Genomic DNA, 288,358 nt, shown 5'->3' with positions numbered 1-288,358 from the left:
TTTTATGAAGTTCGTTAGCTGTGGTGGAAGGTGGTCGGCGGCGACCGCAGCTGTGACGTGCTTGAACTCACTGTTACTGTTACTGTAGGTGCCACACTCTTATTTTCCCACGCTACTACCATTTAACACCTTAATTAATTTATAATAATTGATTGCTGTAAGCTATAGTAATTTTTGTAACTATATTCCTTTTTTCTCCTTTTTTCATTATTTTAACTCACAGAAAGAGTCCTCAGTACATTTTCATTTTTACTTATTAAAATGAACGCACATACTTAAAGTTGTATTTAAAGACAAGGTGGATTCAGCATACAACAAGAACGAAAAGGTGCGATGCACAATGTGCTGTGAAATTGTTTATTACATTTATATTTTATCTTTTACTGTGTAACGTGCCATTTGTACTGAATGTATTAACGAGCCTTTCAATTATTAATTTTTAATATTATTTTCAGCTTATTTTGTGATGGAGGAACCACTTTCACACTGTTTCGGTGTAATAGCGTATGACTTCGGCACACGTCACTTGACTTTCCGAATTTTTTTTTCCCACAACATCCTTGTGTTTTAAGTTAATTTTACATTACAGTTGACAAATTGCAGTTCGTGTTGCCAGATATGTGTTGATTCATAATATCCTGTTGTTATTTGTACGAACTGTGACGACAAAATTGGTAGTATCGCACTTTTGTAATTTTTGATTGTTGGTGCCTTTCTTTACTGTTCCCGGTTAGGCACGAAGATGATCTGCAGCACAGATTGAAACCGATAGTCAGTAGACTAAAGTTGTGATCCTGTCGGTGTTTGTTTATTTATTGACCAGGGTAAAATATTTCAGATTAGACTTATAATTTGAGTCACAACAAAAAAGACATTTCATGTTATTTGAGAAATGATCAAATGTTTATGTGGCTGCGTACTGAACTCTTTCCTAAGCCATTCACACTCTAGTAAGGAACAGTTATGGTCTTCGCAGATGACATCCTTACTCATCCAAATAATGTGATTATTTAAGATGAATTTCGGTAGCGAATGTATGCAACGTGAAGATTCATTTAGGCCACCCAGTTTTCTGAAAAGACGCCTACAAGATTACTGTGAATGAACATTGTGAATTATTCCATTTCGCTTTTTTGCAAACAATCTTTTCATGATAATTGAGAAGTTACCGCAGAATATTATACCATAAATCGTTAAAAGAGACGAAATATAAAAGTGAGTTGAGATATCGACCACAGGTTGCATGGAGTTTAAATTTTCATCAGTACGCACAGTATGTCCAAATTTCATAACAGTCTACGCTAATCATTGCCTCTTCCTCTTATTCATCATTAAGATTATGGGATAGTATTGCACACGGAACTCTTTTAAGGAAGGGGAAGCTTCCCACCGGTTTGAAATCCAAGCGCTGGAGAATGTCGTAGCTTTCTGGTGAGACGTTTGTTCTGTGAGAGTACCTACCACACTGAAAGCATGCGTTGACTTCGTGTACGCTGTGAAAAATTCACCAAGAAAAAATATTGACAGATGTTGTCTCAGAGTCGCTTAGCCATGAGCACTCAGTCCTACCTCAAGAAGCTTAGAGTGATGAGAAAAGAAGTTTCCAAGTAGGAAAAGCTACCTTCTGATTTGGTTATGGAAACAGGAATGTCCAGCTGTGGATGGCTGAACGCTGCCGGGTGCACAGAGCATAAAGTACTCAGGACCAAGGAGCGCAAATAAAGAGGCGTAGCCACCTCGAGGAATAAAGTCCACACGAGTATATGCTGGAAAGAAGAAAACTAAATGTCACATGCGAAGTTACGGACAAGCGAGATGGATTTTCTGCTCAGACACATTGAAAAACACACCACGGCAAGCATTACTCGTTATGGCGCATTCAAAAGTAAAATTAAGTCCTCGGCAGAATCCTCGTTCCAATGTCTAACTACAGTTCTATGTTAAGCAAATGGTACAGATAAAAAAAATTATTAGTGGGTCCGTACATTCCGTCTTCATAATAAACTAAATCTATAATATTTGTGATTTAGTTTACTAATTACGAAAAGACGAACTCAGCAATATTTGCACACTGTCCATTTAAAATTATATAAGAAGTGATTAGGTTAATGTGCGATTTGATAATCTCTTATAAGACGTCATTTACATAAATCGGCAAAATGGCTCGAGAATAGTGAATGTTCTCCTGTATACGATACGTAACAACAGACGGCACGGCTGGAAGGGAGGCAGTGAAAGCGGCAACCAGTGACAGGACACTTGGCTATGGCAGCGAGGGAATACACAGGATGGAGGGGTTGGAAAAGGATTTTTGTTTCACTTCAGGAGAGCAGACTCTGTGCTTTGAAATGATTGAATGAAGACCTGCTGTGAAGACGCAGTATAGACAAGTTGGACCTGTTAGTTTCTGGGCGGAACACAAATCCACAATCGAAATCTACAAATTGTGTGAGAGAAGTCATGCGTGAATTAGGTATTTTTTTTTGTATTGTATTTTCGTCAGGTGCAGAGAGGAAATGAGTAAAAAGCATAGGAAATGATCCTTGTACGTTTTGTGAGATATTAGTAAAGCACTGTGTGCAGTGACTGACAGCCTCCGCTACTATATCAACAACTTTTGGCTGCAAAAGGTCTTGTCATTATTTTAATAAGCATTTAAATTTGGAACAGAAAACTACAGTATTGCCTAGTTTAATCAGTCATATTGGCTCCACCTTTACGCATTTCCTTTATGCTCCGGTTAACTAGCTCTTCAGTTGAACTTTATCAACTATATTTAAAGAAGGCAATACAATATTAGCCGCCGCAAGCAGAGGACATGCTTTTGTTGGCGCTTCAAGATTTTCTAAATTTTGAGTGTGATACACTGACGTTGCAGCGATCACCTCTGGTACACCAGAGTAGAAGGTCTCACAGAATGAGTTAAATAAAAAATCTGAGCAATTAGCATGTGTATCTCCATATACAGGCCGACTACCGATGTTTCCTTTATTTGAAACCGTGCGTGCCAAGTAGTTCCAGTTCGGAGTTCTAGATTCTAATCTAGATTTTCGCGTCGTTTTCTCATAATCTTTCAATGATTGTGTCAATATTCGTGTGTATCATTATATAGGCCTTTTTTATGAACATATGCGGGTGCCTCGAAAAATTCGTACTGCTTCGTCAATTGTAAATTTAATTTATGGTTTTTAGGAACTTTTTGGCTATAATGTCCTTGTTTAAGACAAATGGTTCCCTTATTACGTTACATATTTGCGTGAAAGACCTGTGTTTCTGAGGCTAACATAGATTTTCGAGAGTCTACGTAATTTGCGAGTATTGTGGTTACATATTTCCTAGTAAATCGGCGTTTGTCATTTACATTTACTGTAAATAACTAACATTAGTTTTTCTCTTTTAACAGGAGTGTATATTGTCTCAAATTATTGTAAATTAACCCCATTGTCGGATTTGTTAGTGACCATAACCTGAAAAACGTTTCAAAGAAAGAGTAAATTTTGCACCAAGTTTTTCTGTTGTAGTTGGTATCGTGTTTCGGCTGTTAATCATTTCAGCTCTAAATGTCTACTGGTAATACAACGTATCAGTCCCACACATTAAAATGTAATTGGAAAGCTTAGTTCAGATTTATTTGTTATCTCTTCTGTAGAACATTCCACTAGGCGTGGTGCAGACCCACTCTGTATCGTATTCTTAGGCACAGCATTATACTGTTCGTAAACAGCTGGAGATCACCCTCACTACTGTCAAGCGATGGGAAGCTGGTGTGAATGAGTGGACTGAATCATGAACCAGAGGTGCGAAAGACATCTCATGCACTGTTCTCGTCTTTGGAGTTACTGTCTCTTCTGAAGAAAATGCAGAGTCTATCATACCACTCAAAATTTTTTAAAAGGATTAGTTACTCGGCTTTTCATTTTGGTCTGTGCGACATTTGAATAGCACTGAATTTTACAAGGGCATGAAAACTATTTTTACGAATAGCCAGAATTTGATGGAGAACGTACTATCCATATTCATCAGTCCACAAGTCCACAACTCACTTGGCCATACTGAAATAAAATGTTCTGAACGTCTGTTGTGTAATTCAGAGGCGCCAAACTACGATGATAAATAATAGCTTACCGCCGACTAACGTAACAGTATATTCTGTTAATAATTCATGCGCACAACAAATGATCTTGCAGTTTTGCATTTTTCTATCGTATTCCGCACTCGACATGGTACAGAGACGATTTCTACTAGAGATGCCAAGTGTTGCTAATTATAGTTCGCCGCACACTTGGGCCACGCGGTTTGAAGCGCCATGTCACGGATTCTGCAGCCCGTCCCGCCGAGGGTTCGAGTCCTGCCTCGGGCACGGGTGTGTGTGTCGTTCTTAGCATAAGTTAGTTTAAGTAGTGTGTAAGTCTAGGGACCGATGACCTCAGCAGTTTGGTACCTTAGGAATTCACACACATTTGAACATTTTGAACAATTATAGTTCCGTCTGTTAATTACTACAGTTCGTACCTCGCCTGGAAGGTGGACAGGCCGGCCGGTGTGGCCGTGCGGTTAAAGGCGCTTCAGTCTGGACCCGCGTGACCGCTACGGTCGCAGGTTCGAATCCTGCCTCGGGCATGGATGTGTGTAATGTCCTTAGGTTAGTTAGGTTTAATTAGTTCTAAGTTCTAGGCGACTGATGACCTCAGAAGTTAAGTCGCATAGTGCTCAGAGCCATTTGAACCATTTTTTTTTGAAGGTGGACAGGGCAAATTGGCGTAGTAATTGAGAAGCGGGGTTCGCAACATCGTATCTTGCGGCTATCGAGTTTTAAACATCAGTGTCTCATGTAATGAGTTATAGCAAGTGGTTGGATTGTTCGTTTGAAGGGACATAGTTGATTCTCTTCCACATCCTAGTCCATTCCTAGTTCAGAATTATGAGCATTCAATGCTAATGTTTGCATTTATTTATGAATTTAGGTCTTTTGTTGAATAAGTTTATTTAATGAAGTGCATAGAGCAGATAGCAGTCAGTTCACAATATACAGGGTTGAGAGCTTGTTGCAGATATGGTAGCTGCTCTCGTGTATTTAGTACTACGGATCACTCAGTAGAAATGCAGTAAGCGTCAGAGTGCCCCCTTATGTTTCTGCCAACGTGTCCCGATTCCCGTGGCTTGCATTTAACGCCGTCGAGTTCCACTTATTGCTATCAGCGTTAACTCTCCCTCTAGGGACTTGTTTTCGATTTCATTGACATTACTGCATTTCCTTATGTATAATATGTGGCCTACAGAGGAAGCTAGTTCGCCAAATCGTTTGTGCGAGAGTTACCAAGAAAGTAATGCACTGCATTTTTTTTCTCAGCCGCAAAGAATGATACGAACGCGAAACGTTACGTATGTGTTATTTGAAGTCTCCTGAGTGAGCACGTCAAGTTTCCGTCACTTTCGACAGATAGCGTATCTGCAGGACAGTTTCAAAATGGTGTCTGTAGGTGATGTACGTTACAAGCAACGTGCCGTCATTTAATTTCTCGCTGCAGAGAAAGAAACTTTGGGGTATATTCACAAACGTTTGTGCAGTCTATGGAGCATCTGCTGTCGACAGAAGTACAGAAAGTCGCTGTGCATGGAGAGGGAGGTCATCAGAAGGCGGTTCGGTGGAGCTCCACGATTTGCAAAGGTCGGTAGACTATCCACAGCTGTCGCATATGACATGTTCCAGCGAGCTGATGTCTTCATTCGCAAGGACAGACTCATTACGACTCGGAAGTTGGCTCTGCATCTGGCATCTGTCAATCAGCGAAGGAAATGTGGATGCAGTTATCCCTTTTTTTTTTTTTTTTTTTTTGGTCGTCAGTCTACTGACTGGTTTGATGCGGCCCGCCACAAATTCCTTTCCTGTGCTAACCTCTTCATCTCAGAGTAGCACTTGCAACCTACGTCCTCAATTATTTGCTTGACGTATTCCAATCTCTGTCTTCCTCTACAGTTTTTGCCCTCTACAGCTCCCTCTAGTACCATGCAAGTCATTCCCTCATGTCTTAGCAGATGTCCTATCATCCTGTCCCTTCTCCTTATCAGTGTTTTCCACATATTCCTTTCCTCTCCGATTCTGCGTAGAACCTCCTCATTCCTTACCTTATCAGTCCACCTAATTTTCAACATTCGTCTATAGCACCACATCTCAAATGCTTCGATTCTCTTCTGTTCCGGTTTTCCCACAGTCCATGTTTCACTACCATACAATGCTGTACTCCAGAAGTACATCCACAGAAATTTCTTCCTCAAATTAAGGTCGGTATTTGATATTAGTAGACTTCTCTTGGCCAGAAATGCCTTTTTTGCCACAGCGAGTCTGCTTTTGATGTCCTCTTTGCTCCGTCCGTCATTGGTTATGTTACTGCCTAGGTAGCAGAATTCCTTAACTTCGTTGACTTCGTGACCATCAAACCTGATGTTCAGTTTCTCGTTGTTCTCATTTCTACTACTTCTCATTACCGTCGTCTTTCTCCGATTTACTCTCAAACCATACTGTGTACTCATTAGACTGTTCATTCCGTTCAGCAGATCATTTAATTCTTCTTCACTTCCACTCAGGATAGCAATGTCATCAGCGAATCGTATCATTGATATCATTTTACCTTGTATTTTAATTCCACTCCTGAACCTTTCTTTTATTTCCATCATTGCTTCCTCGATGTACAGATTGAAGAGTAGGGGCGAAAGGCTACAGCCTTGTCGTACACCCATCTTAATACGAGCACTTCGTTCTTGATCGTCCAGTCTTATTATTCCCTCTTGGTTGTTGTACATATTGTATATGACCCGTCTCTCCCTATAGCTTATCCCTACTTTTTTCAGAATCTCGAACAGCTTGCACCATTTTATATTGTCGAACGCTTTTTCCAGGTCGACAAATCCTATGAAAATGTCTTGATTTTTCTTTAGCTTGCTTCCATTACTAGCCGTAACGTCAGAATTGCCTCTCTCGTCCTTTACTTTTCCTAAAGCCAAACTGATCGTCTCCTAGCGCATTCTCAATTTTCTTTTCCATTCTTCTGTATATTATTCTTGTAAGCAGCTTCGATGCATGAGCTGTTAAGCTGATTGTGCGATAATTCTCGCACTTGTCAGCTCGTGCCGTCTTCGGAATTGTGTGGATGATGCTTTTCCGAAAGTCAGATGGTATATCGCCAGACTCATATATTCTACTCACCAACGTGAATAGTCGTTTTGTTGCCACTTCCCCCAATGATTTTAGAAATTCTGATGGAATGTTATCTATCCCTTCTGCCTTATTTGACCGTAATTCCTCCAAAGCTCTTTTAAATTCCGATTCTAATACTGGATCCCCTATCTCTTCTAAATCGACTCCTGTTTCTTCTTCTATCACACCAGACAAATCTTCACCCTCATAGAGGCTTTCAATGTATTCTTTCCGCCTATCTGCTCTCTCTTCTGCATTTAACAGTGGAATTTCCGTTGCACTGTTAATGTTACCACCGTTGCTTTTAATGGCACCAAAGGTTGTTTTGACTTTCCTGTATGCTGAGTCTGTCCTTCCGACAATCATATCTTTTTCGATGTCTTCACATTTTTCCTGCAGCCATTTCGTCTTAGCTTCCCTGCACTTCCTATTTATTTCATTCCTCAGCGACTTGTATTTCTGTATTCCTGATTTTCCCGAAACATGTTTGTACTTCCTCCTTTCAACAATCAACTGAAGTATTTCTTCTGTCACCCATGGTTTCTTCGCAGCTACCTTCTTTGTACCTATGTTTTCCTTCCCAACTTCTGTGATGGCCCTTTTTAGAGATGTCCATTCCTCTTCAACTGTACTGCCTACTGCGCTATTCCTTATTGCTGAATCTATAGCGTTAGAAAACTTCAAACGTATCTCGTCATTCCTTAGTACTTCCGTATCCCACTTCTTTGCGTATTGATTCTTTCTGTCTAATGTCTTGAACTTCAGCCTACTCTTCATCACTACTATATTGTGATCTGAGTCTATATCTGCTCCTGGGTACGCCTTTTCGGAATCTCTGTATGACCATGATGTAATCTAATTGAAATCTTCCCGTATCTCCCGGCCTTTTCCAAGTATAGCTCCTCCTCTTGTGATTCTTGAACAGGGTATTCGCTATTACTAGCTGAAATTTGTTACAGAACTCAATTAGTCTTTCTCCTCTTTCATTCCTTGTCCCAAGCCCATATTCTCCTGTAGCCTTTTCTTCTACTCCTTCCCCTACAACTGCATTCCAGTCGCCCATGACTATTAGATTTTCGTCCCCCTTTACATACTGCACTACCCTTTCAATATCCTCATACACTTTCTCTATCTGTTCATCTGTTCATCTTCAGCTTGCGACGTCGACATAATTTACCTGAACTATCGTTGTCGGTGTTGGTGTGCTGTCGATTCTGATTAGAACAACCCGGTCACTGAACTGTTCACAGTAACACACCCTCTGCCCTACCTTCCTGTTCATAACGAATCCTACACCTGTTATACCATTTTCTGCTGCTGTTGATATTACCCGATACTCATCTGACCAGAAATCCTTGTCTTCCTACCACTTAAATTCACTGACCCCTACTATATCTAGATTGAGCCTTTGCATTTCCCTTTTCAGATTTTCTAGTTTCCCTACCACGTTCAAGCTTCTGACATTCCGCGCCCCGACTCTTATCCTTTCGTAGATTATTCAATCTTTTTCTCATGGTAACCTGGCCCTTGGCAGTCCCCTCCCGGAGATCCGAATGGGGGACTATTCCGGAATCTTTTGCCAATGGAGAGATCATAATGACACGTCTTCAATTACAGGCCACATGTCCTGTGGATACACGTTACATGTCTTTAATGCAGTGGTTTCCATTGCCTTCTGCATCCTCATGTCGTTGATCATTGCTGATTCTTCCGCCTTTAGGGGCAATTTCCCACCCCTAGGACAAGAGAGTGCCCTGAACCTCTATCCGCTCCTCCGCCCTCTTTGACAAGGCCGTTGGCAGAATGAGGGTCAGCCTCATTCTTATGCCGGAAATCTTCGGCCGCCAATGCTGATTAGTTATCAAAATTTAGGCAGTGGCGGGGATCGAACCCGGGACCGACCATGTTCTGATTATGAATCAAAGACGCTACCCCTAGACCACGGGTCTTATTTAGTTGCAACGTTTTTAAGGTGAGGGGGAGACCTTCTTGTCTCTGATTGTGACAGATGATGAAACATGGGTTCACCATTTTGAACCGGAAACAAAACCACAGTGAATGGAATGCCGCCGTTCCAGCTCCCCACAGAACAAAAAATTCATAGCAGCTGCTTCCTCCGGTAAGGTTATGATCACCATGTTCTGGGACTGTGAAGGTGTGATTCCTATTTATGAGATGGCAAGAAGCGGTACCATTCATTCATAAGCATATGTCAATACTTTAACAAAATTCAAGACGCGCTTCCGGCGACTTTAGCGTCAGAGCATCCCAGGAGATGTTTTGCTGTAACTCGATAACGCTTGGCCCCACACAAGTCTGAGGACTTCTGAACACATTGAAAGACAGGCTTGGACACCGTTATCCCATCCAGCTTACAGCCCTGACCTAGCCCCTCGGACTTCCACTTGAGGACGATGAGGAGGAGATTCACACTGTGAAGCACCGGTTCTGCAACCAGGACAAGGATTTGTACGAACAGGGCAAACACGCCCTTGTTTCGCACTGGGGGAAGGCCGCAGAAAGGGATGGAGATTACGTGAAAAATGGGCTGTGTAGATAAAACACCATTCTTTCGTGTGTGTAATTCTCATTACGTTCTATAGAGAATTGTTGAAGAAAAAAATGCGGCGTATTACATTCTGCGCAACTCTCGTAATACTGAGTGGACAAAAGTAGCTGTTGGGCAGGGCTACATCAATTTATGTTCCTTTCGATTTACAATATACTACCTCACGTTTAATTTCACTGAGGTCCTTTCACTTTGTGTAGTTTTCCCCTGTCCGTATTTGTTAATTACATCACCGACTTGTCAACAAATCCCTGCGGCCGAAAATCAGCAGGTGTGTCACTCTGGAATCTGGTATGGAAAAGATGTTAGACTACCGATCATTCTTTTAATCTCAGTAGCCACTGTCGCAGCGACAGCCACGATCACTGTAACACTTCGTTACGATCAAGTGATAAAAACTACCGTTGCTGCATGACTATAATTTGACGTTGCATTTTGTACCTTGCGTTTGCTATATAGAGAAAAAAAATGTTTCTTTAAGAATTATTTTAATAATGAACAGTAACATTTTGATCTTAGGATGGCCTGATGATGGTACTTGGTACTAAAACCGGTAACAAGTAGGAAAGTAAAATGCATTTATAGATTGAAGAAAGATTTTTTTCCTGTAGAACTGTGTGTTTACCGCAGGTATAACTGTTTTGTCATACATATTGTAACTCCTATTATCTTACAGTAATAAACATTGTAATATAGACAATATATACAGAACGTTTGCGCGTACCTGTACAAAGTTTAACAATTTACTCAATTGTCCTCCATTCTTATTAGGCTATCACAAACAAATTTTTGACTGTGGAATTGGGCAATATTCGGAAGTTCAATCGTATACAAATGCAACACGCATACAGTTCTTCTTGCTCTGTAAACACCTACTGTATCTTTCAACCAACTGCTGTGTCACGTCGACAATTTCTGTCGCTAATTCAGTCAGCATAAACAGTGCACGACACAACAATTTGGCCACCTTACTCGCTGCTGCAAGAAATCACTGACGCTTACTATTAAGATGCCGTCTACCTGATGATGATGGTTAACTGTAGAAATATGTAGCGGGTTATGTAACACTGTGACTGACACAGGATTATCTTTTTTTTTGCATTCTAATTTACAGTCGTGTTTGCAAAACAGGTCATAATGGATGCATCTGACACAGTAACGCTAGGCGCCCCTGTTAAGACACTCAAGTGCGCGGGAGTGTTGCAAGCTCTAATACCAACGTCATCGGCGGAGCGTTACATCTTAATATTCCTTATCTTGACAAATGTGATATCCGGAAAAGTTGAGAAGTGTCTACAAGGTAAACAGAGCAACTCAACGTAAGGGATGAGTGGTTAAAAAGACTGCATCAAGCAGCTTCCGTTTCCATAATAGACATCACAGTTACTGCATTGCACATGCAGTAACAATGCAGAGTACTCGTCTAAGATTCTCATTCCTTTATTATTTTTTCGCTTCCTGTATCACTCAAGTTTTCTTTCCATTTTGCTTGGGATTATTGGTCCATATCTCCAATATCTTGTACAAATTTAACTTTTACATAGAAACGTCACAGTCAAAAGTATCTGCACAATGATTTGAGACTATTTTATAGTTGCACACAGAAAGATAGCTTACATTGTAAAGAATTTTGAGATGGTCTCAACTACAGCTGCTTTATACAGAAAGATAACAGAGTTTTGGAATCGTACAGATGGTGATGAAAGTGTTAATGTGACCACTGACATTTAACTGGTTTCTAAAAAGTATCCCGTATGAAATAAAGAAGGACATCTTATATCTGAATATCATGAAGCAGAGACCAGACAATTTTTGGGAGGGTCACATTCAGTTTCTCAAAATTTGGAAAATAATTTTGGTTTCTTTAGAAAAAGAAGTAGGAAAACAGCGAGTAGTTTACATATCCTTCATCTTTCTTCTGACATTCGTGGAAAGAATTATCCTCGAAACCTAACTGTTTTAACTGGGAAAATTAATTAGTATTAGTAAGCTTTCTTACAACGGTAGTAATCAGATTCTTCTTCGTCTGAAGCTGGTGAGACCTGGCTCAGCTTCTAATAAACATTGGAGGATTAAAAGACGCCAATGCTCTTCACATCCCTCAAAGAGCAGTTTCATAACCGTATCCTGAAATCGAATGTTGGTGTAATGTTCACTTTGGTACAGGGAATAGATCATTGATCCCCTTCTCTTACTGGTCTACCTATGATCATAAATCAAACTTACATAAAACGGGAAAATTCCGTTTTCTCTTCTTTCCTTCTGCAATGTCTACCGCAAAATTTTAATGTTGGTAGTTCATTGTACTATGCGCCTTTTGGTTTCCGATGGCCTGCACTGCATTTTTGGTGTCTGATATTGTAAGTGAAGACGGAAACTGAGAAGTTCTAATACCGCTGTCGCTTCAGCAATAATAACAGGACAATCTGGAACAGACTACTAAAATCAGTCTGGAAGTGAACAATAGAGCGACTTCTAAATTACTGCCATTGGTACGATTTCTCAACGTAAAGAAGCATAATGACGCTGATGGAGAACCGTGAATTTCTTATGATAACCTGTAGTCTAAATAGCAACATACACAACGGTAAGTCACAAACTGGTTAATTTAAAACTAAATCCGTACAGGAAAGCATGATAACCTGTAGTGTAAATAGCATCATACACAGTGGTAAGTCACAAACTGGTGAATTTAAAACAAAATTTGCACAGAAAAGCTTGATAACCTGTAGTCTAAATAACAACATACACAGTGATAAGTCACAAACTGGTGAATTTAAAAAAAAAAAGAAACTAAATCTATACAGAAAACCATCCTGTGATATGGATGATGAAGGGTCCAATTGTGATGAATATAATGTAACTGGAAACGTAAGTAATATTTCAGGAGTAGCAGGAAACATTTTGAAAAGGAATGCAAGAAACTGAGGTCTGGAACTGTCTCTTCTCAGGTCGATGCAAGCACACACAGTCACCCACTCTAGGTAAATGTTTTGGAACATCCGACAGATTAAACTGGACGCGCATGAAGTGATTATAGTGTGATTCTTTACGTTAAAATATCGTTTCTCGGTATTTTGAAATTCGCGAGCTACTGAAACTTGTGTTCTGAAATGAGAAATCACCGATGACAGAATTCTATAAATAAGTTAGAAACTGTCTTTCTCTAAATTACTAATAATGTTTGCGTAATAAAAGTAAGGATTTACAAAATTAAAAAAAGTTATACATGTTGATCTCATAATTACTCTTTTAATCGTCCGCCGACTTTGAGAAAGTACACTGCTGTGCAAACTTTAAGGACGAAAGTAATGATCGTATGATGTGTCAAAGCCGGTCGGTGTGGCCGTGCGGTTCTAGGCGCTTCAGTCTGGAACCGCGTGACCGCTACGGTCGCAGGTTCGAATCCTGCCTCGGGAATGGATGTGTGTGATGTCCTTAGGTTAGTTAGGTTTAAGTAGTTCTAAGTTCTAGGGGATTGATGACCACAGATGTTAAGTCCCATAGTGCTCAGAGCCATTTGAACCATTTTTTGATGTGTCAGAACCAAATAGTAGAGCTAGACGAAAGTTGGACCATACATAGAAAAACTTTTACACTGTGTTACTGAAGGAAAATGAAAACAATGCGCAATGAGAAGAATCGAAATGCCGCTTTTATTCAAAGACAATAATTACACTGAAGCCACCGCGATTCATGATGCTCCACTGGACATTGCAAATGGCGGGACACGGATCTTGAATTGAAATGGCGCTATTATTCAAGACAATAATTACACTGAAGCCACCACCTTTCATAATGCTCCCCTGGACATTACAAATGGAGGAACATGGATCTTGATAGGATGTATGATCACCAAGGAAGGCAACGAATCCTCTGCAACGAACTCACACTCTATCCGCAAGGCTGTTCAAGAGCTCTTGTGGCAGGGCGTCCCATTGTTCTATCGGTGCGGCGGACGACTGGTGGATGGTCGCTGGTGCATGTGCACGTGCTGCAGCACGTTTCCCCACCACATCCCAAACGTGTTGGATGGAGTAACTCGCGGTGGGCAGGTCAGTCCATTCGTCGAAAATCCTCCCGTTCCAAGAGCTCCTGCACCTGTATATTTCGATGTGGTTCCGAATTGTCATCCATAAAAATGAGTCAAAGAAGAAGGCCGTCCCATAAAGTCCCACATGAGGAGAAGTGAGGTGTCGCAATAAAGTTGAACCGTGAACGTGATTTGGACGCCAGTACCCCCATGAAACATGATGAGTCGCCACACTATGACACCTGAACCTCCATAATAATCATATTTGACAATAATTCTGAGGGCGTTACGTACCCTCATATGGCAAACGGTGGGAACACGCAATGCGACCAGGAACATTGTCGATCGTGGTTTGGTCGTCAAGATATTATGTGTGGGGGCGCAAGAGCACAGTGATCTCCTAATCTTTACGGTCAACGTTATTGTGTCACTGTGCCTTTCTCCACGTGCGTCTTTTCAGTGGTGCATTCGGCCTTGACTTCATTTTTATGACAACATACGACCGCAAACGTATTGCGCAGGTGGAGGGGCAGTGGGAGCTGAGGTCGATGAGAAAAGCTGACAGCGTGAAATAAAGTAATACCACTAGTTCTACACCTGGATTCGCTGTGGGGCGGCGGTGCGGTGGGTGCACTGCTATGGCCTGTTGTGGGGTTGTGACCTCTGAAAGCTACGGCGGGACGAAGCTGAGACGTGCATTGCTCGTGTTCCCGCCATCATGTATTTTACATCCCCTTTTTAACGTGCTTCCACCTTACTACGTTAATTTCAATTACTACTGTCACTGAATTGCCGCTTTGCCTGACCGTTAGCGGCGTTAGTAGCGCGTATCGATATATCCCCTCTCGTAGTATCTTTGCTCGACTACTATTACTTCCCGCTCGTTGTCTGTTCTCGGCCAGTTGGTCGTAGTTCGGGTTGCGAGTTCGAGGCTGCCAGTCAGTTGGAACACGTCTGGAGTGCGGTCCGGACCCGCCTATCGGGGAGTTGCAATGCGGCACTACTCCAGTCGGGTTGGAGCAGCAGTGAGGTCTTCGTCGACATGGCTCGCCCGACCATTGCCGCCACCCATCACTTGAGCCGGGCCACGGTCTTGCTGGATCGTCGGTCGGTCGTCCAACCGGACGACGCGTTTTGGCTCGCCGATCGTTCCTCAATCGGCTGCGTGTGTGTGTGTGTGTGTGTGTGTGTGTGTGTGTGCGCGCGCAATCACTCCCGCTTTGTTTTCGTGTGTGCTTAGTTACTGTTTGGTATCGTTCAGGTCTTCGTGCAAGTGTTTGTCAGGTTGTGTGTGTAGTTTGCGTGATTTTGATTGACAAAATATTTTAAATGTTGTCGGAGTATTGGCTTTGAGATGTCGGTCGTCTCATTCTCCGAGCGCTTCTGGGCCACTTCAATTACTATCTTGTGGAACTTGGGTCGGTCCTTTCCTGGTGCAGGGATGTCGTTTAGCCAGTGGGCGTGTTCCTTCTGCACGGTTGGGTCCGAGCCAGTGTTTCCGCCGTCGTGTGTCTGGAAGTGAGTGGGAGACGCAGTAGCAGTGCAGTCGCGACGGAGCAGCAGTCGCGGACGGACCAGCGGGCAGTCGGTTGGTTGGTGCGGACCAGGGAGGATATCTCCGTGCGGTGCAGTCGCCTGGGTCCACTGCCGGGCTCTGCGCAGTGTTGCAGCGTTTGTGCAGCTGTTCGATCGCTACGACCTTCGTGGTTCACCGACCCAGGACGTTAGAGTTGAGTAGCGGTTTCACGTATCCAAGCAATGTCCATTCATGTTGTGTGGTTTGTTTCGGTGCTTCGCTGTTGGCGAATTCTCATGTACCGAGTGGTGACAAGCCAGTCGTTTGTCGGTCGGTCCATGCCTGTCCCTTGGTAGGGTTCCGACTGATCAAGTGTAGTTGGGCTCACCACCTGTCTCACCTAAGTGAACGAGGGCAGACCGACCTCCCTTGTTGATTTTTAACATTTCTTGTTGTTAAACATGTTGGCCTTGTGCCTTTAAAGGTCTGTGGTAATATATTCTAAAATTTTGGAAATTAATTGTGGCCCTCAGCCATTTGTATTGCATTTTGCGTATGTTGTTTTTTCTTTGAATTATTTTATTGGATTTTTATCTTGTTAAGATTTCTTATTGGAGGCCTTCAGCCGTGAAACAGTTGCTAAATTTCAATAAATAACAATTAGAAGCAGAAACTGACTCCAATCCTTGACCCTTTCCACAATCCTATTACCTGTTCTGCCTAGCGGGTTTAGCGGGCGTATCAGAAGCCTCTCCGTCGTTTTTAGTTCCCCGGCACAATACACAGTACACAATATACTAGTTCTACAAGGAATGATCCTTACTCTCTGTTTCTAAAACACCTACGAGTTGCAATTTTCATTCCTTTCTTCACTTAAAGTGGATCATGTAGTTTTCAGGCATAGCATGAAAACAAAATAAGCAAGTTTGATAATACTTAAACTCAACCACTTAACAGAATCACATCACGCTAGCTTCCAATAAAGATTTAATAGAAATGGCACATCAACGTTCAAACCATCGTTTTAGATATCGCATTCATGCGAAACATGTTGGTGACACTGACGGTAGAAGAAATGTAATGAGCTAAACCCTCCGAAAGTATTTTATCATTGCGTGGTATTGCTGATCTCTGCTGAAAGGCCCGGTTCCTGGATATATTGATTTTTAACAACCAATCAGGTAATCTCAGAGAGAAAGATATTGCAAACACCACCACCACAACCTGGGAGTACCACATGCACGATGGAAAGTTTTAACAAGGCGTCTTTCGTATTGGCACAGCCCCGCCTCGAGCTGTTTAATAAGGAGCTCAGTTCCTGCAGCAGCGACTCCAAATCGCAGGAGCTGAGTGTCTGCCTGGCTTATAGGCGGGTGGCGCTCCACGCGGGAACGAAGTGTTTTCTGTTTTCTCGCGCCGGCCGTAAACTTGGAGGCACGACTGTCGTAAAAAGCGAGTCGCCCGCAGGCCGCCCCCACCTCCAACCTCGCCGGCAGCAGCGCTCCCTCCTGCTGAAGCCAGGGGCGGGCACTGTTTGCTCAGCCGCCGCCTCTCAGCGAGGTCCACACGGAAGCCACTTGTTCTAAGCACTGGCCGCTCAGGCAGAGCCTGCCACTCTGACGAGACCTGACGTCGCCGGATTTACGTCGAAGGACGGGTCACATCCACTGAACGATACTCACACTGGTATTCGATACAGTCTTTCAAATTATGAAGGTATCAGTGGGTAAAATACAGCCAGAGGTTTGTGAAAACATTTACACGAACCAGATTCCCATTTTGAGTCGAGAAACAAAATATATGAAACATTTTAAGGAGTGGAGATGAAGATGATCCATGCCTCATGTTCCTCAGTCTATTGATAGATCGAGTAGTAAAGGAAATCGAACAGAAATTATAAAACGGAATGAAAGTTTACAGAAAAGAAATAAAAAGATGTAAAGTTTCCCATGATACAATGACACAAACGGCAAAGGACATGGACGATACTTTGAACTGAATGTATGAACTCTTGAATGTAGGTTGCAAGATTGAGCCGATTTTCTGTTGCGGGGACAGGAGAGCTGCGATTCTATTAACTGCCGAGGTTGAACTGAAAATTGCTTATTGAAGGATCCTTTTGGGACAGTAACCCCGGAAGGTAAAGTGGAGACTTTAATCGCCCCACTCCTTCCTTCTTCCATCTATTGCCCGCATTAAACAATGCCTAGTCCAAGTAATTAATAAGAAAAGTCTGTTATTGAGATTTGAGAGGAACAAAGATTACAGTAAACTTTTAAGTTTACTTAGCTTGTCATACTGAGATGGCTCCAGTTCTTCTTGTCTAGGGGTCTGATTCTCCAAGGTGTTTATCTAACATCAGATCGTTCCGGTCGGTTTGTACTAAATAAATTGGAAGATTGTTGTTGCAGAATTTTTTACGTAAATATATTTTCCACTGGTTTTCTCAGATTTTATTATATCATAGAGTATTTTGATATGTCACATTAACAAAGCCGAAATTATATTGTTCGCGCCTATTATACAAAAATGCATCCGATCATATCAGAGGCAAGCTTAAGACTGCCACACTCTGCCGAAATAACAATGTTCCAAAGCGTTTACAGTCTTTCTTAACAAATAGATTCCTGCTAGTTTTTGATACATTATTAATTTCGATCATAATTTCTTAAATGAATCCAGAAATAAAGACAGTAAACAGTACAGTATTGCGTCATTAATAATAGAAACTTTAAGTATTCAAATAATTCGTAGTTTCAAATGTTTATAAAAAAATAAGTTTAACTGTACCGGTACATTCAGAACTAGCACTTAGCGATTATAATAACTATTTTATAAAGTAATGCCTTTTCGTAACTTTTAGCTTGAAATATAAAATACTGTATATAAAATTATATGAAAGTTTTCAGAAAAGCAACAGAGATAATATTGACCTTCCCAAAATTGGAAAAATAACATTGGTATCGACATTTACTCTTGAGGGAAGCTAATGCTAGAGAAGGATGTTCCGTTACAAGATCCATCCATGACAACGGAACCACAAGCTTTGGATGCGACATCTGGCACCACCGATCCCCCAGTAATGAGCCAAAGACATCCTCCTCTATCTGATATCGGTATAAGAACCATGGCCCACTTCCAACGTTACCACATTTCAAATACGAAGACACACAACATTTGAGATGAATATCGCAAGATTATATAGTTCTTATATTAAAGACACTCTGAAGGAACTATACGCTTAAAATTTCATAGATGCAGTATTAAGTAAATTATATAGGCTTAAAAGATCTCTGAAAGATCCACAGATTCTCATTTAAGACAAAAATTTTAACACTGACTGCAAACGACCTTTACTCGAAAGATTAACTTTAATCATGTGATAAAACATACATTTAATGCTTAATATCAATACTTGAGTTTTTTTGAACCTTAATCCTCCTTAAAATACTCAGGGAGAGTTGTTTTCGAAGACGAGAACAAATTGAATTCCCGCCAATTTATTTCGTCGAAGAAATTCAATTTATGCTCCTTAACGGAAGCAGTTTACAGCAGATGTGAAAGCTAATGAACATGTTGTCAGCCGCTTGGGATTAACCGAGCGGTCTAAGGCGTTGCAGTCATGGACTGTGCGGCTGGTCCCGACGGAGGTTCGAGTCCTCCCTCGGGCATGGGTGTGTGTGTTTGTCCTTAGGATAATTTAGGTCAAGTAGTGTGTAAGCTTAGTGACTGATGACCTTAGCAGTTAAGTTCCATAAGATTTCACACACATTTGAACATTTGAACATGCGGTCACCAGCCACCACAGGACAAAACAACACATAAATAGTGCCTATTGCTCCTCTTAACGGTACAGCATTATGCGCTTTACTCTCTGTATATCAAAACATCAGTGGAAACTGGTTACTTCTCACGCAGCACAACTTAAATAGCGTATTGCGCCTAAAGATAGGTATGTTCTGAAATACGCCAGCTTAACAGTGCTAATAGAACTTGTTGTTAGGTGGTCACCTGTAATGGGCGGAAGAAAATTTGTTGTAATGATACTTTTCATTTAACTGAGCGCAACACTGGCAACCAAACACAAAAGCCCGCGCTGACTGCGTTTTCTCGCCATTTACAAAACCATTTCTTTGCTCAAAATGAATGTGGCAAACTACACTTTCTGGTATGTTTCACCATAGAAATGTAAATGAGCGTTTGGCGTCACTGGCCGGGAGGCCCCTTACGGGGCAGGTCCGACCGCCTTGGTGCAGGTCTTATTACATTCGACGCCACATTGGGCGACCTGCACGCCGGATGGGGATGAAATGATAAGACAACACCCAGTCCTTGAGGGGAGAAAATCCCAGACTCAGCGGGGAATCGAACCCGGGCCCGTAGGACGGCAATCCGTCACGCTGACCACTCAGCTATCGGGGCGGACCCTGTTTCACCATGATACGTTAAGACGTGTAATATATCCACACGCACTGTCGCTGAGGGCGCATCCCTCTGCTTTCACAGCGCACGTGGCGCCGGAATAATAAGTCTGAACTCCCTCTCAGCCGAGCGCAGAGCAACAGCGGGGAATTATGGCATAGCTTTCGTGGAGCGTGGGCGGAGTGTTGTGTTGATGCCGTCGCTGCAGCACGGATCATAAAAGTTATGGTGAAGTAAATGGAAACGTTTGCCACACAAGTGTTTTGCGTTTGATTTCACGACACAGTATGAATGTTTACGCAAAAGGTGATGTTTCTCGGTTTCGTGTGTCGTGTCGGGAGAACAACAATCAACCACGTTGTGACAGTTATGGAAAAATAATGTGGACTAGTATGATCCTAACTGCATTTTCTAAGTGAAAGAAACATATATAGTTTTGACTAGCTGAATATAGCGAGCGCAAGTACGTTCCCATTCTTATGTCGTACCCGAAATTTTATGGAGCATCCGCATCGCGGTTCGATCACGCACATGCTATTTGATTGTTTCGTACTGTTGGAAGAACTGTGCCAATCGTCGACTGATAAAACATCCATTGAACAGTGAGTATTTTTTGTTCTATGCACCGTGATTTTGCATTGTATGCCATCATTTAGACAGCAACCTTATACGCTCCAAGCACTATGGGACTTAACATCTGAGGTCATCAGTCCCCTAGACTTAGAACTACTTAAACCTAACTAACCTAAGGACATCACACACATCCATTCCCGAGGCAGGATTCGAACCTGCGATCATAGCGGTCTTGCGGTTCCAGACTGAAGCGCCTAGAACCGCTCGGCCACAGCGGCCGGCACTTGGCTTCAACTACTACAATGTTCTGTGGAGTCACAACTCGTGACCGACCTGGATGAGGAGCATCTTCCAATGAAGTTACACCATTTGAGAACTTCCAACTCCATTCGTAGACTTTATGCTGTGACAAACATGTATCACCGTACTGGACCTTCATTCGTCGATGAATTTCAATAGGTTTCACACCTTCACTATGCAAAAATCGAATAACAGAACGCTCTTCTTCCCTAGTGCAAGCCGCAAGTGGGGTGGCCATCTTTATACTGATACTGCGACGTTGTGTGTGCATCTGCACTATGCTGCCACCTACAGGGCATTCTGTACGCTGTTTGTAGCACGCTTACCAACTTACAGGATAACGGCGCTAAATTTCGATTTGTTATTACAAATTTAAGGCTTTCATTTGACTCACCCTCGTATTATCATTATCTATTATTATTTGTCTGTTGTCTGATATTCTCAAACCAGACCGGAAAAAGCCGATAAATTAAACGCGGAACTGAAACTCTTAATAGCAGATCTTAGGTACGAGACAAAACAAAACAATACCCTCCTATCAAACTGATTGAGATAAAAAAGAAAGATGCTGAATTCACAGTGCAAAAACTGTGGATCAGCGATGTGGCCACGGATTACAACCACTAACACTTGCCCCACTATGCGTGAGCCGCACAATGCTTCTTCCGCGGTGAACAGCGAGGTCTCCCCCACTGGCCCCTTGCCTCAGCCGTACACAGCGAGTCCGCCACAGACGGCGGTCACTCGACAGCCTAAAACAGGGCCGGCTATCTCGTGCCAGACTGTGCGAGCCGCGTGCGGGCCAATGCCCGGCCTGTCCCGGCTTTGCTCGGCCCTCTTCGGAAGTAGTTGGTATGAAGCGACATCTTATTTAGTATTCGGTGTGACACTCTTCGGTCGGCACAACTCTCTTCATTTCGGCAGAATTGCGGTGTCACCGCTGTTTATCCTTCCCTATTTGTTCGTGGTACTAAGGACGTTCGCAGGTCCCGCGGCTGTTCGCACAAAAAGAGGCAGTCTAGCGATTTACCGTCGCCAGCCTATAAAAGTGAATGGGAGTGACAGGAAAGGGATGAGGGTTCTCAATACACAGGATGATTCACGAAGATACGCAAATATTTTAATACGTTGTTCTACAAGTAAAACTAAAGAAAGAAGTTCTTATACACATAGGTCCGCAAATGTTTAGTTACTGAATTACGGCTAGTGAAAGATGTTTCCTGAAATTAAGTAACTTCGCAAATATGAAGCCATCGCAAAACTGTACGAGGTTAAAGCAAAGCACGATTTCCATTTATTTTGTTGTTATTGATCTAGTGAATCTAATAAAACATGAGCCGGCCGAAGTGGCCGTGCGGTTAAAGGCGCTGCAGTCTGGAACCGCAAGACCGCTACGGTCGCAGGTTCGAATCCTGCCTCGGGCATGGATGTTTGTGATGTCCTTAGGTTAGTTAGGTTTAACTAGTTCTAAGTTCTAGGGGACTAATGACCTCAGCAGTTGAGTCCCATAGTGCTCAGAGCCATTTGAACCATTTTTAACAAAACATGTCCCAGACGTCTATCTGCAGTAGTTTTCCAGAACATCCAGAGAAACAAAAAAGTAATTTCGTAAAATTTTTAATTTATTGACTGCTTGGGCCAATTTTTTTTAATTCCAGACAACTGCACGAAGTTTTCAACAGAAGCTGCAGAGAATTTAAATTTGGAAAATGATGGTAATAACGTCAACTGAAACTGTATGAATGTGTCTGATAATATACTGTTATTAGTACAATAGGACACGTGAATTCATGTTAAGCTGAAAAAAAAAACAAAGCTCAGTGTCAAGGAAGTTCTACAGTGTACACACAATTTCACAACACATTCACAATAAATGTTCAAAAATGTCTCCACCGAGTTCGATGCATTTAGCTACATGTGTATGAACAGATTTTGTTGCTATTTTCAGTTTCTCAGGATTGTTCTTAATTTCGTCTATTGCGTTCATAAAGTGAGCAAGTAATGCCTCATGTGCATTGACTTTCTTCTCATAAAGTATGTCTTTTACCCAGCCCCATAGACGCAAATCCATTGGTGTTAAATCAGGAGATCTGGGTGGCTACAGACGTGTAGCACCACGACCAATCCATTTTTGGGGAAAATGTTCATTTGAAGGTGTAGTAACGCCGTTGGTGAAATGTGGAGGCACGTAATCATGATGAAAAAACATTTGCAATCGCATAGCAAGTGGAACATCTTCGAGCAAGCAGGGTATTTCTTCTTGAAGGCATTGTAGGTACGTATCGCCAGTTAGACATCCTGGGAAAATGAATGGTCCAATATGGTGTGTGTTGATATATCATACTACGCATTTATGCTAAATCACTGCTGTTAATTTCGTTGCACTGTTGCATGTGGATTTGCTTCAGACCATACGTGTTCGTTATGTAAATTGTTTATATCATCTCGAGTAAACTGTGACTCATCAGTAATTAAAAGTCATTTGAGTAACTGCCAATTAGCATTTAACCAGTTGCACAACTCCATGCAAAGGGCAGGATCTCCAGGATGTAAATGATGCACAGTTCGTTTATGGTAAGGATACAGATTATTGTACTTCAGTGTACGCCATACCTTACATTCTGAAGTGCCTAATCGTTGAGAGATACATCGTGTACTGGTACCTGGGCTACGTTGAACAGCATCCATAATATCCTCATCATCGTCTTCACGTATCGAGCGCTCGTACTGATTATGAAGCTAGGTAGAGAACCTGCCTCCCGTAACATTCGAAATACTCCGCTAATGCTTCATGCATTCCGAATCCTCCGAGATGGATAACGTACGCGATATTCGTTAACTGCAGCCGTAGCATTACCATCACATTTGCCGTGAATAAGCACCATATCGGCGTATTCCTCTGTCGTTAATTTGAAATGCATCCCTATTTCATAAATAATCTCCAAACTACAACAGTTACTATGTGGTCTCACTTGAATACATTGTTGTTGTTAAGTTCTTTCACTGAACATTACAGAAAACTAACGCGTTTCAAGGTTAGGAGACGACTGAAACGACTCAATAACTTTAGCCAACAATGACATAAACGTTTCTACGTTCTTAACGGAAAGTAAACAGATTTGCTTGTATAATAATCTTTGCTTCTCTGGATGTCCTGGAAAACTACAGCAGATAAACGTCTGGGACATGTTTTACGAGATGCACCAGACCAATACAACACAATAAGTGGAAATCGTGCTTTTCTTTAACCTCGTACAGTTTTGCGATGTCTTCATATTGGCTAAGTTGTTAAATTTCAGCCAACATCTTTTATTAGCCGTAACTCCGTAACTAAGCATTTAAGGACCTATGTTTATATGCACTTTTTTTCTTTAGTTTTACATGTAGAATAACATTAAAATATTTGCATATCTTCGTGAATCACCCTGTATATTACGCAGTGGCATAAGCAATGGGCACTGCAGATTTGCTATGAAGCAACATTACGGTACCAGGAAGAAAGAATTGAAAGATTTAGTTGACAATGAAAGAACAAATAATCACAGCGATCGATAGATGGGGCTCATTTCTCTCTATACCAAGAAGCAGTTTGTGCTCAATTTGCAGGCATGGAGCACCTGAAGAAATTGGTGGTACGAATAACAAAATTTCCGACAACGCATGCATTATTTTGCATTCAGCTGCAACGTGTTCGACGGAACAGAACGAGTAGTAAGTAGACAACGTATTACTGCAAAGTATATTGGTTAAGTCAAGGGGCTTGCCTGGAACGATTTTTCCACTTGAAACTTGCTGTTGTTCTATTTATAAAGGGAAAAGAATGTAGGAACGAACATTAGAAGATCCGAAATACATTGTAGACCTCGTATTTTAAGTGAAATACACTGTACGCAGCCCATAGTAAGGCACTGCAAGGAAGGAAACAAGATTTTTCCGGCTTGATGGGGATGCATTTAAAGAGAAAATCGCGTTGTAGAACGGGTATATTCTGATACATAGTTCCCTAACCTCATTCGCGTTAAAGGAAACGCGAAGTCTGATAAATTCATTGTAACCTTGATGAATTACAACTACAGTTTCCTAGACGGACAGAGGACAGAGCCAATCTTAAATCTGTTTTCGAGCTGTTTTCGAGACCGTTTGCCATTTCAGTTGAAAGTGTCCCTGTGTACGTGCAGATGTAACTGACAGATCTGGAAAGTGAAAAAATCAAATGATCACACGGTTCTGATGGCCAAGAGCCCGCAAACGGAGAAGTTCGGGCACAGAGTTGCACTGACCACTCAGCTAAGCGATCTGCAAGGCAGTTCCCTTTTTAGAGACAAATCTAACGTTGAAAGTGTCCAGGACCTCTACATTGCTTCCTTCAGGTAGGGTTTGCACATCTCCATAATGATGTTTCTAAGGTGCTGCTACGTGTTATACTGACGTTTATGTGTAAAACACATAAAAGTCAGTATCACCTATTTGCTGTAGAACTCTCGACTAATTTTATTGAACCCATCTCTTTTTTATGGTTTAAAAGCTGTCATCAGATTTTTTGTAGTTTTACTAGAAGAGGTTTTAGTATTTTTACTGAATGTATGAGCTTTAGTTTTTTGACCCAAACTAGCCGTGCTGCATAGCGCCCACAAAGACGTGGAGGCTCATAAACAATAAATAAAACAAATGATATACCACTTAACTTTCACTTAACTACCACTTAACAGGTACTGGATTCAGCTATCAAGTGAGTGCATTATATACTGTTATTAATAAACTTCTGTTTCGCTGTTACTGGGTGCCAAAAGAAAGTTACAAAGAAATGTTAGCCTCTGCATGATTTATTTTAACTTTTGTTGTACTTTAATTGTTTATGTTTATTTAATAAAAGATTTGCGAATCAACATTTGTAGAAAGTTACTTGAACTGTGAAGTGTAAAACTAGCAACAGAGAATAAAGTAGTACATTTGATTAATAATTGCCATTTCCGTTATGCGATAAGCAAAATGTAATTTAAAGTTGATCATTTGGCAATATTTGACTGTAATGAAATGATATTTGAGTTCAGTTGTTCAAACACATGTAAACCAGCATCGCTCCAAGAACGCAGACTAAAACTGTTCATACACTGACAGTTTGCAGCGACTCTTTGCATGGTTTCCGCTATTGCGCCTTCCATATGACAACAAATGAAGTCAGGTTTATGGCTAAGTGGCCAATCGAATTGATGTATAAACGTGCGCGAGTGTAAATCTTTCCCGCTTTCTTTGTAATGTTGGAATTTTCTAACTGTCAAATTTTTCTATTGCACCATATGTCGTTTGTGTTTTCGCAACATTTTCCGTTCCCTTCAACTGCGTCATGTTTTCCTATATTCGTCCTACCACATTTGGATCTTGAGATAACATACTTCAGTCCCATATAGCATCGTATCTAGCAGTGGTGCGCAATTATCTAAACCGTACCCTCCCTCATGTATCGGACTGGATCTTTGAATTGATTCATATTGACCTGCTGTATATGACATGTTGTACTACAACTCGTAAATTGAGAATTTGATACGTGTGGTGCAGTAAACTGTTCTGTTATCGCTTCATTCGCTTACGTTCGGAGGGTCGGCTGCCGCTCTGTTGGTACGCGCGCAGTTACCGCTTCTCGCACGATTGTCTGCTGTGAACGCACATTACCTGCTTCGCTAACTTGTCTCAACCATTCTCCTACCGTTCGCTTCCGTTTCGGTTCGGAAAATACTGACACAACATCTTGTGGACATACAAATTGAAACTCATGATATTTTTGTGTTTCCGCAACTGACACAGAAGATTGCATAACGGACTTGTTTACCTCTGGATTTTTTTCACCTCTATGTCAGATGATACTACCGATTCCGTCGCCTCACTACTGCCGTCTGTACACTGCTTTAGTTCTGTACGATTTGTTGCATCTTACCAGACGTCTTACGTGCTAAATTATCAACTCTTTAGTTGAAATTAGGCACTGCACCCTGCACCTGGTCAATGACAGTACGCATCTTTCTCTGGTCGCCATTAGCGACGGAATTACTTCGCGCGAGTCTCTCGCCTCTTTCCGTATTTCAGTAAACTGTTCATTAACTTCCGTTCGCATCTTCTGCTGATATTTGTGGACTTTTTCGAATCCAGCATTGGTTTCAAATTTGAGACGATTTAAAGCAGCATTTGTGGCCGATAACGCTGCATTAGTTTCTGTTTTTAAGTCTGCTAACCCTACATTTATTTCTGTTTTTAAGTCTGCTAACTCTGCTCTCATCGTTCCACATGTTTGCTCGACAACAACAACAAAAAAATGTTCAAATGTATGTGAAATCTTATGGGACTTAACTACTAAGGTCATCAGTCCCTAAGCTTACACACTACTTAACCTAAATTATCCTAAGGACAAACACACACCCGTGCCCGAGGGAGGACTCGAACCTTCGCCGGGACCAGCCACACAGTCCATGACTGCAGCGCCTTAGACCGCTCGACTAATCCCGCGCGGCGCAACAACAACAGTGAGTTGCTTCAGTATTGCGAACGCACTATCAGAGTCTTCGCCATCATCACTTGTCTCCATTTGGTGTAAATTTTGCCGTTCGCTTCCTTCACGTGACGTTAAAAATGGTTCAAATGGCTCTGAGCACTATGGGACTTAACATCTTAGGTCATCAGTCCCCTAGAACTTAGAACTACTTAAACCTAACTAACCTAAGGACATCACACACATCCATGCCCGAAGGAGGATTCGAACCTGCGACCGAAGCGGTCGCGCGGTTCCAGACTGAAGCACCTAGAACCGCTCGGCCACTCCGGTGGGCACTTGACGTCCCACCGACTTCTGTGCACAGTGCTGACGCACTTACATACATTATTTCCGTAAGAAACTGTCACGTTTGATTCAGAATTATAAGCTTTGGTTCAACGTACCGAAGTTGCTCGTTCTCTGATTCTACTTCTGACCCACTCGATGTCTCATCCGTTCGGTCTTGTGCGTTCTCCGACTGCAATATTAGTCGCGAAAGTGCCACCATGCCTTCTGCATTGTCACTTCGTTCGGTATCGTGACCTCCGCTGGATACTTTTCGTTGTTCGTCAATTTCTAACAAATCAAGATCTTCAGTTTGCCCTATATGCGATGATCTCTGTCCTTCCGCCATCTCAGACCGTCTAACCAATCACTTTCTTTCTCTATTTGCGCGAGCCTGAGCTCTCGTCAACATTAAGTTATATGACCTGACACGTCTCCAAAATATCGTTGACAGTTTCTTATGCTATAAACACTTCATTACCAACACCGTTCACTGTTTGTGGATATTCCAACTAACTGAACAACGCCGCAAATAACTTCGCGTGCGCCAGCAAGGTCATGCACAAGCTACATTTACACAAAACGCAAAACCTTTTCGTTACTCGTTAATACGACTTTTTCTACTCTGTGAATCACACATTTACAGTTCTGACCACTATGCACACAGATAGCCTGAGTAACCTTGTAGCAGAAATTGTTTTTCAATTCATAAATTTAATTATTCTTTCTAATTTGACTATTTGCCATCCTGGCACACCAATTGCCATCCTGGCCGGGTCGCCGTTATCTGACACTCCACCCCTCTTCTCTATCGTCAGACATCAGCAAAAACACCTTGTGATTGCGTTAGCATCTATAGAATAAATGACTGGAGTAAGGAGTGGACCCAGAGTAGATTGGTGTTTACCCGTACATAAATTATTTTTAATTCAGGATTATTGTCAAAAGAATTCATTAATTTACATAGGTTATAACATGAATATGTTAGGTCAGTTGTCAAGATAACGCATTTTGTGCTACACAACACTAGTGAATGCAGTGTTCACACAAAATTCCTCCTTTGCATCGTACATAGCGTGAGGCGCTCTGTTCTGCACTTGACGCTGGTTCAGAGGAGAGCCTCGAAATTGTCGCTCTTGTCTCTCGCAGCAAAACTGTCCCCACCTTGGTCCTTTCGTGCTCCACATCACGGCTGTTTCCGACCATTAGGAGCATTTCTTTCATCTTGTGGAAACTATCTCTGCCAATCGCAAAGGGCCTACCATCAAACTGCTTCGAATTTCGGCACTTTACGCCTTCCTAGTTCATCTCAGCCAAACGGACATTTTGTGCCCACTCTAGACGCCTAAAAATTACACGTGTACATCATGAGTGTACCACGCACAGTTCACGTGATCGACTGCATCGCTGGCCTGTTTCTATCCATCTGGAAATTCCCCATCGCAGTTTTCCAAATATTTTGTCCATAGCACGCCACTGGCTCGCTACCTATCCTCTTTCATGAGTCACCCAGTGAGTTCGTTGTCCCTCATCACGTGTCGCTTTAAGACGTGTCGCTTGGAACACCACGTGTTACATTGTGCCTGCGCCGTGGTATCACAACTCGCATCTGCACCCAAACTGAGATGTTCCCTCCAGCAGCTTTCTTCTTCTCTTGCTCGTTGACATGCAGGAATTAGGTTCAGTGTGTTAATATCGTCGACTGAGTGTCATATTTATGCATTGCATGTTGTACATTTTAATAGTCAAATCTTCTCATTTTCGCCGAAGTATGTCAGGCGACATATTCACCTTCCCATTACGATTTATAAAATCTCTCATATAAGGTGCTAAATTGACATTCATTTAATCTGGCACCTTACAAGGTATGTGACTGTGTTCCTATCGGTATTCTTGGTAGGGTGAGTTGCATGTGTTAAGTGATAATGTAGTGTGTAGTTATTTCTGACTTAATCACTTCAGTGCAATAGTTTGCGACTTGGTAATGCATGCTCACCGCAAGCTACTTGTGATATAGACTTACTGAATTTTGCCTTGGGAGAGTTAGTTATTCAGATTTACTTGAGTGATCTGTTAGGTGTAGCGAATTTCTTCAGGTCAGCACAATCCCTCTACCACAAGTTAAACGTTGTCTGTGTACATTCTGCGTGTTTTGATATCTTGCTGTTGCAAAATATGTATTGGTTGCACAGTATATAATATTAGCCTCTGTAAGACCATCACTCTGTATTACATATATCCGTGTGGTAAAGAAAACTGAGAGTGAAGCTAATACTGGTGACATGGTGGATCATTTCCTAACGGACTATCCCTCCACTGTCCTTTCATATTTCATAGTTATTTGTGCTTTGATGTTTATTAACTGACTGTTAATGAGTCTGGTCTTTCATTATTCAAAAAGATACCATTACGGCAGAGTACAACACTACACAAACAACCCATAGGGTAGCACTATAGCCATTAAATTTATACAGGGTGTACCCGAAATGTTATGACAAATTTCGAGGGGTTGTAGATCGTGTCCTAAGGAACAAATGTAGGACTGAAACCGCTGTGAGGAAACATCATCCAACAACGCTTCGGAACGTCGAAGTTATACACGCTGGTACCTGTCACTGGGTCATCTCTTAGGCAGCAAACGTGTCTTTGTAAGGTGATGGGCCTTAGGCAGAACGTTTCACAACGTTGTTTGTTATTCAGTAATTGAGACTGATTGCCACGATCATCAGTGGAGAAGATAAAGCTGTCTTCTGTGTAGAAAAATCTCTTTCCGTGTGTCTAAAATGCTCTGTTGCGTTGGTGGATGACGGTTTTGGACACAGGCTTCCATCCGCAGTTTATTTATATCCTAGGATCTCTAAAATCCCCAGTGTTTCTCAGTGTACAGGAGAGAAACAAATCGCGGATGGAAACCTGTATCCAAAAGCGTCATCCACCAAGGCAACAAAGTATCGCATTCTAGCAGACAAGGCCTGTCTACACAGCAGCCTGCTCCATCTTCTCTACTGCTGATCTTGGCGAGCAGCTACGATCAATGCATAACAAACAACACCGTGAGACGTCCACCTACGGTCTGTCAGCATACAACGTCACAAGTACTGCTGAAGGCGTGGCCTTGTGGCAGGAAGCGCAGCCTAAAACTTCGACGCTCTATAGCGTCGTTGGATGACGGTTCCGTACCGGAGTCCTATCTTCGATTTCTTCCTCAAGACACACTCTGCAACCCATTGAAGTTCGTCGTAACGTTTATAGGAAACGATGTATATGGTTTTGTGCTAACCCTACAGTGCTTAGGTAGCAGCAAATTGATTTCGTTTGACGTTTAATTATTCTTCATTTGTTTCCTATCAAGAAGTAGCAGGTACATTGCAACTGGTTTGGATCCTCTGTTTAATCACCTGTTGCAGTCCAGTTTGGTTCGCTCGTGCAGGATAGGATTGCAGCTGCTATTTGTCCCAAAAATGGTTTTAATGATGGGTGCCCCAATAAACCACTTAGGCCTCCAAACAGGTAATTTGGTGTCTGTGATCTTAGTTTGTGTAAAAGCAGCAACAATAGATCCAGTGCGATTGTAGCGTATGGGTGCCCAATATCTGTTGCAATAGGCTACAGTGTATGTCTTACAACTCCCCTTAAGTACCACAGTACATGTTGTCATATGTTCATGGCAGTCTAATCTGGGACACTGTGTTCGTGGCTGCCCCTGTCATTGTTTCAATTATCTCCATGCCACCACTATCCACGTTGTTATCTGACAGTCCCAATGTTCTCTTTTCTAGTCCACCACATTCACGTGCTTCTGCCTGATCATGCCACTGCCTGACCATTTCACAGCCGCTCAGGTGCTGCCATGTCCACAGGCTGCTATCTGACGAAGCTGTAACCATAGCATATCTGGATATGCCACAGCATATCCATTGCATCTAGGCCGCTTCCTGTCTCTGCTACAACCTCTCCAGTGCCTAAATGTAGACATGCAGCCACCTGCCTAAACGGAAGCCCTCTCATTTCTCCATAATGACACCTGCCCATGCTGTGTATCTACACTACTTTCGTGCAGTCTGCGCCGCAGCCATTGCAGGGTCCCACTTGACTGTGTGTCGTCGCTGATGGCATTTTGTGCTGCTGCTGTGCTGCAGCATTTCTGCATCGCCCCATTCCACATTTTTTCCCATGCCACATCGCTTCCATGCTACCACGTCACGTTGCCTCTGTGTTGTAACGACTTCATGTCGTGTTGCCTGCCTGCCACAGGTTTCCTCACCATAGATGGAGGTCCCAGACACCACGTTTGCAGTGATTCACATTGAAACGACAAGATAGAGATTTAAGGGAAGTATAAGTAAAGGGCAGCTTGAAGTGGAACAAGTTTTATTTATGTTTGTATTTCGAATTGCCAGCCATGGACAATGAGGTACTAAAGTCTGTGTGTGACTATGGGACAATGGTAAGTGTAGGATACTGTAAACGACTAGACGAAATATTTGTATAACACCCATAGGACTGGAGACAGATGGATGATGGTAGTAGGTCGTCGTAGAGGTTAGGATCTCGATGGACCACCACCGCTCTGCGTGTGTTAGCAATTGCTCGTTGTAAGATTTCCTGTCTGGCACCAGAAGGCGCTAATGAAATATCATTTACGATTTAAACATTTATTGTTCAAAGATACATAATAGTCTTGATTCACGGGCTGCTTCCAATAACAGCAGGTTGGGGATGGCATACGCCACTCCAGAATGCACAGACACCTGAATGCAACACGCTGTCTCGACATTGGCAGAAGGGGCTGCCATGGAGTAATTTTCATATGACGTCATGGGGTCAATAGACACTGGCACTACCGTTTGCATTCTCTATGGTCATTAGCAGCTCAAGACAGTGGGTTAACTGAGGTGTGCTCAATCACGTCACAGATAGCACCCTGGGAATTACCCACCAAATCTGCCAAGACTGCGGCTAGTCAAACTGAGTTAAACTTATTATGTTGTCGTAATCTTCTTATTAAGATATATGATCTGATGTCAAAAGCTTCAACACTGAGATGGTAGGAAGGTAGGTGAATGATTGGTAAGGTACTGGACACAACTGAAATGTAAATATACTTCCAACATACATAAAGAACATAGAATCCCGGTTACTATCTTTTCACAGGACCTCGACAAAGAAAAGAACACTTAAAATTTTAGTTATAAACCAATAAAACTTGAATGTTAAATACAAAATCAAAAACTATTAAAATGTTCTTAAAATTTGTGTTCAGAAATAACATTGCTGTATTATGAGAAAATGTAGTAAAACAATCGCCCTCAAACGGCAAATAAATTACAACTCTTCCAAGTGACTCGTATTAAAGATCCAGTCTCTTAGGGACGTCAGGTTTCAAAACGTCACGGCCAGGTTTTAATGCAGCAGCAACCAACCGCTTGCAGACAGCAACTTTAAGAAGCAATGGCCCATCCATAAGCACTTCACTGTTTTAATGTACGTGGTGCATTCAAGTTCTAAGGCCTCCGATTTTTTTTCTCCGGACTGGAAAGAGATAGAAACATGCGCATTGTTTTAAAATGAAGCCGCGTTCATTGTCAATACGTCCCAGCGATGGCGGCACCGTACGGCAGATGGAATTTTAGCGCCAGCGGTGAGAATGAGAACAGTTTTAAATACTTAAAATGGCGACATTTGCCTTACTTGAACAGCATGCAATCATTCGTTTTCTGAATTTGCGTGGTGTGAAACCAATTGAAATTCATCGACAGTTGAAGGAGACATGTGGTGATGAAGTTATGGATGTGTCGAAAGTGCGTTCGTGGGTGCGACAGTTTAATGAAGGCAGAACATCATGTGACAACAAACCAAAACAACCTCGGGCTCGCACAAGCCAGTCTGACGACATGATCGAGAAAGTGGAGAGAGTTGTTTTGGGGGATTGCCGAATGACTGTTGAACAGATCGCCTCCAGAGTTGGCATTTCTGTGGGTTCTGTGCACACAATCCTGCATGACGACCTGAAAATGCGAAAAGTGTCATCCAGGTGGGTGCCACGAATGCTGACGGACGACCACATGGCTGCCCGTGTGGCATGTTGCCAAGCAATGTTGATGCACAATGACAGCATGAATGGGACTTTCTTTTCGTCGGTTGTGACAATGGATGAGATGTGGATGCCATTTTTCAATCCAGAAAAAAAGCGCCAGTCAGCTCAATGGAAGCACACAGATTCACCGACACCAAAAAAATTTCGGGTAACCGCCAGTGCTGAAAAAATGATGGTGTCCATGTTCTGGGACAGCGAGGGCGTAATCCTTACCCATTGCGTTCCAAAGGGCACCACGGTAACAGGTGCATCCTACGAAAATGTTTTGAAGAACAAATTCCTTCCTGCACTGCAACAACAACGTCCGGGAAGGGCTGCGCGTGTGCTGTTTCACCAAGACAACGCACCCGCACATCGAGCTAACGTTACGCAACAGTTTCTCCGTGATAACAACTTTGAAATGATTCCTCATGCTCCCTACTCACCTGACCTGGCTCCTAGTGACTTATGGCTTTTTCCAACAATGAAAGACACTCTCTGTGGCCGCACATTCACCAGCCGTGCTGCTATTGCCTCAGCGATTTTCCAGTGGTCAAAACAGACTCCTAAAGAAGCCTTCGCCGCTGCCATGGAATCATAGCGTCAGCGTTGTGAAAAATGTGTACGTCTGCAGGGCGATTACGTCGAGAAGTAACGCCAGTTTCATCGATTTCGGGTGAGTAGTTAATTAGAAAAAAAGTCGTAGGCCTTAGAACTTGAATGGACCTCGTAGAGTACAGAACCTCCCTGGAACACATCAAAATCCTCATAGACGACAGAAACACGTAACAGATATGTTATAGAAAACTTACTTTAACATCAATAAGAGATTAATTTTATCATTCAAATCCTTTGAAGACTACTATCAGTGTGATCATTGTTTGAAATGATCAACACAGTGTTACCAAGATAATTAAGTAACATATCAATGACTTAAACAATTTAACCGCCAATGTAAATAGACGTAAATGGTTATACTGGTAACTTGAGTACTTTACACTGATCGCAACCAGAATACAACTTAAAGAGTAGTTAGCATTCTTAGGCACTAGCGTATAAATACCAATGTAACATAAATTAGTCAGCTCATAAAGAAACCCATAGGGTTATAACAATGTATAGGTAAGCAAGAAATTATATATTCCATTATTGTAACACAGCATAGTTTGAATGCTCACGCAAGGCGTGAAGACGATACCAAGTAGTACACAACAGCAGTCAAGACCTTCACTGTCACAGGCTAATGATATCCCATGCTCACCAAATAAAGCACACAAATCACTGCAGAAACTACGCAAGGCCAAACGGACACAATATAAGTCTTAGAGCTGGCAGAGTAATTGTAATCTCGGTTTCAGAATTCTGGACTCGCTCCAGTATAAGTTAGTAGCCCACATCGGAAATAAACACACCAAAAGGGAAACCCTCTCGGTGAATCAATGCCTCGGTCATGATGCATAATCACAATGCTCATCTCATTAAACTAGAAGGCATATTGCTCGTTTCACCGCAGGCCACTTTCGCCTACGAAGGTAAGCAAACATTCCGTCCACGAATGTGCATGTTCACGCCTTTGTACAACTGACTCATTCGTCGATGACCCCTGCCGTGAAACTAGAGCGCTAATCAGCTGAGGGCCGATCAGCGCCATGAACCGAAAATCTCCTGGACCCTACGGTCTCGGTGCGGAATTTTATCAACAATACTGGAATATTTTGGCCCCAACATTAACGTAACTTCCTAATTAATGGTGGCAGCTTGAATCTGTAACACAGGAATCAAAGAAGACTTCATTGTGCCTTTACCCAATAAAGGAAACAGCAAAAGGGTACATGAAATGCGACCCATCACCTTACTTAACTCAGACTTTAAAATCATAACACGGAGTGTGAAACAGCGAATGTAACTGGTGTTACATAAAATACTACAAAAACATCAATATGGTGCGGTAATTGGACGCAATGCAATATCAGCCACCTGCGATCTACGGGGTGTCAAATGGCTCTAAGCACTTTTGGACTTAACTTCTGAGGTCATCAGTCCCCTAGAAGTTAGAACTACTTAAACCTAACTATCCTAAGGACATCACACACATCCATGCCCGAAGCAGGATTCGAACCTGCGACCATAGTGGTCGCGCGGTTCCAGACTGTAGGGCCTAGAACCGCTCGGCCACCCCGGCCGGCCGTACGGGATGTCATCTGTACTCTGGCGGACAATATAGGTCCCGGCGCGCTACTTTTTTTAGACTTTGAAAAAGCGAATGACCGCATAAACCATGAATATCTGACTGAGATATTAACGAAGAAATATTTCGGCCACCGTTCGTCCAACTTCTTCAGCATTTCTTTTCCGATACCACATGACCACATGTCCGACAAAACTGTAGTTAGAAGATCGGTCAGGCAAGGCTGCCTCCCATCAATGGTGTTGTACACCATCGTGGTAGAACCATTCCTTGGACGCAGTGATCACTTTGAATCTACATCGGAATGGCTTGCATTGCTTATGCTGATGACGTCGTCTTAGCAGTACGATCCATAGCAAATCTTACGGAAGAGGAGAACCTCGACAACTACTTCAACACAGTTACCGGTGCGAAACTAAACAAGAGAAAGACGATGTTGCTCCATGTAAGAGGAAGCACTGCTGGTCGTACCCATCCGACTGGTGTGCGAGGACACAACATAAATCTCTCGGAGTCTACTGGGGTGCATTGCCAGACGTGGTGGTGACAAAAAACTGGACAGAAATCCTGCACAAGGTCAGAGATATAACATGCATTTATTCTGGCAGGGAATTACTTCTCCTGTTAAGAGTACACACAGTCAGAATATCTATAGCGAGCAGAATGTACTACCTGGGCCAAATTCTACCAGTCTCAAATCGCGTAGCAGACAGCATACACAAGGAGGCCATACTTTCAAAGTAAGCTTTGAAATGTTAACCTTACCAACCCGACGAGGAGGGCTTGGTCTCATCAGTGCCAGACATAAGTGTCGGACCTTACTACTCAACCGTCTGGGGAAGGCTAAACAATGCCTGCGTTTCATTGGCAGGACACTTAGAAAATGTAACAGGTCTATTAAGGAGACTGCCTACACCGCACTTGTGCGTCCTCTTTTAGAATACTGCTGTGCGGTGTGTGATCCTTACCAGACAGGATTGACGGAGTATATTGAAAAAGTTCAAAGAAGGGCAGCACGTTTTGTATTATCGCGAAATATGGGAGAGAATTCCACTGAAATGATGCAGGATTTGGGGTGGGCATCATTGAAGGAAAGACTTTTTCGTTGCCACGGAATCTTCTCACGAATGTTCAATCACCAACTTTCCCCTCCGGGTACGAAAATATTTTTTTATACCAACCTACATAGGGACAAACGATTACCACGTTAAAATAAAGGAAATCAGAGCTCGTACGGAAAGATATAGGTGTTCATTATTTTCAGTGTGGTATACGGAGATTGGAGAGATAGAGAAGTGTGAAGGTGGTTCGATGAACCCTCTGCAGGCACTTAAATGTGATTTGCAGAGTATCCATATAGGTGTAGATGTAGATGGAAGCTAAGCAGTATAATGCCACCAACTAATGAATCTATGATACCAATAACCTGTCGCCATATTAGACTATTACTGCGAGTTCATTTAATACGACAAACTGACAACATCCATCTGCCTTATACCAACACGAAACTCTATAGTTCTCACAACAGATGGTATAGAAAACGGAGTAATTAAAAATACCCGCACACTTAAGTGGAATACCATCTGGTGAAATATCCATAGCTCTGTATTTGCATCATGCGTCCGGTCAACGTGGTATCTAATCATCAGCGACAAAAGTCCAACCAATGAGACACTCCGCAATATCCACCTGAGCCCGACACCTGCCTGTGCGGTATGTGGTCACGTGGATACACGTCCACCTGTGGTACAGCTGGACTGATAGCGGCACGCATGCGAATTAGACTGGTGATAATTGTCCGCATGGTTCCCCAAAAGGTCGATATCGTGGAATTAACCGAACAGAAAAAATACAATATCCCTGCAGAAAACAAAATGCCGCCATTTGGGTTTTAGGTCACACCACTGCTTATATTATCAATCATCGTCATACAATACTTGAAGAATATTGTGCGTATATGGAATACGAACATGCAAAGATGAGACGACGAAGAGATTACGTTCACACGCATGTAATATGTTGAAAATTATGGTGCAGATGTGAATCAATTTATTGGAGTCACTACTTAGCACAAAACAACGTATCACAAGAACATGGAAAAACCAGCAGAACTTACAGAGCTATCCTATGTAAATATAATTATTATTTCTTTTTTTACTTTATTTGGCAAGGAGTCAATATTAGTTTCTATAAGAAGATATTTTAAATCATCAGAATGTTACTTTCATCTACCTGAAGACAGATATCACTTTCCATACTAACGTGTCACTTTTCTTTTTAAAAAAATACAAGAAGACAGAAAAGAAAAATTTCTGTTCCACCACTATCCAGAAGAAGGCTATTTTGTGAACAGTTGCAGGGTATTGCTTGGAATTTAATAGCTCTTGTCTCTTTCACTACAATTTGAACATCCCATTCGTGTATGCAAGATTAAAATAACTTCCAACAAGAATATTTTCAAAATCTGAAAACTAACCAGCCCATTGTGGATTAGTGCATGCGTGTGAGGAATATTACAGATTCTAGAAGACTTTTTCATAAGATCCATGTATAGTTATGCCTACAAAAGTGTTTAATTTATCCTGTGGCTCAATGATGGAAATGGAACAGCTAGCTTACTACAGTGAAAGGAATTCTTTACTGAACATAAAACTATTGAGTACAGTCCAAAAATAATTTTGGTGAATCCTGTACTTAACTCTTACAAACTGTTAACCGTATTTGAATTCAGCACATATTTATGTGTTCACATATAAAGAAAAGTTTCATATACAGTAAACTTAAGTTGCAGTTTGCACATTTAACGGATGCAGTAAAGAAAAATCAATGGTCATAGTCCCACGGAGACATCAATCGACAGCACCCACACAACGGCTGAAATACGATAAGGCAAGTATTGCAGTTAGAATCTGTACGCTTGTTTTGAGATAAGGTAACTCACTGAGTGCAATTACCAGGAATACACTGTGTTGACAAAAGTCAAGGGACACCTCCTAATGTCGTGTCCGGACTTCCCTTTGCCCGGCGTAGTGCAGCAACTCGACGTGGAATGGACTCAACAAGCCACTGGAAGACCCTGCAGAAATATTGAGCCATCCCGCCTCCGCAGCTGTCCATAAATGCTAAAGCGCAGACGCTGCAGAATTTTGTGCACGAACTGATCTCTCGATTACGTCCCATAAATATTCAATGGGATTCATATCGAGCGATATGGATAGCCAAACCATTCCCTACTGCTGTGGATGCGCTGTCCTCTGATGTCTTGGTGACAGACGAGGTGACGTCTTTCCCCGCGTCCTACGGACACTGACCTACCTCCGACTGTGTCTGATGCCGTTGCCTCTCTTTCTGTCTTTGGACGTACCTGTGATAGTATACACTGCACCAGCCCAGTGACACGTCTGTCTCCTGGGCGGACGACGCCGATGTTGAGGATGGGCGTTTGTAACCTGTCACTTCCTAATCTTCCGATTGTATTGCGATATTAATGGCCGTGATCGCGTAAGCCTAATGAAACTTTGCAATGTGTAAGGCTATCGTTACCGGTGGAAAATAATATCGATTAGTAGCAGGAAAGTGTACAACAGGCCCTTCTGAAGGAAGAATCTATTCTAAACGTAAATACTGATTATAATTTTGAAATTGATGGAATTTTGTGCAATCGCTCATAAACCACACAGATAGGAGGAGGGTACTACGTAACATCTGATACAAAAAATACTGTTTAGCGTAAAAAGGGATAATTAAACGGACGTCAGTCCAATAAGGCAATGAATATCTGAAATCCTGGGAAAGGTAATGGCAAATAAAATTAAGTAAAAAATCAATGGCATGGCAACAGAAGGTTGACAAGCTTTTCACGAGAAAATAAATTAATCAGATGAATCAGAAAGCACTGGGTTTACAGGTAATTATTCGGAAAAACAGGTGAAATAAATGACTTAAGAAATGACTTTCAGTAATCTTAGAATAACGGAATGCAAAATTTGGAAAAAGGCATGCAGTTTACTTTGAGTTATTCAAAGATTCTAATGAATTTACTTTAAGCAAATGAGCAACTGATTTACTTTTAACACAAGAACAATAAAATGCGTACCAAGCCAGCATATGTCACTCGCTAAGCTAAATACAGAATAAATGAAACTGTTCACCTTTAGTTTACCCTGTCTCTTTAGTTATTAGTTTTACCAGTAAAACATTGCGTTAATTTAAGTGAGTGAAGTTAATAATGAAAATTGCAAATTAGTTAAGCCTCTGTTATGCAATATATGAATGAACAGTTACTGAGACAGCAAGATGTAGACTGAACTGATTGTTAGCAAACAAATAAAACTTGCAGTAAATAATTAACCAATTTTCCTATTTTTACGAGGCTCGGTGTTTGCATTGAAAGGAAAGGTACCCTGCCTGCTAATAACATCTAAGGAGAATGAGTCAACAGGTTTTGACTGTTGCAAGTTATAATTCAAGAAAGTTAGTCATTAAAGATGGTTAAAGAAATGCCACTGGGTAGTGGCTCTTCAATATTAGTTACATTATGTCAGTTAACAGTCTTAGGGTGTTGTAGCTGTGCAGACGACGAAGAATGTAGCGGACGACAGTGCTGAGCAGTTGTTGCTAGTTCAGAACCACGACTCATCTAGTGAGGCACGGATAATTATGGAAAAGGCAATAGAATTGCAGTTTCCTCCGCCTCTGCACTCCAACCGTGTTCTCAATACTCGCTGGTTAATAACGTAGGTACGCCTGCACTGGTGCGGTCATAGTTGCACACCGTGTCTGCGAGACCACCCAACAAACACTTCTGCACTCTTTCAAGACTCATTAGATGCTGTCTCCCCACTCTGCTCGCAGCGCGACAGACTCTCCATACGCAAACATAAACAATAACACAGCTGCTGTCGTTTCGTCGTTGCTGTCGATACACTTCAACAAAGTTACCTTGACGATTAACCACCAGTTCACATTACACTTACAATCCTTTTTATACGTTCACAAATAGATACACTATTACATCCATTACTTATTACACATAGATTCTGTAATAAAGCCTAGAGATTTACAAAATGCAGTATATTATAAGTTATCAACAGATACTAAACGGCCAAAAATTTTGGATAGTGCAGAAGGTATTTTAACTGCATTTTTGGTGTTACATATGCCCCACATTCCAAGAGAGTTTATTCCCAAACGATAACAATTCAAGGTGTTACGGTGCTTGCTTAATTCCAAGTCCGTATCGATCTTAGTGCTGAGTTTTCACTCAGATTGTCCTTTGGCGTTATGCGGTTGTTTCCGTGTGTGATCGCTGGCCGTGGCCTAGCTGGAGGTAAGTGGTGCCTGCCTTGGCGTGAAGACAGTTCGGCTCGGCTGGGGTTGTTTGCGTCTGGACGCCGAGTGGGGCCCGATGGGAAGACCGGACCGTGATTTTACGGTTAATAGTGTGGACAGCGGCGTGGTGTGCTGTTTAACTTGATTCGCAAGGGGAGCAAAATCTCGCCTGTTGTAGTTTGTCGAGCCTGTGTTTGAAATACCTTCTATGTGCGGCGGGATGTCATTTCGTCCTCCCTTGTCTCCGCCGCTGGCATTACTATCCTTGTTTACCGTCCCATGGATGTATATCGATGGGCTACGCTGCTCTCCGTACTCTACTAGACGCTGGTGATGGAAGTGAGTCGTTCAGCGGCACGTCAGTCTGGGTGCTTTATGTTTGATCTTCAAGTGGCTAGTCTTCGAGTGGCACTCCTTAGAGTTTGCCTTGCGCAGTTAGATTGAAGTTTATTTGTCTTGAGCTGCTTCCGTTTTCCGTTAAGGTTAAGCTTGACTCGGCACTCCGTACGACGCATGGCACCTCAGCAGGCGGGTCGGAGCCACCTTCGCGAACCGAGCGAGGTGGCGCAGTGGTTAGCCCACTGGACTCGCATTCGGGAGGACGACGGTTCAATCCCGTCTCCGGCCATCCTGATTTAGGTTTTCCGTGATTTCCCTAAATCGTTTAAGGCAAATGCCGGGATGGTTCCTTTGAAAGGGCACGGCCGATTTCCTTCCCAATCCTTCCCTAACCCGAGCTTGCGCTCCGTCTCTAATGACTTCGTTGTCGACGGGACGTTAAACACTAACCACCACCACCTTCGCGACTAAACGGAAGCTGTTGGACTCTGCATATTGTTCATAAATTGTTGTTTTGGTATTAAGTTGGCTGAGGTTTCTTATGGATTTCCCGGCATTTGGTCTGTTGTCCGGCCTGGACCAGGTCTCGTTATTTTAAAAGTCGGTCCTTGTTCTGGCTTACTACGATTTTGGTTTACTGCTTGGTGGTTCCGGTAGTACGCCGGGTCGCTGTGGTTGTGTTGCATTTTGTATGGGGCTGTGTGCTCGGAACCGTGGAGTACCATTTGTGCGAACTGCTTCACTGGGGAGTACTAATCGGGCCATTCTTGGTCCTCTTTTGCGTGAAATAATTTTATTATTATTTAAAAGTAACATTATCACTTAAATTACTTAATTCTTGTTGCGTTAATTGCAGCTTAGGTACTGAGAAATTTAGTAGTGTAATTACGCAAGATTTAATAGTGGCACATGCCTCTTTGCCTTTCGGAATCTGTTAAATACCGAAAGACCTTAATCTCATATTCATATGATTTGATTTTCTTAAATTATTGTATTTTTGTCATTTTATTGTTTTTTAAATTTGCTGATCACTGGTGTACTGTTCCAAGTATTAAAATGTTTCAGATAGCTATTACTTGGGTGGAACGCGCGGAACCGCAACGGAGAGAGTAGTTGCGTGCCTTACGTGTCCGCTGTTAGCGCAGCCTGGTGTCCGTTGTTTGTTTTGGTGCACCTGGGTTAAGTATTGTGTTGCCTCCTCCCTTGTGGCCCCGTCGTGTTCTTCTCATAAACATTTCCTTCAAGGCACTTTAGTTAATTTTATGCTAGTAGTATTTTAATTTCTTACATTGGTAAAATTGTGCGGGCTTCATTATGCACACTGTTTGTCGTAATTTCTCATATATCATGATGTGCGTGTGTTGTGGTGCAATAAATGGATGATTGTTATTTCTGTTTTGGCGCCCTTCATGCCTCCTTTCTTGTCCCTACTGGTACGCTGTCCTTGTACTTGTGTTGGTAACCCACATCACAAGGGATGTCCGAAGAAATACAAACGGAAATACAGATGGTTAAAGGCATTCGTTTTTGTCTACATAAATTCAGCTGTTCACTCATTAAGCTTTTCATTAACAAACAAAACAAAATTACATCTTTCAAAAAATCATTACTTTTGCAATGGCTCATGTGTTGCTAATAAGTGTCACGATAAAATGTAAATTGGAAACGTCGCGTTCCACTCTCATATTTACAAAGGACGTCGCAGCATCCTAAGTACCAGGAGCATCTCAGTCCGGAAATGGCTTTGTTGCGTGCGCCACAGTGGAACGCTTGATATCTCCATTCGTTCATACAATTTCGTTTCAGTTGCCTGAGACTGCAGTCGTATGTGTATGTGTATGTGTATGTGTATGTGTGTGTGTGTGTGTGTGTGTGTATGAGCGCGCGCGCGCGCGTATGTGTGTCTGTTGTTGACGAAGGCCAATGGCCGAAAGCTTACATTGTGATTTTTTTTTTGTTGTGCCAGTTTGCGACACAGCATCTCCGCTATATGGTGAGTAGCAACTCTACTTCTCTAATATTGTTACATTCCATCCTGGATTTTCCATTGTTTGTTTGAGCAGTGGCATTCCAGAACGTCCAGCCTGTCTCGTATACTTTGAAAACTCACTCCCGTGCAATCTCAAGGAGTCCTTATATTTCCATTACAGTGGATAACTCAACACTGTCCATATTCACACGCATACACAGACCTGAAACTTACACATAGCACAGGACATATTTTTACAACATATTATTTACAAAATTTCAAAAATTCCAGTGTGACGTATACACACATTTGTCATGGCTTGGGTTTCTTTTTCATTTCGCTTCTTTCACAGCATTTACTATATAATCTAAATTTATCATTATACCTTTTACAATTTCGTTGATGACCGTCAGGTTCAAGAAATAAATTTGGAATAAATTTTGAAAATTACGATGGTAATTAAGTTTCTTCTGGAAATTCTTTCTCAAATGAATTAACTCTTGATCGATATAATTTCAAGGCGAAAACGTTACGTACACCTGACGGAGTGCCAGAATTAGGAAAAAGTTAAACAGTAAGCATTACTGTGAGGTATACTGACACTCTTATGTGATCCATTATAAATGAATTTAAATTTTGAAATCTTATTATCAGTCTCGTTCGATTTCTCGTTCGCTTTATCGAGAACCAGGTCCCCAATTACAAATTTAACAAACCGCACTTTCGTGTCTGACGCAGTATTCCCGCCTTGGCTTTCATTTACATTCCCTCTCGTAAACGTTCTTCGTTCTCTAAGTCTCGAATGGAAATCATTTATCTCTTCCACCAAACTTTTACACTTACGAGCAAATGGGATTTCCTCGGAGGTGAGTCCTGTAGATTGGTGCTTCAAAGCATTCATAACCTTTTCAAAATCGTTTATGTATTTGCCCCACGCCCTGTGATTGCGGTGACAATGCATTCGGCAACGTCGCCCCAGCTCACGCGTGTACCGTTCCGCTGGTTTTCCGTCCGGACAATAAGCCGAGATTTGTACCACTTCAACGCAATTTCTTTCCCTACCTTCATTGCACAATCTGGAAGTAAACTGTGCTCCATTATATGACGAAATCGCTTTTGGATTGGCGATATGTACAAAGTAATCGTTTATCGGATATAACTGAATGAACTTCGAAAACGCTTCCAATGCTACTAATATGTAGGTTAAATTACCTGAGGTCTTTGGCAGGAGCCGTAGAGGCCTGTCCACGCTAACATAGGTCTTTTGCTCGGCACAGGATCACGTTTTGTATAGCTACTCGCTTTCACCCTCTGACAGTTACCACAAGCCGGCCGCGGTGGTCTAGCGGTTCTAGGCGCTCAGTCCGGAACCGTGCGACTGCTACGGTCGCAGGTTCGAATCCTGCCTCGGGCATGGATGTGTGTGATGTCCTTAGGTTAGTTAGGTTTAAGTAGTTCTAAGTTCTAGGGGACTGATGACCACAGATGTTAAGTCCCATAGTGCTCAGAGCCATTTGAACCAGCCAGTCACCACAAGCCTTTATCCTAATTGTTATTCTCTCTAACCCGTTGTTAAACTTCACAACTTCAGCTATTTTCTCTGTACATTTCTTTCCTCCGCAATGGCCATATTGTAAGTGATAATAGTCCACTATTTCAGTGATGTACTTGGTGGGCCGACACACCCGCCTGTGTCGCTATCCTCATTTTTGCGTATCTACAGGACGTAGTTTACATCCTGTAATACTTCCTCAACTTTTCTCCGTACTTTTTCTTTTCGTCGTACTTTGTTTTCACTGTTTTCAAGCATTAGTCCTCGCTTTGATGATGACGCATATTTCTTCAAACACTATCTACCTTGCTTCGTCCTTCGACGTCCTGAAACTAATACTCGTATAATTTCAGGACTCCTTCGGATTAAATGTCCCGTAACAAGTTCTCATCCACATCAAGATCATTACAGAAAAATCCGTCCGGTTCTGATACCGATAGCACTTAAGTCGGTTTTTTTAATTTTTTATTCTTGGTCATCTTTTACTTCTATCTGCCTGTTCTGCGCTTTTTCAAGCCATTTTGACCCCTAGACATTAACCTTTTTATCAGTTTCTTCGATTAACGTTGTATGACCAACAAATCGCAAACTGTCAGGTCACGTAAATTTTCTTAGTAAAGATGGCGATCGTCTTCCAGACTTCTTGCAGAAATGTGGTCAGTTTCTGCTTCTAATCCTTCTCCCGAGCTCACCCAACTCACACCACTCTCGTCTGACTGCATGCCAGCCTTAGCCTCGTAGACGCTGTAATCTACGTGGCAGTCAATTAGTCATAGATGCTCATCATCGGTGAACTCGTCTTTCCCCCTTCACGAATTTCGCCTTGGTTTTCTTCAGGATCAGCATCTTTGGGGTTGGCTTCTTCAATTACTACAACATTTGAACAGCCTGCCTCTCCAGTACAGAGCTTTCCATTTCTTCAAAAAAATGGTTCAAATGGGTCTGAGCACTATGGGACTTAACATCGATGGTCATCAGTCCCCTAGAACCTAGAACTACTTAAACCTAACTAACCTAAGGACATCACACAACACCCAGTCATCACGAGGCATAGAAAATCCCTGACCCCGCCGGGAATCGAACCCGGGAACCCGGGCGTGGGAAGCGAGAACGCTACCGCACGACCACGAGCTGCGAACTTTCCATTTCTTCATAAACCGTAATTTCATGTGGGTTGTGAAGTGTCAAATATTGTCTGCTCTCTCCATTAGCATATCTCCCGTAAAATCCTCTATAATCCTTCAGTTCGTCGTGTATCCGACAGAACTGACTTAACCACACCTGCTAGAGTTCGCGTTGCCCTTCGCGATAACGCAAATTTTATCCGATGTCGGCTTCTTTAATTCCGCCGGCGATCATACTGTTTTGGAGCTTGCAGTACTGTTGTCACTTTAACAGCGGCCGCCTTTTCGTTAATGAGTGGTACTCTATTTTCATTGTTATTATGGACAGTTGACGATTCGTCGACTGCGGTTTCAACTTATTGTTACCTCTGGTGCCTTACTCGCCCTGTCTTCTTGCACATTCACCCATTACCGATTTTTTCATTGGGATCTATCATAGCGACGATGCTTAGCCTTTATTCTGAGCCGGCGCGGCTAACCGTTCCTTGATTAAGTGCGACAGGCTCGTTGCTATCAGGCTTTTGCAATTGCTGATTTTTGCCCCTGCCTATTAACATCCTGCTGAGAACCACGTTCCATTTTCACATGTCATTTCTACTATTATCGTTCCCACTATGACTGTTATTGTTATAATGATGTGAGTTGTTATTAGCATGTTGTTCGTTACCATTATTGCCATGGTTATTGTAATTGTGGTTGTTGCAGTTGTAGTGACTGTTGTTGTTATCACGGCTTTTAAAATTTTCGCAGTTATTCCGCCAATTATACTCGACTTTTTATAAAAAGAAGTGAATGTTCAATTACTGTTGCCAGTATACCTCTTGGAATTATGGCCCGCATCTCGTGGTCGTGCGGTAGCGTTCTCGCTTCACACGCCCGGGTTCCCGGGTTCGATTCCCGGCGGGGTCAGGGATTTTCTCTGCCTCGTGATGGCTGGGTGTTGTGTGATGACCTTAGGTTAGTTAGGTTTAAGTAGTTCTAAGTTCTAGGGGACTGATGACCATAGATGTTAAGTCCCATAGTGCTCAGAGCCATTTTTTTTTCTTGGAATTATGTGGAAGCTTGTTCCACAACTCACAATCTCAGATTCAGTCTGCCAATCACGCAAATGTTCTAATTTGTGTTCCAATTTTTGCAAAATTGTTTCATTGAGGTGCGCGAGTTTGCAGCACAGGATTTTGACACTACGAAACCGCACCATACACTAATTTGCTTCTGCTCGGTCCAGTAATCTTCCAAGAACGCGTTCCTAAATTCTCGTAAGCCAAGTAAGCAACACCGATGTTAAGCTTCATCGCTTAGCCTCGCCCGCTATCACGTCGATTGCAGCGTTAATTTTTGCCTCATCCGTTCACGATTCGCCAATATCCTTTCGCAATTGTAATGAAATTTGTAGCGTGCAATCCATCCTGCTTTTTGAGGGGATCTGAACGCCCCTCCTTTGCTAAGATTTCAGCATTACGTGCGTGGCATGACACATAGTGCTGCTTTCCGTCTAATCTCTTTTCTAGTCCGGTTACTTTTGTAACTGCTTGGCAAGTGGTCATCGCTAACCTTCCCGCTTCCATATTTTTATCATCACTCGTAGTCATCTGTGTCTTGACTTCAGTATCTGCGTCTGATACCACAATTTGCCAATTCATAACTTTTTCTCTAACGTCTTTCAGTGCTAATTCTGCCTTTTCAGTTACTTTATTTTCAATAATGGGATCAACAGTCTGTTCCAGTTTCTAATCGATCCTCTCTGCTTCTATCTCAAAACGACTATTTATGCTTCTCATTTTTGACTGAGGCTGTGTCATTTCCTATGTAAGATTATCAATAACGGTATTCATTATAATTATTTGTTTCTTGATTTTGTCTACATTCGTGTTGACAACTTCTATACTGTTTTTAACAAACTTGACTGCTTCTTTCTCATCATTCATTTTACTTAATTGTGCATCAATTTGACTCTAATTGTTTCGGATTCAGCATTTATCATAGCATTAATTGATTTGGATTGAGAGTTTACTGATTCAGACTGAGGATTAACTCTACTGATCAACATGCTCAGCAATTCGTTTATATTTCCAGAAATTACTGGTTGTGACTAACTCTGGTTCATTCGTAATGGTTTCCTCGTATCCATCGTCAATGCATTCGGTTTCGATTTTTATTCTGAATTCCGTAGGAGTCAGGCAGCAGTAGCCCCCCACAACACAAGCAGCAACAGGAAAGTAATCGATTTTGTGACTATTATGAGTTGGTTGGTTGGCTCTGAGCACTATGGGACTTAACAGCTGTGGTCATCAGTCCCCTAGAACTTAGAACTACTTAAGCCTAACTGACCTAAGGACATCACACACATCCATGCCTGAGGCAGGATTCGAACCTGCGACCATAGCAGTCACGCGGTTCTGTCCTGAGCACCTAGAACCGCTTGGCCACCACGGCCGGCCTTTTACGATTTCCTAACCAGGAGCGAATTTTATTATATCATCTGTGTGCTTTAATAGTTTAGTTTCTTCATGTCTAATTGCCACATTTCTCGCATATTCATTTGCGTCGGAAAGTAAATCGATTTTGTGACGTATTACAAGTTCCTAATCAGGAGTGAATTATTTAGTTTCACCTGAGTTCTTCGGTAGTTAGGTTTTTGATTCTCTGCGTGTTAATCTATTAGACACAGTTCCTGCATTTTCGTCAGCGTTTACAGTAGAGTTGTGCAGCACATGCCGATAGTCAGTTCGTCTGCATAGTTTAGTTTTCCATGGTCTTTAGTACGGACAGGGACTGCGATTGTTGTGTGCAGATGTGAGCCGAGTTGGTGACACTTCGCTCTCAGCTTCAGGCTGTGATGGCTTCGTTTGCACAGCTTGAGGATGCAGTGGATGGGCACCACTGTTTTGGGCCAGCCGTGGGGATCCAAAGGACGTACAACATGGATGCGTTCTATGCTCAGTCGTCACCCGTGAATAGCCCAGTTACTAATTACACTGAGGTTGACCCCTCACCTGTGGCTGAGTTAGAGGTCGCCCCGAGCCGTAGCAAGCAGCGAAAGACTTCCCAGGTGGCCCCCCGTAAGGCCTCCTCATTTTGTCTGACAAATAGGTTCCAGGCGCTGTCAGTGGCTGACTCTGTCACTGAGCCAGATGTTGTCGCCTGTCCTGTTTCAGAGGAAACCTCTCAGCCTGCAAGATCCGACAATCACAGAGGGTGGGGATTATTGATAGTTGGGAGCTCCAAGGTCAGGCACATTATGGGGCCCCTTGGGCACATGGTTGACAAGAAGGGAAAGAAAACCAATGTGCACTCCCTGTGCATACCATGTGGAGTCATTCCAGATGTGGAACGGTTTCGCCCGGATGCCATGAAGAGCAGAGGGTGCAGCCAACTGCCGGTGATTGCTCACGTCAGTACCAATGGTGTGTGTCACTTTGGATCAGAACAGATTCTCTCTGGTTTAGAGTGGCTAACAGAATTGGTAAAGTCATACAATGAAGATGTTTCAGCTGCTGAGAATTTTTATGGGTTGTATGGCCATGGTCCATGGAACTCTTCAATCCCTGACATTTCGTCCAAGGTTATGTTGGACATCTTCAGAGGTGCTCCTGGTTGTGCTTAGTCTTGCCAACTGTCGATGTCTGGTTCTTGGTGCGACAGATGGTGGCCTTAATTACCTTCATCATATCTCGCAAGATTCATCCTCACCTGCTCCTCTTTCCAGACTCGGAAGTGGATTTCTTGACGATCAGTTCACTACTTGTTTGCTGAAGATGAGACAAATGTCCTTGATTTTTGGCATTTCTTTAATGAACATCATTGTGCAGTTATCCTCAATCCCAAATGCAGACAATATTTCTCCAGAATGAGAGTTTCACTCTGCAGCGGAGTGTGCGCTGATATGAAACTTCCTGGCAGATTAAAACTGTGTGCCCGACCGAGACTCGAACTCGGGACCTTTGCCTTTCGCGGGCAAGTGTTCTACCATCTGAGCTACCGAAGCACGACTCACGCCCGGTACTCACAGCTTTACTTCTGCCAGTACCTCGTCTCCTACCTTCCAAACTTTACAGAAGCTCTTCTGCGAACCTTGCAGAACTTAGGAAGTTTCATATCAGCGCACACTCCGCTGCAGAGTGAAAATCTCATTCTGGAAACATCCCCTAGGCTGTGGCTAAGCCATGTCTCCGCAATATCCTTTCTTTCAGGAGTGCTAGTTCTGCAAGGTTCGCAGAAGAGCTTCTGTAAAGTTTGGAAGGTAGGAGACGAGGTACTGGCAGAAGTAAAGCTGTGAGTACCGGGCGTGAGTCGTGCTTCGGTAGCTCAGATGGTAGAGCACTTGCCCGCGAAAGGCAAAGGTCCCGAGTTCGAGTCTCGGTTGAGCACACAGTTTTAATCTGCCAGGAAGTTTAATTTTTCTCCAATTTCCTTTGTAGTGCCTTTCTTAAGCCACCCCAGAGTTGCAGTGTTTCTCCAACGAGGAGTTGACCCACTCCTTTCCCATTCTTAGAACCAGTTATTCTCTGGCCATAGGAATTTTCTTCTCTGAAACCAGGTGTCGATGGTCCCACCAAGACTGGCTGGTGGCTTGCTGCCCCTCCTCCTCACTTCAGTTTCGTTTTATTTCCGGCGGTGTTAATAACAGTTAAAATAAAGATAAAAAATTAAGAAGGGAAATAAAAATATAAAAATAAAACATTGAAAAAGGGAAAATAAATAAATAAATCATTAATGTGCTTTGTACCTGTACTCCACTTTCCCTATGCTTGAGTCCTGGTGTGGGCTGGCGGGGAGGGGGGAGGCGGGAGGCAGGGAGATGGTGTCCAGGCCTAGGGGTTACGATCCCTGTCTACTTTGCCCCAATCCCTACCTCTCAGCGCCCGGAAGGTTCCTTTGGGAAAAAAAAGGTGGCCAGAAAAGTAAGACGGAAATACCGGATTTAAGTCGTGGTCTGGCATACGTTATCACTCGTGGCCGTTGATTCCATGCAATAAGTATCATTAGTTCCTTCCCTTTCTTTTCCTCTCTTCCCCTCCATCCACCTTCGATCTACATAATTTTAGAATTATGTTAAGACGTCCAGCATGATTCATAGTTTGCCGACGACATAGTTAAGCTACATCATATATTTTGGTTTCTTATAAGCATTAAAATACCGTGTTTCATGCAAAGAGTCTTAGTGTGCCAAGCTTAATCCTCTGCAAATTTTCCTGCGTTTAGAAACATTTTTTTTCTAAGTGTGTGATCTCCCTCTCCATAACTGCGTCGACTGAAATCAGGCTCAATTACAAACGTGAGGTGTCACGTTTTTAAGAGATGTGTCACTATCAATTAAGGTCGTAACTTTCTTTCTTTCTTATGCTGCATGTGACTAGCCTACATTTTACTAGCTGAAGGTAAATCAATTTTCTGAAACGTTTCAGCAGTTTGACACCTTTCAGAGCGTACGAAAATATGACTCCCAAGGCTTTAGTACTGTCACCATCCCGTTTGCCAGCAGACTGTTTTCGTGACATATCTAGTTGAGCAGAAAGACCTTTCTCCTCTGGGTCCAGTAATACTGAGCTTCAATCGGAACTTCAAAAAAATGTTCAAATGTGTGTGAAATCTTATGGCACTTAACTGCTAAGGTCATCAGTCCCTAAGCTTACACACTACTTAGCATAAATTACCCTAAGGACAAACACACACACCCATGCCCGAGGGAGGACTCGAACCTCCGCTGGGACCAGCCGCACAGTCCACGACTGCAGCGCCGTAGACCGCTCGGCTAATCCTGCGCGGCCAATCGGATCTTCACTAATTCTTCATAAGATGTCATAAATAGATGTGTAATAACTATTCTACGTGGGCATGCATCTTTATTTTCACGAAACACAGTTTTGCTGATAAGCGCTTCTATCATACACATATAGCGATAGTAGAACCACTGAAAATTTAGTAATAACTGTGCACTTACTAAGTGTACATAATTCTGTCACTATTAACGAAGCGGCAACAGAATCATTCCGTAATGCGATTGTCGGAAAGGAAAGAGTTATTTCAATTTTAATTTCCCGTTGACCTGTAATTAGCAACATAGGCCATGATACCATGTGAAGGTTCCGTGAAATTAATTTGTGATACGCGCGATAAAGTGGTTCAGAACCCGCTCTCATTCAGAAGCCAATTCTTCCCAGATTGATTTAAACTTCGTGTTCGTTCCTCGGATTATACCGGAAGTTGCACAGTACTTGGTGCACGAGCATACTGTGTACATTCGCTCAAGGAGCGATTAATCCTGGCGAAACAAAATAACGTGGAGAGCTATATGTGATCCTAAAATTTATAGATTAAAACCGTGGTTGAAAGTTAGCACATTTGACAAAGAATTATGGGCTCTGAAAGAGACCTATAGTGTCTATAAGATAGTCTGTTCTTAGAAGAAACATCTACTGTATTTTACTGCATACAGAAAGGAGCGGTCTAGTAAACTGTACCTCTCCTTCCAATACTTCGCAGGGCGTCAAAGAAATTCCTCCGTCCGGGAATAAAACTGATCGCCTATCACGCAGAGTTTTCCTGCTTTTTCTTCAATAGACCACATTTCCTGTGTTCCTTGAGGCGATGGTTGATTGGAGCTAGAAGCACTTCCGCTCGTGTGGTACCTCAGGACCACGTCGCCAAGGGAATTTACGCCTCTTTCGCACGACAGAGCTGAAACGGAACGAAAGGCGAAAAAAAGGAAAGGCGAGACCCAATGACCCGGTTGGAAAGCCTGGGAGAAGTGGGGGATATACGGTGAGAAAGGGGGCCTGGGTGGGTTGGGGGGTAATAGGGGGTCCTGCCGGAACAGAACGAGCCGCAGCAGAACGAAAATATCGACTTATCTCGCTTCACGCACGGTCGAGCTTCCAATTAAATTGGAGTCCCACTCGGCGTGGGCGTGCTGGTGCTACGGTAGTGAGAAGGCGTCTACCGTCTGGTCATCAGCGTCGTAGAAAGCCTTGTATTTGGATTAAGTGCCACTGTATGGAGCAGGGACGTGCCGAGATGGAGTTCGTCGTGGAACGACTCATCAGCGCCAGGGAGAGTTCCTACTCTGTCAGTTATCAGCAGAAATTCAAGAACGTACATTTATATACACTGACGGAAATGAACTTTGTTACAGCGTGAAGCACAAGTAACGGCAATTAACCCATGCAATACCGTGCTGGAGCGAGGGTGGAGTGGATGGGGGTGAGGAGGGGGGACACTTCATGACCAAGTTTCGAAGATATTGTGATCTACTCACTTATTTTACACTTCAGAATTTAAAAAAGGTATTGTTTTTAATGAATTTTTACCAGATTCCATAAATGTTTTAAATTTTTGAATTAAATTAAACCCAAAAATTCAAAACTTAGTAGTAAAAGTCTCTTTCCCCAATCAATTTTTTCAAATTCTGGACGCTACTGACCAATCAGCAACTCTTTAAAAAACTCTTTAAAAAATATGTACTGAGTAAAAGTCAACAAATATTAACAAAATATGCATTTCTTAGCCGGCCACTGTGGCTGAGCGGTTCTAGGCGCTTCAGTCTGGAGCCGCGTGACAGCTACGGTCACAGGTTCGAATCCTGCCTCGGGCATGGATGTGTGTAATATCCTTAGGTTAGTTAGGTTCAAGAAGTTCTACGTTCTAAGGGAATGATGACCTCAGATGTTGAGTCCCATAGTGCTCAGACTCATTTGAACCATTCTTTACATTTCTTAAATTTATTTAAGACTGGGCATAAAGTACCCACCCCCATCTCCAAATGTTTGTACACATTACTGAAAGTGTGTTGATACTGTTAAGAACATGTTAAAAGATATTTTCAGGTTCTGGACCCAACTTACCCAACAGTATCTCTTCGAATAGTATGTTGTTATTATAAGTCTACAACAGTTAATGAATTTTTTAAGTATATTTAAGAAAATGCGGAAGCAACGCACCACATTGGTAATACACGTTACGGAAATATGTTGTTATTTTTAAAATTAAACGATTAAGCTTCGATTTCATTTGGAACTGCCTTGCGTAATCAAATCAGTATAGGGTTTGAGCCACATGGGCACGAATACACCCCTTTATTAGATATAGCTTGGAAGCAAAAAGCCTCAGATTCACGTCTTGAGGAGTTTATTGTTGTGTATCAAGCGTCTGCTGTTTCAGCTCATGAAGACTGCTGACTGGAGGCTGATGTGGTAGAATACACCTTCCAGTTACATCGCATATGGTTTTTTAGGGACTGAACAAGCAAAGGAGTCGTAAGTTCTTCATGGCGTTTGTGCTGCGAACTGCAGTGTACGGTCGTTCATTGACCTGCAGGAATATGCAATTTCTTTCCCTGGTCACGTAGGTTACGACAACAGGTTTTACCATTCTTGTCAAATACTGGCGAACATTCAGCTTTCCTTCAACAATTAGGAAATCAGTCACGTTGTCGTTTCCAGTAGCCCCTTCCACCCCCCCCCCCCCCCCCAGCAAGATTTCAATAGCTGAAGAGAAGCGAAGCACCTTGTAATCCTTCAGCAGGTCCTCTATGTACACCCTGACGTCAATGTGACCAGCATAAACAGAAGTGAGACTCATCGTCGAAGGTCAAAAAATGCCTCTCATTGTCCCAGCTGACTCTGGCTCTGCGTCATGCAAGTCTCTTTTGTCTGCAGTACGGTGACAGCACTAAATGAACCAAGGCAACTCGAGATGTCATCAGAGACAGAATCTGCAACAGCTGTAAAGATTATTCATTTCTAAAATGGAAAGCACAAGCCGGTGTCAAGACCTGTGTCCCGTCTTCAGGTGCATATTCGCACGTGAGTCCATAGAGGATGTATAACTGAGGTTAAAATAATGCATCCTCGGTACATGGCGTGAAACTGGATATTCTCTTCAAACCTAGGCCTTCCAGAAAGCCAGAGGTGGACAAGGATCCGCGCTTACGGTCGTGCCACACATGGATCTGCATAAAGACCGTCTATCTATGTTTTTCAAGATTCATGTGTGGCGTGCCCTTAAGCCCCGACCGTTGTCCTCCTGTGCAGTTCGCACACGTTATCCTCACTACAATCAATTGACCAGCGCGATAGACATGAATACGCAGCTTCGGCACGCCGTATTTATAGTAGCTATTCCGTACAATTTGTCACCGTTTGGTATATATGCTCAGCCGGTATGATATGCCTCTTCTTGCTATGCCATTACGACAACCACTCGTGACTCACTCCGCAACTCAACCGCATGTCACAACAATATCACTCACTGGACACACTCGGCACATGACCATCGATCCTGGCCTGCTCGACCTGTGCGAATAAAATATGATTACCTTTGAGTAAGGGACAACGAATCCTTTGCATCCCCTCCCTACAACACTTCTTTTTCGCCTTAGATGAAAGTGAAAATAGAAAAATTAAACACCGAATTCAAGAGCAAACAGTAAATGTTACAGTAAGGCGTGGATAAATTCCCTTTGATCCTTTGATTCCAGAAGTGAACTGCCTCTACAAAAAATATCATCCAAACAATCAATATACTGTAATGGAAATGATAAATGTTTTTGGGAGTTGTAATTTAAATTTAACTGCAAAGAATCTTTCCATTTAGTGGTTTGTGTGGACCATGAAACACATAATTGTTGCTGGTTACATTTTTTTGTAGCACAGCAAAAACACATTCGTTTAACTTACAGCAGCTACCATTTTGATTTGCTGTCCTTTGAGCACGGCTTTTGCCACCCATACTGCCACCCTTATTTCAGCTCAACTCAGACACCTCACATGAAGCTTAATAACTAATCCATTCTTATGTCCATACAGCTGTTGATGTGAATTACGAGAAAAAAACCATAACTGCAATAGATCAAATCATATAACTAACTGTGGGTTCTTTACTTTGTATTAAATGACACTCAAAAATGTAGATGTTAACAGGTGTTACATAACTAAACACTATTACTATTAACGTGGGTATCCAGGGAGAAAATTCAGAACAATCGACTATTTTACCTTGCTATAGGGTACTTACATTGTTGTTATATAGTTGTATGAAACATCGACCTTGCCGTTGGTGGGGTGGCTTGCGTGCCTCAGTGATACAGATGGCCATACCGTAGGTGCAACCACAACTGAGGGGTATCTGTTGAGAGGCCAGACGTGCGGTTCCTGAAGAGGGGCAGAGCCTTTTCAGTAGTTGCAGGGGCAACAGTCTGGATGATTCACTGATCTGGCCTTGTAACACTAACCAAAACGGCCTTGCTGTGCTGGTACTGCGAACGACTGAAAGCAAGGGGAAACTACAGCCGTAATTTTTCCCAGGGCATGCAGCTTTACTGTATGGTTAAATGATGATGGCGTCCTCTTGGATAAAATATTCCGGAGATAAAATAGTCCCCCATTCGGATCTCCGGGCGGGGACTACTCAAGAGGACGTCGTTATCAGGAGAAAGAAAACTGGCGTTCTACAGATCGGAGCGTGGAATGTCAGATCCCTTAATTGGGCAGGTAAGTTGGAAAATTTAAAAAGGGAAATGGGTAGGTTTAAGTTAGATATAGTGGGAATTAGTGAAGTTCGGTGGCAGGAGGAACAAGACTTTTGGTCAGGTGAATACAGGGTTATCAATACAAAATCAAATAGGGATAATGCAGGAGTAGGTTTAATAATGAATAAAAAATAGGGGTGCGGGTAAGCTGCTACAAACAACATAGTGAACGCATTATTGTGGCCAAATAGACATGAAGCCCATGCCTACTACAGTAGTACAAGTTTATATGCCAACTAGCTCTGCAGATGATCAAGAAATTGATGAAATGTATGATGAGAAAAAAGAAACCAGAGGTTATACAGAGTTTCAGGGAGGGCATAAGGGAACAATTGACAGGAATGGGGGAAAGGAATACAGTAGAAGAAGAATGGGTAGCTCTGAGGGATGAAGTAGTGAAGGCAGCGGAGGACCAAGCAGGTAAAAACACGACGGCTAGTAGAAATCCTTGGGTAACAGAAGAAATTTTGAATTTAATTGATGAATGGAGAAAATATGAAAATGCAGTAAATGGAGGCAAAAAGGAATACTAACGTCTCAAAAATGAGATCGTCAGGAAGAGCAAAATGGCTAAGCAGGGATGGCTAGAGGACAAATGTAAGGATGTAGACGCTTATGTCACTAGGGGCAAGGTAAATATAGCCTACAGGAAAATTAAAGAAACCTTTGGAGGAAAAAGAGCCACTTGTATGAATATCGAGAGCGCAGATGAAAACCCAGTTCCAAGCAAAGAAGGGAAAGCAGAAAGGTGGAAGGAGTATAGAGGGTCTATACAAGGGTGATGTACTTGAGGACAATATTATGGAAATGGAGGAGGATGTAGATGAAGATGATATGGGAGATACGATACTACGTATGAGTTTGACAGAGCACTGAACGACCTGAGTAGAAACAAGGCCGCGTGAGTAGACAACATGCCATTAGAACTACTGACGGCCTTGGGAGAGCTAGTCCTGACAAAACTCTACTATCTCGTGAGCGAGATGTACGAGATAGGCGAAATACCCTCAGACTTCAAGAAGAAAATAATAATTCCAATCCCAAAGAAAGCAGGTGTTGACAGAGATGAAAACTACCGAACTATCAGTTTAATAAGTCACAGCTGCAAAATACTAACGCGAATTCTTTACAGACGAATGGGAAAATTGGTAGAAGCCGACCTCGGTGAAGATCAGTTTGGATTCCGTAGAAATATTGGAACACGTGAGGCAATACTGACCCTACGACTTATCTTAGAAGAAAGATTAAGGAAAGGCAAACCTACGTTTCTAGCATTTGTAGACTTAGAGAAAGCTTTTGACAATGTTGACTGGAATATTCTCTTTCAAATTCTGAAGGTGGCAGGGGTAAAATACAGGGAGCGAAAGGCTATTTACAATTTGTACAGATACCAGATGGCAGTTATTAGAGTCTAGGGGCATGAATGGGAAGCAGTGGTTGGGAAGGGAGTGGGACAGGGTTGTAGCCTCTCCCCGTTGTTATTCAATCTGTATATTGAGCAAGCAATAAAGGAAACAAACGAAAAATTTGGAGTATTTATTAAAATCCATGGAGAAGGAATAAAAGTTTTGAGGTTCGCCGATGACATTGTAATTCTGTCAGAGACAGCAAAGGACTTGGAATAGCAGTTGAACGGAATGGACAGTGTCTTGAATCGAGGATATAAGATGAACATCAACAAAAGCAAAACGAGGATAATGGAATGTAGTTGAATTAAATCGGGTGATGCTGAGGGAGTTAGATTAGGAAATGAGACACTTAAAGTAGTAAAGGAGTTTTTCTATTTGGGGAGAAAAATAACTGATGATGGTCGAAGTAGAGAGGATATAAAATGTAGACTGGCAATGGCAAGGAAAGCGTTTCTGAAGAAGAGAAATTTTTTAACATCGAATATTGGTTTAAGTGTCAGGAAGTCGTTTCTGAAAGTATTTGTATGGAGTGTAGCTATGTATGGAAGTGAAACATGGACAATAAATAGTTTGGAGAACAAGAGAATAGAAGCTTTCGAAATGTGGTGCTGTAGAATAATGCTACAGATTAGATGGGTAGATCACATAACTAATGAGGAGGTATTGAATAGAATTGGGGAGAAGAGGAGTTTGTAGCACAACTTGACAAGAAGAAGGGACCGGTTGGTGGGACATGTTCTGAGGAATCAGGAGATCACAAATTTAGCATTGGAGGGCAGCGTGGAGGGTAAAAATCGTAGAGGGAGACCAAGAGATGAATACACTAAGCAGATTCAGAAGGATGTAGGTTGCAGTAAGTACTGGGAGATGAAGATGCTTGCACAGGATAGAGTAGCGTGGAGAACTGCATGAAACCAGTCTCAGGACTGAAGACCACAACAACAACAACAACAACAAGTGGTATTATCATTGCCAGTACGCTTGAAAGAGTGCTTCCTTGTTAAACCAACGTATGATTCAACATTTCAAGTGTTGGTGCTTGTTGTTCATCAAATAGTACCCGAACTCTACTTCTGAAACTTAATGGATCTACTTCCCGTATCAACTTCAGCAGCTAACTAGGTAATTTCCATTGTCGACTTTTGTAGTTAACCACACGATTAATCCCTTATTTCTTTATTTTCATGTGTAGCATTTAATGTTATCAAAATGTTCTTTACATTATCACTTACATATAAATACATATACAGGGTGTTTCCGTAAGAGCGTGCAAAAATGCAACAAGACATAGACAGTGCTCCAACGAACCAGTTGAGGAAGGGAACGAGCGGTCAGAGAAGTCAGATTAAGGAGATATGGAGGTAAATTTGTCTACCGCATTGTCTGGAATTACTGACTTCCAGCTTATTTACATCTAACATTTACAAATACTGTGCTGTTTATTTACATGAATATTATTTATTTCTTGCAAGGAAACAGGAAGGACGAGCCTGATTACGAGGAAGTCACTATTCAGGTTTTGTTTACATTACTTGTCCATAAGGTGACTTTGTTTTTTCGTGTCTACATTGTCCCATAACGTTACGTGCTACGAATCAACGACAGACCCATTCATTACTCAGTACTATACAGAGAAGTACAGTACAATACGATGGAGCAGTACCGTTACAGTGTCGTAGAACTCACTGATATGCACCTTGTGTATGGAGAAGTACGTTGCAATTCTTTCGCTGCTAAAAAGCTGTACAGGTAACTATTTCCTAACAGTTCATTTCTCTCGATCGGCGAATGCGGAAGACTGGTTCATTGGAAAGAAGAAACGAGGATCCTGCCAACATGAGGACCACTCGAAAACCTGAGTTTGAAAATAAGGTGATGGGACATGTCGCAACAGACCCCACTACAAGTAATCGTATTGTACGAGAAAGAGCACTGCACGTACTGGGGTGTGGCGAGTACTCCACGAACAGCAGTTCCATCCACATAACCCACAACGTACCCATGCGATGCTTATTACTGACTTTGCACCAAGGGTTACATTGTGTCAGTGGTTGCTCCAACATTGGATTTATCAACCAGATTTGCTCCAAATTGTGCTGTTAACTGATGAAGCCTCATTTGATCATAATGGTATTTCGAACAGTTGGAATAGCCATGTGTGGGATGAGGAAAATTCTCACGCTGTAGTAGAGTCACACCGTCTTGTACATTTTCTGTGAATATCTGGGCCTGCATTGTAGGCGACAGTCTCATAGGACCGCATCGTCTGTTTGGCCGTCTGAATGGCCACCTGTACTTGAGGTTCGTGCAAAGAGTTCTACCTGCGATGTTGAAGAACATGCCGCTTGGCTGTTCGCGAGAGGATGTGGGTACAACATGACGGTGCACCGCCTCACTTCACTGTAGATGTCCACAGCCATCCCAGTGCTATATTTCCTGATCAAATGATTGGAGGGGCAGGTCCTATTCAATGGCCTACGAGGTCACCTGACCTGATTTCGGTTGATTATTTCCTAAGGGGATATCTAAAGTCAGTTGTGTATCAGACCCTAGTAGATATGGAGATGGAATTAGTTGCCAGAATTGCAGCTGCCTGTGATGTGATTCCAAACTTAACAGGGATATTTGTCAGGGTACGGCATTACATTGTTCAGCGACGTCATGCTTGCATTAAGGTTGATGGCCGTCAGTTTCAGCACATTTTGTAAGGTACAGAACAAATGGTTCGTACATCGTGTAGGTGATGGTATTTGCAGTTAGCTGTAACTGATGTAAATAGAAAAGGACACAAAATGTGATATTATCCCTGTTATTTCCTTAAGCTGTCTTCTCCGACCCCAGGTTCCCTGCCTCAAATTGTTCAGTGGAGCATCCTATACGTCCTCTTAAACTTTTTTATGCTCTTACGGAAACACCCGTTAGATTCTTGTACAAATAGGACAACATGTCTGAAAATAAATGACACTGTTCAAATATAACTCTTACAATACTTCATATTTCATAAACGTTTCAACTCACAAACTATTATGCATATTTCTCTCAACACAGTATCATCTTCACTTCAAATATTTACTACTTCTACATGTATTAATGCTCGATAATTGCCCCAGTAAATACACAACTTTTCCATGCTCCTTAACGTCTCGACACATCAACAACCGCATTGCCCCAATTATACTTCATATCATTGACTTACACAAGCACCTGCTCATCTGTATGCCATTTGACACTACCTCCTATTTATCACAACCATTAGGTGTTATGTAAGTTCACATTTTTACAGTCTTTCTCTACTTTGATGATGCATGTAACAAATCGAGAAGATAGACGGGATTTTCTATACTAATAAGCTTCCCTCTGTCTCTGGGTTACCCCTAGTTATGTTAAGAGATTTGTAACCTAATAAATCTTCAAGTGTTGCATGTTGATAAACTTTTCACCAGAATTTCTTCAGAAAGACCCGTTTAGACTGATTGTAATAATTATTGACTTCTGTTTTCTTCTGTCCTCAGTCGAAAGCTTCACCCTCCACTGTGTCTGTTACAAACTATATTTTATATTCAATTATAATGTGTGCTGCAAAACCACCTTTTAACCATTTGTTAAATATCATTGCATATAAATTCCTTTTTGGTTTATACATCTGCCCTCTGTTTACCTGTATGTACGTATTGTTGCTACTTGCTACCGTAATTATATTTTTTGCCTCACTGTCAAAGTTTCATTATTAATTTTCCCATCAGTCTCTTCAGTTTTACTCTCCTGTTCTTGCTTATCTTCTTGCAAATGGTTGATACCTTGCTTGATTTGCTCATCATCCGTCCTCTGTGTAAAAAGTTCTCCCCTCAAATTCACATTTGGTCCTATTCTTTTAGTTCCTGGTTATTTCAGGAGTTCGTCTATCTTTTCTTTTTTTGGATGTCTTTACCTTTATCTGTGGGTGGAAGTTTCTTTTATTCTCCCTCATCTATCTTTTTTTTTTTCAAAACAATTACCTTTCCTACTTTAGTTTCGCCTTTAGATACTTTATTTTGAGCAGGTCATTCTTTTTTCATCAAGTGCCATTGATATGTCCTCATCGCTTTCTCCTAGTTTTGGAATTTTAGTCATATTATCTTCTGTAACAACTTTCGATTCCTTCATCCCCATCTCGGCCATCTACTTTGACATGGTTTCCCTTTTTCCTTCAATTTCATTTGAGGAAATTCCTTTCCTGAAAGTTTCTAATTCTTCAATAGTGCTGTTGGATTATTGTGGTGTCTCTGTGTAAGGTTTCGAGGACAGAACTATAACTGTGTAAGCTGTAAATATTTGGGTTTAATGTTGCAATCTTATCACAGAATTACACGCATTTACCCAGTTTACAACGTGACAATGTTACGACAGTTGTCAAACGAATGCATCTCGTCCTTAGAAAGACAGATAATCCTAAACACAATAATTGTAAATTGTAACTAGAAGTTTCTTTACAAAATTATTCTTACGACTATATCACGATGTTGGCCAGTACTATGATAAATCATCCGATTACGGTTCAAAGGTCGGTACTATTTAGGATGACAATCAAGTCTACAGAGGATGGTTAGTTTCGTGACAAGTTGAGCAAAAGATTACCCAAGGCCGCTCGACTTTACAGTGGACACAAACAGGTAAACTAACAAGTTTACATCCCTGATTGTGGTATTTACCTCAGTCGCGATGAGCTGTCACCTGCATCGCTGCTCTCTTCCTCTGAAATTCCTATAAAAATTAATTAAACCTTTGCTGACTTTTACAGCAGAAACTCTCCCTATTTTTCTCGTTATGTGATGAAACATGTACTCATCCTTAGTCTTCGAATATTGTGATAAGTACACGCATGGCTGGAGCAGCGTGTATATTAAAATGCCCTCTCAGTCCTCGCAAGAACAACTAATTAACTGACTGGTTCGTTCGTCCACAGTTGGAGCTCAACGATGCTACAGCTAATATCTAGCTGAATGTCAGCTGCAGTGAACGCAGTGTTCACACACATGTCTCTGCATCGAACAGACTGTTATGCACCCTGTTCTGCACCTGGCGCTTGTTCAGAGAAAAGTCCCTCAAAATTTCCCTCTTGTCTTCTCGTAGCCAAACTGTCTCCCCATCTGGGTTCTATCGTTCTCCACGTCATGGCTTTTCTCGACCAATAGGAGTGTTCCTCTTATTTTTGTGGCAGTTCTCTCCTCCAATCACAAGGGCCCTACCATTAAACTGCATCGAAATCTCGGCACTTTACTCCTTCCTAGTTCGTTTCCGCCAATCGGACGTTTTGTGCCCGCTCCAGATGCCTAAAAGTTACATGCGTACATCACATGTGTACCACTCGCTGTTCACATGATCAACTGCATCACTGGTTTTGTTCGTATCAATTTGGAATTCCGAAATGCAGTTTTCTAAAGCTTCTTTCTGTCCTACTTCTGGTGGCCCATTGCTTGCTCTCCAGTATGCGTCACCTGTCCAGTCGCTGACTCCCGTCATGGGATGCCCCCAAAGAGGTTTTCGTGGTGCCTCCCGTGGTGCGGCCTCTGCTCCTGCCTGCTCCTGATTCCACACAAAGCGTTTCCTCTCGCTGCTTATTTCACCTTCTGCTCATTGACATGCATTATATAGGAGTGGTGTGTTAATACCCTCGATTGAGTCTCATCCCTTTTGCATTGCACACTTATAGGCAAATCTGCTCATTATCGCTGAAGTAAGTTAGGTATCATATTCACTTTCCCGTTATGATGTATAAAACTCTTATGTAAGGTGCGAAATTGACCTTCATTTTTTCTGCCACTGTATATCTGTCATATTTTCAATTTGGTGGTCGTCAGATACCTTTCTTTCTCCACTCTCCTGTTGTAACTCAATGTCAGGAAACATAACATTTTGCTGTGCTTCTTCCATTACCTCACCTCATGTGCTATTCATTTCATCTCTGAGATTATTTAGACTGCCCTGCAGTCTAGTGTCTCTTCCTTCAATGCCTGCTTTCCAGCTTTCTTCATGTTCCTGCCAAAATTTCTTCCAGTTTTCTTATTACTTTTGCACTAATTTAAGTTTCCTTTATTCTAAAAGGGGTATTTTCTGTACATCATGCTGACTCTTCATATTATCTTCTCCATATTTTTTTTGTTTTCGCATAACATCTTCTCTTTGTCATTTTGTCATCTCATTAAAATCGCCTCAAATATTAACTGTACTCTTTCCACATCTACATGCATCTTGTCTCTCATTGCTTTCACTGGTGTCTCAGTGTCACCAGTTGAATAACCTAAATGTTTCTCAAGTGATAGTTCACAATTATTGATTCCTGATTCATCTTTATCTTCATGCACTATCTCCATTTTTCCAGCTATCCTCTCAGCGCCTTTCTTTGGCTCACAAGAGACTCTGACTATTCTCAATCTACTAGCAAGTACAATAAAGAACCTTTGGTAACCCAGATACTCTTCGTAATTAGCAATTCACTATTCCATTTCAGTTAACCCAGATTAATAAATTCAGGATAAAATTCCCAAAAAATACTGAATATAATGTTTTCAAATATCTGCATTTAATGCAAAATACAATTTTTATACGTTCTGAAAATAGCATACTATTGTGTGCTATCGCACCTTCAGAATATCTTCACTCAACAACAACACTGATACAAGTCACAATGTTTTGATATCCTATTTGGGTGTGCCGTTGTTTACAGCTCAGTGACCACGCGTATTTTAAATGGTGGTGTCGCACAGGCAGTCTGCTCAGTAGAGCACTACATCTGTGTGGTGAATGCTCTTGTGTACCTTTGATTCACGAAGTGTTACCGCAGAATAACGAAACTTAAAGTGATAACCGAATATTGAAAGTTGTTGAAGGTCATTATTTCAGTTGCAGGACTGTATATTTCTGTCAAATAATAGCTGATGATATGTAAATTGAAAATGAGGGTTGGGGGGGGGGGGGAGGAAACGAAAGGGATTATTTATGTCAGTTGCATCGGGACATTCTGTGGAATCAGCGGTAATGAGTGAGAATGTGTAGCAGTCTGGGATTTGAACCCAGGATGTCCTGCTTACTGGGCAGGTGTGTTAAGCACTGCGCCATCTGGGACACAGTGTTTAACATCACTGCACAGACGGACTGCCTCGGCACACATCACGGCAGCCCTACACTCCCACCGAGCGCCACCTGTCTGCAGTCGCTGTCCATTTCCTCCAAGCTCGCTACTCTGACATTACATGAATTAATGCTCGCCTTGAATCAGATGCTAAATTGCACTGACATTTAGACATATTTTGTAAAGAACAGATTAAAAAGATTCATGTTAAGGAGGATGACAACATACTGGAATTATCAGCTTTGTTTATAATTAATAAAAAAACTTCAGTGCAGCTACACTATAGGCTTCTGTGAGTAAATTGAGGAAATGAACTAATAGGACTAATATAACCTGAAGAGGTTTTGGATCCTTTTGTTTGGATAATCTTGAAGCGCTGTGTGGCGAGCAAACATAAACAGATGGGGAGTCGAAGGCAGGTTAGCAGTGTTTGCAGATCTGGAACTGTGTTATTTCCAGAGAAATGAAATTTTAGTGGTGCCTGTACCGTGCCACGTGAAAAGAGATTTGCCGTGGCTGTTGAATTTATGGTGCGAAGTCATATCTCAAAATTACGCGTCATGGAGTCTGAAGTTTTTCCCAGTCATAAACTAATATGAAATTTTGAGCCACAACAGCGTCAAAGCATTGTCTCCTACAAGTTTGCATTAGTTTTGAGACACGATGACCTTGAAAAATCACCAGTCACCAAATTCTATGGCATCACCACAACATCTTCAACACTTACTTAATTATATTTAACTGGGGATGAATTGTACAAATGTTTCTGTGTAATTAAAATATCCTATCGGAACCCAAATTTTATGGCAAAGTACGTTTGCCATGAATTCTAGTTAAATTTAAATATAACTGAGTTATTCTAGTTAAAATTAAATATAACAGAGTCACAGCTTAAAGAGCTACTATACTTAAATATTGTGCTCGCTTGGAAAATTTTCTGATAATTAGCTTTACTTGAAAATAACATCACAATTTTTTAAGTAATTAGTTTCAATAATTTCATATCAGTAAAATTATCATTATCACTGGAACGTTAAGTTTAAGTTGCTCCTGCTAAACTGATCACAGGTATCTTCCTAGACCAACAATTTTGGAGAGGGATAGTCATATCTACATCTACATCTACATCTACATCCATACTCCGCAAGCCACCTGACGGTGTGTGGCGGAGGGTACCTTGAGTACCTCTATCGGTTCTCCCTTCTATTCCATTCTCGTATCGTTCGTGGAAAGAAGGATTCTCGGTATGCCTCTGTGTAGGCTCTGATCTCTCTGATTTTATCCTCATGGTCTCTTCGCGAAATATACGTAGGACGGAGCAATATACTGCTTGACTCTTCGGTGAAGGTATGTTCTCGAAACTTTGACAAAAGCCCGTACCGAGCTACTGAGCGTCTCTCCTGCAGAGTCTTCCACTGGAGTTTATTTATCATCTCCGTAACGCTTTCGCGATTACTAAATGATCCTGTAACGAAGCGCGCTGCTCTCCGTTGGATCTTCTCTATATCTTCTATCAACCCTATCTGGTACGGATCCCACACTGCTGAGCAGTATTCAAGCAGTGGGCGAACAAGCGTACTGTAACCTACTTCCTTTGTTTTCGGATTGCATTTCTTTAGGATTATTCCAATGAATCTCAGTCTGGCATCTGCTTTACCGACGATCAACATTATATGATCATTCCATTTTAAATCACTCCTAATGCGTACTTCCATATAATTTATGGTATTAACTGCTTCCAGTTGCTGACCTGCTATTTTGTAGCTAAATGATAAAGGGTCTATCTTTCTGTGTATTCGCAGCACATTACACTTGTCTACATTGAGATTCAATTGCCATTCCCTGCACCATGCGTCAATTCGCTGCAGATCCTCCTGTATTTCAGTACAATTTTCCATTGTTACAACCTCTCGATACACCACAGCATCATCCGCAAAAAGCCTCAGTGAACTTCCGATGTCATCCACAAGGTCATTTATGTATATTGCGAATAGCAACGGTCCTATGACACTCCCCTGCGGCACACCTGAAATCAGTCTTACTTCGGAAGACTTCTCTCCATTGAGAATGACATGCTGCGTCCTGTTATCTAGGAACTCCTCAATCCAATCACACAATTGGTCTGATAGTCCATATTCTCTTACTTTGTTCATTAAACGACTGTGGGGTCCTCGTTAAGATAATACCAGTTGTCTTCGAATCTTCAAACTACAAACTGCTCTGATGAGGATAAAACCACACGTTGTAAGACATACATATCAGGTACGCAGATAAGTCAAGCTTCATTTACATGTGTGCCAAAATTATGAATTGTGCACCTTATTCTCATAACACTTTGGAAAGAAGTCAGTAATAGCTTTGAATACATTAAAAATAAAGTAAATTCCTGTTATGTTCCACACAGTCAAAAGTGGTTAAGAGTCTTTGAAATAAGTTAAATAAACCTTAACACTCAACTGAATAAGTGATAGCGCCAGCATTCTCTAAACAGCGTGTGTCGCGAACGGTAGTGTTTGTGGGCCCACATATGCAGATGAGTCACAGGCCGGAAGTGCACAAAAACGGACGATCGAGTGGCCAATTCGTTAACAACATCCAGCATCCCGGTCTGTGGTTTCCACAGCTTAACAGTTTGAATCTGCATAGTGTTAAACTCTATTCCAAATAAATGAAGTTAATATAAATTAGCTCACATTCGCTTTTTTCGTATTTAAAGAGTACAGTCACAAATACGGAAAATGATAGTGCGCGATTCGACGCGATCTGTTATTTAAAAATTTAGCAGATCGCTCAAATGGGAAATCAGCTGGTTTCGTTATAAGCCCAAGAGTGAAATACAGTATAATCTTGCAGGGAGCTTCAAAACAGTGCAAACTCTTCTGCACAATGAAGATTAGTTACGGAGACAGTATCCTAGAATGTGACTTAGCCATTCCATCCATATCAGATTGGATATCAGTGAACACTTAAGAGAGGTGGAAGAGTTGTTCTTCCACTTGTTCAGCTCTCCCACCTAGGCATTGTAGGTTCGATGGGTTGCTAAGAGCTACAGAAGACCGTCGGAGGAGTAAGGTTGCTACAGGAAGACAGACAGCTTGCATGTAATTTCTTTGGTGTTTCAATAAGCTTGCTCACTAACTGGTATGCACTGAGTGACGTTAGTTCGCATTCCCTGTGTCCTGCGGCACGATCCATCGTCGAATCTCGCGGACTTCGGTGGAGAGGTTTATGTGGTCCGAACATGGGGTGCCATTGCCTGTTGAGATATTCTTGGTGGCGCTGTGCTTCGACAGGGGCTGCTGCACCTGGCTGGTGTTGCTGCGCTGTTAGAGGACTGGCCAACGCTGCTGACTCAGCTGCAAGCCGAAGTTGCAAGGGCGAGCTTGGCTGGAGGGAGGATTGCTGACAGTCGGCCTATTGTTAGGCGAAGGAAACATTAAGAGTATGAACCCGCGACCTGCGTCAGACCGGGGATGGTGACGCTGGTGGATGCCCCATTAGCTCAGGGTCTGGAAAGGCCTCAGTTCGACCCTCGGTCCAGCAGGCGGCGCCTGTAAGTACTTGGCAAACGGCCCTGTCACGATGGCCGTAGTGCGCCGTTAAGGCCGCGTATCCACAGCCCCACTAGTCGGCCAATAGCCCCTGAGCTGAGCGGCTCGCCGACGCATTTAACTATGGGTGGGAACATTGCGACTGCGTGGTAGACCGTCCCGGCTACACCGACGAACTGTGGGATGGCAGGTTGTGGAAGGGACAAGCAGGTAGAGGTCAGGCAGAAAACTGAAGCATGTTGACCATGGACCCAACTGCAGTAAAATCATCCACACAAAGGCTATCGGGTCAGAGCAGACCTACTTGGTAGGGGCGGCTGGCTGACTTGGCAGCCTGTGTATTTTAGTGGAACCTGACAGTTGACGGACTCGATGGGCCACAGCTTCGATGCACGGACGCTCAGTGAACTCCCTGACTAGACAGCCAGTATTTAACTATGCCATAGAGGGTCTGTTGTGGAATCGTTACTGCTAAAGTCATTTACGCTGCATGACGATGCGCTTCCTGGTTTTGGTTATCATCTCGACTGATGTATGAAGACATACAGTGGATGCCATGACCCAATGCTGGCACCGTGTATTGCTACAAGCGGCCTGTCTCATAGTATTGGGTGCTTTTTTATAGGCTTGTGTGTTTACACTCTTCCTCTTTTCAAAGAAATCAGTTGCTGAAATTCTCCCTGTTTCTTCATCTGGAACTGATTAATTCTTCACAATTCTGATCTGGTTCATCACTGTCCCACAACAGCAACAAAAGCCCATCTGTAATACTTCAACAGCTAGTGCAGATATACAGGAACATCTGAATATTTTCCGCAGCTTATGTGGTCGCAGCCATGGCTGTCTCAAGAAACTAGCACTAGTCTTGAGAAGAAATACCAGAGATTTGTGATTACACATACACTACACATGCCTAAGTTCCTTTTCGTTGTCCACTCGTTGGTTCCTGCAGCAAGCACTCTGCAAGTTTTCTCACTGAGAAGTCCATAACTCTCTTTCAGTATGTGTCTTCGACTTGTCTGTCCAGCAGCTTTGTCAAACCATCTCGTAGGAATACAGTTGTGGGAATCTGAGAGGCATCTTACAGCACTACTCCCACTACAATTATATACATTCGCACTACTCGACTCCTTTTGCACGTATTTTCCTCCTCGATCCTTACTAGCCTTAACAACTTACCACTTACCTTCCTTGTCCTATTTATCCCATCCTTCATCTGACATTCTACTCTAACAGCTGTTTACGCCTTACCACTATGAAATAAGCACAGGATTTCAGAAAGAAGATCTTAGCATGAACTATCTGTAGAAGAAATCTATGACAAAGTCACTAGAGTCACATTTGTGATGATAATAATTGGATAAATATTGCTTAAACCACAAAGTTCACCTCTTATCCTCGAGAGACGTGTCCACATAACCCCGCTTCGTAAATCCTGCGACAAAGCTGCCGCAGCTGCTTAACCGCAGGCGCTTAACGAGCTACTACGTGTACACATTTATTCAACTCTGTAATACTTTGTAATATGTACACTTCGACATAACTGTATAGTACTTGACACATTCCCCCATTATGCATTGCACTGTCTCAGACAATGGTAGATTTTCTGCTCTCATGCCAACTGTACCTCTACGGACCAAGAGTGGTCAGTAGTGCATCTCGCATCCATAGTATTTCAGCACCTTGCTGCATTGTTTCAAGCTAGTGTCGTAGTGTGTAACGATAGGAAACCCAATACATAAGACAATGCTGTCATTCCGATCTGTATTTAACTTTGTAAACGTGGTACCACAGTTTACAATTACACTACTAGAACACAGAACGAGCAGAAAGAGTGTGGTATAGAAGCAGAAAGGCCCTCACATGTGGACCTCAAACAGGTAGACCCTTGCAGAACTCTTTAGTCTATAATTTACTTGAAAACGCACATAATCGTTTACTGCACACACAGACGTCTCCTACGTGCCCTTGCCTACAGTATCGCAACATACATTCACTTTCATTCGCAACGTATTAGGAACAGACAGGGATAAAGCGAACGGACAAAAAAGCAAATAAATGGAAAAAAGTACCCCAAAGGTGGTTATAAAACGCATATGCTTCTATTGACTTTCATAGCTAACCCCCATAGCAACTTAGCCAAACCCATTTCTGACAGTGAAATGTAGCGTGTTAGTGAGCGATGACCACAAGAGAAGGCTGGAAAAGCCGTTCTTCCAATTGTCAGCATGGCGTTCGGCTCTCTCCCTTGGAATTTACAGATGGAATGGGTTGGTTAGAGCTGCAGGACACGATCGTAGGAGTAAGATGGCTGGAGCAAGACAGACGGCACGTATGGAAACTCTTTATTGTTCCAAGAAGCTTAGTTAGTTAGTTACATGTTTCATAGGTCATTTGAACCATTCTTTTATCAAAATGATGTCCAACAAGTCGATTTACAGAATATGTATACGTAATTAGAGGTAACGTTAATGAAATTATTAACATTTTATTCCTACTTATGCAACTACACTTCTTTATTTTTTTACTGGCTGCTGGTTATAAATTAAGACTTCGTCAATGGAATAGTAGTAGTCCAGGAGAAATGATTTTATATTAGATTTAAAATTTGCTTCGCTACCAGTCAGACGTGTTATGTTAATAGAATAACGCAAAAAAAATTATTTCTGCATATTTAGCTCCTGTCTGAGCTACTGACAGCTTTAACGATGGATAATAAAGGTCATTTTTCCCTCTAGTGTTATTCTAAAATTCTGTTGGACTATTTATGACGCATTTCGTTAGTGAAAACATGTATTGTGACGTCGTAGTTAAAATTCCTAGTTCCATGAAGATATACCTTCATGAAGTCCGTAGGTGAACACCGCATGTTATTCTTACTGCTCGCTTTCATGCAATCAGTAGCTTCTTGCCAAGTAATAAGTTATCCCTGAAAATTATTCCATACGATGTTACTGAGTGTAAACGTGCAAAATATTTGAGGAGGTTGATATATTTGTTTGGAAGATTAGAAATTATACGAAAAGTAAAAGTATCTGAAAAGTAACTGTTTGAGGAGCCCAGTAGTATGAGCCTTACAGTTCAAATTTTCATCAATATGTGGACTCAAAAATTTGGAGAATTCTGTCCTATTTAGTGACACCTGCTTATGTATTGTATGTACTGTTGGTATGGTCTATTTGATGTAAGGAACTGAGTGTAATGTTTTTTTTTTTTTTTCAAAATTTAGAAAGGGTCCATTTTCAGAGGACCACTTAACAATTCTTCGGAAAACATCATTTACTAGCTCTTCTGTTGCTCTATATAATGGTATTTATAATAATACTAGTATTCTCTCTAAGAAGTACCAATATTGCGTGTTGAATGGTAAGTGAAAAATAATTCACATATGTAAGGAATAAGGATGGAACCAAAATTGAACCCTGTGGTACTGCCTTTGTGATTTTTTTTTTTTTTCACCCCAATCACTAAAATCTTTTGTCTTTCCGAAATTTTCTGATTTATTGACCACAACTTTTAATTTTGTCACGTAGGATTCACACCAGCTATGTGCAAAGCCACTTTTTTTTCCATAAAACATGAGTCTTTCTGAGAGTTTATTATGGTCTACACAAACGACCGCCTCGGAGAGATCACAAGAGGTATCAACTGGCGGGTATTATTGTTTAAGTCTTGTACTATTTGATGTGTAGATGTACAAATAGCAGTCGAGCAACCTTCATGGAATCCAAACTAAGATATGCTAAGTAAATTGTTTCCACATAAATTTGCGACTAGACTTAACACTAAGTCTGGCCTGAATGCGGAGCGACATTGGTTGTTAAGACGTTCCCAGTTGCATTCTGCTGCATCAAAGGTTGCGGCATCTGACTGGTGTTGTTATGCCGCTAGCAATGATGGCTCAGTTGTATGGAGAAGAGTCCCAGCTGGGGTCAGCTGCAGGTTTGACTTTACTGATGGTTGGCCAGTTTTGAGATGACAGTATTCTGGGTATGTAGCTCAGACCAGTGTCTGGTTGGCAGTGACTGACACTGATGGATTCCCCAGTGGCTCAGAGGCTGGGATGACTCAGTTCGACACTTGGCCCATCAGGCGATGGCTGGACCCACTTTACAGGCGGTTCTGTAAAAAAAGATGGCAAAGTGGCAGTGACCTCACGGCAGAATGACATTTTTTGACTCGATGATTCGCTGCTTTGATGCAATAATACTTCAGATGCGTACCTATCGGACGGTCAGTATTTTCCGACGCCAGAGTGGTGCTGCGACTGCTAAAGTCATGTATGACACACGCGAAGCCCCTCTTGGTTTCAGCAAATGTCTCGGCAGGCAGACAGCTTGGCTCATCATGCACTCAACTGAATTCCAGAAAATTTCGTGCAGGAAATCCACTTATTAGTACAGAATTATATGGTTTCGTCAGGCCATCACAGACGTTACTCAATGCAATTGTTAATAATTTTCATTAAAAGACGGTAATCAAATTCAGATAGTATTCATTATCACTCGAATTATGATTAGCTTATGAGACGTGCCGGAATGGCTAAAGTGTCGTGTGTCAGAATGTCTCCGTTCGCACAGGTTTGACACTCTAAATTGAATAATTGCTTGATTGCTATTTCCCTGATATTTTTCAAAATTATGTACGATAATAATATGTACTTTCTACGTTGTTTGCCTGCAAGCCTTCCAGATCCTTGTCAAACTCTCAGTCTAATACTGGAGCCGCTACATCTTTCGAATGACAGCTTCTTGTTGCACGACGTCAGACAATTTCTACCCCTGAAAGGGGCTACGAATGGACTCTTTCCATCTTAATTTTTCGAATGTTTTTTGTGACTTTGCTGTTTACCGGATCCACCCTTCCGAAGACCACTTTTTTGCTACATTTTGCACGAATTAACTATACCTTCCTTGCATTTCACATTGATTTCATTTCTAAGTGGATTATATTGTTGTGCTTCTTGATGTTTTGAACTCAGTAGACAGCACGTGAAAAGTCCATTGCCCCTCTGACCTTTGGAATGTACTGTGCCTCATATAAATGTAAAATGTTGCCGATCAGTCCCGCTAAACCGCGCGTTTCGGCCACTCCACACTCATCTTTCGTGCCGTGGAGTATTCCAGCATAACACTCACACAACACAGTGAATCAGTGGATCACAAAACAGAAAAAGTCGCCAAAATATGTCTCGATGATGCAGTCATAAATCGGCTTATGGGCCAGTGATGGAATTAGTCAAACCACACAAATACTTGAAGGTAAACAATCCGAAGGAATATGCAATGGAACGGTCGCATATGGTTAGTTGTAGGTAGAAAAGGTGGCTAACGTCGTCTGTAGGATACTGGGAAAGTGAAGGTAATTACAGCGCTCAGATTTAAGCAGTGATTCCCTCCACGCTGCTTATACGAATGTTAGGAGTAGAAGCTTTGTTAAATAGTAGATTGCGTTACAATTCGGAGTGGTTTGCATGATAAGTAAGGTGTAACATATAGAAACCAATGTCAAAGCTATGTGTCGGGGTGCGTAAATCAGATGACTGTAATTTAACTCTACAATGAGGTGGGAAAAGTTGTGGGATATCTCCTAATAATGTGTCGGATCTCCTTTCGCCCAAGGTAGTGCTGCAGCTCGACATGGCATGGACTCAGAAAGTTGTCAGAAGTGTCCTGAAAAAATAATGAGTCATTCTGCTTCTATAACCGTCCATGATTGCGAAAGTGTTGCCGGTACAGGATTGTGTGCACGAAATGACCTCTCGATTATGTCACATAAATGTTCGATGGGATCTGTGTCGGGAACAGTTGTGGTTGGTGACATGGTGCATTGTCATTCATAAAAATTCCATCGTTGTTTGGGAACATGAAGTCCACGAGTGGCTTTAAAATGTCTCCAAATAGAGGAATATATCCGTTTTCAGTCAGTGATCCATGTAAACACAGCCCACACCATAATAGAGCAGTCATTAACATGTACAGTGCCTTCTTAACAAAATGGGTCCATGCCTTCGTGGGGTCTGCGGTACAGTCGAATCCTAGCTGTGACAAACTGAAATAGGTACTCACTGACCAGACCACGGTTCTCCAGTTGTCAGGAGTCCAACCGATCTGGTAACAAGCTCAGGAGACGCTGTGCAGGCGATGTCGCGCTGTTAGCAAAGGCACTTGCCTCGGCCGTCTGCTGCCATAGCCCATTAACGCTAGACCTCGCCCCACTGTCCTAGCGAATACTTTCGTCTTACGTACAATACTGATTTCTGCAGTTATTTCACGCAGTATTGCTTGTGTGTTAGCACTGACAAATCCACGTACTGAGAGGTAATGCCTGAAATGTGGTGTTCTCGGCACACTCTTTACACTATGGATCTCGGGTTATTGAATTCCCTATTTCCGAGATGGAACGTCCAATGCCCCCAGCTCGTTACCATTATAGTTAAAAATCTGTTAATTCCCGTCGTGGGGTCATAATCAGGTCGAAAACCTTTTCTCGTGGATCACCTGAGTACAAATGAGAGCTCCGCCAATGCACTGCCCTTTCCTACCTAGTACCCGCGGTACTAGCACCCTCTGTATATGTGCATGTTGCTATCCCATGACTTGTCACCCGATTGTCTTTGTAGTAGAGTATACATAGTTTCCCTTACTTATTGCAGCAATGAATAATTGATTTGAACAAGTGAGTGAACTGCAGTTTAGTACTGCATGTTAAGCAATTCATTTATATTAATTTCTGTGAAATTTCCAGTATCAATCAGATAGTTACTGTTTGACCTTTGTAACCTCCCCACCGTAATTTTAAAAGAAATAAGTGACAATACTTAATCCTGGCAGGGTCGCCAAGTGTAACCTCCCCACCGTAATTTTAAAAGAAATAAGTGACAATACTAATTAGAAATGCTGATGGACATGGCTCTATGCGTAACCTGCCCACAAACAAATGTACTGACAATGGCAACAAAAATGTGAAATTCGCAATCTGACTCAACTCAAATATAAATCCTTCAAAAAATTAAAGTCCATTCAGTGACAAGAAAATTCAATTAAACCGAAATATCGGTCTTTGGCCCTGTGTAAAACAATCAGAATTAAAGTCTTACCTTAGAATAAATCAATGTCACATATCTGCTGTTGTTGTTGCGCACCGCTTGGAGGAACTGCATTGCAAATAATAATATTCTCTTTTTTTTGTGATTTTACTGGAATTTTTCTTCAAAAGAAGTGGAATGAAATGGGAAGTGCAACGAAATCTTGAGTTCAATAAAAAATTAAATTTTTGAGAAAATGTCATCTTGACCAGTGTTGCCGACCGCCTACATCACACAACCGCACTGGGCTGCTACTACTGACCGACCGCTCTGCATGACGACTACACACAGAGTACTGCTCTCAACTAGACAGAGCTACAGACTCGCAACGACTGACAGACTCGCAACGACTACTACTGACAGACTGACAGACTCGCAACGACTAAACTGACTGACTCGCAACGACCGACTACTAACACACTGAGAACCGCTCGCAACACTCGCGCGGTCAAGCGCATACTCTCTGGTCACAGATGCTACAATGCCTCGCCATCGCTGCTGCGTTACATACGTGTTTCACCTTTCGGTAAGATAAAAGCGTATGAAACGAAATTTGAAATGTTACATCTACAGGTGTTCCGACACCTACTCCTTTTTAACAATAACTTTTTTTCAGTGAATTCCCCTATTTTACACGTTTTTATACTATTACTAGAATTAACACCCTCTTTTATCCATCACATCAGATCTTTACAACAGCTTTTTTACGCTGGCGGTATGAATTAAAAAAACCTTTCAGTACTACTTTTCGTGTTTTATTAAGTACAAGATGCATATCGGACCCTGTGGGTCCATCATCAGGAGTATGTGGTAAGCTTCCACTGTTCATCTTTTCCACTATTTCCTCCACATTTTCCGCGTTTGACATACGAAATTCATAACCGAATATCGAACCTTTTCGTGACACTTGATTCCAGAGAAAAAATAAAGCATTTAGTAAGACAAATTACACCTGATGATGGACTCACGGGGCCCAAAATGTACCGTGTACTAAATAAAACACGAAAAGTTGTGATTGAAGGGGTTTTTTAATTCATACTTCCAGTGTACTGAATGCAGTCACGTTTGAAGCGGCGAAATATGAATAAAATTAATTTTTTACGCTGTTTTACATTACTGAATCATATTAAGACAGTAAGCAAACATTATTAAAGGACTTTGTTATTAAGAAAATTGTTGTAGTAAGTCAGGGAATACTAACATTTTGTTTCCTCGAAATCTTTACTAATCATCGAGGTTTACTTCAGCGGAACGACATAAGTCACAGATTTCTGTAATAATTCTCAGTACGAAAAATCAGCTATCTCTTCACCATCTGTAATAATTTTAAGTTACATTCTGCTCCTGAAGTTTTTCATTCAGTATCTTGACTACTAATGATCTGATAATATCAGATCCGTTTGAATAGTACTAATCCTGAGCTTCTCATAGACGTTTTACGAATAATAAAATCTTCAGCTACATATAATTTCAGATGGAACGATACCACATGTTTAAGTTATTGGAACATACACATAACAGTTCTCTCTACAAACATATCGTTAACACTACGAATAAACGGCGTCACATGTAACACTGTACGATGCTTCTATTTTTTCGCTTAGGTGGTATAAAACTTAAATATCATGACACTTCATCCGGCTTTAATTTTAACTCGACTCGAAAGGTCTCAGTGTCACCTTTATTGTTGACCTCTGTGTTAACGTTTCTCTGAGTTCCCTCTCCTAATGAAGCCAAGGCTGCAAACATTCCTACATGTTTCGTCACTCCCAAAACTAGTTCAAAAAAAGAAGTTACGACTTTCATGTCATTGTCACAGAGGGGGAAAGACAATCAAATTAACGGTGCTTGGAGTCTTAGAAGCAAAACTGTGTGGAAAAAGAAACTAAAATGATGTCATTTCCAAGTCCGAGTAATTGTTATGAAATGTTGATGTAGGTCAGTCAGTCACACAACCCCCGAAAATATTTGCTCAACCATTTAGAAATTTAGTGGAACACATCATCGAACACGGTCACGTACTTGACCTACTTAGACGGAATCGAAACGTAAAACAAAGTTTTTTAATTCTTTATTCACAGGCAAAGTTCTAGGCCAAAAGCTTCAAAAAGGAAATGTTTTGTTTATAAACAATGTTTAGTTTTCTTGTTCGACATCATGCACTACACATCATTGTTTTTGAGTAAACTTGGGTAGAACTTCTGTTTTCCAGCACATTTAAGTATATACCACACGTCTGTCAATAAGGTTTAGTCTGCTTCTTTATGGAAATACTCCTCCTGTTTTCCCAGAAAGGAGTAGCCATATACGAGGCAAAGTTCATATCACAGTTCTTGGTAAGCTGACAGTTTTGTAGCCTGTCTTACAGCTTGAGAATCGTCTGGCGAAGTATCCAAAATCTGCATACAGTCTGAAAATAATTGCTGATAAATGCTGCAACTTTTAACCATGTGTCCCAACTAGTGACGATGGAGAAAGGTGGTCAAGGAAGACCTATAATTTGTGTGTACTTTCGTGTTCTGGCAGGAACAGTTCTTCATTTTTCTTTGTTTTTCTGTTTCATTTTTGTACATAATACAAATTTATTCACACAAGAGGATTCTTTAATGTCTGACGAACAGAGCGAATAGGTTGCGTTGTGAAGATACAGTATTCTGCGTTATAGAACATTATGCCTCGTTAAAGGATAATCCAAGTCACATGCAAGAAGCCTGACAAGCACTGACCACTCTCGATCGTGTTTTCAGCCATCAGGCCACAAAGCAAGGCACGCACTGTTCAAACATTGCATCATTGGAGCACTTATTTTCTCGGAAGGTAAATAAAAAATTCGTGTGTTTTACTTGCTTGGCATTCATGGGTGTCACTAAAATAGTCTATAAATATCTCTTTTGCCTGGCAATAGTTAAATCCAAAACAGAGTAACTTGGATCATCAGCCACTACTCTTCTGATATAGACTGAAGGTGTAGCTATCGTACTCTCATTAGGAACTTGTTAATATAATTACCTCATCTATACGATTAGATAATAGGAATCCTGAGCTAGTAAGGACGAATAACGCGTACCCAGAAAGACCGCCGCTGTGTCAAAAAATATTTACTTCTACATTCTGAACTTCATGATTCCAGTGCGTCACCAATAAACCGGTTTCCAACAGCTCGCTTGCAGTTCGTTTCTCTTGGCGTACTGTGAGCTTTGCATGTGTATCCCAACATGATTTTGGCGGGTTTTTCATCAGTTACCATTCAGACGTTAAAAATATACCCGTAACGCTGAATGCCACCAGTCCTAAACTTCTTAAAAATACCATACATTCTCCCGGCGCTCACAATGAATTATATCAAACTACTTCAGCTTCTGGGATGGCCACGGGACAGGCACACTGCAAGCAACCAGCGCGGTGACCATTGTAAGGAGTGATGTGTACTTAAGTAGTTAACCTCCCCAGAAACTTTCATAAGTTCAGGTCAGCATACCTCGAAGTTTTGTTACATCTGTTGTGTGATTTTCCCAGGCTTCGAGTAATATTTTCTTGCATATCTTATTTAGTTTTTATTATCTTGGTCTGTTGCTTACGACGATGTGACAATAGTTTATTGCATTATTAGATTAAGTTTCTTTCTTCATTGTACCTCAAGTATCCAAACATTTCTGCAGAAATATTTGTGGTAGCTTCTAACTTGTCTTCAACAGTAGCTGATGCGTAAAGAAACGTTTTCCAGTTTACACAAATCGCTGGAAACATAAAAACATTTCTGAATACCTTTCACCTCTTCCTGGAAGTGAATATGAGTTGCAACAGTGGGAATAATTGAGGAGACAACAGTTGAGCCTTTTAATTGATAAATGCCAAACAGGGAGCCCATTAGAAGTAGGGATGTTCGAACATTTCAGAGGAAGAAGTTAAAAGAAGTAGGTCTAACTTCAACGACATGAGAAAGTGTTCAAAATTCAAATGGCTCCGAGCACTATGGGACTTTATATCTGAGGTCATCAGTCCCCTAGAACTTAGATCTACTTAACCCTAACTAACCTAAAGACACAACACACATCCATGCCCGAGGCATGATTCAAACCTGCGACCATAGCAGTAGAGCGATTCCAGACTGAATGACCTAGAACCGCTTGGCCACAGAGGCTGGCAAGAGTGTCTCGTGGCACAGGGTCACTTATATTGAGCTTAGTCAAGCAGAAAGATGATTAGCTGGAAAACATATTTGACCAATGGGCACATTACAGTATTTTACCAAAAAAAGATAAAACTAAGCATCAGACATTAGCGACGATTAAATCTATTTAATGTGACAGCTCACTAAAGGTCCAGAGGGATATATGTGTCTCTCTCACTATTTTCAAAACCTAAAAGATTAGATGACCTGTTCAAAACCATCTTCCATGAGAAACTTTTTCAGGCCAAAAACCAAACATTCAGTAATCTGTCTCCAAAAGAGACATACATGTCACGAAACAGTTAAAGTTACGGCGTAACAAATGCTGGAAAAGCTACTTACGCTCAAAAAATATGTGTCCAGCCATATGCCTTTATGATCTTTTTTGTCCCCTATCCCCTCACGGATTGTTTTCTACAGTTTTGTTCAGCCTGTACGTGGCATGAGGTACACATCAGCACCACGAGAGACGGCGACCGCAAACGCACATCACTCGTCTGGTACCTTCTCAGTTCCGGGCAGCTGCCACCAGATGGAACTTGGTGATCGGCACTACTTTCTGGTTGCACCGCCACAAACATCACCGCACCGTCGTCGTCCGCCGAGAATGGTGCCACCCGCCAGACAGAGAGCTATCAAATGCGAACTGCACTGCTTCCCACTAGCACTGGTGAGGACGCAGACCCTTCCGCCAACAAGCACAAGACACGACGTAAGGCCGACAGCAGCCGCTTTTATAGCTAATAAGAAAAGTCAACTACAAGCATGTGTATAATACTTTCATAGTGACACTATCACTGAACTTCCCAGAGTCAGTAAAGTCACTGACATTTCATAGCGTTAGGTATATGATATCAATTGCCACGAAACAAACTATTATCAAAAGTTAAGTACTAAACCTAGCATCACTACTGACATATATTAATCGTTTGCGGGATTTCAAATTAAATAAAAGATGTGATGGTGGCCCACAACTATGCATCCTCAGACTCAGAGTTGAAATACTAAAAGTTTTGGTTGGTTTCGTTGTGTAGAGACTGGGCTACGTAGCTGCCGCATTACAAGCCAAATACTGCTGAGCCTACAGTACACAATATGAAAATACTCATGAATCGAATGGTCGAAGGTTCCTATCACTCGGCTGTTGCGAATGTAACGTAGAAATTTATAAATGAAAGATTGCAATTAAATAAAATCTGCAGTTACTATCTTAATGACTTTAAATGATGAGTACGATAGTAGAAGTACTTTTGAGAATGTGGTATGTTTCTGCAAAACAATTATTGGTGTCGATGGTCCAGCAATTAAATAAAATATAAATTGAATAACAGGAAGACAATAGATTCCGACAGCACGTGATTAGTTATGAACAACAAAATAGCTCGCGAGATATTCACTTCTATACACACCTACGTCTTCACTGTAGAAGCCACGGAAATCTCACAATTGCACAAGTCGGCACTCCGTAGTATTTCTATCGCGCAAACCGCTCCACTGTCTCCAAGTCTCTCTCGCGACCATGCGTCTGTCGCGCCGCCACGTCCAGCAGTCCTGTGCCGTCCTGCCCAGAACTCTTCTCCCGCTTCCGTCCAGTCTCCCCATCCACTAGCGCTGTGATTAGCTAGAGCACTCGTGCCATGTTTTCAAGCCAACGTATCCTCACAAACATAATGAAACACATTCGAAATGCTGGATTTACATTTAAATAACTTGAAATTAAATAAATATCCCTATGGATGGACCATAAACACGCTGTAACACACGTTATTAGATACATAAACAAATTAAATAAACATATATCAAAGGAATAGAACAAACGGTAGGCTAGTAGCCTAATGCCTCTGTGCCTTCTAAAACACAGTAAACATTTAACCAATTTCTCCATGAATAGTATATGTCGGATAGAAACAAAGACATAGACGAATAAATATATTTGTAAGCATGCTGCTACTGTATTTTCGTGTCACTGTGGAGTACTTATGGCCTGATTCGATTAATAGTAATCGGCCACATTGACTTCCAAGAACTCATATACTATTCAAGTACAATTCAAGTTACATGCCTGTAATTCATACCAATCTAGGCTTACTCTAATAGCTTTCTAAAGACATGTCGATCGACGAAATGGGATGAACCGTTTAGATTTTGGAAATTCGTTGCTGGGTGTTACTTGTATAATTTACAGTCAGATACTAAACTTTGAACTAACAAAGATATTGAAAATCTGATTACACCGTCAGAATTGTTGTTCAAATAATGGTTATGTACATGTTTCTTTTTGAGGTATCATGATTCATCTGGCTACTATTAATGTTTTCACAAAGTCCGCCATCTTTGGCACTCCTGGCGTACAAGTCTCTTTCATTGACACAGCGTCACCAAGGAATTCCGAGCCACGTGGTCCGGCCATTGTGCGGCATCACGCGGTTGCTAATCTAACGTTCGCCAGCACGTGGCTGCTGCCCGGCCGCGACCCGCCGAGAGGTCTCAAATCGGCCACGCCAACTCCGAACTTACAATATTTTCAGGGCGCAACGACTCTCCCCTTACCTCACAGGTTGTTTCTTACTGTGTCTCTACATCTCTTTTCAGTGTCACTCTGTTAAGCAAGTGTGTAATTTGATAGTACTGGCATGCATGCAAGCACTTCTTTTATATAACCATAGCAGAAAACAACTTTTTTATTAGCTATGATGTTTGGGCTGAAATGATAGTAACATTCAGTTACAGCATTCCAACACTGCCGATGAGGAAACGTGATCATTGATGTTAACACTTTTTCCTCCATTTACCGACAGTGGTAAAGAGGATATGTATAAAGATTGATAAATTTTTAGCGTTACCACCACTGGGAAGGAGGAAGAGTGACAATCGTTACCAATTTGTCGAGTACTGAACGTTGTCGACGTGGTAAATTCAAAATTGATGATATTTTATTCAGCACCCAACACTTACAATGAGGCAGTGCATACCGCAACACTATTCTCGTCTACAGGAGCGATGAGCTTGACAAACCAATAAGGGACGATATTGCAGAACTAAGAAGGTGTCTTTTATTTCCAATTATTCTTTGGGCGCATGTTTTATTTGTCTGATTTTTGTGGCAACACTTTGTAGTTTACATTTATCTGTTGATACTATATTTCAGAATTTCTAGTCCATTTCCTTTCCAGGAAGATTTTTGCGAATATCATAACCTCTTCTGAGGACATTTTTGTACATGATCCAATTGGATCTCACTGTCCTACAACTCACGCTCAAATTAATGCAACAACTGTCAGCAAATCAGGAGCTCACGGTGACGCACTTGGCGAAGGAAAGCGAGGACGAAGGATAAAAACATCTACTGCAATGGAGAGACACCACCACTATTTTTTGGCTTACGATCAGGAGGTTGACGCCTGGAACAACTATACAGGGTCTTCATTTTAATTGAAGTCATTGAAATATCTCGAACACACACGTAGGAACAAAAAGAAGTTAACATTTCAGTTTGTTAGTCTAGGAGGAGGACATGCAATGATGCTACACACAACCCCCCACCACACTCCCTACCCACTCCAAGTGTGGGTTGCGGAAGGCACAACTTTGAAATGTTCAATTGGAACTCTGCCTCCCCCCCCCCCATTATTTTTTATTGCAGACAACGATTCTACTACAAAATTTACTTGTTTTGTCTGAAGCATTTTCCACGCTTCACCACAGATGGCGCTTTAATCAAAGGAATAGAAACACATTCGTAAGTTCCGACATGTAAGTGAATGGGACTTGAATATGCAATGGCACTTGGGAAGCCATCTCCATGCTGCGAGATTAGGACAGCCCTGTATTTCGTAACTTCTAATAGGAAACCCCATTCAGAACGTTGTATTTCTACGCCCTATCGACCACCAGACTGCTCGATGCAGCACCGTTGCCATGTAGCGAACCACGACGTGTCATAACCGGCAGCACACTGCGGCCGGAGCTTACGTATCAGCTAGCGGCTCTAAACATTACAATATTTGGCGAGTGTTCATTGCCCGAACACCTACCTATCATTTGGAGAATAGACGTGCAAGTGGACGGTGAATGTTGCACCCACAGAAGAAAAAATTTAAATGAACCTGATTTACGGAGAATGTAGGAGAAATGTCGAGACTGCTGTTGCCTTGTGTACCGAGCGTTTTTCAGGGAAAGCTCGCTGTCGTTCGCTCATTTGCAAGACTGTGAACGCCTTTATGTCTGATGGTAGCGTACAGGTCAGCAAAAGGAAACGAAGCAAATGTGTGACAAGAGAAGGTAATAAAATAGCTGTACTAGCGGCAGCGTACCACAACCCATGGATGGCAATTGCTTCTCGATTCCGGTAAGCCCGTAGGTAGTATTGTCACAATAGTGCATCGTCATAAGTGTCATACGTACCAATTGCATTGCGTCAAGAACATCATGACGCCTATTTCGATAATCGGATAGTCTTTGGTGAATGAGTGTGTCATCAAATGCAAGCGGCCCCCATGTTATTTGCAGAGGTACTATTTTCCGATGTGTATACATCCACGAACAGTGGTAGCGTTAACCGACATAACAAGCATTACTTAAACGTAGACAATCTTCACTGGTTACGACAAGTTGACCATCAGAGCCCTTGCCCGTTTAACGTATGGTGTGGCACCAAGGGGAATAAATTCACTGTACCGTATTTTATTGACGGCACGTTGAATGGACGCAAATTTTGAAAGTTTTTGGAACAGGAAATACCGGTACTACTGCAGGATGTTGCCTTGGTTTTTCGGAAATGTATGTGGTTTCAGCATGACGAGTGCCCAGCGCACTACGCAATTGAAGCACGGGAGGTATTAGGCCGTGTTTACAATTTTCTTTGGATCGGCAGATGTGGGCCTACTAATTGGCCCGCTAGGTCGCCGGATTTGATGTTGCCGGATTTCTGGCTTTAAATCCCAATAGAACATTTAAAAGGTAAGGTGTACCAATGCCAACAGGTCGTGGAAACAAGGTCGAGGGCATCACAAACGCCTAAGCTGACATTCTCACACATATTCTTCTGTCTTGTGTACAGTCATTTCGAAAGTGGATTACTAAGTGTATTGAAGATTTATTCTAATTGGAAAGCAGAGTAGCGTTCGCCTCAAACCACGGCCACAGTGACGCATTGAGTAGTCCCCTGTTCGATATGTCACAGAAATAGAACGGGATTTCCAATTAGAAGTTATGAAATACTGGCCTGTCCTACCCTCGCAGTATGGAGGAAGGCCCCACGTGCCACTGGATATTCAATCGATATTGAGTAACAAACCGTAAATTACAATTTTGCACCCATTTCTATTCCTCTGATTACAGCGCCATCTCTAGTGAAATGAAGAAAATGCTTTAGACAAACGTATGTAGATTATATCGTAGAATCGTAATCTGCAATAAGAAACAGGGGTTCCCCTAGAAGATTCAGAGTGTTTCCCCGCTACTACGCATGGAGTGGGTTGGGGGGAGGGGGGGGGGGCGGTCCAGTGTAGTATCATTGTGTGTACCACTCCGAGACAAACAAACTGGAATGGTAACTCTTTATTTTGATCCAATGTGTAGTTTTCGAAATATTTCAGTGTCTTCAGTTAAAATGAACACTGTGTATACAATGTCTCGAACAGAACTTCTTGAAGAATCAGATATCAGGTGACGTGGAACGAAAGTCCTCTTTACTAGTCTACTCGGGCTTTCAGTTCTTCAGTCATTGTCGCTTACTTGTGTACCTGTGACTCTCTCTTATGCTACCTCTGAAGATACACTGTAGAAATATTTCGAGTCACAAGTCAATGCTGCTGTTGCGAGACAAAGATTTTTTCAGTGTTTCAAGTAGTCGAACAATGGCTATAAAGATTGGATTACTTAATTAGAGAGTCAGGCTACACAATCTAAGTTTCATTGTGAAAATGATCAGTGTAAGAAATCTTTTGCAGATTCACTAATTTGTGATATGTTTGTCAAGCACTATCATGAAAATATATTAGTCTAACAAACCGGTCTTTCTCTATCACTGATAGAGGCAGATGAACAAATGCAAGTATCTAATGACACATTACAGTCAGAGGACGCTAAGTGTTCACAATGGGTCAACAACCGGCACAGCCAAGCAACCAGTGCGGCCAAACTAGGTATATACAGAGCAAACATGCTACCCAAGTGAAATAGTCAAAGAAGATCAGAAATGCTAAAATACAATCAAGTTCGCAGCGCCGCATGAACCACAAAAGGAATAGTTGTTTCCACAGGAACGAACGTTGCAATTCTTGTAAAAATGCCCGATATTGGGCTGAGGTGTGCAGAATGTAACAAAACTGACAAAAGATCAGACACTCAAGTATAATGCAGCGCCAAAGTTAACAGTCACAGCTCGTTGTTCAGTTACAGCAATCAGGAGATATAACTACAGACAAAATTTTCAACTGATCTTATGCCTAAACAACTGCCGAAACAGGGTACATTCGTAGTTTTAAGTCCAAATAAGGCAACTAATTACCTAGGGCTGGATCTTTTCAACGTTTTCAGTGGGTCATTCACGAAGGAGGCGATCACATTCAAACTGATATTCCGAATGCAAAGTTAAATCAGCAGTTTCAAAAATATGTTCTTTCCCAAAGCAACAAGCAGTGTCAAAGATTAAAAGGCAGACATTAAGCAGAATCCGAATGGGGTGCTAAACTGTCGTAAAGTATACAACATTCCTTTTACGTTAAAAAATAAAGTAAAGCAGGTACTCAACAGTCCTGAACAGTATGTGGTTATAGAAACTATACTGGACAACGCTGATCATTTTAATTCCAATCTTGAACTTTCCTTTTATTTCTGTCATTGCTTTGTCGATGAATATTCTGAACAAAAGCGGCGAAAGACTGTATTCCTTAACTCATTTTTAATTCGAGTACTTCTTCCACTTTTAATGTCCCCTCTAGGCTCTTGTACTCGTACATATTGTAGCAGCAACACCGTTTAGGATAGGGAAAGTTTTGTGCGATATTTTGAGCACAAGTTACAGCCAGTTGTGGGCCAGATTGCAGCGAGTTATGCATACCAGCTGTTGCGAAGGCGAGTAGAGGCTACATGGGTGTAGAACTGCTGGAGAACGCACACACACACACACACACACACACACACACACACACACAGCAGTTTGCACGGTGAAGGTCACAGGCAGAAGGGGGCCACTGGCCAACGTAAGTATTACGCGTATGTGACGCGAAGTGGCGCGTTAGCGAAACAGAGGCGCGCAGCCGAGTATAAATAGGTGCCTTTTTCTAACGAGATTCATTCAAGTGTGGCAGCTCTCCTGGATGGCGGGTCATGTCACACCACCAGCTACACGCAGCAGCAGATGGGGCACCAGCACTCCAGTCCACAGCAGATCGCTGGTTCAGCCCTCTGAGGCTGACGCAGGTCCATAGCCAGCTAGCCAAACAACGGCGGGCTACTCTTTGGATCGCTACCGTGGACAGTCGTCTGGGCTTCCAATTCACGCTGGAGGCATCCCGAGGTGAGGGCCGCAGATTCGGATGCCGGATGTGGTCGCCGTGATCTCAGCTACGCCAGCGAGGAAGGACGCAGTGGGCTGCTCGGCAGCTCCCTGCAGAGCAGCACTGAGTCAACGTGGAAGAAGACCGCTGAGCCGGCTGCTGGTGCAGCCCTGACAACGCGGTCCTACAAGGCTGACACACAGCAGCGAGTTGCACTGAGTCGCTGGGGCGGTGGTCTCAGCAGTGCAGGACCCTGTGACGCATTCTGAGGTGAATGGGGCACTGTGGTGGAAACAAATAAATCATTTGGAAAGCTCAGACAAGTTTTAATACGGTGCCTTCTACCTCATCCCACTACAATATTGTATATTACCCATCTTTCCCCATAGATAAGCCCTATTTTTCCCAGAATTTAAAACATCTTGCATCATTTGATGTTGCTGACCGCTTTTTCCAGGTCAACAAATTCTATTCACTTGTCTTGATTTTCCTTTTGCCCTGCTTCCATGATCAACTACGTCAGAACTACCTCTCTGACGGCTTTAGCTTCTCTAAAGCGAAACTGAACATAATTCAACAGATCCGTAATCTTCTACATATTATTCTTGTCAGAGACCTATATGCATGAGATGTTAAGCTGATTTTGCTATAACATTCTGACATTTGTCGGCTAGCCACGCGGAGTGGCCGCGTGGTTAGATGCACCATGTCCCGGATTGCATGGCCCCTCCTGCCCGAGGAGTGAGTCCTCCCTGTGGGATGGGTGGGTGTGTTGTCCTTAGCATAAGTAAAGTAGTGTGTAAGGCCAAGGAACGTTGACCTCAGCAGTTTAGTCCCTTAGGAATTCTCTCTCTCTCTCTCTCTCTCTCTCTCTCTCTCTCTCTCTCTCTCTCTCTCACACACACACACACACACACACACACACACTTTTCGGCTTTTTTTTTTTGCTTTTTACTGAATTGTGCCAATGACATTTCTTCTGAAAGTCCGATGACGACAGACTCGTACACTCTACACACCAATGTGAGCAGTAATTTTGTTGACAAATGCCCCAACGATTTTAAAAATTCTGATAGAGTGTTAACTATCTCGTCTGCCTTATTCATTGTTAAGTCTCCCAAAGATCTTTTAAACTCTGGTTCTAATTCCTTATCTCGACTGAATCAACTCCAGTCTTCTTCCCACATCATCAGCCAAATCTTACCCCTCATAGAGATCTTCAGTGTTCTACTTGTAGATATCCGTTCTTTCCTCAGCATTTCACACTGTAATTGCCATTTAAGTCTTAATGTTACCGCCTTTGCTTTTAATTTCACAGAAGGTTGTTTTGAATTTTCTATTTGTTGGGTCAGTCCTTCCAAAAATTATTTCTTTTTCGATTTCTTCACATTTTGCATGCCACCACTTCCCTTTAGTTTCTCTGAACTTCCTATTTATTTCCTTACTAAGTTGATTGTATTTCTGCATTCATGAATTTCCATGAACATTTTATTTCCTTTTTTTCTTTACAGTTACCTTCTATGTACCCATGTTTTTTCTTTAAACTTCTGCGATTGTCCCTATCAGAAATGTCCGTTCATCTTCAACTGAACTGCCTACTGAAGTATTCCTTATCGCAGTATCTATAGCCTCAGAGAACTTGAATCACCTTGTAACCTCCCCAACGGAAAACTTCCGTAACCTACCAATAATAAAATGAGACTAACCTCTCAATAAAATTGTGGCTCACTTATAACCTTTCAATAATTGACTGTGAATTTAAACTGGTAAATTTTGGATGTCAGCAACGCTGCGTCATGGCCCTGAAAGATCATTCTCAATAAATTGAAAATTCTTACCTCAATAATGTCGCCAGATAACGCGTATAAATCTGTTCCTATAAGAATTGTTTCTGGCACAGCTCAGTGCAATGCTGGCCGATAGATTTGTCATGTATAAAAAGAAACAATTGTTTTTACTTTACAATAATCAGGATGACCATGGATTGGAGAGATTACTAAAATCTTTAAATTGAGTTGAATGATTGTCAAAAGTTAATTTTTATAAGAAAGATTATTATCAAGAGATTTATTTTCAAAAGAATTTACATAGGACTTCATATAACAGTACTACTTATGTGCGAGGCTGCTTTTACCTTATACTGCAATGCTCAGGCACCACCATCGCTCCACACGACGGGCCCAGCCAACTCTATACACCAGACTGCTCGCTACTACTTACTCCTACTAACATTGCTCTTACTGCAGTCAACACTGCTCTTTGGTCTGAGATTCTCTTATAGCTTACACATCGCAGGCAGCGCGTGAGCAATCCATCGAAATTACATGTGCTCGAGTGCACTAGCAACAAATTTCTTAATCATGGACTTCTTACGTAACCCTCCACTGGAGGGGGGGGGGGGGAGTCAAAAATTTGGCAGCGATGGTGAGTCAATTGGACTTGCCATGAGCAACAAATTTTTCTATAATCTATTTAGTTTACAAAGTCTACGGATAAATAATATAAGTACAGAACATGCGAAGAAATGAAATAGAGTGCACACGCACTGAGTACAAGACATATTAATAAATGACAAAGTGTATACACAATGAGTACAAAATACACTCCTGGAAATTGAAATAAGAACACCGTGAATTCATTGTCCCAGGAAGGGGAAACTTTATTGACACATTCCTGGGGTCAGGTACATCACATGATCACACTGACAGAACCACAGGCACATAGACACAGGCAACAGAGCATGCACAATGTCGGCACTAGTACAGTGTATATCCACCTTTCGCACCAATGCAGGCTGCTATTCTCCCATGGAGACGATCGTAGAGATGCTGGATGTAGTCCTGTGGAACGGCTTGCCATGCCATTTCCACCTGGCGCCTCAGTTGGACCAGCGTTCGTGCTGGACGTGCAGACCGCGTGAGACGACGCTTCATCCAGTCCCAAACATGCTCAATGGGGGACAGATCCGGAGGGCTTGCTGGCCACGGTAGTTGACTTACACCTTCTAGAGCACGTTGGGTGGCACGGGATACATGCGGACGTGCATTGTCCTGTTGGAACAGCAAGTTCCCTTGCCGGTCTAGGAATGGTAGAACGATGGGTTCGATGACGGTTTGGATGTACCGTGCACTATTCAGTGTCCCCTCGACGATCACCAGTGGTGTACGGCCAGTGTAGGAGATCGCTCACCACACCATGATGCCGGGTGTTGGCCCTGTGTGCCTCGGTCGTATGCAGTCCTGATTGTGGCGCTCACCTGCACGGCGCCAAACACGCATACGACCATCATTGGCACCAAGGCAGAAGCGACTCTCGTCGCTGAAGACGACACGTCTCCATTCGTCCCTCCATTCACGCCTGTCGCGACACCACTGGAGGCGGGCTGCACGATGTTGGGGCGTGAGCGGAAGACGGCCTAACGGTGTGCGGGACCGTAGCCAAGCTTCATGGAGACGGTTGCGAATGGTCCTCGCCGATACCCCAGGAGCAACAGTGTCCCTAATTTGCTGGGAAGTGGCGGTGCGGTCCCCTACGGCACTGCGTAGGATCCTACGGTCTTGGCGCGCATCCGTGCGTCGCTGCGGTCCGGTCCCAGGTCGACGGTCACGTGCACCCTCCGCCGACCACTGGCGACTACATCGATGTACTGTGGAGACCTCACGCCCCACGTGTTGAGCAATTCGGCGGTACGTCCACCCGGCCTCCCGCATGCCCACTATACGCCCTCGCTCAAAGTCCGTCAACTGCACATACGGTTCACGTCCACGCTGTCGCGGCATGCTACCAGTGTTAAAGACTGCGATGGAGCTCCGTATGCCACGGCAAACTGGCTGACACTGACGGCGGCGGTGCACAAATGCTGCGCAGCTAGCGCCATTCGACGGCCAACACCGCTGTTCCTGGTGTGTCCGCTGTGCCGTGCGTGTTATCATTGCTTGTACAGCCCTCTCGCAGTGTCCGGAGCAAGTATGGTGGGTCTGACACACCGGTGTCAATGTGTTCTTTTTTCCATTTCCAGGAGTGTATATTAACAAATGACTGTATAAGTCTTTAGCATTTTTTACAAGAACTGAATACATTAAGAAATGAAATAAAGTGCACACGCACTGTGAAAGTCTTTAGCATTTTTCCATGAATTAAACATATCAAGGAGTGAAATAGAGTGCACACACACTGTAGAAGTCTTTAGCATCTTTACATGAACTCATCACATTAAGAGATGAATTAAAGTGCATACATACTGTGTAAGTCTCTAACATTTTACGAGAACTGAATACATTAAGAAATGAAATACAGTGCACATGCACTGTAAAAGTCTTTCGTATTTTTATATGAATTAAACATATCAAGGAGTGAAATAAAGTACACTCATACTGTAAAAGTCTTTAGCATTTTTACATGAACTAGGAAACGAATGGGAAGGATAGCATCATGGTTGTAGCACAGTGGGTTGCAGGTAGCTGCACTGAAAGTCCATATCTTTCTACAGAAGGACAACACCAAGTGAGACAATCTGAAGTTCTCTTCCCTGAAGTATTTATCAGTGTAGCCAAGACACTGAAATGTTGTATTAGTATTCTATGTTATCATTTTGGTAGTACTTTAGGTACACTAAACAGTAGAACCATAATGACATCCCCTTCAGTCAGTGATGGACAGCTTGATGTGTCAACACCACATTCTTGTAGAATCCATACTCTTACATCAACACAGAGTTAGTGCAAAAACCAAATATAGTGCTCCATGATCATGAGGATGGACAGGACATACAGATATTGCAGTAATTGCTGGTAATAAGGTCAGAAGGTGAAGGATAAATTAAGTATTATGCTAGTCATCATTCAGAATTACACTAGTGTATCAACTGATCTGAATAATTATTCGCACTCATTGGCCAGTTACTAAACATATAGTAAGTATTGAGTATTACAAAACACTATTCATAACTCATCTTTTTACAGTAATTATTGGCATAGCATTCATGCATAAGTCATGTCATTACAGTAATCACTGGCGTTCATTGGCCAGTTATTAAACACTTATGTAGTATGTGTGGAGTATTACAGAACATTATTCATATGTCATCTAATTACATTAATCATTGGCATAGCATTTAGGAATAAGTCACCTCATTACAGTAATCATTGGAATTCATTGGCTAGTTACTAAACATGTAGAAGGTATTGAGTATTACAAAAAACTATTCATAACTCATCTCATTGCAGTAATTATTACCAGTTACTAAATACTTATGTAGTATATATGGAGTATTACATAACATTATTCATAATTCATGTCGTTACAGTAATTATTGGCATAGCATTTATGCATAATTATAAAACATCATTCAATATCACTCAGAAGTCATCATTCAGAACAAGAGTTATTGCATGTAGCATCAAGCTGCTAGTGTTTATATATGATATGCAAGTGACATAACACATATTTAAAATGTAACACATTGTAACTACTACTCAAGGTCTGTAGTTCACTAATACATAGACATAATGGAATCAATACATCAGAAAAATTTGCATTATATTTAGGACTAGAAATAGATCTTAAACTGGTAGTTATAGTTGTATACTGGTAATAACTGGGACTGGTAATAAAATTTTTTTGTGCTAGCAATGCATTGCATTGGGACAGATAGTCAATTGCTGGGGCATGAAAATATTTGCTTTTGACTTATTGCTCGAAATAAGGATTAATAATGTCATTCGTCATGAGTCAGCTGTAGCAAGGTTATGAAACAAGTAGAGTATATGTGATCACATTCATGAATGATACACACAACTGCATAAAAAACAAAATGCAAGTATTAGAAAAGGTTTCATAATTAATTGCTTATAGCATATTAATATCATGAAAAGCTTCTCCTGGAAAATATGGAAAATGGATTATTGACCTGAAAGAAAAAAATGTACATTATACTGAAAAGTAGTAAACTTCGACTTAACAGATAATGATACATGTACTTAATATGTATGTACTCTAGCTGTCTTTCGCAAAACATTCAGTCATTATACTATGCGACATAAGACATACTGTGAAAAGGAACTGCAACAAATATTTTAATAACTGCATAGCATTTCTTAACTAAAAGAAAATATATAAACTTCATCATTATCATCATCTGCAAAGAAAAACTTCATTATTCATATTACCATCACTTCATCATTATCATCCTCTGCAAAGAAAAACTTCATTATTCATATTACCATATTCTTCATACAACTATTCATCATAATTTATTATATCTGCAAAAAATAGACACTTCATTATTCATTGTTCATATTACTATTTACTTCATACAACTATTCATTATCATTCATTATTTAATATATTATAGAGTTTTTACTTCTAGCATATTTCATCACTAAAATTAACATGTGTAGTTCTGTCTGACAGCCTGCATTAATTGCCTCGTATTCTGAAAGAAAAATAATTAGTTAAGACTGCTATTATACAGTGTGTATAGTATATTCTTGTTAATGCTTGTTAATTCTGATCCATTTACTCTTCATGACACCGTATTGCATTTTCTTTCGTTCATTCCGATGGTGAAATTTCCGTTTCATAGTAAACCACTGTGGTTTGTTTAATTTACTTCATTTACACGTTATTGCTTTCTGAAAATGATGAAAATGGATAAATATCTTGCATTGAATTTATATATCCATTAAATAAAAACTAGTTTCTAGTGATATAACTAAGCATACAGCATAGCATGACAGAAAACGTATTATGTCAAAAACATAGACAGTTCTCAAGTGCAAAGAATGTACACACAGCATCATAATGCAGTAGCAAAAAATGTAGATTAGTCAAGTTATTGATATATCATAAAGCAAGAATGTTAAAGTCAACTGGTGTTAGTAACATCTTAAAGATTTCATAGTGTATACAAAGAAAAATTCTACTTTCGATAGGAAAACAATCATACAAACACAAAAAAATGGAAAGTGTGCACGATCTGATATATAACCACAAGAAAAGCGACCTGCTAACCTTACCTTGCCAGGCACTTGCCAAGAAAAAATATAATCATCATCAGTAAGTAGTTATGTAGAAATAATTGCATAAGTGGTCATATAAATATCAGGAAATGGCATTACAGTGTGATAAATCGTAAAGTATGTTCATTCAATAAAGGGTTTAATATTTGAAATATGGTGGTTTCCCTTGCTTTTTCTGGTTCTCAAAGCTTCGACGTGTACTACATTGGGGTGAGGAATGTTGCGAATTGAAAATTCTTACCTCAATAAAGTCGCCGGATAACGCGTATATATCTGCTCCTATAAGAAACTTTTGTGGCACAGCTAAGTGCAATGCTGGCCGTTAGATTTGTCATGTATAAAAAGAAACAACTGATTTTTCTTTACAATAATCAGGATGACCATGGATTGGAGAGATTACTAAAATCTTTAAATTGAGTTGAATGATTGTCAAAAGTTAATTTTTATAAGAAAGATTATTATCAAGAGATTTCCTTTTAAAAGCATTTACATGGGACTTCATATAACAATACTACATATGCGCGAGGCTGCTTTTAATTTACACTACAACGCTCAGGCACCACCATCGCTCCACACAACGGGTCCAGCCAACTCGATACATCAGACTGCTCGCTACTACTTACTCCTACTAACATTGCTCTTACTGCAGTTAACACTACTCTTTGGTCTGAGATTCTCTTATAGCTTACATATCGTAGGCAGCGCGTGAGCAATCCATCGAAATTACATCTGCTTGAATGCGCTAGCAACAAATTCCTTAATCATGGACCTCTTACAACCTATCTTCATTTTTTAGTACTTCTGTATCCCACTGCTTCGCGGACTGATTCTTCCTGAACCATCTACTAAACCTCTGCGTACTCTTCATCATTATTGAATTGTGATCTGAGTTTATATCTGCTCCTCGATACGCGTAACACTCCAGTATCTGATTTCGGAATCTCTGCCCGACCATGATGTAACACAACTGAAATCTTCGCGTATGTCCCGGCATTTTTAAGTATACCTTCTCTTCTCGTGATCCCTGATCAGGGTATTCGCTATTACTAGATGAAATTTATTGCAGAAATCAATTAGTATTTCTCTTCTGTGATTTCTAGTACCAATCCCATATTCTTCTTAACCCAATCTTCTACTCCTCCGCCTTCCCACGCATGATAAGGTACCTGAGCTTATCGAATATAGCATTCCCACGAATAAATAATATAAGTTTTTGATTACTACCGCCTTCATTAACCCTTCTTCTTACATCTTCTATAGTAGATACCGGTGCTGGTACAGGATGAACGGTTTACCCTCCTCTTGCAGGAGCTATCGCACATGGGGGGCTTGTGCTCCATTCTATGGGCTGTACATGGCAAGAGGCACACAGCAGAACCACGAGAGGCCGCCACCACACGCGGTTAAAGGCGCTACAGTCTGGAACCGCACGACCGCTACGATCGCAGGTTCGAATCCTGCCTCGGGCATGGATGTGTGTGATGTCCTTAGGTTAGTTAGGTTTAAGTAGTTCTAAGTTCTAGGGGGCTTATGACCACAGCAGTTGAGTCCCATAGTGCTCAGAGCCATTTGAACCACCACCACCTCGCGCCCTGTCATATCCGAGCAGACGCCTTGAGACACTGCCCAATAATCGAGACTACTTTCTGCTTCCGCCGTTACGACTGTCAGCGCATCGTATTCTTCTGGTTGCTTCATAAGGAGCTACCACTCGGTATGAAATAGTCAGCTGATCTACACTTCACTAGAACGATGTGTTCAGCTTATCTCATCTAGGATATATGTTACACGACTTCCTTGCCCTTCCTCTACTATACTATATGACGAGAGGGACCTGACACATGACATGTCACTTACCCAGTACAGCTGTCTCACGTGTATGTGTGTCGTGACATTGGTGTAACAGTTCTTGATATTACCATGTGAGTCCGATTGTCACACATGCGGAAGCTGTGGCGACTGATGTGAAAAGACACTCAAAGTAGTGACCTCTGTAGTCGCTAAATAATGGAACAGAGCCAACACCTCTTTAATTTTGTACGCAACGTACTTAATTACAACCGTCCTTAAGAAATCCTACCTTAGTATTTTAGATTAAGTAAATTTCTCCAAAGTATTGTTCTGTTATGAGACTGTTAGTGTTCACAAGTTTAAATCATCATTATTCCTGTAACTTAATATTATAGCTCCATCAGCTCCGCGTCACAGTTTGAGCACTGAAACATTATTAATAAGAAAAAATGTCGTCCTTTACTCTGTTTGACAGGAATTGCAGTGTCGTAACGATTTCAATATATTTTTTATATTATTTCAAAATAAATTTTTTATATTTAGTACCGGAAATTACGTACATCTGAACGTATGTGTGCGGTGTGATCCAGTTAAGCATAACTTTTTCTCCACAGGTGAACCGTATTGCGTCAGAGTGATTTGCTGGAAGAAATCCTTGAATACTTCCTGTTAATAACCTCTTTTTACTTCCTTCATCGGACATGAACACAAACTGCGTTAGAGATTCCATAAATATTCGTTCCACATGGACAGAATATATGCAAGTTCTCATTGTTTAAGTTCAGTTGCAATTTCCATTCCGTTGAATGTTGGCATTTTAGTACTGTGCAACAAATACGTAAATGTCATTCTAGATTTATTAATAAACCAGAACCCAGAAGCAAACGGGTCGTCATAATTACACAAGTTCAACAAGTTTTTTAACACAGAAAATTATTGTTTCAAGCTCAAACTAAATGTTACTGAGTCACAGAATTCTCTAATTTTTGCAAATTACTATTGCTCTTTAAGAAATATTCTTTTTGGTTTCCAGATGTTCACGCATTGTAGTTTAAGTTTTCCTTAGTCCAAAAGAGACAGAAAGCAAAGTGAGAACCACTTAAATTAGAATTCAAATAATAGGAAATCAATGCGACCAATATGGTCATAGCTTTGACTTTTGCTGGTTTCTGTGATTACGATCTTCGATAGGAAAAACGCTGTATGAAAAGAACCACTGCTCAGAGTGACGTCAAATTTGAACAGAGTATTATCGATGCAGGGGAAAACATTATGGAAACAAAACAAAACAAAATTAACTAAAATATTGCCACTAGATGGCAATGTATATTGTAGAATACGCAAAACGAAAGACGCAGGATACACGACTCTCTCAGTTTGCGCATGAAACGCTCGGCATGACTGTTTCAATGCAAAAACGCTCGCTACTGGTGCAGCTCATTTACAAGAACAATGACTTCGCCATTAGCACTGTCGAAGTTCCGAACAATCAAGGGTACGAGAAACGTCTTTGGACCGATGCCTGCCAAGGCTATGCAGCAAATGACTAAGAAATTCGAAAACACAGTTTTTTTGTTTTTTTGTTGTTGTTTAAGTGCATTGTGCCAGATCCAGGAAAAAAATGGATCAGACATCAGTACAAGACGCATGAGTGGTGGAGTGCAAATATGAAGTTCAATGAGAATTTCCGGAATTTTGGAAGTGCCTGTTTCGTGCTGACTTGCCAGTAAGAGAAAAATTGGCCTGGAATTTCTTGCTAACCTGGAAGTGGAGAGAGAACGGTGATGGAGCATTCTGTGGGCAGACGAAGCTTATTTACAAGGGCGCTTCAGTTCACAGAAGTTCTGAATGTGGGCAATGGAAAATCTGCTCGCACATCAACCGGTACGGCTTCATTCTGAATAGGTAACTGTGTGTTGTGGATTGACGTCATATTTTGTAGCAGGACCAGGTAACAGGACACGCTTGACATGAGTCCTGCGTGTCCTATTACCTGCACCGTCACTGGTAAACGCGGCGAGAGTTCCCATAAGAATGTTTTTCGTCGCCTGGAGTAACGTCTTCGGAAAACAGGCAATTTTCATCCACGAGTAATGGAGAGAGGTCGTCCAAGGGCTGGGCATACTCTACACACAGAGAACGTTATTCATGAAACCGCTCACCAGTTACCTCGGCAAAGTACCCGTGAGGTGGTAAGGCAGTTCCAGAGTCCTCGGCCGGCTGGAGTGGCCGAGCGGTTCTAGGCGCTACAGTCTGGAACTGCGCGACCGCTCGACTCCTGACTCGGGCATGGATGTGTGTGATGTCCTTAGGTTAGTTATGTTTAAGTAGTTCTAAGTTCTAGGGGACTTATGACCTCAGCAGTTGAGTCCCATAGTGCTCAGAGCCATTTGAACCAGATATCTCAGAGGCTCGTTGCTGAAGGGTTGGACGATGAACTGTGTCCATATCATTACTCGTTAACTCAAAACGAGTGGGAAGAGGACCACGTTCGACACATACAGTTTTGTGAATGGCTATTGCACCAAGTGAAAGGTAACGATAATTTTATGAATAAGGTGGTATGGACTGATGAATCTAGTTTCAACTTCCACAACAGCCATTATTGGTGGGAACACAACCAACATGTCATCCGTGAACTTGGCACGCCTTGGGATAAACTTGTGGACTGTGATAGTGGGAGGAGTGCTTTTGGGTCTTTATGTATTTTCCGGACAAGTTGAACGCGCCCCTGCATCGTACGTTTCTTTGCAGGACTTTCCCTGACTCTTCAGAAAACGTTGCACTTAGTGTTCGGCGACAGCCATAGTTTAAGCATAATGTTGCACAATTACGCTTGGGAATGAATGTGCGTAACTACTTGGAAGAAGAGATTACAGGGAAATGGAATAGTCATGTAAGTCCAGTATTACGCTTTCCACGTTTCCGGGACCGTAATAAACTACATTTTTATTTGTGGGACACATAAAGGAACAAGTCTGTAGCATTCCACCCACGGATGTACACGAGCTAATAGCTCGCGTGCGTTTTGCTTCGGCAATGATGGCTGCAGGAGCGTTGCGTAGGACCCAGTAAAGAATGATCCAGCGAATGGCGAACGTGTTCGCTATGGACATCTTCTCTAAAGTTATCGTTGCTCAGTTAAGATAAGCCGGCATGTAAAACGTAAATAAGTGAATTATGGTGCGTAGTGAAATGTGCACTCTAGTGTAGCCTATTGTGTTTTTTGAGCTCGTTGGATACAGACGATACTGCTGTAACTGTTGTTATTTTCTGTTGGCTTTATTTGTGTCAGGGAGGAAAAAAAGAGGTCGTTTATTTCTGCAATTAGTTGATGTTTTGTTTTAATGTTTAAATAAAGGTAATAGTAACAGAAAGAATACACAAGATATCGCATGGTCGAGGTGTAAACTAGTTACAATTCGATGCTTTAACTGAAGAAAAAATATTTGTCACGAACGCGACTGGAGCACCTGCGATCCTACATGTCCATTACACTCGTGTCACAGGGGCGGGTCGTGCGGAGCACACAGTTTATGTTAGCAGTTCCTGGCCATGCTGTACACAGTTACGGCGTTGCCATAGCCTCGTTTACTAAATCGCATTTCTATAAAACCTATTGGTGGGGCTATGTCTTGCTCGATACTCTTTTGTGTTGAATTTGGACGTGGAATGACATGCTGACCGCCAAGAGCAGCAGTTTTTTGTTCTTCACACTGTGTGGGTTTGGTATAGATAAGGTGTCTGTTCTTTCGGACGTGTCCGCAAAAGAAGACACCATATCAATAAATATAAATAGGGCTAGACTGCCGGAATAATGCCTTAAATGCAGATGCACGCATACGCTTTAACTCGTACGGGAATCAGCAAAGGTAGAGGTTATAGAAGTTCAAAATGGTTCAAATGGCTCTGAGCACTATGGGACTCAACATCTGAAGTCATCAGTCCCCTAGAACTTAGAACTACTTAAACCTAACTAACCTAAGAACATCACACACATCCATGCCCTAGGCAGGATTCGAACCTGCGACCGTAGCAGTCCCGCGGGTTATAGAAGTTACATAAGCGTGTACACTACGTAGGTCAGTAGTGTGAAGGTAAGTTGGAAATTTTTGATAGTTAGGGTGGCTAAAATGGTTAAGGAAACCGCTCATGAAAATCGGGAAATATAGGTTTGACACCTGGTCTGGCAGAAATTTTCAAATATCTCCGTTGTTTTATTATCTTTCTTTCACTCGATTCATATTTACCAAATGACTTGAATGATAGTAGAGGCACATAGAAAATGACTTTCAGAGTGCGCTAGCTACAGCGTATTCAGTAACAGAAGACACGACCTTCATTTCAAAAGTGGGATTTGTGAAGCAGTTATATTTCATTCTAAACATACACAGTACTTATCACTTGGATAGCTTTCCTATGAGCGAATTTAGTAGCTCTAACAATAGCATAGCTGACCTACTATTTCAAATTTCTGAGTAGAATATTATATTTTTATTTCCTTTTTTAATTTACTGTCGTGGTGCGCAGATTATCACGTGCTGTGTACTAGCAAGGTGACAACAGCATTCTCTCTGCAACACCCCGACAATGTAGCCGTCTCTAGTTCAAATGTATATCGATGAATTAAATGTTTAGAGAAGGAAAGTGTTCACGTTTTGTAATCTACAAATTTCCGTCGCACCTGTTGGCCGTTTAGTCTTTTGGCTAAATACATATTATTTTTCTTATCGACGATAACACCTCTCTCTTATTTTGTTACTCGGAGACTGTAGATTACAGGATGACGACCCACATGTACATCTACATGTACATCTACGTGATTACTCTGCTATTCACAATAAAGTGCCTGGCACAGGGTTCAATGAACCATCTTCATGCTGTCTCTCTACCGCTCCACTCTCGAACGGCACGCGAGAAAAACGAGCACTTAAATTTTTCCTTGCGAGCCCTGATTTCTCTTATTTTATCGTGATGATCATTTCTCCCTATGTAGGTGGGTTCCAACAGAATGTTTTCGCAATAGGAGGAGAAAACTGGTGACTGAAATTTCATGAGAAGATCCCGTCGCAACGAAAAACGCCTTTGTTTTAATGATTACCACTCCAATTCACGTATCATGTCTGCGACACTATCTCCCTCATTTAACGATAATACAAAACGAGCTGCCCTTCTTTGCACTTTTTCGATGTCATGCGTCAGTCCCACCTGATTTGGATCCCACACCGCACAGCAGTACTCCAGAATAGGGTGGACAAGCGTAGTGTAAGCAGTGTCTTTGGTAGACCTGATGCAACTTCTAAGTGTGCTGCCAATGAATCGCAGTCTTTGGTTTGCTCTACCCGCAATATTATGTATGTGATCGTTCCAATTTAGGTTATCTGTAATTGTAATCCTTTAAGTATTTAGTTGAACTTACAGCCCTCAGATTTGTGTGACTTATCGCATAATCGAAATTTAGCTGATTTCTTTTAGTATTCATGTGAATAACTTCGCACTTTTCTTTATTCAGGGTCAATTGCCACTTTTCGTACCATACATATTTCCTATCAAAATCATTTTGGAAGTCGTTTTGATCATCTGATGACTTTACAAGACGGTAAATGACAGCATCATCTGGAAACAATCTAAGACGGCGCACTCAGATTGTCTCCTATGTCGTTAATGTAGATCAGGAACAATAGAGAGCCTTTAACACTTCGCCGGCCGAAGTGGCCGTGCGGTTAAAGGCGCTGCAGTCTGGAACCGCAAGACCGCTACGGTCGCGGGTTCGAATCCTGCCTCGGGCATGGATGTTTGTGATGTCCTTAGGTTAGTTAGGTTTAACTAGTTCTAAGTTCTAGGGGACTAATGACCTCAGCAGTTGAGTCCCATAGTGCTCAGAGCCATTTGAACCTTAAACACTTCCTTGGTGAACGCAGGATATTACTTCTGTTCTACTCGATGACTTTCCGTCTATTACTACGAACTGTGACCTTTCTGACAGGAAATCACGAATCCAGTCGCACAACTGAGGCCATACTCCGTAGGCACGTAGATTGATTACAATACGCTTGTGAGGAACGGTGCCGAAAGCCTTATGGAAATCTAAAAATATGGAATCAATTTGACATCCTCTATCAATAGCATTCACTACTTCAAGGGAATAAAGAGCTAGTCGTGTTTCACAAGAACAATATTTTCAGAATCTATGCTGAATATATGTCAATAAATCGTTTTCTTCGAGGTACTTCATAATGTTAGAATACAGTATATGCTCTAAAACCATAATGCAAATCGCCGTGATATAGGCCTGTAATTCAGCGGATTATTCCTACTTCCCTTTTTGGGTATTAGTGTGACTTGAGCAGTTGTCCAGTCTTTAGGTACGCATCTTCCTGTGAGCGAGTGGTTGTATATACACTACTGGCCATTAAAATTGCTACACCAAGAAGAAATGCAAATGATAAACGGGTATTCATTGGACAAATATATTATACTAGAACTGTCATGTGATTACATTTTCATGCAATTTGGGTGGATAGATCCTGAGAATTCAGTACCTAGAACAACCACCTCTGGCCATAATAACAGCCCTGATACGCCTGGGCTTTGAGTCAAACAGAGCTGGGATGGCGTGTACAGGTACAGCTGTCCATGCAGCTTCAACACGATACCACAGTTCATCAAGAGTAGTGATTGGCGTATTGCGACGAGCCAGATGCTCGGCCACCTTTGACCCGATGTCTTGAATTGGTGAGAGATATGGAGAATGTGCTGGCCAGGGCAGCAGTCGAACATTTTCTGTATCGAGAAAGGCCCGTACAGGACCTGCAACGTGCGGTCGTGCATTATCCTGCTGAAACGTAGGGTTTCGCAGGGATCGAATGAAGGGTAGAGCATCGGGTCATAACACATCTGAAATGTAGCGTCCACTGTTCAAAGTGCCGTCAATGCGAGCAAGAGGTGACCGAGACGTGTAACCAATTGCACCCCACACCATCAAGCCGGCTGATACGCCAGTATGGCGATGACGAAAACACGCTACCAATGTGCGTTCACCGCGATGTCGCAAAACACGTATGCGACCATCATGACTCTGTAAACAGAACCTGGATTCATCCGAAAAAATGACGTTTTGCCATTCGTGCACCCTGGTTCGTCGTTGAGTACAGCATTGCAGGCGCTTCTGTCTGTGATGCAGCGTCAAGGGTAATCGCAGCAATGGTCTCCGAGCTGATAGTCCATGCTGCTGCAAACGTCGTCGAACTGTTCGTGCAGATGGTTGTTGTCTTGCAAACGTCCCCATCTGTTGACTCAGGGATCGAGACGTGGCTGCACGATCCGTTACAGCCATGCGGTTAAGATGCCTGTCATCTCGACTGCTAGTGATACGAGGCCGTTGGGATCCGTATTACCCTCCTGAGTCCACCGACTCCATATTCTGCTAACAGTCATTGGATCTCGACCCATGCGAGCAGCAATGTCGCGATACGATAAACCGCAATCGCGATAGGCTTCAACCCGACCTTTATCAAAGTCGGAAACGTGATGGTACGCATTCCTCCTCCTTACACGAGGCATCACAACAACGTTTCACCAGGCAACGCCGGTCAACTGCTGTTTGTGTGTGAGAAATCGATTGGAAACTTTCCTCATGTCAGCAGGTTGTAGGTGTCGCCACTGGCGCTAATCTTGTGTGAATGCTCTGAAAAGCTAATCATTTGCATATCACAGCATCTTCTTTCTGTCGGTTAAATTTCGCGTCTGTAGGACGTCATCTTCGTGGTGTAGGAATTTTAATGGCCAGTAGTGTATTAGTTTTCTTATCGACGGTAACACCTGTGTCGTATTTTGTTACTAGGAGACTGTAGGTTAGAGGAAGACGACCCTAACGTAAGTGACCTACGAGGTGGCTGTGGTGTCCGCGAACACAGGAGGCGAGGACGGGGCGGCCCGTGGAGCCGGTGTCTGCGTGCAGCGATTAGCGGCCGGCGTCAACCTCAGCGCCGGCAGGCAGGCGGCGACGTCCGCTGGCCGGCGCCCTCCTGGCGGGCAGAGTGGATTAGAATCAGCTCAAGTGGCCGCGCTGCAGGATGTACAGCCGCGCCACGGCCTCTGCAGCCGCCGCTTCAGCGCGCGGGGCAAGCGCACGCCGCGGGGACCCAAGTGTGACAGCACTGTACTCGCGCCGACCCCGAGTCGATCGACCCGAAAAACCAGTACGGGTATCATACGAGTGAGGGGAAATGAGGATATAGTGCGCACATAAGGGGGGTAGGACGTCATACCAGCCGACTTGGAGCAGGAGGGGCACCACAGGGCATTTTAATTTCCACTGTCTATACTTTTACAAGTAAATTCATAAAACTTTGTCAGCATGACCACCAAGGATTCAAGATTCACACTCGTAGCAGCGGAAGTTCAAAAAACATAACAAAATAATTTTTTTTACATGTGAAATTTCATCATTTTTTCACTTACTATTGGCTGCATTTGTTGCTGTAGGCACACTTTTCTTCATAAGTAAGAGAGACTGTTCGATGAATTTTGCACAGCTTAGAAACCATATTTACAGGTGTCTGAAACTCTAGAATCTATTTAATTAATGAAAAAATGAATGAGCTGTTAGGTATTAAACTTTATGTTTAGAAAAAAATCAAATTTTGTAGTTAATTATCTCAATTTTTACCACAGTTTTTCATAGATTTGGAAAATTCTAGAGTTTCATGCACCTGTAAGTATGGTGTGTATGCTGTGCAAAATTCATCAAATAATCTCTCTTACTTGTGAAGAAAAATGTACCTGTAGCACCAAATGCAGCCAACAGTAAGTGAAGAAATGAAAAATTTCATGTCTAAAAAAAATTTTTTTTTAATGTTTTTACACTTCCTCTGCTGTGAGTGTGAATCCTGAATCCTTCCTTGTCATGCTGACAAAGTTTTATGAATTTATTTGTAAAAGTATATACAGTAGAAAATAAAATGTCCTGTGGTGCCTCTCCTGCTCCAAGTCGGCCCGTTTGACGTCCTACCCCCCTTAAGAAAAAATAATTCATTTGTCACTTAGATGCTACTGTACATAAGATCGCGGTGATTTCTCTAATTCTACAATACTAAATAAATCAAAACATGGAAACAGTAGAAAGAAATTGCACTGAAAATATCAGAACGTTGCGACTGCACATTATTCCCCAGCCCAGAGCGTAATTATCCTCGGTGGTTGGGGAATTGTGAGCTCGAGAAAGGAAGCCTATACTATACATGACTGAAAACAATTCCCACTTGAAATATATCTGTTTCCTTTATGGAATTAGAACAATGAAATGAACTTAAACACTAATATGAAGTATGTAGTCACTTTAATTTCTAAATGCCAACACTGTTTAGAATGCTAAATTCTTGATTAAACGATAACAGTAAAAATATTCTTGGTGTGTCCTCTCCAGTACGTGCAGCACGATTCCAAGCAGGTCACCCAACAAACTTGTGCCACAGATCTTTGTCATCATCTGACTCTCCACAGATGAAACATAACCCACTAGCAAAACCGGCAATTCATTAAATGGCATTGTAACATTGGAAGGATTTGATTTCTAAATACGCTCTAAGGGCAAAAAAGACACACCACTTGGCCATTGCCTGACTCGGACTGAGATCGGTAGCTTTGATGAACATGTACGGACAGACAAATGATTACAATTTAAAAAAACTTGGATGATATGTAGACAGCAAACTGAAGAAGTCAGTAACGTGATGGTCCACTTCTGGGCCTTTTACCAGCAGTTATCCTGTATGGCATAGACTGATAGAGTTGTTCGACGCACTGCTGAGGAATATTTTGCCAAAATTCCGATGTAGCTGGAGAGCACTGTCCATAAAGCTCCAATCCTTCCTAATTAGTGGGAGATGCGGCGCCCTTGCTGGCCAAGATAGGGTTTGGTAAGAACGAAGATAAGCAGTAGAAACTATAGTCGTGCATAAGCGGGCATTCTCTTGCTGAAATGCATGTCCAACGCTGCTTGCCATTAAGATAAACAAAACGAGGAGTAGAATATCATCGTCGCACTGTTGTGCTGTAAGCCTGCCGCGGATGACCACCAAAGGGGAAGACAAGAAACTGCGCTCCAGACAAGCACTGATGGATGTCGGACAGACAATTTCGTATTCTACCACTGTTCTGGACGTCTCGGGACATTGGGGCTCAGTTGGAAGCGGGATTAATCACTGAAGACAACTCTCTTCCAATAAATGAGATTACAGGCTCAAGATGTGCCTAGAGACGTCCCAGGTCCGGCGGGGTACCAACCTGATTGTCGCATGCCATACGGCCATACAACCAGGAGTAAAGGGCTGGGTTACCATTTCTTTTCATAGCAGAACCACTTTGTTTGTCGTACTCAAGAGGTTCTACTACTTTGTGTTTGCCAAACCCGGATCTCTCCCCAACTTTTACGAGCATTATGGGCACGGTCCTAAAACCATCTCGATATTTTGACGATTTATAGCGCCAATTGGACAGAATGTGGCACTATATCCTTCAGGAAGACATCAAGCTCATTCAGTGAAAAGCAGAATAAATGCTTGCATAAGATCAACACGCTATTGACTTGCTCAGTTAGTTGAAGCTCTTGGTCTCGAACACATCATCAAAGTTTTCTGTAAACAGTTTATGATGTTGCTGAGCAACAGTCATACAACAATCTTTAGATGAACACTTCGCCATTTGAGTGCATTGTTTTTTATTTAATTACGACCCAGATTCCGGCCTTTTAAGCCATTTTCAAGTGATTGAGTTTATGTCATTAACATATATTGCAGGACATAAAGCTCAAAATTGGCCATAAATTAAGAAAAATATTTGCTCCCCACGAAATGCCACTTGTAAAATCATCATCTTGTAAAAAAGTCATTAAATAATATGGGAGCACGTCGTATTTAATAAAAATCGTAAACCTGTTTTTAATTAAATATGACGTGTTCCCACTATTATTTACTGATAGTTTCACAAGATGATTATTTTACATCTGGAATTTTATGGGGAGCGAATATTTTTCTTAATTTATGCGCAATTTGGAGCATGATGTCCTGCACTATACGGTAATGACATAAGCTCAGTCACTTGAAAATGGTATAAAATGTCGAAACCTGAGTATTAATTAAATATACAACAATACAGCCAAATGGCAGTGTGTTCATTTTTAAAAAAATCTCTAGTTGTAGTCATGTGTTTGTCTGTACATGTACATCAAATCTACCGATTTCCTTCCCATTCGGATAAGACCTTCATGGTGCGTTGCTTATTTCCTTACGTATTTACTTTATCTTAGAGCGTAAAACAGTTTAACATACCAAATGTGACTGCGTTAGTACGTAATAATGCGGTAACGGTGCGCCCAAAGCTAATAGTTGCACACCGACTGAAAAGGAAGCTGAAAGAAACTGAAATGAAGAAGAAAGTCAAGAAAGAAAAGAAACAACGAACTGGAAAGACAACGATGGGAAAGTTGTATGTGCCTGCCTAACTGAGCAGGTGGAAAAGAATAAAACCAGTAGTAGAGAGGAAACATCTTAATTATAGGACGCATCGGATATTTCCAGCAGCGGCCGGCCGTTGTGGCCGAGTGGTTCTAGGTGCTTCAGTCTGGAACCGCGCTACCGCTACGGTCGCAGGTTCCAATCCTGCCTCGGGCATGGATGAGTGTGACGTCCTTAGGTTAGTTAGGTTTAAGTAGTTCTAAGTCTAGGGGACTGATGACCTTAGATGTTAAGTCTCATAGCGCTCAGAGCCATTTAAACAATTTTGTTTCCTGCAGCAGCCAGTAATCGTCATCATCCCAAATGCTGGAAACATACGTTATCTCCAAAGCCTCTGGCTAACATCCCTACATCTGGTTTTCTTTTCCTCCTTTCCTCGCTGCTCAGTAAAGTACAGCTTTCTCACTCTCCTTCTGCATGCAGTTTTGTTGTGTCTTTTCCTTCTTCACTCTCTTCTTCATTTCACCTTCTTCCAACTTTCTCTTCTCTTGTAGCTCACGATCACCACAGTTTTACATACTAACGTAATCACATTCTGTATGAGAAAGCAAATCCTTGCAATAATACAATGAATTACATGTTTTGATAATATACTGAGGTAAACAGTAACAACTGTAAGCTTACCTTCCTCTTATATAGCTGCTGAAAACAACAAGACATTTGCCTGTCTCATTTATCTCTCACCCACACATTACGCAACTAAAATGGCCTCTGTCTTTTTGTTCCAGTTTGTTACTTGCAGAAATGAGAAAAAGACAGCAGTAGTTGGAAGTCTACATGTTTACCGCAAGATTCAAATACTGAATGTGTAAGATTACCAGCTGATCGCAATTACGCAGCTCTCTCTTGTAAGAGATCCTAGTAGGCCGTCAGGAGGAGAATTCGTTGTGGAGACAGTAGACTCGTTGTCTGAAGAACAGCGTTTAATGCCCCGTGTAATGTAACACTTATAAATCACTGTCACAGAGAGGTGCCGCATTTGCTGATCCAGAGACGCCTCCGATTTCTTGTACCTTTTCTCGTATTCTTTCTGGCTCAAAGTAGTGTCCCTTGCTCGTGAACCGTTCGGTTGGGATTTTTACTTTTATGTCTCTATGTATCGTCTATAACACGTCACTCTTTGACAGAGAGGATCGAGTTCAAAGATAGGGCTTGCTGCCTACGGATGACTAATCATCGGTAGGAAAAGTCATCAAAATAAATGATACTTTTCAAAATACTGTAAAATTAGTCATGGAGAAATTCAGAGCTCTGTGTTAGACCCTTTACAATTACAGGCATTTATAAAAAAAAAATTACTACACCACTTATCTGTTGCAGAGACGGTGTTCTTCGCGGATATACTAGAATTTTTATTTAAGGTCGGCAGGTGTCTCCGCCATCAGCAGAAGAAGTTTAAGGAGAATCGAATGTTTGCAAATGAGAAAAAAACGGTATGGATGATGTTAGAGATGTAAGAGCAAAAGCCGAACAAGTAAAGTCAGATATTTATTGGGCTGTTGCACTGAACAAACATCTTACGCTACGTTTCTAAGAGTTTAGTTAGACAGTAATTTCAGGTGTAACTAACATGTTAAATTACTGAACAAAACGTTTAGTAAATACTGTTATGCTTGGATTGCTGTAACACTGGAACAGTACAGCTGCTTGAAGCGAAACAAGCGCTGTATCTTGTGTGAGGTACAGAGGCGAGCGAGTGTGCCGGGGCTTACCCCAGTTCACTGCTAGTAGCGCCATGTCACCTTAACACGTCTGCACGTAGCGCACAAGTATTGAACCATAATTAATTATAAAATTAAAAGTCAAAATTTCCATTTCAAAATTTGTCAGCATATACTTTTATGTAATAACATTTTAGATATCAAATCTTAAAATAATGAAATCAATAGTTTCCATAAAAATACAGCTTTTAGAAAAACATAAGTGGCACTAAATAATAAAGCTAGAGAGCCAGAAATTGGTTAGAATTTGCCTATGGACGTTATAAATAAGTGGTTGAGGTTTCAAAGCAAAAGAATAAACATAACAGCCAGAAGCCACGTTTTTAATGAAAATTTAAGGCGCAAAATTTTGGACTTATAAATGTAAAAATTTGTAAGACGCTTCGGGTTAACCTAAAAGTAATAACTAGCAGACCACATGAAGCTACCTGTTATATTTTTTGAGAAATTTAATGAAAACCAAATTTGTAACTAAAATATTGATAGTAGATGATGTACTTGTAATATTAAGAGTAGAGAATTTTGGTTAAAGCACCTGATAAAACGTACCAAATAATAGAGCTATAATAAATTTTAGAATCGTAGTATTAATAACAAACAATACAAGATCTATTAAAGGTACAGCTCAGAGGTAACGATCTACCATTAGTTTCAGTATAAAAATTCTAGGAACCAAAGTTTCTATTCATGCTAATTGAAACTTTCTCTGTGCTTTCAACCAACTTACCAGAATGCAGATGAAAATTAAGATGATTCTAAGTTAACTCATTACTTTGTTATTAAAGATTATGTGTCCGAGAAAGCGATCGTTCAGAGCCTGCTGCCGTGTGCATAAGGCAGATGACAACAGATGTTCCTTCGGCCGTCCGCTGCGGCAAATATTTATATAAGCCCGACAAGCAGGAAAAAGGTTCAGACTTCTGCCGCCAGGGCCTACGCCAGTCGAAATCCTGGGAGAGCCTATCCCATGAAGTGGGACGCCGAAATACCAGGCTCACCTGGGAGCATCACATCCGTGATTGCAAGGGAGAGCAATAGGACGCCTTCTCGCCCTGTATCCGCTACTAAACCCGCAATCGTCATGTCCACCGCAACGAGGCATCACGCTATACCTAACATTGGTCCACCCACTGTTAGAGTACGCGGCCATGGTTCGGGGGGAAAGCGGCAGATACTCACATTGTGACTCTGCAGCGAATACAGAACCGCGCCCTGAAGACTGCTATGCATGTTCCGAGGCGCTTCTCGACGCGCCAACTCCACGAGAACACCGGGATCCTGCCTCTCCGAGACAGGTTTCGCACCATCGCCAACAAGTTCCACGAGAAAGCGGGACACTCCCGCAACCGGCTCATCCGAGGACTGGGCCAGCAATCTCACCACAGGCCAACCACGCGTTGGCCTGACCTTCTCAGGGATTAAGATTTTACTAATCCCCCATCAGAGTGTGTCTTTCTCATTTTCAGGTTACACCAGCAAGGACAAATCAACAAGAGTGGTAAGATATTTTTCTCTCCCCCACAGGAACCGCAGAAATGACAAATTTTGTCCAAACTGCACCATCTCGAGCCAAGAAGAGGCTCGTCTTTTCAGCTTCATCGTCAGCGTCAGGAAAAACGTTCACTTCGCACTCAGCCACTGTAACATCCGCATTTGTTAAACGTCGGATTGCGCTCTGCCTAAGATGACGTCAGAGACGGGCTGTGACAAAACGCGTATTTTCTGTAATGACTGTTAGTGAACCCGGGGGGACTGTATACCGTCCTGGATCGCTTAGATATTGCCAAAGCAACTGTTAGTGTGCCGTCCGTGATAATTACAAATCCGCGTGGCAAGTTGTGAATATTAATTCCACTTTTGCGGTAAGCATTTGCACTTTAGAGCCCATGCTTACTAGACCGAATTTGTCTTGTTGTGATCCACTCCGCCACCTCTGAAAATATGGGAAGCAGTGAGCTGATAGTAGAAGAGATCTCACAACATCGAAGATGAAAAAGTGCTCATAGCTCTTAAGGTATGCATTTTAGAGGCCATCTTTACTAGACCTTTTCGCTTTTGATGATCGTTCCCGTCATATATATTGACCATTCTTCCTCGGACACCCTGTACACAAAAAATAAATTAATCTTTAGTGCATTTCTGCATCAACGAAGAATATAAAATCAAAAGTATATTTAAGGAAGAGTTGAAATTTTTCTAGTGTAAATTACTTTCTATAGCACTGAGGAACACAAGAATGCGTACGTTATTCGCCTTTAAACAGGTCTCCCACTTCAGTCCAGGTAGTAGGGGTCCCAGAAAGCTGTTAAGGTGGGTTTTACTAGTGTTAACAATAACTGTGTGAACGAAATCACCCGTCTGAAGTGAGTAAGTAGACGAGTGTCAGTATATGTGGCGCCTTGTCTATATCATTGTCGAATATGATCAAATTATGAACAAATATTACTATTACAGATATTTTTATCGGTCACTCGTCAATACTGGTCCTTCTCCAGGCAACTCATATGCATTTCGAGCACGCAGTAAACTGCAGTGTCTCTCACATACGGGAAGTCTCTGGTATTCTGTCAATATTAACAGTACGACCATTTTGAGAAAGACTGTATTCTGAACCTCATGTGAGTGCTGACTTCAAATAATGAACTGAGATAACATGTCGGGCGGAACACACAGAGCAGTAGCTACGTCTCGCACCAGTCTCTATTAAATCACAACAGAAACAAAACCCTTTCATCCGATTAACAGGTAATTTTACTTAGCAACATATAAGGTGCTGATGAAAATTAATTTGGCAAGGTAAATACGAGTCTCGTTTCAAATGTTCTGCATGCTGCAAGACAGAATTGAAGAAAATAATTCATTTTACAAAATACCTTTACAGGCTTTCAGTATTATCTCCGTTCCTATGACAGCTTCACGACCTTTTGGCAACTCCTGTATTCCGGAAAAGGCACCTTTATTGTTGAGCTGATTACTCGCGCCGCATCGCTGGAAGCTTCGTGAACTATATCGAAACGTTTCAAACGCACTTGTTCCTTTAAATTTTGGAGACAAAAGTCGGTTGGGCTCGTATCAGAACTGCATTGTGGATGGGAAGTATTTCGTATCGATACACCTGGAGCGTTCCTCTCACTGGTACGGCTGTATGCGGTACTGTATAATCGTGCAAAATAAGGTCACTATAATCGGTTCATCATAAGAATAAACCTGATGTAAACATAGCGCTATGTATTCTTCCGAGTTTGCTGAAATCTCATTGGATTTCAGTTTCACGTGTGTCTGCAGCCAAGCTGTCTCAAGTACGATAATAAGGGCAGGTATCGTGCTGTGCGTTACACCCACATCTACTCAGCGATAGTACGCGACAACAGATTTACCGGCGCACTTAACTTGGACAGCACTGGCCGTTCAGCTGGTAGAGCTAGCCTGCAGTGACGTGGCCAGCTGCAGTTCACATGTAAAAAGAGACGAGCAGAGGAGCAATGCGGCTACGAATGTCATCTAATTTTTAAGCAGAATGAAATAATACACTGCAAATCTCCCACAATACGCTTCTTAGACGGCTAGATGAAAACCGCAACACGCTATCGTTTTTATCTAACGTACTATTGTAATTAAAAACAAGAACGATGAAAATTCCCGACTTAACCATAGGGTAATTTTTCTGCATAAGTTGTGTGTAACGTAAGAGAGTATTGAAGGATTTCACCGAATAGTTAGATATTGAAGTCACTGAAAGTATTACTTACAGTCAATCGTCTGGTAATATCTTCATTTTCCGAATCCGAGAAATACATTTCAGTTTTGGAAGTGTCACCTGCTATGTTGATAACGAGCCTATCAACAACAGAAGCCACGAAGCCAACCAGGAGCAACATTTTCTCCTCTTTTATAACGAGCCGTTCTATATTACGCCAGCGTTCGGCAGTGGCGTGTAAAAAAGCTGCGTGCGTTAGTTCCAGTACGTCTGGCAGCTTAACAGTTTGTTTACTTCTCTGGCCAAATCCTGTATCTTGGTTCCAGATCAGTTCTGTTGGGTTCATATGATAATGGTACAGTAGCAAATGTAAAAATGCAGCATTTGTATGACGTGCTCGATGCTGAGAAAATGATTGTTTTTCATGTTTCTACGATACTTATCTATGTGGTATAAGACGATGGACATAGTCCAGACAAAGGGGATTTCGTTTCTCATTTCTGCCTTAGAAAATTAAATTGTTATGTTTTCTTAATTTAAACAACTTTTATAAACCGGAACAGTCTTTCATAAAACATCGATAGTTAAGAATTTGTATTTGAAATGGAAACAGGAATTTCGCGTCCAATATGTAATTGGAAACAAGAAAACTTACATTATTCATAATAATGATGGTGAGTTTTGTAATTACGAGATGTAGGAATTTCAAACGTGAACGACAAAAATGAAATGGTATGGGGGGGATTTCAACCAACACAGGAATACCAACGTGATGGTTACAGTCCATTACATTACGAACTGCGCTCCAAGTTCAATGTGGTTTTCATTATCAATTTCAGTATATACACTACCGAGAAAACTTCAAAGCCGATTATCTCCGTAAATTTAGGAAAAACGATAAGAACAGGTTGTTTCTCGGCACATTTTAACAGTGTTGCGCGCCTGTTTCATTACGACACAGAAAGCAGTCTCGGCCACGTTCAAAAACATGGTTCTGAACACTATGGGCCTTTACTGCTGAGGTCATCAGTCCCCTAGAACGTAGAACTACTTAAACCTAACTAACCTCAGGAGATCACACACATTCATACGCGAGGCAGGATTCGAACCTGCGACCGTAGCGGTCGCGCAGTTCCAGACTATAGCGTCTAGAACCGCTCGGCCACTCTGGCCGGCTCGGCCACGTTCATTCTGCGCATTAACAGCGCGACATCAGAGTACAACACTGCAGAGTCTGTGACTGTACACGATTTTTGAAATAAAAACTACATAGCTAAAGCATGATTAAGAAAAACGTTCATGGCTGTTACTACATTTGAATGTGTTACAATTTCTTTTAACGTAACTTAGTAATAAGATTTCTAATCCATAAGTGGGACCTACTTCCAAAAGCGTAACAACACCAGTGTACGTGTGCTACGGCTTATCACCAACCATCGCGTTTGTGTTTGTTTACATCAGGTTTATTCTTATGATGAACAGATTATAGCTGCAAGCATTTCAGACGTTCTTTGACGAATTATTGTGCGCCAAACATTTTGCACAAACAGGTTGAGACGGGTTTTACGATTAATCAAGGAAAACGCCAATTGGGAAACGGGGCCAATATTAGTTGGCTACTGTCGAGTTGCAATTTACAATTTCTTTATTGATTACTTCAACCATTGAAAGTCATTTCTCTGTCACTTGACCAGGAATAGATCCAAAAGGCTAGTAGGCATGAGTGCCTTTTCAAAACAATTTACCTTACAGTTAACGGCCAAGCCATTTTACTTAAAACCGACTTTGATAAAACATTTGATAACAAATCAAAATTTTCCAAGTAATGAAATTAAAAACTGTACTTTACCGTTAATAGCCAAGCCATTTTACTTAAAACGGACTTTGATAAAGCATTTAATAACAAAATTAAAACTTTTCAAGTAATGAAACAAAAAAACCACCAATTTGCATACAATTTCGCTACCGAACATGTAGGGAGCCAACTTCTTTTAAGCTCTGGCACAGCAAGATATTAAATTACAAGGGCACGTTGACAGGGAGGCAGACCTAGCATTTTCAAAGGGTTCCAAGTAGGTTAAAACAATCAAAGTAAAGATACAGTCATTCACCTTGTACAATAACTAACAATTTTAAAGCCACGTAATTTTAAAAACCCGCCAATAAAGGCAAACTTAACCTTTTTAAACAGTGGCCAAAAAACAATCAGAGTAAAATACAACCATTTAACATTTTACTGTAACTAAAAACTTTAATACCATGTCCCGCCACCAAAATGTCCTGGGATAGAAATAATTAACCGACCGGTTGTAAGGGCGGCCACAATTGTTTCTCGAAGGATGCTCAGGGTAGAAGCGGACTAACAGACCCACAACGCCTCACATTCAGCAATCACATCGACCTCAGGCGAGGCCAGGGGAGGAGGAGGAATCAAATCAGGATCCATAATCCCTGCCCAAAAATACACTTCCTACAGGGCAGTACTAATAAGAAGCGGAAAAGTTCACCGTCTATAAATACACCGGCGACAGGGACAGGAAACCCGAACGCAGGAGGCCACAAGGTAGAAAGACGCTGGTTGCACAAACCAAAATTCTTCAATTAACATCTAAACGTTTAACCAACTTAACTTGTAGTTTATCAGAGAAACAGCAGGTGAACTCCGATGCAAAGGTTCCTCACACCCGACCGTGTACACGTCGGTAGCGTACCCGACTGGGCACAGTCACGCAGCCACGCGCTCACCGGAGCCCTCGTCTTCTCTGCATCCACGGCGGCGAAGTACCACTCCTCAGTTATGCGAATTACTAGTCCATCATTCCCCCTCCAGACGGAAAATTTAAATACATCCGTTGCCGCTTCCACCAAGTAGTCACTCGGAACCACAGCCGTGGCTCCCGGGTGCTCACAGGAAGAGCTTACAGCCTTGTACCGTCAACTCGTCCCACTCGTCTCGCACCGCCAGGATAGACCACGCGCCTTCTCGGAACAGCCAACTCTCCACCGCCGCGCCACGCCACGGTCTCATTCACGGTCCATTCTTTAATCCCGATTTCAAAAACCAACCGACCGACTCGTCACCACTAGGCAACCAAAGATCTTATTCCCTTACACAAGGCTAACAGGAAGCAACGACACGAAGATCGGTAAGACCAGACACGCCAGAGGGGAATCTCAACAGAATCGTACGCAGCATAACGTTAAATATGAAAGAATCAATTAACGATGGAATGGAAGGACTCAGGACAATCTTTACAGCGAGATATATGTTGAGAGCCGACACACGGCTCACAGATTGTAGTAGGCACCTGTTAAAGTCGTCCCCTGCGTTGTACTGTTTGTAACTATTACTCTGGTTGGAGCTATGAGCCGGCCACGGTGACCGAGCGCTTCTAAGCGCTTCAGTCTGGAACCACGCGGTTTCTACGGTCGCTGGTAGAATCCTGCTTCTGGCATGGGTGTGTGTTATGTCCTTAGGTTAGTTAGGTTTACTTAGTTCTAAGTTTAGGGGACTGATGACCTCAGATGTTAAGTCCCATAGTTCTTGGCGCCATTTGAACCATTTTGTAGCTATGAATCTATTCGTGTAATATTCAAAGATCATCATCAGTTTCACCTTTAATATTTGGTGGTGGAATTTTTTCTGGCTTGGAGAGTAGGAATTTTTCCATTGTGACGACTGAGAATTCAGTTCCCGCTCAAAACCTCATACTAAGATTTCATGAAGTTCAGTAATTTTCAGAAACTATTCTCTTTCTGTTCGATAACGCTGAAGCATTTCTTCTGCGATTGTTTTACGGTGTGCTTTCTGCTCTTCACTCAGATCATGCGGAACCCATCTGTCAGCAAATTTTCTTATTTTTAACTTTTCAGTTACGATGCTGTAAACTAGTGTGACGGGTATTCTTGCCACACGTGCGATTTCCTCACATGTTTTCCGTCGACCTTCCCTGAAAAGTCATTAAATTAATGTCAGAAGTGTAAACTGTTGCAGCTGATCCCTTCCTAGTATTGTGTTGTCCTCAGTGCTTACCCTCCCTTCTCGGAAACAAACAGACCACCGTGATACTGTGCTACGGTGCACTACGCTATTCCTACATACCTCTCTCAAAGCGTTGTAAATTTCCTTTGGTTTTTTCCACGTATGGGTTAGATTTTGATGTAGGAGCGCTGTTCACTACATGTAATCCGACGTGGCTTGGTTGCAGCTTCCATCTTAAAACTTAATTACTCACGACACAGCCAAGCGCACCAGCAGACACATATACGACCGTCACGCGTAAAGCGTCGCACGCAGTTGACATGAATTTCAACTTGGTCACGCCACAGTAATAGTCGCTCATGCGAAGTGCCCAGGACTTTTAAAATTACCCTCGTATTTCTTACATAAATCTCTAGTGTGTGTGTGTGTGTGTGTGTGTGTGTGTGTGTGTGTGTGCATGTGTGTTCAAAAGGAAGAAAGACAGAGAAGGAAAGAGATGACCGTGATGATGATATTGTGTTTCTAAAGTCAGGGTAAATTACCAGAGTAGACACGAAATATGTTTCGCAGTAAGCAGGAACTCTAAAACGTAGAAGGAACTCGACCTTTAAAAATGAATTACGTTTAAAATATAATCGCGCTTCGCGAGCACGGTTTACAAACACTCGGCGCTTGAGTAATTTCAACGAAAAATTTGACATACAAACAGTGGAGCGGTGCTCGAGCGCGCTTTAAAAACTGGGTCCGCTTTATTCGCGCCGCTGTCACTCATTATTATTTGCGACACGCACGGATCAGCCCTTTGCCCTATGTGTATATATATAAATATGCACCCAGCGTTTGTGAATAGCGTTAGATATCCTACAGCCCACTCCAATTAGGCTGGGCCGATTATTAAACTATTCGCCCATGCAAAATTTAGTGTGCACGGCATGCACACTAATATAAACTCGTACCTTTTTACCGCTGAACAAATAAAGCAGCGGGGAACTGCAAAGGGTCTCACAGGCAGTGCGCGGATCTCACTGGCCGCTGAGAACGTCAGGAAAATTTTCTCGTATTCCTGTATTGCTATCAACAGAGTGTGGGCCAACAGATGTACTCTTTTTATTTTGACATGAGTTAAATACAATAATACAGCTTCTAGGACAGAAAAAGTAACGTACACCAACGTTTTTATGTTCTAGAAACGTACTTGTTTCTAAAAGGGTTGTGAGAATCTTTTTAAATGGCAGAGTAACTGAAGGACAGGACATTAAGTTTTGCTACAGACTGTTTCTGTAGACATAAACTCTGCAAGCCCGTTACAATGCTTACTGAAGGTCAAGTTCTCTCTTATTCGAGCAATAAGCGAGGAAATTGTGACTGTCTACATGCCACGGCAGATGTCATACACATTATGTCTATGAACGCCTTAATTCAAATTCTTCCTCTACTGTCTCTACTATGTGTTCTAATACCCCTAACTGGTTAACATAGTTTCTTTTGCGATGGGCGTTTTTTCAACACTGGGAAAATGTTTGATGGATACATGATACTGGAAAAACCCTAATGTATGTGGTCGAAGGCTTTCCCTGCGTATCGGTTGTTTCCAGAGCTCTCGGGTGTCGAGCCGGATGCGATCGTTGAAATCCAACGATATTTCGGCAAATAGCCTTTCCGCCATCATCAGGTGGTTCTGATGAAACGGTCTGTTGAGGCTGACGTTGACGCTGAAAAGACGAGCCTGTCCTTGGCTCGAGATGATGCAGTTTAGACAATATTGCCAGTCCTGCGGTTCCTAGGGGTGAGAGAATTGATATTACCATTCTTGTTGACTTGTCCTTGTTGGTGGAGCCTGTAAAAGGGAGATAAGTAAAACTTAATCCCTCAGAAGGTCAGGTCAATGCGTGGTTGGCCTGTGATGAGGTTGTTAGCCCAGTCCTCGGATGGGTCGGTTCCGGGAATGACCCGCTTTGTCGTAGAACTTCTTGGCAATGGCGCGAATCCTATCTCGGAGAAGCAGGATCCCAGTGTTCTCATGGAGTTGGCGCGTCGAATAGCGCCTCGGAAGATGCGTGGCAGTTTTCAGGGGGCGATTCTGTATCAGCTGCAGAGTCACAATGTGAACATCTGCGGCTTTCCCTCGGACCACGGCTGCATATTCTAACAGTGGGCGGAGCAATGTTAGGTAAAGCGTGATTCCGTGTTGCGGTGGCAATGACGACTGCGGGTATAGCAGAGGAAACAGGGCGCGAAGGGGTCCTATTGCTCTCCCTTTGACATAATGGATGTGATGCTTCCAGGTGAGCCTGCGGTCTAGGGTGACCCCTAGGTATTTCGCCGTCCCACTCCATGGGGAGTTGTAGACACTTGTGAGAAGGGACACTTGTGAGAAACTGGAATGTGGCGACACTTGTGAGAATTCCGGGATGCTAAGGGACTGCCACAGGGTGTGTCGCAAATGCTGCGCCACTACCTGCTCTGCCACTACCTGCTCGGCCACTACCTGCTGCCGCTTGCTGTGACAGCGCTTGGTTTGTGCCGGCCCGGGCAGCTGGCGAGGGACAGTCACACTCGTCCAGTGCAGCCAGGTTACATTATTTCAGAATTTTTTTGGGCAAGGAAGAGTAGCCTTAGTCAAATTAGAAATCGGAGCTGATTTTGCCCTCACGATATCATTTCAACCATTAGTTGCATCACAATTATGCGTAAGACCTTCTTGGAATTTTTCTTCTTATTAATCTTACATAGGGCATATTTTCGCTCAACCTCATACTTAACGATGTATTTTACAGAAACTACAGAAACCGAAAATGTTTTCCATCTTTCAACCCCTCACTCAAAATTTGATATGACAGTAGGGGCAAATGTACTATATATTAAGAGGAGTCAACTAAAGAATTTGGTTCTCGGTAGAAACTTTTTCTTTAATCATTTCGAAATAAACCTCAATTTTTCTGTACCACACAGGGAAGTGTACTGAGGTCTAATGTGAGTCCGGCTAGCATTTAGCGTTAAGGAATGCAGTTTATGTACTGAAACAAGATGTATTCATCGTCCATTCAAACAGTCATTGTTTCTAAAATTCTCTACACAAAAATGCTGATTGTGATTGTTAGAAAAGCTATGACTTTTCGGACTTCATTGGTGAATCTTTCACAATTTGCAAGAGACATTTAGCCGACTTTGTGTCGTTTCCAGGGAACACAACGAGGAGGTAGTCCCTCTTAGTCCCGCATTATATTTATTTACAATATTTACAGGATGATTATTTATTTACAATTTTTACAATATGGCTATCGGCGTGAACTGAACCCCTTTTCAATATTTGCAAGTGTTGCTGTAGCTTCAGCCATTTCCTTTTCATTGCAATTTCTGTGCATAAGCCACGCAAGTAAGAAATGATTTTATATTGTCGTCAACTTGGAGTCTTGAAAGGGTCTTAGAAACTATATCATCTGTCTTAATTGCGGACTTCTTTTACCACCTAGATTTAAAACTAGTCGGTGCCCATTATATTCTGCTTCTTCTCTGAGAATTTTTACTAAGGAGTAAAAATTTGGATGAACCTACAAATTAATGTATTTATCTTCCGATTCAATCCTTCTGAAACATTGTTGGTGCGGTGATGCCTTCCTGCGCAGTTATATACAGAGTGAGTCACCTAAAGTTTCCACTGGATATATTTCGTAAACCACATCAAATACTGACGAACCGATTCCACAGACCGAACGTGAGGAGAGGGGCTAGTGTAATTGTTTAATACAAACCATACAAAAATGCACGGAAGTATCTTTTTTAACACAAACCTAGGTTTATTTAAATGGAACCACGTTAGTTTCGTTAGCAAATCTGAACATATAAACAAATACGTAATCAGTGCCGTTTGTTGCATTGTAAAATGTTAATTACATCCGGAGATATTGTAACCTAGAGTTGACGCTTGAGTACCACTCCTCCGCTGTTCGATCGTGTGTATCGGAGAGTACTGTAACATACATCGCGTTTCTACAGAATGATCTGCCAACGTTGCTCGGAAATGTCCCACTGGAAACGCGTCGACGTATGTGGTATCAGCATGATGGTGCACCTGCACATTCCGCAATTAACACTAGGCTGACCCTTGACAGGATGTTCGACGGGCGTTTCATAGGACGTGGAGGACGCATAAACTGGCCAGCCCGTTCTCCTGATCTTACGCCTCTGGACTTCTTTCTGTGGGGTACGTTGTACCGTGATGTGCCTACAACCCCAGAGGATATGAAACATCGTATTGTGGCAGCCTGCGGCGACATTACACCAGATGTACTGCAGTATGTACGACATTCATTACGCCAGAGATTGCAATTGTGTGCAGTAAATGATGGCCACCACATTGAACATCTATTGGCCTGACATGTCGTGACACACTCTATTCCACTCCGTAATTGAAAACGGAAACCACGTACGTGTACCTCACCCCTCATGGTAATGTACATGTGCGTCAGTGAAAAAGGCCAATAAAAAGGTGTTAGCATGTGGACGCAATGTGCTGTTCCAGTCTCTTCTGTACCTAAGGTCCATCACCGTTCCCTTTGGATCCCTACGTAATTCGGTACTCTCCGATACACTCGATCGAACAGCAGAGGAGTGGTACTCAAGCGTCAACTTTAGGTTACAATATCTCCGGATGTAACTAACATTTTACAATGCAACAAACGGCACTGATTACTTATTTGTTTATATGTTCAGATGTGCTAACAAAACTAACGGGGTTCCGTTTAAAAAAACGTAGGTTTGTGTTAAAAAAACATACTTCCGTGCATTTTTGTATGGTTTGTATTAAACAATTACACTAGCCCCTCTCCTCACGTTCGGTCTGTGGAATCGGTTCGTCAGTATTTGATGTGGTTTACGAAATATATCCAGCGGTAACGTTAGGTGACTCACCCTGTATATCTCTTGGCATGTCTTCATTATCGAGCCATTGTTCAACAAAGTAATCGTGAAAATCCTGCAGTTTTTCATTATCTGGCGTGCTCTCCTGAATACATAGCCACCCATCATATAACATGTCCGGGGAAATGTGAGCCAAAGCGGAACACAATCTTATGTGAAAACGAATTTCTTTGTTTTCGTTTTCCCTGTAGGCAGCAACAAGGCCGCAATTCCTCACTTGCCTCCACAAGCACTGACTGAAATGGTAGTTGCAGCCATTAATCTTTGCATCAGGAAACAAATGTGTTACTGATTGGATGATTGCAGCTTCAAAATCCATCATGATAGCTGTAGGATTCCATCTAGGTACGTTGCTCTCAACAGCTGTGAAAAAGCGATCGTACGTTTCTCGCTCTTTATTGGGTAGCAAGGCGTACACGGATGGAACTGGAACTGTGTTTGTTTCCTCCTCAGAACTAGAAATATCGGCATGAACAATAAATAACTGTCCAAACTGTTTGCTGGAGCCTTTGAACATTCCATCGACAAAGAACGAATTGCAGTCTTTTAAACAGGATTTTCCCCTTTCGCTGGCGAACACCAATATCCTATCATTTGGTCCTCTGTCGTCATCTGCAAGTACAAATTTGCTCCGATCATTCATTAGCAAGTGATGTTCTTGCAGAAATATATCTGCAGCATCGGTCGGATCTTGCGTAGATCCCATGCTTTTTGCCTGATGCGTTGCAGAGACCGTTTTGCACTCCTGTGTAACGGCAGTGATGTGACGATGCAGTACTGAACTGCGGTCCACCACCTGTTTGGTGTCCCTGTAGACCGCCCGCTGCCTATTCGGCCAGGTCTCCTCACAAATGTCGCTCTTCACAACTGTCGCTCCTCACAAATGTCGCTCTTCACAACTGTCGCTCCTCACAAGTGTCGCAACCCCCTCCATGGGAGAGGTTCTCCCAGGGTTTCGACTGGCGTAAGCCCTGGCGGCAGAAGTCTTCGGGTGAAGACAACTGCCTGGCTCTCCGTGGCGTTGAATTTCAGACACGTTTTGTTGCCGATGAGCCCGAGATATCACACCCGCGTTGGAGGCTGTTTCTCAGCACTTGGGCGTTCATGCTACGAGTGAACAGGGCTGTACCATCTGCGTACAGCACCAGTTCAACTCCTGCCACTTTCGGGGCGTCGGCAGTGTACAGGGGGTACAGCGAGGGGCCGAGTACCAACCCCTGCGGCACTTCTGCACGTATCTGCCGGGCTGTGGACGTACCGTCGTCGGCCCTCACGTGGGAGGTTCGCTCAGACAGGTACGACCGCAGTAGCGTCATGTGGGACGTCGGTATCCGTTGTTGTAAGAGTTTGAACTCGAGACCGTCGTGCCACACCGAGTCAAACGATCGGGAGACGTCCCTTGTTTCCGGAGTCCTCATCGCCGGTTCTACCACCCGCAGGTGCTGGTGGGAAGTGGCATGCTCTTCTCGGAACCCAAACTCTTCGTCCGGGATGATGCCCTCCTGGGTGACGTGCCGCATCAGTCTTCTCGCTTACAGTCTCTCGAAAACCTTCGAGAGTAAAGGGAGCAGGCTGATGGGTCGGTAGCTGGATGCCTCGCGTGGGTCCTTTCAGAATGGTCACAACCTCCGCGTGTTTGCACGCAGAGGGGTAGACACTTGATCGGAGGATCTCGTTGAAAACATCGGAAAGTTGCCGGTGTAATCCCGGCGGAAGGTTCTTCAGCAGGAGGCTTGTGACGCCATCTCTGCCTCCAGCCTTCTTGGGGTTCAGCGAGTGAAGCTGCACAGCAAGCTAGATAACGTCGCCTTCCTCCCCTGCGGCCCGGAAGGCTGGTAGTTGCTCGTGGACCCGCCGTATTTGCTCCATGTCGATGACGTGGGCCACCGATGTGATGTTCGCTGCGAATGCGTCAGCCATAGCGCTGGCTTTCGCGTCCGGGTCGCTGGGAAAGTCGTTCCCGACGTGTAAAGGCGGTCTTTAGAATGAGATTTTCACTCTCCAGCGGAGTGTGCGCTGATGCGAAACTTCCAGATTAAAACTCTCTGCCGGACTGAGACTCGAACTCGAGACCTTTGCCTTTCGCGGGCAAGTGCTCTACCATCTGAGCTATCCAAGCACGACTCATGCCCCGTCCTCACAGCTTACTTCTGCCAGTACCTCGTCTCCTACCTTCCAAACCTTACAGAAGCGGACCTTTCAGAACTAGCACTCCTGAAAGAAAGGATATTGCGGAGACGTGGCTTAGCCAAAGCCTGTGGGATGTTCCCAGAACGAGATTTTCACTCTGCAGCGGAGTGTGCGCTGATATGAATCCTGGAAGATTAAAACTGTGTGGCGGACCGAGACTTGAACTCGGGACCTTTGCCTTTCGCGGGCATGTGCTGTACCATCTGAGCTACCCAAACACGACTCACGCCACGTCCTCAAGGTTTGGAAGTTAGGAGGCGAGGTACTGGCAGAAGTAAAGTTGCGAGGCCAGGGCGTGAGTCGTGCTTCGGTAGTTCAGATGGTAGAGCGAAAGGCAAAGGTCCCGAGTTCGAGTCTCGGTCCGGTACACAGTTTTAATGTGCCAGGAAGTTTGCAAAGGCGGTATTCGCCGTCTCCGGCGCAAGAAGGAGTTTACCACCCTCCATGAACTACCATCCTCAGGATTGAGGGTAGACACAAAATCTGTCCATTCCTGGCTCCGGTGTTGATCGACTGCTGCCTTAATTTCCCGCCTCATGTGGTTCAAGCAGCACTTCGTGTCTGGTTGGCGAGTGAGCTGCCATTCAAGAAACAGTCGTTTCTTCTTAGCGTCCAGAATAAGGCGCGGTAGATGTCGTGAGAAGCCTCGTGGCCCTTGGCGAAGTCTCGGCGTGGCCTCCTCTGCTGCTCGGAGTATCTGCCCCTACCTCTGCGGGGTTTGGCGCGTCCTCGATCAGTTCGAGGGATTTCGCCCGAAAGCGCTCGGCGTCCAACCTGCGATGGTTCGGACGGCTCTCTGGAAGAAAAGCTCCGACCAAGTCGAGGCCAAAATTGACCGGTACTTGGTCGGAGGACAGGATGTTTCGCGTCTCGGCGGACACGAATTGCCCGATGCCCTTGAGAAAAGCAATATCGAGCACGTCTGTTGTCCCCGTACAGGGAAGGTCATGGGGTCAAACGGCCCCACGGTGATCACGCTCTGACGGTAAACAGCGCGGAAGGGGCGGCGCCCGCTGCTGTTGACAGTTCGCGAGTTCCATTCGCTGTGTTTCGCATTGAAATCCCCGGCAATGAAAGCCCGCCCCTCCAACGAAAGCAGAGCGTCGGAGTCGGCTCCGCCTAGTGGTCTGCCAGGCTGCCGACACTGCACCGACACGAAAAGAATCTTTCCGGCGGTGGTGTCGACGGCCACTCCTGTGGCCTCATGCGCATTAAGGGCCGGCCATTCAACCCGATGGAGGGGCAGTGACTTCTTCACGTAGATGGCAGTGGCGCATCCGTGGGTGGCTCTGTCATCTCGGTAGCAGCAAAAATTTGCTGCTCGCATGTCGACCCCGGGGGTTGAGGAAGGTCTCCTGCGCAAGACAGATGTCGAACGTTTCGTCCCGTAGGAATTGGCGAAATTCGCCCTGCTGTGGGTGGAAGCTCCTAGCGTTGAACGTGCAAATGGTTAACCCATAAATATGGTTGTTATCCATTTTAAGACTGGCTTCTCTCGGCGGTGGCTTGGAGTGCCGCCGTCACTGCTCCCACGAGTGCCGGAAGCTGAGTCGTCAGCTGGTTGATCGACCGAAGCGCGGCCTGCTCGGTTGTGTCTCCCTTCGCCTCTTCGGGAAGGTTTGACTCCGTCGCGATGTTTCCTGTAGGCGGCAGCGGAGCGGCGTGCAACGAACGCCCTGCGCGTGCGGCAACCCTCCTTGCAGCCGCAGGCGACGGCAAGCCAGCTTCCTCGGCTGCAGGCGGCGCCGCCGGCGAACACAAGATCTTCCCACGACGGCTGCCGGGGACACTCCACGGGATGTTGCATCTCCAACCACCCTTCGCGACGCCGGGGACTGCGCAGACCGGGGTCGGCGCTCGCAAATGGATTGTCGGCGGCCGCAATCGGATCGTCGGCGCCCGCAATCGAATTGTCGGCGGCCGCAGTCGGACCGTCGGCGCAGGGAATCGAAGTCCGACTGACGGACATAAATAACGCCGACAATGTGAAGATATACCACTCGGCACGCACGCGACGCACGCACGCACTTGCGCTGTGGCTGTCGAAGTGTGCGGACGCTCTGTGCTGAAGCTGCCGAGGCTAACCTCTCGCTTGTGATTTTGTAGCCATCGGTAGCGCGGGTTCACGCATTTAGCTACTCGCGTTGCGTGTTCTCGCTAACCAGCTTTTTCTCTCTTTCTTTCAGAGTCCACATCAGCCTGCAAGGGCCTTTAGGGACTCGTGCGGAAAAATCCACGTGGCGTGACCCCACTCTCTGAGAAAGCAAAAACTGTCGTGTCTTTCTAAGGAGGCAAAGTTGTCGTGTTGGGGGTTACGACATGGAGGAGAAGCCGGAACGTGACGATCGCTCCCGCGAGACGCAGGGTGTGGCAGATAGTGGTCTAAGGGAAGTTTCCCGGACGACGGCAGCGTCTGGCCCCCCACCACCGACGAGGACGACGAGTGAGAGTGTTGCTCGCGTCCGCCGTACGGACGCGGAAATTTCCGCGAACGAACGGCGCCGCGCCTGCACGCTCTCTGTGCCGAGACGACGCATCGAGCCGCCGATCCCCCTGAGAAAGGAGGACTTTGCCGCCGCCATCGCCATGCTGACTCCCGAGGAGAGTTGCATCTGCATGCAACGCCTGGCCATAGGAACCGACATTGACAGGGTGGCGGTACTGACGAGAATCCGGTCTATGGTACCTGTGGGTCGCGACAGGCAATTACCTGTCGCAGTTGCCACGACAGCTGCCGCGCCAACAGTCGCACCAGCCGTGGTGGCTACAGAAGCCGCCATCCCCTCACCAACGCCCAGGCCGAGGTCGAGAAAACCTCACGGAAGCGCCAAGCCGCGGCCGTAGCAGACACTCCCTCCCCCTTTCGCCAGGCGCAAGAAGAGGAGGGTACACCGCAGGACGACGACCATATCGCCGAGGAAGCCTGACAAAGAAGGCTTCATCGAGCCCTCCCGGCGTCACACAGTGAGAGGCATGTCGTTTGGACCGGTGACGCCGGAACAGGTCGAGGCTGCAAACCGGTTTGCAGACCTACCGCAAGTAGCCGAGACCGACGGGGACGGGACCACGCCGACTACGGCGACGAAACCGCCCCGTCGTTCTAGCATTCTTCACCCGAAGAGTACTCCGAGCAGCGGAGGAAGCCACGCCGAGACACCGCCAAGGACCACAAGACTTCTCGCGACAGCTACCGCGCCCTATCCTGGATGTGATAACCGAGAAGACCCGACTGTTTCGTGAATGGCAGCTCATTCGCCAACCAGACTCGAAGCGCCGCTTGAACCGCATGCGACGGGAAATTAAGGCAGCAGTCGAGCAACACCGGAACCAGAAATGGGAAGACCATGTGTCTACCCTCAGTCCTGAGGATGGCAGTGCATGGAGGGTGGCAATGTCCTTCCTACGCCGGCGACAGCGAATATCGCCGTTACAGGTCGGGAACGACTTCCCCAGCGACCCAGACACGAAAGCCAGCGCTCTGGCTGACGCACTCACAGCGAACTTCACACGGGTGACCGACGTCATCGACATGGAGCACATACGACGGGTCCACGGGCAACTACCAACCTTCCGCGCCGCAAGGGTGGAAGGCGACGTTATCGAGCCGATAATGGGGGAGGAAGTTGCTGTGCAGCTTCACTCGCTGAAACCCAAGAAGGCTCCAGGCAGCGATGGCGTCACAAACCTCTTGCTGAAGAACCTTCCGCCGGGCTTGCCCGGCAACTTGCCGATGTTTTCAACGAGATTCTCCGATCAAGTGTCTACCCCTCTGCGGAGGTCGTGGCCATTCTGAAATCTGGCGAGGACCCATGCTAGGCATCGAGCTACCGACCCGTCAGCCTGCTCCCGTCCCTCTCGAAAGTTTTCGAGAGGCTGTACGCGAGAAGACTGATACGACACGTCACCCAGGAGGGCATCATGCCGGACGAGCAGTTCGGGTTCCGAGAAGAACATGCCACTTCCCACCAGCTCTTGTGGGTGGTAGAACCGGCGATTAGGGCACTGGAAACAAGGGAATTCTTTGGGGCAGTGTTCCTCGGCGTCTCCCGACCGTTTGACTCGGTGTGGCACGACGGTCTCGAGTTCAAACTCTTTGAACAAGGGATACCGACGTCTCAAATGACGCTGCTGCGGTCGTACCTGTCTGAACGAACCTTCCACGTGAGGGCTGGCGACGGTACGTCCACAGACCGGCAGATACGTGCAGGAGTGCCGCAGGGGTCGGTTCTCGGCCACTCGCTGTACTCCCTGTACACTGCCGACGCGCCGAAAGTGGCAGGAGTCGAACTTTCGCTGTGCGCTGACGATACAGCCCTGTTCACTCGCAGCATGAACGCCTAAGTGCTGAGAAACCGCCTCCAACGCAGGTGCGACGCCTTGGGCTCATGGGCAAGAAAGTGGCGGCTGAAATTCAGCGCCATAAAGAGCCAGGCAGTCGTCTTCACCCGAAGACTTCTGCCGCCAGGGCTTACGCCGGTCGAAATCCTGGGAGAACCTATCCCATTGAGTGGGACGGCGAAATACCTAGGGGTTACCCTTACCGCAGGCTCACCTGGAAACATTACATCCGTCATGTGAAAGGGAGAGCAATAGGACGCCTTCGCGCCCTGTGTCCGCTGCTAAACCCGCAGTCGTCATTGCCACCGCAACACGGCATCGCGCTTTACCTAACATTGGTTCGCCCACTGTTAGAGTATGCTGCCGTGGTCTGGGGGAAAGCCGCAGATGCTCACATTTTGACTCTGCAGCGGATACAGGACTGTACCCTGAAGATTGCTATGGATCTTCCGAGGTGCTTTTCGACATGCCAGCTCCATGAGGACACCGGGATCCTGCCTCTCCGAGACAGGTTTCGCGCCATCGCCAGGAAGTTCTACGAGAAGACGGGACGCCCCCGCAACCGGCTCATCCGTGGACTGGGCCAACAACCTCATCACAGGCCAACCACGCGTTGTCCTGACCTGCTAAGGGGTTAAATTTTAGTAATCCCTCAACAGAGTGTGTCTTTCTCTTTTTCAGGTTACACCAGATAGGACCAATCAACAAGAGTGGAAATATATATCTTTCTCTCTTTTACAGGAATCGCAAGAATGACAAAATTTGTCTAAACTGCACCACCTCGAGACAAGGATAGGCTAGTCTTTTCAGCGTCAGCGTCAGCGAAGATATACCATTCCATCAGAACCACCTGGTGATGGCGGAAAGGTTATTCGCCGAAACATCGTGTGACTTCAACGATCGCATCCGCCTGTACACCCGAAAGCCTTGGAAACAACTGTAATGTAATTTTATGTGTCTGCCTGATTCTCTATATTAGTCACTCTATAGGCCACTACTGTGGCATTCATCTTTGCGCATACATGCACTAGTAAAACATAATGTATGCAAATGGAGCCGTTTCACACCTCACATTTAAAAATTCCCATCTTGAGGACAATGATTATTACTATTTTGTAATATCCTTGTCATTTGGAAGAGTGTATCACACGTTACGAAGTGAATATAAAGGGAAAAAAGTGGAAAGTTGCGATCGCCCCCTAAAGAGACGTAAGCCAGTGGTGAAAGGATGAAAAATACATCCTTTCTTGTGTTCATCAGTCAGAAGCCCTACCCAGTAGTCTATTCTGCGAGGTCGATACATCACTGAACATCTACTGCAACGTATATCCATTTGTTTGAACCCCCGCCCCCTGGACCCTCCAGCACACACACCTTCATCCATTTCCACGGTTATTCGATGCATCCAATTAATCATCAGAATTTTTCTACCTTATGACATTTGAAAAATTTATCTGAACTGTTTTTGTGCATGTTTCACTCCACAAGACTACACTGTAGATAAATCCCTTGCGAAAAGTCTTCGAAATATACTGACTGTAAGGGGATGACCTCCACAGTCGGTGGTGGAACTGGTTTCTCAGAGCTCAAGAAGCCAGTGGTGGCACCCAATCCTGCGAAATCGGTGTAGCAGTCAGCGCGGCGATGTGACCCGCAGCCCAGCAGCCTGCGAGACAGTACTCGATTAGCAGTCATCGCTGAGCAATCTCCGGCGAGGTGTCTGCAGTCTTCAACGATTTAAGTCTACAGCGAACATTCAGTTGTCTTCGACGCAGTCCTTCGGCAGAGTTCGTCTGTAACTAGCAACATCCATATGGGAATACTACGAGGGGCTTTTACACTACTGTCCATTAAAATTCCTACACCAAGAAGAAATGCAGATGATAAACGGGCATTCATTGGACAAATATATTATACTAGAACTTACATGTGATTACATTTTCACGCAATTTGGGTGCATAGATCCTGAGAAATCATTACCCAGAACAACCGCCTCTGGCCGTAATAACGACCTTGATACGCCTGGGTATTGAGTTAAACAGAGCTTGGATGGTGTGTACAGGTACAGCTACCCACGCAGCTTCAACACGATATCACAGTTCATCAAGGGTAGTGACTGGCGTATCGCGACGAGCCAATTGCTCGGCCACCATTGACCAGACGTTTTCAATTGGTGAGAGATATGGAGAATGTGCTGGCCAGGGCAGCAGTCAAACATTTTCTGTATCCAGAAAGGCCTTACAGGACCTGCAACATGCGGTCGTGCATTATCCTGCTGAAATGTAGGGTTTCGCAGGGATAGAATTAAGGGTAGAACCACGAGTCGTAACACACCTGAAATGTAACGTCCACTGTTCAAAGTGCCGTCAATGGGAACAAGAGGTGACCGAGAAGTGTAACCAATGGCACCTCATAGCATCACGCCAGGTGACCCGCTAGTATGGCGATGACGAGTACACGCTTCCAATGTGCGTTCACCACGATGTCGCAAAACACGGATGCGACCATCATGATGCCGTGAACAGAACCAGGATTCATCCGAAAAAATGACATTTTGCCATTCATGCACCCAGGTTCGTCGTTGAGTACACCATCGCAGACGCTCCTGTCTGTGATGCAGCGTCAACGGTAACCGCAGCCATGGTCTCCGAGCTGATAGTCCATGCTGCTGCAAACATCGTCGAACTGTTCATGCAGATGGTTGTTGTCTTGCAAACGTCCCCATCCGTTGACTCAGGGATCGAGACGTGGCTGCACGATCCGTTACAGCCATGCGGATAAGATGCCTGTCATCTCGACCGCTAGGGATACGAGGCCGTTGGGATCCAGCACGGCGTTCCGTATTACCCTCTTGAACCCATCGATTCCATATTCTGCTAACAGTCATAGGATCTCGACCAACGCGAGCAGCAGTAAGATGCCTGTCATCTCGACCGCTAGGGATACGAGGCCGTTGGGATCCAGCACGGCGTTCCGTATTATCCTCCTGAACCCATCGATTCCATATTCTGCTAACAGGATCTCGACCAACGCGAGCAGCAATGTCGCGATACGGATAAACCGCAATCGCGATAGGCTAAAATCCGACCTTTATCAAAGTCGAAAACGTGATGGTGTGCATTTCTCCTGCTTACACGAGGAATCAAAACAACGTTTCACCAGGCAACGCCGGTCAACTGCTTTTTCTGTATGAGAAATCAGTTGGAAACTTTCCTCATGTCAGCATGGTGTAGATGTCGCCACCGGCGCCAACCTTGTGTGAATGCTCTGAAAAGCTAATCATTTGCATATCACAGCATCTTCTTCGTGTCGGTTAAATTTTGCGTCTGTAGCACGTCATCTTGGTGATGTAGTAATTTTAATGGCCAGTAGTGTAGTAAGTAAAGCCACACATTTTTCTGAAAGCAAGTAGGATTTATTTAGTATTCTAATACATCATATTGTTTCCAACTGTGCTTTTAAAATAATTTCAGTTCAATGTGACGGTCTTACCTCACCTTACTTGGAGAGCTTGTGTGTCCGCGTGGTAACTCTCTGCTGGACGACTTTGGACCCAACGCCGTGCTGCATCAGTAGCCTCTCCATCGCCCGCGCACTGCTTCCTGCGGAGTGCATCCTTTGTTGAGCCATATAGGCGGAAGTCGGAAGATGTGAGAACCTTTCTGTAGGGAGGTTGGTGAAGAACAGTCGAATGAAGTTTTGTGAGCTCCTCTCGGATGCACAGACCTATGTGAGGCGTTGCGTTGTCGTGGAGACGTTTACAGTTTTGTGACGACGAACACGTTTAAGCCCTTTCGTTTTTGAATGCTACTTGTACACGGCACCTATCGGAAATTCATAAAGCTATAGGGGCTGAAGTTGTAATATTCCTCGATGTCCCACAGCAATGGCAGAAGAAAAAGTCTGTTGTATTACTTATTGAATGTCCTTCGTACGTTACCCGGGTAGATCGGAACAGCACGGCCCTTAGAGCAGCGACGTTGTTTTGGACTCTGGGCAGGTGTTCGCAATTGGAAGCGATTATCAATTACGGAACTCAGTTCTCCGTCTATACAAATTAAAGATGTTGGATGTTAAGGTTTTTATGAATCATCATAAGTAAGTCTTCTTGCACCTGGACTAACTTATTTTGTGTAGTGGTTTCTGAAGTCGTTGGAACCCAGTCACATCCCTAGTCTGATCTATAGTATGACCTTTAAAACAGTCACTCGGTTAGTAATGCGTAATTAATTAGTAAAGATGAGTATTCCATGTATTATAAAATGACTCCACTAAGTCACAAGAACTTACAGGTGCAAATTCGAATGAACATATGTGTGAAAGAGTCAGGTCAAGTTATTCATTCAGGTCTTCACCACACAATACTTTCTTTACGGGACAAAAAATTCTGTAGTCTGGCTCATACTTATCATACTGTCAAGATTGTGCTACACACCTACTCGGAAGTTTCTTTACCACGGCTGAGGAATCCCTGGACTTCCTCAACGATCAACGTTCAGTTTACCAGTGGTACACTTGGCTTCTAATTTGGTATTTGCAGACGGCAAGTTAGAAAAGTCTGTCTGAGCGTTAATCAAATCCTCCTGCACATATCTGTATTCAAATGCTGCTTGCATGTCTTTGGTACACATGGCATCATCTAACAAGAAACTGTTCACTATCTAAAACGAGAGTAGTATTTACATTCGAATTAAATACTGAAGTATTAATTTCATTCCAATTAATTATGTATAAATTTCATTTCATATCGATTTAATGGCATCGGAGTTGTCAGACTAAATAACTTCAGCTTCCAACCATTTGTCTCATCTAGAACGGATGATATGAGCGATTAGACGCTCTTTGCAAGCTGCTACAAGTGCAGGGGCTTTTGAAAACACAGGTATAAAACAAAATAACATGTTATAATGATTAGTGTTTTCACAGATTTGTAGGCATTAAAACTGTCATATCCCTATATTTTGCACACACCTTTTTAGCATGAGCTATCAACTTACTGAAATTGTTATAAACTGAGACTATTGCTTTTGCAACACGGCGGAGCCCATGAGGAAGACATACAGACTTACAATGCGTTTTACATCAGAGTGGAATACTTTGATTTCTTTTCCGGTCTTCAGCGTGTAGGAACCAGCATCAGTTAACAGCAAAATATCTCTCTTTTTAATTAGATTGTTTGTTCACAGAATAGCTAAAACTATTTATAAAAATAAAAACTTTACTGAAACCAAAATATAATTTTAAAGTTTTATTCCTTTACAGTAACTGATTAAAATTTAGGCATCCCACCATCAAAGAAACTAACAGTTGTGGAATTCCTCGTTTGTTGCAGGATTTTACAGCACACTAGATGACTTTGACCAGGCCCATCCTCAGTTAATTTTCCTACAGTTAGTTTAGCAACAGAACGCCCCACAGGATCAAATGTTTCATCTTGAATGTCCATATGTTCCCAAGTCCTCACAATTTTTATCCAGTACCTTGTTAGAAAACAAAAAATATTTAAACGTGTGGGAAAATAATTTCCATGTACTTTTACACAAGGTTAAATTAATTTTTGTACATACATTATGTAGGCCTACTAAATTATAAGATTTTGGAACATAATTTTTATTCCATGTCGAAGGATCAGGAACACATTTTGATGTATAACTCAACGAAAGCCATAAAAGTTTGGTTTATAAATTTGTCAAGAGGTATATTAGCTTCTGCAAATAGCTTCGCAGAAAATTTTACCACTCCTTAATTGGCGTACCAGTAATAAATGGCTGGCTTTCGCGCACTGCAGAGACTTTTGTTTTCGTTTTCTTGCAGTGAGTGACTAAATCCTTTAATACGTTTTATAGGAAATTCTTAGAGATCTTCCGGTTATATGGAAGCGATTTTTTTAAAGATAAACTGACCTTCTTACATAATTGTTTAAAATAAATTTTACAATATTTTACAAAGACGCAGTGCCAGAGAAAATTTTTGCGCAAGGAACCGTTACCTCTTTACTACAACATTCACGGAATACAGCATCTCTATCTGATTTAGTAAAATCAAGGTACCCTTCTGGAACATTAATAGCACATTTACCGTTTACGAGGTGCACACGCGCACTGTGAAGACAGTTTGACGAATGATTTCGGTTTTAGAAGAATCGAAATTGCTAGAGAGATTTTGTTCAATTTCCGTAACTGGCTCTGCAGCAGTGACATGTCGGTACCTGATTTAAAAGGCTAATTTTCAATCACCGCGAAATTAAAGGCTTTGTGACACGTGATCTGCTGAGTACTGCAGGTAAAATTCTGGAAAAGTCATCCTACTGCCAGAATCTGAACTTTCTGTTTTTGTTATTCCTTTCCCCAGTCTTTATTCAATCCCGATCCTTGAACTAACAATAAAGACAAAGAAATAAAAAAAAGCTGAGATGTCTACTCCAAACCATTAAAAACGCAATTAAACTGAAAATAATGTATATTACAACCATAGTTAAAATGAAAACACTTTATATTTGAATTACGTATGTGTTCACCCCCAAAAAGGTCAAAATACGCATTTATGTACGGAAAAAATATACGTATCTGGATTTAGAAAATAACAAAATGGGTAAGTACCACGTCCTGTGATCTTATAAAAACATGTATTTGCAAGGAATTGTTGTCTGTAGTAATTAGTAACGACGACGGCGACCTTCAAGAGGACAATGGAACGGATTACCAAATCTTTACCTATCATTCGCAGTCATCCAGTTATTTGGGAAACTCAAGGGCACTCAAGTGCAGGCTTTGTTCAAAATGTTCAAATATGTGTGAAATCTTATGGGACTTAACTGCTAAGGTCATCAGTCCCTAAGCTTACACACTACTTAACCTACATTAAAATTATCCTGAAGACAAACACACACACCCATGCCCGAGGGAGGACTCGAACCTCCGCCGGGACCAGCCGCACAGTCCATGACTGCATCGCCCCAGACCGCTCGGCTAATCCCGCGAGGCAGCAGGCTTTGAAGCGAATATACTTTAGTGGCGATCATGTGGATCACATCAACGTGATGCACTTTCTACGTTTTCACTGAGTATTGGCTCCCAGATAATCAGTACTCGTAATGGATGTAGTCTGGCGCTACGCTTCTTGTTGGATATTTGGTTGGATTTCCTTGGCTAAAAATTTAGTGAATTGGACACCTTTTGTTGGTCGTGCCTTCTCATTTGATTATCAAGTTCACTGTGAACAGACAGTTTTCACTGACTTACAGAATTGACTCCTAGATAATCAGTGATCGTAATGGATATCGTCTGGTGTTACGCTTCTTGTAGGATATTTTGCTGAATTTTCTTGGTTGCAAATTTAGTGGAATGGATGCAACTTATTGGAACTGGGGTCATACCTTATTATTTAATCATCAAGTTGACTGAGAACATTAACCTGTTTGCAGTTCATTTAGAAAAGGAGAGTACATTGATTCTACATTGAGAATGTAGATCAAGTCCCAGTCACTTACAGCTGCTATTGAAAAGTTGTGGAATAAGAACAGCGGCACTTGAACATGCAACAATTCCTATTGCCTTTCCACCCTTTTGATATGGCACCAAATCAGTGTTTCAGTTATACAGACAGGCTAGAAATACGCTTCAGAGCGCACGTACATTTACGTGATGTAACTAAATGCTAGTGCTTATGGGTATGGGTCCGTTCAGCTACTCCCTTCTGGGTAAGAGCCCGTGTGAGTTACAGTACTCTGACAGTGGGAGAAGGTCTCTATCTGTCTCCTATCTCTAAAAAATGTTTTTTAAATGGCATGTTCACTTACGATCGCACGAGCGCGCGAATGATATATTTAAAATATTTATAAGATCCCTCATAGCCCGTAAACCGTTCGAGGTCTCGAAAAGAGATTTTGGGTAATGATAGCACGTAAAGAGCAGAATGTTTTGGCGTATTGTTAACTTATAGAACTTTATTTATGGTGATATAACAGAGGCTACCATTTTTATTCTATTTTTTCAAACCACTACTGTAATTTCCTGTTTTACGTACTAGCAAATGCTCTTTTCATTGGCTATCGACGACGTTTCAAAATTTACTGTAGTTGTTTGGAAAAATAAAATAAAAATCGTAGCTTCTGCTATATTTCCGTAAATAAAGTTCCGTACGTTAACCATATGGCAAAACATTTTGGCCTTTATGTACCATCATTGGCCAAAATCTCATTTCGATATCTCAAATGGTTTATGAGGTATGAGGGATGTTACGAGTATTTCATTCTCACGCTCGTGCGAGCGGCAGTTTACATGCTACTTCAAATCCAATTTTTCAAGAGTGGAGACAGAGAGCTCCTCCCAAGTCAAACAAAAAATTCAAAATGTTAGCTAAATTTCATTGTCAGCAACGTACGGTGTAATATGTACCAAGTGCAAAATCATAGAAAACCCTATTTTTCATTGCAACGTTTTCGAATTTGTTATTTATGTACGAAATATCACAGTAACTATGACCATTAACTAAACGATGGTCATTTCACCATGAGGCTGTATATAATTGTACAAGCAACATATAAATCAAGTTTCTTTACCGAATACATTCTGTAAAATCGTTTGAGACAAACTGCAGTGGGGCACGCACCTCGATTCTATCAGCGCAGCTGCTCGCCAAGCCTGGCCTGCTACGGGTGACGTCACACCGAGTATGTCACAGCCTTCTCTTAGGTGGTTGTGGCCTGGTGCAGGACTGCGTGATGATTTGGCGCATTTAAATAAGACCAGGCTGGACGAGTGTTTACTGGTACTTAAGCTTTTAAACAGACCAGGCACATGGAGCAAGTGGTAAGTGCTTGAATACATTTTCGGAGTAACGATGTTCGCAAGGTAAACAGGACAGCAGAACTCGACAGGTATCTAGGACTACTGCCGGACTTCAGAACATGGACAAACTGAATTCCGTTGCATAGTCTTGTAAAGTCAAAGTTTGTGCTCAGAGCTTCTTAGTTCATGATTGACAGTCATGCCCTTACAAATAAATTATGTATTTATACTCTTCGAAACAATTTAATAAGGCGGAGGTTGTGCTACCCCACCACCTATGCCTTTAGGTAATTTACCTGTATCATTATGCAAACTGGTTCAAATGGCTCTGAGCACTATGGGACGTAACTTCAGAGGTCATCAGTCCCCTAGAACTTAGAACTACTTAAACCTAACTAACCTAAGGACATCACACACATCCATACCCGAGGCAGGATTCGAACCTGCGACCGTAGCGGTGGCGCGGCTCCAGACTGAAGCGCCTAGAACCGCTCGGCCACAGCGGCCGGCTATCATTATGTAGATGCCCAATGAAGACTGAACTAAAATTTGTGTGACATTTCCTTTATATTGGGCAGGAGTCCATAAAGGCAACAGCCTAGGTTTCTCCAGATTTTTGCGGTATTATACGATAGAATGACTGACTTACCGGGCTGCAAAAGGCAGCTGTGGCGACAACGTTTCACGTACCTTTCATGAAACGGTGCTGCGTTTCATGCAGTTTCTGTCGATTACCACTGGGGCTGTGTTGGGGGTAGGCTGTTGCACGTGGTCTGCCTTTGTTCAGTCGCTGACCCCATTTTAGTAGCCAACATGGTCTGGACCGGTGCACATCGTGGTTTTGCCGTTCGCGCTTATTATGAAAACAACAGATCTGTGATCGCTACACAACCAGGTTTTAACCAACAGTTCAACATTCCGCGCAACATTGCCGTTCCTAACGCAAACACAATTCGGTCCTGGGTTCGGCAGTTGGAGGAACCTGGTAGAATACTAAGAATAGATACACATGGCCGACACGGATCCATTAGAACGCCAGAAAATTTGGAGAGGGTGAGAACAGCAGTTCAAGAATCGCCGCAACGACGCGCTCGAGGACGAGCTGTAGCATTGAGGATTTCAGATCGCAGTTTGAGAAGGATTCTGCAATGCGATTTGAATTTCCACCCTTTCAAAATAATGATTGCTGAAGAATTACGCCCAGCAGACTACGCTAACCATCAAAATCTGTGCGAGAAAATGCTTGCTCAGATCCCTCCGAATGCAGCTTTCTTCAGTAGTGATGAGGCACGTTTTCATCTTAGTGGGTGCGAGAATAAGCGAAACGTTCGCTACTGGACTGAAAATAACCCCCGAATTATTCTTGGAAGACCGCAACATTATCCTAAAGTGACAGTGTGGTGCGCCATATCACAATTTGGCGTGGTAGGCCCTTACTTTTTTGAGGAGTTAGGACTGACCGTGACGGTAAATTCCACACGGTATGTTTCAATGTTGCAAAATTTTCTGCAACCCAGAATGGGCGAGACTGTTGAAAAACATGGACTGGGGGGTTTGTGATTCCAACAGGATGGAGCTACTGCTCACACAGCTCGAGTTTCACTTGATGTCTTGAGTGAAATGTTTCCGGGACGCCTCGTCTCTTTTAGGCGTGATCTCGGGTGGCCTAAGCAGTCACCAGATTTGAGGGTCTTTGACTACTTTCTTTGGGGGTATCCGAAGGAAAAGGTTTTCAAAAGCCGCCCTCTCACCCTACCAGAGTTAAAAGAGCAGATTATTGACGAAGTGAATCCCGTACCCCACGATATGTATGTAAGAGCTGCTCTAAACATCAGGGATCGTCTACAACAATGTACTGATGCTAACAGCCGCTATCTTGAGGACATTATTTTCAAAACCAAATCAATGCAAAATGGTATATTGTACTAATTTAGAAAATGAAAACATTTTTTATCGATATGTCCAGATTTACTTTTTATTGCTCCTTAAAACTGCTTATACGGTTCTGCCGCACCCTGTACTGCGCATAAACCCTTATACGATACAGTCGACAATTTAGTTTTTTGACACAGTTCGCAAGACTTCAGTATTGAGTGGACTTTCCTAGCCATATTGTCGAAAATATCATTTACTTACAACTTTAACATGCACTTACCTGTAGAAAATAAGCATGGCTCACATGCACATATTTTATTAGATCGTCTACAACATGTTTACGTATGCACAACCTCCAACGATCTGAGTTAACATTTTCCCGCCAGTATAAAATTCCACCGTGCTTTAAATAATACTGACGTATTTTAACGCCATCATATTTCCACTTTACCATCTTAGGTGATTCGACGGCGTCCTGTTCATGTTCTATGTTTTTGAGCATTTTCCGTATGGAACATTCGCCTTCCAAGCCTCTCATAAACTGGATGCTCACGTCTTTCTGCTGTGGGTGTGCAGCATTAACAGGTTCAGGTCCTGCAGATAACCCTGACAGCGCAAACGGTACTATGATTTAGTTTCCTGGTGTGTACTGTATTTCGAAGCCGTATTGTTGAAGAGCTAAAGCCCAGCAGGTGAGCCTGTCGTACGTCAATTTTCAATTAAGTAAGAATGATAACGCTTTATGACCTGTCACTACTACTGTGTGTCTTCCAAACAAGTAAAAGCGAAACATTTCAAAACTCCACACGGTAGCGAGTGTTTCTTCTTCTGTGACAGTATATTTTCTTTCACAATTAGTGAGGGAACGACTGTCGAATGCAGTTGTGTGATGCTCAATTACTCCGTTAATTTTTATTAGCTGATATAATTTTGCGCCTATAGCATAACCGACTGAATCAGCTCAGAGATAAAATTTCTTTATTCGATCAGGTTGTTGCAGTACTGGTGCTTCATATAGTTGTTTTTTAATCAATTCGAATGAGTCTTCGTGTTCCTTACCCCAATTCCAAATGGTATTTTTCTTTAATACTTCCATTAACACTAGAGAAAATAAACAAAATCCAAGAAGAAAACGGCGACAGAAATTACAGAATCCGATAAAAGATTTCAGCTGCTTGCGGCATTTCTGTAGCGGAAAATTCCTCACTGTGTCGATTTCTATGGGACCCGTTTCAGTTCCACGCGACGAAATAACATGACCAAGAAACTTAATCTGGGACTTGGTGAATTGTGATTGTTGCAAGTTAATGATAACTCCAGTTCTTTCAAAAGCGTCAAGCTCTCGACAAAGAATATCCAGATGTTCCTCCCAGGAGGCGGTACTAATTAAAATGTCATCAGCGTAGAGTGTCACACGCTTTAATAAATCTTCTAGCACTTCATCAGGCGCTCGAATAAAAGCTACTGAAGACATTGACAAACCGAAAGTCATCCTCTGAAACTGGTAACATCTTAGGTTGTATAGCAATTAGCAATGCGGCGTATTTTCTACTACCTTCGTCTAGGGGTAGCTGTTAGTGAAGTCAAGACTACTTAAATATTTGATCATTTGAACTTTTCTAGTAAATATTCTACGTTTTCAGGCTGATTACTATGCTGCAGGATTGTGCAATACTGGCTAATGGTACTGCATATTATTTACTGCGGAACGGCTGATGGTCCCTCATTTTAATTCTGCAAACACACCCTTTAATTAATCGACGTAATTTTGAAACTAAATCGGCATAAAATTTAAACACTTCAGTCAGTACTTCATGCTTCGCTTCAGAAAATTCTATTGGTAATCGAATCTTGATTTGCGCTCTATTTAGAGCGCCCTCGTCATCATTCTTTTGCAGTTCATCATCGTTCTCAGAATGACTAACATTTACAATTTCACTTTCTTATCTTCACGCACGCAGTGCTACTATCATATTAAATTAGTTATGTATCTGATCATGCCAGCTGGAACAATATTTTGCATCGTTATCAGCCATTCTACAATCTTGGAGAAATGCATGATACACACTGTGCTGTCTTAAAATCTATTTATTCACCACCAGTTTGAATCATCGGCCATCTTCATAGTGCTGGCACAAACATAGAAACAAATTGAAAACCGTGCATATCAACACAAATTACCTTTTCCTGAGAATTATTAGTCGGAAAAATTAAGTACCGTTACGAAAAATATTTAAGGTGACATTTTCGTAAGTACACTTAATTTTTACGAGTAATAATTCTCATGAAAATGTAATTTCTGGTGATATTCACGATTTTATGTTTGTTTCCTTTTCTGTGCCACTCTTGTGAAGATGATCTATGGTCTAAAACGTTGGTGAATAAATATACTGTAACACAGCACATTGTGTATTATGCATTTCTCCAAGTATATAGACGCTGTTGACAGTCGCAAGAAAAAAAATTTCATTCTATAATCCTTTGTAGTAATATCACTGATGTCACAATTTTACTATTGTCAAAGCGTCGCTATTTTTACGTGCTCGTTTTATGGTTGTTAATCTTGTCAGGTCACAAGCAATATGATCTGGTAGTTCTTTTGTATCCAGACGCCCTCAAACAACTTGGTGGCTTTGCATTATTAACATATTGTGTACCTGACGCTAATCAGGTTACAGACACAATAATTTAATAATATTCATTATTGCACGACGGCGAGCTGAAAAGTAATGTCCTCGAATTTTCTATGTGAAAAATCTTAAAGATTTTTAAATAAAACAAACATTAATAACATTCTACACCATAATTATTTATATCTACATATTTATTTCTCAACATAGTCGCTCTGGTGACGAACACATTTCTCCCAATGAGAGACCATTTCGTAGATACCGTCACTGCAGACTGTTCGACTATGTTAACGGAGCCGTACTGGTGCTTACACCGCATCATCACTGAAAAGTGAAATCCTCGATGGCGTTCATTAAGTTTTAGAAACAGATGAAAATCGGATGGGGTGAAGTCGGGCCAGTACGGAGGATCATCGACGACGGTGAACCCAGGGCGCAGGATTCTTGCAGATGCAGCAGCGCTCGTGTGTGGGCTAGCGTCTGCATGTCCAAGTGTGGATAAACTCTTCGATTTCGGGCTTTCAGTTAAAAATTGGATTACAGCTTGTTGTTTCTCACACACCAACCTCTTTATGTTCTACACCGCCATATAGCGCGCTACAATTCTGAGCTATAAAGTAGCAGAGGTTTTCAATTTGCGTCAGCGAAACGGGAAAGCCGACAGAGTAATATGTATAACATGTAAAACCTCAGAGTAACAAATTCGGAATTCAGAGGCATTACTCTTCAGCATGCTCCCGTAATGCATGTGTACTGGTTATAGGCGAGAGGCTCTCTGGTGGAGGTCTTCTTTATTCGTGTCAGAGGTACGCTAAAATTAACACATGTACAATACATACAAAGAAAACTATACAGTATTCACCCAGAATTGGGCAACTTTGATAGCATTGGTTGCTGCAGACAATAAGTCCTTCATGCTACAGCTGGTTGGGCGTGAGTTACATTTCAAGAGATGCCAGGTTGTCTGCAATTCACCGCATTCGTACAGTGTTGTGTTGACAGTTGGCAGGTGGAAGTGCCATTTAAGGAAATTGTCCCTCGATCTTGCGACTTCAGTCCGTAGTCTGTTCAAGGACTTCCAGATGACCCACTTCTCTACGTGTCCAGGCGGCAGGGATTCTTGTGGTGTCATCCAGTTTTACAGGTGTTGGCATCTTTCTTTTCACTTAGTGAGTCGAGTAGCCGCAGTTGATCCTTGTAAGGGCTGTGAAGTTGTTAGGAAACTCTTCCTGGACTTCAGTCTTGGTTTGGCAGATTGATATCAAAGAGTGGATGTGAGGTCACTGGTGGAGGTGATGGGTAGATACAGAACGTGAAGGCAGTCACAGGTGACAAACATTTTATCAGCTTCAAAGCTGGGCAGGCGCCGACAAAAGTTGGATGACCTTGCAGGTCGATGCCTCAGACTGACAACGCAGATGATGTGGCGTCACTACCAGTGCTTCCGTCAATACGGAAAGGTGGCGACCATGCTAGCAGTGCATAGTTCGGCCTCATGCAGCCTGAGGGACCACACTTCTGCTCTCGTAACTGTGGCGGGAATGAGCCGCCTTGTTGCCTCAGTGGCGGACGGCAATGGCCCAGGATCGGAGTCTGAACTGTGACTCTTGAAGCGGTGGCAGAACCCGGTGGTGAAGCTGAGAGGACGTTAGCTCAGTCCTGGCCCATCCAGGCTGCAGCTGGACCCCACCACGAGGTCCCAACGACATGTCGGATGGACGTTGGCGACCTCACGGCAGACGCTAAGGCACAGAGGACACCAAGGCAACCTGTGTCGATATGCCCATCCTGGGTGACAGTTTTCTTTCATACTAGACAAGACAGGAGTAGTTTTGGTTGAGCTTATGTACACGCCCTGCAAGTTGAAACGTCTCGAAATGCCTGTTGTTGCCGTAGGGGCAGGTTGTATTTGCATTGCTACGTGATGTAAGTATTGAGCATGTTGACAGGCATTCGAATTTTGGCTTCTGGCCCGATCTTGTGCCCTCATCGGTACATTCTGTCCCTTCTAGAGAAATTAGTCCCATCCGATTCCTGAGTGACAAAATTTCATATTTTACAAAACACTAGTCGAAAGTAAAAGTCCTCTGCACTTCCTTAATTTCTGAATTTTCATTGTTTCATCTTCTTTTGCTCAAACACTGACTCTTTGTCTCTTGTGTAGGCACTACGTCACAATACGTTATCACTTCCTCAGTTGTGCCGATGTTCCCATTATGGACCGACAACGCAGTCATTGTAGGAGTAGGGTTGGCCTACCCTACACACTACATTTCAATTAACAACGCCTTTATCATCAAGACGATGAATGTGACTGATGTGGTTGTTACTACTGCGAGGAGCAGATGTCGATACTCTGTATGGTACTTCATCACGTGCTCCAGCAGATGTTTCAGTGACATGAGGCCATTCTGGACAGCCAGCATCAGGTCCTCGTAGCATAGAAGGACCGGGTCTCGGGTCATATTTAGATAAGTAAGATTTTCCGACGACAAAATTTCGAAGGGAAAATCAGGTAGATGCAATAGCGATATTCTGAGTTAAGTCTTGTGACTTCGGAAGTGATAGTGGGTAGCCAAAAGGTGGGAACAGAAATAGCACAACTTGTGCCATCGATTAGCAACCCTTGCCTTGCAGTTCTAAGCACTATGCTTCCAAGGCTTCCATTTTTGTAACAGATGCAGATGATGACCACAAAATCTGTTACTGAAAAGAGCCACTTCTTGGAAGAACTCCTTTTTTCCTGCAATTACCTCCCTTGCACTCTCAAGCACATGTCTGTTGGCGCGGAAAAGGCTCAACCCACCTGATCCTGGTACGATATGTACTATCCTTATAGGACAGACGATAATTCACTAGGCCCGGCATTGCAGTAACTCCAGGGTGGGGAGCAATGTGTGGGACATTTTATGAGATGGTATCATCAGCACTCACATTCGCATGAATTTCCTCAGGGTTGCCCACACCGTTTTAAATGAACATATCGACTCAGCATATCATACAATTCCGAAATGAATCTTTAAACTTGCAGCTGAATATTCAGTACTAACACACACACTTGTACACATTCGTACTCAGCCAACATAATGAGCTAAATAACGTCGATGTTTCCATTACAAAAAAGTTAATTACGTTCTGTTTCCCTATAAACATTCTCAGCTACTAATAACAAAGAAACCATATATAAAATTAACATCCATACTGCATCTTAGACGAGAAGGAAACTCAAATTTGCTCACAGTGCTTCCTCTTCGCTTAAAGATATATTAATGCACTGCAGTAACCCCAGGAGTACCTTGTTCCTTCCACATGAAAGTGTCTTTATTGTTTGTCATTTCCCTCGCCTCTTGCACAGGAGCGGCTGTAAATGAGTTAGCGCTTCAGTTCTGTCCATTTTAACATTACCTGGAGAAGTCACTTCAATTAAATATTAAGGCCCCTGGTACTATGTAACAAGTTTCTTACTTTTACTTTTGGTATGTAGGGGTTTGTCAGCATAACCCACTCTCTGATGTGGTACTTGGGTAACTTGGTTTTTCCTTTCTGTGCACAGAAATCATGAAATTCTATGAACTGTAGTGAACATGTACAGGCTAGCTGCCAGGGCCTTGGCAAAGCGGTCCAGAATGTCGGTATCAATCATTTGAAATAGTGTGCTGGCCTTAAACAACCACTGGAAAAAATGGTTCAAATGGCTCTGAGCACTATGGGACTTAACATCTGAGGTCATCAGTCCCCTACACTTAGAACTACTTAAACCTAACTAACCTAAGGACATCACACACATCCGTGCCCGAGGCTGGATTCGAATCTGCGACCGTAGAAGTCGCGCGGTTCCAGACTGAAGCGCCTAGAACCGCTCGGCCACAGCGGCCGGCACAACCACTGGAATGGAAGTTGTTGTTGACTAAGTTCTGCTCTTTGTATACCAAGTATGCAATTTGTGATGAATTGTAACACAGATTGTATCCTCGTTTATCACCCCACAACGTGTCATTCCATGTCTCTTTAACCTTCATGTCCTGCTAACTACATCACGTAAACATGCTGCGACGACTATACCCCGAACACACCGTGTTTGCTTGAATAATACTGCATCATCAGCACTTAACTGAGCTTTCAATGAAAACTGTCTCAGTCAGCGACTTGAGCATTTTGCCCTTTGTTTACAGATATACCAACACATTCTACAACACAAACTCTGTGACTCTGCTGTCTGCTGCCCGCTGTGGCCGAGCGCTTTAGGGAGCTTCAGCCCGGAACCGCGCTTCTACTACGGTCGCAGGTTCGAATGCTTCCTGAGGCATATATGTGTGTGATGTCCTTAGGATAGTTAGGTTTAAGTACTTTAAAGTTCTAGGGAACTGATGAGCTCAGATGTTAAGTCCCATAGTGCTCAGAGCCATTTTAACCAATTTTTTAACTCTGCTGTCTGCTTTATTACCAGGAAACGTGTAATCTCGAAATGGAATTCACTTAACCATAAAGCCAACTGTTTCTGGTGGCTAGCTGGGTGCTTAACGCCCAGAAACATTTTCAGTGGTGCATGGTCTGTTACAACTCTAAATGTCGACTATACAAGTAGCAATGGAAATAAATGATTCCATTCATCAAATGAAGAATTTCTTTCTCAGTAGTTGAGTGGTTCTCCTGTGCCTTATTTACTTATCGAGAAGCATAAGCTATTGGATGCTCTGCTTCATTAATTTCCTGACTTAGTACACAATCCATCGAACGGTTGCTCAAATCACATGGTAATATAAATTCTTTTTATAATCAGGGAATGAAATGAAGGAACCAGTGGTCAATAAATCCATTAATTACAAAAAGGTTTCTTGGCACTCCTGATCACCGTGAAACTCCATCCCCACCTTCAGCAAATGCGTCAGGTGTCTTATTATTACAGAAAATGTTGACATAATTTTTCTATAATAATTAACTGTCTCCAGAAAGGACTATAACTCTCAAATTTATAAAAATTGTGAATTCCCTTGTGGATTGTACAAACTGATGGTTCGTTTGCACTCCATCCTGGCTGTTAATATGGCCTAAATAGCGCGCTTCTTTAGAAAATGGCGCATCTCTAAACTAAGTATGAGTCATCCCATTTGTAACCACATTACTCTGAACGTGTTCCTCAACGTCCTAAGAAAAGACTGTAATATCGTCCAGGTAAATCACACGATCTTTCCGTTTCAAACTATGTAGTACACTGTCCAGTAGACTTTGGAATGTTCTTGCTGCACTCTTTAATCCGAATGGCATTCACTAATACTAAAAATGAGCATATGCTAGACATTGATTACACATCTGCTATTGTCTTTTGATTTAAATACTGTAATCATAACAAAACCTATAAGCCTTACTACCATCTGGTGTCTTTTTCGGTATAATTGCTGTTGGTGCTGACCGTGGAAGGGAATTCTTTTCTACAGTCCCATCATGAAACTAATGGTTTATAAATTCCTCCATCACTGGTTGTAAATGATGTGGAATTCGAAGCGATTTCCCATAATCTTGTGGTTTATTCGCTGTGGAAATACAGTGCTGAATTAGTAGTAACGTTGACACTAGGCCAGGAAACAACACGTATTATTCTAACAACGTTTTCGTCTTCTCCTTATCTTATCCTTCCAAAAGCGACATCTTTTCCTGCAGTGCAGATAAGACGACAAACTGTCCATACTTCCCTGAATTTTGTGTCTAAGTCACCCAGAGCTTCCAGTCTAGCTGTCGGTAGGTGTTATAATAGCCCCACTTTTAGTGAACCAAGTTTTCCATACTGACAGGCACTAATAGCCTAACTTCAACGACTTGTACATAGGATAAACTGCTAAGTATGAAATACTGTGCCTTAACCAGTTTTTCTTTTCTATCATGAGCTCAACTACACAATAAATATTAAACTGACATGCCAACTCCTATGTCTACCCAGTCTATCTTCCCTGTATCTCTCGGTGGTATGTCCCACGACTCGAGTCTGAGAGTCTTGTAATATAATTTAACCATTCTCCGTTGCATCTAGAGTGTCTTGCATCTGTTCGGTTCCTTCAACGTAAAACCGAGATGAAAAAATGCTCCATGAAACTCCAATATGCGCTGTTGCAGATCGACTTGGCGTGTGAGATTTATTCATTTTGGACTGACTGTCCGTAGGAATTTGAACAGGTCATTCTAGCATCGACGGAATGGGCATGGTGGGCCAGTTCCCTGGTCTCCACGCACTATGTATTTATCTAGCCTTGATTTCTTTCTGCGGGAAGACACGAAATCTCTTATGCATTGCGATCCTGAGGAATGTGAGATGTATATCGTTGTCCGAATCGTTTGTGCAGCTCCTGCAACCACAGAAACTCCTGGTGTGTTCCGGCGAGTACGAGAGTCAATGATCTGTCAATGTCAGGCGTACGTGGCATATTATGGTGCAGACTTCGACGATCTGTTGTAACATTAGAAATGTATTCATGTCGTACACCACGCTTACTCATTATGCCCAAAAACTAAATCAAATGAATCACTCTCTTGAATCCTTTCAAATCTTCGACCTCTGCTACCGCTTGAATCGGACGTTCGGGTTGCTACGCAATTATCAGTCATAATGATGTACCACATCTCCCCTACAAGTTTGTCGTAACATTACTTCGACGTTCTGTATACACACATTATCCTTCTACACATGTCACAGATTTCCAGCCTGCCTTTTTCTGCTTATATTGTGGGCTACACGCAGAAACTACCTACGGATTTTGATAAGGTTTTGTACTATCAGATACGTTGATTCATGAGGAATGTTCGTATACGATGGAGATTCGGAAAGTAAATTCCGAGGGGTCGCGAAATGAAAACCACTGTGAAAATCCGATGAAGCTTTGCGTAGATGTATTGGACAGTGTCTCTAGCTCGCCCTCCGACCGGGTCTCCTCGCTCTTTCCAGTTCTGAGCTCACTGTGAACGCGTAAAGATGCCTGTAAAATAGTGTCTCTCGTCGAGTAAGAGGGCATGGTGAGAAATTTCTCCTGAAGTTACGCAGCGCACATAACTGTCATGAGTTTCCTTTTTCAAAATAATTCTCAGCTGCATTCTGCAGGGGCAGTGAAGGTATAGAACAGCGTAGAGGACTGTCGGACAGCGCTGGCGGTTGCCTTCCATGATGGGGGCACTGGGAAGTGGGTACAGTGCTACGAGAAATGTCCTATTGTTAGCAGGGTGATGTCGAGCGTGCGCACACGCCCTTAGGCGACGCAGCACTCTAGGAAATGGCGTGTGCTTGTTAAATCGTTCAGTTTATATGGAAATGATGATATTCACTTATCTAAGTAGTTCTTTCATCTTTCATCGTAATTCTACGCTGGTTTTCTCAGGATGGGGCAGGATACGGTTACCATTGTGGATGGGGCCGTAATCAGTTACTCTCGGCTGCACATCAAATACATAAACTTTATTTAAAGAAATGAAAATTTTAAAACAATCTCTTAGAAAAACACAATTGACTGTGTGCCGGCTGAAGGCCTTATCACAGGAAAAAAAAATCCACAATTTTAGGGCCGAAGGCCACCAACAATAACCTCAAACAACAAACGGATGAAGGCCTGAATTAGATGTCGAAAGAACAATTCCAAATAGCACATACTACGATACATTTTTCGTTTTAAAACAAACTGTAACACGGTGGAAGGCCTTATTACACAAGAAGTGAAGTTATTGCTCGGCTGAAGGCCACAAACGATTTCAAATAACAAACGGCTCAAGGTCTTAATTAGACGTCAGGAAAACAATTCTAAATATCACACATCTCAACAAAAAACAAGTTTGCTTAAAAAAAACTTATTGTATCACGGCTGAAGGCTTTATTATGAAAGAAAAAAAAATTATTGCTCGGCTGAAGGCCACACACAACTTCAAATAACAAATGGCTGAAGGTCTGAATTAGAAGTGAGAAGAACAATTCCAAATGCACACATTTCAACAAATACATTGCTTTTAAAACAAGTTTGCTTTAAAAAACTTACTCTAACACGGCTGAGGGCCTTATTTTGAAAGAAGTGAAATTATTGCTTGGCTGAAGGCCACACCAACAATAATTAGAAAATTACAAATATCCTTAAGACAACTATCACAGTCTAAGGAATCAGGACAATTAGTTCTCAGCAAGTGTTCCAAGGGTTGTCTTGGGAAGGTAACTCATGCATAAAGTAAGGTGAGACGAGCAGTGAAGAGTAACAGGATAGCAACTCAAACTTGGGGCAGCTTAAGCGCTGTCGGCCCGACTAACCAGTCCACCTAACGTCAGATCACCAGTACAACGATGGAATGCCTTTAGGCGAAGAGACAGACAGCACTACGTCTTCAGAAAACACCCAAGGCCGAAGAAAACACTAGAACCAAGGTAGAGCTCCCAAAAAATATGCACAGCACAATACAAGAGACTGTCTAACCAAATGCCGTGCCGGCCGGAGTGGCCGAGCGGTTCTAGGCGCTACAGCTTGGAACCGCGCGACCGCTACGGTCGCAGGTCCGAATCCTGCCTCGGGCATGGATGTGTGTGATGTCCTTAGGTTAGTTAGGTTTAAGTAGTTCGAAGTTCTAGGGGACTGATAACCTCAGAAGTTAAGTCCCATAGTGCTTAGAGCCATTGGAACCATTTGGACTACATGCCGTGTCGGACAGAATCAACACGACAAGGAAATGTACACTGCCGGAAAAGTACACTAACCTCCAGAGCAGGTAACTGGGGCGTCAGCGGCCACAAGGCAGAAAATACTGCTGGTAGCACTTCACTAATAAGAATAATGCTAAATTCAATGAGGAATAACAAATAGAGAAAGATGGCTGCATAATTTCACCGCCTCGAAACACTTCACTCGTTGCCGCCAGGCTCAGCGGCCTTGGGAGCAACAACCCGCCGTCCAAAGGCGAGATCTCAGAATAGTCGAGGTTGCTTTAGCAGTTAACTCTTCACCCGACTTAAACATCCAGGGTATGGCGTGCAACGAAGTCGTCGCTCTCGCAGCTACCACTCCTCGATCCGGCAATCACAGCACACCGCCAGCGGCCGCGGCTTGCCTGGCGCTGCACGTACCTGATAGCTGCTGCGCCTGAACCGAACTGATGTCCATTCGCCTCTCCTCACCAAACATAAAAATAACTGCTCATTGCAAACCACAAGATACATACGGATCCAGGAAAACAATTCCACCAACAACTCACAATAATAAAAACCATTACTGTGACATGACACAGACGAATTATAAATCGGCACAACCACAGAGAAGCCAGAAGCGGTCGGAAGACCAAATTCACGTCCTGCCACGACCATCCGAACGACCGACCAACGGTTGTCCCCACTCAAGTCAGGCACTGGAAAGATCCCAGTACAAATCGTCTACTGACAACTTCTTGCCATGGGGTCACTTCCACGGGAAGACACGCACACACACAAGTGAAAGTTGCAGTACTCGAATATCACGGTACATTCAACTAAAACTCGCTGAATGCGGTCCTTCACGGGGCCGTACACCCTCGCACTCCACGGACATCTGTTTTATGGGCCCAGCACGCTTCCACAAGCTGACCAACCAAAAGGACAGTCCCTGTGTGTCGCCAGTGGTCGGGCAACTACTAGCTGTCCAGACCTCACTGCTGCTCCTTCCCAACTCAACTCGGTCAACGCACGACGACCCCGGAAATACTAGAGGCCGCTCCAAAGATGGTTCCACAGTACGCGCTTTTGATAAGTGCTAGTGCTTCCACTCACAGACAGACAAGGCGAGCAAACGTAGTGGCTCCAGTGAACATACTAAGAAAACGAGACGTCTCTGTCGCTATTACAAGATGCCAAGCTATGAACTGCATCAACGCGAGCCGCACACTGCTCAATAGTATTTGTACTACCCTTGTGAAGCTGTGGTGAGTAAAACAGACCACCTCTCATACACCGACTCTGGAGAAACGGTACCATTTTTTATTACTAATGTTGTAACCATCAACAAAAACAAAGCGAGGATAATGTCGAATTAAGTCGGGTGATGCTGAGGGAATTAGATTAGGAAATGAGACACTTAAAGTAGTAAATGAGTTTTGCTATTTGAGGAGCAAAATAACTGATGATGGTCGAAGTAAAGAGGATATAAAATGTAGACTGGCAATGGCAAGGAAAGCGTTTCTGAAGAAGAGAAATTTGTTAACATCGAGTATAGATTTAAGTGTCAGGAAGTCGTGTCTGAAAGTATTTGTATGGAGTGTAGCCATGTATGGAAGTGAAACGTGGGCGATAAATAGTTTGGACAAGAAGAGAATAGAAGCTTTCGAAATGTGGTGCTACAGAAGAATGCTGAAGATTAGATGGGTAGATCACATAACTAATGATGAAGTATTGAATAGAATTGGGGAGAAGAGGAGTGTGTGGCACAACTTGACAAAAAGAAGGGACCGGTTAGTGGGACATGTTCTGAGGCATCAAGGGATCACAAATTTAGCATTGGAGGGCAGCGTGGAGGGTAAAAATCGTAGAGGGAGACCAAGAGATGAATACACTAAGCAGATTCAGAAGGATGTGGGTTGCAGTAAGTACTGGGAGACGAAGAAGCTTGCACAGGATAAGGTAGCATGGAGAGCTGCATCAAACCAGTCTCAGGACTGAAGACAACAACAACAACAATGTTGTAACAGAGCGGCTCATGTGAATACATTTCAGTGGGGCAGCTACCTTACTGTTTATGGACTGCGTTTATCTCGTGATCGGGATTAGCAAGTCGGTATTTCGTTCTCTAAACAGTACGTGGTTTTCCATTCTACCTTGAAGAATTAAATTTTAAATGGGTGTATTAAAGACGGCAGGTGTGTCAAGTAATCTTCTTACGTTACTTCTTGTACGTTTGAGGAGCAATAATAATCGAAAGTCAACGCAAATCTTGTACCTTAATTCAAATCCATAACATTCACATTTTCACTTAAATGAGGAGCAACATTAGTGAGAGAATTTTATCTAACTATAAGGCTTAGCACGAACGCCTTGTGCTGACGTAACTAAACACCTTCGTGGCTAATTTTATAAATGTTTGACTCAGAATAGATTTTGCTCGTAACGAATATTCTGAAGAAAGACACTCCTTGCTGTATTAAACTACTTTCACGTATTACTAGCACACCACGATGAAGTATAAGCACTTTATATATCAACGCACAAGATAGGGTCTACATCTTGCAAATTTGAGGAATACTAAGTGTTCTTAGGAAGACTGTGACTGGTTTCAGCAAAGGAAAAGTTAACCAGTGGGCATTGTTAAATTATTTCAGGTATCAAATGTAACAGCCGTTGTACTATTTACGACGGCCTTACGTCGCCTTACTAAGAGGGCGTGTATGCCAGCATGGTATTACTTTAGTGGTCGACGTCGGAGCCAACGTCTTGCTGTGCCAGTAACCTTCCCATCGTCCACGTACTACTTCCCGCGGAGTGCGTCCTTCATTGGGAAAAACAGATGAAAGTCAGAAGGTTCGAGATTCGGGATTTAGGGTGGACGAGGACGAATATTGCAATTAAATTTTATGGGCTCCAATCTAGTTCGCAGACATGGGGGAAGCCTTGCATTGTCATGAGGAGAAGGAGAACTGTGTTCCTGAGGACAGTACAATAAACTTCACGGTTGATGGTTGCACCATGAAGGAAGATATCAAACAGAATAACCCCTTCATAGTCCCAGCTAGGTACAAAAAATTTTTGGAGAACATAACATTTTTACTCTGGTAAATGTAGATTTTCCTGGCGTTTACTGCTGACTAAATATTGTCGGTATTTTATCTGGTTGCCTGAGTTGAAATTCTCCTATGTTTAGATGAGTTCACTCTCTTCATGTTCTGGATAAGTGTCGAGATATGCGTGCGTTGTAACAACAACGACGCTGTGCTATTGTACATACAAGTAAATTTTTTTTCCATCTGATTTTTCGATAAACTAGTGTAATTGATGTTCTGATTTCATTTCTTCTTTGTTTCATGCCATTATGTTAAGGAAACTGTAAACAATTTTCAATGTTAATATTAATGTTTATGTCAAATGTCAAGTTGTATTGAAATAGAATTGAAATGTAACAAATGTTGAAACTGTTGCAAGATGTTGAAACACGTATGTAACGCAGCAGCGATGGCGAGGCATTGTAGCATCTGTGACCAGAGAGTATGCGCTTGACCGCGCGAGTGTTGCGAGCGGTTCTCAGTCAGTAGTAGTCTTTGCGAGTGAGTTGTCGCTATGCAGAGTAGCAGTCAGTTCAGTCGTTGCGAGTCTGTCAGTTCAGTCGTTGCGAGTCTGTAGCTCTGTCTAGTTGAGAGCAGTACTCAGTCTGTAGTCGTCATGCAGAGCGGTCGGTCAGTAGTAGCAGCCCAGTGCGGTTGTGTGATGTAGGCGGTCGGCAACAATGGTCAAGATGAGGAATAAGGTATACTGTTAATTAATATAATCATTAGATAATGAAAATTTTTATTTATTGTAATTATTCTCCAACAAGTCTCCCAATAATAATTTTTTATTTCAAAAGCATTTTCTCAAAAGTTTAATTTTTTTGAACTAAAGATCTCGTTGCACTTCCCATTTCATTCCACTTCTTTTTGAAGAAAAATTTCACTAGAATTACAAAAAAAAAAAAAGGAGAATATTATTATTTGCAATGTAGTTCCTCCAAGTGGTGCGCAACAACAAGAGCAGATATGTGACATCCATTTATTCTGAGGTAAGACTTTAATTCTGATTGTTTTTACACAGGGCCAAAGACCGATATTTCGGTTTTATTGAATTTTCTTGTCACTGAATGGACTTTAATTTTTTGAAGGATTTATATTTGAGTCAGATTGCGAATTTCACATTTTTGTTGCCATTGTCAGTACATTTCATTGTGGGCAGGTTACGCATAGAGCCATGTCCATCAGCATTTCTAATTAGTATCGTCCTTTTTCTTTAAAAATTTTGTGGGGAGGTTACACTTGGCGACACCCAGTCCAGGATCGTATTTCGTTGAGAGTCTTTTGAGCGACAGTCAGACATCTGCTCTTGTTTGCTTAGATATAATTAGGATTTAGCGCAACGCTTTTAATAATATTGTGACTTTCTCTCTACAGGTCAACGGCAATTTGTTGCTTTGTTGTATTTGTGTGTTGCTTTTGCATTGTGCTTATTTATTTTTCTGAAAAATTGTGACTATTGTAAATATGCCGCGAAAGACTGTGAATAGTGTATCGCGAGGTATTTTGAATGAAATTACCGACTCAAACAACTTTATCGATAGGACATGTGACACGCAGTGTAATGATGACAATCCTGCGTCCACTAACAATCAGTGCATTACAACCACTAATGATGACTTTCACCTTAATGATGAACAAACGAACTCAATTGTCTCGTCTATTAACTTGACGACAATTGATGACGCAGAGCGGTCTATAGTAATGAGCGCTGTCGAGCTTAACACACCCGATTCAGAAAATCCAAGTAATGTACAGACAAATTTGTCTAATGAAAATGAACAGGATACACAAAGTACGACGGATTTATTTAATTCCGAAATAGTGAGTGACAGTGTAGGTCCGACTGATAATCCTTCTTGTAAGTTACGGAATGACCAAATGGTCACACAGAACGTGACAATTGCATGTACTCCATCACAGAGCACTGAGAATGCAACTGCTACTTGTGATGTGAATCAATTTATGGCAATAATGCTACAGTTTAAGAACGACCTTACTGCAAATTTCAAACAACTATTTAGTGAACAGAACAAGAAACTAGACAAACTTATTGAACGGATCGGACAACAGAGTGAAAGTTTCGACAACCACTACAAACAACTTAGCGAAACAATTGATAAAAGTTTCGAACTCACAAACGAAAAACAAGACGATCTTAAAGAACAGAACCAACAAGTTAGTGAGCAGATTACAGCTGTTACCGTGCAATGTCGGGACAATAAAGTACATTCACGTGTAGATACTAAGACTTGTGCTAATAACAGTAATGAAGAAGTTGGCACTGTTGCACAAGAATTAAGTAGCACACTTGTAGACACAACAGAATCACATAAAGACGAGATTATTTCAGTCACCAACACGTCACAGAACCCGCCCATTTGCGAACATTTGTCAGACTTACGCAGCGCGTATAATGTGAGCAATTTACAGAGACTACGAGAATTAAAATCCGAAAAGCCACGCGACTTAAAATCTGAAAAGCTATGCAACTTGAAATCCGAAATGACACAGACGAACAGATTCACTCACAAACCCGAACGTGTTTTCAAATTCAATGACGAGAACGTAGATTACGAGCAATTTTTATCCGGCAGAAAATGTAAGGAATTTAATAATGACAGAACACAGATACACGATTTGCACTGTATACGACAATTTATCTTTGTACATTCACCGCTATTATCGGTAATGGAGAAACTAGCTTTGAACCAGATGCGACAATTTATTTTTGTATTTACAACAGCATTGCCTGTAATGAAGAAATTTGAATTAGCACGAATACAACAATTTGCCTTTGAAATTTTACCGCTATTGCCTGTAACACAAAAGCTAAAATTTATTTGCAGTGCGTAAAAGACCTCAGGGGATTCATTACGCTTTAATGAATATGTGCCGTAGCGAGCATAGGGCCCCGAGCTGTAGTAGTGCTGTTTCATCTTTAGTTTTCTGCACTGCTGCCTTCTCTTCTACTATCCTTTATATCTATCCAAACTGCTCTTTAACTATTGCTCTACCTAGAATTAAGAAATATTGTACTGAAAACCCGATATGACAAATTTTAGCGAATGTGACAATTTTCATTAGGCACTCCAGAATCACGAGAACTTAAATAACAGATAAAAATCGTAATCATCAGTATGTATAAAATTTTGAGCAGTCGGAACCATATTTTTGTAACAATAGATGTTTTTCACCACAATAGCATGAAAGTCAGCCGCTTAGCATACCTAACCAACAATGCAGTCTACAAGGTCAACCAAACTTTAATGTTTCGCCGCGTGCATGTATAGTCTCAGCTCCAACAAATAGTAACGCATGGCAGCAAAGAAATAACTACGTACAGACAACACTCTATTTCAATTCCTATCGCAATACACCGTATAGGAATGATTATTAGGACAGACGTAAAAAGAATGATGAGCACAATTTTCAGCGTACATTTAATAACAGTCGATCTTATGAGCAGCAACAACATCAGCAACAACAAATAATCATGAATGGAACAGACAATAGGTGTCATCCATAGCGTAACACGTCAGTAAGAAATAACAGAACAGTTCATATAGTGGATATGCCACAGCATCCTCCCGTAAATAACAGGACGAACGATAGAATTTAACCAGATACAGCACAGATTGCATACTACAGTAACGCAAACATTACTTTTGACACGCAGAATTTTGTTCACGAGAATGTTATTTGAAACATGCTTTATTGAATGCTCTACTTTTATCGCACCCAGATCTTACTAGAAATTTTTCCATTGCCACCGACAGTTCTAACACCGCTTTAGGTGTACATATTTTTCAGGAAATTGAAGAAGATGGTTCTACAGTAATTAAAAACATCGCATTTGCAAGTCGCATTCTGTCACCTGCTGAACGAAATTATTCCGTCACAGAACTTGAAACATTATGTGTTGTATGGGCTTTCACGAGATTTAGGCACTTTCTTTACGGCAGACATACCACCGTTTACACAGACCATAGAGCGATACAATTTTTACTTTCAGCTAAATTCACTCACGACAGGTTAAGCAGATGGAAACTATATTTACAGGAATTTAATTTTACAATAGTTCACATTCCCGGTACGCAAAATGTTATAGCAGACGCACTATCGCGTTCTCTCAGTAACAATCAGCAAGACGTAGCAACCAACTTCTGCAAAGCAAATTTCAGTGTCATGTACATTCAGCAGGTTGCATTTGAAAATTTTATTTCATCGTCATTACAGGACATAGCACAAGAACAAAATAAGGACAATGTGTGGAAAGAAATTAAACACCTTTGGCAAGATAGGAAAAATGTTACGATTAGGAACCACTACACTGTACGCAATGACATTCTGTTTCGCCGCTCTCATCCTGACAGCAACATTTGGTTATTATGCATTCCTGACGAACTGGTTAACAAACTAATTTGGTACACTCATTTAAGTTACGCACATTACGGAGCACGAAAATGTTTTCTTATACTGAGACAGAACTGTTATTTTACCAACATGGAAAAACGTATACGACGAGTTTTAGCGTCTTGTAAAATTTGCCAGAAAGCTAAATCAGACACCACTTCACATATTCCTCCTTTATATCCCATTATACCTGTGAAATTAAGACACATGGCCGCAGTAGATATTTTTGGTCCGATTCCGAGAACTAACAGAGGTTTTTGCTACATTTTTGTCGCTGTTGAGCTCACTTCAAAATTTGTTACTTTCACTCCGTTACGCAAAGCTACTGCTAAAACTGTTTCTAAAGCATTTATAAAACATTTTCTATCTCATGTAGGGCATGTAATGAAAGTAATTTCTGATAATGGATCACAATTTCGTAGTAGCGTATGGACACGCATGTTACGAGATAGAAACATTTCTCCGATCTATATATCCAAGTACCACGCTTCTTCGAACCCTTGTGAAAGATTAATGAAGGAAATTGGTAAGCTGTGCAGAATATACTGCCACAAAAGACATATTGATTGGGATACACACATACTCTCATTCCAATATGTAATTAATTCCATTCCAAATGAATCCACTATGCTATCTCCGACTGTTATACTGAAAAACGTTGAACCACCGAACAAAATTAAAGAATTAATAGAATTCCCCAAAAATCGTCGCCTACGACACCACGAAATAATTGACATTGCGCTGAACAACATCAAACGTGCCGCAGAGCGCCGGAGAAGACAGCAAAAACTGGTTTGTACACGCCGCGACTTTCACGTTGGACAGAAGATATTAGTACGTACACACTATTTATCCAGCAAATTAAAAGGTAAGTGCAGTAAATTTGAACTTCTATACGCAGGTCCGTATCGGATTCGCAGCATCCCTCACCCCAATGTTGTACACGTCGAAACTTTGAGAACCAGAAAATCGAAAGGCAATCACCATATCTCAAACATTAAACCGTTTATTGAGTGAAACCACTGTATGATTCAACACACTATGATGCCATTTACTAATGCAATTAACTCACCTGACTAATTATTGATGATTATCGTATTTTTTTTCTTGGCAAGTGCCCGGCAAGGTAAGGTTAGCAGGTCGCTCTTCTTGTCGTTACACATCAGACCATGCATATTTTTCCAGATGAATTTACACATTTACGACTATTTCTGCAATTATATTTATGTGACTACTTATTGATGATTATCGTATTTTTTTTCTTGGCAAGTGCCCGGCAAGGTAAGGTTAGCAGGTCGCTTTTCTTGTCGTTACACATCAGACCGTGCACATTTTCCATTTTTTTGTGTATATGACTGTACTCCAGTTTTGTTTGTATGCACTATGAAATAGTTAAGATATAACACACACCAGTCGACTTTGACATTTTTTTTTTGCCTTATGACATCTCAACATCGTGACTGTTTCACATTTTTTTTTGCTGCTGCATTGTATTATTCTGTGTATATTTTTGTTTTTGAACACTGTCAATGTTTTTGACATATTACGTTTTCTGTCATGTTATGCTGTAGGGTTAATTATGTTACCATCAACCCGTCATTATCTAGGGGGTATATGATTTAAATGCAAGACATTAATCTTTGTTCATCAATTTCAGAAAGGAATGATGATTCTAAGAAATAAATTTAACATAAATGGAATTTCACCTACGGAATAAACGAAAGGAGATGCAATAACTTTATGAGGAAGAGTAAATGGATCAGGATTAACAAACATTAACAAGAATATACTATACTCATCGAAGAATAGCAGTCTTAACTAATTTTTTCTTTCAGAATACAAGGTGATTGATGCAGGCTGTCAGAGAGAACTACACGTCTTAGTTTTAGTGATGAAATATGCTAGAGATAAGGAATAGTTGTATAATGAGTAATGAAGTGATTTTTTGCAGATGATAATGAATACTGATGAATAATGATGAAGGATATGGTATTATGAGTAATGAAGTTTTTATTTACAGGTGGTGATAATAATGAAGTTATGATAATATGGATAATGAAGTGATGGATAATGAAGTTTTTTCTTTACAGATGAGGATAATGTTGAAGTTATGTATTTATGCTACGTAGTTATTTAAGTATTTGTTGCGGTTTGCTTTGACAGCAGGTGTTACATTGCATAGTAGGATGACTGAAAGTTTTGGAAAGGACAGCTATGGAGCACATTTTATACACATTTCACTACCTGTTAATTCGAAGTTCACTACTTTTCAGCATAGTGTGCGTTTCTTCTTTCAGGTCAATAATCCGTTTTTGTATTTTTTCCAGGAGAAGTTTTTCATGACACTTACTAAACCTGTTACTTATTATACCTGTTCTAGTACTTGCATTTTTATATTTTTTACCCATTTGTGTTTATCATTTATAAATGTGATCACATGTACTGCCTTGTTACATAATCTTGCTACAGCTGACTCATGACGAATGACGTTACCTATCCTCATTTGCAGCAATAGGTCAAAAGCAAAAAGTATTATGCCTCAGCAATTAATTATCGATCCCAACGCAATGCATTGCTACCAAAAAAATGTATTACCAGTCCCACATAATGTCACTAGTTTATGATAATTCTGAATAATACTGATCAACTCTGAATAGCATGTCACTCGAGTAATGACCTCTTAATGAGACTATATTCAAAATAATGCTTTGTCACTAGCTAATAACTGCCACTGTTTATTGTAATGCCTGTGATTACTAATGATTTGACTGTAATTAACTGATTTTTAATAATGACTTTGTAATGATCTGAATAATACTGAATGATGAACTATGTTTTATTCTATTCAATACTTGATGGCCACTGAGTGCCAATAATTAATGTCAATCAACGAAATTGTTATTAATTATGCCATTAATTAACTCTTGTTTTCAATGTTCATACTTTGTAATTGGAAATAAATGTGACTGTTTCATAATGCTTTGTAATTAGGAAAAGACTAATGATTCTTAATAGATTGGAATGACACATAATTAATTAACTATGGTACTGTTTAATAATGCTTTGTAATTAATTAAGGCTACAAATGATTAATTAATTAACTGTAATTAGACAAATGATTAATTAACGACAAATGATTAATTAACTGTAATTATACAAATGATTAATTAACTGTAATTAGACAAATGATTAATTAATGACAAATGATTAATTAACTGTAATTAGGAAAAGGTTAATGATTCTTAATTATACTCTGTAACTGAAAAGAATGCGATTATTTCATAATATTTTGTAACCAGGAAAAGAAGGCTACTGATTCTATGTAAAACAATTAATGAACATTTTTCTGTAATACTACATACTTGGTACAGAAATGTTCAATAACTGGGCTATGAATGCCACGAACTATCAATGAAGACTGTAATTGTCAATATTATGTGACTTGATGTCCTTCACCTCATAAGCTGACTACCCTGAATTACTGCAATGTCCATTTGTCCTGTTTATCCCAGTGATCATGGAGCACTATATTTGGTTTTGCACTAATTCTACGTTGGTGTGCCTTGTAAGAGTGTGGTGTTGACACGACATGCTGTCCACCACCATGAGCGATGAAGACATTATTATGGTCCCACTGTTTGGTGTACCTAATGTACTGCCAAAATGAAAACATGGAACATTACTACGACAGTTCAGTGTCTTGGCTACACTGATAAATTCTGATGGGAAAAGAACTTCAAGTTGTGTCACTTGGTGTTGTACTACTGTGGAAAGATATGGACTTTCAGAGCAGCTGTGTGCAATCTAAAGTGCTACAACCATGATGCAATCCTTCCCTTTCCTATCCTGATTCTTGTCACATAAAGAAAAATTTTTTTTTGGTAACATCATTTATGTTCATAGGTTATACATTTTTCGATTCGCTAAACTCCAGTGTGAGTACACTTATGTCACTGGTCGACATGATGTTTGCCATTATGTTTATTTGTTGTGAAAATACTAAAGACATTTTTCAGTGCATGTGCACTTTGGACATGAATTTTTTTTTTTTGCCATTATGTTTATTTGTTGTGACAATGCTAAAGACATTTTTCAGTGCATGTACACTTGTCAACATAATATTTTTTGCCAGTCTGTTTATTTGTTCTGAATATGCTAAAGAATTTTTTCAGTGCCTGTGCACTTTGTTATCTGTCAAAAATTTGTATATACTTTTCTGATTTGCTACTATGTTTTGTACTCACGTTTTGTCTTTGTCTGATATATTTTGTACTTAGTGCGTGTGCACAACATTTACTTTATGTACTACATCTAATTATTCTTGCCAGTCTGTTTATTTGTTCTGCATATGCTAAAGAATTTTTTCAGTGCCTGTGCACTTTATCTGTCAAAAAGTTTGTATATACTTTTTTCTGATTTGCTACTATGTTTAGTATTCACATTTTGTCCTTGTCTGATATATTTTGTACTTAGTGCGTGTGCACAACATTTAAATATTCTGTAAGTTGTAGGATTTTGTTAATTGAAGAAAAATTTTGCCGCGCTTGGCAAGTCCAAATGACTCACCATCGCTGCCAAATTTTTGCCCCCCGAGTGGAGGGTTATGAAACACGTATGTAACGCAGCAGCGATGGCGAGGCATTGTAGCATCTGTGACCAGAGAGTATGCGCTTGACCGCGCGAGTGTTGCGAGCGGTTCTCAGTCAGTAGTAGTCTTTGCGAGTGAGTTGTCGCTATGCAGAGTAGCAGTCAGTTCAGTCGTTGCGAGTCTGTCAGTTCAGTCGTTGCGAGTCTGTAGCTCTGTCTAGTTGAGAGCAGTACTCAGTCTGTAGTCGTCATGCAGAGCGGTCGGTCAGTAGTAGCAGCCCAGTGCGGTTGTGTGATGTAGGCGGTCGGCAACAATGGTCAAGATGAGGAATAAGGTATACTGTTAATTAATATAATCATTAGATAATGAAAATTTTTATTTATTGTAATTATTCTCCAACAAGTCTCCCAATAATAATTTTTTATTTCAAAAGCATTTTCTCAAAAGTTTAATTTTTTTGAACTAAAGATCTCGTTGCACTTCCCATTTCATTCCACTTCTTTTTGAAGAAAAATTTCACTAGAATTACAAAAAAAAAAGGAGAATATTATTATTTGCAATGTAGTTCCTCCAAGTGGTGCGCAACAACAAGAGCAGATATGTGACATCCATTTATTCTGAGGTAAGACTTTAATTCTGATTGTTTTTACACAGGGCCAAAGACCGATATTTCGGTTTTATTGAATTTTCTTGTCACTGAATGGACTTTAATTTTTTGAAGGATTTATATTTGAGTCAGATTGCGAATTTCACATTTTTGTTGCCATTGTCAGTACATTTCATTGTGGGCAGGTTACGCATAGAGCCATGTCCATCAGCATTTCTAATTAGTATCGTCCTTTTTCTTTAAAAATTTTGTGGGGAGGTTACAATGTTTAAAATTGTAGCTGTGCGTCTGGTCCATACGCAGGCAATGTGTTAGGATATGTATAATGTAAAACCTCGGGTGAATACCCTGTCTGTAAGGGAGTGGTAAAAGTTGGATGGCAGGCGAGCACGGGAAAATGCACGCGGGCACTGCACGGCACAACGGGCTCAGCAGTAGTAGTTGGAGTTTGGCACTGGTTTGAGTAACACCTTCTGGAGCGAGGAGGCTCTCCTGGAAGACTTAGTTTCATTGAGCCTCGGGTATGCCGTTCCAACGCCCATACAGCATGGCAAAATTCCATAGGCACTAAACGGAAAAGTATGGCGACGCTAAGAAGAATTAAAGTGCCGATACGTCAAGAGCCATAGCTGTGGTTGTATGTGTGCTCTGTGCCTCGCCATCTCGCCGCCCGCCAACCGCCACATCGATACAAACAGGTTGAAACTTTTAGTACTGTATTCGTATGGAGCAGTGTTACTTTTGTTCCATACTGTTCAATAACAACATAAATTTTACCAGAAGTTTCCTATCATTTAATTATCCTCACAACTAACCTAGATAGGATCCTTTCCAACTGTTGTGCAATCCGAGTGTCCCGAGATGAAAAATTAAAGTTTGTGTTAATAATAATTACCTGCAGACCTAACTATGTAAGAATAGTGTTTAAAGAACTGTTTTGTTAATGAACTAGTAAATGAATTACGAAGGTCTAGCGAAGTTGAAAGATAACTTTAATATTGGTATAGTAATGAAGTTTAATTATTTCGAGACAGATATAATGGTATTTAAATGAGCAGGAAATAAGATAAAAAGAGTAGTAACTCATATGTTGGAAATCTTGAGCGCATAATGATTTCAGTAATTAATAATTTTGTACAGTGATCATAACAGTTTCAGGTTCCCCCCCCCCCCCCCCCCTTCTTTTTTATTCATTTGAATTGTGAAGTGTTCTAAATTGATTTGATCAGCAAAAGTTAAAGTCAATATAAAATTCAAAATTTATCAGTGTTTTTATCTTTAACAACATTGACATTGTGTGTGTGACTCGAAAGTGCTGTTTCTAGGGTAACCTATGCCCGATTCTAATCAGATCAATAGACAGTACGAAGTTTTGTAGTATACATTATAGTGTAGTGTTATGTATTTATGGTTTTTCCATATCAGTACAGAACGTGAAACTATCAGTTCAATAGATTTTCTGGTTCTAAAATTCTACTATATTATGCAGTGTTACTACTCGTTGCGTTGCACGAATATCTGCCAACTTGTACAGGGAAGAAACTCAGTTAATGCCTAATTAGGCTGGCGACCGTATTGTTAAAAAATTGGTAGCATCTTCTGTGTTGTTTTGTGTCCGTCCTGACGTGTAGTTGCATTTCGGACTTATTTGACGTATCATTGTTATTACAGAGTGGGTGTAAGTCTGATTTGCCACCATTCAGGTACACGCGGTCAATATCTATACGAAAATCCTGTCTCGTAAGGTGAACCCCACTCATTTACCATAGTACAGGCTTTAATGAGTATTGTGTGCCCAGCGCGCACGTTACAGCGTCCCCTATATATACCTCAGCGGCGGCCGACTCTCCCCACCATTTGGTCGCGCTGTGAAGGTCTTCATCCCGTGGTAGTGGTGGGCAGACCGCCGTTAGAGTCTCAGCGCATTTTTAACGAAATTTATTAGTAATGACTTTCCAAATTCTAGTACTTAGTGAATTACATCGAAGTTAGCAATCAGAAGTACGATAAAAATTTTGGCTTGCGATGTATTTAGGGTGAAAGAACCTTCGACACATTGCAACACTTCATTCTTAACGATCCATGGTACACATTATTCCTCTTTATTCCTTCTTTTCTTTCTACTCATCTTCTACGTCTGATTCCTCTTAATATGCTCATGTCATCGCTGTGTTTAGCCAATTGCCAAATAATTCTGCATAGTTCTATTGGAATCTTATTCTTTGATATCGTAATTCTACGTATCGGTAGTAGTCATTGAAAACAGTCGATCGATTGTGAATTATGTGAGGAGCTGTCTGATTAATCATTCAAATTGCTGCGTTGTTTCTGGATCGTGGCAGACTTTCGCGACTTGTCATTACCACTATCTCTGATTAATCATTGAAATCGCTGCGTTGTTTCTGGATCGTGGCAGACTTTCGCGGCTTGTCATTAGCACTATGTAAAATAAATTAGGGGTTGTGCGATATATGGTTAAAATATATGCGTTCAAAAAAATCGTTGAACTGTATTTTGTTTAGGTATGTTGGGAACCGTGTGCCTTGTGGATGTAGCTGTTAAAGCTCTTAGTATCGTTCTTATGCTGATCGGCGGCTCCATGCTTAGTAGCTTCCATCAGCGAATTATGATCTTAATAATACTATGTGTCCATTTACCCGTACTATTGTATGTGTGGTCGATGAGGAGAGATCAGCATTTTTGTTTTGCACCCGCGAGGTTTGGACTACCCCTCATGGCCGGCAGTGTAAAAGTGTCGTAATGTACTTTAACAATATGTCCCGTCGTTATAAAACAGAACAATAAATTCAGTCTTTCCCAGAACCGCGAAACGGCGACAGCCATTGGCGGTCTCTGAGTGTAGCTGCTAGCGCGGGCTTCCACACTAAACTTATCCCTGTTCCGAACTTACGAGACGGTCATGCCTCTGTGAGTGTGGCCTGTGGTACATCAGGCAAACACAGCGTTGTATCTCACAATGGTGCTTGCAACACATTAAATAAGTACGTGTGGGGAATAAAGATAAATCAGCAGCGGTAGGACGTAAGCTGAACGAAGGACATAACTTTGAATTTGAGAAAACAGAAATGTTCTGCCGATCTAGTGACTTTAGGGAGAGGTTTGCTAAGGAATCATTAGAGATAAGCCACCACGAGAATTTCTTCCAAAGGGCGAGAGCTGCCAGTTACGCTCGAAATGGGACCCTGCTGTAGCAGGTGTGTGGCGAGACAGCGTCTTGCAGTTGACGCTTAGCGAGTCTCGGCAAGACAAAACGCGCCGAGAGTCGAACGGCGATCTGTCCCCCACGGCGGGAAGTGGAAATGTTGGGTGAGAGTTATGTACACCGCGCAAACGGGCAATGTCGATGCTCCGCAGAAGATAATGACACATCCGTTAAGACGTCGCAACACGTCGGTCAACACAGCCATCCTGACGAAAGCCATTGCAGGTTTCTCCATTATTTCTTTCGGCTTTGCCAGTACCGCCTAACACATTTGGGCTAGATGTATTTTCAATTGTATCCCTATACATGACCACTTTTATCATATATTAAAGTACATCCCTTTTAATGAAGTGAATGCTTTACATCAAATTTACGGGCACTTGTTCGAACCAACTCTGGCTATGCAAAGGGAATTTTCCATTATGTGTCAGTAAAACCTTTAAATCAATTACGTTCCAGGCGTACTCGCCCCATTCGTTTTCCAGCCACGAGGCCACGGAGACGAAGTTTGACTGACTGTGGGCTGTATATGAAGTCACCTCTGTTCAGGTGAGTTGGCGGTGCCTATAGTAGGATAACCGGGCTTACGGCTTTGTCCCATGGATAACGCACAATACACACTGTACCACACAACTGATGTGTCACTATTTTTGAGAACCCGTAATGGCCTCCCATTGCGACGCAAAAGTTTGAAATCCGGCTCAAAGCTGCCTAAAGCCTTTCCCCGTAATGCTGAATAAGCGATTTCGCTCTCCGGTGCGGCGACACTTCACACGCTTCAGGCAACAAACACACGAGAGGGCAGAGCTCAGAAATTCAAGTGAAGCGTAAATTGGGTTAATGATATCACCGCAATTCTGCCCAAAGCCACTGCGGACGTGTCACACGATATGAAAGTTGTAACATCTCTCCCCCCCCCCCCCCCCCACTTCTTTTGACGCCACTGTGACAAGAGGTCAGAAGCGCGAGGTCCAGCATTGAACTCATGCTGTTTCCTTATGGGTGGCTGAGGAAAACGTTTCATAGATACCTTCGCTCAGAGTGGGCGCTAATGGGCGCTAAATGGTGTGTTGCTCGTAGCGCAGTCGAACTTAACTGTTTTTAGGCTTTTCTTCGGTGGACATAAAGCACATCCAGCCCCCTTCCTCCCTCCCCCCCCCCCCCTTTTGAACGAAGTTATCGAAAATGAATTGCTATTGTTAGGCCTCAAACAAATATTGGTTTCAGGCATTTAAATTGACGATGAAAAGTAAGAGATCCTGCCAATGCCGTACACAATGAAAGGCTACCTGTTAACGTTGTATGCAATGAAAATTAACCCTAATTAAAGAGATGATTTAACTGAGAAGACAAACAAGATTTTGGTTTACTGACAACATTTATATTTCAAAACACACGAAAACCAAAAAAACAAAGACAGGTCTCATTAAACCTAAACAGATAATTTTCGAATATCGTAAGCAACTAACAGGTGGTTTAAGACCACAATGGACAGGGATTCTGGGTTGCAAAGGTGAGTCAAATACAGTGGCCCTAAAAATGTGTATAACGTTCTCGGTGTTAATCTGACGCTGAGCAGACTTTGACTTGTTGAATCTACCTTAGGCTATGTGGGTGCAGTTGAGAGCAAGTGGCGATTGGGGATTTTACGCCTGGACAAGGCCGGAGCAGCAGTGCTTTACCCTGTTTGCTTCGTGCAGCGCTGTGACTGGCAACTGGCGAGTCGTGTGAGGCAGTGGCGAGACGTAAGGCGGACCTGTGAGTCGGTCGCGCCCACGAAAGAAATGAAAAATCCCACGATCTAGCGATCAGGCAGACGGATCGCAATTTACTCCCTACTAGAGCCCTGAAATCACGGAAGATTTCAGTGTTTCAAACACACGTTCGCTGGTAGTACCATGGACCAAATCGGCTCACTTATACGGCAGGATGCACAAGGATGCCAAACGTCGAGACCGGTAAACCAAATGGAATAAGTGTGCCCTCAGCAAACGAGTAATCCGAGACTTTTGAAGTCTCACTGTCGGTACAGTGAAAACCAGACCACAGGCTCTCCAGTCTAACTTCTCGCAAGTTGAGTGAGTCCTAGGACGGGTCCCAAGTACCAACCACACCTGCCAGAGCTTCGACCAGAAATTGTTTCCAGACCGAAGTCCCCGGTCAGAGAGCCTCGCACCTCCCCAGATAGAAACAATTCCCGTTTTTCGGCACAATATACGAATGACAACGCCTTCCATTTCGACTTGAGACAACCACAGAGCTATAGAGGAGCTAAATTTCCCCTCCTACACGTCAGCACAAACTCACGACGAACCGGCGCAAGAGTTAAGAGACCTGCGTCTCTGGAAATAAATAAATAAATAAACCGCCAATTACAGCCATTTTTAAGATTCACGGTGGGAGCAAATGTTTTTCCCCGAAGTAGCTTCGCTGTCCACGGCAGCAAGCGAACAGATGCAACCTTACAGATCTTCATCTTAATTGCCTGTGCCTTGTGTCAAGTTAGTCCTAGCTATGTGGTGTAATAAAGATTTTACCTCTAAACGTTTCCCAGACGCCACCGTTTCCTTTACGACCAACGCGTCCAATGGAAGTGGGTCATTGGCCCATTTGCAGTTTTCGGCGAACACGAAAACTTGTAAATTTTTATTATGCCTAGCGCAGTCCACAATTCCCTGTTTACAACCCCAGTGTGTAGACGCGTCCCTTCAGTCTGTCGCCCCAGCCCAGCTTTCGGCTATCGCTGATGCAATTAAAGCGTACATTGACCTGCTGGAAACCGGTCTCCACTAGGGGGTGTTTTGTCGGCACCTTTGCGACAATGGGACAGTCCGGCAAGGTGAACTAAGGGATGGCTCACCGCCACTTTCATTCAGCTTCAAACATGCCGTTTCTAAGAACCAATAGTCATAAATGTTCCTCATGCTTTTACCTCCATCAACGTCCACTCAGACCGTTAACCTCTGGGGTCTCGCACCGGTTACGAAACGTTGGAACAACAATATTCATTTCAAACAAAAGAGGTGAGAGAATAACTTGTCCTCGAAATATTTATGAAAAATCAGCATCACTTCACTGATTGCTTTTTGTATCGAAGAGTAATTTTTCTAGTGTTATACTTACTCGCTTTGATGTAGACAACCATTACCTCTCCACACTCTTGGTGATGTCTGTGCTACAGATGATGTGAAGCCAGGCATTGTAACCTGTAGCGGAAGCACCGAATCGATCAGAGAGCGGGACCGGACACCCACGTCCCGGCTGCGTTCCTCCATTATCGATGCCCGTCAATAATAACAGCGCGCTGCGGTTTTTGGGCCTGGGAAGAGGAGCGCAGAGCAGAGCCGAGCCGGCCGGCTGTTGGACGGGAGGAGACCGCACTAACGAGACAGACCGGGCGCAACCCCCCCACCCCCCCCCTCCCCCCGATCTGTTCCGTTCGCGTGGAATTTAAACGCCGCGCTCCGGCGGGCCATCTCATTACGGCCCTCCCGCAGTATAATTAACGAGGCCGCAGCGGTCCCGCAGCGCAAGTTACGCTTTTTTGTTTCCCGCTGGCTCGTTATCTGTTTTACAAATACTGGACTACTTGCTGCTACTCAGTAGGCGGCCGGGCCGGGCTGGGCCTGACTGCGGGCGACGGCCTGCTGCCAGGCGACTCCGCATTACGCCACGCTAAGGACACCGCCCGGCAACGAACGCTCTTTAATAACCCGAAACGTCTCTCAAATGTGTATAACTAAGAAGATGCGGTCTCGTAGATACCGTAATACTTCTTATCACGCAACTCCACTTTCATAGATATAGACAACATAATCAACAGCGACCTAATGCTACATTTAGAATAAACAGTGAAAATCGCAATAATATTTGTTTTTTAGCGGGTTTCGCCTTATGTAAAAACCATCTTTAGATTTTTTGGCCTCTTATGGCTGGTACACTCAAGTGTACGATCGTGGTATCACGAGACAAGCGAGAAGCCGTCAGCTCTAGCCATAAAAAAAAGCAGCACTCTGTCTTCAGGCCACGAGTGGCCTACCGGGACCATCCGACCGCCGTGTCATCCTCAGGAGGATGTGGATAGGAGGGGCGTGGTGTCAGCACACCGCTCGCCCGGTCGTTATGATGTTATTCTTGCCCGAAGCCGCAACTATTCGGTTGAGTAGCTCCTCAATTTGAATCACGAGGCTGAGTGCACCCCCGAAAAATGGCAACAGCGCATGGCGGCTGGATGGTCACCCATTCAAGTGTTGGCCACACCCAACAGCGCTTAACTTCGGTGATCTCACGGGAACCGGTGTATCCACTGCGGCAAACAGCACTAGCCCTAGGGGGGGGGGGCAAAAATTCTGAATATGGTTTCTAAATAAGCCTAAGCCGGTTAATAAACAAGTATTATTGCGATCATGACTGTTCATTCTAACCTAACTCCACTTTGTGTGAAAAAAAGTGAATAGCCAACAATTTCATTTTATATGTAGGTACAACACTATTCATCACTTGTAAATACTTCGTTGACTATACTTATCATTAGTATGTATAGTCATTTAGTACGAGTCTTGTAATGACTTAATAATGTTAAACAAGTCATGTTATTCACGAGCATAATTGAAAGATTGCGGAAAACGTAAATGAAGCCAATAATCAAATGAACTGTAAATATTAATTGGGAGAGCTCTCACACAGTCGACACACTTCACATTTCCAGGCAAACTGGCTGACTACATTTGGTGCACTTAAACCGCCGTCTTGCTTTCCTTCGACTTCATACCCGTCTTTATCTTATCCACTCCATCACATGATGTCCTTCTAACATGTTGTCATCAAATAAATTCTCCCATATTTAAGATTTAGTAGCTCTCGACAAGGCTCTGCGGTTGATGTATTCACTTGATCTACAGCAAACTTTAAAATCTGTGAGATGCATTTTAACTAGATTTTAATTGAAAATTGATAGGAAATCTGATGGAAGTACAGATCCAGTAAGGCACCATGCATTGTGGGAGCCCGTTATACATTATACTCAGCCTTCAGTTCTCAACATTTAGAATTTGTATCATGTGTTTTATTAATTGTTTACAAAATTTGTATAATTTTGTCCATAACTTGTGAACTACTGTAGATATCATAATTCTGAGTAGTACATTGGAAAGAGAAGTGACACTCCTATGGGAAAGCGGTGCCATATCTAGAACTTCTGTAGTATTTAGCGACACAAAGGCAAATGAACTGCTTCAAGCAGCACTGAAACTAGGTTTTGCAATTGTTTAAACTTAAATTTTGGGTGAACTGTTGCACGTTTTTTAGAATTAATTGTTGGATATCGAACTGGACTAGAAATTTTGTGCGCATCTAATGACGCAATCGGTATCACAATGTTACTTATGTGTTAAGAGATGTGATATAGGCTGCTGAAACTACGAAACTCGTTATGTGATATACACTTTGCATTTAACGTGGAGTGGTGGACCGAGGCCACATAAGGGCGACGGCCATTTTTTTTTGAGGATAGCGCAGAAAGTGTGGGGACAGTTTTCGGAACGTATTGATTGAGGCAACATCTATATGAATATGAATGGTGTTCACCCGTGCTCGTTTTGGAGGACAGAAATTTTTCAGGTGGTCTGTAGCGTGGCTTAGAATTATTTTGCGCGAGTTCACTGTGTACTTAGAATAAATCAGCATTGGTCAACACTCACACTATTTTCCAAAGCAGATCGGCAGAACTTATGAATTTTCGTGTGATGTGAGTTTGGCACTCAGATTCTGTACACTGATGTTGTACTTTGACTAAGTTTACCTGTGAGGAACGTTGATTATCTGTCTTACTAATCGAGACTTTCGGTAAAGCATCGTGTGTCGGATTGACTATTTAGGTGTGATTTGGTATGCGATTCATCTTAATTTAACGTTAGCCTGTAGCACTTATATCGATTAGTGGCACGTTTATATTAGGTAACTGTGTATCTACGACTATAGAGTGTGTGTCTTGTTAGTTCAGGTCATTGATTTGTGATAAGAAATTTTAAGTATTGTGATGTGTATAGATAAAGCTAAATGATGTTTAAAATAATGAAATTTTATAATATGTCTATATTTAGACGAGAAACTTTGTATATTGGAACCTGGTTCATGCTTAGGGCATTTGTGTTTGAAATATGTAAAAGTCGTGGGTAAGTCCCTCCGCAACGGAAGTGGCTTTGCGCAATGTAAAATGTGGATTTGGCGGTGGAACTGGGCGGATACTTGGTGAGAGCGATATGCAGTCAGTGGCTAGCCGTTGCATGGAACACATTGACGGTGCCAAGGGAGGCAAGTGGAAGCCGCTTTGCAAGGAATTTTGCCTCGGATGTGGATTTGGCTGTTGCATGGTACTCTCGGCAATAAGGAACGGCTCTAATACGTTAAAAATCCGTCGCCAAGAAGAAATTGTTGGAGCATTCAAACATCAAGAGCCGTGACTACCTTTAGCCGCCACGTCGCTTGCCACCACTATTTCACCACTGCTCCACAAACTTCATGCATACAGATATATATCTTAGCATAGACCAGTTAATCTGTGTGAGTGATTTAATAACCATCCAAGTGCTATAAACCCGTGTTTAGAACCATATCTTTTGTCCTAATCATGAACCTATGCAGGATCCTCTCCTAAATGTTCAGAACACCGAGTATCCTGTTTCAAATGAACTAGTGAGTTATTTATGGTTGTGAAATGTGCAGGGATTAGCAAGAGTTTATGTTAAAATGTTGCTAAAGTGATCTCAGTTTATTGCAAAGTATCGTTTTGCAAAACTCAGTGCAAGACAGTGTAAATGGACTGTCTAAAATATCTGCTTCACAAATTATGAAAAAGGCACATAAGTTAAGCTTATCTGAAACACAACTGAGCCTTGGTTACTATCATGGTCGGCTTTTTATAAGTTAGCTCAGTGTTGATTAATTTGCCTTGAGAAAATAAGGACAAACTATTTCAAGTGAAGCTAAGAATTAAATTTAGTTGAATTGAATTTTGCCCCTGAAATAATCATAGAGTTTGACTAGTGATACAATATCAGTTTAAGGGTTCCCACTATGTTGTTGTTGTGTTGTCTTCAGTCCTGAGACTGGTTTGATGCAGCTCTCCATGATACTCTATCCTGTGCAAGCTTCTTCATCTCCCAGTACTTACTGCAACCCACATCCTTCTGAATCTGCTTAGTGTATTCATCTCTTGGTCTCCCTCTACGATTTTTACCCTCCACGCTGCCCTCCAATGCTAAATTTGTGATCCCTTGATGCCTCAGAACTTGTCCTACCAACCGGTCCCTTCTTCTTGTCAAGTTGTGCCACAAACTCCTCCCCAATTCTATTCAATACCTCCTCATTAGTTATGTGATCTACCCATCTAATCTTCAGCATTCTCTGTAGCACCACATTTCGAAAGCTTCTATTCTCTTCTTGTCCAAACTATTTATCGTCCATGTTTCACTTCCATATATGGCTACACTCCATACAAATACTTTCAGAAACGACTTCCTGACACATAAATCTATACTCGATGTTAACAAATTTCTCTTCTTCAGAAACGCTTGCCTTGCCATTGTCAGTCTACAGTTTATATCCTCTCTACTTCGACCATCATCAGTTATTTTTCTCCCCAAATAGCAAAACTCATTTACTACTTTAAGTGTCTCGTTTCCTAATATAATTCCCTCAGCATCACCCGACTTAATTTGACTACATTCCATTATACTCGTTTTGTTTTTGTTGATGTTCATCTTATATCCTCCTTTCAAGACACTGTACATGCCGTTCAACTGCTCTTCCAAGTCCTTTGCTGTCTCTGGCAGAACTACAATGTCATCGGCGAACCTCAACGTTTTTATTTCTTCTCCATCGACTTTAATACCTACTCCGAATTTTTCTTATGTTTCCTTTACTGCTTGCTCAATGTACAGATTGAATAACATCGGGGACAGGCTACAACCCTGTCTCATTTCCTTCCCAACCGCTGCTTCCCTTTCATGCCCCTCGACTCTTATAACTGCCATCTGGTGTCTGTACAAATTGTAAATAGCCTTTCGCTCCCTGTATTTTACCCCTGCCCACTTTAGAATTTGAAAGAGAGTATTCCAGTCAACATTGTCAAAAGCATTCTCTAAGTCTAGAAATGCTAGAAATGTAAGTTTGCGTTTCCTTAATCTATTTTCTAAGATAAGTCGTAGGGTCAGTATTGCCTCACGTATTCCAACATTTCTGTGGAATCCAAACTGATCTTCTACCAGTTTTTCCATCCGTCTGTAAAGAATTCGCGTTAGTATTTTGCAGCTGTGACTTATTAAACTGATAGTTCGATAATTTTCACATCTGTCAACAGCTGCTTATTTGGAATTGGAATTATTATATTCTTCTTGAAGTCTGAGGGTATTTCGCCTGTCTCATACATCTTGCTCACCAGATGGTAGAGTTTTGTCAGGACTGGCTCTCCCAAGGCTGTCGGTAGTTCTAATGGAATGTTGTCTACTCCCGGGGCCTTGTGTGGACTCAGGTCTTTCAGTGCTCTGTCAAACTCTTCACGCAGTATCGTATCTCCCATTTCATCTTCATCTACATGCTCTTCCATTTCCATAATATAATCTTCAAGTACATCGCCCTTGTGTAGACTATATACCCCTTCCACCTTTCTCCTTCCCTTTCTTTGCTTAGAACTGGGTTTCCATCTGAGCTCTTGAAATTCATACAAGGTTTTAAAATTGTCAGACGTTTCCAGGGGCAGATGTGGACTCTGACCACTATCTATTGGTTATGAACTGTAGATTAAAACTGAAGAAACTGCAAAAAGGTGGGAATTTAAGGAGATGGGACCTGGATAAACTGTAAGAAGCGGAGGTTGTACAGAGTTTCAGGGGAGAGCAGAAGGGAAATTTGACAGGAATGGGAAAAAGAAATACAGTAGCAGAAGAATGGGTAGCTCTGAGGGATGAAGTAGTGAAGGCAGCAGAGGATCAAGTAGGTAAAAAGACGAGGGCTAGTAGAAATCCTTGGGTAACAGAATAAATATTGAATTTAATTGATGAAAGGAGAAAATATAAGAATGCAGTAAATGAAGCAGGCAAAAGGGAATACAAACGTCTGTAAAATGCGATCGACAGGAAGTGCAAAATGGCTAAGCAGGGATGGCTAGAGGACAAATGTAAGGATGTAGAGGCTTATCTCACTAGGGGTCCCCACTATATTCTTCTCGTATTAGAAAGATAACTGGAATATTATTGCTACTAAGGAAATCTGAAATATTTCTATAAATGGGAATCTAAACAGTGTGATTGTGGTATCATTTATTTCAGTTGTGATATTTTATATCTCAGTTAAGTCGGTAGCCCCTCATTGCCAATTTTAGTTCTTCATCTCGTGCAGGATGATTTCAATACTGATCTAAGTAAAAATATTGAGTATAGCCGTTATTAGTGTGAGTATGGCACTATTTGGCTTTCTATTATTACTAGTATGTGCATAACTGGTAACTAATGCCACCCACAGCTCAGACTGCCCTGTGTCCGTTTGTATCTTGTGTTCTATTCAAAGGGAATACTAATGAAAATAACTTCAATAACCGATATTCGATTTTCTTAAGCTTATATTGCCCATTTAATCTGCCTAATTAGGCTGACGACCGTTCATTTTTCATTCGTATAAATATTTCACTAATCTCATTAATCACAAAATTAAAGTGTGTTTAGCGTTCCTATTAATTGCACTATATTCTAAATTACAGTCCAGTACTTTCATTGACTAGACAAACACGTGGTCAAAATTTCTCAAATCCTCTCAGAGGGTACCATTAGCTTGTGCCATGGCAGGTTAATATTATGCGTGCCTTTTCTCATTACAGGACTTGACGTTAGGTTGTTAGGAAACAGTAACGTATAACAAGCTTGTGTTATAACCAGTGGACACCGCCCGTCTATTCCAGCTGTTTTACTTTATTTAATTTTATATGGCAAGGTCACTAACTGCTTGTAACCACTTAATGTAGACGGTTTCACCAGTCTCCGAATGAATGTGAATGTTTTGAAGACAATAAAATCTATTAATGAACATTTAAATATTGTGCTGCACCTTGTTATTAGACGTAATTTGCTCCTCGGTACAGCTCATTGATGGCACGACGGGGAAATTTTTTTGTTTTCATTTTAAAGCATGCTTATGTATAAAGCAATAAAGAAGAATTCCTTGTGAAGACATCTAGGGCCGTCGTTTACATTGTCTGTATTTTCGCAACCGATATGAAAATGAACATAAAACCAATGCAATAGACAATAATAGCACCAAACAACACAAAATAGACAGATGTAAGTAATAAAAGAGAATGAAGAACCAGGATTGTGGACTGCAGCATTACTGCTGATAATAGCATTCTTTTGCGGCAGTGAGAATAGCTTTTCAAGACAATGTAATTACAAAAATAGAACGTCCGTAGTAGAAATTTATTTAATGAACGGAATAGGTTTTAATTTTTATTATGAAAATTACTAAAAAATGCCGTTGAGAATAAAGCAGAATTTCAAACATTTTTAAGACAGTCACAGTAATAAACCAACACAGCCTTAACACAAATAATAATTCCTAAGCTGTTTCCAGTAATAATTCGCTAGGGTTGAGCTTTCCTGTCTTCACTTAACTGGTGTTGTCATCATGTCGTTGTTGTCCACATCGTTGGTATGTGGTCGACGAGCTTGCAGTCCATTATTTATCGCCATCATGCTGAGTCTCTGTATGGTAACTGCCCATTGGTGGGTGAGCAGGAACGCGCGGTGTTTGTAGACCTCTCTCGATTAGCTTATATGCAGTTTGCTGTGTAGATAAGACTCATGTCATTTATTTAACACGTGACATATCTAGACGGCATAACGTTCTCTGGCCGTTTCTATTCACTGTTTGGAATTTACTGTATCCCCTTCGATCGCGACTTGTATCACTTCAAAGTACCACTGTCCATAATAACAAACTACATCAATGTGTTTATTAACTTTATTTGACAATCGGTAGTATGCTCCAGACAGTCCGTATTGTTCACAGTAGATGCCATACGCTCACAACAATCATGCACTGATCGGTACATCGTACATTCAAGACCAATGTTCCGAATATCAGTCCCTGATGAGTAAATACATATATTTGTTCGTTGATGTAATAATCCATGGTACACACCTTACATTGCATGCTGTTCACAATAGATATCGCATATGCATAGTAACACAGCGGCACGCCGATCTGCATATCACAGTTTCAGATAAATGTCCCGACTATCAGTTCAAAATAAGAAGGAATCCAAGACATTTGGTTTGGTTACTAGTTCCCGTGTAAGTGTACAGTGAAATCAAGGCACGAATCACAGATAAAACAGTTTTTAACGTTGGCCAAGGACACAGCACACCTGCACTCACGTAACACGACAGTCCCTTCTCTTCTCGCTCTACAGATTCGATTGTAGGTGTTCCTCTGTCGACCTGTCAGTGTGTCCCCATAACTCATGTTACGGAACTCTTTCTCCAGTAATGGAAAATCCAGGATAGAATGTAACAGTAATATGAATAGGATAGTAGGTACTCAACATGTAGTGGAGATGCCGAGTAGCAGATAAGCACAACAAAAAGACTGGCAGAAAGTGAACTTCTAGGCAACGAGGTCTTTGTCAGAAATAGACAACACACACACACACACACACACACACACACACACACACACACACACACAGAAATACACACACTCACACAGATGCAACTCATACACACATGACGACAGTCTCTGGCTGCTGAGGCCAGACTGTAAGAAGTTGTGGAAAATGGGAGAAGAAACCGGGTGGTGGGAGTAAGGAGGAGGCTAGGCTGTGGAGGGATAACAAGGAAGGGGGGGGGGACAGTAAAGTGCTGTTTGTAGTAGCATACACGGATGAGATGGAGAGAGGGTAGGGCAGCTAGGTGCAGTCGAGAGGTTAGACAGTGGGTAGTGGCGAAGGGGGGAGGGGGCAGTAAAGGAGAGAAGTAAAAGAATGTGGTTGATTGGTGGAATAGATGGCTGTGTAGTGCTGGAATGGGAACTGGGAAGGAGCTACTGGGTAAGTATAATGACTAACGAAGTTTGAGGAAAGGAGTGTTACGGAAACATAGGATATATTTCAGGTGGTGGAATTCCGCTGCCCAATGAACCTACACAATATCCTCATCCATCCCGACACAACCCCTGCTCCCAACCCATTTCCTCATGGCTAATATTCCTGCAATAGGCCTAAATGCAATTCTCAAACATCTTTCCACCACCGCCTACTCTATTCCTGTCGTAAGTATGATCTATCCCATCAAAGGCAGGGTTACCTGTAAACCTAGTCATATGATCTACAAGCTAAGCTGCAATCACTGTGCTGCATTTTGCGTGGTTATGACAACCAATGAGTTGTCTGTCTGCTTGAATAACCACCGACAAACTGCGGTGAAGCTATATCATCCCACGTCTGAGCACGCTGCCCAACACGCCGTTCTTCGTTTCAGTCACTGCTTCACAACCTGTGCCACCTCAGTGCTTCCCAACAACAACACCTTTTCTGAACTGCGCAGGTGGGAGCTCCTTTTCTGACAGTCTTTTTGTTGTGCCTATCTGCGACTCAGCATCTCCGCTATAAGGTGAGTTACAATTGTTTTACAATTTATTCAAACTCGCATGCCTTGTAGAAGTAAGAAACGTTGAAAGCATCCTGAAAGGTGAGAAGGCACACGAGTCACTCGAGGCGATAGACCTGAGTGCCCCTTACAACCTGGTCGCAGAAGGAATTGTGCTGAAACCAGCGCTGAATCGTTTTAGAGATACATATGCAATGTAATAATGTTTAAATTGCAAGGTATCAGTTTGAGTAGCTCAATATTTTACCTAAATACATCATTTGAAGAAAAAAAGAGGTGGTGATAATAATAAAGCATATGCAGATGTATGTCAAAATTAACTGTTACAAGTCTCAAAGTGATAAAAGCAATATTTATGTCAGAATCCACGTTCTTAAGAAAAATTGAAGGCGCTTAATATTAGACTTAGAAATGTGAAAAATTTGTATGACGCTTCAGTTCAACATAAAAATAATAACTATGTGACCCCATTAAGCTATCTCTAATAGTTTTCGTGTAACTTACTGAAAACCAAATCTGGAACAAAAAGTTTTTATTTGTAGTAGATTAAGTATCTGTTGCATTAATGCTAGAAAGATTTGGTTACAGTACATGATGAAACCTATTAAATAATACAGCTCTAACAAGTTTTATGACCTTGATGTTAATAACAACCAATACAGGTCATGTTCTACTGATAGTTCCGTTCTAAAAATTATAAAAGGCAAAGATTTAATGCAGGCGAGTTAAAAAAATTTCTGTGATATTAGCCAACTCACCTACTTTAATACAAAAATTACGAAAATTCTAAACTGATTCATAACATTGTTATTAAATATTGTGTGTCTGAGAAAGCGGCCGTTTAGAGACTGCAACCATGTGCAGAGGGCGGATGACAGGAGGCGTTCGTTTGGCCGTCCGCTGCGCCACGTATATAAATACAGTCCGAGAGGCAAGACTAGAGCTGCTTGCTACCGTCCGGAGAGGAGCTCAGAGATGGCGCACCGTGCTGAACGCGACGCTGAAGCGAAGGGTGTGGCGGATCGCCGATCGGGAGAGCTTGCTCTGTCGGCGGCCCCATTCGCCCCCCCCCCCCCCCAACTGTGATGGACCGGCTGTGTGACCCGGAAGACGAGGTGGTTGATTTCCTGGGACTACAAGACGAGCGCAGAGTGGCGGATCCGTCGGCGGCCCCATCTGACCCTCTGCTTACGACGGACCGGCCAATGAAGATCCAAGGGGAGGAAGGAAGGGAGATGAGATGGCGTTATGCAGCCAATGCCTCGGCGGAGGCTGCAAGTAGCGGGAAAAGTGGCCGCCCGGTTATACCGGCGGATACAGTCTGTCCGCTACTTAAGCCGTCTTGCTCCGGGAAGACGACGGAAGATGACGACGCAAAAGCACGAGACAATGATGATGGGTCGGGTAGCTGTTATGTGACTTCTGTCTCGGTCGAGGAAGCTAGTTGCGGGGGGAGCCGCCGACCGGGGATAACACATTACCAGTGACCACACCCTGTCTGCAACCTACAGCAACCCATTCCCAAAAGGGAACAAGAAGAAGCAGAAGCGCACCATTGCTATCGAAGTAGGCATGTCCTCATACACAGTAATGGTCGCACTCGACGTGGGCGGACCAGAGAACGCCACTGCCAAGATCAAGACAACCGAAAGGGTAACATCGCCCGCTGGAGACAAGGTCTCCTGGCATGAAGTCGGGTCTCGAAAGCGGATAAAAGACGTCTTCGCGGACTCCGTTCAACGGACGGCCCAGTTCATGCTGGGGAACGACGGAGAGGAAGCTGAAGACACGGAGGACATGGAGGTGGAGGAAAGTCGCACTAAGAACCGCCCGGCGGAAAACGAGTCCGGAAAGCTACCGGAAATGTGTGACTAACGCCACTCCCACAACCGTACCGACGCTGCAAACACGAAGAAAGGCGTCGTGGAAATGGTACAAAGCCCCTAAGACGACCACTGACGCGGATGGGTTTCAAATACCCAAATGCAAGAAGGTTGGAAGAGCTGTACAGATGGCCACTGCTCCAGGCGTGGTCGTTCAAAACCGGTTTGCTGAGCTCGAAGGGAAGGAGGGGGAGACAGCAGACCAGCAGCAGAGAAGCAAAAGGGTCCCCGCCGCCACCCATCACTGTGAAATGGCCGGGCTCCTTTAAAGAAGCAGAACAGGTGATCTTCGCGGTCGTCAAGAACAACTTTACCACGAAGACAGCAAGTCACGATATGTACAGAATCGTAACGCGAACCTCGGAAGATTACAAAAGTGTCACTGACCTCATTGACAGCCGTGGTCTAAACTGGTTCACATACTCGTCGGAACCTACAAAGTCGCTCAAAGTAGTCTTCCAACGCCTGCCCTTCAGTATGGACCCCAGTATAGAGCTTCTTGGGGTCAAGGGGCACACCGTAAGGACATTATCCCGGATGAACTCGCCGAAAGACAACGCAGACATACCGCTCTTCCAGGTCATACTGGATGACACACCGGAGCATAGGAGGACCTTTCAAGAAACGAGAGTGGGAAGCGTCAGCGGGGTCACAGTTGAAAAACTGAGGAGGTGGAGAGGCCCGCTTCATTGATTCAACTGTCAGGGAATCGACCACCTGGCAAAATACTGCAAAATGTCCCCATGCTGCGTAAAGTGTGCTGGGGAGCACCTGAGCCGGGAATGCCCGTTCCCGATCGAGAAGACACCCATGTGCTGCAACTGCAATGAAGAACACGTCGCTAGCTTCCGTGGCTGCAAAGCCTTCTAGAAAACAGCTGCAAAAGGGCGGCAGAGGAGAGTTCAGCCGGGAAGAAACTACGCTATGCAGCAGCAGCGGCGACCGCGGCAGTGGCCGCATGGGAAACGCTTGCAAGACGGGCACAGCAACCCGCCGAGCAAAAGAGGCAGGCGGGGCGGCCTACCCCGCAGCAGAAGGCGTTCCCCGACCGCCACGAGAGGAGCACTAGCCGCAGAGCACGGCCGGACGGACTCGTGGGCGCGAAGAAGGGAGGCCGCCACCTACGCCCGCCCCACCACCTCCGACCACTACTATTAGAGATGCTGCGGGAGTTCAAGCAGCTGCTTCTTCAACTACCGTGTCTGCACTGATTGCGGCCAACCAGGCCAACACCACACGAAAAGCCAACAACACCCATGATGCCTAATCGCATCATAGGTTTCACCGTCTGCGTATGGAACGCAAACAGCATAAGGCAGCAGGAGGTCGAATTTAGGCAGTGTTTAATCGACGAGGCCGTGGATGTTTGCCTCGTGTGTGGCTAGAGCACGGCGCAAACGCAAGGGCACCTAACTATAGATGCTATCGCGACGATAGAGCAACAGCAGACGGCGGAATTGCGGTCTACGTAAGAAGAACGCTGCGACACCACCAAATCCAGCTACCAGAGATGACGCAACTAGAAGCAACAGGCGTCACAGTCAGCATCTCAGTGGGTCAAGTGACCTCCGTCGCCAGGTACCGGCAGCGTAGAGGACTCCTACGACAACAGGGCTTCGAGACGCTGACATCTTTACCGCCGGTGACCTCAACACCAAGCACCTAGTGTGGAACTCCAGGGTCACTACAACCAGCGGCAGGAGGCTTCTTAAAGCCGCCACAGATAATGACGCGATAGTGCTGGGGCCTTACGACCCTACACACTATCCTAAGAGAGGCCGCCCGGGTGTCCTGGACATGGCGATCATCAAAGGGGTGACCCACGACGCAGTTGCAACGACGCACGTGGCCCTGTCCTCAGATCACCTGCCAGTGATCTTCGATGTGAGAGCGGACGGGGCAGCACCACCTGAAGGACGCAAGACCTTCTTCAACAGCAACTGGGTACACCTCCCGGTACATCTGGCAGAGACGCTCGTCGTAGTACCGGATCCTGATGGTGATGGTGTGGACGCACCACTCACAGTGATCTCGCTTCTCGCGATCAAAGAAGCTGATGCAGCAACGCAGCACAGATGTCAGAAGCCGCGGGATTTCTCCCGCCAGCTACCGCCGGACATCCTGCAGATGATCCGGGAGAAGAAGCAGCTGGCCCCGAGAGTGGCACGTCACCCGCCAGGCGGCGATGAAAAATCGGATCAACCGAATGGGCAGCGCCATACAGCACGCGGTCGCGGAGCACAGGAACAGGGACTAGGCTGGGAGGATAGCGACCCTGAACATCGGAGACGGCACTGCTTGGCAAGCAATCAAGCAGTTCCTTCGCAGGAGTCAACGAGTCCCGCTGCTACACGTCGGACAGAACGCAGTGGCCGAGCCTGACACCAAAGCTGGGTACTGGCCGATACCTTCGCGGCCAACTTCACGACAGTCGAAGAAGAAGTAGATAACGACCATATCCGAACGGTGGAAGATAGGCGCAGTGTATACCTCGCGGCAGAGGACCCTGAGGACTCCATAGAACACACAGCGGAAGAAGAGGTTCAACGGCAGCTACGGCACCTCGACCCGCGCAAACCGGGTCGGTGCGGTAACATCGGTGGCGCAATCCTGGAGGATGTCCTGTCAGATGCTGTGAAACTGCTCACGAAGATATTCAACGCCATCGTTAGGACCGGCCACTACCCCCCCCCCCCTCTACCCCCCCAACCCCACCCACCCCCGCCGCCTCATGGAAACATGGGGATTGGTGGCGATACCTAAGCCTGGCAAAGACAACAGGTTCGCACAAAATTACCGACTTATCAGCCTGATACCTACAGTCTCAAAGGCATTTGAGCGAATATATGACAGGAGACTGCACCGTCACGTCGGAGAGGAAGAACTGCTTTCCGACGAGCAGTTCCGCTTCCGGAGGGGGCGCGGGACAACACACCAACTGCTGCGACTAGTGGAGCAGGCGATGGGGATGCTGGAGAGGAGGGAGTACCTTGGGACGGTACTCCTAGACGTCTCGAGCGCCTTCGACGGCGTGTGGCACGACGGAATAGTCTACAAGTTACAAGTACAGGGAGTTCCGGTGTCACACGCCCACCTGATCCACTCCTATCTGGTGGGACGTACCTTTACGTGAAGATAGAAGACGGGATATCAACAGCAAGGGAAATAGCCACCGGAGTCCCACAGGGCTCAGTATTGGGGCCCCTCCTGTATACCCTATTCAACGCAACGGGTGCAGACGGGGCTATATGCCGGTGATACAGCCCTGTACACCAAGATCATCAACCCACATCTGATGGAAGGAAGATTACAAATAGCCTGGAACGAGCTGCGAGCTTGGGCCATCAAGTGGCGGCTCAGGTTCAATGCGGCGAAGAGCCAGGCTGTGATCTTCACGATATCTGGTGCTCCAGTTATTAATGGTACAAGACAATTACCAAATTCACCAGTTATAATAGGCATTACTATGAAGAAAATTATTACAAATGCATAGGCTGTAATAATAACAATATAAATGTGGTCATCTCCAATTAGAGATCCTATTTGACCTAATTCAGCATGAATAAGTATTCTTATTGATGTTCCTACTATTCCTGCCCATGCTCCAAATAGAAAGTATAAAGTACCAACATCCTTATGGTTTGTTGAGAATAATCATTTTTGCGGTAAGATGGCTCTGCCACCAATCCGCATCATGGGAGGCCCTATCCCATGGTCGAACACCGCTCGCTACCTGGGCGTCACACTGGATTAGGGCCTTACGTGGAAGACGCACATCGCCGAAATACGGGGTAAGGCGCGTGGGAGAATACGTCTCCTATACCCCCTCCTCAATCCCACGACCACACCGTCTCCACACTGCGGAAAGACGCTGTACCTGGCACTTACCAGGCCCGTGCTGGAATGCGGCGCCGTGGTGTGGGGGAATGCCGCCGAGACGCACATCAGTAGCCTCCAGAAGAGGTGCCTGAGACTGGCACTACATCTTCCGCGTGATTTAAGCACGGCCGAACTACATCGGCTGACGGGCGTGCCGATGCTCAAGAACCGCTTCAGGCAGTCGACGAGACACTTCTATGACGACACGAGAAGATCCACGAATCCTCTCATCAGGAATTTGGGAAACCAGATTCACTTGCGAGAGACAACAAGATGGCCGGACTTGTTACGAGAGTAGCAACGCTGCTCAAGCAGCAAGAGGAAGGAAAAAGAAGAGTGTCAAACCAGGAGAAACAAACCAAGACGCGATGAACCGAAAATCTAACCAGAGGAAGAAGAAGGAAAATCAGCTACACCTGCTAACCCTTCAACCCAACGCAGCTGCAGCTTCGAGATGACACAAAGCAAGGAAGCAAGCAAGACGGTAAGATCCGCCTCAGTCAAATGCCGGAGTGCACGCTGCCTCAGATGACGTTAGAGACAGGCTGTTACAAAACACTTATTTTCAGTAATAACAGATAGTGAAATCGCGGGGACTTTACAACGTCCCGGATCGCTCGCATTTCGCAAAGATAACTATTGTGTGCCGCCCGTTATGTTAGCAAATCCGCATGGCAAGTGGTGACAATTATTTTCCACTTTTGTGGCGAGCATTTATTTTGATTATCAGTAGTCAGGGCGAAAGACAATTTAGTAGTAACTTACCGTAGAGGTCCCCTCTCAACTGCTCATAGTTCTGTTTAGGATAGAGACATTTGCTGTCAGTATGAACATAATGAACATGACAATGTTGTGCGTGTGTAACTTTACCAAATATAAGTATCAATTAGAGCTCAGAATCTTCATTTATAATCATAGTCGTGATCATGCTGAGCAAATAGAGAATAGAAACATTTGTTTCAGTGGGCTGGACAAGAATGTGGGCTTGTAGGCTGGAAAATATGGTCAGCACGTTCTCGATTGCGTTCTGGCTGCCACAGAAGTTGTCGCCAGGTTCTCGCAAAAGACGGCAGACAATATTTACAATTCCAATTTTCTCCTATGACTACTGATTTATTGTGATGAAAATCAGCCCACGAACTCACAGACTGTTGAGTTAGTGCCGAGGGTCAATAGCCCACTGACTATTGGCCATCGCTTTGTGCTGCCGTCCTAAAACGGCCGGACAGCTGGTATACAAACACACATAATACGTGCTGTGGAGCACACACCTGGCGAAAAGATTTCACGATCTGAGAGTGACGTGAGAAAGTTCATTTTTCAGCTGAAGGCACATTGTGCTGAAAACGTAGAAAGCTGTTCATTTTCCCAGAAAGCACTGAAAGTTAGAGATAAACATTTCGAAGACGTACTGGGGACCCACAGTCCTGGTCGTTCTAAAACGTGCGACACTGCTGAACAGTTTGACTCAGCAAAAAACAAACGTTTACGCTATGTAAAACGTCCGTCATTGGCTAACGTAAACAAACTGTAAGGGGGAAGGGAACAACGCACGGTGATGACGAGGAGCAGCTCGTTGCTTGCAGAGAGAGACTGTGAGAGTATGATGCATGCGACTTTCTTCTGTAGGGGATGGTAGGACGAAAGTTACTGGTTAACCAGGTGGATCAAATGGACTACTATTTTGTAAGGAGCGGTTTTATCTTTCAGCGATCGTAAGAACCGGAACCAGACCAATCAGAATTGAGTAAGAGGCGAAAAAGCGCTAACTCGTGGTTTTCTTTTACTTAACATTCAATCAGAGGTCAACTGGTCATTCGGAATCTCTGCCGCCAGACTTGCATGCTGAGGGCTGCTGTCGGCCTGCCGTGCTGCCTGAGCTGATGTTTTGGGGTTGATCTGAACTTAGCCGCTGGCGAGGGTCATTGATTCCGCCGGTGGTTGCTTCTGCAGCCACTTCATCTGCAACGAGCCGCAGTCGCTAGGTGATGTGGAGGGACGTAAGTCATTTTATAGCAATACGGTTACTTCAGGCTTCACGCTGGAGACTTACATTTTTATCACTAGTGAACAGTGTGCTTTCAGCTCCGATCTCAAGTTACACGTATTGCCTTCTGTAGTACCAACTGTTTTCAGTTAACATCACGACAATCACAGTGCACATCGGAATTGTCATTAATTCACTTGCCGGTTCATTAGCATCTTTTCCCCGAGTGTGCTATGTCAGATATGCTAAGGTCTTATACTGATGTTGCCTCAGATTGCCATTTGTTTCGCTTATGATTTTGTTGGAATAATATCAGTGTTGTTATCTTATTGGAATACACCAAAGTAGTTGTAATTCGTTTCTCATTTAGCAGTCAGAAGTTTCCCTCGTCATTTTATTCTGGAGGGGACCTTTGCATTTTTTGTGACGCCTCCCAGGGTCCCATTTCAATAGCCTGGGGCATCAGCTTAGATTTTAGATCGTCACCCAGCTTATTTTGTCGACTCCTGCCTGGGATTGGGTCAACTGAGATCTCCTAAGGCCACAGAAGGATATACGTCACTACCTCAAAAACTATTAAATTCACAAAATATAAAATATATTTGAGTGCTGGCGCGTAACAATTTATGTCTGTACTTTTCTATCAGTGAGATTGGTTGGTTCGTACAGCTGTCGTTGTCGAGCAGAAAAGTCGTCGTTTGGAGGGGATATTATTTATTTTGTGCGTATGTTAGCTAGGACGTCCCCCAGCACTCAATACATCTCGCATAGCATTATATTGAGTACTCTAATTTAATTTTTATGTAAAGCCATAATTTTATATTATCAAGTCCAGGGAAAATAATTTTAATAATATGGGAACAAACAAGCACACACAAAACATAAAGAATACCAATCCCGGGCATAATAACTCTGTATTATAATAAATCTCCGAACATACTAAGAAAAGAAAGCACATGAAAACAAACGCAAAAATGCAAAGAAAAAAAAGAAGTCAAATCGTACTGTAGTGTTATCTTCACAGGTGGCATAACCTATTCTTGCGCTACAGCTGCACGGACGATGCACTCATCAGCCAGTTGCTCGTTCCTTTCGGATGAACTCCACACTGTGTTGCGATGCGGGTAATACCGCCTGATAAGCATGCATCGATGTAGGAACAACAATCGTATGAACCTCTCAGTAAGTAGTGGAACGGCTTAAATTTGCATCGCAAATCTTACTAGACTCGTCGAATCTGTCTAACGGTTTCGGTGGAGGAGAAGAGAAAATGGCTCAAGTGGCACTAACCGCTATGGGACTTAACATCTGAGGTCATCAGTCCCCTAGACTTAGAACTACTTAAACCGAATTAACCTAAGGACATCAGACACATCTATGCCCGAGGCAGGATTCGAATCTGCGACCGTAGCAGCAGCGCGGTTCCGGACTGAAGCGCCTAGAACAGCTCGGCCAAGAAGAAGAGACTGTAACATTTGTTGAACCAGTTGCTGCAATAACGCCATTTGTTGCTGTTGCTGCAGTTGGAGCAGACGGGTTTGCCGGTGTTGTCGCTTCTGGTATTGCTGATGGTGCTGTAAGTACTATGCTTGCCTTGTTGCACCTTTGATTGGTGCTCTCACAAGCACAGCAATTGTTTGTCCGGGATACACGTGAATAAAAGAATTCTTAACCAACTCCTGTATCTCTTTAGCTACGGAGATACAACCAAATCTGGATGCTGAACTTTTAAACAATGTATGAGAAAGTCAAGGCTATCGTTAACAGTACAGTTATACTAAATAGAAAACATAAGTACGCAGTCATAGTCGTTGCCGGCAGACTGTTATGCTGCAAACTACAATGCTTCATCAAAGACAGGTATGTGGTCTGACAGCTAAGTGCATGAGTGTTTAATTGGTCTGCTCCACTCGTTTCCGGGACCTGTTGCAGTTCTGGTGAGTGGAATGAGCACTATCTGCCCTAGTCAGGAATCTTATAGTATCTATGCCAGCCACTGGGTTCGTATGGAAGTTGCTATCTCGTAGGAAATATCTGGTGTTAACGTATCCAACATTTCGCCGCATCAGTTGCGCATTTGTTTCTATGACAATCTGTTTCGATAAATAATTGATCATCTTCAGTTTTTTGTAGTTACGTAAGGAACATCATAACCATAGGGAACTACACATTACAATGTTATACAGAATCTCGTTAGCCGTTCTCTATGAATGTGGCTTCTAGTAATGAACAGGGCGTCTCTCCAAATTATTAACTCACATTACTCAAAATGGGCAGATTTTGTAACGTAGTAAACTTTAATACGTGCGTGAAGTCCATCGATTACGAAGGGGCGACGGTAAACCGCCTTGAAAATCTGTTAATTGCGTTGCCTAACTGCAGGTGCGAACTATTACGAGGCGACAATACGGATCTGGTGATTTGTCTGCAATATTCTGACCAGTCTGCTCTTTAGTAAGACTACGCGTACTGATAATTAAAACTTGGAGAGACGCCAAGATCACTGATATGGGTCATTTCTCTATATGATTTGTAGTTTTGAAGCAGTAGTCTTCTCAAATCCCACAAATAATTATGAATAGCGCTGTATTAATCAAGACTTCCGTCCAACTGAGACTGTGAAACGAAATTTTATTGTCAAAACAGTTGCAGAATGTTTTGCTAAGAATTTGTCGGCAATAGAGAAAACATTTAGTAGGACTGCTGTATACACTTACTAATACATTATACAACAAAATTAAAGAGTCTCTTCTTCGAAACCATTTAATTGTCTCCCATTGCGACGAAGAAGTTTCAGAAAGCCTGGCACCCTACGTCGTGTCTCGCCGGCTCGGAGACGCTTCAAATAAAAGCTGTCGACACATGCGAAGGAAAGGTCAGAGCTCAGAAGTTCATGTGAGCAGTAACGTGGGTTAATGACGTCACACTGGCAACAAACGTCACCACAATTCTGACCAGCGCCACGGTGGATGGGTCGCACGAGTGTGAGGTCGTCGCATTCCCTTTTACGCACATTTGGCCACTGCTCTTGACGCTTCTGGGATGCAGATCAGAAACGGTACGTCCAACGTTGAAGTCACCTCGTTTTCTAATGAGTAGTCGAGGATAACATTTCAGACTCACCGCGCCCGAGTATCAACGCGAGAAGTCCCGAAAGCGGTATAAAAGGCACCAATGAATCTACCCCTTCCCTTGTGGTGTTGATTTCGTCACATTTCGCTGTCGGATACGAGAGTTCTGAGTGCGATGAGCAACAGGAAGACGTACCCGACTGCCTTCGACACTGCTGACACTATCCAGACATGCAGTCCGTCAATAAGGATATCACTGGTGTGATGTACCTTTTGCATTTCTTGCTATTATATTTTCGTTTCCTTCAAAGGCAAAGAGAAAATGTGAAGTGGTAGTCCAGCGTAGAGCCTGCGCCTATCGTCATACATTTTTGATTTTCAAATATTGAAAATAACAGAAGAGGTTTTCCCTGTCCCTCGGTAAGAGGAAGGACTCGCTCTCTGTTAATAAACGAAGGTGGCAAGATGTTGTGGGTGGATACGGCGATCAGAGGTAGTATTATTACTTGGTAAGCATAAATCTGCAACAAGAGAGACTATTTCGTTTATATGGAACTAATATGACAAGAATTTTTACACACTTACAGGCATAGCTCAGCTTATTGTGCTTGTCAGACGCCCCGGAAATTTTTTTACAACACAGTAACCAGAATTCCAATTTTAGGTCACCTCTATTATTTTCTTATCTGCCATTAGTTACTTTAGTTATTTCCATATATCTAAATTTTATTTCTTATTACATTATACTGGGCTGCAACCTCGCTGAAAGTCGCTGCACCGCTTTGGAGTGAAACCAATAGCAATTTCTGCTCTCGTATACAGGGTGTAACCACCAAGGAACGTTCAAAACCAATCGGCGGTTTCTGAACGTGATCTGAGGAAGCTAGGAGTGTTTATGTTCTCAGTCGTTTGATCAAAGCGGGGGGGGGGGGGGGCAGGGAGGGGAGGAGGAGAGGAAATTGACACATGAGTGAATGTGAACAAAACCGCAGAGGATCGATCTAAGCCCATAAGAAATCCGCGTGGTTTTAAAGCTGGTGGCCGAGATTCTCACCTCCAACACAGAGGAGTCAAGAGATGAGGGTGAAATGTGTCTAAGGGACGGTGACTACCTTCCCATCGTGTGATACGTCCACGTTGGCGTTGAGCAGAATTATGGTGATATCTGGCGCCAGTGTGACCGCATTAACCAGTGTTGCACCTCACATGGGCTTCTGATCTCTGGCCGTATTTTCGCATGTGTTGACAGTTTTTCCTTCGAGACATCGCCAAGCCCAAGGGTGACGTCGCAAGACGCTACGTTCTTGCACCGTTAAAGAAGAAGGTTGTAGGCAGATTTCACACAAAGTGTAAACTTCCGCTACTTATTGGGAGATGTTGACATGGTCTACGAAGAGTGACCACATAATTTCCCTGCTTAGTATAGTTTTTCTCAACATCGATAGCCCAATCATGTAAAGAAGGCTAGGAAACAGTCCCATTCACTGTATTGCAAATGGTGTTTTCTTTATAACCATACAAAAATTCGGGGTTTAAGGAGAAGGGGACACCGACAGAGGCCAGATGATTAGCTTTGCCCTGTCGATAACCCGAAAACCAGCATAGCAGAACGCCTGAGGATGCAACGAGTTACACAGACTCCATAACTGAAAGAAATATTGCTTTCATGTATTCAGGGGGAGACTTCAGTAAGCTGTTGGTAAGCTGTCTGTAAAATGGGAGACATTTACAAAGGTGCGACCAAACCAAATAGCGGTCTGCCTTTGGCAGAAGTGAGGGCGGTTGTTTTGTTTGCATTCGGCCGGTAATGCAATGTGCTCGCACGCGAATCTTTCCTGTTTATCTTCTCGCTGCAGCAAGTGAATCAGGACCATCTTTGGACAGAGCCAGGCCAAAATTATGGTCTCTTTTCAAGCACACTGTTCAAGACTGCGAGCACATGAAATTGAACGTTTTAACCGAGGCGATCATCGTTGTTACTCCTCAAGGCATCATTGAGATCCACATTTCAACTGCTAGCAGCGACATTTACATTTACTGATAAATGAGGAGATGCGCGTAGGTGTCGTCCACAGACATGATCATGATATCAAATTTAGGCATTTTGATTGTCATACTGGGACTGTCACAATAGACCACTCTGCGTTTGGCATCCGCACACTGAGGGTGTTTGAGCTCCCTTTGGAAGCCGTCCCATATATTGCGATGACAGTGTTCAAACTCAAACCTTACAGTAATGTGATAAGTCTCCTGGCTGAAAAGTGGCAAACATTTCAGACGTATCATGACTAAAGCAGTGTGTGACGAATCAAGAGAGAACTGATGAAGCATGTGCTATCCATCTTAGTTATCAGGGCCTGCACAATCTTCGTCATTTATGATGGGCGGCCATATATGGGCCAGTTGCAGCCAGGGAGGCCATGTCCAATCTGAACGTATCCAACGCAGGCTGCTTCTGATAGCAGTTGATGATAATGCACCCCATGTGACGCCTACTGCATTTCCCCTCAACTATACAGTTCTTACAGAAGTGACAGATGTTCTTATTCAGGACTGACACACCCTGTCCCCACTGACAGACGACATATGCATGGCGTACTACACAGCTACTCCCAAATTGTCACTGGCCGAACTGCCTAAGGAAACGACCAATGCAGACTTATCTTCTTAGAAGATGGATTTCTACCTTTCTCCTGAGGGGGCATCGTCGGATCCCGGCTGCCCACACTCTGTCATCATGTCTCCAAACAATGTTTCCTTCAAAAACACAAGAAGTGGCATTATATACCATCTGACAATTCCCTCCTTTGGGTGCATGCAGAATGAGGATCCATCATCAGATGAAGCAAAGGGCTCCACCACCTGGGAATCAGGTAGAAATACTCCCTCCCTACTGATGCATCCTGTATGCCCTGTCACGACGTCACAGCAACTACAATGTGTAAACCTGATAGTCCTCTTCTGACGATGAGCATGCCCATGAGTGCCCCATCGGCAGTGATCTTCAGTGGCTATCAAGTGCCTCATCTGATTCTTGGGTGGACGGCACTGGAGATGAATCAGAGCACCCAATGGGTGCTGCAGACGGAGGTATCCCCTCAGCTGTGTCCAGCACCATCCTGTCACAGTGACTGCGACGGCAATAGCAGCTTCATGGGATAGCCCTTAGCAGCTGTAATTGCTGTGATGAACAATTTACTGGACAGGGCAGTCCACCAGAATGACTGCCTAGCAACAGTTAATGTTAAAAACAATCATGGACGCCATGAACTGGCTAAGTCTGAGGACATGCTCAATGCAGCAGACAGTGACATTGCCCTATTTAAAGAGGTGCTTTTTGCATTCAGGTAGAAGACGTGTGTCTTACATGCATACACTGACAGCAGAGTGGCGGTCCTTCTCCATGAAGATATCCTTCCCGAAGATGTCGAGTACCTCTCACAAGCCAGAGGTAAGGTTCTTACCCAAGGGGCCAGACTCATCAGCGTCTATGTGATATCCAGATTGGGTCAGATAATTTATGTCCATCTTTATTGGATAGCAAGATGCCTTGGTACTGTGAGGAATTTAAACTGCACCTAACAGCCCAAAGGTCGCTTACCACGTCACTTTCAGTGTGCAGAACTTTTCGCAATTGTAAACAACCACCACCCTGTGGGCTTGTAGGAACACATTTCTGGCGATTGGTCAGGCTTTAAGCACTTTACTAGTCTTCCATTTAGACGTGTCGATCGGTTTACATCTCGAGCTCCATTGTCAGGCGGACAAAAACCACCATGCGGCCTGTATCGGTGCCATCATCCACAGTCATCAGCGCAGCTGTGGTCCATGAAAGTTCAATATGGCCCACATCATTTCTCCAGAATTTCGGTGGCTAATAGAGGAGGTGTGGAACTCCCTCATTCATCATGGCAGCACCTACAGGGTGTTTCAAAAATGACCGGTATATTTGAAACGGCAATAAAAACTAAACGAGCAGCGATAGAAATACACCGTTTGGTTGCAATATGCTTGGGACAACAGTACATTTTCAGGCAGACAAACTTTCGAAATTACAGTAGTTACAATTTTCAACAACAGATGGCGCTGCGGTCTGGAAAACTCTATAGTACGATATTTTCCACATATCCACCATGCGTAGCAATAATATGGCGTAGTCTCTGAATGAAATTACCCGAAACCTTTGACAACGTGTCTGGCGGAATGGCTTCACATGCAGATGAGATGTACTGCTTCAGCTGTTCAATTGTTTCTGGATTCTGGCGGTACACCTGGTCTTTCAAGTGTCCCCACAGAAAGAAGTCACAGGGGTTCATGTCTGGCGAATAGGGAGGCCAATCCACGCCGCCTCCTGTATGTTTCGGATAGACCAAAGCAATCACACGATCATCGAAATATTCATTCAGGAAATTAAAGACGTCGGCCGTGCGATGTGGCCGGGCACCATCTTGCATAAACCACGAAGTGTTCGCAGTGTCGTCTAAGGCAGTTTGTACCGCCACAAATTCAGGAAGAATGTCCAGATAGCGTGATGCAGTAATCGTTTTGGATCTGAAAAATGGGCCAATGATTCCTTTGGAAGAAATGGCGGCCCAGACCAGTACTTTTTGAGGATGCAGGGACGATGGGACTGCAACATGGGGCTTTTCGGTTCCCCATATGCGCCAGTTCTGTTTATTGACGAAGCCGTCCAGGTAAAAATAAGCTTCGTCAGTAAACCAAATGTTGCCCACATGCATATCGCCATCATCAATCCTGTGCACTATATCGTTAGCGAATGTCTCTCGTGCAGCAATGGTAGCGGCGCTGAGGGGTTGCCGCGTTTGAATTTTGTATGGATAGTGGTGTAAACTCTGGCGCATGAGACGATACGTGGACGTTGGCGTCATTTGGACCGCAGCTGCAAAACGGCGAACGGAAACCCGAGGCCGCTGTTGGATCACCTGCTGCACTAGCTGCGCGTTGCCCTCTGTGGTTGCCGTACGCGGTCGCCCTACCTTTCCAGCACATTCATCCGTCATGTTCCCAGTCCGTTGAAATTTTTCAAACAGATCCTTTATTGTATCGCTTTTCGGTCGTTTGGTTACATTAAACCTCCGTTGAAAACTTCGTCTTGTTGCAACAACACTGTGTTCTAGGCGGTGGAATTCCAACACCAGAAAAACCCTCTGTTCTAAGGAATAAACCGTGTTGTCTACAGCACACTTGCACGTTGTGAACAGCACACGCTTACAGCAGAAAGACGACGTACAGAATGGCGCACCCACAGACTGCGTGGTCTTCTATATCTTTCACATCACTTGCAGCGCCATCTGTTGTTGAAAATTGTAACTACTGTAATTTCGAAAGTTTGTCCGCCTGAAAATGTACTGTTGTCCCAAGCATATTGCAACAAACGGTGTATTTCTATCGCTGCTCGTTTAGTTTTTATTGCCGTTTCAAATATACCGGTCATTTTTGAAACACCCTGTATTATGCCCTTCGCTAATGGTTACTCTGTACTTGCCCTCCACAAGTCCTTGGCTGGCTATGGTAGGAATGTGGAGGCATGGAGATGACAATCCCCGGATATCTGATACAGTACCCTATGGGCATGTTACACACTGCCACACACGCCCACATGACGGACAATGGTGAATCATGCCAAGATCCAGATCATCACCCTCGCATGCCGCCACATTGAGGAAGGAATTGTCAGGGAACGCACCCAAGATAAAGTGGCCCAGAAGGGACCATCCTTAGCGAAAGGCGAAGCAAGCAAAAGGTCTTGATACATGTTACGATGGACGATGGACATACGCCTCAATACTCAGTGGGATGTAGGAATACACTTCATACTCACAGCACTACACTGTGCTCGGATCATTTTCATCCCCCACAGGTGATTGCACATGTCTCTCAGCCACTTTTGGTACTATACTCCTGGCTGCGGCAACAGATTTGATTGAAGATGTGACAGAGGAGGAGGTCCTTGAAGCAACACAGATGGGAGCTTCCCAGCATTTGCTGTCGCCAGCATGCGGGACATATGCCGTGATCTACTGTCTCCAACAGTACAGCTCCGTGGGCCGTTCCTTGAAGGACTGATAATTTTTTTTTAGTTATGTCTTCTGAGTGGTTTGATGCAGTCCGCCACGAATTCCTCTCCTATGCCAACCTCTTCATCTCAGAGTAACACTTGCAACCTACGTTATTTGTCGGATGTATTCTAATCTCTGTCTTCCTCTACAGTATTTGGCCTCTACAGCTCCCTCTAGTACCATGAAAGTTATTCCCTCATGTCTAAACAGATGTCCTCTCATTCTGTCCCTTCTCCTTGTCAGTGTTTTCCACATACTCCTTTCCACTCCGATTCTGCACAGAACCTCCTCATTCCTTATCTTATTTTTGAGCATTCGCCTGTAGCACCACATCTCAAATGTTTCGATTCTCTTGTGTTTCGCGTGTCTCACAGTCCATGTTGCACTACCGTAAAATGCTGTGCTCCAGACATACATTCTAAGAAATTTCTACCTCACGTTAAGGCCAATGTTTGATACTAGTAGACTTCTCTTGGTTAGGAATGTCCTTTTTGCCACTGCTAGTCTGTTTTTGATGTTCTCCTTGCTCCATCTGTCATTGGTTACTTCACTGTCGAGGTATGATAATTCCTTTTAATTTCATCAACCTCGCGACCATCAATCTTGATGTATAGTTTCTCGCTGTTCTCTTTTTTGATATTTCTCATTACTTTCATCATTCTTCGATTTACCCTCAATACATATTCTGTACTCATTATATTGTTCATTCCATTCAAAAGATCACATCCACTTAGGGTAGCAATGTCATCAGCGAATCGTATCATTGAGAGCCTTTCACCTTGAATTTTATTCCTACTCCTGAAATTTTCTTTTGTTTCCGTCATTGCTTCTTCGATGTACGGATGGGATAGTGGGGGTGAAAGACTACATCCCTGTCTTACACCCTTTTTTAAACCGATCGCTTCGTTATTAGTCGTCCACACTTATTAGTTCCTCTTCGTTCTTGTACATATTATATATTACCCGTCTCTCCCTACAGCTTACCCCTATTTTTCTGAGAATTTGGGACACCTTACATCATTTTACATTGCAGAACGTTTTTGCCAGGTCGACGAATCCTATGAACATGTCTTGATTTTTCTTTAGTCTTGCTTCCAATATCAACCGCAACATCAGATTGCCTCTCTAGTGCATCTGCTCAGACTCGCCAAAAGCATGGTGTTCGTCTCTCGTTCTCGCTTCCCACGCCCGGGTTCCCGGGTTCGATTCCCGGCGGGGTCAGGGATTTTCTCTGCCTCGTGATGGCTGGGTGTTGTGTGCTGTCCTTAGGTTAGTTAGGTTTAAGTAGTTCTAAGTTCTAGGGGACTGATGACCATCGCTGTTAAGTCCCATAGTGCTCAGAGCCATTTGAACCATTTTTTGTTCGTCTCCCTCGCCTTTAGACAGACCTCTGATATGGCCGACCACGCGCTTTTGACGGCGGCACTACGACACATGAGGTACCTCGACACGGTGCGGTGATGCGCCTTCTTTGCGGCGCGGCATCCAGGGAGTTGTACAACGGCCGTCTCACGCCGCTGATCCCGATTCAGCGCTCGGTGAGACAGGGCTGTCCTCTCTTAGCGATATAGCACGTCTAAGCTTTGGGGCATCTGGTCCGTGGCCTCCGAGAACGCCTTGTAGGGATGACACTGGGCAGACATACTTTTTGCTGCACTGCCTTTGTCAACGAACGATCTGGCCCTCCTCCTGCGTGACGCTGATGATGTCCGTGCAGGATTAGCATGAGGGTGACTTACGGCGCCGCATCGGGCAGTGTTATGAACGTCCAAAATTCGCATGCTCTGTCCTGTCTAGAGGCAAGGATCTGCCCGATGGGCGCGTGACCCCTAAGAGTAAGTGAGACGATACGTAGCTTGGGCATTGACTACAACTGAACTGTGGCTGTGGCGCTCGATAGCCCTCAGCTGTAGGCGTCTATTAAACCAGGTCAGAGCAGAGGTGACTGATCACCCTCTTAGCACTGTATGTATCCTGCAACGGATGCGGTATGCCAATTTCTATTGGGCGTTGCGCATGCAGAAACTTGCTATCCGCCATCTCCGTCCAGCTGCGTGCTGGCGGATTTCGGATCCTTTGTTAGTGTGGGTAACTTGAGTAGAATTTCTCCGAATCATCCCTTGCCCTTGTCGTCCTCGTTTCCATGAGTTTTAGAATGGCAAGCTTCTCTTTGGTAAGCAGCCTACAGCGGAATAACTTCTTCCAAAACGGAACGCAGCTTCAAAATCGTTAAAACCATATGTTTTGACGGAGCACAGAGAAACTTAGTGATATGAAACTGTTGCGTTCAGTTGCTCTAGCTCACTTGACTAACAATTATGTTTTCATCGAACTGGAGAGACATTCAGAAAATATCTAGAATCATGGCTCATTGAGCAGTGCTACAACAGCCTACTGTAGAAACTAAAATCCAAAGTATTATTATGTCAAATAATCTGGACTACATTCTTAAGTTTCTATTATAAAGTAAATTTGGATTGCATACTGTTGTATTGTTATTTTAGGTCCGCTATGAGTCTTTCAACCTCCCGTGGGAGAAATGGGGCCTAGGCCTTTTTCATGTTCAGGACAAAACGAAGGCCCTATTTGTAAGCTATCACATAAAGATGTGGCGACGTTGTCCGACTTGCCTTGCAAACCTGTTGCTGGAGACCTTAGTGCCGATCTCTGGTGCTGTTACCGGACATCCCAGAATTTTCCTTGAGCTAAGTTACATCTGCACCGCAAAACTCATCATCACCGAGAGTGATATACACCATTCTGCAACTGAACAGGGCAGCGAAAGTGACTGAATGGGAAGACCCCCATGCAGAGTGGCGTGCTGAGTATCAGGTGGTGAGCGCCGCCATTCTTGATATGGAAGTTCAGTCTGCTTCGTATATAACGCTTAGTGGGAAGCATGTGTGCTGTCTCATCTACATCAAATCCATCTCACGGACTCACCACTTTGCCACGTGCGAACTGATGTATATGGATGACGTTTGCCTTGTGTACGGATCGGCTAAGGACTTTTGGCACTTCGCGGACCAGATGGTAGCTTTCCCAGACGTGTGAGTGCCGGCTCCTCTCCCACATGAGGTGTATTTTCCAAATTCGCAGCCATATCGACTTCGATACGCAGCCATGCCATGAACAATATGTTCGGTGACAGAAGTCAATCCTTGAATTTTGGCACTACTTAAACGCCCGACAGTGTGTGATCGCACATAATCCCAGGCAAGAGCAATATTTCTCAAATATTCCCTGCAGCGCGTTTTATAATCCACCTCACAGCAGGATTATCCATAACAGGAGAAGTTGAACCACGAAACCTTTTTGTTACGACTGAACTAACAACAACGATCACACGGCTACGATATACATCGATCGTTAAACCTGCTGCGAGTAACACAGTGGAGCGCGCTCATGTCGTAACGAGACGAACTCTTTTGTTGTTATTTCTATTTGGCTGCTGAAAAGGATGAGCTTTCATTTACCTTCCTCTGGATGTTATGAGGCATTCCATAGCACAAACGTCAGCAACACATTGGTGATGGTGCGCAAAAAATCTTTTCTTTTTTTCCTTGATGCATTTTGGACCTCTTGGATACTACATCCACCACCCTTCTCAGTTCTGAGGGTAGAATGGGGCATGATGGTCAGGCCTTGGGTTGCGACCCCTGCCCTCTTTTCTCCTGCCTCCCCCCCCCCCCCCCCCTTACCTTTCTTCGAACTATAAAAACAAAGACTAGCCATGCGCGTCAGCACTCCAATTCCGGGAGTTAGTTAGGCGAGTCAGCCCACGATCGAATCCACCTGGCAGTTTGATGTCGATGCCCGGTGTGTCTGAGAGTCTAGATGTGGTTTTTAGGCAGTTTCCCGTATCCAGTTACGTGAAAATCGATCTGATGCCCATCTTTTGCCCCAGTCAAACGATTCGCAAGAATGAGGAAAAAACTTCACACACTTTCACATTGGATAACACTAGACACAAGCATTTGTGAAATACAGACTCCATGCTGTGAGGAAGATGGTAGGGATAGGAAGGGCATCCGACCATTCTCTATCACCAACATTGCCACATTCGAAACTTAACATCCCTACCCCCTGAAGATAAGAGATTAAGGCCAGAAATACGGGACAAACACTCATATTACAACGGATACAGGGCAACGAAGAGTACAGGATGGCGGAATCACCATCAAAGCGAGTGAAAACTCGATAAACAACAAGCCGGAAGTCGAAAACATTTTGAATAATCATTTTTTAAATGTTGTAGAGAAAATAGGACCTAAATGTTCATTAGAAGAAACAAGGCAGTTAATGGAAGAGGCCTCACCCACACCATTTCTTACAACTGAAATTCCACCCACCTCTCCTTCTGAAATTAGGAAAATAATAAACTCTCTCAAGAATAAAAGCTCACATGGAATTGATGGCATTTAGAGCAGGATAATAAAAGCTTGTTCCCAAGAAATAAGTGGGATTCTCAGCCATATATATAATAGCTCTCTGAAGCAGGGTATTTTCCCAGATAGACTAAATGGAAATGCCATGTGGCAAGGGTCTCCCGTCGGGTAGACCGTTCGCCTGGTGCAAGTCTTTCGATTTGACGCCACTTCGGCGACTTTCGCGTCGATGGGGATGAAATGATGATGATTAGGACAACACAACACTCAGTCCCTGAGCGGAGAAAATCTCCGACCCAGCCGGTAATCGAACCCGGGCCCTTAGGATTGACATTCTGTCGTGCTGACCACTCAGCTACCGGGGGCGGACAGATAGACTGAAGTATGCCATTGTTAAACCACTGCATAAAAAAGGGGATACGTCTGATGTCAACAACTACCGCCCATTCTCTCCTCTGACTGCCTTATCCAAAATTCTTGAAAAAGTAGTGTATTGTAGAGTAGCTTCACACCTTTGTAAAAATAAGGTTTTAGCAAAATGTCAGTTTGGTTTCCAGAAGGGTTTTTCAAGGGAAAATGTTGTATATACTTTCACTAATGAAATGTTAAATGCTCTGAGTAACCGGAAGTCACCCGTTAGGGTTTTTTGCGACTTATCAAAGGCTTTTGAGTGTGTAAATCATGGAATACTTCTATATAAACTCAAGTACTGTGGTATGAATGGGACAGTGCTCAAATGGTTTAAATCATACCTAACTGGAGGAGTGCAGGAAGTTGAAATTCGAAACAATCAAGAATGGGGTGCCGCAAGATTCAGTCTTGGATCCTTGCTGTTTTTAATATATATTGATGACTTGCCATTCTATATTCACGAAGATGCAAAGCTGGTACTTTTTGCCGATGATACAAGTACAGCTATCACACCCAACAGACAAGAATTAACTCGTGAAATGGTAAACAATGTTTTTCAGAAAATCATTAAGTGGTTCTCTGCAAATGGGCTTTCATTAAACATTGACAAAACACAGTATATACAATTCCACACAGTGAATGGAATGACACCATTAATAAATATAGACTTCGATCAGAAATCGGTAGTTAAGGTAGAATATTCAACATTTCTAGTTGTATGCATTGATGAGGGGTTGAACTGGAAAAAACACACTGAGGATCTGCTGAAACGTTTGAGTTCAGCTACTAATGCTATTAGGGTCATTGCAAATTTTGGCGATATACATCTCAGTAAATTAGCTTACCACGCCTATTTTCATTCTCTGCTTTCGTATGGCACCATATTCTGGGGTAGCTCATCATTGAGTAAAAGAGTGTTCATTGCACAAAAGCGTGTAATCAGAGTAATTGCTGGAGCTCATCCACGATCATCCAGCAGACACTTATTTAAAGAGCTAGAGATCTTCACTATAGCCTCACAATATATATATATATATATATATATATATATATATATATATATATATATATATATATATATATATTCACTTATGAAATTTGTTATTAACAATCCGAACGAATTCAAAAGTAATAACAGTGTACATGGCTACAACACTAGGAGAAAAGATGATCTTCACTACTGAAGGTTAAATCTAACTTTGGCTCAGAAAGGGGTACATTATGCTGCCACAAAAGTCTTTGGTCACTTACCTAATAGCATCAAAAGTCTGACAGATAGCCATATAGCATTTAAAAGGAAATTAAAAGAATTTCTTAATGCCAACGCCTTCTACTCATTAAATGAATTTTTGGACATAGTAAGTGGTAATTTCCCCAACCCCAGAGAAAAATTAAAAATATTGTCATGTAATATTTTGTGTAATGTAATATCTTGTATAGACGCCTTTTATTAACCTGAGATGTTCCACATCATTACGAAGTGTTGTATTCATGATCTAATCAAATCTAATTCGCGAGAATGTCAACCTTTAACTCTCATTGACTATTGACCTTGTTTAACATTGAGCTAAAGTATGTTGCTGTGCTATATAATCTGCAAATGCTTTCCTTGCACGAGTATTGTTGGACAAAATTTGTTTTGCTAAACTTCAAGGTTCATGAGGCACAGCAGTCTTGTACGCGCCGTACACGACTTCCCAAAGTTCTGAACACCCGTGAGCACGGGTTTGCAGTGAACGTTTCGGCGAAAATTTTCAGCGATTAGGTATCTGCTATATCTCCACTTAACTGTACTGGCTTCAACCGAATTTTATGATAAATATTTTCCGCATGTCGTTAGAAGATTTTCCGTTCTATCTTCGGGAACGTGTGTGTTTCCGACTTGATGAAACTCCAGATACTTATTCTAAGTAAGACATTCATTTAAAAGAAGGCCTCCTCTTTCGTGGCCAGTAATTCATATAAATTGACTCTGATTTCTTTTCACGCATGCAACATTGCACTAAAGTTATACCTTTAATTTATGATACATCGTACTACAGCGCACTTCCAGGAGAAAACGAATATTGCGGAAATTCACCAAAAGTCACATTAGCGACCAAAGAATATTTGCAGAAGTGTTCATGATGTGCGCCCTTAGTTCTTTTCGTCTGCAGTGTAATAAATTTTTAGTGCACCTTTTTTGTAGAGTACATATTTTATGGAGTACATATGGTCGTGCAGACAATACAGTCCTCTACATAAGCTTACCAGACAAAATACATTCCAAGACAAAAAAAGAGCGCTCCTCGAAGGGATCATCCTAAACGGATGGAAGTCTGTAGATGTGACGTACAACAAATTATTACAATATTTCCGTACACGACTTCAATGGTCATGGAAGCTCAGTTCGAAGCGGAACGCGTCACTGAGGGCAATTCCACTCCAGTGAATGATATTTCAGGTCGGAGACGTGTCTGCAGACGTCAAGACACAGGTGAAAGACCAATTTGACTGCCGTGCGGTTCTAGGCGCTACAGTCTGGAACCGAGCGACCTCTACGGTCGCAGGTTCGAATCCTGCCTCGGGCATGAATGTGTGTGATGTCCTTAGGTTAGTTAGGTTTAATTAGTTCTAAGTTCTAGGCGACTGATGACCTCAGAAGTTAAGTCGCATAGTGCTCAGAGCCATATGAACCAATTTGACTGTCGCCCGCCATACGGCCCGACAAACATGATGATAGTCTGCTGTACCATTTGTTTTCATAGCAGTACCCTTTGGTTGTCATCTGCGGCTACCTTATAGAATAGCAGTATGCCCACGATATTCTACCCTCATTTTGTTGTCCGTGGTGAGACATCCTAGGCCTACGTTTCAGCAAGATAATGTCCACCTACACAGGGCGAGAGTTTCTATAGCTTGTCTTCGTACTTGCTAAATCTACCTTGGCCAGCAAGATTGCCGGATCCCTCACCAATTCACAATGTTTGGAACAATATGGGCAGGACCCTGCAACCAGCCTGGGAGTTTGACGATCTGACCCACCAGCTGGACAGAATCTGGCACGATGTCACTCGGGAAGATATCCAGCTATTCTGTCAATCAATGCCAAACCCGACAACTGCTTGCATATAAGGCCAGACATGGGCCAACGCGTTATTGAATTCCTCAATTTGCTATGCTGTTTCTCTTAAATAAACCATCTGATTTTTGTCCCACCCCTATAATTCCTTCATGACGGAAGATACTTTTTCTTTTCTTCTGGAGAGTAAATCGATCGATGTACTTTCCGTATGAGGCTTGTTTTACAGTAATAAGTGTGAAGTTTAGCTTAAATAAATATAGTACTTTACTATAACATTTAGTTACGATTTCGTATCCTTTCACATAAGGTATAGATAATAAGCATTCTACAGTTATTTAGAATAGCACTATCAGCAGTTCTTTTCCCCGGCATAAAGACAGATGGCTGAAAAAAAACCTCTTGGGCTAAATAGACGACTATCGTAACAGCCACTCCAAATACATCTCGGTTATATATCATAGACTCGAAAACCAGCGTCGACGAGACAGAGTTTCTTATTGTGACACGACAGTCGTTTGTTGTCATTTGGAGAGAGAAGTTTGATCACGGGTCGCCCTTGAAGGGCTAGCTTACGGCGGCCGGTGAGTCCGTCGGGGGAAGACGACGGCTAGCGAGTGGTCAGAGGCAGATCGCTCCACGTGAAACTGTCAGTTTCAAGCGGCTGGCGGTTGCGTGACGTCACGAGGGTTACCCAATCCCAGCGCACGGCTTTAAGACAACGCTGTATCCACGTTTGCGTTGATTACTCGCCAACGCAAATTAGTACGACGAAGTACGATACGACAAATGAGAGGGGAGTTGAGACGAATCAGCCGAGACGTTGATACGATTTAAACGAATTCTACGTCAAAAGATATTAAATAAATAAATCTGCAATCATTGCAGGCACAGAGGAGAGCGAGTGCTCGTTTTAAAAGTCTTGTCGAAACGAAACGACTGACATACATGCATAATTTGCAGCATTATTATTTCACTGCTAAGTCACCAATTTTATTAATCTGTTGCTAATAATTAAATAAAACAGGGAATACTAGAAAGATACACGAGCAGCGAGGCAGTGTATTATAGCAGGTGTCGTTATACACATTTCAGCATGGTTAGTTGTGATACTTGTAGTTATTATGTTGTCTTTAGCCTGCCGAAGTGGCCGTGCGGTTAAAGGCGCTGCAGTCTGGAACCGCAAGACCGCTACGGTCGCAGGTTCGAATCCTGCCTCGGGCATGGATGTTTGTGATGTCCTTAGGTTAGTTAGGTTTAACTAGTTCCAAGTTCTAGGGGACTAATGACCTCAGCAGTTGAGTCCCATAGTGCTCAGAGCCATTTGAACCATTTTTGTTGTTGTCTTTATTTAGAACTAATTTTTGAATAATTTTGCCTATATTTGTTTAACCCCTGTATATACATAAATTCCGATCGGCGCATCAGAAAGAGCGCCTAAAATCCGTATGTAAAGTGATGTCTTGTAAAGAACTGTAATGTTATGTAGCGCCACAAATAGACAAAAGCTATTTTCGCACTCTGCAAAGATAATTGCAAACCATTAAAACATTAATTATGGGCAAACTATTGCAGTTACAAATTTATGTAAGTAAAGTTTTAAACATGGCTGCGTGGATTAGTGACCGTTTCTAAATTAAAATTGAAACAACTGAGCCCGCGGTCACAATTACTTTTTTGTCTTATTGACCACGTTTCAACACTTCTAAGACTGCCTTCATCAGAATTAAAACAATTAAAATGGCCTATAACATTGTTACAAATCTATAGGAAATTACATTTTTTTATATAAAAAGTGTAAGTACTGACTAACAATAAAATACAGAGGCAGTACTTACATGTCATATTTAAAGTAATTAACAGGCCAGAAGGGCTTTAGTCACAAAATACATAAAAAGGAATGCGTGAAAGCTAGCCAGTATGGGCTGCTCGTACCTGTACAGCCACAGGCTGCATAGTGGCTAGCTGTCACACATTCCTTTTTATTTATTTTGTGACTAATACCCTTCTGGCCTGTTAATTATTTTATATATGACATGTAAGTACTGCCTCTGTATTTTATTGTTAGTCAGTACTTACACTTTTTATACAAAAAATGTCGTTTCCTATAGATTTGTAACAACGTTATAGGCCATTTTCATTGTTTTAATTCTGCTGAAGACACTCTTAGAAGTCCTGATCAATAAGACTAAAAATAATTGTGACCGATGGCTCATTTGTTTCGATTTTAATTTGTGTAAGAATGTTTGTTGATGGGAATTTGAGGGAGCATATAATGCTGCAAACAAAATTAAGATTGCTCTCCTACGTAAAAACAAGCGCGAAGAAGTGGTGATCAATGGAAAGCAGTTGGTGACGTAACTTGGGGAATTTCGGATCGAGGGTATTTGAGCTGGCTGACAGAAAGCTCCAGGGGTCAGAGATCAGCGCGCCTTTGCCGACGCCGGAACTGTGTTGGTCTACGCGACACTTCGGTGGTAGGTTTTGCGGTTCCAGGAGTGTTGAACTTTGCCAAATTTCACGTGTGCGCGTAAAAGGAAGACAAAATTTTTCACGAAGAATCCGGGCTTCGGATATTTTCGGTGTGGAACACAGTAGGGACTTATGTTTTCCATGTGTTGTGTCTATTGGTGAATGTTTTTTGTACGCAAACGTGACCTTGCTGCAAAATCGTAACTGTGGGACCCTGTTTCCATCTGAGTACCGCCACACGTCGCTTCTGAAGCGCTACTGTGGGACTCTGTTTATTCTGAGCATTCTGAACTTTGTTTTGGGATATGAGTGGGACTAAGTTTGTAGTTTGGACTCTAATTAATTTCACCACGTTTAAGTGATTTATTCTGAGACAGTTCCACTGGATTTTAACTGTGTTTAAACCAGTTGGGATTTTGAATATTTTGTATCATTCTACGCTAATAAATTCGCGCTAGTGACAAGTGAACTTCAAGTCATCGGGATTATTCCCTGTTTTAGCAAAAACTAGTTGGGACATTGAATATTTTGTAGCATTCTACACTTATAAATTCGCGCTAGTGTCAAGTGAACTTCAGATCGTCGGGATTAGGCCATGTTTTACCAAACTGATTGATTTGCTAAATATTAATCGATGTTCTTCAGCATTCAACAACTTTTATTAAAATTTATAGATTTTCAGTGTCACTATTTGTGGCTCGAGAAATAATTATAACGGCACGTAACTGTTTGGAAGGTATCACTTGAACGGTACGTAACTATGAATAAAAACATGTGATTTTGAAGGAACTTAACACACGCATTCGATTCGTCCATTTACATCAGACTCCTAGACATACACTGGTTAAAATTTGTACTTGTCGGTCAGCAGCATCGAGAGCATTTTATTTATGCACTTTAACAGTCGTTAAGCGCACGTGTCTGGAGGTAGAAGGGGTAGGAGATCATCCCCGAGTCAGACGATGAGAGCCAGCGAGCTGAAGCATTTGCAGCCCTATTCCCATTCCGCCGAGCGTAGCACTATTCGCAGGCACTGTGAGCAAAACAAACGAAGTTACTACGTTTATAATTACATGGTCACTGCGTCAATTCGATCCAGGAAACGAAACATTATCACGAAAAGAAGGTTAGAAAAAAATGGATCAAATGGCTCTGAGCAATATGGGACTTAACATCTGAGGTCATCAGTCCCCTAGAAATTAGAACTACTTAAACCTAACTAACCTAAGGACATCACATCCATGCCCGAGGCAGGATTCGAAACTGTGACCGCAGCAGTCACGAGGTTACGGACTGAAGAGCCTAGAACCGCTCGGCCACCCCGGCTGGTGAAGGTTAGAACCTATAAGTAAATATATTGGCTTGAGGGAAGAGTGGTCCTAGTGGATATCCGCGGCAATGGGGGTGGCAGTGAGAGTGGGAAGGTGAAACAGTTCGCACTGCTAGTACATGGTGGGGACAAATACAAGTGGCCCGGACGCGTGTATAGGACCTGGGACAGCATTAACGAAGGAGGAAAAGGTCTACCGTTACTACCAACGGGATGGAGCTACTGGCCATAGAGCCGGTCGGAAGTTGGAGAACATGTACACAGCCTTCAGGGTTGTTAGCAGAGGTCAGTCTGGTCGCGGTCATAACTGACCCTCCGGTCACATGATCTGGCAGCGTGTGATTACTTTTTGTGGGGAGCGCTCAAGTGTAAGGTTTATCGCAACAACTCTCACAGTCTTCAAGAACGGCAACCGAACTTTTCGGATGTACCAATTACAGCAGTCCAGCTTCAATCCGCCATCAGCGACTTGCTGAACATGGCCCAAATGTGCTAAGAGATGAATAGGGGTCACTTTCATTATCTTCTATAGTCAATTTAGTACCGTATTTCCTCTGCTCTTCTGTGTTTTCTCCGTGCCATTTTTATTTGGCCCACCCCGTTTAAGTTCGACACTTAACAGTGGCCGGCTCTAAGTGCAGCACCTATACCTAGGAGAGACACTCATGCGTGTTCCTCGATTGCGAACCATTATTACCTCTGTTGGCCACCTTTGGACGTGTGGGGCGCAGAACGAGGCAAGGGGTGTGTTGTGTGCATCAGCGACCGACCGGGCCTAGAGGCGGACGGCGGGCCGCCGCTGTGTTGAAGTTGTGTGTCGGCTCCATGCTGTCCTTCCTGGATGTTGTACTGATATATCTGGTGAGCTTCCTTTTCGGTTTATAATATACGAGTGAGGCGAGCTTCGGCGGTAACCGAAGATGTTCCTGTGGCTGTACTGTGACTGTTTAGTTACGCAATTTTCTGGTTGTTTGTTCGAGGTTCATGTCGGGTTCCGTATCAGACTTCTGTTAATTGATTCCGCTTCTTTCTCTAGGCGGGAATGTAGTGTATACCCTACTATTAAAATACTAAATTTGATTCTGTACTATCTCTACCAATATGAGTGTTATTTGCCAAGTTCGGTCTCAGCTTCCTAACTGGCAGCTTGAAGGCGTCAGATTTTTGACGGCATGCATTTCTATACTAAGTGGTTTCATTTCATGTGCCACGCCCTGCATGTTACGACAGTGTTGGGCTCTATGCTGTGTAGACTGAATAATCATCTCGAGCACCCAAAGTGCTACGGCACGAAAATACGTATATTTTTTACACTCCACACCCAGCTTAACTGAGTGGCCCAGAGATGTGGCTGGTCTCAATGTTTGGCTACGTTTTTAGTCATAGGGTGCAGCTCACATCTGTCGTAAATTAAGTTTTCAAGCTGAAATAAAAATATAAAGAAAGCAATCGAGGCAGGTATTGCGATGAAATTTGAAAAGTCATTGAGTCACTTACTTTGATTTAAAATTTGAACAAGTAGTTTATTTCTATTTTTCGACGAATAATCTTCGGTATATTGACTAAACACATAAAATACAGTCTGAGTGGGTTTTACGTGACGGCGGCTGTTAATACCTGATGCTACAACGCTTCACATTAAAATCCATATGTCGCGATCACAGCACTCGACAGTCTGATCACGGTTGAAAAAGTACACTCTTGTCTGCTGTCCTAAACCACTATATTGCGCTCAGCTTGATCGTTTTCGATCGTAGCTACATACATGCTTGTCCTCGAAGGTGACTATCAACCCAGTACTCCCAGACGGGCGGCACGTCCGGCTCTCAGCGTCGTTCAAACTCCACCGTCCTCAAAGATGGCCACCCCATACACCCTCGAAACGACTGCCTAACCCAAAACAAAGAAAATTACAAATATTCTAAAACTAAACACAAAAACATATATGATATATTGAAAAATATGGAAAATTTCGGGAAATAACAATTTAAAATCCAATTTTCTGTATCTGTCACCGTTTTTCCCAAACACTGTCCTTGTGGCGTGATTTTGCTTTTCCCGGAACTTTTTTACACTAAACATAAATAAACAAATTAAAATACATACTTAATTACTCATCTACCTCCTTAACCTTTGAATGCTCCCACTACTTCCGTCTCTTTAAATTTATTTATTACCAAAAACACAGTTACTTTGTCGGATCCCACATTCCGCCCTGTTATTTAGAAACGGTACATATTTTGCTAAATCGGCTATGACTGTTCAATGCAGCTGTACTAACCGCATCCGTAGACACTTTGTTCATATTAATCGGCCAAAGAATTGCCAAGCTATTAGCTTTTGAACTTTCATAAATTTACAGTTTTTAAGACAACAATAACTTTTAAACTATTATATATTTTTTTAATGCGCCTAGGTAATTTAGCTTTACATATTTTTCTGTCGATGAGTGCCTACTCGCACCTCACTGTCACTCTTAATTCTGTATTTATCAATTTTTCTCTGGCATATAAATTTCTCCAAGCGCGAAAACACGGCAATACACGCGCCTGCCTAGCTCCCGCTCGGGTTTTTCCAAGGCCACGTAGACGCTAGCCGCTCGCCACGTCCCCGTAGCAACCGCCAGCGACGTGCTCTGCGGCGGGAAACTGCCGCTACAATCTTCCCCCACTGGTTGTACGCTCACAATGTGCAATTACTGGAGCGCAAAATTTCATTTGTTGTCTTATTGGGTGTTTATGATACTACGTTCTTTTTTTTTTTTAAATCTCTCTCTGTCAGGACTTGGTTTTGCGTTTGTCACTATCTTACACGTGGCTGTAGTGTCATTCAAAAGGTTACGTTCTATCTGCTGTTAATCAGGGGTTCTTTAGCCAACCGAACGCGTTAGCTTGGGGTTTAGTGCTCTGCTTGTAAAAAATGCTCAGTGGTATAAGCCTCCTAGAGTGGCGCCTGCTCCTCGCCAGCTTCAGCAGACTCCCAAGGAGTGGTCAAAACTGATCACCAGTACATTAGATAAACATCGTTATGTGGTTGGGACTGTTTAATTATACACGAAAATGTTAACAAAACCGCTGAATTCCAATAGAAACAAGTTGAAATGCTTTAAAAAATGTTTTGGCGGTTACCTGCGTACCCCTCTCCCACGTCGTCCGAGTTTGGTACTATTTGTGGTCGACAGCTGAACTTCCTGCTAGCTACTTGTGTTAGGAACTCTGTTTAGATTCTGCCCGCCTTACAAGTTCCATTGATTTGAATTTGTTAACTCACTATAATATGTACAGACGGTAGCAGAGCCAGGATGGGGAAGGTGGAGGCACATTTATTTGGTCCAAGCCTTGTTGGCACAAATTTATTATTTAACAATACATCCAAGGTAATACAATTAACAGTTTAAAGGAAATTTTATCAATAGAAAATTTAAAGAAAAAAAACATTCTCCAGAAGAACATGCAGCCCCACTCTGAAACATTACGTAAAGGCACTGTTAGTAAAAGGTATATCATATATCATGTGCAGTTATCAAGACCTCAAGAATGCTGCTTTGGTTCAACATAAGGTGAAAACACCAAAAATGCATATCTTCAAAACAACTTACAAATAAATAATTTAACACATCACTCACAAAACCACACGAATTATTTCACACATACAGTCTATTACGATCTCAACAGTCATTTCTGCCAGCTGTGTGATACCTAAATCTGATTGATACAGAATAAACACAGCTCAAAAGAATGATCTTTCATCATACTATAAAACAACTTTATAATAAAGATGACTGCTTTTTTCCCATTCAAATTTCTGCATAACATTTTTTTACACTAACAAGCTACATTTGCTGCCTCTTACTTGCTACAGACAGACAAACACATCTGTCAATAAATGATTGATTAACGAGGTGGCAATCCAGAGCTAGCAACTTCTTGTAACAACTGATTCTCAGTTGCTGCCACGAAAAACATTCTACAAAACAGAATCACACAAATTAAAGTTCCACTCACTACAATATCCAACAAATCACGCAATATAAATAACGATGGAACTGAAAAACATTACACACTCAAGTGTGCTTCTCACTCACGACAGTCCTTTTAAGTGCATACACAACACAGCTCAAAATCTATATCCCAAGCAATATTAGTAGAATTAGGAAATTTGCAATTTAAACGCACCAGGTCATTCCAAATCACAAAATGTTGGGTACAAGTACCAACCCCATAATAAGTAATGATCATGAAATATAATAAAAAGTATATGAAAATTTCGGCCTTAGCCAGGTGACGAGAACCACACCAATGCAGTTCCCTGTTACACTCGAGTGCTAGGCCCAACAAACAACAGCTGGGCAAGCGAGCATTCCATCCTCCCCACATGATCGCAAACAGCCATATTATCGCAGTCCTCAAACGGCAGGCACCAGTTGACTCCAAGCCGCTTCCGTCCTGTCGCCATCCGACGACCAGCCGACCGATCGACCACGGCCCCGGCGCGTACTTGCACCGTGCGGACCTGCCTGATGCTGACCGCCAACTCGTCCAACCGCGGACTAACAACGAACCCGACTCAGTCCACAACCTAACAGCGACTGTGACTTAGAGCCGACCGACTAACATGCCAGTGTCTGCCTTCTGACTGACTCTGTCGCCTCACTGCACCGACTCCCAGACCGGGCGACTAACCGACTGACCAGACTCGTCGTGACTGACTGACTGGTCCTCTCGCCATCTCGCAACCGAGCCGTCCTCCAAAAACTGTTGCTTCGCGCACCAGCGCCAACAGCGCTCAGCGATCACGCCCCCTATCGCTGTGGCGAAAACGAGTGAATAATCTCGCAGGTAAATCAGAAATGCTGAGCCGTGACACGGCTCACACTAAAAAAAATTTTACTTGTTTTTCTTTCTTGGTGGTGTAATTTTGACCGTCTTGCTGTGGTGTTCGGTCTGTACCAAAAGCCTGGCTCAATTCCTGTATTAAATTCTGTATTTCTCTGTTAATCAGGCAGTGGTTTGTGTTTCTTGTGTTTGAGTTGCGTGAAATCTACTTGATTAACGCAGCAGGCGCAGCGTCCGAAAGCGAAGCCAAGTCAACGCTCTGTGAAACGGCCAGCCGAATGCACGTTGTACTGCACCACTTAATCTTTCAGAGTCCACAACACGTTGTCCAGAAAGGGCTGTGTACGGTGTAATTGCGTTTTTTTGTGTCATAATCATTGCGTGATATTTTGAACATGGCTGCAGTTCAACAGCGTTCACAGGATAGCCGGTGAAATTGCAGCCAACCAGTTGCAATAAATGGCGGTTTTCAGTTAACCTTTGCCATGGTTTCAACGGACGTAAACTCGTCTTCCTCAGAAGGATACGAAACAAACATTATCAAACAGTCAGTAATGCTATCTCCATATGAAATGCGACGGCAACGACCTATACTTCCATAAATAAAAGTTAAGGCCTCTAGCAGTCGCATAAAATACCAGACCATCTTAAGAGCTACGTGTAGCTATTAACATCGTATTTTATGCGACTGCTTTTACTGATGTGACAGGCCCTTGCTTCTAGGGCCTTAACTTTTATACAGGGTGGTCCATTGATAGTGACGGGGCCAAATACCTCACGAAATGAGCATCAAACGAAAAAACTACAAAGAACGAAACTCGTCTTTCTTGAAGGGGAAATCCAGATGGCACTATGGTTGGCCCGCTAGATGGCGCTGCCATAGGTCAAACGGATATCAACTGCGTTTTTTAAAATATGAACCCCCATTTTTATTACATATTCGTGTAGTACGTAAAGATATATGAATGTTTTAGTTTGACCACTTTTTTCGCTTTGTGATAGATGACACTGTAACAGCCACAAACGTATAAGTACGTGGTATCACGTAACATTCCGCCAGTGCGGACGGTATTTGCTTTGTGATACATTACCCGTGTTAAAATGGACGGTTTACCAATTGCGGAAAAGGTCGATATCCTATTCATGTATGGCTATTGTGACCAAAATGCCCAACGGGCGTGTGCTATGTATGCTGCTCGGTATCCTGGACGACATTATCCAAGTGTCCGGACCGTTCGCCGGATAGTTACGTTATTTAAGGAAACAGGAAGTGTTCAGCCACATGTGAAACGTCAACCACGACCTGCAACAAATGATGATGCCCAAGTGGGTGTTTTAGCGGCTGTCGCGGCTAACCCGCACATCAGTAGCAGACAAATTGCGCGAGAATCGGGAATATCAGAAACGTCGGTGTTGACAATGCTACATCAACATCGATTGCACCCTTACCATATTTCTATGCACCAGGAATTGCATGGCGACGACTTTGAACGTCGTGTACAGTTCTGCCACTGGGCAAAAGAGAAATTACGGAACGATGACGGATGTTTTTTGCATGCGTCCTATTTAGCGACGAAGCGCCTTCACCAACAGCGGTAACGTAAACCGGCATAACATGCACCATTGGGCAACTGAAAATCCACTATGGCTCCGACAAGTGGAACATCAGTGACGTTGGCGGGTTAATGTATGGTGTGGCATTATGGGAGGAAAGATAATTGGCCCCCATTTTATTGATGGCAATCTAAATGGTACAATGTACGCTAATTTCCTACGTAATGTTCTATCGATGTTACTAAAAGATGTTTCACTGCATGAGAGAATGACGATGCACTTCCAACATGATGGATGTCCGGCACAAAGCTCCCATGCGGCTGAAGCGGTATTGAACAGCATATTTCATGACAGGTGGACTGGTCGTCGAAGCACGTTCACCGGATCTGACGTCCACGGATTTCTTTCTGTGAACATTACGGAAGGCGAACTACTCGCTGTTGAGAGGAATGTCGTTACACGTACTGCCAAATGCATTGAGGTTGGCGGACATCATTTTGAGCATTTATTGCATTAATGTGGTATTTATAGGTAATCACGTTGTAACAGCATGCGTTCTTAGAAATTATAAGTTCACAAAGGTACATGTATATCATTGAAACAATCGAAATAAAATGTTCAAACGTACCTACGTTCTGTATTTTAATTTAAAAAACCTACCTGTTAGCAACTGTTCGTTTAAAATTGTGAGCCATATGTTTGTGACTATCTATCACAATGCGAAAAAAGTGGTCCAACTAAAACATTCATATTACTTTACTTACTATACGAAAATGTAATAAAAATGGGGGTTACTTTTTGAATAACGCAGTTGATATCAGTTTGACCTATGGCAGCACCATCTAGCGGGTCAACCATAGCGCCATCTGGTTTCCCCCTTCAAGCTAGACAAGTTTCGTTCTTTGTAGCGTTTTCGTTTGACGCTTATTTCCTGAGATATTTGGCCCGGTCACGATCAATGGACCACCCTGTGTATGAATGTACACACTATTGCCGACACATTTGATGTGGAGATTGCTTTACTGATTATTTGCTAACGCGAAGTTTCTTCCTCGTCCCTCTGAGGAAGACGGGTTTAAATCCGTTAACGCCATGCCAAAGTTTAATTGAAAATCACCATATACTGCAACTCTATTTGGCGGTGTATTTCACCTGCTAATCACTGCATGCCCACTGCAAATCTCCTTTAAATTTTTTTTTAAATTTGCGAGTTCGCTAATTACTAGATTTATCTACTAAAATGTGTTTATGCAAGTGTGGCTCGGTTAACTGAACGGTTATTAATGGCAGTCCCTGTATACACTGCTGGTTTTTGTACTGGCCAAACAACAGGAGATTTAAGATTTGTTAATTTCTTGAAGTTTCCCATTGACTTTTTGTACCATTCAAGACTTAGTATTTAACATAAATTTTGTCTGGTTATTACTCTTGCGTGCCTTTCGCGCATCCGATATCCACGTGATAGTAATTTTGTTATGTGATACTTATTAGTGAAGTATACTCGTATTTTAGGGCGTAAATTTTAAAATTTTTTCAACATAGAATTTTTAGCCCTTTTATTGTACTGCTAAAGTTTGTAGTATTGTATTTAATCTGTTTGTTATTAATCAGTCTGGTGCAGTTTTGGGATTGTAAATTATTCTGTTCCTTAGCAGTCGGTACTGCTGAAGTCGTTTCTCCAATAGATGTTTAATGAAGTTAACTTAGTGTGTTCTGTTAATAGAAGGAGAAAGTTCAGAACACGAATGATATTCAGTCTCCCTTTGACCCTATGCTTCCTACCACAGACAGCCTGACACGGGTATTGCGTTCAAAGTATATCTGTCGTGACTGAGTCGTTGCATCGTAGATGAGGCAAACCGGAAACATCTTTAAGAAAACTAAGTTGGTTCGGATGCACTCCATTAGCACACATTTCAGCTTCATTTTCTTAGTTTACGGATTTGTTAAGCTCTATGGCTTCTGGGTATAGGTTTGGTGCTGTAAAATAGACTCATCCTCTTTTAGTTCTGTACTAACATTATCATTACAAAGTGCAATACAAACTGTGTTGCTTAAAATACTAACATATGTGCAGTAAATGTTATGTTTGTCAAGGACTGCTAAACAGCTTTTGTTGAATCATAGATAAAAGCTTTCCAACAATCTACGAACTTTAGTCAAAGTTATAATACATGGTAACTGCTGTGTTCTGTACTTCCACCTGCGACTTTAAGGTGTTTTTTTTCTGTACATCCACTTCTGAAGCCAGCTTACTTCTCCGAATAAAGTCCAGTGATTTATCTGTGCGATTGTTGAGGATTTTAGTAAATTGACTGTCCATCACTGAGAGGTGTCCATTAGACGTACAGCTTCTGCATATCTCGTGTGTCTCCTTGCAAAGTAGAATGAATATAGCATTGCTTCAGTTTTGAGGAACTGTTCTCCACCTCTAACATTCTGTAACAAGATAAGCTCTAAAACTTTGTACTGAGACACCATTATTTTCAAGGTCGTTTCCTACCTTTTCAGCTTGATTGACGTGGTACACCACATCAGGCATTAAGCCCGAAACGAAATCATCTTCATCGTCTACTTTCAATGTTTCTGCATCATCTCTTGCAATATAGAAAGTAATCTCAGAATGCATGCACAATTTTCTGTTGTCAGTTATTGTGGCGTCTTTACTGAATGTGTGTTGTCTATCAACAAAAATTTCTGTTCGAAATGTTGGACTTCTAAAATATTTGTCGATTTTTTTTTTAATACTGTGGAATACGTTTCCTACAAGTTTCTTTTTAAATTCACTTTGTGCTGTTAACTTTGTACGGTTTTTGTGTCGTGACCGTCGTGGAGCGAAATAATGCTATGTGGAATGACTGATTCTTCTCAATTGCCCATTTCAGCTGAAGCGACAAGTCAGAAAAGAAAGTTTATATAGCTAACCAAGAAAAAAAAACCCTGAAATTCCTAACAATCTCAGAACGAGTGTTAACCGTTTGGGATACAGTTCCAACAACGCGTTGAATGTAGTGCACCAGTTCAAGTTCTGGGTCACTGCTCTGAATGTTTTTGCTCTAGAAGATCTGAGTAACTGCTCCCAGTGTTCGCCCGAACCCGGCGCTCATCATTCGTATGTGTTGCGGGACTTCCCATATCTACGTAAAATTTAACCATAATTGTGCTTCTACTGCCTAGTCTGACAGGTCTGAATCCAAAAGCAGGTGTGTCCTCACGGAGCAGAACTAATTAGTGAAGCTGCGGACTGGATTTTGGATAACACAATCTGGTGCAAGGATCCCTAAGCACTGTATCTTAAGTGAGGTCACTTTGAAGCCTTTGTTTTTTTCATACCATGGAGTTTACTACTTATGAAAGCAAAAGTCATAAATTACAATATCCAGAATTTATTTCACAAACACCATTGGATTTTGCAAGGACGTATGACAGTTTACATTGACAGTCATGGTTATTTGTTGGCAAGATTCGGAGATGCGTAAGGATATCAATCAGAAGATGACGCAGTCCCATAACACTTACAGACACACGAAGTGGTAAAGTAGGTGAGAAGGTGAGAAGTCATTCATTGCATGTAAAGGATTTACAGCAAATGAAGATCTCTCTCCTACTGAGGCAGAACGGACATTCTGGAGACAGCCTTTTCTATTAGAACAAATTAATTGATGTGCTCACTGGCCCCTGTCATTCTGCTTCAGCACTACAGTCTTACTGTGAACGGTGCCAACTGGCGACGAATAGTAGTACTTGAGGTGGCCCTCAGTCCCTGTTGGTCACATACGCCCCCGCTGGTGTCTCCCACCAATATTGAGATGTTGCACGCTTGGTCTCTTCCGTGTACCCCGTCCGAACGTTACTGTCTGCTCTTTTTTGCGTCCCCAGTCTCCACTAGTCAGCTCTTCTCCACGTCCTCGGTCCGAATGTTACTGTCCTCCATTCTACTCTATCTAACTGTTCACGTCTCCTCAAACTATCTACCCAATCTCTTGCCTTGCTGCTAATATCGGTCAATTGTATAAATTTATAAACTGTCTCTGAATCCTTCCATCGGCCTCATAAAATATCCACTCCCAATCCACTTCCTTATCGCCTGTCTCTGCTCAGAACATTACAGACTGTCCACCATTGTCAAGGTGTGTCCTTCCTACCAGTCCGTTCTCGCCACTGTGGGAAAATAAAAAGTGAAAAATTAATTCTGCTCTTTTAGCATCGGCTGGGAGAGTCACCCACACGACTACAATGCCAAAGATTGTGGAGTTTCTGGTCAGCTTTGTACAAATGTGATCTACATCTGAAGCATAGGCTCCTGCAGGCGGGGAATAACTTTTCTCTAAATCCTCCGCCGTCGTCTTTTACTCGTCCACCTCTGGATGGTCTATGTTGTCTGCAGACTGCACTGGTGGAAACGGGCTCGACATTTTTACCACCGTAGATCCGCCCGGCCGCACTGTCCAATACCATAAATGGCCAGGACCTACCGCATGGCCACCCATCTCGACTAAAACCGGTACTGCCATGTTCTCCCTGCTGTGAGTCGATGGCCGAGTTCTGAAAAGACACCACTGCTTGTCACGCAAGGGAGCGACCCGTGGAGTGGTCTTTCATTGTCTCATTCTTGTCCACCCCAAATGGTTCATTGTCTGTCTTTTACACCTCCTGTTATAGAACCCCAATAAATAAACAGCACTCATACATAATTAGCAGTGACATTGCAATAAGTGCAACATCTGTCCTTATGATTATAAATGCAGTTGCAAAATTCTTTCTGTCGTTAAGATCTTTGCCTCTACTGAAGTTAGTGAGACATCGTATAATGCAATAACTTTAAATTGGTACATTTAACACAAAAACAATGTTGTTATCATCAAATCCTGTTGGATAAATCTAGAGGAGTGTTAATCAAGAAAGATTACCACCGCCATTGTGTATCTCACGTAGGAATTACGAGAATAACATAACTGAAATTTGGGAGTGCGCTGGGACACACAGGGAGAGTCTTCTACTCGCTCAACACGCTGCTGTAATAGTACAGAACATCGTTAACATTGACACGAATCGTAACTATCTGAACTTTATTTCTTTCAATAATCTAGTTAACATTTACAATTAATAACGTCAGTGATTCAAGGAGTGCCGGCCGAAGTGGCCGTGCGGTTCTAGGCGCTGCAGTCTGGAACCGCGAGACCGCTACGGTCGCAGGTTCGAATCCTGCATCGGGCATGGATGTGTGTGATGTCCTTAGGTTAGTTAGGTTTAACTAGTTCTAAGTTCTAGGGGACTAATGACCTCAGAAGTTGAGTCACATAGTGCTCAGTGCCATTTGAACCATTTGATTCAAGGAGTAATCGATCTTTTTCTGTATTAATTCCATTTCTTCTCTGGATTTTTTGCATGTAACTTGCTGTGTAATTTAGTTGGATACGTGTAGAACCAAGCAGGATGCAGTGGGCCAAGCACATGACTAGATGTTCGGACTGACACCTGGGGGCTGTTGTGGCCGACCTTTTCAGAAGAAGCGCGAATTACGGCGACCGCCCATAGCAGGCACCGGCCAGCGACCCAGTCACTATCAGACCTGGTATCTGCGAGTTCAGTCCCCGCCATTTTTCGCAGAGTGCGCCTTGCACGATATGGGTCGACTAGTACCTTCACAGAAAAATTAATAAAGCTTGGCGAACACCTACACTCGAGGAGAGTCTCAGTTTTTACAAGCAGGGCGCCTGGCTAAAACAAACTTCAAAGGAACTTTGTTTTGTGCCGAATAATCGTCTTTCAGTTGCCGTGCGAGGAGCAGTCAGAGATCTCAGTGTTTTTGAGAATTGTCCGGGCTGCCTTGTGAACAGAAATTGCTTTCTCCTTGTAACGTAAAGCGCGGACTTTCCGTTGCTACTTTAGATGAAGTGAATAGCCTGTGGCCTAAAACGTTCTACTAGGTATTCTCATTGTCTGATCCAGAAAAAGAAATGAGTGGGAGAAGTTAGGACACCACTTTCCGACAAGTGAGGACTTGAGGCGAAAGTATTGGCTGAAGTAAGAAACAGCTGAGTAGTAGGAGAGTAGCTCATAGTAGATTAAGAACTTAGTGCTTGGGTGTGCAACTTTTGGTTAATGTTATAAAATTTCTGTTCAGGGGGGAGATAGTTGTCTTGTTAACAAAAACGATGTTGATCACCATTATTCACTGATTTTGTCATTGGCGTACACCAATTATCAGACTCGCAAGGTGGAAAAAGAACCCTGTGTCCGTGTAGGTCACACTTTGGGTTGCGACACGGTGGAGGACACTTCGAGACGAGAAGCAGAGGAAAGAATTTGGTCTTGAGACATTGTCTGGCGGCCAGATAGAGAGCCGATTAGTATCAGGATGCTGCAGGTCAGAGCGCCCGCTTCGCTCCACACACCTGAGTGCTCAGTATGGCAAGAGGCTGCAACTTGCGCGAGCAGGGTACGATAACTACCATGGGCTTATAGGTGCGCTGTTTGGGTTAGCCACGCTTCGCGAATCCAGTAATTTTCTCGGGTCTACACTCATTAATGACTCAACCATCAATCTGCTCGACAACCACGGATTTATCTTCCCATAACTAACGTCTGGATTACGCTCTTGTCCCATTCACCTAAGCCACCCATATTTAAGTATTACGTTAGTATTGCGCCATATCAATAATTGTTAATTTTCTTTGTGTATTATTTGTGGTCGGAAAGAACGTCTAATAATAGTTCGTTATTCATGAATGTAACCAGGGAACGTTGTAGTAAACAGGGACTAATATAAGTAAAACGTTCTCGGTTTTCCAGTCGCGTCAATTCGAATAACGTCATCGAGCTTTCGATGACCATCTCCGCCATCATCGTCAGGAGTTCACTGACTGCCGGGGATGTTACGGTCTCTCGCTTATATAGGCACGATGACATCATCAGCAGCCAATCAGATCGATTCAATGTGGCGCGCGCGTAAGTCGACCCGGGAAGCTAGCGGAGCTATTCTCCGTGCCAGCCGACAAAGGGAATGCGACCGTGGTTCTGAACTCTGTAGACTACCACCTGAAGATGCCACATTTATTAGAAGACGCCACGTACCATAAACTTAGTCGTGATCCCACACAGACCATTGTCAGAAAGACAGGGAAGTTATTGAAGTACTCTGGCTTACCAGATGAAGTAGTGAAGAAATTAATGCCTCGTGCCGCCAGAACTCCCAGGCTTTATGGATTACCAAAGATCCACAAGGAAAGTGTAATCAGTTCGCCCACCTACAGACTTTCTAAACATCTGGCAGGATTATTAGCACCAAAATTGGGATATTACGAACACCATGTTGTCAACTCGCAGAAATTTGTTGAGACACTCAAGAGAATGAAGATAGGCCCAAACGACCTAATGGTTAGCCTGGGCGTTGTGTCACTTTTTACGAGGGTGCCAATACAAGATACGATGGATCTTTTGGCCCAACATTTTCCATCTAGAATCATTAAGTTGTTCCGTCACGTCCTAACGACAACGTACTTTTTGTACTGCGATGAATATTATGAGATGACGACGGCACAGCCATAGGATGACCACTGTCTCCAGCAGTCGCAAATTTCTTCATGGAGCGCTTTGAGGAGCAGGCTCTGCAAACTGCGACATTGCGACCATCTTGCTTTCTACGATACGTTGATGACACCTTCCTGATATGGCCTCATGGTGAAGATACACTACAGCAGTCCGTCGATCATATGAGTGGTGTGCACCCCAACATTAAATTTACTGTCGAGATGCAGAAGCACGGCAAGCTGCCATTCTTGGATGTTTTGATTGAGCGCAAGGCAGGAGGCCAGCTTGGTCATTCAGTGTACCGGAAAACAACACAAACCGATCGGTACTTGAACGCCAATAGTTTCCACCACTCTGTACACAAGGAAACTGTTCTGAACATTTTGGTTTATAGAGCCAAGATTTTCTCTGACGACGACCACCTACAGTCTGAATTTCGGAACTTAAAACGTGTTTTCAGGGAAAATGGATACAGCAAAAGAGAAATCGTAAACTCTTTCAAGGGCCACCGGCGAAAGACACCCGCTGAATCAGTAGAAGATGCCTAACGGACTGTATTTCTGCCATACTGTGGAGCAATTAGCAGTTAGTTACGACGTCTGCAGCAGAAACATGAGCTAAGACCAGTGTTCCGGCCCGCCCCCAAGATACAAGATATCTTGCGCCCTGTTAAAGATGACATTGCTCTTCGAGTGTACGGTGTGAGTGGTGTACCCTGTGAATGTGCCAGCATGTGTTTTGGACAAACAATTCGCACAGTTGCTGAGCGTTGTACTGAGCACAAGCGCCATATAAAACAAAGGGAGCTTGACTAGTCGGCCATATCGGAGCATTCGCTACAAAACGGATATAAAATACAGTTCGAAAATAAAAAAAGTTCTGGCTCATCGTTTACAACTTGGGACTCCGCTATAAAGGAAGCGGACGAGATTCGTTTAAACAACGACAATTTCAACAGAGTCCAAGGATACACACTCAGCAGGGCATGGGGACGGGCGTTGGACATCAAAAGAAAGCAAAGACAGATGCGGGACGCCGGAATGGCAGTTTCAAACGTGGCGCCTGCCCCTGGCGCCACCAGACGTCACCGGTGCTGACACGGGCAATGGCTCCGCTAGCTGCCCGGATCGACTTACGCGGGCGCGCCTCATGGGCTCGATGTGATTGGCTACTGATGATGTCATCATGCCTATACAAGCGAGAAATCGTAGCAGCCCCGGCATTATGTTTTACTCATGTATGCCGTCGCGAAAGACCCCGAGGACACAGGGACTAATATGGACCACTGTTTCATTTCATAGGCAGATGAACAGCCTATTTGTTGTCTTTTGTGACGTACAACACCCCTGTCGCATATTTCCTAGGGCCACCCCGGCCGGAAATATTTGTTACATTGCGCGTCAGCAATTTTCATTAAATCGTTATGAGTCCATGGGCATCGATCTATTGGTTAGTCCAACCAACATGGATGATTCTGACATGCGCAGCGTATGTCAAAAGCTCACCTGTACCCTCATGATGCAGATGTAGCTCTGTAATTATTGGTTACACTAAAGAGAGTTTCCGCCGAAGAGGTCATTTGTTGCCAATTGCGGCACCCCTGTGTCTGTTGACGAACCTATTGAAGCTGGAGCAATGTTTTATTTGGTTCGATCTTCATCCTATTTAATGAAATCCTCCTGTACAATTCCTAGCGTTCCACTTGTGGGTGAACTGACAGATTGCACAACAATCGACGCTTCTCTTTTTCATGTGGACTATACGTACCTGCAATATGGAATGTGTTCTGCCGCCTAGTGCCAACGCCATCTTCCCCGTGGTTTGGTTTTTGTGCACAACTCGTTTCGTGCGACCCGTGTCTTCAAACCTGCAGAAAAAAAATACTTAACGTGCTGTCAATACAAGGATACTGAGCGAATACCTTATGGTTTTTGTACAATAGGACTGCTTTGGCTGAATATATGTACTATGCTAAATTGCAGCCTACGAATTTCTCAATACCGCAAAACTGTCATTCATATAGAACCATTCGTCTCTACAGAACTCTATCTCGACAGAACTCTACAGTTCAGTAATGAGGGCGCGCTCAAGTGCGTGGATGACATATTAATCTCTCACGCTCGCTTTATCTCCGGCGTTCGACGATGACAGTATGCAACATCTTATTCAAAGATCATTCTCTGGGCTAACCGACAGCACAAATTTTCAGTTGGAACACTAAAAAAAGTGCAAGTTCCCCGACCCATACAGCTAGAGCTTTTCTAGAAGGTTCAAATGGCTCTGAGCACGATGGGACTTAACATCTGAGGGCATCAGTCCCCTAGAACTTAGAACTATTTAAACCTAACTAACCTAAGGACATCACACACATCCATGCCCGAGGCAGGATTCGAACCTGCGATCGTAGCGGTCCTGCGGTTCCAGACTGTAGCGCCTAGAACCGCTCGGCCGCCCCGGCCGGCTTTCTAGAAGAAATTTTTTTTAAGAAAACGACCTGTTAAGATTGGGACTTTTTATTGTATTATGATAAGAAAGAATAAAATGGCCGAACTACACAGTAAAATGTATGTGGATAGAGAGTAGCAACTCATAATATTCAATGGCCCTGTAGCAGCCCTACAGTTTGGGACAGGAAAAGTCAGTTTTTGTGCAATATTTCAGAGAACACAAGTTACAGCCAGGCGCGGGCCTGTTGGCAGTTGTTACGCTACCAGCGGTTGCAAAGTAGAATGGAGGCCACAAGGCCATATACCCGCTGAAAAGAGTAAATGCAGCGGTTTGCATGTCGCAAATTACAGGCAGATGGGGCCCACCGGTCTACCTAGGAGTTATGAGTACGTGACTCCGAGCGGCATGTTAGCAAAACAGAGGCTCACAGCCACGTATAAATAGGTGCTGGTTTTCTAACGAGGGGGATTCAAGTGTGCAGCTCTCCTAGACGGCGGGGCGTGCCACACCACCGACTACACACAGCAGCAGATGGGGCGCCAGCGTTCCAGTCCCTGACAGGTCGCTGGTTCGACCCTCTGAGGCCGATGCGTGGTCCGCACCCAGCCAGTAGCGGGCCACTCCACAGCTCGCTACCGCAGGCAGTCGTCGTGGCTCCCAACACGCACTGGAGACATCCAGAGCGAGGGCCGCAGATTCAGATGCCGGATCGCGTGCGCTCGTTGTCGTCGCGTTCGTAGCCACGCCGGCGAGGGAGCGTGCTGCGGGTTGCCTTGCAGTGGGCGGTGCTGAGGTGGCAGAGGCCAAGGCCAGTGAATCGGTTGCCGGTGCATCCTGACGACGACGCCACTCAGCTGCCGTACAAGGCCGACACACAGTAGTGCGTGCACGGCTCACTGAGGCAGCCATTCCGCGACAAGGCATTTTACAGACAGCAAAGTGGTGTCCTCAGCATTGGAGGACCCAGTGACACAGACCGAGAGGAACGGGGGCACCGTAGTTGGAAAAAATAAAGCACTTGAAAAGCTCAGTCGAGTCTTAATACGGTGCCTTCTACCTCTCCCTTCTACATTTGGTGCTGCTGTTACATTTTGTGTCAGCAGTTGCCACTACAGCCCTTTACAGGAGTGCTATTGTTTTTTAACAGCCTCTTCAAATTGTTTGTAGTTTTCATTTAATTCTTATGTCTTCATCAAGAGTGGCGATTAGTACATTTGAGTAGACTGTCATCTTACGTTAGGTTCACAGCTGGTAAGTCTCTCGTCCTTGTGCTACCTTTGCACTTTGATTTCTGAAGATGGAAGTGTTTACAAAACGCGGCATAATAATAAATAAAATAAATTTTCAGCTGCTGTATGTCTTTTTATGTGACCCAGCCAGTTTAGAGAAGTTGCAGCATTAGAAAATTGCAGTGAAATGCAGGAAGATCTGCAGCGGATAGGCACTTGGTGCAGGGAGTGGCAACTGACCCTTAACATAGACAAATGTAATGTATTGCGAATACATAGATAGAAGGATCATTTATTGTATGATTATATGATAGCGGAACAAACACTGGTAGCAGTTACTTCTGTAAAATATCTGGGAGTATGCGTGCGGAACGATTTGAAGTGGAATGATAATACAAAATTAATTGTTGGTAAGGCGGGTGCCAGGTTGAGATTCATTGGGAGAGTCCTTAGAAAATGTAGTCCATCAACAAAGGAGATGGCTTACAAAACACTCGTTCGACCTATACTTGAGTATTGCTCATCGGTGTGGGATCCGTACCAGTTTGGGTTGACAGAGGAGATAGAGAAGATCCAAAGAAGAGCGGCGCGTTTCGTTACAGGGTTATTTGGTATGCGTGATAGCGTTCCGGAGATGTTTATCAAACTCAGGTGGCAGACTCTGCAAGACAGGCGCTCTGCATCGCCGTCTAGCTTGCTGTCCAGGTTTTGAGAGGGTGCGTTTCTGGATGAGGTATCGAATATATTGCTTCCCCCTACTTATACCTCCCAAGGAGATCACGAATGTAAAATCATAGAGATTCGAGTGCGACTGAGGCTTTTCGGCAGCAGTTCTTCCCGCAAACCATACGCGACTGGAACAGGAAAGGGAGGTAATGACAGTGGCACGTAAAGTGCCCTCCGCCACACATCATTTGGTGGCTTGCGGAGTATAAATGTAGATGTGGATGTAGACCCTCGCATATTTAGTAGAATGGTTGCTAGCCTCCTCGTGACCTTACACCACACGTTTATTAAAACTTACAATTCCTCCACTTCCGTAAATCCTCACTAGACAAGGGATTTGCCTCGCGTTTCCAGTGGCAGGTGGAAGCTTACAGTGTGCAGCTTTAAGGCTGCCACAGAGCTGCGCAGACGATATGAAGACGCGTGTAGGCGCGCCGGGCAGACTCGCGAGGTATTAACGTGGAGGAGGGCGGCCGCCTTTGAGGCGCCCACCTGCCGCCGCCGCCGCCGCCAGGCCGCTGGTGCTCCAACAGTCCGCCCGCACCTCTGCTGTTACGGAGTTCTCGCCACCAGCCCGAATGTTATTAGCTTTGCCCGTAATTTGCTCCTCTGAGGAGGCCTCAACCCACTCGGCAGGACTGCAGATCGGGCAGTTACGCAATAGCTTCGCAGCACCGTCCTTACTGCTCAGACTAATCGGTTAAGGCCGTACAACTCTCTCGTAAGTTAGTCAAGGAGACTTCAGCGTCGTTAGGAGGTTATACACAACAGCTACTTTTATTTAGTTTTTGCTGTCAGGAAGTGTTAATGCCTTACGTACTAAAGTTAAACGTTCTCACCAAGCTTACTGAGAATTTCAACGGTGCACTTGTTATTCTCTCACCTCAGCATTAGGTCTGCCAGGTGTTTTCCACTATATCGTCACGATGACCTTCGACTTCTTCATTTTACGAAGAGACAGGAAGTCATATCGCTGAGACAAATAATGAATGGAACTACAAAAGAGATACTGAGAGGTTGAGTAACATTTCCTCAGACCAAGTGAAGACACATATTATTCGATATTTTTCTAATGCACGCAAACAGACTTCAAAAGACACTTGTACTGTTACGCCTGGATAGCATGCGTGTAAACATGATTGACCAGAAATCTCTACTTGGTGATATAATGCGGGAAAAAGCTGCGTTTGACGACAAAGTAACAACGAACAGGACCAATTCCTTCTTGCCAATAGCCTACAAATCTATGAAAAAGAAGCAGGAACGGGATGTGCATTAACTCGCCTCTAGATTAGTTTTTCCTGCAACCGCACGTACTGATTTTTGTTGGCACTTATGGAATGGGGTATTTCATTAACACAGGTCTCACTAATCGCACCCAAACCCCAACTAACTACCAATACTAGCGACACTACGAGAATAATTCACAGTTGTGTTACCCACCAGAGAATGACTGATCTTATTTCAAAAATTGTCTTTTAAAAACCACTTCTGTCCTCGAACAGAATATCTTTCGGAGTACGTATCATTGAGTGTATACATATTACAGTAAAATCGGCACTGAAGCCAAAGGTAACGCGGCAATATTCATACCGTTTGACCTACTTCCAAATGAAACGATCGTTTTAATCCTTTACTTCATAGCGGCTGTGGAACCTAACAAACAAATTTGGGACTTCCTTCCACTGTAGACCTATATACAATTTTTCAAACATTTTTCTACTGAAGAAATCCCATTCCTTAAATTCTGCAAAATATTTCGCTGTTTTGCACTGGTATTTAGTCTTGCCGTGGAACTAAGACACCAGTGTTCTTATGGTGATATTCACAGATTACATAGTTCTTAATAGAGGCTGCAGGTTAGATGCTTTACGATACGGTAACGATAAACACTTGTAGAAGCTCAGCAAGGTTAGCAGCTATAATCTGCTTCTCTCATAATTCTAAGGTCGAAACAATAGAACCTCCCCTATGGCAGGTGCAAACATAAGTATAGATTCTCCGTAACATTAATGCTTCCTTTCCCAATAAACTGTGACTCGATATCTCAACTGAAGAAAGGCCTGTCTGTGACTCCGATCATAGACCACCGCTGGTTTCCCACTAATGTGATTTCAGGCGTTCCCCAAGGTAGAGTTATAGGCCCTTTGCTGTTCCGTATCTATATAAACGATTTGGGAGACAATCTGAGCAGCCGTCTTCGGTTGTTAGCAGATGACATTGTCGTTTATCGACTAATAAAGTCACAAGAAGGTCAAAACAAACTGCAAAACGATTTAGAAAAAATATCTGAATGGTGCGAAAATTGCCATTAAATAACGAAACGTGTGAGGTCATCCACATGAGTACTAAAAGGAACTCGTTAAACTTCGGTTACACGATAAATCAGTCTAATCTAAAAGCCTTAAATTCAACTAAATACCTAGGTATTACAACTACGAACAATTTAAATTGGAAAAAACACATATAAAATGTTGTGAGGAAGGCTAACCAAAGGCTGCGTTTTATTGGAAGGACACTTAGATAACGTAACAGACCTACTAAGGAGACTGCCTACACTACGCTTATCCGTCCTTTTTTAGAATACTGCTGTGTGATGTGGGATCAAGTAGGTAAAAAGATAAAGGTAACAGAAGAAACATTGAATTTAATTGGTGAAAGGAGGAAATATAAAAATGCAATGAACGAAGCAGTCAAAAAGGAATACAAAGGTCTCAAAAATGAGATCGAGATGAAGTGCAAAATAGCTAAGCAGGCATGGCTAGAGGAGAAATGTAAGGATCTAGGGACCTATATCACTAGGGGCAAGATAGATACTGACTACAGGAAAATTAAAGAGACCTTCGGAGAAAAGAGAACCACTTGCATGAATATCAAGAGCTCAGACGGAAAACCAGCTCCGAGCAAAGAAGGAAAGGCAGAAAGGTAGAAGGAATATACAGAGGGCCTATTCAAGGGCGATGTACTTGGCAATATTATTGAGATGGGAGAGGACGTAGATGAAGATGAGTTAGGAGATACGATACTGCGTGAAGAATTTGACAGAGCACTGAAAGACCTAAGTCGAAACAAGGCCCCAGCAGTAGACAACATTCCATAAGAACTACTGATAGCCTTAGGAGAGCCATCCCTGACAAAAGCTCTACCATCTGGTGAGCGAGATGCTCGAGACAGTTGAAATAGCCTTAGACTTCAAGAGGAATATATTAATTCCAATGACAAAGAACGCAAGTGTTAACAGGTGTGAAAATTACCGAACTATCAGTTTAATAAGTCATGGCTGCAAAATACTAACACAGTTCTTTACAGACAAATAGGAAAACTGGTAGAAGCCGATCTCGTTGAAGATCAGTTTGAATTCCGTAGAAATAAAATGTTGGAACAGGTGAGGCAATACTCACCCTACAACTTATCTTAGAAGAAAGATTATGGAAAGATAAACCTACATTTCTAGTAATTGTAGACTTAGAGAAAGCTTTTGACAATGTTGACTGGAATATTCTCTTTCAAATTCTGAAGGTGGCAGGGGTAAAATACAGGGAACAAAAGGCTATTTACAATTTGTACAGAAACCAGATAGCAGTTGTAAGAGTCGAGGGATATGAAGGGAAGCAGTAGTTGGAAAGGGAGTGAGACATGGTTGTAGCCTCTCCCCGATGTTATTCAATCTCTATATTGAGCAAGCAGTAAAGGAAACAAAAGAAAAATTCGGAGTAGGTATTAAAATCCATGGAGAAGAAATAAAAACTTCGAGGTTCGCCGATGACATTGTAATTCAGAGACAGCAAAGGACCTGGAACAGCAGCTGAACGGAATGGACAGTGTCTTGATAGGAGGATATAAGATGAACATCAACAAAAGCAAAACCAGGATAATGGAATGTAGTCGAATTAAATCGGGTGACGCTGAGGAATTTAGATTAGGAAATGAGAAGCTTACAGTAGTAAATGAGTTTTTCTATTTGGAGAGCAAAATAACTGATGATGATCGAAGTAGAGGGAATATAAAATGTAGAAAGCGACATTTCTGTTTAATTTGGGTTCACTTATTGATTACTGCTGTGTTATAAAATAATAATGTAACAGATACTACTGAATACAGTTGAGAAGGGAGGGGGTTTTCTGGGTAGTGGTACGTTCCAGGTATCATCTTTTACTTGTTGCTTCCTATGTGCTTGCAAATTAGGCCCTTAGCCCAGAGACATTTATAAAATCTGAAAGAATACAAATGAAGAATAATTACAATTCAAATGTGGAATGTAGCACAGCCCAAAATGACAAAAACAACTTCCAAAAAAATGTTCTTTAAGTGCAAGTTCTTCAGCAACCTCAGCAATGACATGCGATAAAATAGTAATAAGTAGTCACCTTTAAATTACTCTTTGTAATACAATATAGCAGTAAAATGGCAAAATAACTTTTAATAAAATTTTCCTTATGGCAAGTTAGATACTACTTCAGCCTTCTCAGTAGTGATTTATTAGTTTCGGTACTAAATTACCAAAAGCAGTCACAGCGATAAAATGGCAGTAATAATAATTTTAAAAAATGGCTGTTTAAGTGAGTTTTCGTTAAAGGCGAAATCAGATGATTTCAGGAGTGATTTATGACATTACATACTGATGATAATTACCGCTAAACCGCTGAATATGACGCGACACAAAAATGCCACGAACACATTTTTAATAATTTTTTTAAACTTCATTAATCCCTTACCTACCATCGGGCCTGAGAGGCCCATTTGTGACGTTTAATATCGTATCTGTAGGTAAATATACATTTTACTGTAATGGAATTTTATGACCTTTTCTATGTTGTCACATTAGTCACAATTTTGGCAAAAAATTAACTATGGCTTTGTGTTAAAGTGTTGCTGCACATTTCCTTTCATACGTGTATTGCAGGCCCGTATGGTTAGAAGCAATTTTCCAACAACCAACGCCAATTTATGTCAGTTTAAACAACACAGGCCCGAGAGGACCAACTGGTAGGTAATGCTGTACACATTTTCTGGTAAGAAAAGAGTTAGATATGAATCTCAGATCAGTAGTAATGACCTTAGGGTGTGCAATTACATATGGACAGTCGTTGATTGGATACCGCTATGCCTGCTTAGTACCATAATTAAGATGAGCTGAGAGGGTACAGTACTGCCCGACATTGAAAATAGGTACAATATTCTTCTTTATTCTTGTCAGAACAATATATTTTTTGTAATAATAACTCAATTTCACTTAAAACACCGAAGCCAGATACCAGTGTAGGAAAGAAGGACAATTTATTTATTTAATTGATCACATGAGCACTCCCACAGAATAAATCCCTACATCCAATTTGGTGAGATCTGTGAAATGAATGAATGTAAGGTCGTCTGCTAACCGCAGATAGTGAATGTGCAATATATGGTCATCTTTGAGACGGTCCTTTGGTCACCTTTGGTGGAACCAAAGAGATGAAATTCGCCTGAGCTTTGAGTGCCTCGAATGTGGCTGACCATTACGGTAGCATGGTGCTCCCCCACTTCGGCGGAGGTGCGAGATGACTTGAAGAACAGCCATGTTTCAGCACTCTGGCGCTGGATCTTGTGTTGGTAAGACCAGTCGTAGGTGTACTGCGTAAAGACAAAAGAGTGGAGAGATGATATGCATGTGAAATACTTAAGAGTAGTTCGGAATAATTATATCTCTGTTTCAGGAACTTTTGTGGGGAGAATTAAATGACAGGCAGGTAATATTAAGAGGATCATATTAATCTTCGGAAGTGACCAACAGTCACAATGAAACCACGTGTAGCAATAAGTTGAAATACTTGTGAGTGCTAGTACCAAGTTGAAATACTTACGAGTGCTAAAGTTGAGCTGAATTACTGGCGTGTTGGAAATATTTCAGAAATGGCGTGTGCAGGACTTGAAATTAGAGACGAGCACTTCCACGTGGTGAGTACTGTGTGAGTCTCAATCTGTGTATGAGGCAAAGGATAAAGAGAAGTACTCGTTCAACGTATCAGTTGAGGACTTGCACGTGTGACGAATATGATCTTAATATTACTTTGCGTGTTATGTTTCCGTGTGACGCTAGATTCAAACTCTAATACTCTGAGAGAGAAGGAAGTGAGTCAGCCGTCTATCCAGCAACGCCACTTGGCTTGCATTGCACAGGAAGCCGTGCATATATCCTCCAGAGGTCATAGTAGGAAATAAAAGTTACGAAGTGGGACAGTGTCGTATGAAACTGGGATGAATACTAATTGAAGTGGGAAAGCTGAAAGTGAAGTGATTCTAACGTTGTGTCTATTCATTGTGATTGTATTATATGTTGCCAGTGTGATGTATTTCACATAATTTAATTATGTGTGGTTTGCCTGGGAGAGTGGCAAGATAGGTTCAGAGGCAGTGGGCTATGCATGTTCTTTTTTGTACCGCTCGGTCTGGAGTAAATTTTCGTGATGATGGGTGTGAGAGTCGAAGTGTGAGATATAGCAAAAGATCCACCATCCTATCCAGAAAGTGCACTGTAGCGTTAGATAATTACAAGACCATCACATAGAGAATCACCAATGTAAAGCCATGCCCCAGTGGGCGGAGTTTCTCATGTGTAATTGTTGTATAAAATGTAATGGTGTGTTTAGGTTATCTTTGAATCATAATAGAGTTTATAGGAATAGGAATAGGAACAGTGAAAAGAAAAAGATTGGTGGCCTTGTTCTTCGAATAGTGTGTAGTCACGATATCCAGAATTTATAACGTGTGCGCCATTCATATTCAGCGCGATGGCCACGTGTTGATCAAAGCCGTTGGGTAAGAAAGAAAATGTGGTATTGCCAGAGCGTAGTGAACAATCAGTGTTGTGTAAATTACTAATAGTCAGATGTGCGTTATCCGTTTCCGTTGCGTAATATTCAAACAGGAGAATAATTTGTAGCTTAATTGTGAGCACTAGAGCTCATAATCAGTCATTGATGTTACTCGATAAATAAGAATCCACTCGCTTGGCAGACCACTCATCTTGCAGGCCTGACTGCTTGATGCCACAGTATGAGCAAGGCATGTGGGTGCCTCTCAGAGCCAATACATAAATACCAACAAACAGTCCTTGCAGATTTGCACACTCATCACATCTAACCGAAAGGTACGTCCATGGAGGCTCAACCAGCCCCTTGGAAAACAAGTGCAATCCTGACTTCGTTTAGTACTGGCCGCTATAACACCAGATGAATCCACCATTCGATACAAGGAAAATATATAATTTTCAACAGTAGTACAACCGAAACGTTTGTCAAGCAAATGGATCCTTCTAGTGTATAGTAATGGAGAAACTTATCCACTGTCAAAGGGCTATGCTGGTCGTCATGGTAGAGTGCTATAATTCGAAGTCAACAGTCACATAGAGCCACACAAGAAGAGTTGGAGCCTTCCGGCAACGAAGACAATATTCACATTCCGAGAACACATCATGTGTTCAATTTTTGTTCCCCATAAGGTTGCCTTGGCTCCACAGCTTCCTTACAGGCAACGAACGTGGCCATTGTAAATGAGCTTAGGATCATTCCTCGCTGATATACCGATCTTTACTGTTTCTGTAGCAGGCAATCTAACACACGGCTCTTGTTCCCTCGTTCACGCCTCACTGCCACCACGAGGAAAAACGCCCGGCCCACTGTAGTGCCCCCGCCCTAGCTCTCCCGCGGCGACGCCGGCCGCGGTAGCCGAGCGGTTCTAGGCACTTCAGTCCGGAACCGCGCGACTGCTACGGTCGCAGTTTCGAATCCTGCCTCAGGCATGGGTGTGTATGATGTCCCTAGGTTATTTAGGTTTAAGTAGTTCTAAGTTCTAGGGGACTGATGATCTCAGATGATAAGTCTCATAGTGCTCAGAGCCATTTGAACCCGCGGCGACCCATCTTTCAAAACCACTCCCTCTGCCCCTACTCAGCAGACCGCAGAAATTCATTGTATCAATCGGCAAAGATCGAGAGGAAACTAGTGGAGCTGCCTACGCCAGTGAGTCGGCATTGCTCCCACCCCTGTTGCTACCTTCCAGAAACTTACAGACTCTTTTTCCTGCACGTCTCACAGAGATGCGCATAGTAAAAGGTAGCTATTCATACTTTTGATAAGCGATCAAATTAATGTGACTGGAGAGTGTAGTAAAGCTTGCCGATTTGTATATTAATCCTTGCTTTGGTATGCTGATATAGAGAAATTACCTATTAAAGGTAGAATCGGTACCTTTTTTCCATAGAAACGTCCTGATATGGTTTGTAATTGACATCCTTAGTTAGTCGTTGGCAGCTAGAGGATAGTTACAGTATGTACTCCTTAACGGATGGTAGTTGTGGCTGTTGTAAGGGGAGGACAAAACTAGAGAAACACAAAACACAACACAACACGTTATCCTGCTTAACACGGTATAGGAAAACCATTGGCATCCGCAACAGCTTCCACTCGTCTCGAAATGGGTAAATACGGGTCCAGTGGGGTTTTGAAGAGACTCTTATGCCATTCTTCCTGCAAAATGGCGACAATTTCTGGCAATGATGGCAGAGATGTATAGCGGTCACGCACCCTCCTCTCCAAAGTTGACCACAAACTCTCAACAATATTGAGATTTGGTAACTCTGGTGACACGGGAAGATGCGACACATCCTCGCGCTGAGAAAACCAGATCTGAATGATGGTAACTGAGAAAATTGGGTGTACTGGAACGCAGCATCGCCGTTTGGGGTGAAACATTGTACGTCGGGATGGATCTGATCAGCCAGAATGGTCATTTAAGCCTTGGCAGTAATGTCACTTTGCAGAGTAACCATGGAGCTCATACCATATCACGATTTGACTGCCCAAATCATCACCGAACACCGCCATGTTTCACTCTTGGGACGTAAATTCGGCCAGAAGTTGGAAACTGTGTGAAACAAGACACATCTTACATTACTCCATAGCCCAGTTTCATTGCTTCTAACTGACGTTTACCTGCCACGGCTATTTTCATCACTGATGACTGGTTTTAGAATTCCTGCGCGCCTTGAAATCCCCTGCGGATGGAACGACCTCCGTGTTGTTTCGATGCTGATAGGGTTCAAGAGTGCGGCATTCAGTTGTGCACTGACTTTTGCAGTTGTCATCCGGTCAGTTTACGTCACAGTCCTGTTCAGTGACAGTCCGTCACTCAACACACACTCCCGTATTCGTTGTGATTTAGCGGACGATGTTTTTCTCTCCGTTTTCCCAGTATGCGATACGCTGCCTCTCGAACACTATATACTTTGGCTGTCTTGGTTGCGGAAACACTCACCAACGATTTCCACACGTCCGAATTCACTTATCTCCGACACAACGCATTCTCATCTATACAGGGCACTGTTCAGTCGACGAGTGAGAATTGCAACGAGGACACTGAACAGGTGGCGTTCGTGATCAAATAACACAAGAGCACAGCCTGCAGGCTGGGCTAACATACGCATTTGTGTTCAAGTACGCATTCTCGCAAAGATTTTTATATTTTTGTCCAACCCTTCTACGTGTCATTCCACGGATTTATGCAGTCTCTTATTTTTCTGGAGCACCTTGAGATTTCAGCACGTCGACGTTTCTGACCGTAGTTGACACTGATGACATATTTCGACTTTTTTTCATTTTCCGAGATTATTACTCGCGAAACATCAAATTACAGTGGGGCGCAAAAATTACTATACTCGCCATGTAGTTCACGAAAGTTTGAAATCTGGTTCAAATGGCTCTGAGCACTGTGGGACTTAACATCTGAGGTCATCAGTCCCCTAGACTTAGAACTACTTAAACCTAACTAACCTAAAAACAACACACACATCCATGCCCGAGGCAGGACTCGAACCTGCGACCGTAGCAGCAGCGCGGTTCCGGACTGAAACGCCTAGAACCGCTCGGCCACAACGGCCGGCGAAATTCTGGTGTGGAAGTACCCTGCACTGAACTATAATTCATGAGTCGCATTGTTCATACAGCACTGTGGAATACGAAATAAGCCTATATTGTGTGCTTGACAACAATGTATGCCTGCTCGGTAATGTATTCAGAGTTCTGCTGAGATACTGAATAGTTGGTGCTCCCACAGCTACGTTTGTGAAGTGCCAGAAGATCAGTAAGTTTTATAGCTGTTATCAAACCTTCAGTAATTCATTGCATTTTTGCGCAAGGCATTCCATGATTTAGCATTTAATGAGTTCCTTAATTTATGGTGTTACTGTGACTGCTTTTAGTTATGATTAAACGTATTGACCTCACTTCGAGCAAAAAGATCAGAATATCGACTCTTTTGTCAGACTGTCTCTGTAGTCCGCGTGATACTACTGCTGATATGGAAGGAGTTTCACATTCTACAGTTCGAAATATAAGGAAGATATTGAAAAATAATAAGAGCTTCTAAATGCATCGGAATAGCAAATGCTGTCGAAAAAGTGTTACATCTCCTAGAACAGACAGATAAATAAGAAGAATTGTAGCGGAGAACCGAAGAAAACACATACGGGTGATTAAGAACATGTTGGAGTATGTAAAAGCGCCTGTATCTACCGGTGCTCTGCAGTGAAGTTTCAATGGAAAGAGGCTGTGAAGCCGTCTTCCTGTCAATGAACAGAAACTTACCTCAGTGGTAAAACAAAAAGGATTAGAATAGGCCAATAAAAATTACAAAAACTTGAATGTGGGCTACTGGAAAACGTTAGATATACTACATCACATTGTTTATTCTTTTATAATAATCGGGCCTTCCAAAATGACATGTGGTTTCGCTTGTCTGACAAAACAAGTATCCAAATTCTGCAAGACAGCCGCGCGGGATTAGCCGAGCGGTCAGGGGCGCTGCAGTCATGATCTGTGGGGCTGGTCCCGGCGGAGGTTCGAGTCCTCCCTCGGGCATGGGTGTGTATGTTTGTCCTTAGGATAATTTAGGTTAAGTAGTGTGTAAGCTTAGGGACTGATGACCTTAGTTAACTCCCATAAGATTTCACACACATTTGAACATTTTTTCTGCAAGACAAAGATGAATTAGTGAGACGCAGGAATCATGAAAAATTTCACAAAGATTGCATAGTTCCTCGAGTCAAGCACCTGTCAGCAATAATTTGGTCTATATTAAGTATCAAAAGAAATGGACGCCTTCGTATTATGAAAGAGACGATGCGTTCAGATCATCAGAGCAATACTGGAAACTTCATTTTTTCGCCAGATGAAGGAACGATTTCCCAGCAACAATTAGATCTTTATGCAGAATTCTGCACCATGACGCAAGGTAAAATAAGTAAATGAATATTTAAATGAGACTGGAAATCATATTCTGGTCTGTCTTGGGAACACCCCAGACAAGAACCCAATTGATAATGTGTCGCATGGACTGAAGAGGGAATTGTTAAGGGAGATAAGCCCACAGATAAGATCAATCCACTGTAAAAATTTATCAGAGTATGGCAGAGAACACCTTAATTGGAGAATAGACCAAAAAAAGCATTACGAGCATGCCAAACAGAATTAAATGTTTGATAACTACGGCAGGAGGACATCCCAAATAATGGACACTTTGTTCATCTTCGTGATTATCGGTAAAATTTTCTGTTTAAAAATTATAGCTTTGGGAGTTCGCAGAAATGTAATACTGCTGATACATAAAATTTCAGTTTAGAAAAAATGGCAGAATAAAGTTGCATAATGAAACTACCGTGTTCATTCAGTGAGTAATAATTTGGGACGCCACTGTAACTATCAACACAAACTCTGATCTTGTTCTGAACCTACCTTAAAATATTTTTCACTGAGACGCCTGTTACTAAATTTCGAAATGAGAAGACATTGTTTACCGTTCTAGGTGCGGTTTCACTAAAATATCACTCCAGGACACTCATATTCTGTTCCCGTCCCAGTGTACTGCAAATGTAAATGGCTCTGCGAATTAATCTACGGGAGATCTTTTGTGAAATTTGGAACTGTGCGGTCTCTCTGGTGGCCGCACCACCCTCTCGGTGTAATCCGCGGCCTTGCCGCCGCTAGGGCCGGGCTTTGCATGCGGGCGGCCGGAGCTGTCCCCCGCGCATAAATCGCAAATCGCGCCGCGCCGCGTGCGCGACCGGTTGGAAACTGGCGAGGAAGTGCGGCCGCCGCCGGTCGCAGTAAATCCAGCGCTTATCGCAGCTGCGACCAGACCGGCCCAGGCAGGGCGCAGTCCAGCTCTGCGTCACTCCAGCAGCTGCGTCACTTCCCACGGATAAATCACCATTAGCGCTGCTCCTGTCTGCACGCCGCCCTGCTAGCCAGCGGCAGGCTGACAGGACGAAGTTATCAATAAACAGCGGTGTCCAAATTAATGGACGCTATCTTAGTCGCGAAGCTTGCAAACGACCGGTACTACTTCCGAGTGACATCGCTCCACATATCACGCGAGAGAATAGTTCTGTATTACTGGTTCAAATGGCTCTAAGCACTATGGGACTTCACATCTGAGGTCATCAGTCCCCTAGACTTAGAAGTACTTAAACCTAACTAACCTAAGGACATCATACACATCCATGCCCGAGACAGGATTCGAACCTGCGACCGTAGCAGCAGCGCTGTTCCGGAGTGGAAAGCCTAGAACCGGTCTGCCACAGTGCCCGGCTTCTATATTACTGCAAGGGCTATACAGAAAGTAAGGTTCGATCGAAGATGATCTATTGATCAAAAGTCAGCACGGATTCAGAGAATACAATTCGAAGGAGAAACAGCATTGGTCGTAGTTTTTTTTGTTTTATTATCCACAAAATCGATTTTCAGTCATTTAGTGACCATCCTCAGTGCTGTAATATACAAATAAAATTAGTAGGCACTGGTATCCACAATTTCTATATTACAGCACTGAGGATGGTCACTAAGTGACCGAAAATCGATTTTGCGGATAATAAAACAGAAAAAAAACGACAAATGCTGTTTGTCCTTCCAATTGTCTCCAGTATCTGGTCGTGATGCACAGAACACTCCATGGAGTCGATTCAGAGAATATTTCACGTTTTTAAACTTCCAGTATGTTTTTGACAGCGTACCTCACAAGCGATTACAAATAATTGCTTAATACACTTACCTAGGTTTCGACAATTCTATGGAAGTCTTCATCAGCGTAATGTTGTTCCTTGCAAGGTGTATATACCAATGGCTGTAAGGTTTTTAATTTTTAGCATTGCCTTTCTAAACATTGACTATTGCCTTTTCTCAATGTAACTTTATTGCTTTTAAATTTTTGTTCTGATGAAGACGTACTTAGAGCTGTCGAAATTTAGGTAAATGTATTAAACAATTATTTGCAGCCGGCTGGCTGTGTTATTTCTCCATTGAAACTTATATGTGGTTACTGAAAGACAGGCATGTTCAAAACTGTGCAACTCATAATCAAATTGCCTGCCTATGGACTATCTTGTCAGTTGTGCGACTGGTTTCGTGATTTCCTGTCAGAAAGGTCACAGTTATTAGTAACTGACGGAAAGTCATCTGCGACTCATAATCAAATTGCCTGCCTATGAACTATCTTGTCAGTTGTGCGACTGGTTTCGTGATTTCCTGCCAGAAAGGTCACAGTTATTAGTAACTGACGGAAAGTCATCGAGTACAACAGAAGGGATATCTGACGTTCCCCAAGGAAGTGTTATAGGCCCTCTGCTGTTCCTGATCTACATAAACGATTTAGGAGACAATCTGAGTAGCAGTCTTAGATTGCTTGCAGATGATGCTATCAATTACCGTCTTATGAAGTCATGAAATGATCAAAACAAATTATAAAACTATTTAGACAAGATATCTGTGCCATGCAAAATGTCGCAATTGATTTTGAAGAACGAAAACTGGGAGGTCAACCACATGAGTAATAAAAGGAGTCCTCTAAATTTCGATTACACGATAAATCACACAACACTTAGGGATTGCAATTACGAGTAACAAGTTGGAATAATCACATATATAATGTCGTGGGTAAACCAATCAAAAGACCACCATTTATTGGCAGAAACTGAGCAAGTGCATCAGGTTTGCTAGAGGGACTGCCTACACTACACTTGTATGTCCTCTACCGGAATATTGCCGTGTATCAGGAAGGATAGACGGGGACATCGAGAGAGTTAAAAGAAGGGCAGTTCGACTGTTACTACGGCGAAATAGGGAAAAGAAAGCCACGGATATACTACGTGAATTGGCGTGGCAATCATTAAACCAAAGAGTTTCCCGCTGTGGCAGGACCTTCTCATTAAATTTCAATCAGCAGCTTTCTCCTTAGAGTGTTAAAATATTTTTTGGGCCCACCTAGGTAGGGAGCAATGATCATCACAATAAAATAAGATGAATCGGAGTTCGGACAGAAAATGAAGCGGTAGAGAAATATCTTGAAGGTGGTTTGGTGGTTTGTTGAACCTTCTGCCATGTACTTAATTGTGAATTGCAGAGTAATAGTGTGGATGTCGATGTAGATGTCACGAAGTGGAAACTGCAGTGAAAATCAAAAATGTTTTATTTTCAACAGTTAGCTATAGCTTCTAGCTACTTCTCTACATAGTCGCCGCTGTGACTCAGACATTCGTCGTAGCGTTGTATGAACTTTCCGATACGCTCGTCACAGAAGGCAGCCTCTTGTGTTTTCCACTAGTTCTCTGCATTGATGAGCCGCTAGCTGTCTGTCGCGAAGTGTTGTCTTCGTATCCAGCCGTTTATTGCAGCAGAGATGAAAAGCAGAGGGAGCTAAGTATGGACTGAATGGTGGGAGATCAAACACTTCCCATCCTTGACCCTGCAGTGTGCGGCCTGGAGTTTTTATGAATAAGGAAATGTATGACGGTTACGTTGTGTAGGCTGCGTGAAACCAGACGAAATGTCTCACAGGCACCGATACTTGCAGGGAGACACTGCTTCCTGGGCATATTTACATGCTTACTGTGCTGTCAGAGCTGATAAGAGCGACGTGACGTGACCGACGGGCCTGCTAGAGCCGCTGTCCGACACATAAAAGTAAAACTTCATCGAATTTTCACTGCTGTTTCCATTTCGCGGTGTATCGAACCTTACTTTCCGAACAGCCTTCGTATAATCCCTCCGTCGTTGTTGACGATGGAATCTCGTAGGCACGAAACCGTTTGTTTTGGGTGGTTTGCTGAACTATCGATTTGACTTCCTTGATGATGATGATGATGATGAAGTCCCATACTCCTTGACAGAGCGTAGGGGAATGATGCGGAAGATCCACACCGCCGTACTAGGCAAGGTCCTAGTGAAGAGGTAGAGGTAATTTCGGGAGTACCGCAGGGAAGCGTGATAGGACCTTTATTGTTTACAATATACATAAATGACTTAGTTGACAACATCGGTAGCTCCGTGAGGCTATTTGCAGATGACACGGTTGTCTACAAGAAAGTAGCAACATCAGAAGACTCGTACGTACTCCAGGAGGACCTGCAGAGGATTAATGCATGGTGCGACAGCTGGCAGCTTTCCCTAAACGTAGATAAATGTAATATAATGCCCATACATAGGGGCAGAAATCCATTCCAGTACGATTATGCCATAGGTGGTAAATCATTGGAAGCGGTAACGACCGTAAAATACTTAGGAGTTACTATCCGGAGCGATCTGAAGTGGAATGATCACATAAAACAAATAGTGGGAAAAGCAGGCGCCAGGTTGAGATTCATAGGAAGAATTCTAAGAAAATGTGACTCATCGACGAAAGAAGTAGCTTACAAAACGCTTGTTCGTCCGATTCTTGAGTATTGCTCATCAGTATGGGACCCTTACCAGGTTGGATTAATAGAAGAGATAGACATGATCCAGCGAAAAGCAGCGCGATTCGTCATGGGGACATTTAGTCAGCGCGAGAGCGTTACGGAGATGCTGAACAAGCTCCAGTGGCGGACACTTCAAGAAAGGCGTTACGCAATACGGAGAGGTTTATTATCGAAATTACGAGAGAGCACATTCCGGGAAGAGATGGGCAACATATTACTACCGCCCACATATATCTCGCGTAATGATCACAACGAAAAGATCCGAGAAATTAGAGCAAATACGGAGACTTACAAGCAGTCGTTCTTCCCACGCACAATTCGTGAATGGAACAGGGAAGGGGGGATCAGATAGTGGTACAATAAGTACCCTCCGCCACACACCGTAAGGTGGCTCGCGGAGTATAGATGTAGATGTAGATGTAGAGTAGAAGCAGGAACATCTACCGACCGGCAGATTCGCGCGGGGGTGACGCAGGGGTCCGTTGTCGGATCCCTGTTGTTGTACTCCTTCTAAACAGCCGACACTCCTCTGGTGGCGAGAGTGAAGTTAGCAGTCTATGCTGACGATACAGTGGTGTTCACCCGCAGTATGAATGCGGCCAAGATGCGCCGCCGCTTCCAGCTCGGACTTACCTTGTTCAGTCTTTGGATGTATACTTTTTTCGCCAGTAGAAAAAGTTCGCTAAACGTTTTTATGAGGAAGTTTTACTCGACAACATTGATATTGAAATCCACAGCTGTAGCTCTACCATGAATCTTCATCCACTAATCCATACTCAATTCAGTGCCCCATATTCAACAACATGATCAAGCAATGTTGACAGACAGCTACATTTTCAGTCGAATGTGATGCTTTTGATGCTCCTGACAAAATTATCTGGAATGCGGAAGATTACAGTTGCTGAACACCCAACTGCTCAACTGCATCATTTATCCAAATAATAATAATAATAAAGCCCGTGGAGGCATACGGTCACAACCAAAAACTTTGAGAGACTAACGGCTTGCAGTATCCCTTATTGCAGCAATTTTATAATGTCAGTGCTGCAGAATATGATGTTTACGTATGAATATGATGTTTTTCCTAAGTATTGATCGTCAACAGAATATTTTCACTTTCCAAGAAGAAATTCTTTTAATTGGAATGTAGTGAAAAGATATTGTCTCAACGAAAAATACCTTTGTCCTAATAATGGCCAGCTCAACGCACGTATCAAATCCGTGACGCTCTCCCCCCTATTTCGAGATTGTACAATCCAAACTGCACTTCTTTCAGCTTTTCCCATACACCCCTGTCAAAGGTATTTGGTAAGAATAGTAATAATAATAACAATAATAAAGCTCGGGAAAAGAATAGGCCTCCGGTATGTTCTGCCAGTCGTAAAAGGCAACGAAAAGAACAAACCACCAATAAGACTAACCCCCCTTTTAGTGTGATTAGTTGGTTCAGGACATCACTAATGAAGCCGCGGACAAGCGCTGTCGTGCTCGGGGACGACGCTTGAACCCTATGCCCGTCCACAATGGTAACGAGACTGCACGGAAAATGATTTAAATGCAAATAGAGGTGTTTTGCAGGATATGCTTCCTGCAACCACTCTAGATGGAAAACAAAGACAGAGGATGAGATGGTCAGATGAAGTTAATCGACACCTCATGTTCTGTTATTAGCAAGCAACAAACTTAGGAACCAACACAACTGGATACAGATGACAAGTATACACAACATTTATTACCAGACACCCAGAATTAAAATTTTTAACAGAACAACGACTAGCTGATCAGATCCGCGTAATAATAAAATAACAGGATACCCCAGCCAGGATTAGAAAACATCAAATAACAAGTACAACAAATATTGGAACAAAATAATGTGCAATCAGAAGAAGAGGAAAATACAGTATGGACTCAAACATCCCAGAGCAAACAAACAAAGAACAACACGCATCAATTAAACAATCAGAGGAATACGAAATCTTAAGACAGCCACCAGAACAAGCACAATTGGAACACGAAATGACACACATGTTAGATATAGAAGAAAAATTTCAGCTGACATATATAGAATACAAAGACACAAATACAGACATCAGACCATTCTTGCATAGACCCCCAAATACCCTAAAAGTCTAAACAACAACAACAACTATCAACACAATCATACACAACAAAATAAATGAAAATACAACTATGGAAGAGTTACAACTACTGGTTTATATAGGAGCACTCACTACACCAGATATACACACTAGGCAGAGATCAGAACCAACCAACACACAGAAGAAACCCACAAAACCAGCATGGCAACACAGACTACAGATCAGAATAGAAAAACTGAGAAAAGACATCAGACAGCTAACACAATTTATAAGAAATGAAATATCAGACAAAAAACGAAAAAGGTTAGGTAAAATCTCACAACAAGAAGCGATAGAGCAATTAGATGAAAAGAAGCAGAAATTACAACCATTGGCCAAACGACTTAGAAGATACAAAGAAAGTGAAAATAGAAGGAAACAAAACCAAACATTCAACACAAACCAAAAGAAATTTTACCAGACAATAGATAGCACACACATTAGAATAGACAATCCACCAAACATAACAGACATGGAACACTTCTGGAGCAACATATGGTCAAACCCAGTACAACATAACAGACATGAATGGTGGATACAAGCAGAAACAGACACATACAACATGATACCACAAATGCCTGAAGTGATAATTTTGCAACATGAAGTCACCTAAGCAATTAATTTTACGCACAATTGGAAAGCCCCTGGAAAAGATAAAATAGCAAATTTCTGGCTAGAGAAGTTCACCTCAACACATTCACATCTAACTAAATTATTTAACAGTTACATTGCAGACCCATACACAGTCCCTGATACACTTACACAAGGAATAACTTATCTGAAACCTAAAGATCAAGGAGACACAGCAAACCCAGTAAAATATCGCCCCATAACATGCCTACCAACAATATACAAAATATTAACATCAGTCATTACACAGAAATTAATGACAGTACAACACAGGACGAAATTATAAATGAAGAACAAAAAGGATGCTGCAAAGGAGCACGAGGATGTAAAGAGCAACTGATAATAGATGCAGAGGTGACATATCAAGCTAAAACTAAACATAGGTCGCTGCACTACACATACATTGATTACCAAAAAGCTTTTGATAGTGTACCGCACTCATGGTTACTACAAATATTGGAAATATACAAAGTAGATCCTAAATTGATACAGTTCCTAAACATAGTAATGAGAAATTGGAAAACCACAATATCCGAACAAATTCAAATAATATCACATCACAGCCAATACAAATTAAGGGTGGAATAAACCAAGGAGACCCATTTAGTCCTTTCTGGTTCTGCCTTGCTCTGAGCCCACTATCCAACATGCTAAATAATACAAATTATGGATATAATATTACCGGAACATAGCAACACAAAATCACACATTTGCTATACATGGATGATCTAAAACTACTGGCAGCAACAAATCAACAACTCAACCAATTACTAAAGATAACAGAAGTATTCAGAAATGATATAAATATGGCTTTTGAAACAGACAAATGCAAGAAAAATAACATAGTCAAGGGAAAACACACTAAACAAGAAGATTACATATCGGATAACCACAGCGACTGCATAGAAGCGATGGAAAAACAGATGTCTATAAATATCCAGTATACAGACAAAAAATAGGAATAGATAAGACAAATATTAAGGAAGAACTAAAAGAAAAAATAGACAAAGACTAACAAAAATGCTGAAAACAGAATTGACAGCAAGAAACAACTCAAAAGCTATAAATACTTATTCTATACCAATATGGACCTACTCATTTGGAGTAGTGTAATGGAGTAAGACAGACCTAGAAGCACTCAATACACTTACACGATTATAATGCCACAAATATAGAATACATCACATACATTCAGCAGCAGAAAGATTCACATTAAGCAAAAAGAAAGAAGGAAGGGGATTTATCGACATAAAAAAAATACATTATGGACAGGTAGACAATTTAAGAAAATTATTTATAGAACGAGCAGAAACTAGCAAAATACACAAAGCAATCACTCATATAAATACATCGGCTACACCATTGCAATTTCATAACCACTTCTACAACCCTTTAGATCACATAACATCAACAGATACGAAGAAAGTAAATAGGAAAAAGAAAACACTACATGGCAAGCACCCGTATCATCTAACACAGCCACACATCGATCAAGACGCATCCAACACATGGCTAAGAAAAGGGAATATATACAGTGAGATGGAAGGATTCATGATTGCAATACAGGATCAAACAATAAACACCAGATATTACAGCAAGCATATTATTAAAGATCCCAATACCACAACAGATAAATGCAGACTTTGCAAACAACAAATAGAAACACTAGATCACATCACAAGAGGATGTACAATACTAGCAAATACAGAATACACCAGAAGACTTGAGATTTAGCAAAAATAATAAATCAACAACTTGCCATACAACATAAACTAATAAAACAACACGTTCCCACATACAAGCATGCACCACAAAATGTATTGGAGGATGATGAATACAAATTATACTGGAACAGAACCATTATAACAGATAAAACAACACTACATAACAAACCTGACATCATACTCACCAATAAAAAGAAGACATTAACAGAACTAATCGAAATATCCATACCCAATACAACAAATATACAGAAGAAAACAGGAGAAAACATTGAAAAATACATCCAACTGGCTGAGGAAGTCAAGGACATGTGTCATCAGGATAAAGTTGACATTATACCAATTATACTATCAACTGCAGGAGTCATACCACACAATATCCACCAGTACATCAACGCAATACAGCTACATCCAAACGTATATATACAACTACAGAAATCTGTAATTATTGATACATGTTCACCCGAAAGTTCCTAGATCCATTGTACTACATACCGTACAGTTAAAAGGAAATGACGCTTGATTTAGGTCAGCGTCACTTTCCATTTTTAACCAGACATAATGTCTGAGAATGGAAACAAATAATAATAATAATACTTAACGCAATGAGTATCAGTTTATTATTTTAAACATTTGCTAAATATGTATTAACGACAGAACACTGTTCAATATGTTGAAACAACGTAGCTATACCTGACTAAACTGGCTTAGTTTTGATTTGTGTTGGTCGTGGAAAGGTTATTGTTGTGCTGTACGGCTTGGCCAATGGTCCACATCGTATTCGACTTCCGCCGCGTCAGCACTTCGCTCATTTCTACAGCTATTCCAGCAGACTCAGTCCCTTATTTAGTTGATTTGAATTTAATACTAGACCATAAAAGAGAAAATTATGTGAAATATCTTTGGAAAATCATTAATACGCACCAAAGATCTCGTGGTCATACTCGTGAAACTCAGTGTAAGTGGATTTGCGACGAAGTATGTAGGTACTGTAATAGTTCAGACAATATACCCACAGAGGTTTATGAAGTAAATTATTATATTCTCAACTTCAGTAGATTTATTGTGTATTCCATACAGGTAAAATGTTACCGTTTTCTTGTTTCGGTAAGTAATAATGGAAACCCTGAAGGAAACGGGAAAATAGATATCACGAAACTTCCTGACAGATTAAAACTTTGTGCCGGACCGAGACTCGAACTCGGAACTTTTGCCGTTCGTGGGCAATTGCTCTACCAACTGGACTACCCACACACGACTCAGAACCCACCCTCAGAGCTTAAATTCTGCCAGTACCTTGTCTCCTACCTTTAAAACTTCACAGAAGCTCTTCTGCGAATCTTACAGAACTAGCACTCCTGGAAGAATGTAGGAGACGAGCTACTGGCAGAACTGAGCTGTGAGGATGGGTCGTGAGTCGTGTTTGGGTGGCTCAGTTGACAGAACAGTAGCCCGCGAAAGGTAAAAGTCCAGACTTCGAGTCGCGGTTCGGCAGACATTTTTTATCTCAAAAACACTCATCTACCGAGACAGACATCTAATGTACTCCAAAATATCTGCAAAAAGTTGTAAAAATCAATACTTACCCTGTCCATTTTCATCCAACTCGCTGCTGTCACAAACAGCCCTATCTGGAATTTCCATGACCACATCTTCAGTTTCACTGCTTGAACTTTCGGATAGCTTCGCCCCCCCCCCCCCCCCCCACTAAATTCAATGGCTGAATTCCCAAGCAACTTTCTTATGTGTACATTCTGTCAATATGCCACAGAGATATTAGCTTCCACTCGCCACACTGTTTACCAGTTGACTGCGGGTGGTGATTGCTAATCACTATGACTCAACAATGACTGTAAAAGCTGTCCTTATTATCAGTTGCAGCAATAATCATTAAGATAAATGTCAGATATATATTAAATAAAATACTGAACAAAACGGCAGTTGTTGCCCAAAAATTAGGTTGGCGTCAGTTACTAACACCCCCCTCCTCGTTGGTACGCAGCTGTTAATGTTACCACCCTTGCCTCTAATTTCACCAAAGGTTGTTCTGACTGATACACACAGCTAGTACTTCAGCCATTTCTTCTTCGATCTTCGATTTCTTCGAATTTTTCGAACAGCCATTTTGTCTTTGCTTCCTTCACTTCCTATTCATTTCATTAGTTAGTGACTTGTATTTCTGTATTCCTTAATTCTTGAACGTTTTTGTACTTCGTTCATTCATCGATCAACTCAATTATTTCTTCGGTTACCAATGATTTCTTTTTTGTGCGTATGTTTTTCTTTACAACTTCTGTGATTGCCCTTTTCAGAGATATCCATTCCTCTTCAACTGTACTGCCTACAGAACTATTCCTTATTGCTTTATCTATAGCCTTAGCGAACTTCAAGCGTATCTCGTCATTCCTTATCACTTCTGCATCGCACTTCATACCTTATTGATTCTTCCTGGCTAATCTCTTAAACTTCAGTCAACTTTTCGTCACTAGTGCATTGTGATCTGAGTCTATATATGCTACTGGGTACGTCTTAATCCAGTGTCTGTTTTCAGAGTCTCTGTCTGACAATGACGCAATCGAAGTGAAATATTCCCTTTCAATCTGACCTTCTCCAAGTATGACTCCTCTCTTGTGATTCTTGAACATATTATTCGCTATTACTTGCTGAAATTTATCACAGAATTCAATTAGTCTCTTGTTCTTTCATTCCTACTGCTAAGCCCATTTCCTCCTGTAGCCTTTTCTTCTACACCTTCCCCTACAACTGCATTACAGTTTCGTCTCCCCTTATGAACTGTATTACTCTTCCAATTTACTCATATATTTTCTTTATGTCGTCATCTTCAGCTTGCAACGTCGGTATGTGTACGTGAACTGTACTTGTCGGTGTTGGTTGGCTGTCGATTCTAATAACAACAACCGTATCACTGAACTGTTCACAGTAATACACTCTCTCCCCTATCTTCCTATTTATAAGGAATCCTACTCCCGTTATACCGTTTTCTGCTTCTGTTGATATTACCCTATACTCGTCTGACCAGACATCCTTGTCTTCTTTCCATTTCACTTCAATGACCCCTACCATAGCTAGAATGAGCCTTTGCAATTTCCTTTTCAAGTATTCTAACTTCAATGCCAAGTTTAAGCTTCTGACATTGCACGCCCCGACTCGTAGAACGTTACCCTTTCGTAGATTACTCAGTCTTTTTCTCATGATCACCTCCACCTTGGCAGTTACTTCCCGGAGATCCGAATGAGGGACTATTCCGGAATCTTTTATCAACGTAGAGATCATCGTGACACTTCTTCAATTACAGGCCACATGTTCTGTGGATACACGTTATGTGTCTTTAATGCAATGGTTTCTGTTGCCTTCTGCATCCTCATGCCGTTGATCACTGCTGATTCTGCTGCCTTTAGGAGCAGTTTCCCACCAAAAGGACAAGAGAGAGCCCTTAATCTCTGTCCGCCATCTTTGACAAGGCCTTTGGTAGAAAGAGGGTGACTCCTAAAGCCGGAAGCATTCGGCCGCCAATGGAGGGTTTCGAACTCGGGACCGAGAACGTTTTGACTAATGCTACCAATGGACTAGGGGTGGACCTTACACCCTAAAAATTAGAAGTCACAATTTTTAAAAGTATATGATACAGTGATACAATAATTTTTATTTCTCAGGGTTATAGGCAACAAATATCTTATTCCACTTGTAATGCTATTACGTATAGCATAGATAATTAAACTTATTTTATAAAGTAACAGGAGGCTTCTCTTTGTCATATTTCCGTAATTTTCAACCTTTGTTAGTAACCATTAAGCCTATAATCTTCAATTAGAGAATTATTTTCAGAAAACTATATATAAATAAGAACTATGAACAGTTTCAATTACAAAATCTGTCTAAATGTTAATTATATTTACTTCTCTTCTTCGAATGTTCTGGATCATATGTTCATAATATACACAGCGTGTCTCTTCTGTGGATCGTCTGTTGCATTTTCTCTCGTGTCTTGGTAGGTATCTGCAATTTCTTTTCTGCATTGTGCGGCTGGAGTGGACCCAAACAAATACAGCTCAACAAGTCTTCCATGTGACACCCACTGCTGTCAAAAAGCCACAGTTTCAGTCCCGTTAAGAGCGAAATAATTTGTAACTTGTTGATACACAACTCCTAATTTTGGACCGCTCTATCGAATGGGACTCATAAAACTTCTCTTTAAAAATCATTTTGGTCGTAATGGGAAAAATACCGACATCTTTTATCGCTACCGGGCGTCGCATGAAAGACTTTATGAGTAATATTTGTTTCGGCTCGTTCCAGCTATGTACTGAAGAAAAGAAACTGCAAAAATCACCAGAACAAATGCACCTGACGACAGCTTTCGAGACCAGCGCGTCAGAGTTGGGTTAGCTGAGTCAAATTTTGGTACTGGACTTCTTGAAATAGGTCAAGGCTACTGGCTGCTTGTTGTCAGACAGTTTCAGATGAAGATCTTTGACAGATTTGAAAAAGATGTATTTTCTACATTGTGTAACTGAAGGAGTGTATGTAGTAATTAAGGAAGCACACATGTTCAAACGAAGAGAGAAATAAACACAGAACTGAAACGTTAATTCATCACAAAGAGTTAATGGTAACAGCCAGGACCGCTTTGTATATAATACTACACATCAAAGGAGAGATCTTAGCGCTGAAGCCACCTTGAAAAGATAAGTACAATTTCTCGAGTTACTGTAACGCAAACTACTTTTAACCTAGGAAATCAGCACTACACCATGAGAGACATTACGTAACAACGTTTTTACGAAGAACTAATGTATTAATTGCAGAACAACTAGAGGGAGGTGCACTATAACTTTCCTAACCGAACTCATTAAGAACTATCGAGCCATCCACCTATGTCTCACCAAGCCATGAGCTGCAGAAAATAAATACGGATGACCTCGCGCTCTGGTTGAATGTTCTTGGAATACTTTATTCATAAGAAAACGACACACCGGCCTCTGTATACATGCATACGACTGCCGTCACTAGCACTCAACGCGTATGTCAGGAATACAGCATCCAGAGTACGATCGTCTTAAAACCCAACAGCCTTCCGTTTGAATTGAGACACTTACAGTCGATAAAACAAAAAAGTGGTATCAGCGGTACTATATCAGCCGAGAACTTAAAGTCCACGTCTCTGAAATATTTTCTGCAGCACTGTCGAATGTGTACAGCTGGCTCTCCCTCTTTTCCAATTCAATTACAACCACAGGTGTTAGTGCTGATAGTTCGGGTAAACAGTTGTAAGAGAAGCAAGCTCTGTAGTCAAAAAACCAGCGTAGGCAGTGCCTGTCTGTAAACTAGTCTTACTCCTGTACATACAAATTCCATGTTATTTTCAGTTCCCGGTTGACATGTAAGACTGACTGACTGTGTGTGTGTGTGTGTGTGTGTGTGTGTGTGTGTGTGTGTGTGTTTGTGTGTGTGTGTGTGTGTGTGTGTGTGTGTGTGTGTACGTGCAAACATAATTCGGTTGTAAATGAGAAGAAAACATAGGGAATGACCCATTTTCCATGTAAAAGTGACGACACGTTCCACACTGATTCGTGGGGAGTATCTTCACGGGAAGCGTTATTTTTACTTACCACCCACATCTCTGTTAGTAGTAAAATTTTCTACCCACCTACCTTTTCCACAGTAAAGGTGATTTATAATGTATGAAAGTATTTTTGCTTTGTAAATATTGTAAAAGCAGAGTTACAACAAGTTAAAAAATATAATAATAATTACGTACGAAATTTTATGAAAACGTAGTGAAAATGTTTATATAACCCCAACCACGTACGACCCACATCAAAGCTGGAACGCACACTAGCGGGCGGTAAGGAGAACGTTGACTAAAATACCGCACTAAACGGTCTGAGGAGTCCACCACTTCAGTGAAAAACACGGCGTCGGGTGCAGTCGTTGCCAGGCTCGCCTACAATGTAGGCTACCCGGCGAGTCAGATTTGCAGCAAATGCGAAGTCCTGTAAGAGTTCTGCAAGGCATTTGCTATCCTCCAGCTCCCCTCTTCTTGTTTCGTGCTTCATTACATCAAGTTTCCGTAGGTTGTTGATGTCTATGCATTCGGAACACATGTCCCGTCCACTAGAGCTGGTATTTTAGCTGACTCAATTTGGAGACCGGGCCTTCGACACTTTATAGGGCACCAATCAATTTCAATTTTCTAGACGCGACTCGCGTTTGCAATATGACTTTTCCGAGGCGGAAAATAGTGTAGGGAGAACAGCAATATCATTGCATAACCAGTTCGTGGGAGAAGAACATCGAAGTTCGTCAAACGTAACGGTTGCTGCTGAAACGAAATTGGTGAGGTCGAAGTAAAGACAGTTTCCTAACGTCATAATCTTCGTCACGTAACTATGCGTGTGGAGGGTTTAAGTACCACAACTCCAATGTAGATATGCATTGTTTCACTATCGTCACAAACAAATTGACTACAGATATTACAGTTAACAAAATGGTTTGGAATATAAGTCCATTACATTTCATTAATTCGTGGTGGCAGTCATTGCCTCCTCAAAATCACCTAACTAAAAGAAATAAGTAAAAAGGAAACAAAGAAGAAGTATGTAAGTTCAAGTTTTATCGCTACCTCAGGACGAGGCTTTGGAGACAGTGCAAACGATCGACCCCGATAAAGATGCGGATGAAGTTTACTATGATCATTTTAGGGGAACCATCCAAAGTAGCCACCGTAAAGGAAACATCTGAATTCCACATTGGTATGTGGACCAACACTTTAACTGCGCCCATCCTGAACACAAACGACACTATTTTTCTCTCCTAGCCCGTTATTACGGACTCTAAACTTTTGCGTCCATCAACTTTCTTTCTAAGTTGTCTGCATTAGAATTTATAACGCATAACGGTGTGTAGCGAACGGTATTTCAGGTACCTCTTTCCCTGTTCCATTCGGGAAGGGAAGTGGACTGTCGGCATATCTCGTCAAGGGGTCCAAATTCTGTGGTTTGTTCGTCGTGGCTGTTTCTTGGAGATGCATGAAGACAGAAATAGTATGTTACTCATGTCCTCTTGGAAATTATGCTCTTGGATTTTCAACAGCAAAATATCCTTGACATCCAACTTCTATATTGTAGTTTCTGCCATTGGACTTCGTTGAAGAGCTCCGTAAGGCCTCTTCGCATACCAAAAACGTGGTAACGACACTGTCCGTTCTTTCCGTTAAGCCAACCTAACAACAGAGGCTGCTTCACAGTAACAATCGATCGAAAAATTATCTTATAAATATCTTCTTTCCTAAATGAATTACATTTCCTTGAGGTTCTTCCAGTAAATCTCAGTATGGGCATCAGATTTTCCCAAACTACGTTTCACTTTAGGTCGTTCTAGATGATTACTTCAAAGTGTTTTACGGATTCTATTTCCAATTATTTCCTGCCAACAGCGTAATCAGACAACAGCAAATATCTTCGCTCTTTCATGAGCAGTATCTTACGTTCACAGGGTGGCGGTAATTTTTAAGTTGATTAAAAAGCGCTCTCTGGCCGCTTGATAGCGATAAAATCTGTGACGATGAGAAAAATCAGGGAGGGCCGAGATGATTATTAATGCGCAATCCAGCGAGCACTAATTAATTAGTAGCTGTCTGTCTGTGTCGAGATCGGAAAGAGACCAGACGCATGTGATGACTTGTGTAAAAAACGTACGCATGCCGAGTGTTAGTACCCTTGTGAAAGTCCTACGTAAAGGTTCTGTGCGAAAATATTTTCGGGACAATTTTAAAAAGTTGTTTGAATACTTATTTATTACTGCATGGAAGTACATCGTAATAAATGTTTGGATGATCGTGAGGACCTGCAAAGATAATGGGGGAAACACCAACGCGACTCTGCAGCGTTGAAGAGGTAGGTGTAATAAATCGTTTGGAGAAGAGGCATAAAAACATGTTTAATTTTTATGTCTGTGTATTGCTAACGAAATATTATTGTTCAGCCTTTTCTTCATTAGCTACGGTGACTGTACGGGCAGCCGAAACCCCTCCTTTATCCGATATCATAATCCAGAATAATCTTAAACATCATTTAATCCTTTGAACAATATTTTCCTCATCTTTCCAAATCCTTTTCCCACAATTTTACAACGGTTAACTAGTAGATCCTGCAGCAAACATCGTACGTCCGCAGACATTCCTGCATTTCAAAATGGCTCTAAGCATTATGGGACTTAACATCCGAGGTCATCAGTCCCCTAGACTTAGAACTACTTAAACCTAACCAACCTAAGGACATCACACACATCCATGCCCGAGGCAGGATTCGAACCTACGACCTTTGCAGCAGCGCCGTTCAGGACTGAACCACTCGGCCACAGCGACCGGCTGCTGAATTTCACTACAGCCTTCCGGCTTTGCAACATTCCTGTAGACAATTACCAACTGCATCATTTATGTGTATTGTAAACAGTGACAGCCCTAAGTGGTGTGTCTGAAACATTCGGCGAATGGTGTCATATCTGAACGGCAACCTGGCGCATGTGTGCGCGCTTGCACATGGGTCTTTAGAGACTTGAGGAGAATCGATACACGACATGGACTGCATGTGGCTGTCTGACAAGGGGAGGCCGCCAATTGCGAAATTCAGATTCGATTCATACTGCACATAATAGAAGCTCATGGCCAGAGGTGTAATGTGGCAAAGCACCAAGATGCACTTCTCAGCCGTTGTCTAGAAGATCGACAGTTAAAAGAAACCGTTGCGGTGAAATACTCTCTACGATTGACAATCCTCTACAGCGTCGTGGCGCAGCGGTAAGTGCTCTGGTTCGTAATCCGAAAGTCGCCGGATCGAATCTCGCGCTATGCAACCTTTTTTTTAGTATTTGTTTTTTATAATTCAAATATATATACATATATATATATATATATATATATATATATATATATATATATAATTCCCAGCAATCAGTTGCAACAATTATGCATATAATAAGTTGTTGAAAGTCGTTTGTCGTGGAAAAACTGGTGACTTCGAACATCATTATGTTTTCCGCAAACAAAGTTGTATTTCACAAATGTTATTAATTGTCTTCATAATGTTAACCACGCATAGTTAACGGAAGACGTAGAAACGATATTCCGAAACGAATACGTATAGCGTAAGTCAAACGTTCGAATTTGAATAGAGACCCCACGAACACAAATTTGCTGTGGCAGGTATGAAATATAAGCTCCGTTACTCGCTCGTTACACTTGAATGACAGATGTTGGATGGGCCGAAACGAGCCGCCGCATAACAGCGTAGTTGCCTGCTAACTTCGAAAGAAGGTAGATGCGGTCCCTAGCGCAACTTATAACATTGTCGAAAATCAGTGCGGACGGGAGAGCTTTGGTACACCCTGTTAAAAAAAAAAACAACGGAAAAATGGAGGCGGTACAATTGGAGAGCGATCCACCTTCACCAACATGCATAAGCAATTCATTAATACTTTATGTGTATATATATATATTTGAATTACAAAAAACTAATAATAAAAAAAATGACATGGCGCGAGATACGATCCGGTGACTTTCGGATTACGAACCCGAGCGCTTACCGCTGCGCCACGACGCTGTAGAGAATTACTACTCGTCGAGAGTATTTCACCGCAACGGTTTCTTTTAACTGTCGATTTTCTCGACAACGGCTGAGAAGTGCATCTTGGTGCTTTGCCACATTACACCTCTGGCCATGAGCTTTTATTATGCGCAGTATGAATCGAATCTGAATTTCACAATTGGCGGCCTCCCCTTGTGAGTAAACAGACTGTGACCAGTTGAACGTCTTCAGTGTGAGAGGAAGTGTCACAGCGCAACGCAGCAACGTGTAAACATCAAGTTCTGCTACAAACTCGAGAAGACTGCAATGGAAACGCATGGAATGTTGGTGCCTGTGTACGGGAGGGGAGCCTTGAGCAGAAAATGTGCTTACGAATGGTTTAAACGCTTCCGTGAAGGGAATGAAACAACTGAGCAAGAGCCACGTTCAGGTCAGCCATCGACAGGCAGAGCCCCAGAAAAAATCGAGGAAGTGTGACAAATGCTGGAACGAGATCGGCGACGGACATTCAGATTGATTGCGGAGGAATTGAACATTAGCAAGGACATGGTGCACAGCATCGTCCGCGATTTGTGTGGCACAACCTCACAGACGAGCAGAAAGCAAAACGGATGGAAACATCTGGTGATTGCATATCCATGTGTGACGAGGATCCATTGCTTCTGAACACTATCGTCACTGGAAATGAGACCTGGTGCTACCAGTTCGATCCAGAATCAAAACGGCAATCGATGTCATGATGTTCACCTTCTTCCCCGCGACCAAAAAAAAAAAGAAAAGTCAGCAAAAATCCAAGGTGAAAATACCATTGATCGCCTTCTTCGACAACAACGGCATCATCTACAAGGACTTTGTTCCTGCAGGGCAAACCATTAATGCTGCATTTTACCAGTCCAGCCGGCCGCAGTGGTCGTGCGGTTCTAGGCGCTCCAGTCCGGAGCCGCGCTACTGCTACGGTCGCAGGTTCGAATCCTGCCTCGGGCATGGCTGTGTGTGATGTCCTTACGTTAGTTAGGTTTAATTAGTTCTAAGTTCTAGGGGACTGATGACCACAGCAGTTGAGTCCCATAGTGCTCAGAGCCATTTGAACCATTGTTTGAACCAGTCCACTTTGAACCGATTGCTACAGCGTGTCGGGCCGTTTCGGCGAGAGTTGCACAGGACTGGAAAATGGATGCTGCTCCATAACAACGCTCCTGCACACTGCGCGATGCGTATGCGCCAATTCCTGGCGCAGAAGATGGTAACTGTTCTTGAACACTTTCCGTACGTCGCCGATGTGGCTCCTGCGGACTTTTTCCTGTTTCCCCACTTGAAGGCGGCTATGGAAGGTGAACGTTGTGCGGACGTAAATGCCATCAAAGATCGTATGACATCCATCTTGCGATGGATTCCACAGGAGGCCTTCGCTAATAGTTTCCTGAATCTGTGCAAAAGATGTCAAAAGTTTGTCGTAGCGGCTTTCGAGTATTTCGAAGAGAAATGACGAACGTTTGTTTCTATGTGTTTTTTGTTTGTTTGTTGTCTGATAGCGCTCACTGAACGTTTTACACACACCACGTATAAAACTACTGCGGTGCACTCCCAAAATTAGTTATATGCCTGACGATTTCGTTCCTCTAAGAACAAAATGTTGACTTCTATATGCTACGAAATTCCGAATGCAGTCACAAATCGGGTCTGAAACCCAGTAAACTCGTATTTTGTTCACAAAACTGCAGTGGGAAATTGTATCGAATGCCGTCCGGAAACCAAGGAACACGGCTTCAACTTGGAACCCGGCACCTGTGGCGCTACAGATTTTACTGACGAACGGGCTGAACTGTGTTTCGAAACTGGATCCATGTTGATCTTTATAAAGGATATTTTCGTTCATAAGTTGTGAGTCTAAATACATTTTACACCATTCTGCAAAGGACTGACATCACAGTTTCATCATCTTTCGTTGTTCCAGCGATCTATGATAAATTGCTGCTAAGTTACTTATTAGTTACTTAAATTTATGTCACAGTAATTTAAGTAGTTAAATACTTCTGAAACTCAGATTAAAATAAATCCTCCAAAGGTAAAAAAATAAATAAAAAGGAATAAAGTACAGCACAAAACCTACTGTTTCATATACCAGCTTACATCAGCTTAGTATTTTTCTTCTTTTGTTTTTTGCCTTCTTCCGTTGACACAGATATTTATCCTGAAATTTTGGGCTGGATTTCCAGACTCATCTACATCGTTATCCAGTTATCAAAATTTACTCGTAAGTACGTCTTAAAGAAATAGAATGATTTGTGTTTTTATATTATCTTAGGAGGCGATGATTTACAGCGTCTAAAATTAGTTGTAAATTCATAGTGGCACACAGATATAAAAATAACTTTAACACAGAATCATTTTCAATCATAAACAGGCAGTCTTAAGGTCTATTCTGAGACTGCAGTCAGATAAGTTACACCTCACAAACCAACATCTCCAATCACCTATAACCCACTAGCACATGCAGCGTGCAGTACATCTGTCTGTCGTGAGGCATATGATAGTACTCAGTGTGCAATAAACTGATTAAAACAGCTGTGTAGAAACATGATTCTTAGACAATTTTTCTTTGAGTGTGTATGGTAGGCCTATATATGGACCGGAGAAGCAGTTGGTACATATTCTCTTAGATTCATAATTAAGTCCCGCATCCTGTGATGTGAGCGATCCTCATTTTGCCTTATTGTGTGTGCAAGTTAATTACAGCGAAAATAATGCCTTTCATCCAATTTTCTTTCTGACTTGATACTAGCAAATATCCGGCTTACTACGCTTATTCCGATACTATTTCTATAGTCTCAACAGTTGTTGTTCGCACAGAAGTTTCTGGCATTTAGACGATCGTAACTGCGGGGTACTCGTGGTTTGGGGGTAGCGTCTTTGCTTACCTAATCGGCCCCGGTTTCGAAACCCACCACTGCATAAATTTTTGTTAATATCCAGCATTGGCAGCCGAAGACTTCCGGCTTACGAAATCACCCTCATTCTGCCAACGGCCTTATCAAAGAGGACGAAGGAATGGACAGATGTTAAGTGCACCCTCTTGTCTCTTGTCTTAGAGCTGAGAAACTGCCCCTAAAGACGGAAGACTCAGCAATCAAATGTTCAAATGTGTGTGAAATCTTATGGGACTTCACTGCTAAGGTCGTCAGTCCCTAAGCTTACATACTACTTAACCTAAATTATCCTAAGGATAAATACACACACCCATACCCGAGGGAGGACTCGAACCTCTGCCGGGACCAGCCGCACAGTCCATGAGTGCAGCGCCTGAGACCGCTCGGCTAATGCCGCGCGGCACTCAGCCATCATCAATGGCAACTGCATTACAGAAACGTAACGTGTATCTACAGGACATGTGACCTGTAACTGAATAAGTGTCATGATGATCTCAACATTGGTAAAAAATTGCGGGATAGTTCCCCATTCGGATCTCCTGGAGGGGATCATAAGAAAAAGACTGAATAACCTACTAAAGGATCAACGAGTCAAGGCGTGGAATGTCAGAAGCTTGAACGAGTTAGGAAAGCTAGAAAATCTAAAACGGGAAATGCAAAGGCACAATCTAGATATAGCAGGGGTGAGTGAATTGAAATGGAAAGAAGACAAGGATTTCTGGTCGGATGAGTATAGGGTAATATCAAAAGCAGCAGAAAATTTTATAACGGGTGTAGGATTCGTTATGAACAGGAAGATAGCGCAGAAAGTGTGTTACTACGAACAGTTCATTGATAGGGTATTTCTTATCAGAATCTACAGCAAACCAACACCGACAACTATACTTCAGATATACACGCCGACATTGCAGGCTGAAGATGAAGAGAAATAGAAAGTATATGAGGACATTTAAAGGGTAATACAGTACGAAAATGGAGATGAAAATCTAATAGTCATGAGGTGCTGGAATGCAGTTGTAGGGGAAGTTGTAGAAGAAAAGATTACAGGAGAATATGGGTCTGGGACAGGGAATGAGAGAGAAGAAAGACTAACTGATTTCTGTAATACATTTCAGCTAGTAATAGCGAATACTCTGTTCAAGTATCACAAGAGGAAGACGTGTACTTGCAAAAGGACAGGTGATACAGGAACTCTTTGGTTAGAGTACATCATGGTCATACAGAGATTCCGAAATCAGGTACTGGACTGTAAGGCGCACCCAGGGGCAGATATAGATTCAGATCAGAACATAGTAGTGAAGAAGAGTACATTTCTTCAGAAATAATCAATACGCAGAGAAGAGGGATACAGAAGTACTAACGAGATACGCTTGAAGTTTCTTAAGGCTATAGATACGGTGATAAGTTATAGCTCAGTAGGCTGTAGAGTTGAAGACTAATGGACATTTCTAAAAAGGGCCATCACCGAAGATGGAAAGAAAAACATAGGTACGAAGAAGGTAATTACGAAGAAAGCCTGGGTAACAGAAGAAATACTTCATTTGAACGGTGAATGGAGGAAGTACAAAAATGTTCCTGGAAATTCAGGAGAAACGAAATGAATAGCAAGTGCAGGGAAGCTGAGACGAAATGGCAGCAGGAAAAATGTGAAGGCATCGAAAAAGAAATGATTGTCGGAAGGACAGGCTCAGCATATAGGAAAGTCAGAACAACCTTCGGTGACATTAAAAGCAAGGGTGGTAACATTAAGAGTGGAACGGGAATTCCACTGTTAAGTGCAGAGCAGAGAGCGGGTAGGTGAAAAGAATACACTGAAAGCCTCTATGAGGGGACAGATTTGTCTGATGTGATACAAGAAGAAACAGGATTCGATTTAGAAGAGATGGGGATCCAGTACTAGAATCAGAATTTAAGAGAGCTTTACAGGACTTAAGATCAAATAAGGCAGAAGGGATGGACAACATCGCATCAGAATTTCTAAAATCATGAGGGAATAGGCAACAACAAGCGTATTCACGTTGACGTGTAGAATGTATGAGTCTCGCGACGTACCATCTGACTTTCGGAAAAATATCGCACACACAATTCCAGAGACTGCAAGAGCTGACAAGTACGAGAATCAGCTTAACATCTCATGCATCCAAGCAGCTGACAAGAATAATATACAGAAGGACGGAGAATAAAATTGAGGATATATTAGATGACGATAAGGTTGGCTTTAGAAAAGGTAGAGGCACCAGAGACACAATTCTGACATTGCGGTTGATAGTGGAAGCAAGACAAAAGAAAAATCAAGACAAGTTCATAGGATGTGAGGACCTGGTAAAAGTGTTCGACAATGTAAAATGGTTCAAGATGTTCGAAATTCTGACAAATGTAGGGGTAAGGTATAGTGAGGGACAATAATATACAATATGTACAAGAGCCAAGAGAGAATAGGAAGAGTGGACGACCAAGAACAATGTGCTCGGGCTGAAAAGCGTGTAAGTCAGGGATGCAATCTTTGGCCCCTTCTGTTCAGTCTGTGAATCGAAGAAGCCATGATAGGAAGGTTCAGGAGTGGAATTAAAATTCAAGGTGAAAGGATATCAATGATAAGATTCGCCGATGACATTGATATCTTGAGTGAGAGTGAAAAAGAATTACACGATCTGCTGAATAAAATGAAGAATGTAATGAATACAGAACGTGGATTCAGAGTAAATGGAAGAAAGAGGAAAGTAATGAGATGTAGCAGAAATAAGAACAGCAAAAAACTTAACATCAGGATTGATAGTCATGAGGTATATGAAATTACGGAATTCTGCTACCTAGGCACTAAAACAGCCAATGACGGAAGGAGCAAGGAGGACATCAAAAGAGATGTCCTTTTCCGTCATCAGTCTTCAGACTGGTTTGCTGCGGTCCGCCACGAATTCATGTCCTGTGCTCAAAAATGGCTCAAATGAGCACTATGGGACTTAACATCTGAGGTCATCAGTCCCCTAGAACTTAGAGCTACTTAAACCTAACTAACCTAAGGACATCACACACATCCATGCGACCGTAGCAGTCGCACGGTTCTGGACTGAGGAACCGCTCGGCCACTGCGGCCGGCTCTCCTGTGCTAACCTCTTCATCCCAGAGTAGCACTTGCAATCTACATACTCAATTATATCCTGGATGTATTCCCATCTCTGTGTTACTCTACAGTTTTTGCTCTCTACAGATCCCTCTAGCACCTTGGAAGTCATTTCCTCATGTCTTAACAGATTGCGTATCATTCTGTCCCTTCTCTTTACCAGTGTTTTCCACGGGTTCCTTTCCTCTCCAATCCTGCGTAGTACCTCCTCATTCCTTACCTTATCAGTCCCCTAATTTTCAAAATTCGTTATTTAGTTTTTATTTGCAGGTCAAGTTCCGTAGGACGAAATTGAAGAGCAAATCTCCAAGGCCACGCAACGTGTCACTACATGAAATTACAACACAAAAGTAATAACAGATAAAAAGGAAATGTTACTGAACCCGAAAAAAGTCAATCCATAAGTTAAAATAAACGCAATCAACAATACAACAAGAACCAGCTTAATTTTTCAAGGAACTGCTCGAGGAGTGACCTATGAGGGAACTCTTCAGTTTGGATTTGAAAGCTCGTGAGTTACTGCTTAGACTTTTAAATTCGAGTAGTAGCTTATTGAAAATGGATGCAGCAGTATACTGCATATCTTTCTACACAAGAATCAAGGAAGTTCGATCCTAACGCAAGTTTCATTTCTGCCGATTATTAACTGAAAGAAAGCTGCTTATTCTTGGGAATAAGCTAATATTGTTAACAAGAAATGACAGTAAAGAATATATGTATTGAAAGGCCAATGTCAAAATATCCAGACTCATGAAGAGGGTTCGACAAGAGGTTCGTGAACTTTCACCACTTATTGACGGAACCGCCAATTTCTGAGCCACAAATATCCTTTTAGAATGAGAAAAGTTACCCCAGAATATAATACCATATGGCATAAGCGAATGAAAATAAACAAAGTAGATTAATTTTCGTGTCGAACGATCAATCACTTCAGATACAGTTCGAATAGTAAAAATGGCAGCATTAAGTCTCTGAACAAGATCCTGAACATGGACTTTCCATTGCAGTTTACTATCTATCCGAACCCCTAGAAATTTGAACTCTTCAGTTTCACTGATCATATGCCCATTCTGTGAAATTAAAACGTCAGGTTTTGTTAAATTGTGTGTTAGAAACAGTAAGAACTGAGTCTCACTGTGATTTAACGTTAGTTTATTCTCTACAAGCCATGAACTTAGGTCATGAACTGCACTATTTGAAACCGAGCCAATGTTGCACACAACATCCTTTACTACCAAGCTAGTGTCATCAGCAAACAGAAATATTTTAGAGTTACCTGTAATACTAGAGGGCATATCATTTATATAAATACGGAACAGGAGTGGCCCCAACACTGGTCCATGGGGCACCTCCCACTTGACCGTATCCCACTCTGACCCGACATCACAACCATTCTCAAAACTGTGAATAATGACTTTTTGCTGTCTGTTGCTAAAGTAACCAGCTGAACCAGTTGTGAACTAGTCCCCATATTCCATAATGGTCCAACTTATGGAGCAATATTTTATGATTAATACAATCAAACGCCCCAGTTAATTCAAAAGTATGCCTAGCGCTCGAAACCTTTTGTTTAACCCATCCAGTAGATCACAGATAAAAGAGAATATAGAATTTTCAGTTGTTAAGCGTCTTTCAAAGCCAAACTGTACATTTGATAGCAAATCGTGTGACATTAAATTATCAATTATCCTTACATACACAGCCTTTTGAATAACTTTAGCACTGTTGGCGTAGCAATAGGCCTAAAATTGTTTACATTACCTCTTTCTCCCTTTTTATAAAGCGGCTTTACTACCGAGTACTTAAATCGTTCAGGAAACTGACTGTTCTTGAAGGAAATTTAAAAATATGGCTAAATACAGGGCTAACATGTGCAGCACAGTACGTTAATATTCTGCTAGGCACTCCATCATAACCATGAGACTACGTAGTCTTCAGTGATGTAATTATTGACACAACCTCCCCCTTGTCTGTATCAAAGAGGAGTATTTCAGACTTCAATGTCGGAAAGGCATTTGCCACGAACGTTATATGATTCCCTGGAAAAAGAAAGTTTTCATTTAATTCACCAGCAACGCTCAGAAAATGATTGATAAATACTGTACATATATCTGATATATCAGTAACAGAAATATTTTTACTACGAACTGACTTTATATCGGCGATCTTGTGCTGTTGACCAGACACTTCCTTCACAAGTGACTATATGGTCTTAATTTTATCCTGTGAATTAGCTATTCTATTTGCGTACCACATACCCTTTGCCTTCCTAATAACGTTTTAAGCACCTTACAATACTGTTTGTAATGGGTTACAGGAGCTTTATTGTGACTACTTCTATCATTTCGATGTAATTCCGCCTTTGTTGTACATGATATCCTTATCCCACTAGTCAGAGACCCAGGCTGCCTATTACTGTTAGTACCCCGTTTAGAACGTTCTACTGGAAAGCAATTCTCAAAGAGCATGAGAAATGTGTTATGGAAAGCATTATATTTATCAACTATGTTATCGGCCTTATTAACATCCTGCCACTCTTGCTCCTTAACAGGGTCTAAGAAGCTCTCTATTGCTGTTGGATTAACTTTCCAACATACTTTGTAATTACATGTGACATTTGTTTGAGTATAAAAGACTTTTAGTGTTAAAATTGTATATCATGGTCTGAAAAGCCATTCACCCTTTTACTATCAGAATGCCCATCTAGTAATGAGGATTTAATAGAAGTATGTGCTGTGCTTCAGTTCCCATGCACATAGTTGGAAAAAAATAAACTCTGCATTAGATCAGATGAATTTAGGAGATCTTCCAACATCCATTTTCCTGCACCATGTGTTTTGTATTATTGATATGACGAGTGCCTTCGAATCTGGAAGATCTGGTTTCCCCCCTGCGTTCTATAAGAGTATGTGCATCTCACAACAGCTGAAAATCGGAGTGCATATGTGAAGCCAGACAGAGAAGGGAAGCGGTGCACAACGCATCAGCCAACGTCAGTCTGTTGTGGTTGTACGTCGACCTTATTTCAGAGGGCAAATGTCATATACTAAACGGCGATGGGATAAGGCTGTTTGGTTAAAAAATCATTTATAACGGATGGCACTGTAGGAAAGGGACAAGTCTGCAGCAGAAACACTCTCCAAGTTTCACGAGCACCAGTATTCTCAGTTACCAAGACAGTACAGTTGGGACTAGCCAAGGGAATGAAGTGGACGTGCCTCTAAGTGTTCTCCGTCTTTCTTTCGGCAGAATGTGGCGTTCACCCACCTTCGTACATACAGACAACTCAAGTTCGTGGAAAGTCAGTTCTGCTGAAAAGAATAAGAACCCTATAGGTTACTGAACAGTTAAGCACAAGCTAATAGTAGTTCATTATGCGAAGAGGAGTGCTAAGCATGCTTTATCCTGGCAGAGTAAACGCAGTTCTCCCTAAGAGTAAGCCACATTCTTAAATACAGGAGCCGGTCGCTAATTAGTAAGACGTGACGCACCGTCTGAGATGAGGAAGGCAGTAATGAGTAGGGAGTAAATATACCCAGTACGGCGTGGTTTGACACGGGCCGGACTTCCACGTGGCCGGCTGCGCTAACGAAGTTTCGCCGTGAATCGCGTCATCAGGCCGAGCAGCAGCAGCGCCGCTATTGCCTTTCTCCTCTCTCCCGTTTTCTCAGCGTGCGCCAGTAATTCGTTCCGCCACCGCCACCGAATTACGACACAAGACCTGTGGAATGATTCACGCCTCTCTCTCACTCAAGTACAAACTACGAATCACATTTTGAACAGGCCTGATTACCAGAGATCGTATGGTTTGCTAGTTATAACAACTGTGTCCTTCTGTTAATGTTTGGTGAAAAACTAAAGTAGACGTGACGCCCATTATCTCCGTACAGTTCTTGGAAATACAGTTGTAGCTTGTAAATGCGTTCGACGGTAAACAGAAAATAAAGAATTGTGACTGAAGACGGCACATCATTATTGTAACAATCCGTACTTGAAAGGCAGCAACGGACAGCCCATGACTTAATGCCAATTAATGTCGCAGGAACTTCCCTTTTTATTGCGTGTTCTGTTTGCTTGGGTCACGTTACGGAATTCGCAGATTTTTTGCAACAATTTTGTCTTAATGACGTCTTAGTGTGCAGAACTACAATAATAGTAAATAGTCTGCTTTCTAAGTCAGGACAGTACCTTATCACAAGTAATCAATAAAATTTACTAGTTCATCGCTCGGAAGAAGAACTCACGTTTGTAACAACAATTTTCTTTTTCATTCCATACGCACAATGGCAAGGGAAAACTGACTTTCTACATGCAACATCTCTTACATTTATCTGTTGCGTACCCATCGCACAACTGTCACATGAATCGATACTGAGAATTTTACGCCACAAGTTGTCACATGTTTATTTTTTAGCTTGTAAAGACAGAGAAGCTTTAAGCACTTGGCAATGTTTTAACACAGTCCCGAAACATGTTGTGAAAGAAATATCACACATTTGGCAACCGGTAGTGCAACATTCTCGTTATTGGTCTCTTACACTGTCCTCATGATTCTTACGTGAGATACACGATAGTGACAGAACTATGGTCGCAAAGTATTCCTGCAATGAAGATGCTCTGAATTTATCCAAGAGGGAATTGGATGAACTATGTCGCCTTGTGCTGTTTCCCCTTCCTATTTTTGCCGCCAAATGCTCTAACTCAAAGTTCCAGCAAACAAACATCCGTAAAAACCAAGAAGTGAATATATTTCACGTGGAAACGTTTCTCCCGAAGAGAGAAATGTGCGTGATCAAAATGAAATTCTACTTCCTGTCATAGTGGTGGCCACCCACACCAAATATCACAGAGAAAACTTATCTTTCCTTAACAGTCAAAAACAAAAAATTACTGCTGCAGTCTGTTGAAAATTTGAAAAAGTGAATTGATAGACTGAAGTGAATTGTTCCTAGTCGATGGAACTGAAACGTATTACAGTTTGATCAACAACAACGACTTTGAAGAGGGATAAAGGGCAACCAGGGCAAGCAGTAGAAATCGCTATTTAGCTCACTGGATGAAATATTAGACCAAACTGGTCGCTTTTGGCCGCTGTAGATTGCGTAAAACTGCTGACAAGCGATCAGAATGCCACAAAAGAGCTATCATATTTGGACGAACGCGTGACCACACACTGAGTGAGGTTGCGAGGTTTGTTGGTGTACCAACCCGGTCTGTCCAACGAGCGTACAAGTAATAGTGTACCAGTTGCAGCCACGAAAAAAGGCGTAAGAACACGGTCGCAGAAAGACCCTTTCCGATAATGACCTCAGACAGTTGTCAAGCTTCCTTAGTGGTAATCGTTTCCAAATCTCTGCTGTGAGTGAATGTAGAGTCTATGAACTTGCAGCATGCTGCAAGTGGAAAATAAGTTCACAAATTGTCTTATACTTGAAATAAATGTAGCTCCTTCATAAGTTGCATTCAGAAGTGTATTTTTATTTCTTGATGATGACTAGTTTCGGACATCTGTGTCCATTTTCAGACCATCGTTATTGTATGTGTGACAAATACAGGCGGTAGCCGATGTACAGAATTGCCCCTGCAGTAATCAAAGCGGTATATAGCCAATGTAACAACAACAAAATGCACCACGTAGGACGAACATTAGATAACGACAACAAAGTGCACCACATAGAACGGACATAAGAGAACACTCTAATGTCCGTCCTGTGTGGCGGATTTTGCTGTTGTTAAATTAGCCACATACCGCTTTGATTACTGCAGGGACAGATTCTGTACATCGGCTATCGCCTATATTTGTCACAGCTACAATAACGATGGTCTGAAAATGGACACAGGTGTCAGAAACTAGTCATCATCAAGAAATAAGAAATATACTTCTTCATGTAACGTACGAGGAGCTGCAGCCACTTATTTCGAATATAGATCTATTTCAACCAGTTCCGAGCGAACATTGTGCATAGTACCGCACAAAGTGGACATCCAAAACGAGGCCATTTTGAAGACTAGGAGAGGTGTACCTCTAAGAAAGCCATTGAAGCTACACGTCTTCAGTGAGCCAGACAACACAGAAACTGGACATCTGACTGGATGTGAGTAGTGTGGCCAGGCCAGTTACGATATCCAGTGGCGGCCCAATGACCTCTTTAAGCCGCAGTTTGCTGAAGATGTGCTTCAGGCCAGCGGTAGTTCTTTGATATTTTTGCAAGTTGTTTTCGTACCATTAGTTGGGTCCATTCATTCAGGTCAGTCTGAAAATGAACCAAGATGTCTACTTAAACATTCTTGATCAGCATGTCTTACCCTGGCTTCTACGTCTTCAGGATGGGTATGGTCCTAAGGTGAAAACAGCCGTGTTCAGCGAGTTCGATGCGTACGTTTCTGGTTTGACGATCACTGTGTAGCATCGCGACTGTCCCACTAAAACGTCCAGTCCTAACCTCACAGGAAATGTCCTGGCCTGTTTGGGATGCGATCAACATACGCGAAATGTGACACCTCTACGGGATGTTATCCTCAATGGAAATGTTCAGTAAGATCCAAGAGAAATTTACGGACTCTGTTCCCTTGCCGTATAGAGGCCTGAGGCCATTTTCAACGCTAGTGGTGGAGCTATGCGGCATTCTGTGAATGATCTAATTTTTGCTTTCCGTCTGCTCGCCTTCTAACTCCCTTATCGGTAACTCCAATGGTATCTTTTTAGTATGAAATATTTCGATTCTTCATGCTCGTTGTCTCTTAATAGCTAATTGCTGTGTATAGAATTGCATAAGCGGATATGTTCAAATAAAAATGGCATATATGCCTGCCAGACGCTATGAATCAACGGCGTATATCCGGACAGCGTGATGGTACATCTGGGGCCACCAGTAACACCGGTTACGCTACCGAGTTCCGTGTGGGTGTGATATATGCGTGATGCAGCAGTTGCACGAGAGCCATCCAGCTCGGACGCAAAAGGTACTGCTCTGTGTTGGTTACTAACTGTAGGCAAGCTCAGTACTGTACAATAAAACGAACGCTGTTGGCTGTTAATAACGGAATGCAGTCGCAACAAGATCTACATGGAATGTAACTCATCACATTAGCAGAAAAAAGTCACCTCCGCACGTGATATCTGTCTTGTCACGGTGTCTTTTATCTGAAACTACAAAGAGAAAATTAACTAGTGCACCCGTGGTACATTTCCGCTATCCACATTACACGTAGCCTTAAAGTCCCTCTTCCAGTTACCCCGACATTCCTCTCCTTGCCAAACATACCTCCCGTTCCACACAGGAACTTCCTATTTATAGGCATACTCCTATTTTATCCGATTGAGCGGTGGTGCAGACTGTTTCGATATCAATACCAGTAACGAATTGTATAATAAATGTTGGCCGGCCGGAGTGGCCGTTCTGTTCTAGGCTCTACAGTCTGGAACCGAGCGACCGCTACGGTCGCCGGTTCGAATCCTGCCTCGGGCATGGATGTGTCCTTAGGTTAGTTAGGTTTAATTAGTTCTAAGTTCTAGGCGACTGATGACCTCAAAAGTTAAGTCGCATAGTGCTCAGAGCCCATTATAATAAATGTTGAGCATTCTGCCTACACTCAATGTGTCAGTATCTCTGCTTATCAAAAGTAAGAGATAGATGTCTTCTGGTGTTTGGTGAGCAGATTATATATTAATATCTTAATTTGAATTGATATTTGTTGTTTAATGTAAAACTTATGACAATGTGCTTTGCAATAAGCTGTAAATTACCAACGCAAAATTAATTAGTTCTGCTTTCTTAGACTCACAATTTTGGCAATTATCTTCGGAACGTGCACTTAACAAGATAACTAACGCGCTGAGCGCGGTCTTAATTTGATTTGCTATTACAAATTTAAGTGTTGGCATTTATGTGATGGACATTTCTACTGCTGCCGACATTCCCACTGGGAATTGTTTAGTGTGACGCTATGTTTCTGACTAAACCAACACGTCCTACGTATTTTCCATTAACTTTCCCCAACTCGTATTTTGATCTGATATGGTAAGAATCCCAGGATGACGATGAATGCTCAATAATAGTTACGCACGGGTTCCCAATCACGGATAAATTACACTCACTATTTTTCTGATAACACTAACCTCCCAGTATTCTCCTATGCAGTCTACGAACAGCTTCAAAGAACTGGCGATGTTATTTGCTGGTTCATTGGTAGAGAGAAATCTAACACACTTCCGTTTCCTACATGTAGTCTGACGCCTCTCTCTAAGGAAAGACGTATATTTTCCCGGCAAGATTCCCCGTCGTAGCGAACACAGACTCCTTTATTGAAAGTTTTTGTTGTTCGGAACTCCTGGCCTGCCCCACTTGAGCTACTCGAAGGCGTAAAATTAGTGGGACATAGGCGAGAGCACACACAGTAAAGCCCGTCCAGCTATCCACTGCTCTTTTTTGGTAAACACTTGCTTTGTTGCTTTGTTTTGGTGTTTTCTGATGCTGGACTAAAGTGTAGACTGGACAAGTGTGATTTTTTTCTAAACCTGAGTTGCGGTATCTTGGTCATGTCAAACAGCTAAGGTGTGCATCCTCTTCAGTCTCATTTTGTTAGCCATACGAGATATGCCTGTTACTCGCAATGTCTCAGAACTGCAGTCAGTTTGAAGGAAAATGAATATTCGGTTCATACAGAAAGCTTCACAAATCGCAACTCCATTGCGTCGCTTGCGTCGCAAGAATGTCGCATTTGTTTGGACAGATGAGGGTCAAGTAGCTTTTAAAAAAAACTTAAGGATATATTGCTCAGTGCCGGCCGGAGTGGCCGAGCGGTTCTAGGCGCTACAGTTTGGAACCACGAGACCGCTACGGTCGCAGATTCGAATCCTGCCTCGGGCAAGGATGTGTGTGATGTCCTTAGGTTAGTTAGGTTTAAGTAGTTCTAAGTTCTAGGGGACTGAATACCACAGATGTTAAGTCCCACAGTGCTCAGAGCCATTTGAACCATTTTTTTTATTGCTCAGTGATCTATCTTTAGTTCACTTTGATCCTGACAAACCAGGTGTATTGCAACTTGACGCTTCCTCTCACGGAATTGGTGCGATGCAGAATTGGTGATAAAGACAGGCCTATCGCTTTCGCATCAAAAGTGTTGTCCAAAGCTCAGTGTAACTATTCACAAATTGGGAAAGAGGCTTTGGCTATTGTGTATGGTGTCACCAAATTACACCACTATCTGTATGGTAGAAAATTCTACTTATTAACGTTATCATAAGCCATTGCAGTCATTGTTTCATCCGATGAAACCGGTTCCCGTATCAATCGCCCAAAAATTGCAAAGATGGGCTTTGTTGTTGTCTCAATACCAGTACGAGATTGTGTATCGTCCGACAGCTCAACATGGTAATGCGGACGCTCTGTCACTTCTTCCGACTGACACTGATACAGACTCTGACGCTTCTGCTGTACCTTGTTGTCACTTCGATGCTCATAGAAAATTTGCACAGGCCACGGAAGCTTATTCAGATTTGAACATTTTTCTAAGATACATTCGAACATCTTGGCCTCGTTCCTTGCATAGCATAGAGAACTCTGTAGTACGCCTATGGTTTGCACGTCGGTGTAGCCTCGTTATACAGGAATATGTGATTCTAGACAATGGACAGTCAAGTGTGTTGATCCATAAAGCTTTGCAAAACGAAGTTTTGCAGTTACTTCACCAAGGATACCGGGGGATTGTCCGTGCAAAGCAGTTAGCGCGCCGACACTACTTGACAGGTTATGGACACCTAAACAGAGCAGATGACTTCACGGTGTCACGCATGGGCGAAAAATCAGTCCGCTCCGCCACAAAAATTCTCTGCTTGGCTTAAGTTGCAATCACCATGGCATGTGTGCACATAGACTTTGCGAGACCTTCTAGGAACACTCGCTGGTTGATTTTTGTTGACTCGTATAGCAAGTTTACTTTTGCTGTGACAATGAACTCGATAACGTCACGTAGCACAATTCAGGTGCTGTCCTCTGTTTCTTGCCTCGAAGGTTTACCTGAAGTCAGTGTCGGACAACGTCCCTCAGTTCGCGTCAAATGAATCTGAAACCTTCTGTGAACGTAATGGCATACAGCATCTAACTAGTGCACCGTTCAATTCACAGCGAAACGGCGACACGCAATGTTTTGTCAGAGCCTTAAGGCAGCAGATGGCCATACCTCACGCCGCACACACCAGTGATCAAGCATTGCTACTGTTTCTCGCCCCCTATCGTTGCACCCACGAGATGGACCATCGCTGGCGGAATTGCTTGACGGCCGCCGCCATTGCACACTGCTCCGCCTGCTTCACAGTTCTCAGCATTCGGCGCCGAATGAAGGCCGCAAGTATCGCTTCCCGCCGCACGATACTGTGTTTTACAGGGTTTTTAGCAGCAGCAGATGGTGGACGCGGGGCGAGGTCGTCCGTCGACTTTGTGCATACATGTATCTCATTTCAGGTCCAGACGGACTGCAGGTCCGACATCACAGTGAACTTCGCCACTGTCATGTGCACGCTGACTCTTCTGTGTCGTGAAAGCGAATAGTGGTTGTTTATTTTCATTTCTACAATGGTTTTTACAAGCGGGAGTGTTTGTAGCGCAATAAATTGCAACAGCAACAGGAAGAACACACCACAGTTGTCTTTTTTTTTAGGTTTCCTAAGGATCCTGAGAGGTATGTACCTCCATATTAGTAAACTGTATCGTCAGGATTCGCTCTCAAACTACATGTGAATTAATGATTGATGTTTCGTGTTTAGGAGCAGAAAATCGCTAGTTAATAGCAGACGAGAAGACCTTATGAAAAAAGACGCAGTTTAAATGTGTAATAATATTAGATTTTGTTCGCTACATTTCGAACAAAACCAGTTCATGAACGCAGACAATAACAAACTCGTGTGGAATACAGCACCAACACTGTTTGACATCCCAAGTAAGCCACCTCAAACGACGATGAAGAGGAAACTGCCTCAAAGATTCGACCATCCTTCTAAAGCTGTAAAACAGTCCTATGATTTACAGGCAGCCAGTTCAGCTCTCCATGTATCAGAGCCAGATTCGTGTGAATCGTCAAAACAGACCTGCTTTGACGCTGAAGTGGTTAGATTAAGTGCAGTTATTCACGTCTTACAAAATCGTAATGTTTGGTATGTATTTCATTCACTTCTGATGATAGTCACTTAATTTTCCCTGCTTCCTTGTTCACTGACAAACTTTTTTCAAATTATTCAAATATTTGGTTTTGCGTGAAATGGAATATAAATAGCTGATTATAATGTTTTCAACACATTTCATCCACTATTTGGCAGTTGCTTGTTACACTTAGAATAATATAAAGATGAAGGTCGTACTTGTGGCAACAGGCGACAATGACAAGCACAGTAGGCCTACAGGAGTGAATCTGTGTGTTTATATTCTTTTGATATCAACGAGGTAAGCTGCAATTCTATCCAACGTCACAAGTGTTTCTTCACGAATTTGTTGCACCTTGCCACTCGATTCATGGTTTTTGTCCGTACTTGCGCTTATTTTAGATTCATTTTTAGAAACATATATGCCTTCTGATACTACACGAACCCTTGGAAAATAACTCAAATATTTCGTAAATTACGTAGGAAATGGATGCAAAACAAACATTATGCTTACGACGCGTCTGACGTTCACCTTACTCGCCGCTTGGAGCGCTAGTGTCGCTCCATCTGTCAAATGCTAACAACTTTTACAGCAGTGAGTGTCGCGACTGTTATGTTAGACTGTATTAACGACAAGCGCCGGCTCGTCGGCGTCGAACGTTACAGCAAAGAGGGCTGTGAGACGACGTCATCCAGCCGTACGCTGTCTGGGACCAAACCACGAGTGGAGCGGCATCTAAACGAAGAGAATATAACAGCCGCGGCCGTGCTGGAAGACGAGCCGTCACAAAAATGCTGCAGTAGTGACTTATGAACTGTTTTGTTTTGCTTGCATTGAAATTCTGTACACCGGAGGACGTAGATTGCTTGCATGTCGCCAGTTCTCTGTGACACACTTTTGTGAATACGCAAACTTAAGTATTGTCAATTTAACTTACTGTAATTGTGGTGTCACCGCCAGACACCACACTTGCTAGGTGGTAGCCTTTAAATCGGTCGCGGTCCGTTAGTATACGTTGGACCCGCGTGTCGCCACTATCAGTGATTGCAGACCGAGCGCAGCCACACGGCAGGTCTAGAGAGACTTCCTAGTACTCGCCCCAGTTGTACAGCCGACTTTGCTAGCGATGGTTCACTGACAAAATGCGTTCTCATTTACCGAGATGATAGTTAGCATAGTCTTCAGCTACGTCATTTGCTACGACCTAGCAAGGCGCCATTATCAGTTGCTATTGATATTGTAAAGAATGTACAGAAAAGAGCTACGTTCAACATTAATGGATTAAAGTTAAGTATTCTACCAGTTACCTCCTTTTTTTCTAAGTTCTACATACCTTGTCCTGTTCCAGACCTCACGCCAGCCTGCGTGAGCTTAAACGCGTGCCTTTCGGCTTCCTCCAAACCCCGTGGATTGGCTCCTGCCAATCCACAACAGTAATAAATTCAATTAATCTGATTTGTTTGAATTGTTGTCTAGCGATCCGAGAAAACAGCTTTCTAGGAACCCTATACTGGACGAGTGGACAGGATACTACACAAACTACGTAGGAAAGCTAACCCAACAGCAAAAGAGTTTATTTTAAACCTCGTTAAGGAACAACAGCGGCAGGATGTTTATAGTGCTGGTAACATAGATGACAAATATATTGCTTTCCTTGACACATTTCTCATGCTTGAGTTGTTGTCTAGCGATCCGAGAAAACAGCTTTCTAGGAACCCTATACTGGACGAGTATTAGCAGTAAAAGGCAGCCTGGGTGGCTGAGTAGTGGGATAAGTATATCATGTAGAACAAAGCGGGAATTACATCAAGATGTTAGAAGTTGTCGCAAGCTAGCTACTGTAGCCCATTACAAACAGTCTTATAAAGTGTTTCAAAATGTTACTGGGAAGGCGAAGAGTATGTTGTACGCAAATAGAATAACTAATCCACAGAACAAAATTAAAACAATATAGTCAGTTGTGAAGGAAGTGTCTGGTCAGTAGCACAAGGTCGATGATATAACCTCAGTTCGTAGTAAAAATAAGCCAGATACATGCACAGTACTTATCAATCATTTTCTGAGCATTGGTGCTGAATTAAATAAAAACTTAGTTTCCACAGGGAATCTTATAGCTCTCTTGGAAAATGCCTTTTGGAGATTGATGTCTGAAATAGTCCTCAATGATAGTGGTAAGGGGGATACAGAGTCAATTATTAAAACACTGGAAACTAAGGACTCTCATGGATATGATGGGGTGCCTAGTAGGATATTAAAGCACTGTGCTGCACATGTTAGCCCTGTTCTTAGTCATACTTGTAATTTTTCCTTTAAGAATGGCCAGTTTCCTCAGTAGTAAAGCCGCTTTATAAAAAGGTAGAGAGGGATAATATAGAAAATTTTAGACCTATTTTTATGCCAACATTTTTTGCTAAAGTTATTGAAAAGGGTGTGTATATAAGGATAATTAATTATTTTATATCACCTAATTTGTTATGAAATGCACAGTTTATCTTTAGAAGCCATTTAACAACTGAAAATGCTATATTATCTTTTGTCTTTAAGATACAGGATGGATTAAACGAAAGGTTTCGAACGCTAGGCCTGTTTCTTGATTTAACTAAGGCGTTTGATTTTGTTGATCACAAAATATTTTTTCCAGAAGTTGGACTATTATGTAATACACGGAATAGCTCACAATTGGTTCGTGCGTTACTTTAACAACACACATCATAAGGTCACTATTCACAGTGTTGTAGGGTCTGAGTGGGGTACAGTCAAATGGGGGGGGGGGGGTGGTACCCCCAGGGATCAGTGTTGGGGCCATTCCTGTTCCTTATTTATATAAATGTTATGCCCTCTAGTATTACAGGTGATCCTAAAATATTTCTGTTTGCTGATGACACTAGCTTGGTAGTAAAGGATGTTGCGTGTAACATGGGCTCTATTTCAAATAGTGCTGTCATGACATAAGTTCATGGCTTATAGACAATAAACTAATGTTAAATCACAGTAAGACTCAGTTTTTACAGTTTCCTACACAATTCAACAAAACCCGACGTTTTAATTCCACAGAATGGGCATATGATTACTGAAACTGAACAATTCAGATTTCTAGGTTTTCAGATAGATAGGAAACTGTCTTGGAAAGCCCTCGTTCAGGATCTTATTCAAAGACTTAATGTTGCTATTTTTACTATTCGAACGGTGTCTCAAGTAAGGGAGCGTTCGACACTAAAATCAGTCTACTTTGCTTATCTTAATTCGATTATGTCGTATAGTTCTATATTTTGGGGTAGCTCTTCCCATTATCAAAGGATATTTGTGGCTCAGAAACGGGCAGTTCGGGCAATAAGTGGTGTAAGTTCATCAACCTCTTGTCGACCCTTGTTCACTAGTCTGGGTATTCTGACATCTGATTCTCAATATATATTCTTTACTGTCGTTTCTTGTTAACAATAGAAGCTTATTCCAAATCGCTAGCAGCTTTCAATCAGTTAATATTCGGAAGGAATCCAGTCTGAATTTGGAAACCATTTCCTTAACTCTTGTGCAGAAAGGCGTGTAGCATACCGCCGCATCCATTTTCAATAAAATACCACAACAATTCAAAAATTTTAGCAGTAACCCATGCGCTTTCAAATCGAAACTGAAGAGTTTCCTCATGGGTCACTCCTTCTCTACTCTTGTAGAGTTCTTTGAAAAATTATGCTGATTCCTATGTTATATTGTTGACTGCGTTTACTTAAACTTATCGCTTGACCTTTTTTTGCGTTCGTAAACACATTATTTTGTCTGTTATTTCTTCTATGTTTGTAATTTAATGTACTGACACTTTCCGTGACCTTGGAGATTAACTCCTCAATATGGTAATACAGAACTAGACGTGTAAATAAAAAAATAAATAAATACAAGGAAAGAGATCATTTTTTTCAGAAATCATGTGTCATTCGTGTATAAACCATAATTTTCGAGGCACGACAGACAACCAAGAAATACTGCAATCTTCATTTGAAATGTGTAATTATGCTACTTAAGACTGCGGGCCAACTACGCCACCTATATTTCATTGTCACGTTGTAAGGTGGCGTTAATTTACAACTTAGTAACCGCGCTTACGTCCATTACGACATAAGTAAGCCCCTTCAATGATAGAAAACACATTTTTGTGCTCTTCCATTAAAAGCATGTATATGGCCGACATCGTCTAGTACCCTTAATTTATTGTATAGCGTCTGCATGGTGGGTGACTAGGGAACAAGCAGAGCTATGAAACCCATGGTAGAACGGAAGGACACAGGAAGCTGACACATTCCTTCGGGCAATAGGATAGCACAGCCGCTTCTGGCGCTAATCCCGGGACCCGTCCGTGAGCTGGACCACCTGCAACACGGGAACGCGTGTCCGGCGGGCAGGCGTGAGAAGGCGGCCTGGTCGGCCAAAAACACGTGGCAGCAGGTATTCGCGTATTTTCCGACGGACGTAGAAAGAACTTCCAGAAACTTCGATCTGGATTATAAACTGCTATTGGTCGGCGTTCAGAAACTAGCTCCTTCCAGAAAGATGATTCGCCACCCAAATTTAAGTGGGAGAAAAGACTCTAAGAGGCGAAAAGAGAGGAGAAGAAAAAAAGGGAAGAGACGTTGCGGGGTCGTGGAGCAGGAGGGTCGTCTTGGAGGTCCACGGCAGTCGACGGACGTCTTCGCCTGTAATTTTTGTGAATTACAATTTTGCTATTACCTCGCTGAGGTGAGAAGTCCTGCGGTTATAGCTTCTGATCATTCCAGTGATCTTGCTTATGCCCCGGCAGGTGGGGAAGAGAATTTACATTGGTGAATCACGTGTTCTACTCCGTTCTCCTCTGAGGTTTCACACTGCTCATTGAGATAGTAGTTCCTTCTTGCTACTTAGTACACGGGGAATGTCAGTTATTCTGCGCCTAATCACAGATCGCGAGTACATTATAAGACAGAGCCAGGCAGTTTAAGGGCCGGTATTAGTACAGCGAAAACCTAAGATTTGTAATCCTTACTTAATTTCCTTAAATTGTTTTTTATGATGAATAAATGTATTAACATCATGGCATTTACCCTTTTTGTACATAGTTCAAAAATGGTTCAAATGGCTCTGAGCACTATGGGACTTAACATCTATGGTCATCAGTCCCCTATAACTTAGAACTACCTAAACCTAACTAACCTAAGGACATCACACAACACCCAGTCATCACGAGGCAGAGAAAATCCCTGACCCCGCCGGGAATCGAACTCGGGAACCCGGGCGCGGGAAGCGAGAACGCTACTGTACGACCACGAGCTGCGGTCTTGTACATAGTATTTTCGTGTCTCTGCATAGCATTTTGTTGTCTCTTGTGTACATTTTATAATTTATTCGTTAAAAGGTCCGCCCGGATAGCTGCATGGTCAGCGTGACGGATTGCCGTCCTACGGGCCTGGGTTCGATTCCCGGCTGGGACTGGGTGTTGTGTTGTCTTCATCATCATTTCATCCCCATCCGGCGCGCTGGTCGCCCAATGTGGCGTCGAATGTAATAAGACCTGCACCAGGGCGGACGGACCTGCCTGCAAGGGGCCTCCTGGCCAATGACGCCAAACACTCATTTCCATTTCATTCGTTAAAAGGAGGACTGGAATTAGTCGACTTATCTTGGTATTCTATCGTATCCACAGGATAAGATTGGGAAACGGGTAGGTTATCACATGACAATTAACATAATTAATGAGAATAACGTACTCCTCCTGGGCGACTTCAGTAGCATTAAAATATCCATTGCGCAAATTATCACGTGTACGTACTCATGATTAGCATCTGCCATCAATAGCCAGTAGAAGAAATGGAGTACTTGAGAATATACTATTTTAATTATCTTTTCAGTGGACTTCTTTTGACAAATTTAGATTTAATATTCCTTTTCTGTATCAAATATTGTAATTCAGACTGACGACCTCTCTAACTCGCTGAGTGACATAAATTACTGGATATTCCAGAGGCACAGGTACCGATTTGTAGAAGGAGGTCGCAAACTTTTCTTGTAACCAGTTATTTGGATACACTTGAAGAAGCAGGACCTGTGCTTTCCTAGGTGGCGATTTGCACACATATGTTCACTCGCTTAGAACTTCTTCGAGGTAGCTGGTACAAAGACTAAGAATTATTTCATCGATGTTTTTGTGGAACCTAACTGTCTTATTTTCTTTTTTGTGTACCAGAGACAATTAACTTTAAGTCCATTATAGTTAATATGACAGGTACAGATTCCCAACCCTACGAGAGTGGTATCAGCCAAAGACAATTCTTAAAGTTTTGCTTCCCCTTTCATTCATTGGCCCCAAGTCCATGTCTCCTACTGTTTTTTATTCCTTTCCCTTACATCGATTTCCAGTAGCCATCACAATTAAATTTTTGCGTTCTTTAATATCTAAATAATCTCCCTTATCTCACCAAATGGTTTTCAGTTCTTCGCCATCTGAGGAACTTGTCGGCATATAAGATTGTACTACTGCTTTGTATCTTGGCGACGTGACTGTCTTGGCTACAATAATGCATTGACTAAGCTGTTCGTAGTAGCTTACTGGCATTCCAATAGCCTAGTCATTATCAGGGTAACCCTCCACTACCCCTAATTAATTTTGTGTTGCTAGCCTTGTGTTGTTACCCACCCAATGAATGGAACTAACATTCCACGCTCTGACCAACAGAACGCCAGTTTAAATTGTCCTACGGACGACATTGTTCTTAGTCTCCGCCGGGAAATTGTAGTGGGAGACTGTTTTACCTCATCATTCAGCCATACAGCGAAGCTTAGGGAAAATGACTGTAGTTTCCTCTTACTTCCAGTCGTTCACAGTACTAGCACGGAAAGGGCATGGTTTCTAATTTTACAAGGTCATACCAGTCGATCAACCAGATTCTTACCTGAGCAATTAATGAAAATGCTGATACCCCTCTTTAGCTGGGCCGTGGTCACCGTTACAAATTCACAACTGTGTAGTATTACGAACTGTGATGTTTAATGAACACTGATAGTACAATATTATTGACCAGAAGAAAATAAATAAACGTGCATCTCGAACCAAACGGTCCACGTTGGGCATTCTAGATTGTGTACCGACTGCATTAAATGGCAGCCCGCTTATAACATAGAAAGTGAAGGTACTTGTCGCTCTTGTTATTACGGTGTAGCAAATCTCTCATTCTCAGACGTCCATTTTCGATCGTAAATGCGCAGAATAGAATTTACAGAGAATTTTATTCCGATACTTTGTATTGTAGGTATGCGACCATGAATTTTTATCTAGCCTATATAGTGGATGTCATGTTCTCTACATATCTGTAATTATTACAGATTTTCATTATATTATCTATCGTTTACAAGTCGTATATTGCCCTACTTTTCTTTACCTTGACAAGTCTGAAGATGGTAATTAGGGATTGAAGTCGGTAGTCTAACGACAATTTGTTTGTGATCGTTGACTAGAATTAAAGAAATTCCGTACTACTGCGATCAATCTTTATTCACGACTGTATCATAGCTTGGAGAAATAAATATTTTGTGCTAAATTTATAGTCGGAAATTAAATCTTTGCAGAAGTAATACAGAAGTATAGCTTTATCCAGAATTACTAAAAATCGCTAGGAATGTAACAGAAGATATGAAGTGTTCAAGAAATTACGCGACGGGTAGATTTTAAATCCAGTACGTGTTACTACGAGTAGGCACGGTACCTCTAGGCAGCGTCACGTCTGCATGACGCCCCCGCATGCACATGCCACCAGAGGCCTGCTGTCCGCTTCCACCGGCAGCGACGTGCGGGACATGTGGGAAATTCACGCTGACCGCGGCGTGCGTACGTGACTGCGTTACGGCCTCGGAAACAAATGAGGCGCGGCGAGGCGCGCCCTCAGGCGGCCGTCCAATCCAGCTCAGGCATGAGACGATGGAGGGGGGGAAGGGCGATGGAATGGGGGTGGAGGGGGAGAGGCGCTTGATTTGCGGCGGACGCGCTGCTGACAAAAGACTGCCAACTTAGCACTGGGATCCGTCATCAGGGAAATTCAGCGCCGGCCTCGCTCGCGGACTTCCCCAATTTCCCTCACAAGACGGCTCCGAGGGAGCTCCATGGGCCCTTGCAATTCCGCAAGACAGTGACATGACTCGGGAAGCGTCTCCCATCTCCCTAAGGTGATAGGAAATGAAGGGTGGATTTGACACTAAACCACTTGCTCGACATAGCGGCATGTAATAGTACATTATGTGTGACTACAGTGCCGACAGTTGTTGGGCAGTAGTGTGCATACAACGGAGTGATGAAACTTCCTGGCAGATTAAAACTGTGTGCCCGACCGAGACTCGAACTCGGGACCTTTGCCTTTCGCGGGCAAGTGCTCTACCAACTGAGCTACCGAAGCACGACTCACGCCCGGTCTCACAGCTTTACTTCTGCCAGTATCTCGTCTCCTACTTTCCAAACTTTGCAGAAGCTCTCTTGCGAACCTTGCAGAACTAGCACTCCTGAATGAAAGGATGTTGCGGAGACATGGGTTAGCCACAGCCTGGGGGATGTTTCCAGAATGAGATTTTTAGTCTGCAGCGGAGTGTGCGCTGATATGAAACTTCCTGGCAGATTAAAACTGTGTGCCCGACCGAGACTCGAACTCGGGACCTTTGCCTTTCGCGGGCAAGTGCTCTACCAACTGAGCTACCGAAGCACGACTCACGCCCGGTCTCACAGCTTTACTTCTGCCAGTATCTCGTCTCCTACCTTCCAAACTTTACAGAGGCTCTCCTGCGAACCTTGCAGAACTAGCACTCCTGAAAGAAAGGATATTGCGGAGACATGGCTTAGCCACAGCCAGGGGGATGTTTCCAGAATGAGATTTTTACTCTGCAGCGGAGTGTGCACTGATATGAAAGCTGTGAGGCCGAGCGTGAGCCGTGCTTCGGTAGCTCAGTTGGTAGAGCACTTGCCCGCGAAAGGCAAAGGTCCCGAGTTCGAGTCTCGGTCGGGCACACAGTTTTAATCTGCCAGGAAGTTTCAGATCAGCGCACACTCCGCTGCAGAGTGAAAATCTCATTCTGGAAACATCCCCCAGGCTGTGGCTAAGCCATGTCTCCGCAATATCCTTTCTTTCAGCAGTGCTAGTTCTGCAAGGTTCGCAGGAGAGCTTCTGTAAAGTTTGGAAGGTAAGAGACGAGATACTGGCAGAAGTAAAGCTGTGAGACCGGGCGTGAGTCGTGCTTCGGTAGCTCAGTTGGTGGAGCACTTGCCCTCGAAAGGCAAAGATCCCGAGTTCGAGTCTCGGTCGGGCACACAGTTTTAATCTGCCAGGAAGTTTCTTATCAGCGCACACTCCACTGCAGAGTGAAAATCTCATTCCGGAAACGGAGTGATGGTTTGACTTGATTTGGACAGAGAGATGTTGTGCTACTTTCATATGGGAAGAATTTCAGCTGCGAAGTCAGTGCCTGTGTATGCAAGGTTGACTGCAGTAGACAGCATATTTTCTGATTTTCACGGTGGGATGTTCGTTGTTGGATATCTGACATATAAGTCAGATCTTCTAGAAAGTATAGCAAACTGTAGTTTTTGAAAGTATTTGACTATATTTCAGGGGTCATGAGGAAACAAGAAACACTCGAACCATGGAGAGAACAGAAAGTCTTGGTACATATATAATATGCTCAGTAGAGCATAGAATATCTCATCGATAATTGCAGAGTAGGAAGGTAATGCTCAATACACTAAAACAGTAAGTACACTGTGCCCTATATCCAAAAGAAGATGATAATAACAGTGGTACTGATAATATCCGTAGTACATCAGCAGTACATAGTTAAGGTACTATTCCTCCTCCTATTACTATCACTAATGATAATAAATTATAGTAGTCATGCTAATAAATATTTCAGAAACGTCTGGTTGTGTTACATAATGTAAAATAATTTCCTCGTTGCGTGTTTGTCGAATGTGGGTAACTTACAACAGAAATTTGTGGCAGTAGCAGAAAGCATCGGATCTGGAGAAGTTGACTGGCTCGAAAAAGAGCGAAAAATGAAATTAATGGCTTAGATTCAGGAAAGAAAAGAGAAGTAGGCAGTGATGAGGAAATGATGGGTGGTGTTGACAATGGACCTGAAATACATGTTCACTGTTTGACAGAAGGAAAGCAGTTGGGATATGCAACAAGGCAGCTACACATATGATAATGGCAAAGATTTAATCATCATTTGGGCTCGCTGCTCTTGTACTTGCCATGTCTACATGCAACGTAACCCACCCTACCTGATGGTACTGGTAAAATTTGGCTAGGTAGAATGTTTACAGTCGCTTATCATGTCCTACTGCTGCTGCAAGTACACTCTGTAGTATTGGGTTAACAAATTCGTGTACTCCACGAAATTACAGGCTCCTTCGAGTTACTGCTGGGGTATTAATAATTTCTAGAAGGTGCATTTAACATACCGGCAAAAAGTTGAAAGCAACGGATAACGCAATCTTTATAACCACTACAGAAGGCATCTATGCAGGATTTAACAGGGAGCATAGACCTTTTCTTTATTTTTATTTGTGGACCCAGCATGAGACTGAGGTAGGGACTAATCTGTTGGGGTTTGCCTGTCATTTCTAACGGATATTTTATCAATCCTATTTCCCATTTTCTAAGGAAGTCTGGATACTTTCACCTATTCTTTAAGTTGTTAATGATAAATGGAGGAAATAATAAGTATAGGATCTAGATTAATTGATATTTATTGACTACCTATAGCATTTGAACAATTAGCCATGTATCGATTGGAGTGTTACTTCCCATTCTTGTGCAACAGCAGGGGCTCTTATATTATACATCATCACAACTGGTCTCTCTCTAGTCAACAGGATTCACTTTCACCAGGTAATTACGGAAAAGGAGAGGGGAGCGCAGAACCGGCTTCAATGGAATTTTATGTAGGCACACAAATATACCTAAACCCATGCACACTCAACACGTCTCAGCGTTACAGAAAATGAGATCGGGTCATATGAGATACATATGACAAACTTCAATTCCCTCCTTCCTAACCAAACAGGCATACAGCCTTGACAACTCAAAGAAAGTGTCCAATAACATGTGACTATAACTGCGACACAAGCAGTCTTGAAGCAAAGCGTATACTGACGCTAAACAAGTCAACTACCAGCGAAGCGCCCTCGGTAGGGGGCGCTGTATGGTCATGTGCTCCATGCTTTCACATGTAATTTAATAATAATATACTCAGCATACAACAACATCTAACAGGGTGTAATTATTCATGAAGGAAATCCCCACCCCCATTATTTATTTTATATTGACATATAGTTCGCATTGTGCTTAGTGCCACTACTTGCTATAGGTATAGTATGGCAATGTAAAACTTTTGGAGATTTTAAAGAAATTTAAAAAAAATTCCTTTAGTATTAACGTGTGCGGAAGTACCATTCCGGTTGCTAGTCGCAATTACACCCTGTTAGATGCTGTGTGCTGAGTATATTATTATTAAATTACACGTGAAGTCATGGAGCGCATGACCACGCAGCTCCCCCTACCGAGGGCGCTTCGCTGCTAGTTGACTTGTTTAGCGTCAGCATACGCTCTGCTTCAAGACTGCTTGTGTCGCAGTTATAGTCACATGTTATTGGACACTTTCTTTGAGTTGTCAAGGCTGTACGCCTGGTTGGTTAGGAAGGAGTTGAAGCTTGTTGTATGTAACTCATATGACCCGATCTCATTTTCTGTAACGGTGAAACTTGTTGAATGTGCCGTTCACTTATGTTATGTACTTTTTTGTAACATATGTCTGAAGATGGGTGTAATCCAGAAACGCGTAACATGTTCTAATAAAAGAGTCAAATGAACATTTCATGACTTTATTGCGATTGTACAGAATTGGTTGCCAATTACTGCCAGTTACTTACGCCGCACTTCTTGAAAGACTTGACAATAAATCCTCCACTCACTGTAGACAGCGACTGATTTATAGACTGACACACTTGTTTGATTGTAGATAGTTTTAAAACTCCCTTTGGCGTGAATTCATGTTGGGTTTCATCCATCATTCTGTTGTTCCATGCCTCTTCCATATACACTTTAAATGGTTTCCTTTCATCTCTCGTTTTCTTCTCTCCCACACTCTGTTAGTCCATAATTGCATACCAGCCTCGTCCATCCAACCCTTGTCATGTACATGAACAATATCTGGCGGTATTGGAGAAAGTTCGACGCTTGAAAATGATCATTAGATTAAGTTTAGTAGCACAACGTGAAAAGGCAACAGTGTAGTGAATTTTTCATATCCATTGGTTTTTATAATTACAGTTTTATTTCATGACAACTGTTCTGTTACTCGGCACACCAAATATCAGAGGAGTTTCGTCCATACTTCGCTATTTCATTTCGTTCAACACTGGTTTCCTTTCTACGGTGACTAGTAAAGCGATGGAAAGGTAATATTTATTCTTAATATTCTTGTGACATTTTCTGAGGTGGCGAAGAGTTCTCGGACTTCCAGCCGGGTGGCGCTGTCTTCAAACTGCGACGTTTCGACGAGTGACATACTCATCATCTTCTGGCGAAGTGCCGAGACTTTGCGGATGCCGGTCCCTTTATACCTGCGGTGTTTAACAAGAGACTCGCCTTTCTTCCATATTTGGGGCCCACATCAGCCAAAATCGGGAGGCTATTAAGAAAATCGAACATAAATACCGTCTTCCAACCACCGCCGAAGACGAAAGAGCTGCTGGACTCAGCTAAAGACCCACTCAAACTAAACACACCTGGCGAATGTGGTGTGCAGTACATTGGTCAAACGCAGCGCTGCATCTCTAAAAGGTGCGAGGAACATATCAGGCATGTTCGACTTGGACAGATAGAGAAATCTGCTATAGCTGAACATAGCATCAAAGAAAACCACACCTTTGATTTCGAAAACACCAGGGTGCTGTGCCGAGCCGGGAGCTATTGGGATAGCGTCATTAAAGAATCAATAGAAATACGGGTCCACGAGAATCTTGTGAACAGGGACGAAGGCTATCAACTGAGCGCGGCCTGGAATCCAGCATTAGCCGCAGTACGCCAGGAACGCAACAAGAACCGTCCAGCTCACGAGACGCGATCAGAATGCTCTGACGGAGACACGAACGGCGCACCCGCTTCCCCCTCCACTCCGCCCGCCGGCTCCGCTGGACCCAGCCTCCCGCGGCCAGGTGGTGGGGGGCACACCGCAGGTATAAAGCGACAGGCATCCGCAAAATCTCGGCACTTCGCCAGAAGATGATGAGTATGTCACTCGTCGAAACGTCGCAGTTTGAAGACATCGCCACCCGGCTGGAAGCCCGAGAACTCTTCGCCAGCTGCATACGCCGGGAAAGCATACATTCACATTTTCTGAGGTGTTTTGGTTTTCGTTCTCTTGCGAAATCCATGATGCTTCATAATGATTTAGCACTAACCAATTGCACTCTTAAATTCTGTTAAGTTCTACTGTAGCGCTAGGTTACGAGCGTGTATTTAAATCATTTTGTATTAATTCTAATGCCGTTTTGACTGTGTCGTTGTATGCATTTCAACAAGTCATCTTCTAGTTTTTGCCATTTTGCATTCCATTTGCGCATTTAGTCTACCTCATTTTTATTTCTGTTATCGTTTACTATACCGCCATTAGTGAATGGTTTCTTCTGTTAATGGAGGGCGGAAATAACTCTTAGTTAGTCTGCTTCCACGTTCTTGTGCATATGCTATTTCTTTCCATTTATAGCCCGCATCATATGAATACCTTTTATTTTTTTATTACGAAACTTACTGCCAACAAAAATTTTGTGTTGTTACCGGTATAACAAATCACTTTCAGTTAAAGTTGACTGGCACCGTGGACTAGACAGTGTTCTTGGTTTGTGATGGCGGGGTGGGAGGGAGACAGTGCTAGTAAGCTTGTGAATCCCCGTAACTCACGTTCGTCTCATCGGTGCACTGATGCTGCCAGTTGAATCCAATGTTGCCCGGTAGAGATCAAACACAGGTCATTTTCAAATTAATTTGGAGTGTAAAACGCACTTGAATTCTGGGCACAGTTTTTCGAAGAAAAAAGGTGCATCTTATAGTGCGTAAAATACGGTAGTACAGGAAAGGCAAAGTCTAATTTCTGTTACGTTTCTTTATTAGCTTCATGTTTAAGTGAATGTTAGACTGTCATACGCTTCTGAAAATGGCTTGAGGGGAGGAAATGGATTACCGAATCAAAATAGAGGGTGCCATTTAAAAATACATGCACTGTTGTTCATATCTTAGTAATAAATAAAGGTGCAAGAAAGACAGTGGTGCTACATAATGTCCCCCTGATACCTAAAAGTCATTGGTTACCTACATTTTTTTATTTTGCTTCTAGACAAAAAGGTATCTGGCGTAGCGAAGATAAATGTGATAGCTGGTACATCATCTTCATTCCTACATGAAGCATCTACTGGAACACCATGTTTATAATAAATAAATAAACAACCAGACATGTGCGAGTAGGACTCGCATCATTACTATTCCGCACAAACTTAATTACGTATGTAGATAATAAAAATAGTTTCTTGGTGCTCAATGGTCTAGTGAAAGTCTTTCTGTTGAACTATTCAAGTTTCATTGACATTAGCCTCACTTGAGCACCGAAATGAATTCATGGCAAGGGATTAAATTTGTGCCAGATCGGGTCTCGAACCTATATTTCTCACGTAACTCGAGCAATTGCCTTAACAGCCCCGACCATATGGGCCAGCCACTGTACACGGTTGTTGGTAGTGGTGGTGACGGGAATGTACGGTCGAGAGAAGACCGGGCTCTGGACGGTCACGTGACACTACTGGCAACGAAGACCACCGTGTTCAGCGTATGACTCTGGCGCACCGAACAACATCTGCAGCAGCAATTTGAGCGGCAGTTAGCACCACAGTCATTCAGTGAACTGTGTTACAAATCGATTACTTCACGGACAGCTCCGATCCATACACCCTGTAGCGTGCATTCCACTGATTCCAAACCACCGCCGTTTGCCACTTCAGTTGTGTCAAGTGAAAGCTTATTGCAGGGCAAGTTGCTGGTCTGTTCTGTTTTCGGATGAAAGCTGGTTCAGCCTCGGTATTAGTGTAGACCGCGTGTCGATTAGACGGAGGCCAGTTGAGAGCCTACAACAAACCAGTCTGTGTGCTGGACACGCTGGACCTACACCTGGAGTTATGATCTGGAGTCCGATTTCGTATGACAGCAGGAGTACTCTCGTGACTATTCCACGCACCATAGGTGCAGATTTACACGTCACTGTGGTGATTCGACTTATTGTGCTGCCATTCATGAATAGCATACCGGGGAGTGTTTTACAACAGGATAACGCTCACC

Source organism: Schistocerca americana, chromosome 5 (genome assembly GCF_021461395.2).
Source record: "Schistocerca americana isolate TAMUIC-IGC-003095 chromosome 5, iqSchAmer2.1, whole genome shotgun sequence".
NCBI classification, from domain to species: Eukaryota; Metazoa; Arthropoda; class Insecta; order Orthoptera; family Acrididae; genus Schistocerca; species Schistocerca americana.
This window is presented reverse-complemented; position numbering follows the sequence as displayed.